The 272,887-nt window shown below is 44.0% G+C and overlaps 1 protein-coding gene across 1 annotated transcript; it reads right to left on the reverse strand.

Moving 5' to 3' along the window:
* Window positions 1-15,997: 15,997 nt before the first annotated feature.
* TULP4 (TUB like protein 4) lies at window positions 15,998-182,282 on the reverse strand. Its single transcript, XM_065889044.1, has 14 exons — window positions 182,031-182,282; window positions 89,955-90,083; window positions 81,591-81,752; window positions 54,996-55,176; window positions 52,477-52,611; window positions 48,883-49,049; window positions 39,706-39,930; window positions 38,353-38,587; window positions 30,876-31,020; window positions 28,121-28,265; window positions 25,940-26,033; window positions 22,777-22,920; window positions 17,801-20,307; window positions 15,998-16,114 (listed from the first exon to the last, which is right to left on the reverse strand). Exons 1-14 carry the CDS (start codon window positions 182,280-182,282, stop codon window positions 15,998-16,000), a joined length of 4,638 nt encoding a protein of 1,545 aa, XP_065745116.1.
* Window positions 182,283-272,887: the final 90,605 nt, after the last annotated feature.

A 272,887-nucleotide genomic window follows, 5' to 3' on the forward strand; every position in this document is an offset into this window, starting at 1 on the left:
TTTCACACATACTAAAAAAGAGTCTAGTTGAATGAATTCCCTTACTCACTCCCCATCCACGTATCCATCATCTCTCGCCCAGCCTGAGTTACCAGTGCCCTTCTCGTTTTATCTGATCTCCCTACCACTTTTGCTGTTGGGATATATTAAAGCAAATCCCTGATACAACGTTTTGACTTCAGTATTTTTCTCTCATAAGGACTAACAACATATAAACAAAGCGTGTTGCACCCAGGAGGAAAGAATTGCTTGACCCTAGTGAGCTGAACCTACGTGGTTTTCAGGTTTTCGTTTGGGAAGCTGACCCCTTCTCTAGTTCAGTCTTTCCTGGTGAACAGAGTCCAGGTGAGGCAGCTGCAGTGATGTCCTGTATTCAGTGGCTGCTCAGTGTTTGTGGCAACTACTTACCCACTGAGATCTTTAGGAATGGTCTTGGGAAGTCTGGCTTGCTCAACAGCTAGCAATCCTCAAGGGTAACATACTTTGGAAAGGCCCCAAAGTCTTAATATTATCCTTGTCCTTTTCCTGTCATGCTGGGCACTTGGTAGAGGCTAAGCAGGGCTCTGGGCAGTTTTGGGGAACGGGAGGACTAGGGTGAAAGAGCTGACTCTTTCAAATGCTACCTTTAGGCAAATCAGGCTTGCAGCCAAACTTTTCAATTTACACTGGAATTTTGCTGGATGAGAATTTTGCTTATGGTCTCACAGATGGGTCTTAGATGAGTCCTGTTTATTACAGAGATTTTACGTATACTGAGCACCACCCTGTTCCAGGTACTTTACAAGGCACTGGGCACTCTCATGGGGTCCGCAGCGTAGACAGGACATGAACTGTTATATATTCATCCTAACCCACATGTGAGTACAATGGGACATGTGCTCTGAAGGGACTTAACAAAATACTTGATCTGGAATGGAGCAAGGGAAGGCTTCGCTGCAAACATGGTCTTGAAAGAGCTCTGAAGGGTGAGCTGAGTTAAAGGGGAAGCTGGGCGGATAAGGGAAGGTGTGGCAGGCAGTGAGATGAGCTTGGGCAAGGGCCAGCGTGGTGGGAAGCGTGCAGAGAGGAACTGGGCTCTGGAACACAGAGCTGAGGCTGGAAGAGTAGTCAGAAGCAGGTAAGGGGTTTGGTTTGTATCCTAACAATAAGGATGGTGATGCAACGTTCCGGGCACTTCACATTGCTAACTCGTTTAAACCTCAAAACTACCCTATCCAGTGGGCACTATATTATCTTCTTTCTGCAGGTGGGGAAACAGATCCAGAGCTGCTGTGTCATCTTGCCCTAAGTTACCCAGCTAGTGGGCAACACACCCAAGCAGGCTGGATCTAGAGGTGATGCCTCTCACCACCACGCTTGACCACTGTTAGGGGATTTTAAGCTGAGAAATGATATAAAAACAGGGATTAAAAAAAAAATCACCCTGGTTACTGAGTTGAGAGTGGTCCAGGGGAAGAAGCAGCCAGAAGACCAGTTAGGAGGCTCCAGAAGTCTAGGTGGAAGGTCACGAGGGCTTCAACAGGGTCGAGGCTGCAGAGGTGGAGTAGTGGGAGGGCTCCAGAGCCCTGGGAGGAGAGCTGGATGGGACCTGGCGGTGTACCATCGTGGGAGCAGAAAGAGAGGCGTGCACCAGGCTGGCTGCACAGCTGGGAGCCCTTCTACCGGGTTCCAGAACACTAAGGTCTTGAGTGGAGAGGATGCGCTGACCTGGGAGAGGAGGGAGTCAGCAGAGTCTCGCTGGGACCATACACTCTGTGAGGCAGGGCTGGGCTTATTTTATTCACCCTGGGATTTCCTGTCTCAACAGGAATCATGGTGACTGGCATGTAGTAGGCACTTCATTAATATGTGCTGAATTAATGGAAAAATTTTAAAAATCTATGTCTTGAACCCACCAGCTGAATAACTTCTGGTGAAGCACTTAGCCTCCCTGGATTCAACAACCCCTCCATTGCCATGTGACCTGAGGCCGGGCTTGCTCTGTATTCTGAAAAACAACGCACACAAGCGACATGACGGAGTCAGCTCGTACTGTCACACGATGGTTCTAGTTTCAGGAATCTCGAGACCTTATTGTTAAACCCAGTCATTTATTAAACATTAAGTTGCTACTTACTGCGCATTTCCTTCTAACTCCACGTTCGATGACATGTTGGTTGCTTGAAATTGGCTCTGGTGGGAATATTTACACCATGAAAATCAGCAAAAAGCCATAAAGCAGGAACTTGGTTTTGTTTATTGCTTCAAGTGTAAGCTCTAGACTTAAGAAAGTCAGAGACAATGTTGATAATGCAGTTTCACTTGAAAAATGTATCATGTCAGTAGCCATTACACTGTGAATAGCACCAAAAACTTGAGGAAATTTTCTTCCAGTATTCAGAAATTATGATCCGATTTATCACAGAAATTGCTCATGTCATTAATGTCCGGGTAAGGTTCTGGCGATGCACTGAACACATATCTTTGTTGTTTCATGTCTGTCTTGCTCATAAATGTAAATGAAGGCATCAACCAACATTCACGTCCGAACTACACTCGTTTGTCAGCGGTAATCATTGGTTGGCTATGGATACAAGCGTTTGGCAAAAATCAACAGAAGCGTTCCGTGAGACGCAAATGGCTCTACGGAATTATACTAGAGCATTGTACATTTTATTATTTGTGATTGTGTGCTATGCATCCTTTATATCACGGCAATTTATAATGCTTATGTAGGCATATTTATGCGTGCAGGATTCTGCTTGTGTCCGGAGAGCTGGCTGTTAAACATTTGCTAGCAGGTCACTGCACTCAACCCTGAGCTGAAAGTACTCTTCTCTGAGAGAGGGTATCTCGAAGGAGACAAGGCCCAAGCACCAGAGGACCTGCAGGGGCAGAGGGGGAGATAACCCTGTTCGTCCAGCAGCGGGACACGGGCAGGCTGGATGATTTCAAAAGGAGTATGGAAAAGTCGGGGTTCTGATAAAGCTGTCACTGACAGTTTATGCGTACCACCCCTTCCACTGAGAGGTCTGCAGGGATGGTGAGTCAATCAGTAGTGAGATTCTCCATGAACTTCTGGCTGGCTTTAATATTCACGCACTGCTGAGCTCTCTCGAAGTTGCTACGCCTCCCCCCTCTCCACCCGCCGCCCCCGTGGGAATCAGAATCCACTTTCCTCCCCAGGGTGGTATTACTATTTAGAGGTGGGAGAATTCTTAGTCAAACACTTCAGAAGCAGGTGACCTGGTAATGGGCAGCACAGCCCTGTTTCGGGAGAGCACGGTCCCCGGAACTAACCTCCATCAGTGAAGAGAATCACTGTCCCAACTCTGCCACAGAAAACACAAAGCTTGCAAGAACTCACCGTGCGCACCGCAGGGACTGTTTTTGTGTTCCTTGGGGGTGAATCAAGGCAATAAAATAAAAATGAGGTTTGTGATAAAACGTGACTGTAACTAGGTTATGATCTGCAGAGGATTTCCTAATTATCTTTCTCATGTAGCTTCCAGTGGCTCCTAAGTGCTTATCCCCTTGTGATTATTTCCGAATGTGCCCATAGTCCAGCATGCCATTTCCATGCATGCATGAGCAAATTAGAAACTGTGCAGGACGTGTCTCGCATGTTTTCTGGACAGCATTTCTCAGGTATTTATAGATAGAACTGTGCGACTGTAAGGTATTTTAATGTCAGTTAGTTTACTGTTCATTGGGGGTAGGTTGATTTCATTCTTATGATAAAATTCAGGAAAACTGGAAATTTGCTTTCTTAAACTGAGAGACTGGGTAAATCAACAGCGGCCAGACCACATACAAACACTCTGACCTGCCTGCAACCTGCAGTAAGCACCCCAGAAGCGTGTCTTCCCGAAGCCAGACTTACAGGAAGTCGCACCGCCCTCTCCAGCAACAATCTGGGAAGCTCAACCATCACCCCTGTGACAACTGGCCCCAAACAGTCAGAACTTGACTAATAACTGACAGTTCCCCTAATTTTTGTCCCTGCTTCTAATTTAGGACCAGCCAGAGAAAGCCAATATGCACCCCTAACCAATCACGGATCCCAGGCTTCTAGTCAGCCGCCTCCAGCTTCCCCGCAGCCTCCATCAGGACACACTTGAAGCTGTCCCTTTCTTCACTACGAAGCTTTCCCACTCCTCTGCCTGCCTTTGAGTCCCTGGCAATCTCAGCGACGGTGGCTGACTCCCTTGCTCCAGCAAGCTCTGAATAAGTAGGCTTTGCTTGTCACCACTTGGTCGGTCTTTACTTCCATAAAAGTAAGACAACAAGGAACTTCCAGGTCATCTTGAGGCAACCCTGACTCCTGGGCTGTCTCCCTGGAACCAAGGGGCACAATTCAGTATCTCCCTAGTGGCCCTTTCAGGGCCCTCAGCACCAGGCCTCCCCTAGGGAGGTCCTCACCAGGGGCTTGGGATCCTCCCAGGAACACACAGTGAGGCCCAGACCCCCTCCCACTTCGGCCATCCCCAGGTGGCTACCAGCTGTCCCCCTCCCATTTAGGTAGGGCCCAGGTGGATGCCAGCCTTCAGGGGCCCCTAGGGGACATGATTTGCTCTTTCAGATGAGATGAATATTCTCAGCCCTTGGCTTGTTTTTGGCAATTGAAATGACAAGAAGTCTTTTTGCAAGAGTTTAGAAGAGACGTTTACTCTTGTATATCACCTACCCAGCCAGCTGAAGTTTTATTCATGACCGCATTTCTGGATATGAACTCCCAACCCCTGGAGAGCACAGACCTCAGGGTGTAATGTACTGGCTTCAACCCAGATGAATGCTTGGTTGATCCTAAGTGGTTCTCTTCTCTAAACTGAGTGAAAGGTGATGTCTAGGGCCCCCGGTGAAGCTAGAGAACAGAAATCTGGAAGTACCAATTAGGGACAGAAGATGAGGTAGGTCAGAATGAGCCTGACGTCCTCAATCTCAGTTACCTTAGGAAAGACTGTATTTGTCTGAGTTAGAACTGCAAACTCAACGAGCTAAATATTTGCATCTTGGTGGGCTGTAATGGGCAAGAGCTCATTTCTGTTCCCAACAGCTCTGCTCCGTTAAGTACCCTGTAGAAAACAACACTCTACACCTTTGCAGCTCAGCAATCACACTTCACACTTGAACAAGGGTCTCTTGCCTACTTGCGCAGAAGCCAAGTAGATCTTTTATTCTAGCAGAAGAGGGAGAAAAGAAACCTGCCTTAAGTTTTCAGTAAAATTCACAAAAGCACAGAATTCTGAACTCGGGAAGAATCTGGAGAGCATCCAGTCCAATTTCCCTAATCCCATCTACTCCTTGGGCCATTGGTCCTACAAGATGCTCCCTTAAAATAGGATTGAGGGCAAAAAAGTTTGGTATTTCCTCCTCTTGGTGGCCCACCACGCACAACACATTAGCATACTGATGTTTCCAGAAAATCCTACAGTAAAGGAACGTGTTTTCCTTTCGTCAGTGTGCGCGATTACTGGGGAAGTTTGGCCCACGCCTGGGGAATACTTAGTCCCGTCTCCATCTATGAGTTAGGCTGAGCAATTTGGTGACAGATCTGGGGTAAGCTCCTTCATCTCCCAGCTTGCACAGCAGTGCTCCTCGCCCTACGCCGCGCTGCCTCTCCACGAGGCCCGGGACAGTGACACACCCAGCCAGGTACTCTCACTGACCTAGAACCCGTTCACCGTTAATACAGTCTTGTCACTACTCATTGAAAGAGTGCTGTGACCCAGCCTTTACCAAGGACTTTCCATTCAAGTCTGGTCTCAGTTCTAACTCTGCCATCCAAGGGTGCCCACAGGCATTTGTTAAGGACATGCATACTTCATAAGTTGTAAATGAAATCTGAACTGTTTCCAAGAAAAATGCCTGGGTTTTAATGCTAGAATCCTGCTGATTGGCCACATCCCTTACCTGTAACCTTGGAGCTCCAAAGGTGCACAGCATGGAGCCTCTCCCAATGGAGCCGGCCAGGCACCAGATCTGGGCAGGGCTGAAGCGTTTAGGAGCCCAGGCCCCTGGGAGAGCACTTCGCTGCTTCTGTGACAAGAGGGAACAAAGCCTGGAGCACTTCATAGCACAAAGCAGCCTAAAGGAGAGCTCTGTGTAGGAAGGTTTGGGTCAGGCCCCTGCCTCTTCTACCTCTAGCAGCTCTTCGTCTGGCCCACGTGAGAGGTTTGAAGATCAACTCTTTTCTCCCCTTAGGAGGGTGGCTGGTGTGGAAAATTCTGGGCGTACTGTCCTTTCTGGTTCTTCTCTTTGGGCTGAGCCCCTTTCTCGCACACCCAGGCAGGTCTTTCTGCTAGCAGCTCAGGCTCTCTGATGAAAAGTCAGCTGTCCTGCAGAGTGGCTTTCTTCTCTGAATTCTAACTCACTGAGTTTCTTGTCACTTCTGAGACGTCCTGGTCCGGGGTCTGGACAAGATGAACCTGGGTCCTTGGAGCACCACATCCCTCTTGGGAAACTGACCATCAAGGAGAAAGTAAGTGAAGGGCAAATGTTGAGGACAGCTCTCAGCCTCGCCCTGGGCTCTGGGTCTGGGCATCATTTCCCGGGGGAGGGCGGCTTTCCAATCGCCGGGGCTTGGAGGCAGGGAGGTGTCAGTGCTGTTGTTCTCTGTCATTTACGAAGCTTCACAGGAGCCCTTTTCAAAGAGGAGTGGTGATTTGGCTGCTCTGAGATTTGCTCCTGGCTTTCTCTCAACACGCCTGGCTTGGAGCAAAGTCACTTAGGAATTTCTACCTGATTTCCCCATCTCTAAACTGGGACCAAACCTTCCCACAAAGGGCTTGTGAAGAGGGATTTATGATGCCACAAGGGCATACTTTCCCACTGTGGTTTGCAAAACTTGCTGTTTTTATGGGGTTGCGGTGTTGGTGTCATTTTTACCTTTGCTTCGGTTTTGGGTACTAATACACAGCCAGACAGCCTTGTGTTGCACCAGTTAGACAGGAGACCTTTAGCTACCTAAAGTTAGCTGAGTCTCTACAGTGTACTGAGGATAAAAAAAAAGTACCAGGCTCCAAATAAAAGTCTCTTGGTACGGATGCACTTGTATCTGGCTAGTTTTAAAAAATTATTATGCTTTCAAATACAGGTTTACCAGTCCTTCTTTCCACACAGATCACATTTTTCAAGCACGAACTTGAGAGACCAACACCATGAAAACACAACATTAAGAGACAGGCTGGCGTGCCCCGTGCTGCAATCCCCCTGGAGGGCAGGTCGCTGCAGGGACCCCATCAGGAGGAGTGTCACCATCACTGCTTCTAGCCGCTGGCGGGCAGAATCTACCCAGTGAGTTACATGCCAGGAACCGAGCAGGTTTGGGGAATGTGACGCTCTCAAGAGGTGGGTGTTATCTAGTCTGAGGGCTTCCTGGGGACACGGGCGGAGAAACCTGGCTGATCCCCTCCAAGTCTGTTGCACTCACTCTCTCAGCCTCCCAGGAGTTCAGCACCTGCCAGGAGGTATGGGTGTTGGAAAAGAGGATGCTTATGAACTCATCCCATGGGAGGGGAGCCCTGAAGCAAGGGTGAGACCCACTGGGGTGGAGCTCCTGGGAACAGAAGGAAACAGAAGGGCTAGCGGAAAGGAGGCCAACTCCACGTGGCTGAGTTGGGGGCAGAAATCCTGAGGGTTCAGTAAATCCAACGTTCTGCAGTTTTTAGAGCAACTACCTCCCCCATTGGCTTGGGATCCGTGTCAACAAATGAACCCTTTGGCGGTGACGGGACCTTCTCCCACACTGCTGGACACCAAGCCTCGGCTGGGGCTGGTTATTCTAACGGAATGAGTAGAGACAATCTCTTCCTGTCAGAGAAATGTTTTCTCTTATGATTTAAAACAAAGGAGTCAAGCTTCACTACTGGCAAAAAACCATAATCCTGGGACTTAAGAGCCTCCTGTAGTCAGTACAGGCTCTTGAGGAACATGTGACCGGGACTCACAGGAAGGACCCCGTGGGGCTCCAGCACGGAAAGAAATGAGTCACTCGAGGACAATCCTGCTTACAGCGGGAATCCATCACACGTTTGTGTCGCAAGCACCGTGGTGTCTGGGTCACTCACCTTACCAGGAGAGAAAGAAAAAGTAACACTGGTAAAGCCCAGGTTTCCGTGATACCAGACGTGAAAAGAACGGGATTCAGGGATGCAAGGATTTCTCCTCTTGCAACAGGGACTGCACCACTACTGGGTCGATGCAACACTGTGACAGGAGGTTCATGGCGGGCCCTCAAGGTGACACCTAGGGAGGGAGGCAGGCAACACCGAATTAATCCACATGAAAGGAGAAACCACAAGACCGTCTGAACAAGCTGGAGGCCCAACTGAAAAAACGTGCAGCGACCCCCGGTTCCCCGCGCACACAATGGGGAATGGTGTCAGGACTGGCCACTTCTTCCTACTTTGAAGAAGAGTGGAAGAGAACTCATGAGGTTCTCTCTGCACCCTGATGGCTGAAGATGGGGTAAATGACTAAGGTAACCGGCTTGACTAAGAGGAGGCAACTTGATCAGTAGCTTGAGATACTGCTATGCGGCCAGCCTTTAATATCCAAACTCCCCCCATTTTTTTGGTGGGGGGGGCAGAGGAGGGAAGGAGCACAGGCAGTGAAAATGCTGCATAATCCTGGGACTTAGAAAGTGCCTGGAACAGAGCAACAGCTAAATGGCACATGGGCTACCGGAATTTCGGATCCGCCAAAGGCACAGATATTTCACATGGCAAAGACAAAAATGCTATGCAAAGTGTGTGCACGCTGTCCTGAAGGTGACTGAGGTTTAAGAAATTCCTCAGGCTTATTTGTCCTTAAGATAAACTCAATTAAGTTCTCTGCTATAGTTTTATAATTTCCCATAGAGCTTTTACTTTGCCTCAACAGCAAGGTTTCAAGGAACAAGGCTTGAAACTGCACTGAAAGCTCCCATCCCTATGGAAGGGAAGCTTCAAGAGAGTGGCTTTAAGGTCACCTAAAGCACAGAGAACGCACTCCCTATAGAGGGAAGCGATGTGGAAAGCAGGAAACTAAGAAAAGGGAAAGCAGAAGGGATGAGGTATAACTATTTTCACACCTGACTCAGTTTCCTGCCGGGGTCCTGCTTCTGTGCTGGTGTGCCTGTTATCATTTGAAGCTATCGTTCTAACAGGAACTTCAAGCAGATTTAAGAAATGAGTCCATTCTTCACGTGGATGGTTTCACCTTCTTTAGTGGACTGAGCAACTCTTTCTAAGATATGCAAAGAAACAAATCCACACAGACCTGCTCCTCTGGGATGCCTGGGTGAGTTAACTGTTCTATCTTCTGACAAGAAAGAGCTGTCGACAGGGTGAGCTCACCTGCTGATGGGCGAGGGTGGCCCACCTACATTGCCTCTTTTCAAGGGAGATGACTAAGTGTAAGTGGCTCAGAGCTCATTACAGGCAAATCATTACGAAACACCAGAGTGAGAAGCTGGGAATAAACTAGGCCTATTCATTAATGTGGCCCAGAAATCTTCAATTCTATTTCAGGATCATTTTTTTTGTCTGTGGAATCCAGGAATCATTTCAACCTCTCAATGCTTCAATTTTCTTCTGAAAGGAAAGGAAGGCAAAAGGTAACCACTTCACAGTGCAGGTTGGAGAGTTACCTGTGCATTCTTGAAAAACTGCAATGCAGTCTCCACGAGGCAGTCATTTCTCTTCTACAATGAGTTTTGGGGACCAGGATGTGAGAGCTAAATTGATTCCCTCTTCTCTTAACACTACCGGGAAAAGAATGCTGAACGCCAGAATAAACATAGAATGCATCCTTTTCAAAATAAGTCTGTAGAAGGAAAGGGATTTGCCAAGTTTTCTTACTTAAAAAATAAAACACTTCTGGAGACACCAACTCACACTGAACGGTCCCAAAGCTGACCTTGGGGCTGGGCTGGTGGAGAAGGTAACCCCACTCCTACACATGGTCCTTAGCACCAACCAACACAGCCTGGCTGTTTGGGTCTTGGTCCCTTAATTTTGGGGGGAGGGGCGGAGGGGGTTGTTCCTGATCAGGTTTCCCTGCTACCTGATTTAAGTGATGAAGATACAAGCGATATTAACTGGAAGTTCACAGACTTTCACAATAAAACGAGACACATTTAGATTCGCATACGAAATTGGGGTTAGCGTCATATGGTTATTACTATTTAAAGCAGATTTATAGTCCTATGATTACTTTAAAACTTAATGAATGATTAGAATTTGTTAGAGATGACAGTCGTTTTTGGTTCTCTTTCTCCCAAAGCCTGAGTGACTACGTGTCTATTTTTTATCCCTGAAAAAAGCAAATGGGTGGTTCTGTAAATGCATGTGGGAACTATGGTGTTTACAAATGCGCCTCCTATGACCCCCAGTCCCTGCCTCCCTCCCACGGTCAGAGGGAATTCTAGGGTGGAGCAAGGAGGTGCACTAAGACTCCTTAGTAATAACAACAGTTGACAGTTATATTAGCACTTGTAGTGGAATTGCTCAAAACCCGGTTTTATTAAGTTTGCTACAAATTTAAAAAGGTGTTGACGCATCTAGCACCTCAGATCTTGTAGGTGCTATGACAGAAACACTGTGAATCAGATCCTCTTTTTTTTGGATGGATCATCAACATTTATGTAATCAGAATACACTGAATGATATGGAACAAAGTTCAATGTTTCTACCACGACAGTGTTCACTGCAGCACTATTTACAACAGCCAGGACATGGAAGCAACCTAAACGTCCATCGCCAGATGAATGGATAAAGAAGATGTGGTACACACAGGGAGATCAGCTCGGTGCTTTGTGACCACCCAGAGGGGTGGCAATAGGGAGGGAGGGAGGGAGGGAGATGCAAGAGGCAGGGAACAAAAAAAAAAGATGTGGTACCTACATATAATGGAATATCACTCAGCCATAAAAAGGAACGAAATTGGGTCATTTGGAGAGACGTGGCTGGATCTAGAGACTGTCATGCAGTGTGAAGTAAGTCAGAAAGAGAAAAACAAATACCGTATATTAACGCATATATGTGGAATCTAAAAAAATGGCATAGATGATCTTAGCAGAAATAGAGACACAGATGGGTCCTCTTTGAAAAAGCAAGGAAAAATAAAACAAAAACAAACACAAACTCATACCAACTCACCAAGAAAACAGCACAACCTCTGACCTCGCAGAAAGACCAATGATGATAAAGATCTCAGGTGTCAAAGCAACCCCTGGCAGTAACCCAGGGATCCGAGAAGCAGCTGGAGGGTGGGTCATGCCAATGGAGAGCAGTGATTTCTTCTCAAAGGACTCAAGACCGCATCTGAATTCTGCACACAAGTAACTGGTTTGTTTTTGATCTGTAAAATTTTATTAAGCAATAGCTGACAACTCTTGCAACTTCAAATCATCAGGAAAAAAATAAGGAGATTAATCCATTTCAGTAATAAAGACAGAAAATACTTTGGACAAACCACGCCATTTCGAATGCAAACCATTAATGCCTTCTAGAATACCTCCTGCACAATCTAATAAACAAAATACGTAAGAAGAGAGGAAATAAGGGTGAGCTCATTAGAATGCAAATCAGAAATCTCAACAGATCTTGCTTGGAAAGTAAAACAAAGCAGGATGCTGAGTTAAAAAACGAACAAACCAACATGAGAGGGATCAGGCACACACAGCAGTGCGCCACTCCCAAGGCAGGGACAAGAACATGCTGGTGGTCTGGTTTGGTCTGGGACCTGTGCACCTGCATCGCACACTTACAGTTGGGGGGGGGGGGGAAGGAAAAAGAAAATGCCAGTAGTAATAAACTCAGAAATTATATCCAAATTTACAGTACCAAAATAATGCATTTATAAACAAATGCAAAAGCAATACCCCTTTGGTAAATAACACAGTGCCTTTTTCAGTCAAACGCATAACCCATGCTTTTCTACAACACGAAAAAAATTTTATCTACAATAAACGAGATCTTAGAACCCTCCCCCTCCCATTTAAAAGAACATATGAACAGAAAATATAGGTACAAGTAAAGTTACAAGAAAATTGCACAAAGAAATGAAAACCATAACCCTTCAGAGCTTCATCAGCCAGGGACAAGGAAATACACAAAAGGTGAAGAGTTTTGAGTTGTGTGCTATGACAAAATTCCAGGAACTCAAACAACATTTGGACACATTTTGTTTCGGCTAACTTTGCTCACAACCACTGACTTGGCCAAACGATAGATGGCCCACAAGGGGACATAACGGGTTCCTTCTCGAGAAAACCTTCTGAGCGCAAAGCTCGTGCAACACCGCACTGCACGGCACGCTCCAGAACTCGAGCCGGCCTAGGCATATACTCCTTTGTTCTTTTTTCAGCTCACTCTTCAGGGCAAAGTGGTGACTTATTTTAGGGCTGTTCTCTGGGGTGTCCACCGAGTAGGGCACACTCATGGAGAGGCTTCTCTGTCTTCCCTGGAATCGGTGCTTTTGTATAATTTTACGAGAACAAACATGATTCCAAATGCATTCGTTTCTAGAGGTAAACCTTCCAAAGATATTATTTTAAATGCACTGGTTTACATTCAGTAGGTAGCTCATTAATACAGGGAAAAAAAAATTTCTCTACAAAGGGCAATGTCTTGAAACCTTCCTTCCAAGTTTGTAAAATGCAATTGATGAAACTGTTACATTTTGGGCCCTCAAGCCATTCGAGCTGGTCGACAGGAGTTTAGAAAATTGTCCAGGCCATCCTTTCTTTTACAGACAGACAAACGCAGGCCCACGGTCACCCTCCAGTTTTGTGGCAGAGCTGGCTTGATCCCGGGGGTCTCCTGACTTTCGTCTATGATTACACGTCTTCGCATGCCCTCGTGGGGCACTCGATGAGGAAGCAACAGCCGTGGATGAAAACACTGCAAACCCTCTGACCTATCCTGCCACGAGAGCGCTGACACCTTCCTGCTTTCTTGGTACCGGTTTTTCTTAGGATATACATACATTCAAATGGGTATATGCTATACTCAAAGCTGCGCCTTTGGTCTGATGAGGTAAAACCAAATTTAAAACTGGTTCTCACGTCTGTCAACACACCGCTTCCCTCAAAAAGGCCTGGATTCTGTATGTGGTTGGCTATTTACTGCGCTAATGTTTTTAACTTTACAGATTCACTGAGGTATCTTAATATTCGTAAGTTGCTATTAACGGACGCTAAAGATGTAGAACTCTGCTGCTTACAGTACTGACTTTGGTGCATTTAATGAATTGAGACTGACCGAATGGAAGCAATTTTTAAAGTAAGTGAAAACGTCACCATTAAGTGAAAAGACACGCGTTGCCACGGCCGCAGACGCCTGTCTGACTGGACTGGGGACTATGTCTTCCTTCAGGCCAGGGCCGCAGAGCTGAGCGACCACGACCACCACTCATGCAGAGACTGCCGCTCATCCAGAGGCGGGTCCAAGGCGGAGGCCTTTGTCCCCAGGTGGGGAAAAGGTCCTTTGGGGAGTGAGCTAAGAATTCAGGAAGTTTAGGTAATTGTTTGTGACACACACTCACTTTCTCTTCACTCACGCATCTGGAGTCTTCATTCCAAGGATTTCCCTCTGTATTTTGCTCTTATTAAGAAAAGTTCTAAAATGTGGTCTTTACATCTCAAAAACCAGTCAGAACTTGAAGAACTGAAACTTACTACTATAATTCCTTTCTTGTGCTACTCTCATTCTCTTAAGTCTCATTTCATTTCACCTTTTATTTTCATTAAAAATAAAGTTTTCAACAGAAGGGGAAATAATATTTTAGGATACGTTATCTCAAAGAAATCTTCTCCTTTTATATAATTGATACCACAAAATAAAAAAAAAAAGAATTGCTTTTAAAGGATCAATAGGAATTTTTCCCAATCAGAAAAAGTTACAAATTGTCCAGTAAAAAAAACCTTCTATCACATCCTTTTTATTTCTTGCAGCAAAATATACTGCCACCAAGTAAGTCATTACATACTATTTTTCTAAATAAATAATAAAGTGGGCATAACTCACCAGAACATAGTAACAAAATAATTCCTACGAACACTATGAAAGCAAGATAAATAATTAACTTTTGGACACTAAAACAGGGGAACTGCATTTAAATTATTTAGAAGTAGGCTATAACCATTATTGCACAGCTGATAATAAGCACTGAAACATCGTGTTAAGCTACAGAAACTCATATAAAAGAATCATATAATTCTGAATACATTGCTAAATTCTTTCTGGAAATATTTACCCACCAAAGAATCTGGTTCAATATTTTAAAATATAAAGTGGGAAGCTCTGGTATTAGCTGGGAGATGTCCTTCACCATCTTTGAAACCTCACCTGTGTTTCTTCTGGGTCTGAAGAAAATGGTAAGTGATGTCATCTTGCACTGGGCCTGTTTCTTTTCTAATTTTTAAACTAAAACAGAAGATTGAAAACAAATTTTTTTGGGAAAATAACGTTTCTGCAGTATCTTCCACCTGTTTGTTTTCAAACAAAATCCAAATTTAGGACCCTAAACTGGTAGACAGTTCTTGTGTTCCTGCCCTAAAGAACATCACAGATATCAGTAACTGAAAACTATGAACTGGGTCTTATTATCAGGGCTGAGTATTGCCCTCCGTGGAGGGGGAGGTGGGAAAAGAGAACCTCTGGATTTGTTGTTGTTGTTGTTGAAATTAACAAAGAATAGTCAACCAACTACATTAAGTACTGTAACTTTAACCACATCCTCCCAGTGGTTTATCTCCTCAGTAAACAGTCTGTAAGTTAATAAACAACTTTTTTTTTTCTAGAAAAGCTTGTGGGGCTCTTGTCAAGAGTTGATCATAACTCTTATCTTTTCATACCCTGGCAAATGCCTAACATTTCTTTTGCTGCATTTCTAATCTGTTGGAAAACATCTCTAACCAACTGAATTTTAATACAGCCCAAAAGAGGAAAGGAGTGCTTTCAAATCAGTGTTGTCAGCATTTTTAGAAAGAGCAAGTGTATAGAACAGTGTTACCTAATGGGGAAGACACCGCCTCCGGCACGGTTCCCAGGTTCAACAATGCGAGGGGAGAGGGAGTGAAGCCCACTTCTCAGCAGCGGGTCTCTTAAGGAGCCACCACCGCAGCCCAGAAAATCGCTGTCCCACACCACACTACTCGGGGATCTTTCTCCCGAAGTCAATCAGACTGAATGATCGCTGACCCAACGGAATTCTGACGTATTAGGAAACTAGTGGAGGCTTCAGTGTAAACCTCCTCTGAAGAGGAGCATGGCCCTCGTACTGCTTCAAGTCACACGACGTGAGCCACCTGCGTGAACATCTGCAGGAGATCCTTCCTCGCCCGTCATCCTTTCCCCTACGAGCTCACGAGCAAATCGTATTTATACCTGGTAATAGCACCCCCATAAAACGCCTACTTTTCTTAGTCAAACACAGTGCATTTGCCAAAATACCCCTCATTAATCAAGTCACCTCTGGGGGAATAACATAATATGCGTGAATTAAATGTTGTCCCCCCAAGAGAACCTGTACCTTCAGGATTTTTTGGTTGTGTTTTTCTTAACAAGTTTTTTATATTTACACTAGTAGTGATGTTGGAGGAATAATAAAAGCTAGATGTTGTGGAGAATGAAAACAATGCACACTCCTTGTCTAGAAGAACAGCAGGTGAGAAGGCAGTCTAACCTTCCCTCTGAAGGGCCCTTTGTCCCGTCACCGACATAAGCAAACCCAGTAGGACATTCCCACGGTGACCACGCCTCCTAAACACCACCAGATAGGTGCCTTGCACCCTTGGCTTGCAAACACCGCTCTCCCGTATTTTACTTTTGTTTAAAAAAATAAGAGAAGAAAAAAAAAATAAAGGATAATAAAAACCCAAACAAACAACAACGAAAGGTCAGTGCCCTCCCCTGGGCCTGACACGACGTTTCCAGTTTTGCCCTTGTCTTCTGGTCCCCAGGGCACCAGGCCGTGCAGGCTCCTCCAGCGTCTGCGATCAGACTGCTTTCTCCTCCCCACACCAGTCTCTTCATTTGAGGCGCTGGGTCACGTTGGCCAGGGCAACTGCAAAGGCCTGCACAGCGGAGAAGGGGTACTGGAAGTCCAGGATGTACGCGTTGCCGTCAATCCTTCCAAACTGCATCACCTGGGGTGAGGGTGGGGCGGGGAAGCAAAGACGTTAAAGGAAAACCTCCTTGTGGCTCCTGATAGAAGCAGACAGCGCGGCCTGTGAGATATTTCTGCCAACAAAAGCGACTCTGAAAAGCTTCTCAATCTAACTATGAGTTTGTCGGAAATAAACAGATGGAAGAACATGTTAACTCGTGCAGTGGGGAGGCCACAAGCAAAACTCAGAGCATGGAAAGCTCCGCGGGTCAAAGGAAGTGGTTTCTCCACCAAGGAAACAGAAGGAGAAAGAAAACGTAGAGAAAAAAATCTACAGGCTAAAAGAGGCTTAAGAGAACCACCACCTGTGATCTGTCAGATGTCACGCTGCTCAGAGAGGGACCAAGCAGAGCACACGTGGTCCCCCTTGCACTCCACCTCCTGTACCTGCTTTCCTGTCACCCCACTGCTTACTGTGACCACACTGTATCATGTTATTATATATGATGTTACATGTATTTGTTTATGGTCTTTCTTCCATTTTTGTAAACTCCAGGAGGACAGAGATCTCCCTCCCTCTGTTTTCCTCAGTGCTCTAAATTTCAGCACTCAGAACTGGGGTTCCCAAACTCTCTGTAAAGGGCTGATGATAAAATATTTTAGACTTTGTAGGTCATATGGACTTTGCCGCAGCTACTCAACCTCTGCTGCAGGGCAAAAGCAGCGCAGACAGTACTGAAATAATGAGCGAGGCTGTGTTCCAGTAAAACTTTGTTTATATAACGAGGCTGCAGGCTGGATGGGCCTGTAGGCCGTAATTTCCCAACTCCTGGCCAAGAGGATTGCCAGGCATATAGCAAGCGCTCAATCATCATTTCTTGAGCGAATTAATGACGATGAGATTTAAATATGAGTGGTGAAGGGAATTTCCGGGATGGTGGAGAAGGGCAGTCCCAGAACGACAGCTATGCAGTGGGACCACAGCAACAATTCCAGGTTGGCGCAGGAAGAACTGACAAACTACGCAAAGCGCTCAAGTGCACCAAGAAAGAGAACTGGGGAAGGACTTAATAACAGAAACACAGAAACACAAGCAAATGAACACTGGGTAATTATTACGTCTCGAGTAAAAAGCCTACACGATAAAAAAGGAACTGTAATGAAACCCTAATACATGGCTCAGAAATGAACCATATTCAGTGGCACAACGAGGGGACCAATGACTACTGATTTACCTGCGAAAAGGGGGAAGGGAAAGTTCACATGTTGGGGGGCGTTGGGGTGAAGAAAATGAACCCCTATGGTGCTCAGGAAGAAGTCATTACATGCCGCCCCAAACTAAAAAATCAAGAGATAGAAGTAGGAATGTGTTCTTCGCAAGTACGGTGGCAAACACCAGAAGCAGCACACAGACTTAGTTGTTAGAGCTGGCCTCTGGAGAGCAGCTGTGGGCAGTGGGCAGGTGCCTGCTATTTTCCTCATGGGTCTCACAGAACCATCTGACTTCAAAAAATCAGGAAATGCGTTACTTTGGGGAGAAATAAAGAAAAGATAGCAATAGGCACACTGAAAATTACAAGCCCGACCGGCCCCAGCTAAGAGTCATCAGCCGTTTCCCACATTTCCCATCTGGCCTTCATAAAAATGCTCCCGATGGCCAAAGTCCAGAGACCTGTCAGGACCAGAAAGTGGCACTCTGGCCACACCCCAGCACATGGCTTCTTACCTGCCGCCCCTCCAGCTCGATCTGGAAGTTCTTTGCCGACTCCTGGGTCACCCGCCCCCCGAAGTCCAGCTGGTACACCTGGGTGGCCTCGTTCCAGAGAGGCTGCTTGTTGGCCATGACGTACACGAAGCCCTGGCTGCCCAGCCGCCCGTCCTCTTTCTCGCTGGCTTTCCTGCACTTGAACTCCTCCAGCTCGCTGGCCGCCCTCAGGCTCCTCTTGCTCTTCCAGCCCTTCTTGCTGCCCTGGCTCTGGTTCATCAGCTCGTCCCCGCTGACGAACAGCTCCGGCTCGCTCTCCGAACTGTCCTGGAACTCATTTGTCTTATTCAACTTCTTCGACTTTAGCTGGTCTTTCTGACTCTTCACTTTCTTCTTCTCTCTCCCCAGGCGGGGGCTGGAGATCAGGGAATTAAAATCACTCAAAGTCCGAGCCTCCTTCTTCACTTTGCCTTCAGTGATGGCCTGAACATTTCCCTCCTCGGCCCGGCTGTCCAGCCGCTTCCGGTTCTTCTTTCCGAATTTCTCCGTCCGCTGGGGCACTGGGCTCTCCGTCAGGGAGAGGACTTCCTGGAAGTTGTCTGCTGTCTCTACCATCACCTCTGTACCCAGGTGGGTTTGAAGGTCCGTGGGCGGCGGGGACACGAGGGGCTTCTCCACCACCAAGTGCGCCTTGGGGGGAAGAGCGCCCTGGGGGTTCTGCACGGGCGGGCACGCGCTGTAGGAATTCCAAGGGTGCAAGGCGATGGGTGGCAGTTGTAAACTCGAGCAGGCGCTGCTTCCCGGATACATGGGGGGCAGGGGGCAGTAGGAGAGGCTGGGCGGGTAGGCCGTTTGAAGAACCACCGCGGACTCCTGTTGCGCAAACTGTGCTGGGGCCAGAGCGTCTTTCGGGGAGCAGGGAGCCTGCACCCCCGTCAAAGCGGAGGTGTTATAGCCTCCCGGATAGGGCACTCCCATGCCATAGCCTGTCTGGAAAGTGGCAGTAGGGCTGGCGGGAGGCTTGGGGGAGACGAAGGGCACTCGGGACACATCCAGGTGCTGGCTCTGACCTACCATCAGAGGGGACAGCTTCAGGGGGTTGGGCACCGCGGTCTGTGCTGTCCTTTCCTGAGGAACCCAAACATCCTCCCCCAGCACGGGGTCCCACTGGTAGGGGGGCGGCCGCTTCACGGCCACAGCGGCTTCGCTCAGCTGGGGGTGCCTCAGCGGCTTCTCGGCCTGACAGTGCTGGGCCAGCGCCTCGTCCTCTGTGAAGGCCGAGTTGACGTAGTCAGCGCGCTCGCGGGCGCCGTCGCCCGCGCTCAGGAGGCTGTAGGACGACTGGGAAGTCAGCGGGGAGGTGCCGGCCGCGTGCGCCAGGCCGGCGCCCGGCTGCGACCCCGCGCCCGGCTCCGGCCTCCCCGCCGTGCCCGCGCCGCTGCACTGGCTGCAGGTGTACAGGGCGGGCGGGGTCCGCGCCGGGAACTGCGCCGCGCCCTTGGGCCTGGGCGGGTGCGGCGGCGGCCGCGGGGGCTCGGCCAGCGGCGCCGCCTTGAGCGCCGCCTCGCGGTTGTTCCTGCGCAGCGTGGCGTGGATGAGGCCGCCGTCGGGTCTCTGCCCCGCGCCGCGGCCGGGGGCGCCCAGCGGGCCGAGGTCCGGGTAGGGGGGCGGGTCCCCCGGGGGGATGGAGTAGCGCGGGACCGTCAGGCGGTTCAGGGTGGCGCTGGTGCAGGGCTGCGAGACCTTCTTCTCGGTGGCGGTGAGCCTCAGCGTGGCCGAGCTGCCCGGGCCCGGGAGCGCGTAGGTGTTCTGGGAGCAGAGCATGCGTGTCCGGGGCCGGCACACCTCCTCCACGTTGCCGCTGCTATCGAAGGTGGTGATCCTCTCGTAGCCCAGGGGCGGCTGGTAGTGCGCCGCCGTGGGGTAGGGCGAGAAGTCGCCCTTCCTCAAGCACGTGTCCAGCGGGGGCGGCGGGGGCGGCGGGGGCGGCGGCGGCGCCGCGGTGGTGGGGGCCGCGGGGATGGTTCCCGGGTAGGGGGGTGGGGGGTTCATCTTGGCCACCTGGACCTCCTGGGGGGCGCTGAACACCACCGCGTCCCCCTCGGTAGCCAACTGTGGCACCGGCCGCAGGGCCTTGGCTGGCTTCTGCAGGTGCTCGTGGTCTCGGTCCCCGTGGTCCAGCACGGACAGCTGGATGGCCCCCTGTGCTGGCGGCGGCAGGGACAGCTGAGGGGGGTTGGGGATGACGCGGCTCATCTCCACGCCCCCGAAGATCACCTGGCCAGGGCTGGAGTAGCGGCTGGCCCCTGGGTACTGGGCGGCGCTGTCGCTTGCGTGCTCGGCTGTGCCCACGGCTGTGGTCTGATTGGTCAGGACGTCCAGCTGCACATTCTGGTTGGCCAGCAGGGACTGCACCAGCCCGATGCTCTGCGTGGGGGACATCGCTTGAGCCGAGCTGTGGATGGGGGCGATGGGGATGTTCACGGTGCAAGGTGGGTTGTTCTCGGGCACACCAGATGCTCCTGTCACTGAAAGGAAATTAGAAAGATGAACTGCTTACAAACAAAACACTGCCATGAAACTGGGTCAGAATAAGGAACACACCTCTACTCATCCAGTCCTTCTGCATACAGAATGCAGTCGCTACAGAGGAAGGTGTGTTTGCTTAGGGAAAGCTGGACAGTTCACACAAGTTACACAACACTTCCCTAAATGTTTCTAGGAGGACACACAGGTAATCCCAGTGGGTTCTTCAGGGCAGCCTGCAGTCGTCCGTAAGCTAAGGGCACTGCCAGAGCTTTTCAATAAATACCTCTGAACCTTCTGAATTTGGTACCATGTACCTGAATGGCACCATGGCAAACGATTAAGTGTTTAAAAGACGCTTTTAACTTGTGATATTCATAAAACGGCCCCCTCTTTTGTGCAAGAAGAGGGCCCTGGTACAGTATGAAACTCCACTGAGGACTCAGTGCCTAGGCTTCTTTAGAGTGGATTCATCCAGGGTCACGGACTGGTTAGTGTGGGAAGTGTCATGCAGCAGGTGTGTGTCTGAGATTTGTACAGCAATTAAGTTTCTGTCAATAGAACCATGGGAAATGCAGTAGAGAAACCAATGAAAAGACTCCTCTAGCAAATCTGCATGAGGGGAAGGGTCATTTCCTAATTTAGCTGCTTTTTAGCATTTCAAATGGTATATAAGGTGAGCCCCACTGAATAACCCCTGTAAATATATCCTATTTGTTCACAGTGGGGATTTAATAAAGTGTATATTTAAGCATTGATCTGCAGACCACGTGCATGTGCTCAGAGCCACTGTCTGAACTGCCCTGTCTGAAGTGCTCACCGAGCACGGCAAGCTGGCTCATGTGGGCCTCTAAGTGCTGTGTGGCAACCAGTACCCGAGCAGGAAATAGAATTTAACAGGCTAATTGCAGAGGCTGGCTGACCGTTCACCAGAACTTCAGAACGAAACCAGCTGGTTCATGAAAAGCTAAGCCCACCCTCAGCGCCTGTAACAGACTCTCCCCTTCCGGGGGGTCCTCTTGTGAGAGGTAACTATCTCCTGGCTGCACCAATCTGGGCCCTGTCCCAAGTTTTCTACTATTCCTGTTCAGCTTCCTCTTCCAGATGTTCTCTCCTTGGTACAGAATACTGACGACAGGTGTCTTCCCCACTGAACGAGACGAGAGTCTCTGTCGCGTCACGAAGCACCGAGTTTAAACTCTGAGACCAAACGTTCCCTCCTCCACAGGGAACCACAGATGATTACAACAGCTGAGCGTTAGAGAGAGCTCTGTCAGTCACGTTCTGGGAGAATGGAAGGCGATAAGGAGAAAGTGTAAAAGATACTCCCAGATCCAAGGCTGTGAACTAGCAGGGCACAGGCTACACGCTCAAGGGTGTGCAGCCTCACCAAACCGCAGGCTAACACGGTTGCAAGACCTTGCCCATCAGGGCCGCGTGAGTCCAGAACATCTGCTCCACCCATGAGGAGAGGTAAACCGTCAGAGGACCAAAGGCGGCTACTGTCAGAAAGCACAGTCATTTTACAGGTAAAAACCTGGGCTGAGAGAAGGCAGACAACTCCCTCACGTTCAGAGCCTGAGCTGGGATCAGTGTCTAGCCCATCCCATGGCAAGACTAGAGCCCTTCTGTTTGAGAATGACCAGGTACAGGAAAAGTCAGTGGCCCATGCAGGGTTCCTCTGGCTCAGAAACCAGAAACTTTCAGAACCTTGCTTGGTTGTAAGTAGAGGAATCTCTGTGTTTATAAAACTGTTGCAGGTGGACTTTTTTTGAGAATAGTCACAGACAATAATTGGGAGACTAATTAGAATTCATTCTAGTCTGTTAATCAAAATAGGACCCCCTGACTAGAAAGCACTTAAATGAACCTAAGATGCTATAGATATTTCAAAGTCTGTAAACTGGGATTTTAAAACCTTGTACCAGATTTTACTTTTAACTCACACCAGGCTTCTGTTCTATGCATGGAGACCTGCACTGCACTTAAGAGAGAGACGTTGAAATGCACAGGTTTTCCGCCCGGGAGACGGGGCAGGTTTGAGAAACTGGGCTTCGTGGGCATAGGGTCATCTGCCTGACGTCATTCTCTAAGCAGGGACAGAGAGGACGAGGGCTGGCCTAGGGTCCGTGAGACAGGGTTTCGTTTCTGATGTCTGATTGGTCCCGTTAACTTCTCTTTATGCAGGCACGTGACTAGGAGGATCACCCTGAGGGTGAGACGCGGTGGCAGCAGCGCTCACAGCCACCTCCACTTCCATCGTCCTTACTCTGGCAACTCCCCTCCTCCCCAAACTAGTGACAGTATGTGACCTTTCTGCCGTGACACCTCACATGCCTTCCAACCTTACTGAGGCAGCAGGCACAGGCTGACGTGCTGTAATCCTCAACTACTACCACTCTGTCCCCCAACACGACCCACTAAGAGAGGGTGTGGGCTCGTGACAAACCAGCTGACATGCATGAACACACCTGGTAAATCATCTTCATCTTCACTGAACACATTTGGGTTGAAGACAGGTAAATTAACAAAGTCCATGGAAATCTTCCGAACCTCCGGGAGATAGATGGTCATCTGCCGCGGCTGGAGATGCAGGAGGCTGGTTTTATAGATTACTGGTGGGGAGGAGGAGGAAAGCACGGTCAACAGAGACACGCAGAGGGCAGCCAGGGTGCCAGCAGAGTCCCTCACGGGGAGAGAAATGGGGCTGCGGTGTCCCTGCCCTCAGAAGACAGATCTGTGCGGGCGGGCTGAGAGCCTGAGGGCAGCTGCGCATCTCGCCCTGGCGCTCGACCCGCCACCCCGGACACAGTGCAGATCCAGTGACAACAAATTCTCGGTCTAGCCCGGCCACTGTGCCAGTGGTTTGTCTACAGAACCACACATTTTAAATGTTAAAAACTTACACTCTTTTTTGGAATGAGCTGGGAATGATAAATATATATATATTTTAAAATCTCATTTGCAATCAGAAGGATAATTTAGTGAAAATAGTTGTGATAACCAGAGCGCCGAGCTCAGGGGACTCTCGGGCAATCAAGGAGCTGTTTGAAGGCAACTATGACAGAAGGGGTGACGTGACTCAGGTAGGAATGAAATGCCGCTTTTATTCAGGACTGAATTCTTATCTGACTTTCTGTTTCAATTTCATGATCAGGATAGACACGGGGAACTGCCACGTGCTTCTTTAAATGCTGAGGTTTACTTTGATTAATGGGGACATTTAAGAGAAGGCCTAGATTGCAACTCAAATATTTAGAGACGAAATAAGCTGGAAAAAGTAACGCATCTGAATTTAAGTTTCACGGTAGATTAGAATCAGGATGAAGCTGCCCCGTCAGCTTTCCCTTTACACTCTTTCCTGTGACATATGTAGAGTTGCTTTAGTTATTACTATTTTAAGTTTTGTGTTACGATAAGCCACACCCTATCTCCACAGCTCTCACCTCCAACAGCCTGGTGGCTGGCTGGCCAGCTGCCCCAGGACGCAGTAGACTTCCCTTTCTGAAGGACCTCTGTAAGGTGCGTGCTTGGACTGGCGTGGGCTAAGATGATTTTTCCAACCCAGCAGTCCTTACAGGTCTTTTTCATCTCCCTTGCCCACGGAAGAGAATATGCATTTCGGCCTAAAAACTCTGGATGGCCATATAGCTTAAGAATTAATGCATTCATCAAAGTGCTATTCTTTGTCATTCAGATTGACAAAGAGAAATAAAATTAAAAATCTCAGGAGGGATTAAGAAATAACATCAGTTGCCTCCAGAGTGGGGGAGAAAAACCTAGGTGGCTTGGGGGGTGAGGACGAGACAGCTTAACTATACTCCTTTAAATCTTTTGAATTTATTCCATATTTTTAAAATTAAGAAATGTAAAAAATTAAAAATAGAAAATTTCACAGGCCAGATCATTCTAATAGAAAGAAACAAATTATTATCCAATTATCCAATATAAAGTAACCAACAGCACTCACTTTTTTTTTTTCTTTTAATAACCACAGGCCAGGCCATACAGACTTCTTGCTTTCCATCCACACTGGTAAGCTTACCAGAGTATTTAATGGGGTGCCCATATGTAATATACCTTCTAAAATCCAAGAGTTAATTTCTTCTCTCTAGTAGAATCAAATGGAAAATTCTCTTCGCTTGACATATGGTACTAGCTAAAACCCTCTTTTTAAAAAGGTCAATGACTAGGACAGTGATTTCACCACAGTCATACAGAAGGCTTTGGTCTCGGGCACTCAGATTCCTCACACTGCGGCAGCACGGGCCTCAAAGGCACTATGGGCCCTCCCATCTTAAGGTCTCGTTGACCCACTCGTGGATCTACTCAATGTCCAAGAAATAAGGGCAGACAGAATGAAAAGATCCAGTAAGTAAATTCTTTCATTCCTTTTTTCAATGTTTATAGTCAGCAGATGGCTAAGTTCTCAGCCTACTGACATGGGGATGGTCACAACCCTCACACAGTGGTATAAGAACCCTGTGTACACCAGCAGTGCACTGCTGAATTACTGAAGAACAGGCTTTTGTGGTCTTCAGAGGGTGTCCAGGTTGTGGAAAATACCCTAAGAGATTTCTTTGCATTATGTACAGGGACAGTCTACTCTTATTTCCTAAGTCAGTTTTATATTTTACCTTTATTCCTCCTCTTCTTTAAGCTGAATAACTTCAAAATGAAAAATCCACCTGCAGCACTACTTAATAAGCCTCTGAAGATACATACACAGCAACATATCTTTTAACGTCTGCTTTGCAAGAATTATTTATTTTAAAGGATCTGTGTTTGAGACAGCTCTAATAGGCAGATTCAGAATTTAAAAACAAAAAAACAAAAAACATTTTTAGTAGGTTACACAGAGCACATTCAAGATGGGGCCACCAGCCATAGGCTGGCCAAGGCGGCCTTCTGGAGAGGTGTGTGCATGTCAAATGATCAGGCCACCCCACAAGGTGGGGGACAACACAGCCGCTCAGCCCATACAGGGCTGTGCCATCAGGAGGAAGCCACTTGGAAAAGGACCTCTGTCATTTCCCTCCCTCACTGTCCCAGAGTAAAAGTGACACGTTAGTGCTACTCACTCAAGTCGGGTACCGAGGAGGACGCACACTCTGGGTTCTCGCCCAGCTCTGTCCTCCGTTGGTTCCATTTTCCCCGATGTCTCAAGCTTCCAACAGACAGGATATTTATCTGGTACTTAGAAATGAAATCTACAAAGATTTACCACTAAGAACTGAACTAACAGTCGGCTCCTGTGTTCTAATAGCCTCCAGTGCTCTCCTCTCGACTTCCTTCAGAAGTTTCTTTTGCCTCAAGAACCTAAAGACACTGGTACCAAAATCTGCCCATGGTAAAAGGCCAGAAATCAAACTAACTAGAAACCTATCAGAGCTTTTGGTTATTTCTGTCATTTTTATCAGTCAGGGCTTATAGAAAAAAATCAAAGCACCACTGGCAAAAAAAAACCCGATTCGAGCAATAATTCTAATTTTTACAACATCACGGTGGCTAACCTGGAGGTAAAGCACATGCTAACCTTTTGGTGTCGTAAGAGCTAGTGGTTTACTTTAGGCCACTGGAGGTCGAAATTGATTTCTCAGCCTGAGTTCCGACTGGGATGCATGCAGTGCTTACCTGCACCGAGGTTGGTTGGCAGGAAAGCAGCCAAGCCCACGATCTTAAATTTGGTTCCCCAGATGTTAGACGTGACCTGAGCAAGATAGTTGTGCTGTGGGGGGGGAAAAAAAGAAGAAAAACCACAATCTCTTTCCATATTTTCTATCAATCACTTAAGAAGTAAGAATGCCAACACTTTTTGCTTAAAAAGTCACTGGTGGGCACTGACAGAAATATTCATTCTCTGTATCATGCCACCGTTTTCAATACCAGACGCCGACTACAGCATGCCAGGCCCTGTTTTTAAGTGGTGGCTCACGGGCTGTGATTCTCAGGTCTGGGAGTGAGGGGCGGACGGTGTCCCCGTGTGCCCGTGTGTGGGTAGCTTAGAAAGGTCACAGAAGTGACGTGGGCACATTTTTCTTCACCTCTCCTTTTGCCCCGGTCACTGATCTGTTACACAAGGTACCAAGCTCTGACTCCATTCTTAGCCTTGATATTTCTCCCAGAAATATCAGTTGCATTGATACCACTATGTCCTGAGACCACCCAATTATGTTTTTTCATTCAATTAAATTTCAAAAAACTTAAAAAGTTATCACTGTGCTCAAACCACACATATGTGTAGGGTGTGTGTGTACGCACGTGCAAGGGCAATAATACAGATGAATAAAACCTAGCTCCTCAGGAAGAGGGAGCCCTCCAACACTGCTGGCAGAAATGCAAACTGTGCGGCCACTGTGGACCCTCCAACACTGCTGGCAGAAATGCAAACTGGGGCGGCCACTGTGGGAAACAGTATGAAGGCTGCTCAAAAAACTAAAAATAGAACTACCATATGACTCAGCAATTCTATTTCTGGGTATTGTTCTGAAAGTGAAACTCCCAAGACACTAATTTGAAAAGATATGTGCACCCCAAAGTTCATAGCAGTATTATTTAAAATAATTAAGACGTGGAAGCAACCTAATTACCCATCAATAGATGAATGGATAAAGAAGCTGTGGTACGTACGTACACACACACACACACACACACACACACACACTGGAATATGACTCAGCCATAACACAGAATGAAATCTTGCCATTTGTTAACAACATGGATAGACCTAGAGGGTATATGTTAAGTGAAATAAGACAGACAAAGGCAAATACTGTATGATTTCACTTATATGTGGACTGTAAAAAACAAACCAAATGAACAAATACAACAAAACAGAAACAGACTGTGGAGAACAAACAGGTGGTTGCCAGAGGGGAGGGTGGGGGGGATGAGTGAAACAGGTGAGGGAGATTAAGAGCTACAATTCCAGTTATAAAATAAATAAATCACAGGGATGAAATGTACAGCATGGAGACTACAGTCAATAATATTATAATAACTTTGTATGGTGACAGACAGTAACTAGATTTATCATAGTGACCATTTTGAAATGTATAAAAGTATCAAATCACTACATTGTACACCTGGAACTAACAGTGTTGTAGGTCAATTACACTTAAACCTCCCCCCCGCCCCCACACACATGCACACAGGCACTCCAGAGCTCATAAGCTAATGGAGGAGATCAGGCTTGTAATTATTTGCAGACAGAGGGTCACTGAGCAATGTTATAAGGGAGCTATAAACAACATGCTTTGGGGTTACTCTGGCTGAGTCAGGGAAGGAAGGCTTCGGCATGGAGGTGAACTTATATCTGGAAGCGTGAAGGCAGAAACAAGGGGGAGGAGACGAGAGGATGGGCCCGAAGACCCGGAGATGGAGACGCAGGCAGGACAAAGGCACAAAGGTGGGAAGAGACCAGTCAACAGCGAGGCTGCAGCCCCCGGGATGAGGGGGACCAGGAGGGAGACAGGCAGGCCAGACTGCGGGGCCGCAGCTGGGGCTGGGCTCCCGCAGACACTGGGAGTCACTGGGGGGTCAGGAGCGGTTTGAGGGAGCAGAGGTGGACATGAGGATATGTCTCAAGCAGAGCTGCCTGGGAGGAGGTTCTCGTGGCAGCAGCAGGGATGCCCGAGGTGGGAGGGAGGCCCAGCAGGATGAAGAGGTGGCAGGGGTACCGAGGGGGGCAACCAGGGCTCTCCTCCAGGGCGCCCGAGTCGGGCACTGCCGTCCCAGGCACGGAGATGGTCCCGAGGGCTCAGCCGCTGTCATGCATGCACGAAGAGGGGTGCGTGGTGGGGCTCAAGACACTACCTGAGTGATGTCTTCAAAGGGAAACTCCCTCCGCGTCAGGCTGGGCGAGCCGATGGACGGCTTGCGCATGGGCAGGCGAGGAGACCGGGATATCTCCTGAGCCGCACGCGACAGCTTGGGGGACTTCCGAGCCTCAATGTTGATCCTGCAGAGACAAGGCCACGGGTCAGGCACCCACCGGCGCTCCCGGACCCTCCTCACTTTCTAGCAGCCCCCCGTGGTGTCACTCTCTCCGAGGCTGGGCCCTTAATTTAATCAAGTCCCTCCCACCTGCTTTTGCCTTACGAACATGACGAAAGAAGGACAGAATCGTATATCAAATAGCATATATTTAAAGTATACTGCGGTTAGATGAAGCGATTCATTTGTAAGGAACCCCTGAGAATTAACTTTTACTTCCTATTGATGAAGAGTATGTTTAGAAATGCCTTCTGCCGGGGATTTACAAAATTAGTCCCGGGGAAAATGGTGGGTGGGAAGAGTTATTTCTCACCTTAAGACCACAATGATTTCACAATTCCTAATACATAATGTTTGGAATTCAACAGACTTATCTAGCATTTCACCACCTGCAATATTTAAATTAGATCTAAAGTTTGTCTTCAGTTCCTATGCTTATGACATGGGGAACATACGTGTTTAATGCCAATCTACCCCGAAGAGAGTATTATAAAAATGAACATGGTAAGGTTGATGGCGTTCTATGAAGGAAAACCATGAAGCCTCACATATACTGCTTGAGAGCTTGATAAGATATCTAGGGCTGAGGGAGACAGAGCTGGTTAAACCTCCGTGCGAGGACAACCAGCCTGGCTGCCTTGTGCAGGGGATTCAACCCTGGGAAAGACGGAAGGAAGGAGGACCAGCTCTGGAGACTGCCGCACCCAGGAGCTTCAAATGGACATTCACACGTGAAGGATTTGACTACTTATGTGTTAAATGGCCTCTCTGCTTAAGTAACGGGAAAAGCGGAAACACTGCAGAAGTGTAGGAAAGTTCATAATCTAATCTGCAAATTAACAAGCTTAGAATAAAGATGAGAAAAGAAATCAATCAGGTTGCTAGAGCAAATGGATATCTACGCGGGAAAAAACCCAAACATTTACCCCTAACTCATATTTACACAAAAATCAATCTGCGGTATAAAATTCATCTGAGAGTGAAATGTGAAAGCTAAAACTTTACAGAGCATCCAAAAGAAAACAGAAGAATGTCTTCATGACCTTAGGGTAGACACAGATTTCCTCAACAGGACAAAAAAAAGAAGAAATTCACATATTAGATTATACGATAATCCATATATCTGCCAAAGGACTCACAGTTAGAAAACACAAGACACCCAAATGGCCAACAAACATGAACACTTGCTTAGCATCACTAATCACTGGAGATAACTAGGATTAAACTATTGGGTTGGCCAAAAAGTTTGTTTGGGTTTCCCATAAGATCATATGGAAAAACCCAAACGAATTTTTTGGCCAACCCAATACAACCAAATACCGCTTCCCACCCACCGGAATGCATACAATTTTTTAAGTGACCTTCAACTGCGGGTAAGAATGGGAGCAGCGAGAGCTCTCATACACTGCTGGTGGGAATTTGAAATGGCACAGGCACCTAGGAATGCTGCTTGGCAGCTTCCCATAAAGTTCAACACACGTCTACCCCATGGCCCTGCAACTCCCCTCCTGAACAAGTGCATATGTCCCCAGAAGGTCTTGTATAAGAACGTCTACAGCTGGATTTGATTCATAATAGCTCCAAACTGGAAGCTACCAAATATCCATCAATTGGTAAATGGAATACATTATAGTATATTCGTAACAAGGGAATTTCATAGAGCAAAAAAAGAGAAACTGTTGATATACGCAACGACATGCATGAATCAAAATCATTACGTGGAACAAAAAAGCCTAAAAAGAAAAAAGAGCACGTATTGTTTGACGCCATCATATGAAGTTCAAGAACAAGCAAAACCAACCTACGGCAATAGAAGTCAGAATGGCGCAGGTATCGAACAGGAAGGGCCCAGGGAACCCTCCAGGGTGATGGAAATCTCATCTTCAACTGGGTGGTGGATACATTGGTTTATCAACTACACCGTGCTGGTGTGTTTAAGATCGGGCAGGACTCTATCTGTAGGTGAATTACACCTCGGTTTTGCACAGCATCACAGAGGGATCTTAGTGAAGATCTGGTCCACCCTTTAACTTCCATAGATAAGGAAAGTGGTGTCCAGGTCAGGGAGCCAGGATGGGGCATGTGGGGTTTCTTATCTACAACACCGTAGGCCCTTCCACCTCCTCTCAGCTTTCTGCCACTCCTTAGGACAAACTTTAGGATCTAATTTTTTTTAGTTCACTATTTTTTCCCTATTACAGAATTATAGGCATGTAATTCTGCACTTTCTTTAACACATTACATACACCGCAAAAACATTTTTCTTACTTTTCTCAAACTGGAAGGTAAAACAAGCTCCCTGGCTATGGCCACCCCATGCCGCCCACCATCAGTGCTAACCACCCCTGGAAGTTCTGCGGGTTTAGCAGACTTGCTACTGGATGTCTTTTTCTATCCCAAAGGCAAGGATGAAGGAAGCTGTGATTACTGCGGGCAGATCTTCCAGATGAACGGCGACGACGCCCTCTGGCTGTGCTCTTCAGCTGCTGGTTTCAGTGGGATTCTGCTGCAGACATAACAGACACACCTTCGGAGACACAAAAAAAGGGAGCGCACCCCTAAAGACAGAAATTACCTTGGGAGTTTGGGTGATTTGCTAGCTCGGGAGATTTTGGGAGACTTCTTGGCAGCCCAGTCATCACTCAGTTCAATGTCACTGGAGTCTGAGCAGTTGCAGCTGTCAATCATCGTGGAAATCAGGCTGTTTCCATAGATTTCATCTGGTAAGACACCAACCAGCAAAATTTAGGGGAGTAATGTCAATTAGACCCTAACAATGGTCATTACTAGAAACCAGAGGACAGACTGACTCTGACAGGCCATCAGTTTAAGTCTAGAGGTTGAAACAGAAAGGAGCAGGACATTGTTTTCCATCTACCTTTTTATGCTCTTACATTTCCTAAGCAAATGTAGGCACTTCTACTGCTATCAAAATGGGCATGAATTTTAATGCCTCTGGAATGTACAAAACAGTCTGGCCCTGTTTACTGTGCGGAAGGCTGGAGCCAAAACGGCTGTGCTGTTGCACCTCATGACACACCAGGCAGCCATCTGGGGCCACACAGGCTTGCGGCGGCCCCGGAACCCACGCCAAGCAAGGGGCTTGCTGACTCAGTGACTCCCCTGAGGGCGTGCTGCTGGCCTGGGACCTAGGAAGACCCCAGTTGGTTCCAGGCCTGCTCTGGACTAAGACCCATGTCAGGTCTATTTCAGGGACTCCCAGAAGTTTACGTCTGGATGCCAGGTGGTCTTGGAAGTGCCACAAGGTTGCCGGTGGGCCTTGGCTTTTCCACCTGCAGGAGCTGCTGGCTTGCTTCGAGCAATGGCTGGAATGAGACCCACGCAGTAGAACATTCGGCGGTAGCTGTGGGCGCCGCTGAGGTGCCTGTACCGGGGTCAGCTGGCCATCAGGCAGAAGGTGATGTGCACAGAGCAGGCTGTCAGCAAACCGCAGAGCAGATGAAGTTCACGTTCAACAACCTCCCCAAATCCCTTCTCCTTTGCTGCCTTCCTCACCCCCTCACCCCCCAAAACCCCCCGAAACCCAGCTCTGCCCTCACTGGAAGTACCCCGTGCTTCAGAATCACTTTGCTGACAACGCCTCACCCCTCCAGGCTCCGAGAGCCTTGCCAGGTAATAGAAAAAGGCACGTGAACTAATTTATAGAACGTGAGTGATCAGATCGTTCAAAAGGGCTGTTTATACTGGAAAGGATGAGTCTGTTAATCCAAACTCGGCGCCGAGTTTCTGAGCATGTGGAGGTGACATCTGTGAACAGGGGCCTCTCGGAGGCCACGGGAGGCAGAGCGGAACGACTCGGCAGGGAGGCTGCTGACGCCCAGCCCGTCACCACCTCACCCCCTGAACCTGCTGCCTGCATCAGGAGGCACAGCTCGGGCGCCCAGCGAGCCAGAGTGCTGTGCACCTGAGCTCCACCGCGCCCCGAGCAGTGCTTCCTACTACTTCATTTATAATGCGTCGCAAATTATTCCTGGATCAAAGGACGTTTGGCCATGATTCAAACAGGCAGGTGACCTCACAGAACACTTTCGCGTGTTCACGAGCACAGAGCCAGTCCACAGACCTGAGGAAGTTCAGTAACACAACTCAACGCTGACCTACACTTGATAACCACTGCTATATACCATACCATCTGCTCGTTTCCTTCACTGAAGTCTTGGTCTGTTTGGGCTGCTGTAACAAAATACCACATACTGCGTGCCTTGTAAACAACAGAAATTACTGTCTTGCAGTTTTAGAGGCTGGAAGTCCAAGGTCAGGGTACCAACATGCCGGGTTCTGGTCATGCCCTCTTCGGGACCGTAGACTGCTGACCTCTCACCATGTCCTCACGTGGCAGAAGGGGCCAGGGATCCTCCTGCAGGCTCTTTTTTTTTTTTTTTTTTTTTGCGGTACGTGGGCCTCTCACTGCTGTGGCCTCTCCCGTTGCGGAGCACAGGCTCCGGACGCACACGCTCAGCGGCCATGGCTCACGGGCCCAGCCGCTCCGCGGCACGTGGGATCTTCCCGGACCGGGGCACGAACCCGTGTCCCCTGCATCGGCAGGCGGACTCTCAACCACTGCGCCACCAGGGAAGCCCTGCAGGCTCTTTTATAAGGCACTAATCTCATGATTATAAAGGCTCTGCCCTCATGACCTAATCACCTCCCCAAGGCCCCATCTCCTAATACCATCTCACTGGGCGTCAGAATTTCAACACCTGAATCCTTTTTTGGATGGGGGCACAAACATTCGTAACTACTTTATTAGCTGTCTCCCTAGTGTGTAATTTTGCCATAATAATGAAAAATGAAATGGGAACATTAGAAAGGACATAATAAAACATGAGAAGTGAGTAACAAAATTATAAGGACTTTATTGTGAAATACAAAATATGTGAATGCATTTAAGATGTGTATTGATTCATGGCAGCACTGTGCAAATAACGATTTTGTAGGTTGTACGTAAGCACTTGTCTTCCAAGTCTTTTGTTCATAAGTTATTTTTTTTTTTGCTTGTTTATTTGTCTCCTCATTTGACACTGCACTTTTTTTTCTTGCCAAATTTCTTCCTTCATTAACAGAGATACGTTGGGACTTCCCTGGCCGTCCAGTGGTTAAGAATCCGCCATTCCACTGCAGGGGGCACAGGTTCGATCCTTGGTAGGGGAACTAAGATCCCGCATGATGCATGGTGCGGCCAAAAAAAAAGAGAGAGATACTGGTTTCCAAATACTAGGCTGCGTATTTGTGGCTGAGCTTTGTGTTGCACTGGAAATGCCCCTACACTGTTGTTCGTGTTCTTGGCATACGGTCCCACGTCCGCTGATAGATGTTCCAAAATTCTATGAGAAACATGGGTTCAGCTCTGCACCTTTGAGGCCCTCGGCTTCCTTCTCCTCCAACGTAGTGTGTTTCAAAATAGGAAACCAACTCTCAGGGCAAATCATCGTCATCTGCTAGCCCAATAAAGCCATCAGTAACGTTGCTAACTGGGAGAAATGCTAGTGCATTTCAACCAGCCGAAACCAAACTGTCAAACCAAAGTGTCAATCAGTTATTTTATTTTCCACAGCAAAGGTGTCTATGGCAAGAGGCTTGTGGCAAAAACACCGGACATGGGCTTAAACAACAGAAATTTATTTTCTCAGTTTGGGAGGCTGGAAGTCCAAGATAAAGGTGCCTGCAAGGCCAGGTTCTGGTGAGAGCTCTCTTCCTTTCTTGCCGATGGTCCCCTCTACACCGTGTCTTCACAAGGACTTTCCTCAGTGTGTGCATGTGTGTGTGTGTGTGTGTGTGTGTGTGTGTGAGAGGGAGAGGGAGAGGGAGAGGGAGAGGGAGAGGGAGAGGGAGAGGGAGAGGGAGAGGGAGAGGGAGAGGGAGAGGGAGAGGGAGAGGGAGAGGGAGAGGGAGAGGGAGAGGGAGAGGGAGAGGGAGAGGGAGAGGGAGAAGAGAAGAGAAATCTCTTCTTTCCCTTCGTCTTACAAGGCCACCAGTCTTACTGGATCAGGACCCCACGCTTACAACAGCCTCGTTCCACCTTAATCACCCCTAAGAGCCCGAACTCCAGAGTCCACAGCATCCCACCCCTGCTGCCCCGCTCAAATTCATGGCAAGCTCCCATGCAAAATACACTCATCCCATCCCAACAGCCCCCAAAGTCTTATTACCTCATACCAGCATCAACACTCTCATCTAAAGCCCAAAGTCTCACGTAAATATCATCTAAATCAGATGTGGGTGAAACTCAAGGTACAATTCACACTGAGGCAAAATTCCTTTCCGGATGTGAACCAGTGAAAGCAGACATGTTATGGGCATCCAAAATACAGCTGTGGGACAGGCACAGGGGAGGGATTCCTGCTCCAAAAGGGAGGAGAAAAAGGAAAGAAAGAAACGGTGATGGTTCCTACGCATGTCCAAAACCTAGTAAGGGGAATTCCATTAGACCTTAAGGCTCAAGAATAATCCCCTTTGGTTCAATACTCTGTGTCGCCTCCGTGGTATGCTGGGCTGGGGTTCAAGGCTCTGGGCTGAGGCCGTCTTGCCTGTTGAAACTGCGGCAGTGGCCCTGCTGACCTTTGAATTGCCGCTGGGGTCATTCTCCCTCTTGAAGAACAGAGTACGTTCCTACAAACAGCTCTCTCATCCCATCCCGGCAAATCCAAGATGTCCAACAGCCTGCCTTCACCTCGTCCTGTGTGGAAAGGCTGAGAATTTTCCAAATCTTCAAGTTCTGGTTCCTCTGTACTTAACAATTCCTTCTTCAATTCGTCCTCCCCTTTCTCGTTTTATTCGACGCAGTCCCGACGAACCAAGCCACTCCTTCCAAACCACTTAGAAATCTCCTGGGGTAAATAACCAGTTTCACTGGCTTGCAAGTTTTATCTTCCACAGAACACCAGAACACATTTCAGCCACGTTCCCTGCCGCTTTATAACAAAAGTCACTTTCCTCCAGTTTCCAATAACATGCTCCTCACTCTGCCCGAGACGTCACCAGAGATCGCCCTAACTTCCATATTTCCAAGGTGTCCCTCAGAACTCCTCCAGCCTCTACCCAGGACCCAGCGCCAAAGCTGCTTCCACATCTTCGGGTATCTGTTCCAGCAGCACCCCACTTCTCAGTACTACAGTCTGTATTAGTCAGGGTTCTCCACACACGTACAGGAAAAGGGAGTGAGAGGAGGGGAACTGGCTTGTGCGGTAATGTTGGCTGAGAAGTCCCAAGGTCAGGGGGCCAGCACGGCCGTGTCCTTGGCTTGCAGACCCACACCTTCTCACTATGTGCTCCCATGGCCTCTCCTTGGTGTGTGCACACGGGGGGGGGGGGGTTAGTGCGTGCGCACGCAAGGGAGAGAGAAAGACAGAGAGACAGAGAGAGACAGCACGTGCACGAGAGAGCGCGTGAGAGAGACAGAGAGAGGGAGAGAGAGGGAGGGGGAGGGGGAGGGGGAGGGGGAGGGGGAGGGGGAGGGGGAGGGGGAGGGGGAGGGGGTGGGAGAGGGAGAGGGAGAGGGAGAGGGAGAGGGAGAGGGAGAGGGAGGAGAGGGAGAGAGAGAGAGCTCTCCCTCCTCATATTCTTAGAACGCTATCAATCCTATCGGATTAGGAGCCCACGGTTATGACAGCGTTAATTACCTCCTAAAAGCCCTGTCTCCAAAATACAGTAACCCTGGGTTAGGGCTTGAACATGTGAATTTGGGGGGCACACAATTCAGTCCATCGCAAGCTCTAAGGATTCCTTTTGAGAATCCTTTGAGAACTGGTGGATTTCTGCTAAAAAAATTATTGGGATTCATGTTATCTATTATAAAAACATACAGCGGTAATTCTGAGGAACACATCTGTTAAGTTGCTTGGAGAACATCTACAACAGTGGATCACAAACTTTAGAACATAACAATCACCTGCACACCCATTAATCTGCAGATTTCTAGGCTTCCCTCCAGACCTGCTGAGTTAACCTAAGGGGCAAAAGCCCAGGAATCTCTATTTAAGTAAGTATTCCAGGTGACTTACAGGGAGGCGGCCCATGGACCACACGTGAGAAACAACGATGTGCAGGTTTGAAAGAGTTAATCCGCTTCTCGCGATGAGCAATTCCTGGCTTCTCCTAGTCAGGGAGCTTTTCCTCCTCTGCACCCGTTTACGTTCACCATTCAGCTCGCAATTAGTCATATTCTGCCTGTGATACGTCTTCTATTTTTGTCTCAAGGTATTTAAATCTTGACTTTTTAAATGAACTTTTCGAGTGTTGTCTTGCCGTCCAAAAGGGATTATAAACTCCTTGAAAGCAGAGACGCCTTGGCGTTGCTTCACAGCTGCAGGAGATTCAAGGACCGTGTACAAAGTCGGCACCAAACACACCTTATTGAATCGCTTTGCTTTACAACTTTTAACTTCTTTTAACTACAAAAATAAAACATCTCCTCCCCCCACCCCCCGGCTTCTGTCCTGTTCTTCAGCAGGGAATCCATGCACCCAGGGAACAGAAGCAAGCTCTGCACTCAAGTTCCCCTCAAGATGTCACCTGAGCATAGGCTCTGTGAAGTCACGTGCCCGGGAGGAACCTGGGAGGCAAGAGCGCCCGCGAGAAGCCGGGACGCGTGTGCCGCTCAGCCCTTCTTCACACGTCCCCTCGTCGGGCACGCTCATCATCAACAGCTCTCTTCTTTCCCATCCCCTGAAACGCATTTTCCTTCCAAGTTCACGTCCACTGCTCGCCTGTTCTCACTTTGCCTCCCTGCCTCCACCTGCCTCCTCACCAGCCTCCACTCCTTCTACTTGCTCTCCCTGCTCCTGAAGACAAAACTGACTAAGGTAAGTACAGCTGTACTGCTTTCAATTTTATACAGTAACACTGGTAGCAGAATGTTGCCACAGATGCTGAGTGAATAAAGGAAAGCAGACAGAGGTGGACTGACTATATAAAACACTAGAGGGGCAAGGAGGCTGAGAAGGCCCACTGCGCTGTGACAGTAGGATGACTCTGGTCGTCCCACGACCTGTGGCTTTGGGGACATAACGAGGGACAGAGCCCAGCCTAATGGGCAGGAGCGTGAGTGGGAGACGGGAAGTGGAGAGAATAAAGATGAAGTAATGGAAACAAACCCAATTCAGCTCGTGTCGTTTCAAGGTCAGGTGCGTGCCAGGCCCTGGGGGGTACCACAATGACTCAGTTCCCTCCCCGCAGGCCCCCGGGATTCGGGGGCCAGACGGAGCCCTGGCATGACAACCACCGCGGGCCCTGAGGGACACGGCGACGGGCAAGACTCCACAGGGAGGCGGCAGCACCTTCAGGCCGGCAGGTCCTGCTGGCGGGGACACGCAGGCCATGCCAGTCACCAGGTGGGGGCCCCGGGCTAGCACACACGGTACCAACAAAAAGAACACGGCTCCTTCCCTCGAGGCTCCCAGAGAGAAGTACGCAGAGAGCACCTGGACACACCAACGAGTCATGAAGACCAGTCTAGGAGGGTTTCTGGAAGGCAGGGGTGGTTCACCATGCCAAAATCTCTACGGGTGAACAAGCAGTTTTCCTTGGAGGTCGGCTACAAAGCAGTTAACGGTGGATTAGAAAGGAGCAGAAGCAAGGTGCTAGCGGGAGGCTGGGGGGCAGGCTGAAGGTCTGACAACTCCAGTTCTATCGTTCCCTCTGGGGGGCGGAGACAGCACCTCACTACCACTTTCCGATGGCCTCCACCAGCACACGAAGGTCCTCAGTGAACACCTGATGAGTAACCGACAGAGGAAGTCGCCATTCCCAGAAGGCCTATGCCAGCTTCCCCCGACTGGAGCCCGCGCTGCCTCTACAGACCCGGCCACACTGAAGCCGTACAAAACGCTGTTAAAAACCCATCAGAAAGTACATTAAGAGAGTCATTAACTTTAACGGGATTTTGGAAATGGAGCAGCGTCAGGGATGCTCCTCGCCAGCCCAGACAGGCTCACGTTTCATCCATAGGCTCCCCCTCCGCACAGTTCGCCAGGAAGGCTATCCCACAAACACACCCGACAGGGCTTCAGTGCCTCCGGGGGAGGGGGCCCCACCTGATCTGCCATCTGTCCGCGGGTCCATGATGACGAACTCGGGCCGCAACTTGCTGATGCGCCTCCCCTTAAGGATGGGCACGAGCCCGCCCAGGTGCTCCAGGTAGAGTGTGTAGCAGGGGCCGCCCACCTCGGGGTCGTCCTCTGTGCGCTTCATGGTGCAGTGCAGACGCTCGCTGCCGGTCGACGGGTAGCTGACGAAGTCTCGCATGTTGCTGGGGTCTGGAATTGGGGGCTGGAGGCAGGACACAGAAGGAAGCGAGTGTGGGCACCACCGACACTCTGCACTGGCTGCAGCTCAGGAAGGGTTAACTATGTGCCGTGAAACAGGGACTCGCAGCTCTGGGTGTGTGTCAGAATGCCAGAGGTTAGGACTCGGCGCTTTCACTGCTGGGGCCTGGGTTCAATCCCTGGTCAGGGAACCGAGATCCCACAAGCCGCATGGTATGACCAAAGAATAAAAAAAGAATCTCCTGGGGGCTTTTAAAAAATACCTAAGCCAGGATCCCACCTCAGACAATGAAACTGGAATCTCCAGGGGATAAGCCTGGGCGTGTGCATTTTCTAAAAACTCCCCCAGGCGATTCCAACGTGCAGCCAGGGTGGAGAATCACTATTGCAAAACCAAGATTGTAAACCAACTAGAAAAAACCCATCCTAACAGGTTCTAAAACTCTGACGTTTTAGAAAAAAAGAAACCAACAAGCCAATCTGATACTTAGAAGCAAAGGTAAAAAAAAAAAGAGAATACAGAAAAGAACCTAAGGTGCAGAGGGCCAGAGGCTAAGGAGGAAACCCACCCTTGAACAGCAACTGGCAGCTATGTTCCACACACTCCCACTGAGAACAGACTAGTTTCTGGGTTACAACCCGTATAAAGAACAGCTGACAGTGAGTGCTGGCAGGGGTCAGCTTCCTCAGCACAGTGGTGAGGAAGGCAGGCCCTAGGACTGAACTGAGCTCAATCCCGACCATTCTCGTAACTATCGATGGAGCGAGTTACCTGACTTCTAGGAACACGTTTCCCGCTGTCTCACGTGGGAACAATGCAGCATCTGCCCGCAAGTCAGGACTGACCGTCGGGAGGCCACAGCGGTCAGGCTCGGAATACTGCCTTTACCACAAGAAAGCTCACGTCCATCACACAAGGCGAGTCCCCCATGGACACTAACGCTAGGGACAGACAGCACACAGGGAGGACCACGGCAGAACTCTGGGGAGCCGCATGACTTCTGTGGTCCTGCTCTGGGCCTCTCGCCCATCTCCCTGACTCCGCCCTCCTCCCGGCGGCTGGTCCTTCCGGGGCAGGCAGGCAGCCAGCAGGGTGAAGAAGGAGGAGGGGGAAGGCTTTACCTTGATGGTGGGGATGAAGGCAGTGGAGAGGTAGGAGCAAAGGCGGGGGGGCAGGGTCAGCTTGCTGACGTCCTTGTCCTCTCGCAGGGCGCTGGCAATGGCCTGCTGGCACAGCAGCTGCAGGCTGGACACCCGGTGCTCCACACGTACCACGTACAGGGCCGGTCCTGACGCCATCAGCAGCCGAGAGTCCCGGTGTCCCCAGCAGATGGAGATGATGGGGCGCTGCCGGGAAGGGAAGGGAGACCATGCGTAAGCTTTTGCTCTGTGAAAAGCAAAGAAAGATCATGCTCTCTGTGTCAAGCAAATAAAATGATCTAACAGATTTTTAGAATGTTGGTTTTAAAAAGCACAGTCGAGGATATTAAATCCTACATTATAAAAAGTCGAAATTTTCAGGCTTTCCCTGGTGGTGCAGTGGTTAAGAATCCACCTGCCAATGCAGGGCCCACGGGTTTGAGCCCTGATCCGGGAAGATCCCACATGCCGTGGAGCAACTAAGCCCGTGCGCCACAACTACTGAGCCTGCGCTCTAGAACCCGCAAGCCACAACCACTGAGCCTGCGCACCCAGAGCCCGTGCTCCGCAACAAGAGAAGCCACCGCAATAAGAAGCCCGCGCACCGCAACAAAGAGCAGCCCCCGCTCGCCGCAACTAGAGAAAGCCCTCGCGCAGCAACGAAGATCCAACGCGGCCAAAAATAAAATTAATTAATTAAGGAAAAAAACAGTCGGTATTTTCATTGAAAAGTAGTTAGATCCCCAGGCCAGAGCACAAAGCACCAGAATAGTGTTACCAAGTTCTTTTACATGTATTATCTCATTTAATTTGGTGACATAAAACCTAACCTAGCTCCGTATAATGACATCTCTGCCAGGAGATGCAAACAGCCTGCGGTACACAGTAACCCGTATTCCTTACTGAGGCTCTGGCTACCTGGATCCTCAAGTAACAGGGGTAGTTTCCAAGGCTTGGAGAGGTAGGGAGGAGGTAGACCAGATGGCCCTTCTCTTTTGTCCCTATAAGGAACATTTCAGAGTCAGATCAACGTTGGATTTGAGTCACAAGCTCATGACCCAGGGAATAATACAAGTCTCGTACTTTCTCATGAGTAAAAAGGGGGCTGTGAGGATTAAAGGAGATGAAAGAAATCAGAGTGCTTCTGGGACTCATCACAGGTGATAACCCACAGATATTCAATCACTGTTATTCTCAGCCATCCTTGAGCCGATGCGGCAGGAAAGGGGAGAGAGAGGGACACAGTTCCTGTGGCAGCTGCTCTAGGGGTTTGTGGTCATTATTTGCTTTGAAGAGGCAGGCTGGAATCCAAATATGCAAGTTAGAAACTGGTTGCACTGGGAAAAAAAATCCGAAGCTCAGGGGTGCCATCTAGGAAAGATTAGCCAAGGAAGAAAGGAAGAGGTGGAGGGTCGTGATGGAGAAGCAGCGAGAGAATTTGCTCATTCTGATCCAGACAGGTGGAGTTCTAATTTAATGAAGTCTTGAGGGGTTTCAAAGATCAGATCTTTTATAGGAAACAGGGAGAGAAGTTTCACAACACTTTAGTGACAGGCATCAAGATAAAAGAAACACATGAAGACACTTGCTTAAAACAGCCTCCAGGGTCAGCTAATCCTGGCTTCGAATTCAAAACAAAAATGCAAGGCTGAAGATAACTTCATTTCCATCATGGCAGGCCGCCCAGCCGCAGGGTAGGACCACAGCCGCAGTCCCCTGGAGGAGGGTCATAGGGCCTGGAGCTCGGTCTGGGGGCTTCAGAGTACTTCCAAGAAGGGCCTCCTTATAAAAGGATCCCTCACAGAGGGTAGACCCCCACAGAGGAAACCGTTAGGTTAGAGCAAGACATAATCACTGCCGAAGACACGGCAGACGACACATAAAAAATATACGAAGAGAGTTTCTTCAGTATGACCGACCCCCCGTTAGTGCACTTTAGGACAAAGCTCTATTGGTTGCATAGTCGCTGATCTTAAAGCTGCAAACCGCCCTGCGAACCCCCACGTCTCCGAAGATAGTACTTACAACCTACAGCTCAAATCATGAAGAACCGTTTCCAACGAGCACAATCTGACTTGGTTGGAACTGGCTGCAAAAATACCAGACACTTCTTTCTTCCAATTTTCCATGAGTTTTGAATCCATCTACCTGATGTCCCAGTGGTCACAATGTAAGAACACATATATTCATCCTCTCTTCCCTCCCTCCTCCTGGTTTGCTTTTCATAGTAATTACCTCTGTGCTAACAGCTGATTACATGTTTTGGGAGGGTCTTCTATAAGATTATTGTTATGATAAGTATGCTATAGCTTTGTAAACAGGAATTTAAACCACTTTATAGACTTTCAAGTCTATAAACAGGTAAAAATCCTATCTGTTATGATTACAGGTATAATCACTACCCATCTTAACAAAAATTAACAATCAGGTCTTAAAAACGAACTACATTCCAGTTGCACATTAAGGTATCTTAATAAGCACCCGTATTGTCTCATTTAATCCCCTCAACTCTGCCACACAGGCATCATTATTCCCAGTTAACATACGTGGAAACTGAGACTAAGAGAGCTCCGTAACTCACAGCTGCTCAGCAGGAGAGCGCATTCTCACCCATCCCCCAACCCCACTGCTTATGCTCGTCTTACTGCAGCGCGCTGCCTGTCAACCACAAATACAGTCGCGAGCCCCGATTCTCCCCACAGTTCTCCCCTTAATCCGCTTGGTCAAGGCTATTTTACTCAGAAACAGACCCAACAACGGATGTGTAGAAAAGGCAACAGATAAGAGGAGAAACGAGCTGCATAAACCACGAGGGGACAATGACCGGAATAACTCACTGTGGCAGAAAAGAGCCCCCCGGTCACATGGGCCCGCGCTCGGCGGTAACCCAGCCACGCAGCGCTGCCGCTGCCGGGTGAGCACGAAGCAGCAGAAGGTGGAGGAAGGGCCGTGCCCTCCACACCCGGCGAAATGAGGAAAACTGAGAATTCTCAGCAAGGAGGAGTGAGAGGACTGAAAACTAGACCCGGGAAAAAAGAACTGGAATAATTTGGCCTGGAGAAGTGATGCCTGCAGGGTCTCCAAGGACCTGTGATCTGGAGCAAGGTGACCAGGAAACCCCCTTTTCTAAGAGCAGGACAAGACCACTACCACTAGGAATTTCTAGTACAGTACAGTACGGTACAGCATTCACTTACTTGCCCAAGTCAGTGATGATTTATTTATTTCAGCAAAGGGGGAGATCACACTCATTGAATTTATTTTTACAGCATATGCCCCACGTAAGATAATAAAGTAGCAAAATAAATACTGGTACCTTTGCCATAATAAATCTTAAAAGCTGTATTAGAAAAGTAAGGAAAAATTTACAACTAGTGAAAGCTGATACTCTTGTCTGAAGATTCTGAGGTATCACTGACATGGGGAAACTGACTGTCATAGTTACCATTGAGTCTGAGGCCAGTAAATAGGGCCACGACCTCTCAGGGTCCCTGTAAGTCCTGTAAGCCCGCAGGAAGTCCTGCTACCTGGGATCCAATGCACAGCATGGTGATTACAGTTAACAATACTGTACAAACACCTAGAAGTTACTAAGAGAGAAGACTTTACATGTTCTCACCACAGAAAAGAAATGGTAATTATGTGACACGAGGGAGCTGAGAGCTAACTACACGGCAGTAGTCATACTGCCATACATACGTATAGCAAATCCAGACGTTGTAGACCTCAAACTTACAAAGTGTCCATATCAAATATATCTTAATAAAACTGGAAATAAATAAATAAGAAAATGAACACACACAACAAAATCCTTTTATACCTCGCTTATACTTTTACAGTTTTTTACATGTCATCTTACTTTTTACAAGTCTCATTTCCTGCCGGTGCTCATCTTCCTGTGCTGTTTACTGGCGCTCCAGCCTGCAAAGCCCTCAGTACAAGCGTGCCGTTTTCTCAGAAAGGACAGGAATCAAGGCGGTGGTAAACACACGTGCCCGCAGACACAGGGTAGGGGCGTCCCGATTAAGCGGCCCCGGCCCCTGGGACCCGCCGCTGCAGGTAGAACAGGAATCCCCTGCTCACTGCCCCCGGCAGAGCGCGTCCAAGCTCATCTTCCCCAGGCACATCCCACCCACCAGGATTAGCTGCAGCGGAAGAGAACCGTGTCAAACATTCTCTTCCAGCGAACCTGGGAACACGCGAGGGCGCACACAGACGCGACTCCCGCAGATGAATGTTTTTGTTTTTGAACAGCTGCCATCTGCTAGGGAGAAACTCAGCTGTAAATGTGTGGACTTCATCGCTTTCTCAAATTGCACAAAATGACTATTTTTAGAATCGATGGCTAGAACTTAATTTGTGTAGGTATTCAGCACGTAAATCTAAGGCAAAAGGGCAAGACTACGAGCTACATTTCGGGGAGTATCCGTGTGGCGGGAACCTGGTGCTTTGGTGAGTTTGCTGGCCCGATGCCAGGTGTCCCTGGGCCGGAGAGGTACGAGAGGAGCGGCCAATGGACAGTCAGGCTGTCCCTCTCTCTGTGTCAGACGCCAGCTACTTACGAGGAAAGCAGGTTAGTCTGCTCACCCTACTTCCGCTGCCACAGCATCATGGAAGGTTAACGGCCTGTTTCAACCCCTTATGGCACGCGAAGAGACACTAAATACCTCGCGACCTCATCTCCTGCTGCTACACGATCCGTGCCATGCATCCGTCCAATCACGTACTCGCCTCCTGAGCTGTCAATCGGTCAGTCAGTAAATCCCTGTCAAATGTGTGCAGTGGGCCAGACACATGCTGGGCGTTTGGGGACTGACGCGGAATAAAAGAAGCTCCCTGCCTTCACGGAGCTGACGCTCTGAGGAGGGACGGGGAGAGAGAAGTGCCTCAGGCTCTGTGACAGGGACGGACTACCTGACAGTGTCAGCTAGTGAAGAATGCTACGAGGTAACAACGGTAGGATAAGGGGCTCGAGGCAGAGCAACGGGATCGTTTCAGACAGGGGAGCAGAGAAAGCTTCCGTGCGGGAAGTTCCAGCAGAGCCTGAGATGAGTGAGTTGGTGACGCTTGTGGCCGGACCTGAAAGCTTGCTCACCACACCACCGTTTCTGTGTGCAGCAGTGCGCTGCGTGGAGTCCTCGGAAAATTCAAAAGGGAATAAAAAGCGGGGTGTCCGTTCCATGTTAAAGATAAGCTCTTCAAGCAGGATTAGAGTCAAGAGACAACAAAAGGGTCAAACCAGCTACACTGGCCCAAGAGAGAGAAAAAGAGGCCATCCAGGTATGCGGCTGCTGGCTGATGGAGCCCCGGGACGAGGAGTGAGACCCCGGGAATGTCAGAGGGGTCTCCTGTCTCCCAATCGCTTTCCCTCCTTTCTGAGCTCCCCTAGAAAGAAGGTGGGGATCTCTGTCTTAGAGGAAATGCACTTCAAACGATTCACAGCCCCTGGTATAAGGGGGTGTTTAATGTTTGTACAGGCGGGTACACAGGAGGAAAGCCTTCCAGCAGAGTTCACTTTTAAATAGACCAAGGTGGTGACTGTTCACCGTAAAACTGTGTTGGCTGGAGCCATGGACAATTTTGAATATTAAATTACGATGACCTGGCCACCAACTAAGCTGCAGTAATAAAAGCTAGCTCAGGATTCAGTAGCCCCAATCTCCGTTTTGAAAGAACAGGCCGTTCTTGTATTTTATAAGCAGACAGCCCCGAAGGGACTTTCTCGGCTACTTACGGCAAACAATGGGAAAAACACACATGTGGCAGCTTTGAGAGAACAGGTACAATTAATTCTCAATTAAAAAAAAGGCAAAAATAGTTTTGCTAAAGAATTCTCCTTCAAGAGCCTGGAAGTCTATGGCCGTAAATGCGCTCCATCACTTGATTTTTTGGTTCCCACACCTACCATCTTCCTCTTTTAATTTTTTTACCCAAGTATCTTACATCAACACCTGAACCTTACAGAATATAAGGCAACTCCACCAACTTGCCTGTATTGCAAAAAAAGTTCATAAAGCTAAAACACACACACAAACCAACCAACCCACCCAAAAAACCCAACCATCCAACCAAACAAAAAACACACAGACCTGAATTACCGAAGCCTGTGAACTTCAGTCAGTGGTGCTAACCCTCAAAATGTGTGGTCAAAGGATCAGATATGCAATTACATGTAGATGGTTACAGATAGCACCGAGTGTGATCAACTCTAGACTTTTAAAATTATGACAGGAAGGAAAAGTAAATAAGTTACAGTGTATTTCCTTCTAGGAGCTTCAGCCACAGGCATTGCTGTCATGAGTAACTCAGGAGAATGAGTTTTAAAATGAGGCTGCCGCAAGTCTGTGCTGGGCAACGGCTTTGTACGCAATAACCTACAATCTCATTAACTTGGAAATAAATTATCCGATCTAAACTGCATTTAGTTCTTTTTATAAACAGCCCAATAAATTGCCTAACTTCCTTCCTGCTATAAAAACGTTCCTGCCTTTGGACAACTTGAATGGCACAGTACAGACATGTGATTCTAGAATCACTACAGACAACAGTTAAGTTGGTGCTACGTATAATCAGTACTGTACTTGGTTTTTAATAGCATCATTATTTAACTTTATATTATGGAGGCGATCTTTCCAAGGGTTGAAACAGACCCTCAAATGAACAAAGAGTCAACAATTTATTAAAAAGCTGAGACACTGTGTGAATAGCTTTCTCCAAAGGAAGGTGAGCCAAGCCCCTCTCTTATCCCTGAGCCTCAAATGGTTTAAATTCAGGGCCTATGTTAATTTCATGGGATAGTTGATGAGAACTTTTGCAATGGTTAAGGCCGTCGAGCTTCTACTACATTCTAAGCACAGTGAAGGTCAGAAAAATGAACAAACCGTGGCCTCTGACTTTAAGAAAATAAGGCAAATAAACAGAAAAGTGTAACACGTGCCAGAGGTATTAAGCAATGCCCTGGCAGTAAGGTAACACTTACTGTGTAAACAAGGTAATCTCTCCTTCAATCCCAAATCCATAGGGACTCCAATATCCACCTTTATTTTGCCACACACCTTGGCCTCATGCTAACGGCCTCAACTCTGCTCCACGTGAGCTCTTCCTGGGTTCGCCTCATCACCTAGAACTACTTCACTTCTAAAATAGGAATCTGCATTTCCTATCCAAGCACAGCTTCCCGTCCTGTGTTTATCACTTCTTCCTGAACATGCCTTATGACGACTTTATATTACTTGCCAGTCTCAGGTCATAGAGCAGATGCTACCCACCAAAGTTCCCTGGCTGCCCATTTCTATACCATCCTTCGCAGTTCCCTGAATTCCTTCCAGTTTTGGTCTCTCTGCTACATGAATCTCTCCAGTTCCTCATTTCAGGCAGCCTGTACCACTTCTGCCTCTCGGGGTTGCAGAGGCGGCCTGGGCAACGTTGACTCTCACTTTAAAACCACGCTGTCCTGCTCTGGCCGGGGCTTGATTTCAGCTTGCTACCTTGAAGGGCTCCTGCATCGCGTTCTATGCACCAGCACCCAGAGCTCTGAGCTCAGGGCCAGCTGCGTAGGAGCCCCTCAAAATATGTTTGCTGGGTGCTTGAACAAACGAACAAACAAATACGCTTATCTGCCCACAGAACATATTACACTGTCAAAAGATACATTTAAATCCTATGACAACTCAGCAACCAAAAAAACTAGCAATCCAATGAGGAAATGGGCAAGGGTCTCGAACTGACATTTTTCCAAGGAAGATATACAAACGGCCAACAAGTACAGGAAAAGATGCTCAACGTAACTAATCCTCAGAGATATACAAATCAAAACCACCACGAGAGAACACCTCATGCCCATCTGGACGGCTATCACCAAAAAACCAGAAAATAACAAGTGCTGGCGAGGGCGTGGAGAAGCTGGAATCTTTGTGCACTGCTGGGGCGAACGTAAGATGGTGCAGCCACCATGAAACAGTATGGCAGCTCTTCAAAAAGTCAGACACAGAATTACCAGATAGCCTAGCAATTCGACTTCTGGGCATTTATCCAAAAGAACTGAAAGCAGCAACTCAAAGAGATATTTGTATATCCCTGTTCGCAGCAGCTTTATTCATAACAGCCAAAAGCTGGAAGGAAACCAAACGTCCACTGATGGATGAATGGATAAACAAGATGTAGTGCACACATACAATGGCATCTTATTCAGCCTTGAAAAGGAATGAAATTCTGACACAGGCTACGATGTGGATGAACCTCGAGGACATTCTGCTAAGTGAAGTAAGCCAGACACAAAAAGACAAACACTGTATGGTTCCACTTATATGAGGTACGTAGAACAGTCAAATTCATACAAACAAGAAGGTATAGATAGTTTCGGTTTTGCAAGATGAAAAAATTCTGGAGATTGGTTACAAAATAATGTAATACACTTAAAAATGGTTAAGACAGTCAATTTTATGTTATGTGCATTTTACTACAATTAAAAAAAGATACACTTAAATAATTAATGCCTGCACCTAATTACAAATTTCCCCAAATCTGGTATACCTGTCTCTCTGATGAGCTGGGTAAGGTTAGGACGTAAGTCCCTAGTTTATTATCACCCCCATCAACCATCAACTCACTCTCAGACTCCACTCCACTCCACTCCACTGTAGTGGAATTCTGCCTTCACCATAACTGATCCAGACCAGAAATGAGGCGGTCTAAAGCTTTCTGGGAGATACGAACAAATAGAAAGGGGCCCACATGTGCACACTTCCTTAAACACCTTTAAGCTTTTTTACTTACTGTTTAACAATAATTTAGTTTAACTGTAAAAGTACATTACTGGCATAACAAACAAAATCAGAGTAAATACATGTAAATTCAGCATTTACTTCTCTGCGAGTTTCTGATTTTTACTTCGGAATGATGATAAACACCAGCTCACTCTGCTTACTCGCTGTGCACTCATTTGGGAATGGAAATGGGTGTATTTTGGTTAACAGGCAAAAACTTCTTTTTCCCTTACTTCTTCTGGTCTATACCCCATAATTTAATTCAGGTCAACAAAAGATTAAAATCTGTCAAAGATAATCACAGTGAGTAGAATCAGCTCACGAGCATTTAACAGAGGGTGGGTGCAAACTAACACGTCAGAGGCACGGCCGGGTGTCTGGCACACATCCTTACTTGCACAAGCGTGTCCAGTGTAAAGATGTGCTCCCCGCGAACATTGTAGAACTTGACCATGGCACTCTTCAGAAGAGGGCCATTGGGAAGGTCACCGAGCTGGGTCGGGCGCTCCATGCCAGCGACTGCCAGGAGATCTCCCTGCGTGCACCACTGGGCCACCACCTCTGAAATCAGAAAGAGGAAAACGGTCAGCACGAGGGTGGGACCCTTGCTTCCCTGCAAAGACGCTCTGGCTCTGTCAGAGTCTGAATTCATGACTGAATTATTTTTCCTTGAAAGATAACAGAGTGTGCACCCCAAGATATGCCACATTGGCATGAGAATTACGTAGAGCTGAAGGTGATGGAGAAGAAGCAGATAGAAGAAAAGCTCTCTCCCTTCCCCCTACTTGCCTAAAAGCAGGACATAAATCTGTGAAGGTGTCTACCCATCCCCCACCAGGAAGGACAGAAATGAACCACTGGTGACAACGCTAGACCATTATCAACACCAGGGGACTCTGCATAACAAACTTTACTAACTGGCCCTTATCTTCCGTTAGCTCCCCCGTATAATTACCTGCCCACAATGTGCTGTCCTAGGAACTTCAAGTCTTCTCCTTGTCACTTCTCCAAAAAATGTACTGTTCTTTTGTTAACATGCTATCTAAACCCTTTGAGCTACTCATCTCTGTGCTTCCACAGGTAAACACGGTGCAGGTGTTGCTAAGCTTCTGTGTGTTTTTCTCTGGTCAATCAGTTTTTTGTCAGTCTAACTTACAGGGCCTGGTCTGAGAGCCTAAGATGGGTAGAGGGGAAATAGCCTTTTTGCCCCCTCCCCGCTACGTCCTCAAGAAAGAGGAAAGTCACAATAAAGGGTAAAAACCCCAAATGAGGTGAAGCAGTTTACAGTTCACTGTGTGAAAAGCAGAATTCCCCGAAGCTGGGATACTCAGCAGATCTTTCTTCAAGGCAGAACTTCCTCAGCAAACGTCAGCAAGGCAAAGTCTCCCCAACCCCACGAGTCTGCGGTGAAAATGGAGTGGGCAGGGGTGGGGGAGGGCTGGCCGTGGAGACCACGAGGGGCCCAGCACTGTAAGCTTTTGTGCACATGACACAGACTGCAGTGTTGGTGACAAGCTGGGGAACACCAGGAGTCACCTTTCTTCGCTGGAAAAGTTCTCTGATGAAGTTTCTTCGAGACAGTAAAGAAGAAATACTAGACCCTTTCGCTCTACAGATCTTCCTTGGCTTACAACAGGGTTACATCTGGATAAACCCATTGTAAGTTGGAAATGCATTTAATACACCTAACCTTCCGAACACCATAGCTTAGCCTCACCCACCTTAAACATGCTCAGAACACCTACATTAGCCTACAGTTGGGCAAAATCATCTCACACAAAGCCTATTTTATAATAAAGCGTTGAATATCTCACGTAATTCACTGACTACTGTACCGAAAGTGAAAAACAAAGTGTCCAGGTACAGAGTGGTTTTAAATGTATCGGGTTTTGACCCTCGTGATCGTGGCGCTGCCTGGGAGGTCCGCTCACTGCCGCTGCCCAGCATCACGAGAGAGGATGGGATTGCATGTCACTAGCCTGGGAAAAGATCCAAAATCAAAATTCAAAATACGGTTTCCACCAAAGGCATATCGCTTTTGCACCGTCATGAAGTTGAAAAACCCCAGGTTGAACCACGGTAAGTCAGGGACCGTCTGCACCTTGCGAGTCAAACGACCGATCTGTCCGTGATGGGACAGGTTACCGCAGATGGAAGAAGCTGCGGTGAGCCATCTTTGATGGCACCTGGCGACCTGTTCCCAGTATTTACTAACATATCCCATAAAGCGGTGAACAAAAATAAATAATTTTTCAAAAAACGACTGCTGTCCATACCACACGTAAGGCTGAAATATTCTGAAACCAAGACAGAAGAGAGAAACTGCCTACGTGCAGCACCTACTGGATGACACCAATTTACTGAAACATCACCTAACTTTCTGAAATTGGGAAGACAGTGCAAAAGCATCTCGTGTCATGAGGGCATAAATGATTGAAAACATCTTGAGATCAGACTGAGATTTCTAGTTAGGTCATCACAAGAATGCTAAATTTGCCTGTATTTTAAGGATAAAACTCAAGTCAAGAACTTTCACATTTGGGAGGGGTACTTTGGGTCACCTCCCCAAGTCACCTCACCTTCATGTTCCCAATCCTCTCATGCCCATTGTGGGAATGTGTTAGAAGGGCTGCTCCAATATAATTTAGTTTGATAGAGAACAAAAAAATACATCCAAGGAATAAAAAATAAAGTTTCCATAGGTAGTTTCCAAGATGGTGAAAAATCTGAAAAACTCACCCTACAAATAATACAAAGGAACTGAGTGGTAATTATGATATTTTCGGTCAGACACTTGGTAGAGAACGAAGTTCAGGACGGCAGAACTAGAGGTAGGTACTGATGCAATTAATAAACTTGGTTAAAAGGTTTAAAAACAGAATTTTAGAAGAACAAAAGTAGAGCTTGGATCACTAAATATATGAGAGAATTTATGATGACTACCTTTTTGTTTTAGCTCCATGAAAGACAGAAAATTCAGAGAATAATTTACAGAAAAGTCCAAGGAATTTAAGTTCATCATCATCGTAAAAAGAAACGTACTCAGCTCCTAACAGGTCCATTTGTGATAATAAAGAAGGACGTCTACATGTCCCTCCGGAATTTATAGGCTAAATAATTCCTTACAATTATAGTTTTGAAACAGCAAATGGGACACTTAAAAGAGGGAGTTTAACTTGTTTCCAAGAATATCCAATAGTTCTGAAACAGAATTAAGGCAGGTACGATGCATTCCCGCCAATCAACAGTTAAGTATGGGGACTTGATTCTCCATATCCCTGGCATTCCTGAACAATTCAGACAAGAAGCAACACGGCCAGGACTCTGGTCTGATGGCCAGTTTCGAAGGACAGCAGCAAGCTGAACTGAAGGTTCCGGTTTGCCTCCCCACCGCCGGGCCCCGCAATGGCTCCCATTCAGGTTATAGCAGGTCCCTTAACCTCGAGGACCAGAAGTAGCCCTGGAATTTCTACACTGCCCCATTCAACCCTGAAGAGACAGAACTGTTTTTCCAAAGAACTCCTCAGAGGCACAACCTCAACGGTATTCCTGAATTGCAAAATTCAGAACACTGCGAATGCTTAAGGGTGCCTGTCTTCCCTTGAGACAGCGTTTCATTAACGTCCCTCAGGAAGGCATCAGCCCCTGACTGCTGACCTTCACACCGAGGCCTCGGCTGTCTTGTGTGTCACCTGCTGCCGCAGGCACGGCAGGTGCTGCCGCACAACACCCGCAGTGCTGGCTGCAGGCAAGCGGCCCACACCCGAGAGGATCGCTCCTGCCGTGGGGGAAGAAGGGCAGGTGAAGACGAAGGGGACTGTCAGGAATCCCTCCTCAAGGTGAGACCACATAGGAATCGACTTGTCAGCTAAGCAGAGGAGTGAACAGACTCCATTAAGCCTGGAAGAGGCCACTGCAGAGGTCGGGGGTCAACAGGCCTGGCTGTGACGCCCAGCTCGGAAGGCTGGCCGCTCGGGCTGATCCGTACCTTTCAGCCCCGACTGGATGACAGTAGGAGACAAGTCGTCATAGTTGTTCATCAAGCTGATGTCTCCTGAGGTGAAGCTGACGGTGAGCAGCGGCTTGACGTTCTGTACTGGGATGGGATACGCCGCCGGGCCATCTGCGGGGACAGAAGCGCCGAGTGAAAACGAGGCAACAAGCACGTGACCGGAATCCAGGCCCGCGTGCTGCAATCCTGCGGAGGGCCTCGAAACTGCCCAACAGTGCAGACCAGACTCTGGGCTGGGACATTACCAAGTAAGGCAATGCTGCACGGCACTCAGGAACTACACGGAGCATCCGGGGCGCTTCCCGGAGCCCCCTGGAATGAGAGGCGCTGGGGGCCGAAGCCCCAAGGGCACCGAGCAGGGCTCCCTGGGCTCTGTATGCCGTGCTGAGAGCGTGCATGCAGAGTTTATTAACCCCTGTGGTCACGGGTTTACATGGTTCTGATGATGTGCAAACGTAAATTATTTTAATGTCACGTGACGTATAAGGATGGTGCGAAGAGGGATGAAAACATTTTCTTAATCCTGGTCCAATGTACAGAGAAAAGCTGCCTTTCAACACTGAACACACTTTCACTGAACATTACAGCCACCATGAGCTCTCTGCTTTTACCAGAAGAGACCCCACATCTGGAGAGAAGGCCAAGGTCGGATGTGGCTCACACCCAGTGCACGGCCAGCAGAAGGGAACCCTGCTTCGTGCGTGCGAGGAGACGGTGCATTAAGGAAGGAGCCGTGAGGGATGATGCTCTGTATTCTCCCACCCAGGGCGGGCCAGCCTGATCTCTGCTCGCTCACAGTGCTCAGCCCCGCCTGTGGAGGATCCCCAGTTATGACTCTCCTTTGCTTCACTTTTAAGATGCTGCAGGTACCTACCTCTGTGCTCAAATTCCCTAGGCCACCAAGAAACACCCTGCTCTATCTGAATGGTAAATCCCAGTCATCCTCCAAACTGGCCTCTGCTTCTGAAGAGGGCAACAGGTTAGCGTAGTAGCCAGGAACTGCGTTCTGCTCCGAGACTTACTCTGGACTTGCTTTAGCAACTTGGTCTCTGGATCTTGTTTCTTCCCCTAATAAATGTGGATAAGCAAATATGCATTCAATCTAGCAAAGTTCTGTTTTAAAAGGATGCCGAGTCCAAGGCTGAAAGACACTGGTTTCATTGCCACGAGGTGGAGGATGGATCGGCACTTCGCTCAAGGCTGGGGCCCCACGAGGTGATGGATTTCCAGGAGCGAAGAACGCTCTCCCTCCCGACACCCACCAATCCTGAAACACTACCGCCAATCTACACTTTTTTCACAGGGTCTGAAACAATCTCTCATTACCCGTCTGAACGCTGCCTTCTCCCTAACTGCATGAATGGCAATGTATATGTGTACGTCTCTGGGAAGCATGACACTTTATCACGTCTGGGACAAGAGGGAGAAGACTCCAAGTTCCAGTGAGGGCAGATGCTGATGGGGGAGAAAGTTAAAAATACTCTCCCTGGACCAGCCCTTCACAGGCTGAACATGCCCTTCACAGGCTGAACATGCCCACAGTCACAGGGCAGGGTAGACCTCGTCCAGCGTGTGCCTTCAGCCCATTAAGGGCACTCAGCCAGCCGTGTGAGCACAGCTGCCTGGAAGCCCTGCAGCAGGTGACCACGGGGAGTCTCTTCCTTCCACTATTCGTAACATATTCTCCTTTTAAAAAAAGAGGTTGGAGCAGGGGATGGGACACTGGGGAAGAGCCAGAGCCCTGAGTGGACCAGTGCTGAGGGCCGACATTGGTGATGGCCAGCGTCGACACCAAAGGCTTCTGCTTTGGGGGCTAAGACACACTGCAAGGGGTGAAGGAAGCTGGAACCTGAAATTATCCCCACCAAGGGTCTGAAACAATCTTTCATTACTGGTCCAAATGTTAAAAAACTCTGACGTCATCTACTCTAATGTCACTGTGAGGCCTGGGGGCGGGGGGTGAGGGCGGCAGGTTCACCTGAACTGAGGAAGCCCAGACCTTCTGCCTGAAATAAGAAAGACAGGGGCATGGATACCAGCCCAGTGTAAACTGGCCTTCACTAAGGGCAGAGCTAATCCTTTCCCCGCACAACTAAAGCTACGGGCTTTAATAACGTTAGGGATTTGAAACACCACAGATTAGGGTATAAGAATAATAGCACAGCATTTTTCATCGTCAGCTCTCTCTACTCTCACTAAGCAGCTAAGTCCCACGACACCCCAGGGACATGGAAACGGCCATAAGTCTTGTTTTATATCTAGGAAAACCTAAGCCAATGGAGCTTCATCAACCTGACCAGTGATTCTGCAAAAAGGGATGGCAGAGAGAAGACGGTCCAACCAAGAACAGAGATTAGGCCAGTTCTGCCTTGCACTTCTGTTGAGAACCCTGCCCAGTAGGTTAGGGAGCCGTGCGCACGGCGGGCCTGTCCCTTCCCCTGCGGATGGGTTCATTCTCCTTCCACACTCTTGTCCCCACGGAGCCCGCGAGCTACCTTGGGGCGGGGAGTAGTCATCGGAGTCGGTGTCACTCTCGCTGCTGTCCTCCACTAGGAAGGCGGGGTAGTTCCAAGACATGCTGAGGATGCCGTCTGACTCATGCAGGAGGACGTGGGCCAGCATCCTGCCATGGCAGTCCATGACGATCACCTGCCCGTCAGCCGTGCCAAACAGCACCTGCAACCAAGGACCAGGACCCGTGACGGACGGGGAGGAAGGTCTGTGGTTTCTGGCAAAGCTCACCACCTTGACTTGTCCACCAGGACTAAAGAAAGAGACCAGGTAAGCAACTGAGGAAATACACAGAGCAGGAAGTGGCGGAAGCTTAGCTGGCCTGTTACTGGAAGAATTTCAGTCCTCTATTAGTGAGACGTGACTAATGCTATAATAAATACATTCATTATGTTACGTGGACGTTTTCAAACACCAGCAAAATCACTGTTTCACCTTCTGTGGGTTGTTTTTCTTTGTTTTGCTTTTTTGGTTGAAGGAGGAGGGCTAAGAAGAGGATGATATTCTCTTATTTTTCTTGAAAAAAAAAAGCAGCAGCAGCGGTTCATTGTTAATCTCTTAAAGAAAAACTGTAAGTGTATGTAGGCATGTTTGTCTCACGTTCTATTTCACTGAGACTAATAATGGTGTTGATGTATTTAAGTAATAATGTTACAATGAATTCATGATATTAACACATTCATTAAGTGCTTACTTTGGGCTACGCACTTTTCTAACCAGTTTACCTCACTAACTGTCAAAACAATCCTGGGAGGTAAGCGCCAGTACTGCCGGCATGGAGCTGAGACAGGCCTGACGCCTTGTGTGCTGAGGGCCGCTCCTAGGGGCCCCCCCAGTCACCCGGCCCGCAGGCAGACACACAGCCAGGGCTTAAGCACAAGCATGCAGAGGGAGACTGGGCGGCGGCAGACGCCCTCCATCGGAGCGTTAGAGGAGCTGCTCGTGGCTGCTCAAAGCCCCCCCCCCCCCCCCCCGACGGGCGTCATCCCACTGGACGACCCTGAGGGGACGCTTGGGGCCCGGGAAGCAGGACCTCCCTGAGGAGTACACCGTGTTATCTCCTGCTTTGTGTGCTAGGCTCTGCGGTTTCTGCATCTGCCGGCATTGAAATCTTGGTATCTTTTGTGTCTAATGACATCTATCTATCCACCAACAACTCATTGGGAGAACCATACCAGGATCTATACAAAGGGAAAGTTATTTAAGACTTTTAGGTCCATACTACTTTTTGCTTTCTAGATTTTGACACTGAGCTCCTTGAGGGCCAAGACCGTCCACAGCTGTACCCCTGGCACCTAACAGAGCTTTGGGTACAGTAGGCACTCAATAAGTATTTACGGTTACACGAGTGAATTAAAGTCAGTGACAATCAACAGGCAATTATCCTGATGATTACAAGAGATTAATTGCAAGGGAAGATGTATTTCATTTCAGCAGTAATATGCTCACAGAATTTAGAGCTGCTTTAGATAAACCAATTGTCCATCAAATATTCCTTTAGGGCTTCCCTGGTGGCGCAGTGGTTGAGAGTCCGCCTGCCGATGCAGGGGACATGGGTTCGTGCCCCGGTCCGGGAAGATCCCACATGCCGCGGAGCGGCTGGGCCTGTGAGCCATGGCCGCTGAGCCTGCGCATCCAGAGCCTGTGCTCCGCAACGGAAGAGGCCACAACAGTGAGAGGCCCGCGTATCGCAAAAAAAAAAAAAAAACAACAAAACTTTAAACATGATCTACATTTTTAATGATTGTAAACTTAAAAAAAAAAAGAAGCTAAAACAGTTTTCCCCCAAGGCCAGTGATGAATCATCATCGAACGCTGCTTAAAGGAAAAAACAGATAAGACGTAATAGGAACACAGTAAAAATCATTTCAGAAAAAGCTGAATTCTTGGCTGCCAACAGAGAAAACAAACAGTATCTACCAGCATGTCCACAAAGACCTCATGTGACACGGGCAGAGAGAGGCAGACACTGGAGCAGTGGGTCAGAGCCACTGAAGCCCTGGCAGAGGCAGACACTGAATATGCTTCCTGAGCAGTTTGCAGAGAAGATAAATATGGAACGTGACCTCCTGTAACTTCAACTGAAATGTACAATTTACATATTTCAGAAGAAAAAGACGTGTGGGAACCCCACTGTAAGGCAACATCCCAGGAAGCAGGCTTTTCTTCTCCCCTTTCCACATCCTCACCCATTTGTTCAAGCATGTCTGAAGGGCAGCCCTGTACCATGGTGTACGTGAAGGGGTTATTTCATCACCTGTGACTTTGTTTCTCCTAAACGTAGCTCATTAGCAGGCAAGAGCAAACAATCATTCTTCTCAAGTACCCAGGATTAAAACGTATCAACCCCAAACAAGTTCCCAGACCCCTCCTGTTATGGCTCCCACAGTCTCCACTGGCTATTCTCATATCTGACTGTGGGATTATTTCACTTGTCTGACTCCCATGCTAGACTGCAAGCTTCTGAGGACATGGACTATGTCTGCTCTGATCGGGGCAATCTCCTCAGGGCCTGTCATATCCGATGACACATGGCAGGGTTTGTGAAGGGAAGGAGGAGATGAAGCATCTTTTGAGTAACACTCACATTTTTCCATTTTGGAGAAGAACAGACACCATCTAATTCCTGAATAAAGGCCTGGTGGCTTAATGAGTTTTCAGTGTTCAACATCACAGTAAAGCAAAAGAGGACAAAAAAAAAACCAGCTGCCAAATCCCCCATCATTAATCAACTCCGACTACATCTCTCTGGAGAGATAATGCACTGTTAAGATCAGAGAGAAGGAAAAAGGCAACCCTAACAGTCGGGTTGTCAAGCAGTGATGGAGGAAGTTACTCTGTTTTGGAACAAGTGTGTCAGATAACTGAAGAACACTGATATGACATAAAATCAGATTTTCAAAAATCTCCTCTATTACAAGTTCTTTTCATGCCTAATCATTTCCAATGAGATAAAGCTTCTATGAGCCAAGGACTTCAAGAGAACAAGACAGAAACGTCTAATAATAATAAATACACACGCTGGCAAATGCATCCATCTCTGCAGCTTCCACTCCTTAATTCTGGTGCTCTGGACAGAATGGTGCCGACTCCTTTTTCCCAAGCTCTGTCTCCTCTTTTAGGCTTGGCCCCAGACCTCCTTCCCTTTCTAGGAGGTCAGACTCACATCCACAGCCTCAAGGACCCCATTCAGGGCTGGCTTCCTGCCCAGGCCATTCCCCTAAGCTCCAGACTCACAGGTCCAACTGCCTGCCAGCCGCCTACCCCTGGATGTGTTGAAGGCCAGGCCCTTCCGAATCAACATGTCCCAGATGAGATTCATAAACTCACCCATCGCCTGACCCCCACACACAGCAGGTCCCCTGCCAGCAAAGACTGTGGCTTTATCTCCAGTGTCCAGTATGGTGTCTGATACGTTACAGGTGCTCAGACGAGGCTTTTGGGGCCCCGTACACAGAATTAACCTCACTCTAACCATGGCTCCCACAACACTGTTTTTGCATGTCTGTCTTTCCCATTAAACCATGAGGTTCTTGAGGGCAGGCCTGCACCCCCAGGTTCTCCCATGCTGCTTGGCATGAGCGGATGCCCAGTGACTATTAGCAAACAAATTTCTGCCCAAAGCTTTGGCCTTTGCCCAAATTTTCCTACAAATGAAGCAACAACTTCTTTCCTTTCTTCTTTAAACTAAACCAGTGCTCAAATCCTGCCATAAAATTGGCCTCCAAAACACTTTCAGTTATGGATGATATAAATTTCTGTCTCATATTTTTCCTGCTGTTTTCTCTACTGGACTGCAGGCTTCACAGAGGGGCAGGGACAATGCTCCCTCTGTAACGGGTGCACTAAGAACCAAAGAAGGTGGCAGAAACCTGCTAGTCCTCAGGCCACACCAGTTCAACGGCGGTCCCTCAGGGACGGGGGACACTATTGCAGGGCAGTGCTTAGTATCAATGCAATGTTTAAAAAATTGTGGTATCCACATATAATCTCTCCATTTAAATGTACTCCATTCTAAGCTAGTTTTAGATGTAATTATTTTAAAATGTAACACAATTATCACCAGCAATTAAAAACGAACCAAGCCACAGACCAAAGGAGGTAGGAAGAAGACAGCAAATCATTCAAAAGATTTATGTTTTGGAACCAGTGATGACATATATCACCAGTGATTTTACCTTTGGAGACTGGTACGCATCTAAATTCTCGAATAAAGACCGTATCAGGAGATTTCAACTATAAAAATATGTGCTTCTATAACTGTTCACCTTTTTTGTAGTAGACTTTAACCAGTAGCATTGGAACTAGCTACAAAAGGAATTGACTTTGCCCCATTTATTTGCTTTTGTGATTTAAAGCTGGGGGAGAGGATAACAAAGTGATTACAAATTCCTACTACAGGTAGGCCTTATTTTATTATACTTTGCAGATACTGTGTTTTTTTTTAATAAATTAAAGGTCTGTGGCCACCCTGTGCCAAGCAAGTGCCAGTTTCCCAACAGGATTCGCTCACTTTGTGTATCTGTGTCATAGTTTGGTAATTCTCACAACATTTCAAACTTTTTCATTATTATATTTTTTAGAGTGATCTGTGACCAGTGACCTTTGAGGTTACTATTATAATTATTTTGGGGCATCACAAACCGTGTCCACATAAGATGGCGAACTTAACTGATTATTTAAATGGCAACAAAGGATCTAGAATATGACATAAACTTAGTTGATAAAGCAGGGTTTGAGAGAACTGACTCTGATTTTGAAAGAAGTTCTACTGTGCATAGAATGCTATCAAACAGCACTGCATGCTACAGAGACATGGTTCATGAAAGGAAGAGTCAACTGATGGGGCAGACGTCACTGCTGTCTCACTTTAAGAACTACCACAGGCACTCCAGCCTTAGCAGCCACCAGCCTGACCAGCCAGCAGCCACCAACACGGAGACAAGGCCCTCCACCAGCCAAAAGGTTACGACTCACTCAGATGATGGTTAGCATTTTTTAGCAATAAAGTCTTTTTTAGGGCTTCCCTGGTTGCGCAGTGGTTGAGAACCTGCCTGCCAATGCAGGGGACACGGGTTCGAGCCCTGGTCTGGGAAGATCCCACATGCCGTGGAGCAACTGGGCCCGTGAGCCACAACTACTGAGCCTGCGCATCTGGAGCCTGTGCTCCGCAACGAGAGGCCACGACAGTGAGAGGCCCGCGCACTGCGATGAAGAGTGGCCCCCGCTTGCCGCAACTAGAGAAAGCCCTCACACAGAAACGAAGACCCAACACAGCCAAAGATAAAAATTATTTTTTTTTAAAAAGTCTTTTTTTTAATTAGGGTATGTTCATTGTTCTTTTAGACATAACGCTGTTGCACACTTAACAGACCACGGTATAGTGTAAACATAACTTTTATATGCACTGGGAAACCTAAAAATTTGTCTGACTCACTTTACTGCAGTAGTCTGGAACCAAGCCCACAACATCCCTGAGATACGCCTGCAGTAACTTCAGCTCCGTTGGTGGCAAATGTCTAAATGCACTACTGTGGAGGGAGGAGTGAAGGGACAGGCCGTGATGTCCCTTTGCTCTTTAGAAGGAACCTTCTGTCCTGAGATGCCACCAAAGTAAAACTTTTGTTTTGAAAAGACCTCCCTGTTGGGTTTCAGAACACTAGCTTGTAAATGTGCTTCAAGGCCAGATTTGAGTATTTTGCAACTAAGGAAATAGTCATTGAAATCAGACAGTTGTAAAGGACAGAATTGTTCAGTTGATTAACAGAGTATTTCCTGGTTCAAAAAATAAAGATGAAATATAATTTCACAATTGACTGTAACATGCATTTCTAAAATGGACATTTTAAGACTTATTCTGATAAATATGGGAAAGAAATCTCACCCAAAATATAGAATAAAAATTTGTATCTTTGGTCCAAACATGTAATTTTGAAGCCATTTCATCTCCTCACTGCAGAATAACTGCTTATAAACTAACCCATAAAGATGAGAGACTACGCCAAGTTCAAAGATTTTCAGAGAAGGAGATATTCTATCTGCCTCAGGTACTGAATTTAATGTTAGATAATTCCCATTGCTAGAACGTTCTTCCCCAAATCCTTCAGGCTCCATTTTAAAGTTTGTTCACCCTTTTAAGACACCTACACATGATTTCTGGGGGTGGGGTGGGGAACAGAATGACTAGAGAACTAATTTAAAAACAGGATACCTCCAGAAGGATACACAGGTAACTGGAAACAACAATTACCTCTGGGGAACAGAAGTGGGTGGCTTGAGGACAGTGGGGAAAATGGAACTTTTCATCATATAGCCTTTTGAACAGTTAGAATTATATACCATGTGAATATACTATTAAAATATATTTACTACACAAGGAATGAGGTAGAGAGAAAAGTTTCAGGAGCACAGCTCCATATCAGATCTCTGGAGCGGGGTGAAAACACCCAGGCCACTTACCACGTACGTGGTCCTTGGATTGGGAAAGAGGTGCTAGGTGACGCTGAAGTCTGCTTAACCTGTTTGGTAAAGACAGTCTTAAATCTTCTGGGGAAACATCCTTTTCTTTGCAAAGAACTCAGAACTGGGAGTTGGCTGGCTAGGGGTCTGGTTCTATTTTGACTCCTAAATACTTATGTAACTTCGAACTGATCGTTTACCTTCCTGAGTATTTGTTCTCTTCTGTCATCTAAAAGAGGTATATTAGATGCGCTCTCAAATCCTTTCCTGTTTCAAAATGCTCCAAATCTTTGAAACATATCTAAATACATTTCTCAGTATACGGAAACAGTAATTTCCTCCTGTGGCTACTAATAAACTTCAACAAAAGGGCTCAGAGGAAACGATTTCCTGGTCAGAGGACAGTGACGGTCTTCCGACTCAACGGTAGCTGTCAGGGTACACGGTGATGAGGGCAGACCCAACAGCACCTGTGACTGGTGTCAAAGATCAGCGAAGCCGGACACTAGTCAAGGAGGTAAGGACAGATTTTTACCCAGTAATCACTACTGCAATAAGAAGGAGGTGAACCCAACTTCCACTAGTGCAGACATGACTGTGCATTTTAAAGGGAGAATGAGAGAACAGCGAGGGAGGCGGGGGCTAGAGCAGAGCCAGGGAAGTGGAAATTTTGCCAAAAGTGGGAGGTGGGGACTGTCAGTGTCATTAGGCCATCTGGGTTTTGCTAGTTAGGGTCCAGAGACTGGGAGACAGGGGCCCTAGTTTTAGGTGCTGTAATTCTTCCGCAGCCTCGAGCTTTCCCAGGCAAGAACATCGGAAGGCTGGAGTTGTCATCTTTAGCTACACAGCCTTGCGTGGACAGAAACTATGCTAGTGTTTGTTCAAGACAGAGAGAGAGAGAGAGAGAGAATGAAACATTTGTGATGTGAATCTAGTTTTGACAGGCCAAGGCTGAGGCCCAGTCAAGAAGAGTGGGGCCTGCCTAGCATTTAGTCAGGAGAGTGTCTGTCACTCTTAGTGACACACATCACCTCCCTCTAAAATGACACCAGGATGTATTCAATGCCAATGGTAGGGCTGTCAGAGCAGCAAGGCATTCGAGGTTTAGGAATGCCAAAGGGAACCCTGGGAAGCTCAATCCTGTAGTGCAGCCATCCGGACAAAGACCGCCATTCTTGCAAGGGCTCTGCGTCAGAACCAAGGCCACTGCCATGCTGTGGTATTAATATAAGCATATGAAGACAATATAACACTAAACTGACAAGAAATTGACTTTAAAATAATTTAGACTACCAATTTAAAAAAATACATATCTTTTTAAAAAAATTGTGGTAAGAATACTTAATACGAGATCTACACTCATAAATTTTTAAGTATACAATACAGTTTTAAGTGTACAATATCATTCACTACAGGCAAAACGCTGTGCAAAAGATCTCTAGAACTTGTTAATCTCGCATAACTGAAACTTTATAGCAACTGAACTTCAATTCCCTGTTCTCCTCTCCCTCCAGCCCTGGGCAACCACAATTTTACTCTCTGCTTCTATGTGTTTGATTATTTTAGATACCTCATATACATGAGATCATGAAGTATTTGGACTTTAGTGACTGGATCATTTCACTTCGCATAATGTCCTCAAGGTTTTTTAATATATTATTTAGCCTTTTTTTTTTTTTTTTTTGCGGTACGCGGGCCTCTCACTGTTGTGGCCTCTCCCGTTGCGGAGCACAGGCTCCGGACGCGCCAGAGCTCAGCGGCCATGGCTCACGGGCCCAGCCGCTCCGCGGCATGTGGGATCTTCCCGGAACGGGGCACAAACCCACGTCCCCCGCATCGGCAGGCGGACTCTCAACCAACTGCGCCACCAGGGAAGCCCCTAGCCTTCCTTTTTAAGACAGTATTTCACTGTATGTGTATATTTCATTGTAAGAATATATGACATTTTCTTTATCTTTTCATTCACTGATGGACATTTAGGTTGTTTCCACATCTTGGCTATAGTGAATAATGCTGCAATGAACATGGCTGTGCAAATACCTCTTTAAGACCCTGTTTTCAATTCTTTTGAATACACAGCCACAAGCGGGATTGCTGGGTCATGTGGTAGTTCTACTTTTAATTTTTTGAGGAACTTCCGTACCTGCAACGTTTTACATTCTCACTACAGTGCACAAGGGTTCCAGTTCCTCCACATCCTTGCCAGCACTGTTTTTTCTTTTTTTAAATAACAGCCATCCTGACAGGTATAAGGTGATATCGGACAGTGGTTTTGATTTGTATTTCCTGATGATGAGTCACGTTGAGCATCTTTCATATACTTGTTGGTCAATGTAAGGACTCTTTCGAGGTCAATGTAAGTCTATTCAAGTCCTCTGCCCATTTTTTATTCTGGCTTTTCTCTTTGTTTTTCTATACTTTATTAATTTTTCATTATTTTTAATTTTTTTTGCTATTGAGTGGAAGGAGTTCTTTATATATTTTGGGTACTAACTACTTACCACATATGTGGTTTGCAAATATTTTCTCCCATTCCACAGGTCGCCTTTTCACTCTGTTAATTGTTTTCTATGCTGTGCAGAAACTTCCTAGTTTGATATAGCCCTACTTCGCTAATTTTGCTTTTGCGGCCTATGCTTTTGGTGTCATATCCAAGAAATCATTGCCAAGACCAATGTCATGAAGTGTCCCCTATGTTTTCTTCTAGGAGTTTTACGGTGTCAGATCTTGTGTTTAAATCTTTAATCCATTTTTTAGTTGATTTTTGTATATGGTATAAGGGTCCAATTTTATCCTTTTGCATGTGGATATCCAGTTTCCGAGAACCATGTATTGAAGAGACTACCCTTTCTTCACTGTATATTCTTGGCACCCTTGCTGAAGATCAGTTGACTACATATGGGTTAAATTTCTGTTCCACTGGTCTCTATGCCATTGGTGTTTACGCCAGTACCGTAACGTTATATTTGGTATAGCACTGTAATGTACTTTGAAATCAGGAAGTGTGATTCCTTCAGCTTTGTTCTTTTTCACGACACTGTTTTGGTTAGTCTAGGACCTTTGTGGCTTCATCTGAATTTTAGAATTTTCTCCCTATCTCTGTATAAAATGCCATTGGGATTTTGATAAGGATTGCACTGAATCTGTAAATAGATTTGAGCACTATGGACACTTTAACCATAGTAAGTCTTCCCGTCCATGAACACGGGATGTCTTTCCATTTATTGGTGTCTTCTTTAATTTCTTTCCTCAATGTTTGATAGTTTTCAGTGTACGAGTCTTTCACCTCCTTAATCTAGTTTATTCCTAAGCATTTTATTCCGTTGGATGCAATTGTAAATGGGACTGTTTTCTTCATTTCCTTTTCAGAGAGTTCATTGCTAGTATATAAAAATGCAACTGATTTCTGTACACTGATTTTTGGATCCTGCAATTTTACTGAATTCATTTATTCTAACAGTTTTTTTGTGTATGTGTAGTCTTTAGGGTTTTCTACATATAAAACTATGTCATGGTTTCTATTTGAATGTCTTTTCTTTGTTTTTCTTGCCTAACTGCCCTAAGACTTCTAGTATTTTGTCAAATAAAAGTAAAGAGAGCAGGTATCATCTTGTTCCTGATCGCAGAGCAAAAGCTTTCAGTTTTTCACCACTGAGTATGATATTAGCTGTGGAATTCTCATGTATGGTCTTCGTTATGTGGAATTAATTTCCTTCTATTCCTCGTTTAGAGTTTTCTTATCCTGAAATGGTGCTGGATTTTGTCAAATGCTCTTTTTCTGCATCTATTGAGAACACGGTTCTTATCCTATATTCCGTTAATGTGGTGTATCACATTAATTGACTTATAATGTTGAACATCCTTGCATCCCAGGGGTAAAATCCCACTTGACTGTTGTGTAAGATCCTTTTAATGTGCTGTTTAATTCAGTTTGCTAATATTCTGTGGAGAATTTTTGCATCTATGTTCATCAGGGATATTTATCTGTAATTTTCTTTTCTTATAGTGTCTTTGTCCGGCTTTGGTACCAGGGTGATGGTGGCCAGATACTATAAAACTCTTAGAGGAACACATAGGCAGAACCCTCCTTGACATAAGGAGAATAATCACAGAAATATCTTTTTCGATTCATCTCCCAGAGTGATGGAATAAAAACAAAAATAAACAAATAAAATAAAAAATAAACTCAAAAGCTTTTGCACAGCAAAGGAAACCACAAACAAAACGAAAAGACAACCCACAGAATGGGAGAAAATATTCACAAATGATGCTACCAACAAGGGATTAGTCTCCAAAATTTACAAAGAGCACATGCAGCTCAATGTCCAAGAAACAAACAACCCAGTCAAAAAATGGGCAGAAGACCTAAATAGACATTTCTTCAAAGAAGACATACAGATGGCCAAGAGGCACATGAAAAGATGCTCAGCATCGCTAATTATTAGAGAAATGCAAATCAGAACTACAATGAGGTATCACCTCACACCAGTCAGAATGGCCATCCTCAGAAAATCTACAAACAATAAATGCTGGAGAGGGTGTGGAGAAAAGGGAACCCCCCTACACTGTTGGTGGGAATGTAAATTGGTACAGCCCCTATGGAGAACAGTATGGAGGTTCCTTAAAAAACGAAAAATAGAGCTACCATATGATCCAGCAATCCCACTCCTGGTCCTATTCTCTGGAGAAAAACATGGTTTGAAAGGATACATGCACCTCAATGTTCACTGCAGCACTGTTTGCAATAGCCAAGACTGAAAAAAAAAAAAAAAGATACAAATGAACTTATTTACAAGACAGAAATAGACTCACAGACTTAGATAATGAACTTATGGTTACCAGCACTGAAGGGTGTGTGCGGGGGGGGGGGGGGGGGGGAAGGAAAGATTGGGAGTTTGGAATTGACATGTAGACACTGCTATGTTAAAAAAAAATTAAGAAACAAATTAAGTTCATTAAAGTAAAAAAAAAAAAGTCTTTTTACCCATTTTTGTTTCTATCCTCACATAAAAATAGCAAACAGTATGTGACACACTATACCATGTATACAATTATTATTAAAATAAACCTGATATGGTATTTAAAATGAAAAAAGTAAACACATCTGTTAGGTCCGCTTGGTTTACAGTGTTGTTAAAGTTCACTGCTTCTCTATGGATTTTCTGTCTGGTTGTTCTATCCAGTATTGAGAGTGGAGGAGTGAAGTCTCCTACCATTACTGTACTGCTATTTCTCCTTTCAGTTCTGTCAGTGTTTGCTTTACATGATAATTTAGTGTTTTATATACTTAGGTGCTCTAATGTTGTACGCATATATATTTATAATTGTTATTTCTCACTGGTTAATTGACCCTTTTGCCTTTATGTTTTTCCTTATCTCTTGTGACAGATCTTGACTCAACATCTATTTTGTCTGATATAATTATAGTCTTTTGGTTTGTTCTCTTCGGTTATCATCTGCATGGAATATCTTTTGCCAACCCTTCACTTTCATCCTATATATGATCTTAAATCTAAAGTGAGCCTCCTATAGGCAGCATATAGTTGTATCTTGTTTTTTTTTTCATCCATTCAACTACTTTGTGTCTTTTTATTAGGGAGCTTAATCTATTTACATTTAGAGTAATTATTGATAGGGAAGGACTTATTACTGCCATTTTGTTAACTGTTTTCTGTCAGTCTTTTAGTTCTTCTGCCCCTCTTTTCCTCTCTTGCCGTCTTCGTGTTTCATTGATTTTTTTGTATTTGTATGCTTTGATTCCTTTCTCTTTTTCTTTTGCGTATCTTCTATAGGTATTTTCTTTGGTTACTATGGGGCTTACATAAAAGAAATTATAGTTACTCTACTTGTAATTCTCCCCTCCCACTGCATTTTATGTTACTGATGTCACAATTTATATATTTTTATATTGTGCATCCACTGGCATAGTTTTATAATTATAGTTATTTTTAATAGTTGTCTTTTAACTTTTATTATAATTAAAAGTGATATATCCATCACCGTTACAGTAACAAAATAGTCTGTATTTGTCTATACCTTTATTAGCGAGTTTTGTACTTTCATACTATTGTTTATCATCCTTTCCTGTCAACTTAAAGAACTCCCTTTAGCATTTCTTGTAAGGTAGGTCTAGTGGTGATGAACTACCTCAACTTCTGTGTGTCTGGGAAAGGCTTTGTCTCCTCATCACTTGTTAAGTACAGTTTTGCAAGGTATAGCATTCTTAATCGGCAGGTGTTTTTTCATTCAGCACTTTGAATATATAGTCACACCTCCTCCTGGACTGAAAGTGTTATGGCGGTTTCCTTACATGAGACAAGTTGCTTTTTTCTTGCTGATTTCAAAATTCTCTTTGCCTTTGGACTTTTGACAATTAGATTATAATGTATCTCAGTGTGGATTTTTGAGTTCATCTTATTGGGGATCCATGAGGAGTCCAGAATCTGGATGTCCATTTCATTCCCCAGATTTGGGAAGTTTTCAGCCACTATTTCTTTGAATAAACAGTCTGCCCCTTTCTCTCTCTTTTCTTCTGAGGCTCCCATAATACATATATTGGTCCATGCGATGGTATCCCACAAGTCCCTCAAGCTTTCTTCATGCTCTCACTCTTTTTTCCTCCTCTGACTAGATAACTTCCAATGACCCATCTTCAAGTTTCCTGATTCTTTCCACTGCTTCATCTAATCTGCTGCTGAAACCCTCCAGTGTACTCTTCATTTCAGTTGTTGTACACCTCAGCTACTTAATTGCTAATTTTTGAAAAACATCTGAAAGCCTCGCTTGGTTCATGCTTTGTTCTCTTGAACTCACTGAGCATCTTTATGACTGCTGTTTAGAATTCTCTGTCAGGTAAATTATATATCTCCATTTCATTGGGGTCAGTGTCTGGAGATTTATCTTGCTAGTCCAAACCACTGTCTTTGTTCTTAGTGGCCTCAAGGTGTATAGAGTATGCTGGGTCATGTCAGTGCTCTAATTCAGAAGCCAGTCCCTTGGGCAGTCCTCAGGAAATCTGAACATTGGATACATGGTCCAATTCTCCCCGCCCCCCAACCTCCCCACCCAAAGTAGAAGCTGGAATCTGGGCTTTTTTTCACCAGCTCATTCTGTGTTGGGCCAGAAGGAGGGGCTGTGTTGAGGGATAGTTCAAACTGCCACCTCTGTTCTCAGTGGCCCCGGTGTTCAATCAGCCCTTTGAGACAGATGAGACAGAAGCCAGTGGCTTAGGCTACACCCAGGAAAAAAAAATCACAATATTGGATGTATGATCCAGTTCTTTCCTTCTCTTCCCAGGGAGAAGCTGGGAGTTGTCTCCCAATCATATGGCACTTTGCCAGGGGTGGTGATTACGGCAAGAGGGTATCTCAAATTTTCCTACCAATTCTGATGTGGCTGGTTTCACACACACTTGGGGTGTGGAAGCCTCTCAACTGGTTTCTGGATTTCTCACAAAGGGAACTGGTCTGTGTATTACTGATTTGGTGTGCCTGTTGAAGAAAGGAGGGTCCAGAGCTTGCTATTCTGCCATTCTGCTAACATCACTCCTGCCCAACATAGTCTTTAAAGGGTGTATTTAATAACAGCCATTGTACACAAATAACTGCCTCCCGTCTTTCATTCTTTTTCTTTTTCTTTTTTTTTTTTTTGCCATACGCAGGCCTCTCACTGCTGTGGCCTCTCTCGTTGCAGAGCACAGGCTCCGGACGCGCAGGCTCAGCGGCCACGGCTCACGGGCCCAGCCGCTCTGCGGCATGTGGGATCTTCCCGGACCGGGGCACGAACCCGCGTCCCCTGCATCGGCAGGCGGACTCTCAACCACTGCGCCACCAGGGAAGCCCCCGTCTTTCATTCTTAACCTGAACGGCCAAATGTAAATTTCAAGGAAGATTTTCTATTTGGCATATTTTATAATTTATCTGTACTGAGTGTTCCATATAGTGATCCAACAATGATCTGAGTCTGGAGATAACAAAGAGCAATTTAATTTTTAAATGACTTAATTGCCAATGTCACTCAACCCAAACAGCACAAAATAGTACAAACAGTAGTTTCACCTGTTTTTGCTAAAGAAAATCTATTTTCTCCTATGAAGAGCTCAGCAGAATATCCAGAACACACACGTACAAACAGAATCCAAAAACGTTTCAACTGTATTCACAGTAGTGTAAAGATAGCCACAATGGGTGGGAGGCCATCTCCTGATCTCCTTTCCTGAGCATGTTTCCATTATTTTCCTTCATCGTTACTCACATCCTCCTTGCCTATTTTGGCAAGAAGCATTCCTATATATGTTCAGTTCAAGGCTTTAAATAAAGATGAGCTTCCCTTGTACAGTACTTTTTTAGTACATGCACCACTAAAAACTCATGGGAAAATCTAATGGGAAGAGAGGGAAGAGAATCACTTTTTCCACTGGTTTAGATTACATCTGATTTCAAAGCTATGTTTCCACAAGCCACTAGGCAGGAGCTGTACTCCACAGGTCCTTTAACCTACTTACAGTTCCCTCGCGACTGAGGGTCTTCAGAATAAGAATGGTTCACTGAGTTGTTACTCTAGTGAGTTGGTGGATTAAAAATAATAATAGTAATAAATAATTTGAGTACAAGAGCTTGTGTAAGAGATTTCCATGTTCTTCTCTCACTGTGTTAGCACAATGGCTTTCAAGTCTTTCCAGGAAAGCTAAGACCTATACAGTCCCTATAATTACTACCTAAAAGGACTAGATGCAGGCTCCCTGGAGAGGTGGGGGCAGCACTGAGGGGGGCGGTCAGCTAAGTCACTCCAAAAACCAGCACTTACACAGCCAGCAGAGCAGAATATTTTCTTATGGTGAAGAAAAGACTCCTTGCAAATAACAAACTGTGACTCTTTTTATTTTGGTTTTGTTAAGTCTGACTTTTTTTTTCTATCAATGATCGGGCCTCATCTATGAGACAGTCATTTCCTGTATGTCAAATATCAGTAAATTACTTTTCATTTATAAAACTACGGTGGCAACACCACATTTTTAGCTGAGAAAGTAAAGATTTATGCTGCTTTTTAAAGTTTCCTTTATAAACCATTTCCTATCTTACAGTGCAAGACAAAGAAAAACTTCAGAATGAACATCTATCTTCTTGATGTAACAGATGCCCTCCTTTAAAGCCATGGCTAATCCAAGCCCCAGATAAATCATTTACTTTAATCTGACAAGACCTTCTTCAAAGTAAAGATAAGAGGTGGTATGACAGATAACAGCACTGTGGTTATGGAAGGAAATCCCACATTTTGAAGAGATTTATATTGAAATAAGTATGGGTGAAAGGACATGCTATCTGGGATTTGCCTTAAATACAGCACAGAAAAAAAAGAATAAAGGGATAAAATAGCAAATGTGGTAAAATATCTGCGTTCTTTACTTTTGACATGTTACTGAATTTTTTATAATCAAAGTTTTAAAATTTATAAAATTAAAAAACCCTACAGAATCATTTATTACTTAAAATACTTCAAGGGAGTCAGCAAATCTATGAGTTCTATGTTGGTACTTCATAACCTTATATTTCAGAATTAAATGAATAATTACTCTTTTCAACCGACTAATGTGTTAAATCTTTAAGCGTATATTAGTACCATACCAGTTCCTTTTTCACCAATTCATGTCTCTGGAAAGACGCTGTACAGTAATGATTTAAATATTTTTATTTTTAAAATTATTTGAACTAAATGAATTAATCCTGCACTGAAGTATCGCCTTTAACGATCCTGCTACACCACTCAAGTCCTGACTCCAGTCTACTCCAAATGAGAAATAAAGGTCATGTTTCTTACGAAGCGTGTACATAAAAACAGCTTTCATTTCATCGATGTCACAGAGGCACAAGGGGTGCTTTTAGAGATTTTTCTTGTTGTTGTCGTCCACGTCACGGCACCGACTGCATTTAAAGTTGTTGTAAAAACGCTGGTGGATCACTGATCACATCAGCAGACACTGGATCAGGAGGGACCACATTTTGTGAAAAACTTACTTTCAGCTGATGAGAGGAGGCTTGGAATCTACCATTTGTATCCAAAAGCAAAAAGAATAAACCTCTCTTCCTCGGTTAAAAACAACGAAAACAACACACCAAGATGGAGGCCGGAGGAGAAGATTTCACCCCACTCACATCTGCGTGTACTAAGACTTGAAAATTGGAAAGCCTTCTCTTGGGGCTGTTTAAGACATACCAACCCCAGACCCCTTCTAGTTTATTTGAAATCATGGCTTGAAGTGTCTAAGAAAATATCAAGTCTATTTAAGTATTTAGGACTCCCTTTGAAAAAGGTTTTAGTATTTAGTACCAGGTTTTATTTATTTATTTTTTTTTAATTTTTTTTTTTTTGCGATACGCGGGCCTCTCACTGCTGTGGCCTCTCCCGTTGTGGAGCACAGGCTCCGGACGCGCAGGCTCAGCGGCCATGGCTCACGGGCCCAGCCGCTGCCGCGGCATGTGGGATCTTCCCGGACCGGGGCACGAACCCATGTCCCCTGCATCGGCAGGCGGACTCCCAACCACTGCGCCACCAGGGAAGCCCCTAGTACCAGGTTTTAAGCTTCAGTATATAAACAAACATTACCTCTACTCGTGGAAAACTAAAGTCTGGACATTTAGCAAACAGATGTATTAGGTGAAGAATTCCCATTTCACACCAAACTGCCTTCTAAACGAGGCCAATTTCTACAGAATATTCTTTTAAATAGGAAAGACTTCCTTACATGGATACTTTAAGTATAATTATGATTACAAAAACTCAGTTCACCTACATTTTAAAATCTAGTATATAAAGTGAAGAATACCTGTATTTCTTTAGGACTGTTAACCTCAGTAGCAAACACTTAAATATTCCAGCTATGTGACAAATGTTTGTTTCCTAACAGAACATTCCAAAGGAGAAACTACTGGTTATTCATTATAATTGAAGGTCAAGCATAATATGTGTCTACTGAAATAATAGGTTTCACTTGTAAGACTGTGTCTGTAAATCCTTTGGAGCAGAAAATTTGTTTTCATAGTCTACTTCCCTCTCTTCTATTGTATAGGATCGTTCTCCTGTTTTTCTTTTTTTTTTTGTAGTACGTGGGCCTCTCACTGCTGTGGCCTCTCCCGTTGCAGAGCACAGGCTCCGGACGCGCAGGCTCAGTGGCCATGGCTCACGGGCCCAGCCGCTCCGCGGCATGTGGGATCTTCCCAGACCGGGGCACGAACCCGTGTCCCCTGCATCGGCAGGCGGACTCTCAACCACTGTGCCACCAGGGAAGCCCCGTTCTCCTGTTTTTGAAGTTCATCATCATCACACAATAACCTCTGCTGTATAATTTAATCATAGTTTGTATCTGTCGTCGCCTGGATAAACTCTACAAAGTAATTATCAGTACTTCCAAATTTTATGAAGAACAAGTATTTGCCTTTATGATTTTTAAAAATATTGACCTGTGTCCTCATTAAAGGAAAAGAGCCTTAAAGTGTCCCTCCTATGGCTACAGACTTCCTGAATGAAATTCCAGGATGTTCTTCATGAATTTTTATCGGGAATGATGTCACCAAGCTGGTGAAATTGTCATTCCTGACTTTGCTCCCCTGCACCAGAAGAATAACTAATAACTATTCACCATACCACCGAGAGAATCCTAGTGAGGCTAAGTACCCACCCCCCCGCACCATGGAGACCCAGGTCTGCAATATGGTAACACTGGTGCATAATTCACTTACAACTAAAGTTAAAAAAATGAATATATGTCATAGGCACACTGGGGAAAGAGGAGAATTTCAGAATATTGACACTGAAAAGTCTGCTGGCTCAGGATAAAAAAATTCTCATTACTGTAAAGAAGAGATGAAAGAGAGGGAAAAAGAGGGGTCAGATATGACATAGGAAGAAAAAAGGAAAAAAATCTTAGGGCGGGGTGGTCTGTGAAGACGTCATCAATCCTAACCCGCTGTCCTCAGGCAGCACTGCAGGGACACCATGCCAGGAAATGGAGACATGTAATCTTGCAAAGGCCTTCCTCCAAGGAAACCACGCGGATTTTCTTGGTACTATATCCTAAGAGCTAATAGTTGTCACTGAGTTGAATTTTCTATACCGTGAATCAAGATGAAGCTGACAATTCATATTCAGAAACTGTTTTTGGATTTGAGTAGGAAGAAGAATTCAGTTATTAGGATCCTCACTCAAACTGCTTTCTAAAGGAGGGATAACCACACAGCCTAAAAAGTTAAGAAAAGAACCAACAACGCCCCACCCCACCCCTCAATCCAACCAGCCTTAAGTAATGAAAGATTCCACACAAGTATCAGGAGATGTGAAAAACCAAATAATTAGACTTTTCTGTATGAAACAGTTATGAATGAAAAACTAATGCTGGGCCCTCCCAGGACAGCCTGTGTGGGGTAAACCAAGAACTCCTCTCATGACTGTGTGGTACCTGAGGACGGGAGGAAATCTGGCAATTCCTCAGGTGAGGATAAGGACTTAATCATCACCAGGCAGAGAGGAGGGGGAGGCCGGCGCTTCCAGAGAAAGCATTCTTCCCGCACTCACTGCATGACCGCACTACTGCTGCACAGGGAACAATGAGGCGTGGCCCCTGCCCTCACATCTGGTAAGAAAGAAAATATGCAACCAACAGTTACAACACAGTGTGGAAAATGTTACAAAATGTGCTCTTGGTGTACAGGAGGTGCTCCTGGAACACTCCAGAGTCTAATTAGCTCTGCCTGGGCTGGAGTGGAGGAAGGTGGCAGGGAGCAGACTGTACAGAGGAGGTGATGTTTGAGTTGACCCTTCAAGGACGACTGGAAATTGACTGGACAGACAAGGGGCAAGGGCAGAAGCAACAGCACGCTCGAAAGTAGGAAAGTGATGTGAGCTCAGGAAATCAAACTAGTCCACTAGGGCGAGTGTGAAGGGGAGAGCAGGGGCAGAGAGAAGCCTAGAAAGGTACGAGGGGTTGCGTGATGGACTGAACACCTGCCCGAACCCCACTCAATTGAGGGGTAATGAGCATGAAACTCTAACAGAGAACTGGAGAGAACAGGTCAGTGGAGAGGTCAGCAGACAGAGAGGTCAACACTTAGAAACTGACAGCACGTGGGCACGTGGTAAGTGACAGAGTAGACCAGAGCGAGCTGAAGCCCAAAGCTACATCAGGAAACACATGAGTAAGCTGATTAGGGTCACCTTCCCAGAGTGGACTGGTTGGAAGCCTTGAAAAGGAATGGTTAGCCCTCCGCATCTCCTCTCCTACCCAGGCAGGCGGGTACGCATCTTACTCTCTGTGAAGGGGCTGAACAGAAGGCCAGACACAGCTCAGGGCCCTAGGGTGAAAAACCCAGCAACTGAATGCTAAAACTGAGTCCACTTCAGCCACCAGGTAAGGCCCACAGGCAGCCAGCCTCCAACACTGCCACGGTCAGGAAGAAGACTGCTCAAAGACAGACTCTGATGTCAAGATGGGTCTTCCAAGTAGAAGGACAGGTCCACTCATTACCGCATTCCACAGGCTTCCAAGTACTTTTTAGTATCCACCTCTTAAATATGAGCAGACAACCAAGGATCACCAGACATTTGAGAAAAGCATCTAATATGAAAAAGAGAAGCCAAAACAAAACCAGAAAGAACCTGGAGGAGAAAGACAATGAAGAATACAAAAGAATACTTCAAATCAGGGCTTCCCTGGTGGTGCAGTGGTTGAGAGTCCACCTGCCGATGCAGGGGACGCGGGTTCGTGCCCTGGTCTGGAAGGATCCCACATGCCGCGGAGCGGCGGGGCCCGTGAGCCATGGCCGCTGAGCCTGCGCGTCCGGAGCCTGTGCTCCGCAATGGGAGAGGCCACAACAGTGAGCGTACCGCAAAAAAAAAAAAAAAAAAAAAAACACCTTCAAATCAATATCCTCACGTTGTTTTGTTCTCCATGAGGTAAGAATAAAATGATTTTTTTTAAAAGAAAGAACAATCAGAAAACAAAACAAAAAGAGCTCCTAATAATTAAAAATGTGATAGCATTAACTTTTTTAAAATCAAAGAAAACTTGGAGGATATAGCTCAGGACATCACCCAGAAAACAAGATTAGGCAAAGAAAAGAAACAGGGCGAGAAAAGATATTAAAATCAAATCATCAACCTAAAAGAACATCATCTGAATAATAAGATTTCCAGAAAGAGAAAAGAAAATATCACAGAACTAAGACAAGTCCTTGGAGGCGAAGGACAAGCTGGAAAATGACCACCACGTCCCAGCCAAACAGGCGAGAGAGACAAAGCACAGCATCTTGAAACATACAACACCCTGAAGACACGTTCCACCAAAATGAGGGGACAAACCACAAAAATAAAGGTGCTCGTCCCAGAAACAGGAGGAGATGAGGGAACGGGTGCTCAGGATGCCAGGTGTGCTGCAGGCCAAGAGCAACCGGTTCAGGCCGGAACAGGCGGCTGAGGGCCCAGGGAGGGGCCGCGCCAGGAAACAAGTGAGTCAGATGTACCACTTGGGGTGGTGGAACATTTCGGAGGAGATTTTCAATTGTTTGGAGAGCAGAGGGATTAATTTGTGATTGGTACACAGAAAACTAAGGAAATAAATAAAGCAACTTGACTAATTGTGGAAAAAGCAAATGACTGCATGAGGAAGGCAATGCTACTATCCTGGTTCTTCTGTGTGCGAGTCGGGCCTTCAGCGAGAAGACAGAGCACACTGGGAGGATGGGAGGTCGGGGGCGGGCAGCCGTGGAAGGGGGCCTTCTGAGAGAGCCAGTCCTTATCTTCCACGTGCAAAGTCGGCAGAGAAGACCTGAGTCCAAAGAAAGATCAAGATCTGGCACATAAGCCCGTAACTCAGAAATGCGGAGGGAAACACAAGCAAAGTGCTGGCCACAGGGAGCAGGGATCTGGGAGCAGGAGGGGCGGCACAGGGAGCTGAAAGGTGCTTGTGTTTTGTGGTTTTTAAAAAACATTCATTATAAACCCAGGAGTACTATTTGACTTTTAAAAACGACAGCTCTTTAATAAAAATTAGTAAAAATAAATAGGAAAGGAAGTTAGAGAGGAAGCAGACTGTGCAGAGAGGGAGCAGATTCCCATCCCAACAACACATCTAAAACTAACGGAAGAGGGGCTGCCCCGGGCTCTGCAGGGTGCTCTCCGCCCCCTCCTCCCCGGGCCGTAGGCCACCCCCAGCCCCAGGAAGGCAGATGCACACAACTCCCTGAGGAATGCACACCGTGTGCAAGCCACTGCGGTGGCCAAGGGGATCCTCGCGTAACTTCAAAGAGCTGAAGAGCCACTCACTCCCTCACTGGACATGAACCAAGAAAAAGGCAGCCCAGTTGGCAGAAGCAGCCACCGGACACGACAGAAGGAACCAGCCAAGGGACGAAGCTGCAGGAGAGGAGCGGTGGGAAGAACCTGGGAGTCCCCAGATCAACCAGCCCTACTCCAGAATTCTAGGTACGTGGAGCCTTACCTACCTTCACGGACGTTAGTCTGAGCACAGTCATCTGCCACTTTTAAATACAAATAAATCAATTCCTGGCCCTGAAGTACCTAGGAAGTGGACTCAGTAGGGTTTAGTGACTACGTAGAGCATGCAGCTAAGGAAGAGGGAAAGTCAAGCGCAGCTCCCAGTCGGGGGCGTAAGTGATCAGCAATTAGAGGAGCAGGGCGGGGATGAGGACAGACCCGAGAGTGCGGACCACACGGGATTCCAGCGGGGTCTGCGGGCAGCCGGGGCTCAGTGTGAAGGACCAGAGGGAGACGTGAGCATAGCACAGAGCTGGGGAGCCTGAGATGCACACGTGGCAGTGGAAGAAATCGCCCCGAGGACAGGCAAAAAGGGGGAAGGCCAAGGGTGGGAGCCCAGAAAGCGTGGAAGGAGCTCGGGAGCCCGAGGTGGCAGCGCCAGCACAGGGCAGCTGGGGAAGGTTTCCAGGAGCAGGCGAAGGGCGGCACTGGGAAGGGGAAGACGAGGCTGGGACAGGGGCTGGATCTGGCCAGCAGCGACCAGAGAGCACGAAGCCTGGACGTGTGGCCTGGGGCCGAAGGGGCCGAGCAGGGGGGCAGCAGCCAAGGGAAGCCGCGGGCTGCTTGGAGGACAGCCTTCACCCGAGGCAGGAGCCCAGAGAGAAGATGCTCCAAGACTCCGGGGGCCCGGGGGCAGGCAACCTGAGTAGAAGGTGTGGGGAAGTGGCAAGAAAGGCCAGCAGGCCAGGGCTGGGTTTAGTGGGAAGGACCACTGGCTCGGGGAGGGAGGTTGCAAACGCCGGGACTGAATGAGTCCTGTTTGATCAGGGGCTGCACTGACCGTGTGCAAGCAGGAGTCGCCAATGTGCCTCACGTGCACACGGCTTTGACGCCCGAGATCCCTTACAACGAGTCCAAACACGGCTGGCGCCCCAGACCATACACGTGCCTCTCGTGGGAGCTGTGACAGAGAAGCGGCAACCGCGACAAGAACGGGACAAGGCCAGCAGCCTGAGAAGTCCTCTACAGAACCCCTGGTCCCCACCGCAGAGGGATGTTTCTGGGAGCCGCCTTCTCGGAGTTCTCCCAGGAAGGGCGCAAAGCAAAGGAGGGAGGGTTTTCTTCTTGTGCTCAGAACTTCAACAACAAAAAGCTTCTTCATCTAACCTAAATCCGTCAGATGTAAGTTTGAGGCTTTTTCCTCTGTCCTGCTCTTGCGGACACGGATCCACCAGTTGCTCACCCTCCTCCTGGGACAGCAGTGCTAACTCCTAGACACGTGCTGGCTCACGTGCCAGCATCTCTACCTTTTTTTTACATCTTTATTGGAGTATAATTGCTTTACAATGGTGTGTTACTTTCTGCTTTATAACAAAGTGAATCAGTTATACATATACATATGTTCTCATATCTCTTCCCTCTTGCGTCTCCCTCCCTCCCACCCTCCTTATCCCACCCCTCTAGGTGGTCACAAAGCACCGAGCTGATCTCCCTGTGCTATGCGGCTGCTTCCCACTAGCTATCTACCTTACGTTTGGTAGTGTATATATGTCCATGCCTCTCTCTCGCTTTGTCACAGCTTACCCTTCCCCCTCCTCATATCCTCAAGTCCATTCTCTAGTAGGTCTGTGTCTTTATTCCTGTCTTACCCTAGGTTCTTCATGACATTTTTTTCCCTTAAATTCCATATATATGTGTTAGCATACGGTATTTGTCTCTCTCTTTCTGACTTACTTCACTCCGTATGACAGACTCTAGGTCTATCCACCTCATTACAAATAGCTCAATTTCGTTTCTTTTTAGGGCTGAGTAATATTCCATTGTATATATGTGCCACATCTTCTTTATCCATTCAGCCGATGATGGACACTTAACGGAAACACGTCTCAAGTTCTCCACAGCCAGCTGAAAGGCTCTGACAGTGAACTGATTCTCAGCTAAGACTCAAAGTGAGCTGGATGCATATTTGTAAATGTTCATCTCTGAAGAGGCACAGTGTTCACCCAGACCCCCCAGAAAACATGAGGAAAATATATGACAAACAGGAAAATGGCTAGATTTCAAACTCACTGCTTGTAAAACTGTACTGCTTACATTTTGAAGAGTTAACAGGAAGCGGCCTAAAATCCCATTACGATCAGAACTGTCTCAAGATGTGAGGAGGCATCCTGGAGGCTGTTCTACGCTACATCGAGGGCAGAAGGTTCTCCAGGAGAAGAGAAGAGATGTAGCTGGCTTCTTACAGCCCATACCTGAGACTGTCCCAATGTCAGAGCTCAGGGCATTAATTACATTACAAACACTATACTGTCTTCACACTCTTTTCTCATCAATAATTTTCAAACTAAGCAAAAGATACGAAAGAATGACAGAGACGGAGGGAGGAATGTCTCACTTCAAACACGACCCATAGAGCGTCCCACACACCTCTTCCCTGTGTTGAATTCCTCCAAGGTCTGCAATCTTTTTTTTAAAGGCAATGGAGCTCTTTCCTCAAATGAAATCCCACCTGCTGGCCCTCAATACAGAACCATAAAAACAGCCATCCAGACAAAGGTGTGGGCCAGGAGCCCAACCATCTGCAAAGCTGCTTTGGGGTCCTGCCGACAAGCCTAGGGGACTCAGCCGAAGCTGCAGCCCTCCTCGCTTCTGTCCCCCGCTCGACACCACGCTGTCTGCCACCTGGGTAACCATGTTGGACGCAGCACAAGGCACCTGTGGGCCTGCCTCCTCCAGTGGCCCAAGGCCCTCAAAGGCACGTGCTGCATCTCACACACTGTGTCCCCAGCCTCTCTGGGTCCCATGCCTGTCACACTCCAGGTGTGCAGTCTGCTGGGGACACTGGCCAGCACAGCTCAGGGGGGACCGTGACATGAGCCTCACGGTTCCGTCACTCCAGGTGAGGGAAGAATGTGAAGCCGAGACTCCCTCTGACATTGTCTTAACTGCTTTCGCATCTGTTCCCTCATCTGATCATTACAAAAGCCCTGGGAATTGGGCAGGAAATAATTCACACCCCTCGTCACAGAGGAGGAAACTGAAGCAGGGAGAGGTTAAGTGTGTGTGCAAGGTCGCTCCCTGGGCCACGGCACGCATCTCTGAGCAGACTGCAGGGGCAGTAAAATCCTACAAAAATAAAATGCTGTAATAAATAAATCCAAGTGCTTCACACAGAAACACACATGTGCTATTGGATACTAAGATGCCTTTGGGGGATGGGGAGGGAAGAAACTCAAGAGTTGAGACTACCACCTCTTTGTAATTCTCATAACACTAATTTTGAGAAGAGAAAAAAATACTGAGCATTTTTACTTGAAAATAAAATGGAAACATGAAATATACAGTGATAAGAAGTCACAAGAAGCAATTCATTAAGAGAAATAAAAAAGGTTCCCCAAAAAGTTATGGTTTCATATTATACTGTTTGATTTTACCACAATTAAACTGAAATCTCAAGTATAAAATATTCTGGCATTTTAGGGATTCTCCTGTACTTGGAAAACACAAGTTTTACATTTACAACGGTTTTAACTAGTCAACCCTTATATTAAAAAATGAATTATCAATATATAATTTTATTAGGTTATTATACATCATTTTATCATGAACGTAAAATAGGCACCTTAAAGAAAAACTTGAAATTAGGTTTTAAAAATGACCCAGAGGCTCACCATAAAATAACCACCTACATGCGGCATTTTGATTAATTTCCTTCCAGTTAGTTTGACAATGTGGGTAGTTTCCTTCGGTTGTTTTATGATGTGGTAATCACACCACATACACCATTTCGTATCCTGGGTTTTCTCCTTAACATTATATCATAAGAGCTCTTTCAGATTATTACGTCATCTTTATAACCACGATCTCTAATTTATTGAACTACTATATGATCCTTTAAGTGGTTATACCACAGTTTACTTAACCAGTCTTCTATTTTCGTACTAGTAGGCTGTTGCCAAATTTTTACTATCATAAAGAATGCTTTAACGACCACAACTTTTATTTTCTTCCCATTTTGTCTCTTTTAGATAAATTCCTAAAGCATATTACCAGGTCAAAGCAGATAATTTTTTAGACTTGCTTAAAAATTGTATCAAATCTCTGCCACCCCAAAGATCGAATGCATATTATTACCAGCAATGAATGAAAATACTTATCTGATTAAACCGTTACGGATGATCAATAAAATCATGGGTATCGTTTTCTTTGTTAATAAGTGAAAACACACCCCCTCACTATGCTATTTCGTGTTTCTCCCTGAGAGTACATACTTTCCCACCATGACTACTGACTGGTTGAACTTCTTTTGTGAACGATTCATGTCCATTATCCATTTATCAATCGGCTGTTTATGAAGATTTTATTTATGCAGATGAGTATTTTCTATAATTAAACTGTTAACTCAGTATTCACAGTATCGGTGGGGAATGGTATTTCCCCAATCTATTAACACATGAAATTTCGGTGTTAATTTTTACCTGGACAAGCTCAGTGTTCTTTCCCTTTGTCATTCTTTACCAGCCTTTGAGATAGCTCTCCTGCACCCCCGCCCCCGGCCCCACTGTATTAGTACTTCACGCTTTTCCCCCTCAGCTCACGTCGTTTTAACATGACACATCAGGTTCAAGAGGCGTTACCTGTTGGTCATCGGGCGTCCATATGCCACATGTGATTTGACTTTCCAAGTTGATCTCAGATGACCAGTGTCTTTGTCCACTGACAGAACCAACCAGGACAAACCCATCTCGATACGAAATAAGTGCTTGAGTCCCATCGTGGCTCCACGTGAAATCACTCACCTTTGGGACACACAGATAAAAGGAGTCAATTAGTAATCTGAAAGGGAAAGCACTTTCATCAAAGACTAGACGTAGTCATTACCTTAGCCTTTGGCTAAGATCGAGATGGCCTTAAAGAGACAATACAATATGTTGTTGCACGTATTTTAACAATAACACATAAAACACATTATTTGAAAAGCATATGCCAGTGTGGAGGTGCTAAGTGTGTCACACATGGTAATTCATTAAGCCCATGGTAATACCTCCCACAGCGGAGAGAAGTAACTTCTCCTTGGTCTCACAGGGCTGGCGAGGGGCAGAGCGAAGAATGATCAAGGGTTGTGCGGCTCCAGCATCCTTGCTTTTAGACACTGTTCTACGGCCTGCCCCTTATTCTTAATCTGGAACGGCCTGTACCAGATTCTCCATCAGTGTCTCGGGGTCGCTTATCAAGATAGTAAAGCTCTCAGTTTCTGATTATATATGTTTCTCAGTCTTGCTAACAACATTCCCGCAATCAAAATGAGAAATAATCTCTAACCAGAACACATTACTTATACTTGGGTGTTCAGTTCTATCAAATGCATTTATTGCATTTATTCAAAGGACCACATGTTTTTCCTCTTTTAATCTATTACTGCAGCAAATTACTTCCATGGATTTCCCAGTTTTATGCCATCCTTACATACCTAGAAGAAGCCCAACTCCGAGGTCAAGTATTGTCCTTTACACGTACAGTTGAAGTTGATTACGTGTTTGGGATTTCCACATCTGTATTCACGAGTGAGGCAAACTTGTGATTTCATTTTTTATAACGTCTTTGTTTGAATTTATCAGGGTTAATGCTGACCTCTCGGAATGAGTTAGAGGGTAGTCCCTTTTCTTCCATGGCCAGGAAGAATTTGTATAAACTGGGCCGACCTGTTGCTTCAGCGTTTGGTGGAACATGCCTGTGAAACCATCTGGCTTTGCACTTTTTCGTGGGATGATTTTTAATCATTGCTTCAATTTATTTAATAGTGTTAGCAGCAGGCAAGCTTCTCTTTTTATTTCTTCTTGAGTCAGTTCTATTAGAATATTTTTTTAGGCATTTGTCCAGTTCACATAAGTTCTCAAAACTGTTGGCAAGTAGCTGTTAATAGTACCTATCATCCTTTTAAATATCACCTTTAGTGAGCTATAATTTATGTGCAATAAATAAAGTTCCCCTTGGCAGTCAATCCCCTGCCCTCACCCTGGGTCTGAGGCAACCAGTGACCTAACTTCTGTAACTAGCTGCTTATTCTAGGAATTCCGCATGAACAGAACAACACAGTACGCTCACTTTTCTTTATGATTGCTTCTACTCGGTGTAATAATTTTGAGAGTATTCTGATTTCTTGTGTGCATCAGTAGTTCATTCCTTTTTACAGATGAGTAATATTCCATGGTATAAATATACCACGATTTATTCATCTCCCCAAAGGGCTGGGCATTTGGGTTGTTTCCAGTACTTGCTTATTACAGAATTGCTATGAGTATGCACGTGCAAGTCTTTCTGTAGGCACATGGTTTCATTTTTCTTGCGTAAATACCTAGGAATGGAATTAACTGCTGGGTCATATGGTAAGTGTATGTTTAAATGCATAAGAAATTACGAAGCTTTTCCAAAGTGGCTAAACCATTTCACATTCCCATCAGCAATGTATGTGAGTAGGTCCACACCTCACCAGCACTCGGTACCGCCAGTCTTTTTTATTTTAGCTATTCTAGTAGGTGTGTAGTGGTAGGACACTGTGCTTTTAATTTGCGCTTCCCCAATGACTAACATGCTGAGCATCATTTCATGTGCTTATCGATCATATGCACATCCTCTTTTGGAACCTTTCTATTCACATCCCTTGCCATATATATCTATTTGTATATCCGTTCACGTTCACCTATTCATTATATACGTAAATACACACACACATACACATACGTATACAGATATATAGACGTTTTTGACCTTCTTGTTGTGTTGTAAAAATTCTAGATACTACCCTTTATCTGAATATGTGCTGCAAATAATTTCTCCCATTCTGTAACTTGCCTTTTCATTTTCTTAAGGATATCTTTCAAAAAGTAAGTTTTAAATTTTGATGAAGTCCAATATCAAGTTTTCTCTTACGTTTCATGCTTTTTGTATCCAAGAAATCTTTACCTAATCCAAGGTGGCAAACGCAAACTTTCCAGAAGAAGTGTACAGCTTTTACATTTATGTCTATGATTCATTTAATTTTTGCACAGGGTGTATGGTAAGAATCAAGGTTCTACTTTTTAAATTTTAAATGCAGATATTCAGTTGCTTCTGCACCATTTGTCAAAAAGACTATTCCTTGGATGTCAAATAGACTTATCGTGGCGATCATTTCCCAGTAGATACAAATTTTGTTGTATACCTGAAACCAGTATGTTATATGTCAATTATACCTCAATTTAAAAAAAAAGATGATTCTTCCCCCACTGAATTACCTAGGCATCTTTTATTTACCTTTGACTACCTTGTAATCTCTACCTTATCTACAGTTATGCTCAACTTTTCATTCATAAAATTATTTTAGGTTTCATCTTTCTTCTCTTACTCAAGAATTGCCAGCAGTTTGTCTACTTCATTAATTTTTTTCCAAAGAACAAATTTTTGAATTTGTTGATCTCCTCTATTGTATGATTTTTTCGCTATTGCATTAATTTCTACTTTTATTTAAATTATATTTTCTTTCTCCTTTTACTGGATTTACTCTGTTCATTTGATCAGAGTTTTATTCCTTTCTAATATACATAAATTAAGGATATATATTCTCTTTTTAAAAAAAATTAGTTTATTTATTTAACTTCGGCTGCGTGGGGTCTTCGTTGCTGCGCGCAGGCTTTCTCTAGTTGCGGCGAGCAGGGGCTACTCTTCGTTGCGGTGCATGAGCTTCTCATTGTGGTGGCTTCTCTTGTTGCAGAGCACGGGCTCTAGGCACGTGGGCTTCAGTAGTTGTGGCGTGTGGACTCAGTAGTTGTGGCTCGCGGGCTCTAGAGCTCAGGCTCAGCAGTTGTGGTGCACGGGCTTAGTTGCTCTGCGGCATGTGGGATCTTCCCGGAGCAGGGTTTGAACCCTTGTCCCCTGCACTGGCAGGCGGATTCTTAACCACTGCGCCACTAGGGAAGACCCTAGGATATATATTTTCTTATATCACCACTTTAATCCTATCTCACAGGTTTCGGTATGTAGACAGTCCATCATCATTCAGATCTAAGATTTTATAAATGGCCATTAAATTTGTTCTTTAACCCATGAACTATTTAACAATGCATTTAAAAATGACCAAATGTCCAAACATTTGGTCAGCAATTTCCTTTCTTTTCTTTTTTTCTGGCCACGCTGCATGGCTTGTGGGATCTTAGTACCCTGACCAGGGACTGAACCTGGGCCCCGGCAGTGAAAGGGCCGAGTCCTAACCACTGGACTGCCAGGGAATTCCCACCAATTTCTTAAATTTATGTTTTTGTTATTAACTTCTAACCCATTCAGAAATCATGGGCCATAATCATGAGAGCTACCAATGGAAATCTGTTTAGGTTTTATGAATGCCCCAAAACAGGCTGGCAAACTATGGCCAGTGGGCCAAATCTATTTGCCACCTATTTTTGTACAGTCCACAAACTATGGTTTTAAATGGTTAGGAAAAAATTTCGAGAGGAATGATCCTTTGTTGTATGTGAAATTATATAAAATTCAAATTTTAGCATCCATAAATAAACTTTTTAACTTTATCAACAAAAAGTTTTCTGGTTTTCTTTTCTTTCTGGTTAGTACTTACGTAATATCCTCAATTCTGACTCCTCGTCCACAAAGCCTAAAATATGTACTATCTTGCCCCTCCACAGAAAAAGTCTGCGAAACCTCAGAACATGATTAATTTTTGTAAACATTCGGTGTGTGTCTGAGAAAAATGTATGTTCTCTACTTGGTGGATTCAGTAACTACAAGTGTCCATTAGGTCAAGCTTGTTAACTGTGTTGCTCAGATCTTCTGTATCTTTGCTGATTTTTTTTGTTGTTGAAACTTCTCAGAATATCAATGAATTTATCAGTTTTTACTTTCAGTTCTGTCAATTTCCTTCATATATTTTGACGCTATTATTAATAAGTGCATACATATTTAAAACATTATCTTGGTAAACTACAGCTTTTATCATTATGTGGTAGCACTCTATAAACGAAACATTACTTTCTATCTTTAAGTCTATTTCATCCGAAAATAAGTTGCTACTCCAGCTTTCTTTTTTCCTGGATAATTTGCTCAGTACATCTTTTCCACCTTTTTACTTTAAACTTGTATATGTCCTTAAGTTTTAGGTGTGGCTCCTAATAGCATATAGCTATGTTTTTAAAAACGTAACCTGTCAAGCATCATCTTGATCGGTGAAGTCAGTTCATTTACATTTATTCTAATTATTGTTATATTTGGCCCTGTTTCTATCGCCTTAATTTACTTTTTCAGTTTGTACTACCTTTTAAATATTTTCTAACTTAAAAAAATGGATTATCTATCATCTTCACTGTTGCTTATACTTGGAAATGTTCACCTTCATTGAAATTTGTAACGTTACTGGACTTTTCACACTTCAGGTAGTAATAAAACAAATGAACACACACCAAAAGGACATGAACTTCTTGCTGTTTTCCCAGCAGGGGTTATAGGTTATCAGTGGTCAGCCCGTCCCCCTCGTGACAATGGCATGGGGGTGTGAGACAGCTCCTCGACAGCTGGTCTGAAGGTACTGGAAAAAGCTGTTTGTTTTTCAACTCAGAATCTTGGTTTCTCTGACCTTATGTTTCAACCAGTTACGTTATCTAGTTTTTCTTAAGAACTGAAGAGTTTTTTTTTTTTACAGACAACACATTAATTCTGCAATAAACTGTAAAAGTCCTTTCATTTTGCAAAGATAATGTTACTTATTTACATGGGTTTTAACTCATTTATCTTTGTGCTAAAGGAAAAACATCTCACTAGAGTGAGAAAACGTATAGCCAGTGACAAGATGCTTCTCCAAGGCACCACCCATCTTACAGTCACAAAAAATGTAACAGAGGATGTTTACATGATCTAATTGCGTTTATTAAATTAGGTTGGCATGGAGTGATAAGACTGTACCAAAATTGGAAAAACAAAACCAGGGGAACTGAGTCCCTAGTGTGTTAAGGAAATAAGCAGAAAGCGCTCTGCTGTGGCCTATCCGATGCGGGGGGCCGTGGCACTCCTTGTCCACGTTCAGGGCTCTCTCGACATGACTGACCGAAGCTGAGGAGCAGCCTGGACGGCCCGCCGCCCAAGACAGCCTTTCCTCTGATGGTCCGAGGCCTGGGCCTGGCACAGCCGGCCTGTGACCAATGCTATGAAATAATGCAGGCACTGTTCCAGACTCATTTTGGAAATAAAGGACTCATAATCATTTCCTGAAAAAAAGAGTGTTAAAGCTTCACTTGGCTTCTGCCAAATGTCTGATTACTTCACGAAAATGAAAGGCCTGCTGTATAACAAAGATCACCTGTCACCTCTTCTAAAGAGTATCACTTCAAGGACGCTCCTCCTCCAGGCACAGAACCGTCCCTCCTGCCCCCAGACACCGCTCCCGGCGCACGGACCCTCCGCTCCCTCCACCAGTGAGCCATCCTCACCGGTGCATGACGCTTCTCACACAGGACGTGACTCCAACACAATTAAAAGCAGCCAAATCTCCCCCAAATGCAAGTGCTTAACGATAACAAGTGCTCAATGGATTCTGAGGTCTGTAGAGTCAGAGTGGCAAACAGCAAAGCTATATGAAGATCTGGATCAGATCACTAGATACAGTGATTACTCTGGTCGAACCTGAAAGGAACAGGCTTTTGGGAGATTCTAGGTGCTTCCAGATGTTCTGGTCCATGTAAGCTCATTCACTTCCAGGTCTGAATTCGTCCGTTCTAGTTTCTAACACGCTTTTCTTTTTGCCGAACTCTCAATGAAAAGAAAGGCTGAGGGTATATGACGGTGGCAGAGGCCACACGGCTCTGACGTGGAGGTGACAGATGTCTCCCTCCTCAGAGAAGCTGCCGTTAGCAGGAGACAGTGTGGCAGCACCACCAGGCTGGGGGGGCCGGACTCGCCAATGGCAGTGAAGCCTGAGCTCTCTGGATGTACTATGAGTATATGCACCTCTGCTAAAGAGAAAACAGTTTATTGTCTGGGAACAAGACAGAGTTTCGGACTCAAACCTGGGTTCAAATTCTGGCTTTACAAACCATGAACTAACTTCCCTGGGTGAGTTACTCAACCTCCCTGAGCTGGGGTTTTTCTTCCATTAACTGAGAGTCACAACATCTTCCCAACAGGGTTCCTGTGGAGGTGAGGGATGACACCTGGAAAAGGCCAGCACTGAGTGCCATTCTGTAAGAGTAACACTCTGTAAGACCTCTTGCCGGCCAAGGTCTGAAGACATGTCTCACGTGATCACTGGGCCTTTCTAGGGAAAGGCTTCACTCTGGTGGAAGGGAGAACAACGGCACTTCAAAGACCCTCATGGGCAAGTTCAGAAGAGTCTCCACTTCACGGGAAGCTGTGGAGAGTTGCCGCCTCAAGGCCTGAAGCTGGTCTTTGGTGATGACGTTATGGCGACGACTTAAGGGCAGGTACGCCCTGTTGTCGGCGGCTGTGGGTGCTGGCACCTCGTAAGTGCTTCAGGCACTATCACAACTTGTGGGGACAACCATCATGTGCAGACAGTGGCACAGCATTTTCCACATTTAATCTGTTTTTTGGGGGGGTCTGTGCCACGCAACTTGCAGGATCTCAGTTCCCTGACCAGGGGCTGAACCCGAGCCACGGGTAGCGAAAGCCTGGAATCCTAACCACTGGGCTACCAGGGAACTCCCTTCCACATGTAATCTTCTGTAATCCTCCCAAGTGATCCGTGGAGGCAGGCACCATTAAACTCCCTGTGCACAGATGAGGAAACTGAGGCACAGAAGTGAAGTATCTCCGACTGAAGCGTGATGGACTGAGACGCTGACTCCAGAGCTCATGCTCTTGGCCACAGTGTCCACCTTCTAGGTGACATGAACTTCTTCTGGGCATGGAGGTTTCCACATCTGTGGCTCAATTTCAAGGTTAGTTAGTAGTCACAGTGCAGGCGCCACCTCTGCCTTTTTCCACTCACGGCGGAATACAGGAAACCGGTAAGGCCTTACCAGAGTCAGTCAAAGTTATTACACCGACCCTACCAAATAAGTAAACTCACACAAAGAAGTTATGTTCTGTTTGCACCCAGAGGTAGCTTTGCCTTCTGTGATGACATCTTACAAAGGTCCTCAGCCTAGCAGTAACTGCTAGGAAGAGCTTCATTCCCTGCAATTTTACGTCACCTCACCGGTCTGCATCTTTCGAAGTTGGAAAGCTCGTAGCTTATTTAAGCACCAGATGGGAAGAGAGAGGGTGAGAATTCATTTCCTTAGGAATGTATAGAAAGGCAGTCACAGGGGAACCACCCCGGAGAGCCAAACAGACTAAGAAACTCCTTGTCAGTACAGGTTCCCCCAGCACTTGGGCCTGTCAAATCCTTGGCACGGGACCCGTGTCCTTAAACACACGAGACAGGAGCTCCACGCAGCCGTCCTCGTGGGGAGGAAGAGCCAGGGCCATACCATCAGCCACGAGAACCCACGAAGTGGTTTTTAAAAGAGCACGGCTCGGCAGGGCGTCCCTGGAGCAACTGTTTTCCTCAGAGCAGCGACAAATTGGTACCAGAAAGGGAGAGCTGAGTGATGACAACAGGTGGCCCCGCTAATTGAAACCTGACCGAAGGGACTGTGAAAAACTCGGCTTGGGGATTGGCTGTGAGAACGGTCATGTGGAGCTCCCCGTGAGAGAACTGGGAAGATGACAACACGGGAAAATACCTTCCACGGGGCAGCAAAGAAGCGCTATGCCAGGAGCGCTTCGTTAAATCGGAACTTAACAGGTAATCACAACACTGAGTGGTGAAAAACGACTTCACAGGTTTAATTAAAGCTTAAGGCCTGGAGCGTTCTCACAACAGCCGCAGAGTGGGAGAGAAGGAAGGACGATCCTTCTCTCGCTCTAGTGGTGTACTCAACGGGCAGCACGAGAAGCAGGATGCTGGTTTCATTCATCTGCCCTCCGCCCTTCCCTGGAGGAGCGTCCTGCCCGCTCACCTGGGCCCCTCGGTCGTTGACCAGCTCCACAGACCACCGCCCTTCGTACTGGATCCACACGAATATCCCGCCGTCTGCGTCGCACGTGGCCAGCTTCTGGTACGGCTCGTTCCACCTCACCAACACGACCTAGGAAACGACCAAAAAGACACTTACTGCAGGGAAGGAGCCCGTGGGCCGCAATCACGTCTACGACGTTATCAGACCCAGAACTAACTAGAACGCATGGAACAAAGGCAAGGACTCGGGGAGGATGGGGGGTGGGGAGTCCAGCAGAGAGGACACACGGCAGCGCCTCAGGGGACGAGGCCCACGTGACGTGGCCTCCTGACCAACAGCAGGCACCTGAGCAAACCACGAACCACGGCGCCGCAGCGCCCGTCGCCGTGACCACAGAGCGGGCCCAGAGCCCACCCGTACCCGGCCCCGCCTCCACAGTGCCAGGCTCGCTCGCCTGAGGGCCCTGGGCGGTGGGGAAACGATTTCCTCGAAACCTACTGTGTGTACCTGAGTCAGGGCACTATTTGCTTGGTACAGATGGAAGAAAGGGTGCGGCCTATGTAATCTCATTTTCTCCCAAAGTGAAATTTTCTGTACCTTTGCCAGGCTACATTATTTCCAAGTAGTTCAGCATCTAAGCATGCCAATTTGGAAAAAATACACAGTTGAAATATCTAAACTGTTCAGGATTTATCACAGAGGAAATACGAAGAAACTATAAGCTTCAGAACGGATGAGTACGAGAACTTAATTTTTAAATTTGAAAGATCCTGAACGTGGACAATCCTTTTCATCTTTCTCAACTATCACTCGTTCATGTAAAAGGTGGCCGCAGGTAGGTGGTCTGTGGGATCAGCCCTCACAGAGCCCAGAAAAACCTGTAAGGGCACAGGGCTATGAAGTGGTCCCAGGAGGCACAAAACCAGCGCCGGGCTCCCCACGGGGAATGCTTCCGGAGGTCACCTGGCCCGCCCGCACTGGTGACCGTGATCGTTTCCTTCCTTCAGCTCGTACTCATCAGATCCGTGCTGCATGCTGCCACGTGACCAACACGGAGGTGGAGAAGACAGGGCCTGCCCTCGGCAAGCGCAAAGTCCAGCTGGGAGCCAGAACAGCCATGGATACGTGGACACATACGCACGTATGTCAGTCAAACGAGGACTGTTACTAACCAGCAAGAGCACCCCTGCTGCTCATAAGATGCGAACCCCGTCTCCTCCCAGGACTTTGTGCCTAATAAGCTAACAACCCTCGTGAATACGTGGCGCCGGTGCATATGGTCCCCAAGTTCCACTTATGTTCTAAACCACTGACTGCGAGCGGCTGAGGCCAAGGGCTGACCATCACAGGCCTCCAAAAGCACAGTTCCCTCCTCACGTCCATCTGCGTCCAAACCACAGACCGACACAGAAGCCCTGCCCCCTCTCAAAGTTGTACCATGGGCACCAGAGAGCCAGGAGAGGCCCCCCAGCCTTGATCCACCACACTTGGTGGTATCAGCATTTGTTGCAAGATGCATACTAAAATCCTCAAATTGTCCAAGAGGAAATTACTACCCACTTAAAATGTAAGGATACTGTAGCTTTTTTTAAAAACTGTGCATCAAGAGCTGAAAGGCTGCAATCTTTTGAGACCTGGCAATTGTCAGCCAAATCTAAGCTAGTCAATGGCCCGCCTGCAAAACGGATGCAAGTTCCGTGGATGCGGACACTGCCAGATGCCGGCAGCCCCATCTAGCTTTTGTCCCTCCACCGCGACTGCCTGTCCCTCTCTGGTCACTGCTCTGCAGGTGCCGCGCTCACACCACCTGCCATAACCACAGGTTTACGTGCACCCTCCTCCCCCTGAGCTGGGCCACCGGAGGAAAAGGGCAGAGGCATGCTCACCGCTGAACACTGACACACAGGAACGCTGAGCATATCATGCCAAACAGCCACACGTAAGTTACTATTCTCACTCAGTTATGCTCTGAAATCTACTTCAAGTAGGTTACTTTCGACTCCCAAAGGCATTTTAACAAGAGCCAATACTGACAGACTGCCTATTACAAACCATTAGGCTGTGAGGATAGAAAGTTAGGAAATCTTTGTCCCTGCGGAGTTCAGTTCACTAACCAGACATAATACCCTGCTCTACATGCAAGTACAGAGTTGTGAACATACACAGGAGGGGCCTCAAAACAGGCGGACGGGAGGGCAACAAATCCAGATTCATGTTTTTAAAGTCTAGCTTTAAAGATTCTGCATTTAAATTACTGATCTAATTTTTTAAAATAGTAAAACCAACACAATTAAAGTCTTTAAACGCACCGCACTGAATGTATCATAAAATTTAGAATTTCCAAGTAGCCAGTAAAAACCAACTTCATAAACTTTCGGACCCAACAACGATCGGCCTGAGCAGTGCCGCCCACAATGTGCTGTAATATGGTCCCTCGACACACCTGCGTCACCTAAGCCCACAATCACTGATGCACTTCAGGATGGCTGCAAGAGGGCGGAATAGGACAAATAAGAACACTTATTTCCCAAGTTAAATACACTGAACATTCATCTACTATGACCTTCCTTAAAATATTTGATGACAAGGCATCACATTTCAGAGAACAGAGGTTAGTCACATTTTCTATACTTTTGCCTTTTTCCTTTAACAACCATCGCCACACATGACTGCATATTTAGTTATTATCAGTAACAAAACCTCTCTTCTTCATGAAGACAGCCTGCAAGTCGCAGCATGACACAAACACGAAAGAGCAGAGGCAAAAAAATATTTTAAAGTTATTTCTAACGTTAAAAATGTCTTGGTCTTATGACAACACAGAAGTAGTTGTTGGAGAAACAAAGAGTTCACAGACTCAATGTCATCTTTTCGTAATTCCTGATCAGTTGAGATGCAGCAGTAAACAGAAGTGCAGTCCCCACACACACACTTCTTTGCTGTGAGTATAACCGGTATAACTGAATATAGGTGGGTTGCTCCCCTAAATTAGAGAGAGAAATCTTTCCAGTGATCCTTGGTTTAAAAATAAAGTTAAACTGTGATGTTGTTTCCCCGGATTAGTTTTCTCATTTCCGCTCTCGTTTGCGATTCGGAGCTGCCCGTCTTATCTCCCGGCCGCTTATTTCCTGTTCTGCGAATCCCTCCAGTCTGCTTGGCAATGTCAGGACATACCAGAGTGTTGAGGAATTACCAAGCAGGGGCCAGCTGGGTTCTCAGTTGCCCAGATGACGTGGCAGGGTGCTAACAGCTGCCCAGGCATTCTAAGGCAGAGCTTCCTTCCCTTTTAAAGGAAAACGGGGCTCCTGTTTGCTTTGGGCACAAAAGAACTTCAGCATTTAACATGTTAGCTGAAGTATGTGTTCCTCTACAGACAGAGGCTAAGCCAAGTTTTGACCCAGGTCTTTGATTATTCCCCCAAAATGCTAGCCTGTCACCCTCTCCGATGTAAGGTTTCTATCATTTTATAGCTATTCTTATCAATAAATACTTATTGAGTACAATTAACAGTAGAGAAATCTACACTAAAAATACAGCGCAGGTCTGCTGAAGGCCTATTTGGGCTGTACTCTAATGCCCTCAATAAGTCACTTCACCTCCTACCCCTAGAACTATTTTTAGGCAGAACAAAACTCTAGTGTCAGTTAATCCAAGGCACCAGTTCATCCAAGAATGCTCATCGTTTGAGGCAGGAACCCTTCAAATGGTGTTGGTAGATATAATTTCTATTTTACAGATATATACAGGAAACCGCCACTGTGAACAACCAGTATCACCAGTGTTCAGAAATATTTCCCTTAACCCTAAAAGAATGTAATTTGGACATACGTTAAATACAAATAGCTCAAGTTATAAATCCCTGTAAGTGATTATTACCACTCAGTCCTTATTCTGTAATTTATTAAGCGAAACAGCACTAACTTCACTTGTACAAGAAAAACGAGTGCCAACTGAATTTTAGACACATTTAGCTGTTTTTTAACAAAGAATCAAAAGCACGCTGAAACAGAGGCTGGAAGAAATTCAATGTGGACAACGGCTTCATGCCCACCAGCAAGACGGTCCCGTGAGGTCCAGAGCTCAGCCCCGGCCGCACCGCTCACCAGCTGCATGGCCTCGGGCACCCTGTTGACCCGCTGGGGTCCCTTTTCCTCATCTGCAACGGGGGCAACAGCAGCAATCCTTCTAGAGCTACTGTGAAAACTATGATGAGAAAGGGCCTTAGGGCAGCACCGGGCACACAGCAACGTGCCCCTACCCAGCTCTGGTGCACGCATTCGCGCCCCGCACACCATCTCTGGTTCTCACCAGCCTGACGATTTCTTTCCATCTGTACTCCTGAAGCCCGGCACGACGCCAGGCACACAGCAGCATTCCACAAATCTTTCTAAATTAAAATATTCCTGAAGGACAATTAACCATATTTCTTTAGAATTGTATACTGTTCTCTTTCAACACTAAGATGTTAAAACTAGCCCAAGTGAGATTTGGGGGGGGGGGGCGGGGGGGCGTCAACAGTTGCACTGAGACAAAACTGACATACCATACAACCCATTTAAAAAGTAAAACTCAATGGTTTTTGTATCATTTATAGAGCTGTGCAATCATCACAGTAAATTCTAGAACATCTTCATCAGCCTCCAGTACTCCCTTCAGCCCCAGACAATCACTGATCTTTCGTCTGTTCATATTTGCCTATTTTGGACACTGCATAGAAATGCAATCATACCGTGTGTGGCCTTTGGTGCCTGGCTTCTTTCACTCAGCATAATGTTTTCAAGGTTTATCCGTGTTGCAGCATGTGCCAGTACTTACTTCCTTTATATGGTCAAATAATATTCCACTGCATGGCTATACCATTTTGTTTATCCATTCAGTTGATAAATACCTGGGTTGTTTCTACCTTTTGGCTATTATGAATAATACTGCTATGAACATTTGTGTATCAGTTTTTATTTTCTTGGGTATATGCCTAGGAGCGGAGTTGCTGAGTCAAACGATAATTCTACGTTTAACTTTTTGAGGAACTGCCGGACTGTCGGACTGTCTTCCAAAGTGGCTGCTCCAGTTTACATTCCCAGCAACAATGTATGAGGTTCCAGTTTCTTCACATTCTCTCCAACACTTGCTACTATGTCTTTTTGATTATAGCCATCCTAGTGGGTGTGAAGTGGTTTTGATTTGCATTTCCCTGATGGCTAATGGTTTTGAGCATCTTTGCAAGTGCTTACTGGGCATCTGTTTACCTTTTTTGAAGAAATGTCTATTCAGATCCTGTGCCCCTTTTTAATTGGGTTGTCTTTTTTATTAGTGTGTTGCAAGAGTTTCTCTTCCTAAGCCTTTTGAAACACTCTGCTTGAGGGAAACTTTTGCTTTTATTTCCACATAATCTATTTCTCTCATTTATATGTTCACAGATCCAGTCTTCATTCATTCATTCAATTCAATATGCTGATAAGAACTCCATGAAGGAAATGGTTCAGGGACAATAAAGGAATTCGGAAAACACGGGCCTATGGTTTTCTAAGCCCTAGGCCAGGGACCAGGGTGCTGCTACGTGGTTCTAAACCTGAATCTGAATTTGTCTGGGGGTGACTTCCGCAGTCCTGGCTCCCCAAGACGCTTCTCAGGAAACTCACAGCTACACACTCCTTCCTGATGTTTTCCAAACCTTCTTGTTGGAAAATAATACATCTTCTTTTTGGGGAGAGTTTATATTATCAGGCAGGACTGAGTTAGGAAAAAAAGAACTCTATCAAGTCTCCTGATACGAATGCAAAATTACCGTCCCTAGTCTTCTCATCTACTAGGTGGCAGCGAGAGTCTTCCGCTAAAGCAATATATAAAATGCTTTGAATGGCTTCATCCAAAAGTACAGTCTGTAGGAAACCCAACAGTCAGTACCTTCATCTCCTGGCCATTTTCTGATCTGTGCCTATCTCAAAACCAGTGCAGTGAATACTCCCTGTGACTCCCACTTCCATCCTTCTCTGTCCCATCTCAGTTGCCATCTCCCAAGCAGAATTTTACTGGAAAGTATGTTCAGTCACAAACACTGTTCCCCGAGGTTACAGAGCACCTTACCAGGGCTAAGCATGTGTTCTCCATCGTCACCTCCCACTTATTCTCACAAAAATACTCTTGGTATAGACAACGGTTACTGGCTTTAGCCAACTGAGAGCTGACACGACCATGCAGTCTCACAGATGAGGATGGGGGCAGCCAGCATGAGGTCACGCAGAACGCTCGAGGTAGGTCAGGCTCCAGGCCAGAGCCTCAGTCTCCTCACTCCGGTCCGCAACCAAACTGGCCCGGGGCCATCAATCCCTCAGCACCACCAAGGCGCTGCTCACGGGACACACACAGATGGAGCAGACGCCCTGCCCTCAAGGAGCGCCTGGGGGAGCTTGGAGAAGCCGCCTCACGTCTTCTTTCTTACCTGCTGTCAGACTTCTGCGATGCAGAAATATTCTCAAAAACAGCTGTACCAACAAACTCTAGTTCTGACAGAAGAAAACAAAAATCATATACTAAAGAGAAATAAACTAAAACATTAGCGGCGGTGAAGTAAAGGGATTTTCATCAGAATTTTTCTACATTTTCTGATCTTCGCACAATGAACGTATTTCCAGCTTCACCTATTTCTGTGGCAAGGAAGTTGAACACTTTCTTTTCGTAATAATAATAATAATCAAGAGTCTGAAAGTCAGTTTCACATTCATTAGCTTATTTTATCTTCACAGATATCTTAGGAGGAGGTATTACCATTATTCTAACCTCCCATTTCACAGATTTAAAAAGTGGAGCTGAGAGAAGGTACAAATATTTCCATAGCCTTTTTTAAAAAACTTAAAAAAGAGTTCACAATATTTATGGCAGACATAACAGTTTAAAGAAAAATTCACCTGAAGTATTGTCCTCATTCAGCTTAGGAAAATATCACCAGGACCATCGGAAGCCCCCATGTGCTCCTCCCACACCTCAGCCCTCCCTCCTCTGAGGAAAAAAAACACTTCCTGGGTATTTCATGTTTTTAATTCACATGCATTTTTATACCCACGTATGCATCCTCACTTCAGTATTTTGCGTCTCTTTAAAAATTTTAAATATTACAGAAGACGCTAAACATATACCCAAGAAGAGCAACCAGGACAATAAGCTTCCACGTACCTGCCGTCCAGCTTACACATGACCAGCCTTTCTGCCTGTTCTCAAGCTTTAAAACCTCTATGGATTCTTTAGCTCAGCATTAGGCTGTGAAATTCATCCTTGTTGACAAGCGTGGCTCCAACTCGTCCGTTCTCACTGCTTCATCGCAGTCACTGTGACGACACCACGGTTTGTTACCTCATCCCCTTGCTGACAAACATTTAGGCTGCCTTCCCTTTCTTTCCCACTTTTATTACACTAGCACTGCTGCTTATAACCATGCTGCCACCAGCCCCCTGTGAACCAGAGCAGGGCTGCTCTGAGTCTGCACTGGGGAACAGCTGGACCAGAGGCAGGCGCAGCTCTGCCTTCGCCAGACGGTGCCAGGTCAGTTTCCAGAGTGAGCCGACAGTGCACATCCCAACAGCAGTCCAGCTGTGCCTTAGAGCCTAATGTACTTGACCCTGCCAGACTTCAAAATGTGTTCCAATCAGACACGTGTAAAATTATTTCAGATTCTGCTTCTGAGTTTTTCCGTATCTCCACAGACTTCCACATTCTATTCTACTTGACACGTCTCAGTGTCATGCTCTGAGGAGACAGACCGAGGCTCTTCCTTCTCTCTGCCCCTCGCCGCCCCTCCGCTGTGCTTCCGGACAACAGTTTCTCAGCTCCCGGCTGTGCACCCACCACCGAGGCCTCCCTTCATGGCTTCCTCCAAGAAGAAATCAGAGTCGTCTTATGAACCCGACAGGCATCTCTAGGCACCTGCCACACAGCCACCGCCGGGCCCGCCAAGGGTGAGCAGCGCAGGAGGTACAGCCGTGCCCTGGAGGAGCCGGGCTGTGGGCAGAGGGAGGGGGCAGACTGGGCAGGTGGTGGGCTCTGGTGGCCCAAAGACCCGACCGGCTCAGCACACGTCACATCACTCTTGAGGTCCTCCTCTCCATTCCTCTGGGCCGACTTGCTGTGGCTTGAAAGTGAATATCCCGCAGGGCCAGCGAGCCTGGAGAGCTCCCAAATGCGAGGCTGAAGCCGATAGAGCCGCAAAGGGGGCCCAGGGCCACTCCAGCGTGGATCTTGAGTTAAGTCTTGAAGCTGGTGCAGGATTTCCCTCAACGCGCTGTTCAAACGTCACTTCCTCTGTGGCAATGTCGCCACCTCTCATGGGCAGAACTGCGTCCTCTGTGTCCCCAGCCCCCGGCCCAGCCTGCCTCCAGCTCTGCCCGCAGCTACCCCGTCCTGCGGTGGACAGGCTCCAGGCTCCAGGCTCCAGGAGGGAGGTCTGTGCCCGGAAAAGGAAGAATGGCAGCTGACATTCACTAAGGCACTTGCCTCACCCCTCGGTAAGTCTTCTCTACCGGCGTCTTCGGTGATGGTCCCTGAAAGCAGAGCCTGGGACGGGGACCCGCGCACTGAAGCCTTTCCCTGTGGGTCCTCCCAGGACAAAGGCAGTGGGCGAGGCAGGACAGGTCTGGGGTGTAAGGGAAGGACATGTGTCGCTGGAGACCGGCTTCCTCAGCCTGACCCACAGGAACCCTGGTGTGTGGCTCCGGCACAGCTGGCCCTGCTCTGAGGCAGGGGTGGCCTCCAGTGCCACCCCGGGCGTTGGTCATGGGTTGCTGGCCGCTTGGCGGGAACGGGGACGGGGGAGTGGGGCAGGGGACCAGCTGGCAGCTGGACGCCTCAGTGGCCAACGCGCACCGCGGCCGGGGGACAGTGCACACAGCGGCCTCCAGTGCCCCTCAGTTTCCCCTTTACCAGCTCTTCCTCTTCCGTCCTCCGAGGGGCGCAGAGCTCCAGGCTCAGTCCTGACCCTGCCCTCTTCAGTCTACTCTGACTGCCTAGTCATCTGATCTAGTCTCAGCTTTAAATCCATGGTCTAACCATCTAAGCACGATGACTTCCAAGTTCTTGTCTTCAATCCCTTACTCTAGATCCTGTCCAACATCTCTACTTGGAGGCCAGACAGGCCTGGCAAACTCGGCACATCCCTAACAGGTCTCTTCCCCCACCCCCACCGCCCGCCCCGGTGCTCTTCACCCACGTGAATGACACCATCTGTCAACAGCAGGAACACGGACAGCAAAGCAGACTTCCCTCCCTGCCTCTCAGGCCCAACAGCTGGGTGGGGGGCCCGTCTGGGCACAGACACGGTGCTGCCCCCCTGGCAAGGGCAAGGCTTCCTGCGGTGTGGGTGGTGTCCCCTCTGTGGCTGTTAAGTAACGAAGGATGAAAACCTTGGCCAGTGCAGAAAAGATTACTCTCTGCTTGATCTTCACCACCCAGTTCTATGTCTTAACTGTGGCGCTAGCTCCAACGTGTTTCTTTAGATATGGCCTTAATGCTCATGAAAAACAATCCCCTGCCTAATTGGAAACTAGAGGAGAAACTCAAAGAAAGGAACTGAGAACGTGTTTGAAGACAATTGTGCACTATACAAATATCAGCTCCTGGGGTTACTGCCAAAGGGTAAACAACTCTTTAAATTCCTAAGACTTTAAATTTTAGAATAGTCTTAGACTTACAGAAACATTGCACAGATAGTACAGAGGTCCCATACATGTCCCATACCTAGTTTCCCCTATTATTAAGATCTTACATTTGCATGGTATATTGCCACAATTAATAAATCAATATGGATATATTATTATTGACCAAAGCCCATGCTTTATTCAAATTTCCTTAATTTTAATGTAGTGTCTTTTATCTGTTCCAGGACCCCACTTCGAGTACCACATTTAGTCATCACGTTTCCTTAGGCTCTCTTGACTACAACTCAAGAAAGTCTCTCAAACGTCCCTTGTTTTCATTGACTTGGACAGGTCTGAGGAGAACTCGGAGGTGTCCTCCAATGAGGGTGTGTGTGATGTTTTCCTCGTGATAGGCTGGAGTTAGGAGTTTGGGGGGACGACCACAGAGGTGAAATGCCATCAGTGGTACACTCTCAACATGACCTGTCGCTGCTGAAGTTTACCTCGGATCACCTGGTTAAGTAGTCTCCGTTCAGTTTCTTCACTGAACTGACTCTGCCTTTCCCCCTTTCCTCACCTGTACTCTTTGGAAGGAAGTGACCATGGGCAGCCCACACTTCAGGACCGGCGTTATGCTCCACCTCCTTGAGGGAGGCGTGTCTACATAAATTACTTACAACCCTTCTGCTCAGGAGATTTGCCTTTTCTCCACTAATTTTACCAGTATGGACACTAATAGAATTAACGGATGTCTGCTCTACATTCTGGGTTATAATCCAACACCACTCCATGTATTTTGCTGCTCAGACTGTTCCTGCTTTGGCCACTGGGAGCAGTTTCAGTTGGTTCCTCCGTCCCTTTGACACACCCCCGACACTGTATGGGTTTCGTTTTGTTTTCTGAGTGCCATCTTTTTTTCTGACACCACGAGATGCTCCAGACTCATGTGTATTTCCTGCTCCAGTCCTTGGATAAGACATTTCTCCATGGGACCCTGGTTCCTTTTATTGGAAGACGGTACTAGAAACTAAGGTCTGCGTCTAGATCCAAGAAACCAAGATCTAGGTGTGCTCATTGCTACTTGGGTAGGTAAATGGCTTTTGACATTAAAAAAATCAACAAATTACAAGATGAGCCTGGGACATCTTAGTATCCCACAAGGCAAAACAGATACCAAAAGACCTCTAGACCCAACTGGAAAGGGCTCCCAGTAACCAAGGACGGAACAATTTGAGCATCAAAAAGTGCAAGGTGCTGAGACAAGTACCTTTAAATTCATGTATGCTAAAATCCATGAGCTCACGACAATCCTAAAAAATAAAATCCTCACTGTTAACTTTTAGAGAATGGTATAGAACTTTCTGCCCTGAAAACAGGCACAAAAAGGGGGAAAACCCCAAAACCCACATTTATCCTGCCATTATTTACAAACACTACCCCAAAACAAACAGTTGATGAGGCCAAGTTTTTCTTGGTGTAAGTATTCCAGTTAATAAATAAAGAAGGAACGACAAAATTAGGATATCATTTTGCAACTACTAATGGAACCATGGCTGTAGGTGAAAGGTTGATGGGACTGCAGTATGAATGGATCAAACTGACAATCGCTAACTAACTCATCAATGTAAACATCACAAAAAGGCAGACAATCATGTATTACATGCCTCCTGATGGAGGTGCATGACGCCATCCATGAAGCAATTCCAAAACAATACCCTCCCACCCCCCAAAATGTCAAACTTGAAGTCTCTAGACCTTAACAACTAGTTTACAAGAAATACAGAAGACAGAAAAACAGACTAAAGAACATCCTGGGGATGTAATTAGGAAAATCCACTTTTCCTACAGAATTTTTCATGTTCTGGGTTTTCCTAAAGCAAGGAAAACAATAAAGAAATGAGGAACCTATAGATTAAAAGACTTAAAGGGCATAGCAACCTAATGCGATTCATGTAACGGACCTTGTTTGGATCTGACTCTCAGAAAGAACTCAAAAAAAAAAAAAAAACCTCAATTTTTTCTAAAAGGTAAAAGATTTCATAGACCTTTCACCAAAGAAGATATATAGATGACAAATAAGCACATGAAAAGATGCTCAACATCATCTGTTATTAATAAATGCTAACTAGAAGCACAGTGAGACAACCCGACTGCTGAGTCATCAGAATGACTCAAGTTAACTTCTGAGGACACTCATTAGCACTTGTGTTCAAGTCCCAGCTTTTTTTAACTGATCCTTGTACTCCTCTGAAAGAAACAAAGGAAATATATTACCTGTTCCCCCTGCTGTAAATTTCATTAAGTATTAAGTCAGGTCCAACAGTGTCTTTCAATAGAAAGGCTAAAGGGACTCGGGCTTTCATCCTGTCGGTAATGAAGGCTGTTGTTCTTTTAACACAGGTATCAGATCATTGGGATACACATTATGCACCGAGTATTGAGAGCATTGTTTTTCAAGCTTAAAGTTACATTTTAGTTAGAATCCGTTAAATCATAAGATAATGGGCCAGGCAGTGTATCTCAAAGAAGGACCTAAAAACATATCAGATTTGGGGGCATGGTTTGTGGGGCTGGAATACGTGGAATTTGGAAAAAGCATATTAAGCATAATTAAAGCATACTAAGTACAACTGCTTTGATTTACTTTTTTAAAACTTGTTATTAAAGTATACTACACGTGCTTTAATTGATTTTCAGTCATTTCTTTTGAAATTTCAAACAACATTAAAGGAGGATGTAAGATTTTATCACTGGCTATCATACAGAACTAAACATTTCTTGTAAAACATGATTCACACACATACACAAAAAGCTCAAAACCGGTGTCACGTGCACCAAATTCGATTGAAACACTGTATCACTATTTCCTTTTACACATTTTTATTTCTTCCCCCCAAAACCGTGACTGTGAAACAACCCCACTGTATGGGTATTAATTCCCATAGTTTGGAATTAACTTCTCAATAACTAATATGTTTCTGGTTGGCAAGAGAGAAGAAGAGTGTGTGAAAAAATGGACTCAGTGCTTGATTTTAAAAAGGAAAGGGAAAGGAAAAGAAAGAAAAAGGCCGCACGTCCACTATTTTCACAGTGGGAAGAGCACATCTTTGTGTTGTTCAGCCTTCCAGTCTGGTGAGCCTGACTGGAAGCAAACAAAGAGAACTCAGGTGCCAACAGCTGTAAATAAAGCAGATTACCTGAAGTACCAAAAGAGTAGAATCAGGCAGGAACAAATTAGAAATTAAAATATTCTGAATAAAAAGCATTAATCTGCAAAGGTCACTAATTTCTTAAAGTCATTATTGTCTATTAGCAAATGGTACTTTTTCCCCCTTGGATTTAGATCTGATTCTAATGTGGAGGTAGCAGGGATCCCAGCTAAAACCAGGATCTTCACATGGACCGCGCTAGAGGTATGCAGTGTTAATTTAAACCAACAAATATGTTATCTTCCACAATATAACTCATACATTTTATTTCTTCTTGAATTTCTTAAAATCTCTTCCCGGTCTCTAAAATAAAAACAGAAAAGCATAAACTGAATTGTCAATCCACCACATTCATGGGGTTTAGACTTCCGAGAAAGCATCATCTATCCTTTTTTAATCATCATAACTTGTTATCTAAGCCCCTGAAATATCAAATTTATAATTCAAAATGTTCCGTTCTAAAACAAGGGAGTTAACCTCCTATATCTGTAAGGAAATGGACAGACTACAAAAACAACTGATTCTCAAAAGGGCCTGGTACCTGGAGCAGGCATTATCATCTTCACTTTATAGAAAAGGAAACTGAGGTTCAGGGAGGTTCACTTGCCCAAAGTACCCAACTAGCAAGAGGCAGAGCAGGGGCCGGGAACCAGGTACCTCCATTCCTAGTCCAGTGTGTTTTCCTACCTATCAATACAAAGTGAAGTAAGGCAGAATCACTTTGTGATCCTATTTGGGGTGTGTGTGCGGGGGAGGAAAACACATATTCACCCTGGGAAAACTACTGTATTTGTGAAGGATGCTCAATTTGTTTTTTAATTAGAAAGCTGAAATCTCTAGTCTAGAATTTTTGACTATCCAAAATGAGCTATGAAAAATATTGAGAAAACTAGAAAAAAGTCTTGGGGCAGAACCAGGAGACATAAGCGCAAATTATAAGCCCAATGTTTACTGTGAAAGAGAACTTTCTAACAAGAAGCACGGCCAATCACTGGAAGGGGCTGTCTTCAAAAGGCACCTGGAACACTGGAAAGAGTTTAAAAAAGAGGCTGGACAGCCAGCTGCCAAGGGTACCTGGAAACAACTCATCTAACCAGTTGCGTGTGTCTGGGGGTGCTTCTGGATTAGAACTAGAGGACCTCCATATCACCATCCATCCAACTCCAAGATGACAAATCAAAATTAAACGCGGCCTTAGTATCAGTGATGCTATGGCCTCAAAAAAAAAAAGGCTGATATTAAGCTCTTAAGCATCTACCTACTGATAAACTGCCACTAAATTTGCTACAGGGAAATTCAATTATTAAAGTAGTTAACTTGGCTATTTGAATCAAAAATTTATATATTAAATATGATAGTAATCTTGTCAACCAGGTGTGTACTTCAGTCGTTTACATTTAATCTAGCAGATGCTCCTCTTCAATTCTCAGAGCAGTTAAGATAGCAGGATTCTCAACATCCTGCTCTTTAAAATCGCTATCTCTCAGTCACCACCTTTGATCGGTAGCCAAGTTTGCCAGGCTACCAACTGAAGACAGAACATCAGCTCATCTCCCAACAAGCTGACTCTCAGCCCAGCCTAAAGCACACCTCTCAGATCCAAGGGAGCAGGGCAGAGCCAGAACCGAGAAGCCCTTCTCACTGACAACAGAACACCCAAGTTCCACTCTGGCCTCTAACACCCTGCCTCTTCATTTTGTCTGAAAAAGCAAATTGGCCTAGACCATTTCTAAAGATACTTCCAGCTCTAATATTTTGACACATTGGATTCTATTTGGTCAAGTACTAAGCAAATACAGCCTAGTCACTCCTAAGTGCAATATCCTGCAAAACTTCAACACATTTACCACCCAAGAAAAAAAATCTAGCACGTGGATCATGACATAACACCTGGTAGGAGGGCGGGTAGCTGATGGGAGTTGAGTGGATATGTTACAATAATTCAATCAGAGTTAGGAGCTAAATAAAAGTTTCCTCCTAAGCACTCATAATTTTAAAAACCTGAGAGATGTTACTTTTTAGGTAATTAGTTCAAGAGTTACATACAGATTGAGCTTCTATGTACAGTGATAGTTAATTTTATGTGTCAAATTGATTGGGCCCCTTTTGGATTTCGGAGGCAACGTGTTCCTAATCTGGGTGTGGCACTCTGGCCTATCTACCTAGTGACCCGAAAAGCTGACGGTTTTCAGTGGGGCCCAGAACAAGAGGAGGCTCCTCACGGGTCAGGCCACCACGGGAGCTGTTCTCCGCTCGGGTCACGTGATCCAGCAGATCCAGTGACGGCAGAAAGGGATGCTGTTTGGAGCCTCTGGTGGATGAATCTCAGTGCACGCCCTTAGGGTTATGGAGCGAAGCCCTGCCATCCTCCACAGACAACCACTCTCCTTCTGAGAAACAGCTCTTGGCCTGAAACAGACTGAATGCTTAACCACGGTGACCAACAAGTCACCATGTGACCTGAGCTGCCCATCAGGACCTGGGTGTTACCTGATCCATCAGCCACAAAGCCGGGCGTGCAGAGCAGCACCCCACCATCGAATGGAAGCGGTACACACGTGATCCGCCCGAGCAGGCCCTTGGAAGGCTCAAGTCACACGAGGAAGTGGCCAAATGCCGCGGCCCCCACTCCCGCGACACTGCCTTCTCCTCCCAGCCCGCACCTACGGCCCCACGGGGAGCTCCCCGCGATGAGCCCAGGGGAAGAGAAGACGCCCGATGTGCGGACACCGCCCCCCAGTGGACAGCTGCAGAGCCACAGCCCCTCCCTGGACACCCCTGCAGGACAAGGTGACGGAAATCCCCGCAGTGGGCAGAACCTGAAGCCCCGCACCTGGCTGCTCACGCTGCTTGGAAGGAGAAATGGCCTGATGTGCAACTGTTTACCGGTTCTTCAGCTGTGGCCACTGGTTTGCTGGATGGTCAGATACTCCGAAGGAAAGTGATTGGAAAACTGGTGACAAAGAAATCTGGGGAAGAGGTATGTGGCCTGACCTCTATGAATGGGCAAAAAAAGTGAAGATGTTTGTGTCCCACGTGAATGCTCGCCGAAGGGTGACCTCAGCAAAGGGTGACCTCGGCAAAGGGTGACCTCAGCAGAAGAGGATCTTAGTCGTCACGTGGAGAGAATGATCCATTCTGTGGATCGGTATCCACCCGTCATCGCCCAGTGGGCTCGTGAACAAAGGGGCCACGGCGACAGGGATGGAGGTGACACACGGGCTGGGCAACGTGGACGTCACTCACCAAGGCCGACCTGGCTACGGCCACCGCTGAGTGCCCAACCTGCCAGCAGCAGAGATCAGCACTGAGCCCAACATCACACCCTTCCCCGCGGCCATCAGCCAGCGACCCGGCGGCAGGCTGATCACACTGGACCGCTTCCATCGTGGAAGGGGGCAGTGTCCTGTCCTGACTGCAACAGACACTCTGGGTATGGATTTGGTGTCCAGTTACGTGGAGCCGATTCTCCCATAGCCGGTATACGCAGGTCCAGGAATCAAGGGGTGGAAACGGGCATGGCACCACTATTACCCCAGGGGACCCACTAGCAAAATTTTTGCTTGCTGTTCCCACAGCCCGACGCTCTGCTGGCCTAGAGGTCTTAGTTCCACAGGGAGGAATGCTTCCACCTGGAGACACTGAACTGGAATTAACACTGCCACCCGGCTACCGTGGGCTCCTCATGCCTCGGAATCGACAGGCAAAGCAGGGAGTTCCTGCGCGGGCCGGGGTGACTGACCCTGACCACCACGGGGGAAGTGCACCCCTACTCCACACTGGAGGCAGGGAGGAGTATGTCCTACTGTTTCCGTTTCTCGGGAGAACCCCAATCAATACACTGCCTGACGTTAGAATTACGAAGATTTTTTGTTTTAAATTTCTGATTGCTCTGCATTTGGTGCAACGTTAAAGCATTAAGTTAAAATATCTTACAATTTTCTCAAACATTCATATACGATTTTCCCTCTTAATCTTCCTTCTAGTCGTGTAAATATACACTAAGTAAAATTCAGACATTACAGAAGTATGTAAGTAGAAAAGGAACATTCCTTGAGATGCTGCACTTCTGAAACAACTATGTTAACGACTTGGTGCACGTTCCTTCAGATTCACACTTTCCCTTCGCCGGTGAACAGACCTGCACGACTCCTTAATCCAAATAACTGTGTATTCGTCCTCCTCTTTCCAAAAGCCAAGTTCCTCACATCGCCTCACAACAATTCCATTTCCTGTCATCATCTCTGCACACACTAGTATCTTGTTTTCGAGCAATTTCTCACTTCTGAATTCTGTATTTAAACTGAACCACAAACTCATGGGCAGAGGGAACACCCCCCCGTCCCCCTCTTGTTCCCACCTCACAAGACCCTGGTGCCCGGGAAGAGCAGCTCCTTAATACAGCTCATGTTAACCAGCCAGGACTTTCTTCAGGAGAGTGAGGAGCCCTCCCTCGATGGCGCCACTGACTGACCTTCACCAGAGTCCGTGAATGGTCGTCCTAAAGGACTGTCCCACCAGAGAGCTCCTCGGGGCTCCTGGAACTGACACAGCTTTCAGTTAGATGAGAGACGGCCACAGGGAAGAGCTTCCCAACGTTCTCAAGTGGCAGCAGCATGAGGGCATGAGGCAGCCCTGCTGACGGCTCAGCCTGGGGGCACAGAGGGACCAGAGCGCATGCAAGGACCGGCTTCACCACGTGCGAGCCACAGCTGAGCTGACCGCCCGTGGGGAGCTCTTCCTGCCCAAGTACCCGGTGCCCCTGCTTTGCCCCCGCCGCCCACCCCCGTTCTCAGTTACCCCACACGTTGCCGAATCCCCAGTGCAGCGTGTACCACGCTGTGTCGTAACCCTCGGTATCTCAGGGCCAGGCACAGTCCCAACCCCGAGGGTAGTGCCTGACTGTTGTTTGGACTGAATTGAAGTGCAAAAGCAGAGAGCTCACAGATGGAATCACAGATTGGTGTTTTGTGTTTTTTTTTTACTGAAATACAGTTGATTTACAATGTTGTGTTAGTTTCAGGTATACAGCAAAGTGATTCAGTTATATTCTTCTCCCTTACAGGTTATTACAAAATACTGAGTATAGTTCCCTGTGCTATAGTGTAGGTCCTTGTTGGTTATCCATTTTATATATAGGAGTGTGTATATGTTAATCCCAAATTCCTAATTTATCCCTCCCCCCCATTTTTTCCTTTTAATCAGTTGGCAGATAGCACTGACCACGGTTATTCTTTCAAAATTATAATATTTGTATCACAAAAATTGGGTAAAGAATGGATGTCTGTGAGAAAACAGACACGAAGATGGTGCAGTTCTGTACAGAAAACCATAGTCATATTAAAATTAGCTGAACTTTCTCTTACTTCTCAGTTAAAGGGAGGGAGACCAGTATTTTAAAAATTATTGTTGGAGAATCCTTGGTTGCATTGCACTGTACATTTGGTTGCATTTCAATTTTTTAAAGCATGGTTATTAGGAAGACAATACCACATGGAAGGTATGAATCACCTATGGGAGGTCAACTCAGAACTAGGTTTTAGGCGATGCTTGTGCTTTTGAAGAATTCTAATTAACTTGTCCTCATAACATCCCTGGGAAACTTCACAACTTTCTCAGAAGTCGGGGAGCATTTTCACATAAGACAACATACATCAAAGTTTTATCTAAGACCTTTCCATGACTTATCTATAAGCCAGCATGAAGATTCAGGCTCCTAAAAATCGGTCCAGAATACCACACTGCTTTGGAGTGATTAATTTCAACCACATTGAGGTATAGATTGAACCACTTTTACAAAAACCAGATGGTCATTGAGCATTATGAAGAAGTCACATCCACCGAAAAAAGAAACAAACAAAAGAAAAGAGAAAGGAGGTGTAGTCTCCACCTACTAGGGTGATTCCGGAGAACAGTAAAAGTTAGAAGACAGCACTCTACGTGAGACAAGTGAGAAGAGGTCAGGCTCAGGTAAGCCACAGACCGGGGTGAATGAGTCTCTAAGTCGCGGAGAGCTGACTATCTGCTAAATGCTTGGAAGGCCCCGCCCATACCCTCTGACCAAGGCTCCACCCCACACGGGTCCCTTCAGCGGCTCCAAATGAAAGGGCCCAGCACAGCTCCATCTCTGGCACTCACCACTGTCTGACATATTCTGTCTACTTCTTTTTTTTTTAAGTATTTTAAATTAATTATTGGGTCTGTTGCTGTGCATGGGCTTTCTCTAGTTGCGGTGAGCGGGGGCTACTCTTTGTCGTGGTGCGCGGGCTTCTCACTGCGGTGGCTTCTCTTGATGCAGAGCACAGGCTCTAGGCACGCGGGCTTCAGTAGTTGTGGCACGCGGGCTCAGCAGTTGTGGCCCGCGGGCTCTAGAGCGCACGATCAGTAGTTGTGGCGCACGGGCTTAGTTGTTCCGCGACATGTGGGATCTTCCCAGACCAGGGCTCGACCTGTGTCCCCTGCATTGGCAGGCGGATTCTTAACCACTGTGCCACCAGGAAGGTCCCTCTTCTGTTTACTTATTGGGTTGTGGGACACTTTACACTTACAACCCAGAATATGTGCAACAGGTGAAAAGTAAGCAGCATAGGCAAACATTCACTGCGTTTTATGCGAACAACTGGTCAACCTGAACTACCCCTACCTGCCGGTTTTCTCTTCTCAATTGAGAGGTCTTACTGAGACCTTATTTTCTGCTTACTTATTTCAATACACAGCTGAGAACACCACGTTGTCCCATCAATGAGTCCATGTTAAGAAATGAAACGTCATTATTCTTTTAAGTTATATGATACACAGAAATACACAAAATAAACACAACTTATAGGAGGGGAAAACCCAGCTGAGTTTCTTATCAAATTGATTTATGACTCTTTCACACTTTGAAAGGCTAGAAGTGAAATTCTGCGTTACCGAAACTATTACCAGGATGACTTACGTCATTTCCAACAACGCAATTATTAACAAAAAGTACTGGGGTGGCTAGCCTATAGAATTAATAGGGAAATGTCACTGGGCTTATACCCCAATTAAAATGCACAAGACATAGTAGAGGACCCTGAGGCACTCCTTACACTTAGCGGGCATTTGCCCCACGCCAGACACCATGCTGGAGCCTGAGAGACAGCCGAGGCTGGCACTTGGCTCACACGCCCGAGAGGCTCTCAGGACAGGGAGACAGGCAGGTAAGTAACTGTACAACCATGGGCTCAGCGAGGTGCCAGAAACACTCTATGCAGAGAGAACGTGTGGGGAGGCCTCCTTAGCCACAGATCCCTGCGGGAAAGACATTCTCAGGTGTCTCCAAACCCCCAGGGCCAGGGGAGCTTAGCATTCCCTGCTAAAACACGAATTATCTAGAATTTCTTCAACAAGCAAGAGACTTCCCTTCTGCCCAGTAGTCCCTTTCAGAATGAAAACTGGGGTGGGCTTTTTGACAGCTACAAACAAAAAATTATAATTATATATTCCCTAATATATTTAGCATTTAAGATTTCCCCTTCAAAATATTTCTCTGTGTTTAGTTTCCTGTGCATATGTGCTTCTGCAGTACGACTTACCATGCAATGGATCTCAGTCGACAGCCTGAGACACCTGAAATGTACTTTCAACCCTTTTTAAACCTAAATTCCACTTTAGCCACTCGGTGTTTGCATTTAGCTCTCTGTTCCTATTTATTAACGCTCAACTTTTTTGCATCTTGCTGAAGGATCCACTGCTCTACACACTTCTGGAGCAAACGTTCTTTGTGAAGGGAATCATCAAAGGCAACGGTGGCCAAAGAATTCAGCCACTATTTTACTAACCTGTAAAAAACAAGAGTCAATTCTACTCCATCGTGAGTACCGTTAACCAAAAACGGGACACACGCCTTGCCAGCCTCTGGGTGAGTCACACAATCTCCCTGAGCCTCAGTTTGCTCCTCTGTAAACAGAGGCGTCAGCACCTAACTGACAGGACTGCTGCAAGAGTCAACTGCAGAGAAGCGTAATTACCATTCATTCTGGACTCACCATCGGCTCGGTTCTTCACACACAGCACCTCATTTAATCCTCACGCCAAAGCCCTACTGGGTATGGAGGACCATCCCACCGCAAAGATGAGGAAACGGCGGCTTAGAGGTGCTCAGCAGTTTGTCCCAAATCTCTCAGCAACTGGGAACAGAGCCACGGATGACCCTGGTCAGTCAGACCCCAAAGCCTGTCTTAATCTCTAAACTGCCCTCTCCTTCCTGTTAGAGACGATGCAAGTACAGCCCGGGGGCCAGTGCCCGGACAGGTCAAGCCCCATAGACAGCATCCACATTAGTGGCTGCTAGCAAGGAGCACATCGTTTTCTAACGCTGCTGAGAAAGCCTCAGCCAGGAGAGTGGCCTGGGCATCATAGCCCACCCTGTGTTCTCGTGATCAGACAAACCCAAGTCGTTCCCTTCCTTTCAAGCCCCCAAGTCCACATGTGCCCCAGCTTGAATCACGTCACCTGCACTCTCTCGTTCCCTCCCATCTGCTCCGCCAGGCAGTCTCCGAAATCCCACCCAACATTCCTCAGGGAGAAAACACGCAGCCCCGGGAGGTGATCTGTGCCCTCTGCCCCATTTCTCTACTGCTGCAGGGGTGAAGCTGGACCCCGTGCTGAGTCCGGCCCAGCTTGCCCCACGCCGCCTACTCCCTCTCTCCTGAGAGCCTTTTCAGTAAACGTTCAAACAAGAATCCCCATCTCAGGCTCTGCTTCGAGGGCACCCAGCTCACCAAAGATGCTCTGTTAAGTCTGGAAAAATGAGACTGATGAGAAACTTGGTGTTACCAGAGCCAGTGGTTCTCAAAGTCTAGTCCCAGGTTCACCAACACAGAACAACCTGGGAACTTGTGAGAAATGCAACTTCTTAGGCTGCCACAGACCAAGTGAATCAGAAATTCTGGGGTGGGGCCCACCATCTGTGTTTTGGCAAGCCCTCCAGGAGATTCTGATGAAACCAGTTTGGGAGCTTACCTGCGCCGTGAAGGCAGGGCAGCAGCTGTACCCGTTTAGTGGAAGATGCTTCAGCTCCAGGTGCTGAAAATGCAAACCCAGCTCCTACCAGATGCCCCAGGGAGGGCGTTCCCGAGAGGCCTGAGCAGCAGGAAGACACACACCCACGCGGGAGGAAGGCAACAGGGAGAGGGGTCCTTTGTACATATTCGGTACATAATTATTTCTTCAGCAGAAGCCAGAAAGGCAAGATTCACTGTGTAAAATTTTTGGTAAGAGCAAGGGACTGACTTGGAAAAGGGAGGCCATTTGTAGAGTTAAACTTTACATAAAGTCAAGAGAAATCTGAGTCTTTACATTTCTGAGGCTGAAACTTACTGTTGTCCTGTGGAACCCTGACCGACGGTGCTGGGGAGACTGCAGTCACATCACGGACACCTGACCATTTTGAACATGAGGTCATTTTTCAAGAGGACAGAAACCATCATCGACCAAAGGCTGTAGTGAAGAATAGTACACTGCCATTACAAGGTAAAGAGAGCTGTGGTCTTGACTAGGACACAGCAATCACTGAGTTCCACTGCCACCCGAGGAAGCCTCCACGTCTGAGGACCGGATCAGAGCTCCGACAGGCAGACCCCGTAACCTCCTCCAACTGACCTGGCAGCTTAGCACAGGTGCCCCAAGGTGTACACAAGGCAATCCACTGGGAGGCGGGGAGTAAATACTTTTCCTTGTAACTATTTGAAGTGAAAGTAAACAAAAATGTCATCAATATTTAACATATGAACTATAGTGGGGGCCTCTGGTCCCCAACTCGGAAAGGTTACCCAGGTCAGGTTCGACAGGCCAGGCCCCAGAGGAGGAGGGGAAGCTGTGCGGCGCTGCTGCCGTCCTAGGCACACGCACGGACGCACACCCAGGGCTGCGTTTCTGAGTATGCACCCAGCTTACCCAAGCCAACCTCACAAAGAGGGCAACCAGTTTTAAAAAGACATTGCCAAGAAAACGAAGGTGAAGATAAAACTAATTATGCAAGCACAAGGGAAAACAAGAAAATGGTAGGACTGACATTTTTCCTACTGTCCGAATGGGTGCTTCACCAGTGACAAAAGTACAAGGCTGATCTAGACAGATCTGACAAGACATGGCCTGCATGTGTGTATTAAATAAACCTATATAAATATTAAATATGTATATATGTATAAACATACATATATTTCAAATTATCAAGAAAGAAATTACCGAGATGACCGTTGTAGATATTGATTTACAAGGACAACTGCGAATTAACAGAGGGCCTTCTAAGCACTACACCTTCAGACATTAATGATGGAATGAATCTACCAGATTGGCAAGACATTTGAAATTACTACTTATTTCACTGACAACGCATGCGTTCACAATTTCTCTTTTGTGTTTATGTTATAAGGTACACACTTTTTATTGGTATAGTAGCCTACAATATGTAAATAAATATGCCATCTACTGGAGTACGTGCTTTTTTTTTTTTTTTTTAACTGATGGGGATTGGAGGTGCTTGTTCAAGGAAAGTCTGTAGCTCATGCTAAGGTATAAAAAATACCTTTACATTATTTCACTTCAGTAAATTTTAAAAAGGTTTATAGATAAAATTCTTTAATTTTTTTTTTGTTTGTTTGTTTTTGTTTTTTTTGTGGTACGCGGGCCTCTCACTGCTGTGGCCTCTCCCGTTGCGGAGCACAGGCTCCGGACGCGCAGGCTCAGCGGCCATGGCTCACGGGCCCAGCCGCTCCGCGGCATGTGGGATCTTCCCGGGCCGGGGCACGAACCCGCGTCCCCTGCATCGGCAGGCAGACTCTCAACCACTGAGCCACCATGGAAGCCCTAAAATTCTTTAATTTGATAAACTTTATCAAAACGGTAACTCTGTGAAATGATAACATAGTTAAATTTCATGTTTATCAGTAAACATTTTATCTTGTTACATGTGATTTGGAGCATACAGTTCTGAGGCTAACAGACTGTTGTTAAGCAATGGCTATAACATGCTAGCACCTTCCCTTCTGAGTACTGGAATCTGAAAGCCCGGTCAGAATTACCCCAAGTGTCAGAACATCAGCGACCCCAGGCCCAGGGAAGTGGCATGCGCATGTCAACAGGCGTCTCACCTGCGTGTTTCAGTCTGCGAGGCAGCGCCCTACAGGACTAGGCGTCCACATTGCCAGCTATGTGGGCACATAAAATGCTGGGACACCCACTCAGCATCTGGAAAACCCACCCAGGTGAAAGCTGCTAATAAGGGAGCACATTTAAGCCCACAAGGCCATTCCTTGCCAAGCACCAACCCCTCCTGTCTTTTCTCCTTTCTCCTGTTACTTCAGCAGTCCTAGGACAAGCTGCCAGCCTTTCAGATTCCCAGCAAACTAAGGATTACTCTGAACAGCTCCCAAACTGAGGCAGAGGAAGACATCTTTTTCCAAAGTGAACACTGGTGCCCATGAGAGGAAGGTGCCAGCAAAGGCTCACACCCACACCTGCGCACGCACATCGAGGGTGTTCTCTACTTAGAAACCCCCTGACCGACAGGTGGACGGTAGAAACTGCTGGACTCAGACGAGCACACGGCCACCACTCAGATGCAGCCATAGCAACGACCTGTGTTACCAGAACAGAACACACCAGTCACTGAGAGGTCACGATGGCTCTGTAATTTTGTTAAGGCATTTAAAAGTAAGAAAACTCATAATGGAAAAGAATCTGAAAAAATATATAGAGAGAGAACTGAATCACTTTGCTGTATACCTGAAACTAACAACACTGTAAATCAACTATACTCCAACTAAAGAAAACTCAACATCAGCTGTATACTAATGGAAAATGGTTTTGCAGAGTCTACACAGTGAAAGGTGTTTTGCTTGGGGTGAGGGCAGCATATTAAACTGTGACTACAGCTGCTCCTCAGCGAAAGGCACTCTTCCTACGCAGGACGGGGGCAGCGTCATTTGCAGCAATGTGGGTCAGTGTTGCAGGAAGCACCGTCTGGCCTCGTGGTAAAGAGGCAGCCCTCAAAAGCCTCGGGGGCCAGGCACTGGGCCGACCACCACTGGGAGCTGAGGACGCCGGCGCCGGGCCCCAGCGGTCACAACGGGTCGCGAGCTGCCATCCAGGAGAGGAGCCTGCCTGCCGTGAGCCTGGTTTGGAGAAGCGGTGAAACCTTCCCCACATGTGGTGTTTACCAGGGATAACTGGTTGACTTCCCAGATCAGATGGACGTCACGCTCCACAGGGCCAGCCCTAGGACCTGGTGAGGAAGGTGGGAAGCCTTTGGCTGTGTGTCCGGGCACTAGCTACCTGTTAGGTCATCACCCTGATGGGGTTCAGGACGCACTTCCCCAACATGTGCACACGCTGGCACGCTGGATATTTTACGCTGAAGGAATCTGAGAAACGGCAGGAGCGGGAAGGGCTCGGACCTTGCCCTCATCCTTCTCCCCTGAAGCAGGTCATCGACCCTCATGTGAGAGGTGGCCTCCCCGTACCCCGAGGGAAGGGGCACCATCGTCTCCGAAGATGGAGGGACGTGAGAGGACTGGACGGACGAGCCTGGCTAACTCCCCCAGTTCCCTGCACTCAGCCACAGCCCTTCTGTTCTATCACGTTCCCACCACTTCCCGCGTCAAACCCAGCACGAAACACTCAGGCTTAAGCACTCCTTCACGGCTCATTTCCTCACGAAGGCTCTCGTGTCATGTAACACGTATATTAAATAAATGTGTATGCTTTGCTCTCGCTCATCTGTCCTTTAGTTAAGAGGCCCAGCTGAGAATGTAAGACGGGTAGAGAAGAGAGATTTTTACTCCCCTTCGACCCACTAGACTGCTGGAGCCCGAGGCAGGAAGGCCCAGCACGAACCTAACACTGGGTGGTTTTCTGGGACTGGATCCACCCTCACCACCCTGCAGAACATCTATTATCTATCTTTCTAACTCTATTTTGACTTTCAAAGTTTCATGACATATGAAAAAATAGGAGGTCATCAGTATATTTCCTACACCAAAATGAACCTATTCTCAATAAGCTAGGAGGGGGGCTTCCCTGGTGGCGCAGTGGTTGAGAGTCCGTCCGCCTGCCGACGCGGGGTACACGGGTTCGTGCCCCGGTCCGGGAAGATCCCACATGCCGCGGAGCGGCTGGGCCCGTGAGCCATGGCCGCTGAGCCTGCGCGTCCGGAGCCTGTGCTCCGCAACGGGAGAGGCCACAACGGTGAGAGGCCCGCGTACCGCGCAAAAAAAAAAAAAAAAAAAAAAAAGCTAGGAGGATAGGATTGCCAACCTGACAGAAGCAGTATTACAGTTCCACCTGGGCCCAGGAACAGGTGAACTGGTTCTGCAGGTGAGGACAAGGGCCAAGGCCACAAATCAGCCAAGAGGGGCGTGTCTCACTGCGATAACAAGTAATGTCCCGAATCTCACAGGCTTAAAATCACACAGGTTTCTGCCTTGATTATGCTTCACAGCCGTGAGGGTGAGTCGGAGCTCTGCTCCTCACTGTCTTCACCGGGGGACCTGGGCTGATGGAGCCTCTAGTGCCTGTTCCATCATCACCGGCAGTGCAGGGAAAGGGGGCGTGGAGAATCAAGCAAGCCTTTTCAAGGTTCTGCACGTATTTCATTGGCCAAGGTGAATTAACTGCAAACATCTAACTTGAAGGGAAGGAGAAGGGCAATCCTGCATGATCCTGGAGAAGTCAGGGCACCAGCGTGGGGAGCACAGCCAGATTCCAAGAGGCACTTCTGACTCTGACCTGGTTACTCTGAGACTCAAGCGCCCACAGTCAAGGCAAACGTTTCCATAAAGGCTGTCCAACAACAGCACCCTTGCTCCCAGGACCACTTCCTGAACTTCCCTCCAGCTGCTCTCCACGTGGTTGTCAGCTAACACCTAAAGTTCATCTTATTGTTGAAAATCCCTCTTGCAGAGCAAACACGTCCTCACTTTTCATAATTACATCAGCTAATCCCATCATGGTCCATTTTCCTCAATCCCTGGTTAATGTCCTGTGAAGATAAGGAAGCTGAAGCCTTACCACACCTCCAAATGCCCTCCCACAGATTAGACAGAAAGCAGGCTCGGCCAGTTTCTCCAGGGTTCTGGTTGCCTGGGCTTAAGAAAAAGGCATGTACATTTCTTGTAGGGAAGTTACTACCAGTAAGTTAAAAAACAAAACACCTCTCCCACTTATGACTACTTAAGTGAAACATCTTAAGTTATGTCACAACATATGTGTATGTGAATAAAAAAAAGCCATCTAGGAGATGGGATTATAAAAGATTTTTATATGCTTCCTGCTGTACATTTTTTACAAAATAAATATATTTATATAAATTTATATATAAAAGATTACATAAAAATTAGAAAAGCTGTATTAAATTTGCTCCCTTTAGTATATTTTCAAAGGACCTACTTCATGACAATGAATTCCTTTTGTATACATTACCCCTCTGCCTTTTTAAAGTATCGCACCTGATGTAAAGAAAGCAAAGTTGACTATCACAGTACTTACTTGACTTGTAAAACTGGACCTCTGTCTCAAAGAAGGCATGCAGAGTTAAGCTTTCTGTAAATGTTTCTTCATAGTCTGACCGAATTGCCTAAAATTCAGGATAATTTTTGCCAAGAACATGCAAGTGATGAAGTCAGCATGAGGGCACGACAAAAGGGAGGAAAGAGGCAGAGCTCTGCTCTTGACACGACAGCTGTGACGGAACGGGCTGGAGGGAGAGGCAACACCGCGAACAGCAGTAACTACAGCAGCTACATTCACCAGGGCCAACACTCCGCTCGGCTCTCTGCTAACAGTATTACATGCGTTTTCTCACTGAACTCTGAGCATTACTTCACTAGTGAGAACTACTTTTATCCAGACTTTCTGTGATGAGAAAACGGAGGCACAGGAAGACTTCCTACTTTGCTCAAGGTCTCAGCTGCTGCAGGCCGGGCCGTGCTGTGAAGTCGGGGATCTGAGTCAAGGGCCAGCTCTGTACACCTCGCCCGCATCACACTTCAGATCAACTCCAGGGGGACTGAGCAGAGAACGGAAATATCAAACAACAGCACATCCAGCGTAAAACAGAATTGTACAGGTGTAACATCTTTGAAAACTGACCATTTTCTAAGCTTTGAAGCAACAGGAGAAAAATCAAAGAAAAACAGGAGACTCAACTATAGAATCACCCACATGCTCCTGTCAGGTCTGAGTGGACACCCCATTTCTCTGGGTCCAGCAACTCCTCATCCACCCCGTGTGCTGGTGCCAGGACTGCCCATCATTGTGCCTCCCTGCCAGTTGGCCGGGACGACCATGACTCAGGCCGCCAACCAGGCCTTCCAGGCGGCTGCTGACGTCACAGCTCCAGGGGTAGAGGGTCTACTTTTCACCTGGCGCTAGGAGCCATTGAGGTCATGGAAGCTGGGGGCTATCAGAAACCACCTCCTGTGGGAGAAGCTGATGAGTGAATACAATCAACACATGGAGAAAGCAGAGCTGAGGACACCACCTGATGTGTGGACCGAAATACATCCAAGCCAGACCAACCCAGGGCATTTCAGTCGTAAGAGGCAATAAATTCTGTGTTTGGGGCTAGGTTAAAGTCAGATCTACACAACTGGCAACCAAAAAAGATATAACTAATGCTAACTGAAACTGCTAAATTAGTAAATTTAAAAGGTTAAAACAAACTAGGAAAAATGTGTCTATCAAATACAATAAAGGATTAAGAACAGAAAATGCTAAATAAATAAATAACAGGAAATGCTCAGTTTCCCTAGTGAGCAAAGAAATGCAAATGTAAACAGATACAGTGGCAGTGTAGGAGGGTGGATGACTTACTCATTATCATCCAGTCCCGACACACCCCCTTCCTTATCTGCCTCTGCTGATTTCCTAGGCTCCAACCCCCCCCCCGCCCCCCCCACCCCCACCCCCACCCCCCCCACCCCGACCTCCCTTGTAGTCAGGACTGGTCATATATCATAGTTCTGGCCAATGAGATGTGAGCGGAAAGCAGCTGAAGCCACCCTGCCCTGCTTTCTCTTGCCTTATACTCTAATGCGGTGGAGCGAACTGCAGCAGTCATCTTATGGCCATGAGGAAAAGGCCAAGAGAATGGCAGAGATGCTGCTTCAGGCTTTTAAAAAAAAACCGGCAGCAGCCACTTGCCTCTGGGCTTTCTATGATGTGATTCAAAATCCTATTTCTATAAAAAAAAAAAAATCCTATTTCTATAAGCTACAGTTAGGCATACGTTGTTACTTCATTCAACATATTACTGAGTGCCCTCCACATTCCAGACACTATCCTAGGCTCTAGGAATACAGAGCAAAGCAGAAAGGGCCTGATCTTGTGGAGCTTCCTTACAGCACAGAGGAAAGCACATCTAAGCACTACAGACAGCGTTAAGCATCTATTCATACGCAAAACTAACACCAGGGCTTCCCTGGTGGCGCAGTGGTTGAGAATCTGCCTGCTAATGCAGGGGACACGGGTTCGAGCCCTGGTCTGGGAGGATCCCACATGCCGTGGAGCAGCTAGGCCCGTGAGCCATAACTACTGAGCCTGCGCGTCTGGAGCCTGTGCTCCGCAACAAGAGAGGCCAGGATAGTGAGAGGCCCGCGCACCGCGATGAAGAGTGGCCCCCGTTTGCCACAGCTGGAGAAAGCCCTCGCACAGAAACGAAGACCCAACACAGCAAAAATAAATTAATTAATTAATTAAACCACATTAGAGAATGGCTGAAAACACTTAAAAAAAAAAAAAAAAAAAAAAAACTAACACCAACAAAAGGTCACCGTGAAATACAACATCCAACGCTGGTAAAGTCACAATAAAACTACAATCGGACTCCAAGACAGCCTGGTTCACACTGGAAAGCAAGCAGACCACATGTATCAAAGTAGCCCACTCCCACTCCTAACTCGTTCTCCTTAATCCAAGAATTCCATGTTTTTTACACCAGGTATGGAAATACATTTGGAAGCCCCTGCCATTCAGTATTTCTGGTCTAGTTTAAATTTTATCTTAGGGGAAACATGTAGCTGCTAAAAGAATTTTTTTTAAATGCTCACCAAATTTGCTTCTTTATGTTTAAATTTCCTGAGCAAACCCTCAAACAGTGCAGCAGATTCTAAACTGCTGCTAACGATTGTTCGGCTCCCATCACGGCTCCCATCACGGCTCCCATCACGGCTCCCATCACGGCTCCCCGTGATCCTCCCCTGTGGGCATGATGAACTTTAAAAATGCAATTATTATAAGGAAACAGAAAATAAAAGCTAAAGACCTTGCTGTATACAAGGGCTGTACTTGTTATTCAATTTTCCAAGATATATCCATATTATTCCACTTCATAATAAAACACTTCCTTATGGTTTTCATTTTAAATTTTACAAAAGGAAATAAACACCAACTCTCATCCCCTACCTGCCCCCCCAGACATAAATACATCCACAAACACTATACTATCTAAAGAAAGAAACCCTAACAGTACTAAAGTTGTCTCCACGCTGCTATTTATTATTTCAAGTGTTTCCATTTTATTCCTATTTTAAAATAAACATAGTACCCACACATAATAAAATAAATGTGCTAGTTGATGGAAATTCTTTACTCGAGTTTTTAATTTCCACAAAACCACTCCATAAACAGTGTGCTTCTCTCTATCATCTGACTTTTCAATTACTTGGTACACAGGCTGCGATCTTCTTAGATCTTCTGTTTGCTCCCTTTCCTGCTGTGATTTGATTTTCCCATCTGCTGGGCATAGTAACAACTTCTCCGTATCTAGGAAACTGTCACATAAACACCCTATAGACGTTCTCTAACGACACTTCCAGTTACATAATGTATTTGATGAAATGAAGTATAAAGATTGATAGGCCAAACAGAAGGGGTCAACCTTCTATGCAAATGAAGTTGAACACTTTGCGGGATAAAGTTAACTGCAGGAAGAAGTCAACAGTACAATAATGTTCATAGACAGTTGCAGCTAGGAGTCCTTACTGCAGTAGCTGACAAATTGGAATCAGATTGTTATTTTTTTTAAGTTGAAGATGCTAACAAATCAATAAGGAGAAAACAACCTAAACACCCACCAATACATGGCTGAATAATTAAATAAATAATGGCCCATCCATTCATTTGAAGAACAATCTTTTTCTTTTTTTTTTTCCCTCTTTTTTAAAAAAAGTGTACTGATAAGAAAAGAAGTTCACATACAGTTACACGGAGAAAAAAGCAAGCTGCTGATCAGGTGTACCGTGATTCAACTCTGTTTTACAAAAAGCTGTGGACATTTACGTACATGTTACGTGTCTTTCTGCCTATTCTTGAATGCACAAAAAAATTCATGAAGAATATCAAACTGCTATCCATAGCCTGCTTCCCCAGATACTGGAGACGGTATTTCACTTCATGTATTTCTTTATTTCTCACTATGCAAATGAATGACTTATGTTTTAAACATGTTTTAACACTATCCAAACCAAATAAAACTACCTAGCCTGGTTGCTTATTCACGTGCACATCAATTTTTGTTCAACAACCTGAACTGGGCTATACTCTCCAACAGATACCCTAACCTTAAACCAAAGGCTCTTCCCATACTTGAGGTGTGAGGGGTACCACTGGGCTCTGGCCATCTTCTGGCCAAATCCATACTTATTAATAATAGAAATTTCATCAAAAGCATTGTTTGCCAACTCCAAGGAAAGAGGAACACCACACGATTCATATGGCCCTTTATACCATTTTGCGATTAATTATATTAATTAAAACCTAAGAAATAATGTGTACAATAAAATCCCCAAATCCACCTCTACTGATCTCCATTCAAAACATGTATTTTTATGTATATGATAAGAAGTACAGGGGAAAAAAATGCTGTCTCACTTTTACCTCAGGGAAAAGTTGCCTTTTACTGATTTCAGTTGTAGGTTTTAGTGAGAAAATTAAATCCTTTGCCTATTAAGATACTTTCAGCAAAACCTACCATAGCTGGCAAAACTATGACACTGTTTACTTTGGTCTCATGTATCTCTTTGAAACATGAATCAGCAAACGCACATCATCCTGAGTTGGGACATTCCTCCTCAAACCTCAGATAAGGATCAGAGATCCTGAAGCTGGACAGAGTGACAACAGACCTGTGCTCTTCTCGGTAAATATTGGCAGTCACCATGGAAACTGCCCCGAGGTGGGAAGTGTCACCTTTGCTATCACCACAGAACTCAGAACAGCTGTGATCCAGTCTAGTCTGTACTTTATAGTTCTTAGTAAGATTTCAGTCGTGACACCGACCATAATTTACAGAGTTAATTTACTTTTGACCATAATTTACAGAGTTTACTTTGATTACTTCAGGGGGACATTTTTTAATTTAAACTAAAATGTTTTTAGGCGACTGCTTTTCAAAATAATAACACAATTACACATGTGCAGAAAAACTGTACCTTTGATGAGGGCTTTCTTTGATTCATTAGAAAAGGAGTATATTATTTTTCTCTAAGAATCTTACTTGATAGATGAGACCAAATTTTATTACCAGTCTTCTATATAAACAAAATTTCAAGGCTTATTATTTGCTAGTTAAGCAGAGAAATTACTAAGTCCTATGCCGTATGAATTGGATGGAATTTGGCAATCTGCTAGAATAGATGGAAAACAGAAAAGATGTGATTATTTATATTTACTCTAGCTAAACCATTTGAGATACCTGAATCTCTTAAAGCAGCAATTTTCTCTAAGCAACTATGTTATATGCACTAAAATAGGACAGCAGAACTGATTATAGGATTCAATTTGGGGGGGGCTTCCCTGGTGACGCAGTGGTTAAGAATCTGCCTGCCAATGCAGGGGACACGGGGTCGAGTCCTGCTCCGGGAAGATCCCACATGCCGCGGAGCAACTAAGCCCATGCGCCACAACTACCGAGCCTGTGCTCTAGAGCCCGTGAGCCACAACTACTGAGCCCATGTGCCACAACTACTGAGCCCACGTGCCACAACTACTGAGCCTGCACCCTAGAGCCAAAACTACTGAAGGCCGTGCGCCGAGAGCCCAAGCGCCACAACAAGACGCCATCACAGTGAGAAGCCCGCGCACCGCAACGAAGGGTAGCCTCCACTCGCCACAACTAGAGAAAGCCCATGCACAGCAACGAAGACCCAATGCAGCCAAAAGTAAATTAATTAATTAATTTTAAAAAATTCACTTTTGGGAGGAATGAGTTAGAGTCGATCACATGCACATTCATGAATATGATTTACTATGAAAACTAAGTTCAATTTGCAAAGATTCAATGAAGGCAGGTCACTTAGAAAGATTTCAGTTGAACTGAGGGTGATCCGATTGTCAAAAATCAGAGACAATAATCTAGACAGAGTGCCCACTGTGAGCCTTCCCTTCCAAGTGGCTTTCGTTCTGCTCACAATAAACGGCTGTAAACATTACACTGAACATTCAAACTTTAAACAGGTGAATTGTATGGTATGTGAATTAAAAAGAAAGAAGCGTGTGTGTGTCTGTCTGTCTGTCTGTCTGTCTCAGGGTAAATGGGGAGGGGGGGTAAGAAAGATAACCTGAAATCCCATCGGTATCTTTCTTGAGTAAAACGCTGGCAGTGTGGTATTTCATGGCAAGTAGCACGTGCCTTGGACAATGGAAAAAAAACATCATGGAATCCATGTAGCGAACATATGGAAAAACTATTTACTGGTTAATCTGCTGCTCAGAAATTACGCTTTAAGTTAAAGTAAAACTTTTAAAGTAAAATGTATCATTTTTTAATCGACTCCTTATCTTATCCAACTTTTCTCTCTCTTTTTTCTCTTTTGGATTAACCAACCACCTGCCAGTCTCAATTCCTTCAAATACGGACATCTACCAAGGCATGCTATGCTGGAGAACATCTTGAAGCTTTAAGATACACGTGTAACTGGCGGGTGCTCATTTAATATATAAGGCATATAGCAATTTTGATGTCCTACATGAGAAGGGATCTTCGAATTTCAATTTGCACTTTGGTATAATACAATCAACTTGCATTAAAAGCTTTAATTGACAACTATACAAACAGCTCCACATTTAGTATACGACAGCATGATTCCCTCTCTGCTTTAGCCCCTACCTGCTCTCCCAACTGTACTGTACAGTTTCTTCCTGATTTTATCCTCTGCTTTTACAACATTTTCCTATTCTGACTACCTTCTCCAAATTTTCCCTAACCTGTTTATTTCTGTAATCACTTTGAGATGAGAGAAACAAACAGAAAATAAACTAATTCTTCCTCAATTTTCAAAGTTTTAAAAAACAGGTAACACTGTGTGCTAGATATAATTCTAAGTACTTTCCAAGCTTTAACTCATTTAGTTCCCTTGACAACCCTATGAGACAGGAATGATAACTGTCCCCATTTTGCAAATAAAGATATAGAAAACAGAGACGTTTAGGAATTTGCCCAAGGTCATTCAGCTAATAAATGGTTACGTCCGATTTCTACTCCAGCCAGTCTGGCTTATGTCTGTGTGCTCAGATACAGCCTTTCTGAACAGGGACTGTCCTATCTGAACTTTGTAGCTATATTAAACTACAGTCAAGGAATTAAGGGCTCCTTCTTATGCATGAAGTAAGTTACGTCTGTAATATGTTATTTTGTTTTAAAAAAGAAATTTATATACATTAAATTAGTAAAACGATGGGTTTACTCCACTGTGTCTCTTAGCACCTATGAACACCTTATGCAGGTGTTGTTCTCTTGAAAGAGGGCTAGAATACAAACCTCTTAGTAAATTTCACTGTGTCACCATGAATTATATCTAATTAAAAATTAATTATATCTAATTAATGTTTTACTTTGTTAAATTTTGAATATTCACTGTTTTCTTAAGGTCTGAGCACTGAAATTCCAAATTTATTATTCTAATTCAGAAATAAAACTTACAATTAATAGGGGCAGTGATCCGACAATTGTGGCTAAGATTAAATAAAATAATGTCTGGGGTGAATATTTCAGCTAGCCAACTGCAATCTTTATAATCGAGATATTATACAGAGTACCTGTAAGCTTTTCCTTAATCAACGTAAACTGAGCTACATGGCACCATATTTGTTGGCAAGATGACTATGGGGAAGAAGGGAGAATCAAAATTAACACTGAATAAGGAACTTTATGTACCAAGCACTATAGTAAATGATACATACAATGTATAAATTATAATGTATATTTACATAGTGTATGTATAATTATATGGGTGTATACACGTAGATACAATATATGTATATATGATATATGTGCCTATCAGCTTAATCCTCACAACTCCTTGAGGCGGAGGTATCACCATTTCACAGAACAATCTGAGGTTAAAAGCTTGCTCAGGGGCTTCCCTGGTGGCGCAGTGGTTGAGAGTCCGCCTGCTGATGCAGGGGACACGGGTTCGTGCCCCGGTCCGGGAAGATCCCACATGCCGCGGAGCGGCTGGGCCCGTGAGCCATGGCCGCTGAGCCTGCGCGTCCGGAGCCTGTGCTCTGCAATGGGAGAGGCCACAACAGTGAGAGGCCCACGTACCACAAAAATAAATAAATAAATAAATAAAAGCTTGCTCAGGTGACACATTTACTAAACTGAAAGGCAGGATTTGAAGCCAGAGTCTGCTGATCCAAGATCCCATGCTCTTTCTGCCACGGGGCATTGCTTGTTTTGACCAAAACCATCCCTTGTGGGCTATCACATACAGTACAACCTAATTAAAGGTAAGCTGGAAGCCCTGACTGCACAGGTGAGAAGTAATAGCAGCCAGAGGCAACAGAAAGTCAGCAAGAACGGCCTTGGAATGTTTGCCGTCATAAAATCGTAAGCCCCTGATAATTTTACCAAGATCACCATTTTAGTGGGTGATGGAAGTGGAAGGCCAGCAGGTGCTCATGCACCTTTTCTGTTTTTCTTGGTAATTACTGAGTGACCTACTGAAATAGAGCCTACATTCACAACAGCACCTCCTGAGGCAGGTGAGGGCATCTGCGTTACAGATGAAAGCATCCATTTGTTTATTGTCGTCAACGGGCTCTTAACCCAATTAAAAGCCTAACTTTGGGGCTGGGTACTGGGAGATATAATCTGGAATTAATTTCAGAATTCCTAAAGCTACTGCTGGGAAGTTTTCCAAGCAGATCGTTTGATATTGCAGTCTCTTCATGTTAAACACTCTCCAAACATTTATAAGGTGAGCCCTTGACTACGTTCCAAAGCAATAAGGCCCAGAACGTCTTGCTCCTAGAGTCCTTCAGTGACAACCAACAAGGGCACATTCAGGCCCAACGCCAGACGGCTTACGGAGTCAACCGCTCATCCTAGTTTGGGTGACAATGCCACTTCACCCCATCTTAGACAGCCAGCTAATGGCCTGTCAAACAATTAAAATGCATGGCCTGAAGAAATGATCAACCACTGCCAACTAAGGAGAAGACAGAAAGGTAAGAGCTAAACAAGCATATAGTTCTTATACTAAAAGTCACATTTTCAAAATTAAATTACTTCGTCGTAATGTCTACTACATTCAGGGAATGAAAGAATTGGCTTTATATGCTAGGAAAAAAATTGTGTTCAGAATATCTGAGGTAATTTATTTTAAAGAAAGAATACTACAGTCATACAGAAGGTTAGGACAGAGCTCACGAACTTCACCAAAGTCTCCCCACCAATCCTACCAACCAGACTCAGCCGTCGCTGCTAGACCCACCTCCTCTATCCACAAGTCTTGTGATAGATAACGTTTGGTTCCGCAGTATGCATCCTCATCCATTTACTCCCTGCCAAATCCAGATATTTCTTTGCTCTCATTTTCTTCCAAAGCCTTATCTAAGCCACATCCAACTCCTACGAGGCAGTCACCCCCTTTGGAACTCTTTAGAAGGGGGTTCACCGAGTGTGCTCATCTACTCAGCCCTGCAGATCAGAACAAAGCCCCTTTGATGGTCCGCAGTTCCCACCCTCACCCCGTCCCAGTACACCCATTGGCCACGTTCCCAGGTTTTCACTCAGGCTCCACCTGCACACTCAGAATGGCCAGGCTGTGCTCTCCTGGGTCCCTCGGGCCTTCCAAGTCCAGCTCAGAGCACAATCCCGGTCGCTGTGGGCTCGCCTGTCATCCCCACGCTGGTGTGGGTTAGTCAGTTATCTGTCCATCCTATAATGTTAATGGTCCATTTCTTTTCACCTTTATAAGGTTCATCTCCAGACTAGCTGCCCACAGCCTTGAAAACAGGCACTACTCCAACTCAAACGATGTAAATCCACACCTTGGTAATAACAGCCGAAATATGTATAAAATTGCTGTGTGTGCCACATTTACTTGAATTGTTCCATTACAGTACTCACAAGAGTACGCAGAAGTAAATATAATCATTCCCGTGTTACAGGCAGGGAACGGGATACAAGATTTCACAGAATTCACCAAGTCGTGTTCTCATCATCACTGGCACCTGCTGAACGAACCCCGGGAGGTGGTGTTACTCTGAGCAGGAGTAAGGCCGGTGGGGGGGGGGGGGGGGGGCAGGGGGGAGGTGCCCGGGTCTGAAGTCACAGGACTGGGTCTGAATCTAGCTTCTACACCTTAAAGGCCACGGGACTTTGAGGCAGGTGCTGAGCAGAACGGTCCAGGGCAAGATGGGTTCAATTTAGTCCCAGATCCAACAAACTGTGCCAAACTGCTCCGGCAAATATGACGCACTGGGGGCTCAATCAGCCGTGTGACCTTGATTCTTCTCATTCCACTTTCAGCACCACCCCGTCTGCCTCTGAGGACCTCCTTTTTGATTTCCCAAGATTAATGGCATTTATTATGGTATTTGACTCACTTATGTGAAAAGGACATTGCTCTAATTAATATGTCAATCTTTGCTGTAATGACACCTCAACTTCTCACATAAATGCCAGAGTTCCTCTCCAAAGTCTCAAGGCACACACAGGAGTGGGGTCAATGATGGAACTTCCATTCATCCAGGCTTCCCTGGTGGCACGTCCTGCACCACAGTACAGAAATAGCTCATTTCATGCTTACTGCGGGCCTGTGAGGTAGAGCTTATCTGTTAATCAACATTTCAGAGGTAAGAACCTAGCTCAGAGATTCATGGTAATTCCACCAAAAAGAAACTAGTAAGGAATGGCAGACCAAGGATTCAACTCCCAGTCTGCTGGGCTCCAAAGCTCTTTCTCACCCATTCTACCACCTGGAGGAACATGGCAAATGGAGAGGGGAAAAAAGAGGGATCCTGTCATCCTCGTGCAGGGAGAGGTCTACCGTGCTGAAGGGACAGCTGAAGGCCCCCAAATTTCACAGGGCACTGAAACCTCCACTTCTCAAGGTTTAGCGGGCACAAGAGGCCACGGACAGAGTCCCAGACTAAACAGATAGAGATAGAGATAAAGTGCCCAAACCGCAGAGCCAGCCAGCCAGCCAGCCAGATGCAGCCTCAGAAATCTGTTTCTGAAAGTTTTGCTCCTGACCGTCAGTTCAGTACCAAAGAGCAGGCTGACACCTCCAGAGGCTTCAGAAGAACACCGGAGACAGCATCCCAGTGTCAGGCCAGAGCCACGTGTAGCCCTAAGTGTCCACTATGCCGACACCAGAGATAAAAAAGACAGCGCCTACCTGAAAAGGGTTTCCTGTCTAGTGAGGAAGACAAATAACCGCATTGCACATAATGAAATGCCATATCCAAGTAAACACAGATTATTGATATTAAGAGAGAATTCATTCTACTTGGAGTTTCATGAAGAAAAGTTAAATAGTCATAATTTGAGCTTTCAGAAAGATAAATGAAACTCTACTATTGTCATTATTAAAGAATAAGTACGCCTGAATTGTCTTCTTGGTAAGAAGCTTCTTCAGCTCAGAATGCAGGGTTCGTCCCACACAGCAAGTCACAAATTCAGTCACGTTACCCCCGCACTGTAAAATATGCCCCGCGGCTCTAATGAACATCGAGTCCGTAACAGAAGAAGAAAGTAGGAAGCAGCGCCCTACATTTGGAATACGGGTCAACAATCAATTATCCACAATTCTGAGCTCTAGAAATCTCTGAAAATCCGATGTTTTTCACTAACTCATTTGATGATAAAACCTAAGCTGACTTATGACTTGGCCACAAATCATGCTCTGAACTGGCACATGGCTCAGTTAGGCCTTTATTCATCCATTTAGGGAGCTGTGCTGAAATACTATGTTTGGTTACAGTGTTACCCGGCCCTGCGAGGAACCTTTCACACTCTATGGTATGTGCGTCCGATACCTTCTAAAATTCAAACTATTCAGGATTCAAGAACAGAGTCTCAGATAAAATTATGGTGCTGTATTTGCTTTCGGAAGCATAGAGGAAGTAAGAAATCAAAGAAACACTACTTTTCACTGTCAAGTAAAAAGCATCTATCTTCCTGCCTGCAGACATTCCCCCAAATCACCAAGAATCAGAGCAAAACGTACAAACGAGTCACAGTGCGCCACACCTCTCCGGCTCCAGCCCCGCCCACCCCCCACCCCCCACGCTGCCCCGCCGTTACAGGGCTCTGAACGGCCCTCCACCTGGCACACCCAGCGGGCCGCTGCCTGGGCCGCATCCATCTTCCTCACCAGACAAGAGCACAGCTGTCGTCGTCTTTCTGTCTGGGGCCCAGCAGAGTGCCTGGGCTCTTACCCAACAGAAATTCATCTGTGTAGCCCGTGAGTCACCCCAACTCTAGATACAAACCACCCTTCCCGAACTGCCCTACCCTCAGCAATGCTGAGCAACACCTGGGCCGCTGTGTTCCTCCTGGCACTCTGCTTTGCTTGAAAGCTGTGAGATAGAACCAAAAGTGAGCTATTTAAGGCCTGGCTGCTGAACACAGAAAGGCCGTTTGAGGGCTGAGAAACATCTGTTCAGCACAACTGTTTCCTAACTCTACGTTATTCCCAAAGCAAGGGGGTGTGTGGTCTGGAAGGTGGTGAGAGGCTGTGCCGAGCCTGCACCCTCTGTGAGGGTCTCGTAAGTGTGCTCCATTCTCACCAGATCACAGTTTTCATATATAAGATAGAGTAAAATTTAAAACTGTCGGCTGGGACTTCCCTGGCAGTCCAGTGGTTAAGACTGTGAACTCCCAATGCAAGGGGCGCAGGTTCGATCCCTGGTCTGGGAACTAAGATACCCCATGCCACAGGGCATGGCCAAAAATAAAAACAATTAATTAAAAAATAAAAGGGCTTCCCTGGTGGCGCAGTGGTTGAGAGCCCGCCTGCCGATGCAGGGGACACAGGTTCGTGCCCCAGTCCGGGAAGATCCCACATGCCGCGGGGCGGCTGGGCCCGTGAGCCATGGCCGCTGAGCCTGCACGTCTGGAGCCCGTGCTCCGCAACGGGAGAGGCCACAACAGTGAGAGGCCCGCGCACCGCAAAAAAAAAAAAAAATAAAATAAAAATAAAAATAAAATAAAATAAAATAAAAAACTGTCTGCTGACAAGACCTTAAGGTAAACAAAACCAGGAAGCTTGTCCTTTTTTATCTTCAAACTCCTCTTAAGATCAAGGAGGTATGTGTAAATCCTCCCTATCTTTAAGGTTTTAAATCATAACTATCACCAAGTCCTGTTCACTTTTCTTTTAAATAACTCTCGAATTTCCTGCTCTCTACTCCTACTGCCACCACCCTAACCCAGTCCCTAATCATCTATTACAGCACCCCTAGGTGATCTCACCCAATCTAGTGGGTTTTATTTTTAAAGTGGCTTTAAATACCAGTTATACAGAGCTAACCCCCAATTTTTATCTGCAGCCTGAATCCCCTCCCTGAATTCCAGATTCCTTTAGGAAGCTGCCCACCTGACATCACTGCTTGGATTGATAGCCAAGGAATCTCAAGCTGAAGCTCAAAGCATTAAGTCCTCAATTCTTGCCCCAAATGTGGTACTCAATCTTTACTACCCCAGTAAATGGCAACTCTATCCGTCCAACTGATCAGGCCAGAAAGCTTTGAGTCCTCTCTTTATCTCACGCCTCAAATGTGATTCGTTGGCAAATCCTGTCACCTCTACCAGAATCCACTCTCACCACCATCACATGTGCCACCACCAGCCTGTCTCTCTCCTAGGAGGCTCCTGCAGCCCTCACTGTCTCCCTGTTCCACTCCGGTCCTCCTACGGCCACTAGACAACACTTAGATTTCTGCCCTCCACCCTTTTAGGGCAAAATCGTTCTCATGGCTCCTCCTGTCACCCTGGGAAGATGATTCCAAAAAGGTCTCTCTTGCCCCCTGACTTTTCCACGTCCAAATTTCCAGTTAAATACAAGTGCTTGGATAAGCCACTGTCACCTCTAACTCAACATTTCCAAACTGAACTTACCTTTCCCCCCAGAACTGGGACCCCCATCCCAATCACTCAATTTTTATACATGATATCACCATACGCCTAAGATAGAAACCCTACAGTTACTCAGATCTCAACGCACTGGAACGTATTTCTATCATAACACTTGAGTCAGATTATAAAAATGGCCACAACTCATCCTCTTCCCCTTTGCAGTGTGACTCTGCAGCTACTCCATCCATCAGGAGTCAGAGCCTAGTCTCCATCCCTTGAACCGGGCTTGCTCTGTGACCGTGGCCAACAGAAGGCCGCAGAAGAGAGGGTGTGCCAGTCCCAGGTCTAGGCCTCGGAAGACCCTGCACACTTCTGCTTTCTCTCTCTTGGAATCCTGCCCAGTTGCCATGAAAGAAAGCCCAGGCCAACCTGGATGCCTGCTGGATGAAGAAGGATGTGTGGGCTGGTTGCCCCTGTTATTCCAAAGGACAGCCTACCAACCCTCAGAGCAGAGCTAGCTAGCTAGCTGACCGGCGGCTGGCCGCAGATGCATGGCTAGTGTGGCTAGTGTGGCTAGTCCGGTCGAGCACAGAAGAGCCGCCTTGCTCAGCCCAGCCAACTGCTTACGCACAGAAGCTTGCTCTAAATAAACAGCTGTTGTTTTCAATACTTCGTTTTGAAACGGTTTGTTATGCTACAATAAATAACCATTACAGAACTTAATTTGATGCATTAAAAGGGAACATATTAAAACGTCCTAGCTCACAGAAGGCCCTCGATAGATGTGTGTCGCATTCCCAAATGTGGTTACACGGAGGTCGGCCTCCCGCTCCATTTGGCTCTTCAAAGGCGCAGGTCCCATCATGTTTTTTCTCTGTGCTCTCAGCACCCAACACGGTGTCCAGCACACGTGCAGAGGCTCAAAATATAGGCTAAATGAATGTCAAGTGATGATCTGAAAAATGTGCACTTCCAGGGCGAATTCCTTTCACATTTAAAACAACAGAAAATCTTACAATTAAACGTAGGCAAGCTACTTAACTTTTCTAAGCATCTGTTTCCTCATCAATTAAAAAAAAAGGAGATAAGAGTACCTTCCTCACATAATAATTCTGAGTTTAAACTGAATAATTCACGTTATATCCTTAGCATAATACCTGGCACATAAAAAGTCATACGTATGTGTATTAATATTACCCACTTGCTTTTCCCTTTTCAAGTAAACTATAAGTTACTTAGTAACAGTGATGTTACTTGGTGCTTTTTTTTTTTCCCATCCTGCATAACACAGCTGAGCATGTAGTAGACACTGATAAATACTTCAGCAACAGACTGATTTCAAACTCTACACAAGAAGCTCAAATGGCTTCCCACTGCCTATTAAAATTTCAACTACTCTCATGCAGCAGCAATAAAAAAAATCTTACCTCCTCTTCCATCCCATATTGTGTAATATCACATACTCTCTCATTAGGAAGGCATTCAGATGTGAGCAACAGAAACCTCAGAAACAGTGTCTCAGACAAACAGGAGCTTTTCTCTTCCATGAAACAGAAGCCTGGAGGCAAACAGGTGGTGTCACTTGTCCGGGGCTGTCTAAAGTTCCTACAATGAACTGAACGTGTCCCCCCCCCAAAAATCACATACTGGAATCCTAACCCCTAAAGAGATGGTATTAGGAGGTGGGGCCTTAGGGAGATGACTAGGTCATGAAAGTAGAACTTCATGAATGGGATTTGTGCCCTTATTAAAAGGACCCCCAAAAACCTCACCCCTAAGAACCTCACCACCCCTAGGGGCTTCCCTGGTGGATCAGTGGTTAAGAATCCACCTGCCAATGCAGGGGACATGGGTTCGAGCCCTGGTCCGGGAAGATCCCACATGCTGCAGAGCAACTAAGCCCGTGCACCACAACTACTGAGCCTGCACTCCACAGCCCATGAGCCAGAACTACTGAGCCCACGTGCCGCAACTACTGAAGCCCACGTGCCTAGGGCCCGTGCCCCACAACAAAGAGAAGCCACCGCAATGAGAAGCCTGCGCACCGCAACGAAGAACAGCCCCAGCTCGCTGCAACTAGAGAAAGCCCATGTGCAGCAACGAAGACCCAATGCAGCCATACAAATAAATAAAATTTAAAAGAAAAAGAACCTCACCCACTTTCTTCCAAGTGAGGTTACAAGAAGTTGGTAGTCTACAACTTGGAAGAGGAGGGTGACCAGAACCCAACCATGCTGGCACACAGATCTCATACCTCCAGCCTTCAGAACTGTGACAAATAAACTTCTGTTCTTTATAAGCCACCCAGTCTATGGTACTTTGTTACAGCACCCGAAACGACAGACAGGGCCAGAGCCAACCACTCTGATTCCCTTGGCCCTTCCCTCACGGTCACAAGATGGCTGCCACAGCTCCTGGCATAACGACCACATCCGGCAGGGTAAACACGAGGCAGTGACAGTCATGTCTGCTCCCGTTACGTGGAAAACAAAGGTTTTCCCAGGGCTACCAGCCACCTCCTCCTTATGTCTTACTGACATCCCACAAGAGAGGCCGAGAAAGTGAACAGGCTCTGTGGTTGTGACAGGTTGCATTTCCCAAAGATGGCCACACTAATATACCCCATTCCACATGCTCTCCTTAAACAGACACTGAAACTCCCCCTTTGAGACACAGGATCCAAGTTCCTTCCTCTTGAATCTGGGTGGGGTCCTGTGACAGCGCAGGTGATGCCGGTGACTGTCAAGGCTAAGTCAGAGGCTGAAGAGACCATGCAGACAGACCCCCCCCCCAAGGTGGGGGGGCTGAGGAGGGCTTTCCAGATGACCACAGCCCAAGCCCCTCACCACTGGACTGAGGCCTCCCATCAGACCCTGATTCAGAACTGCCTGATGGGGCTGCTCCTGAGTATCGGATTCACAGAAACTGTGAGAGATTGTACACGATTACTACTGTTTTAAACCCCTGGGTTTTGGGGTGATGTGTTATGCATCAGTGCAGACAACTAAAACAGTGGGGGGCAGGCAAAAGAGAAGGGGCTTAGGAAAGGGAGCTGTCCTTCCAGCTGCGGTCCTCACTGCCCCAGATCCCGCAGCTGTTTCTGGCCTCCGTGCCTTTGTTCTTGCCTCACCTGGAGCTGCAGCCCCAGCCAGCACAAGCAGACACGGCCTCACATCCTCAGGACAGGGCCCCGCCTCACACCCCCACAGTGATCGCTGTCCGTAACAGACATTTAAAAAACGGAATTACATTCAGTTACATTCTTCTCCCCCATTGTACTGGCTTCTTAGATCCAGTACGAGTTCTTGTCCATGGAGATCCCAACACATAACTGCACTATATACATTAGTTTACTCCTTACCAGGTAAGGAGTAGAAGTTTCGTAAGTTCTTGCGGAATGAAATTGAGCGCATCCTGTGTTTCACACAATGCTCAGTGTCTCTCCACCAGTTAGTGCTGGGCTGTGTGTCCTTTTCTTCTCCCACCCTCCCTTCTCCACGCTCCTCAACTCCTTTCGGTTGTCCCGTTATCTTGGAATTGTGGGCCTGTCTCCTCACCAAACCACTTCGTTACGAAGGGAATGACCGTACTGCTTTCCGCTTTTTATTCCCCGCACCAAATGCTGACATACGGCAGGTATTCAGCAAACATTTGATGAGTGGAGGAAAAAGGAACACATACTGAATTGCTAACAACTAACAAAAAGGGGAGAGCTTAAATTAAAAAAAAAAAAACCTCCATTTAATTGCTTAAATTATGACTGAGAACCTGACTTTTTTTAACACTTAGTTTAGGTAAGCATAGCAAGGCTACTACTTTGAGGACAGAAATAAAACCCTGATAACTCTATAAACACACCAAGAAGCATCCTTAATAAGCTACTTTGGGAAAATATTACATTTCAGACCTATTTTAAAACAAAAATATAATGAGTCCTAGGAGGTAACACTCGTGAATAAATTCACTGCTTTAGAGCTGAAACCTGGAACTCATAATGACGGCTGGGCCAGTATGATGTTTCCTACGTTAGTATTAGTATTGTTGGAATGGGCAATGTGCCCTATAAACAGCTTTAACCACTTCTAAGAAACTGAGTGAAACCGTAAGTATTTGGAGTTATATGGAGAACTTAAGGGATAAACCCTGTCACCTAAGGCAGCAGCAGGCTGAAAGCTAGACTCCTGACCCCCTCCTTGGTCCGTGCGACAGCTCCCACGATAGAATCCAAAATTGGAGAGCAGATCCTAAAAGGCTAACAAGGTAGTATCTTCTCTGAATTTCGTAATTCTTCTCCCATTTCTTTCCATTTTTGGAAAATCAATGTAAACCACCAAATACCACTCGTATTTGCAATACGTCCACACTACCAATTCACTCCTGGAAAATGTCTACTCTTTACTTCTAATCAGCATTTGCATCTAAGCAGGCCTCTGCACTGTTCTGTTATTAAGAGTATCCTAATGGCACTATTAAAACAAGTCCAGAAACGGTCTGTGCAATCAAGATTCCCAAACAGCAGGATGTGTCAACCCAGAGATTCACAGTTTCCAGGTTTGAAGTATCTTACAAAATAAAGGAAAATAAGCCTCTCTCACAGTCCCCTCTGAACAACTGCACAGGCTGTTCTCCTCTAGTAAGATCGCTTGGTCTCTCCACCCACATGGTACCTACCTAGTCTTTGAGGACCAGTTTGGTCCTCAATCCCTCTCTCCAGGGACTGGAACACAGTAGGGGCCCAATAAACATCTGATGAATGCATCAACATGAAAAATAACTTTAAAAAACATGCCACAGTTCTTGGCAGTTGGTAAATAATTATCATGAATAAATCCTAAAGAAAAATCTGTGTGGTCTGAGAAAGTTAAAGGCAGCTTCTTGGAGGAATTAACCATTCAGGAACCTGGGGATGCCATAACCTGTTTATTCCAAATGTCCTCTCCTTGAAAAGCATGAAGTTCATTAAGACAGTATTATCAAGAGGAGATGAACTCCATAACTGTAAGTGGAACCAACCAAATTGTTTTTCAAGAAGTACCCATACCGTCCAGCCGGGCGCGGTGTTTAAGTCTGGCTCAAGGGCAAAGCCTTCAGGACGAAGGACCGCTTCTTCAGAGCTCCCCTTGGCTTTCTCAACGTGTCGCTCATCAAAGGGACCGTCCACTTGGGAAGAGAGACAGGAGGTGGTGAACAGCGTCAGTGCCCACACCTGCTAACTGGGTGCCTGGAGCAGGTCACCTCACCACCCCGTGCCCTGGCTCCCCTGCACCCGCCTCGGAGGCTGCTAAGAGGACTCAGTAGGTTAGTATATGCAGAGCATTTAGCACAGTGCCTGGGACACAGTGCGAGCTGTGTACATATAAACCATTACCGCTGTTGTAGTTCCTCTTACCACTGTGGACAGACTCTACACTTGCTTCAAAGAACTCCGTCTTTAAGAACCTGACTTACCATTTAGTTATGGTCAAGCTCCCACCCTACTCTACTCACTACCAATTTTAATCTTCAGGTTCTTTCTCTCTGAGCAGTGGCAAGCTGACCAGACCTTGCTCACTAGTAGTGGTGCCTGCTGACGGAGTGCTAGCAACAGTTTCCATTATTACTGCGTGAAAATAATCTAGATATCAGCTTAATTTCCTAGTTCCTTATATTTATGCCTAGTGTTTCCTGACTGATCTGCTATATGCTATGTGCTACTTTTTCAGAATCTGAAAGCAATGAAGCAGCCAAAACAAAACCATATACTGTGTATGTTATATTTGCTGGTAACAAAAAAGATGACACTTCAGAAATATGGCGCCAGGGATGAGATAATCACATAAAAGCCCTAAGCGGAAAAAAGGTCAAGATTATTGCAGATAGGGGACATGAGCTCCCTATGCATTAGAAACATTTTTATTTTAAAAATCAGGTTAGCTGGAGGGTATAAAATGCTTGTCATTTCAGGGTTCATTTCTATCATTAAGAACAATGATCAATCATTACTGAAGCACTCCAGGGCCTTTGCAATTATCTCTCACTCTACTCAAATTCTCAAAATAGAAACTGATTTTAATTCAATTCAATCTTTTAAAAATATGCCACACTGCACTTTTAGGAGAGTACTGAGATGTCAGAAAACCAACAATGATATTTCTGCTATTATGTAATCCAATGGGTTCTGTGGTTCAATGCTAACAACCTAAAACAACACATTTCCATCCCTATAGTTGCTTGTTCTGATTTTTCTGCCTTGGAGGACCTGGTAGTCAAAATCATCATGCCGTCATGAGGTGTTGTCTTCCGGAGACCTGATCAGTCTTTGACATTCATTACTGTTGAGTTCCTGTTTTTTTATGTTTTTTTAAGTCACCCAACATAGCTTTCTTCTTCTTTTTTTTTTTTTAAAGAGCAGCAGATGGAATGGAATCGTACTTTTTTTTAATTCGAAAACAACAGGGAATTCAAATCAACTCTGAAACCTGAGCAGAGCTAGTGTTTCCCGGCTGCGATACACCAAAGAGACTTGTGTTTTATCTTAACACAGTATTTGGCCTTGAGCAGAAGTAGAGTGTACCTGTGCCAGGCCTGGGAGCTAAATACCTGTTAGAGTCTCTCTTGCTGTCTCTACTCCACCTCAGAGCAAGTTAATAGTAAAATGTGACTAAATATTCCAAAACGACCAACGTGCCATGCACCACACTCTGTATTAATAGATACGTGTCATTTAATCAACGAGTGATCCTAAATTTCAAATGCTAGATCCCTGTACCAGCTGGGATTTTGTTTTCTCACATACGTGACAAGAAACTAACTAAAGCCAGAAAGTGAATGTACTGGCCTGAGTACGTGAAGAGCCTAGTCAACAGCTGGGGCAGAACGAGCTGCCAGGGTCGCCTGATCCCCCACCTGTGGCTCCAGGCTCCATGCTCTCCTCCTTGTTGGCTTTTTCTCTGGTTCTTAGGGTTAGAATGTAGATGACTGCTATTCCAAACCTCACACCGTTTTTTCAGTCAAGTCCAGTGGGAAAGAACAAGAATTTCATCCTTGGATGTGCTAACAAAGGTCTCTCTACCTCTCACTGACTATGTCAAGGTCATGACCCTATTCCTGAGCCAATCTCTGTAGATCGGGGAACCATAAAGCCTAGCTCCAGGTCATGGGACCACCCGCAGCTGCACTGGAACCCTAGCAAGAACCCCTGTAGGGCTGCCATAAAGGGTGCATGGATACTAGATGTCAAAAACAGCAGATGTCTACTATATTCTCCTTTCCCCTCTTCTGAGAAAACTGAGCCCTGAAGATAAATTAATTTCCTAAGATAAGAGCTATTATCTGACTCCACCAAGTCTTGTTACCAAGCACAAATTACCACAACCAGAGGCAACCACGGTTACCATTTTCTTGCGTAATATCTTCTGAAGATAGTCTACGCGTATAGAAGGATACATGTATGACTTTCCAAAACCAAATTATAGCAACATCTGCTTTGTACTATGCTTTAAAAAACATACTCAGCTCCCACCTTTGAAAGTCTCAAGTGAAGCTGTCCCAACGCAAGATGCAACAGAGTTATCCACCCAGGTGGTCTCTCTCCACTCCTGCCCTGGCCTCCTATGGCAGAGGCTAACTCGGAGCCTCTTAATATTGTCTCCTCCCTTGTAAAATGACATTTCATCACAAGCCATTATAACAAAATAAAAGCTGCACAAAATAAGAGTTATCTTGAGGATAAAATCATGGCCTTTCAATGAAACTCTATTTGTATTCTTAAAATTGATTCTAATAAGATATAAAGGGAGACATTTCTTGCAATCTGGCACCATATCTCCTACAGTGGCTCTTTGGCACTATAAAATTCTAAAAAGTCCCTTCAAAACAGATAGAACTACATCATAGCACAGTTTTCTTCAAGATTATGGTTACAGAGAGGCCAAGAAGCATATGATAAGGATTCTTTATACCCTACTGAGTGAAAAAATAATCTGCTAAATACCGTACAAATACTGCAAAGATAAAAACGTATTTAAAGTTTAACTATTTGAGGGCTTCCTTGGTGGCGCAGTGGTTGAGAGTCCGCCTGCCGACGCAGGGGACACGGCTTCGTGCCCCGGTCCGGGAGGATCCCACGTGCCGCGGAGCGGCTGGGCCCGTGAGCCATGGCCGCTGAGACTGCGTGTCCGGAGCCTGTGCTCCGCAACGGGAGAGGCCACAACAGCGAGAGGCCCGCGTACCGCAAAAAAAAAAAAAAAAAAAAATTTAACTATTTCCTTGTCCCACAAGAGACAACTATATAATTTTTATATACTTAAAAAAAGAGATTGTGTGTATATACATTTTAAAGAAAATGGTACTGACATACACACTATGCCCTAGTCGTGCACCCCGAAGTTGTTTTTATAATGGTGATGTGAGGATCTATTCCTCTTTGGGGACCAAGGCTCTGTACTCAGAAAACTGAAAGAAATTAACTGGCCAACCCAGGGGCTGAAGCAATACTCTGTCCAACAGAGTGTTTTAACCAAATGGGCTAATTATTAGCCCAATTCACAAATGCCATTAAAGACTATTAGGGATGGGTTTCTGATATGCTTTCAACGTAAGACAAAAGGCATATAGGATATTGTTCAAAAGGGCTAAGAACATTACACTGAATCCAGCAGTTAAACTAAAGAGTACAACTCAATTCTGTTATAAATCATTTTAGCATTAATGATCATAACTTCTCATGCAAAAAATTCTAATCATTTTATATAGATAGGTTTTTACTATACAGACAAACTAACCAAGAGGCAACAGAATTTCCAACAAAGGAAATTCATGGATAGCTCAAAGTTCCACTTGAGATCTGATAGGTCACTTCTGACGCCAGTTTTGAGGTCCCTATGTTCAGGTAGCACCTGTGTGTGTCAAAGATGTGGGGGCCACGTGAGAAGTCGGCCTGGGCATCAGGTCACAGCAGCACCACCCTCTCCTCCTGGGCTCCACTCAGGAGCCCATTTCCGTGCTCTGTTCTAACTACGTCCTTGTCTTTCTTCCTAATTAATGGCAGGCCCTCACCCCATTCTTCTCCTAGCACCTGGTTCCCTAAAAACTGCAGTCATCTGCAATTCTTTCTTCTGCTTAGAAGGTTAGCAACAGAAGAATCACTGAGAACCACTGGACTGGGATCAAATTTACATTTCCTCAGAACTTTTGCTTGCCAAATTTAATATGCTATTTGTAAAAGTTTAAAACTATTAGGTCTAATTTTTAAATTTAACCATAAATGGATAAAGACTATTTTTATCAAAGTGGGGGGGGGTTTTGGTTTGTGTTTGGCCTTTTTGTAGGTCTATTTTTAAAAATAGATTCTACACCTCCAGGTTTAAACAAATACCATATGGTTGCTTCCTTGCTAAGTTATTTTTCGAAAAATGTTAACTGCAATGTTGGCAGTTCTTCATTAAACATTATTCTTAAAACATAAACAAACAGCTCTACCAATCCTCCATCAAGAGACAGACTTCAGAAGCTTGTACAAAAGTAAATTCCGCCTCCTTCTGACTGACAAGGACCCCCAATTAATTAAAGGTAATTAATTACATTTAATTACCTTAAATGTAAATGGATTAAATGCCCCAACCAAAAGACACAGACTGGTTGGATGGATACAAAAACAAGACCCATATATATGCTGTCTACAAGAGACCCACGTCAGACCTAGGGACACATACAGACTGAAAGTGAAGGGATGGAAAAAGATATTCCACGCAAATGGAAATCAAAAGAAAGCTAGAGTAGCAATACTCGTATCAGATAAAATAGACTTTAAAATAAAGACTATTACAAGAGACAAAGAAGGACACTACATAATGATCAAAGGACCAATCCAAGAAGAAGGTAAAACAATTATAAATGTTTATGCACCCAGCAGAGGAGCACCTCAATACACAAGGCAAATGCTAACAACCATGAAAGGAGAAATCGACAGTAAAACAATAATAGTAGGGGACTTTAACATCCCACTTACACCAATGAATAGATCATCCAAACAAAATAAATAAGGAAACACAAGCTTTAAATGACACAATAGATCAGATAGGTCTAATTGATATTTATAGAACATTCCACCCAAAACTGCCAGAATACACTTTCTTCTCAAGCACACACGGAACATTCTCCAGGACAGATCACATCTTGGGTCACAAATCAAGCCTTGGAAAATTTAAGAAAATGGAAACCGTATCAAGCATCTTTTCTGACTACAATGCTATGAGACTGGAAATCAGTCACAGGGGAAAAAAACCTGTAAAAAACACAAATACACAGAGGCTAAACAGTGCACTACTAAATAACCAAGAGATCACTGAAGAAATCAAAGAAGAAATTAAAAAATACATAGAAACCAATGACAACGAAAACACGATGACCCAAAACCTATGAAACGCAGCAACAGCAGTTCTAAGAGGGAAGTTTACAGCAATTCATTCTCACCTTAAGAAACAAGAAAAAATCTCAAATAAACAATCTAACCAAAAAAAAAAAAAAAAAATCTAACCCTACACTTAAAACAACTAGAGAAAGAAGAACAAAGAAAACCCAAAGTCAGTAGAAGGAAAGAAATCATAAAGATTAGAGCAGAAATAAATGAAATAGAAACAAAGAAAACAATAGCAAAGATCAATAAAACTAAAAGCTGGTTCCTTGAGAAGATAAACAAAATTGATAAGCCCTTAGCCAGCCTCATCAAGAAAAAAAGGGAGAGGACGCAAATCAATAAAATTAGAAACGAAAAAGGAGAAATCACAACTGACACTGCAGAAATACAAAGGATTATAAGAGGCTTCTACAAACAACTATATGCCAATAAACTGGACACCCACGAAGAAATGGACAAATTCTTGGAAAGGTACAATTTTCCAACACTGAACCAGGAAGAATTAGAAACTATAAACAGACCTATCACAAGTAATGAAATTGAAACCGTAATTAAAAATCTTCCAACAAACAAAAGTCCAGGACCAAGATGGCCTCACAGCCGAATTCTATCAAACATTTAGAGAAGAGCTAACACCGATCCTTCCCAAATTCTTCCAAAAAATTGCAGAGGGAGAAACACTCCCAAATTCTTTCTATGAAGCCACCATCATCTTGATACCAAAACCAGAACAGGATATAACAAAAAAAAGAAAATCAGATAACAATATCACTGATGAACATATATGCCAAAATCCTGAACAAAATACTAGCAAACAGGGCTTCCCTGGTGGCACAGTGGTTGAGAATCTGCCTGCCAATGCAGGGACACGGGTTCGGGCCCTGGCCTGGGAAGATCCCACATGCCGCGGAGCAACTAAGCCTGTGAGCCACGACTACTGAGCCTGCACGTCTGGAGCTTGTGCTCCGCAACAAGAGAGGCCGCGACAATGAGCGGCCCACGCACCGCGATGAAGAGTGGCTCCTGCTCGCCGCAACTAGAGAAAGCCCTCGAACAGAAACGAAGACCCAACACAGCCAAAAATAAAATAAATAAAAATAAAAATACTAACAAACAGAATCCAACAACACATTAAAAGGATCATACACCGTAATCAAGTGGGATTTATCCCATAGATGCAAGGATTCTTCAATATATGCAAATCAATCAATGTGATACACCACACTAACAAATTAAGGAATAAAAACCACATGATCATAGAATTACCATATGACCCAGCAATCCCACTACTGGGCATATACCCTGAGAAAACCATAATTCAAAAAGACACATACACCCCAATGTTCACTGCAGCACTATTTACAACAGCCAGCTCACAGAAGCAACCAAAATCCCATCCACAGACAAATGGATAAAGAAGATGTGGTACATATACACAATGGAATATTACTCAGCCATAAAAAAGGAACGAAATTGGGTCATTTTTAGAGACGTGGATGGATCCAGAGACTGTCATACAGAGTGAAGTAAGTCAGAAAGAGAAAAACAAGTATCGTATATTAACACATATATGTGGGACTTAGAAAAACGGTACAGATGAACCGGTTTGCAGGGCAGAAACAGAGACACAGATGTAGAGGACAAATGCATAAACACCAAGGGCGGAAAGTGGTGGAGTGGGGTGGTGGTGTTGGTGTTAGGATGAATTGGGAGATTGGGATTGATATATATATATATATATATATATATATATATATATATACACCAATATGTATAAAAGATAACTAATAAGAACCTGCAGTATAAATAAATAAATAAAGATAAAATTCAAAAATTCACCAAAAGACCCCCACATGATCACCTCGATAGATGCAGAAAAAGCTTTTGACAAAATCCAACACCCATTTATGATAAAAACCCTCCAGAAAATGGGCATAGAGGGAACCTACCTCAACATAATAAAGGCCATATATGACAAACCCACAACCAACATCATTCTCAATGGTGAAAAACTGAAACCATTTCCTCTAAGATCAGGAACAAGACAAAGCTGCCCACTCTCACTGCTATTATTCAACATAGTTTTGGAAGTTTTAGCCACAGCAATCAGAGAAGAAAAAGAAATAAAAGGAATCCGAATCAGAAAAGAAGAAGCAAAACTGTCACTGTTTGCAGATGACATGATACTATACATAGAGAATCCTAAAGATGCTACCAGAAAACTACTAGAGCTAATCAATGAATGTGGTAAAGTAGCAGGATACAAAATTAATGCACAGAAATCTCTGGCATTCCTATACACTAATGATGAAAAATCTGAAAGAGAAATTAAGGAAACACTCCCATTTACCACTGCAACAAAAAGAATAAAATACCTAGGAACAAACCTGCCTAAGGAGGTGGAAAGACTTGTACTCAGAAAACTATAAAACACCGATGAAAGAAATCAAAGGTGACATAAACAGATGGAGAAATATATCACGTTCTTGGATTGGAAGAACCAATATTGTGAAAATGACTATACTACCCAAAGCAACCTTCAGATTCAATGCAACCCCTATCAAACTACCAATGGCATTCTTCACAGAATTAGAACAAAAAATCTTACCATTCATATGGAAACACAAAAGACCCCAAATAGCCAAAGCACTCCTGAGAAAGAAAAACGGAGTTGGAGGAATCAGCCTCCCCGACTTCAAACTATACCACAAAGCTACAGTAATCAAGATAGTATGGTACTGGCACAAAAACAAATATAGATCAATGGTACAAGATAGAATGCCCAGAGATAAACCCACACACATATGGGCACCTAATTTACGACAAGGGAGGCAAGAACATACAATACAGAAAGGACAGCCTCTTCAATAAGTGGTGTGGGAAAAAACTGGACAGCTACATGTAAAAGAATGAAATTAGAACACTCCCTAACACCATACACAAAAATAAACTCCAAATGGATTAAAGACCTAAATGGAGCTATAAAACTCTTAGAGGAAAACACAGGAAAAACACTCTGACATAAACCACAGCAAGATCTTTTTTGACCCACCTCCTAGAGTAATGGAAATAAAAATAAACAAATGGGACTTAATTAAACTTAAAAGCTTTTGCAAAGCAAAGGAAACCATAAACAAGACAGAAAGAAAGACAACCCTCAGAATGAGAGAAGAAATTTGCAAATGCAACAAACAAAGGATTAATCTCCAAAATATACAAACGGCACATGCAGCTCAATATGAAAAAACCAAACAATCAAGTTAAAAAATGGGCAGAAGACCTAAACAGGCATTTCACCAAAGAAGACATACCGATGGCCAAGAGGCACATGAAAAGATGCTCAACATCACTAATTATTAGAGAAATGCAAATCAAAACTACAATGAGGTATCACCTCACGCCAGTCAGAATGGCCGTTATCAAAAAAGCTAGAAACAATAAATGCTGGAGAGGGTGTGGTGAAAAGGGAACCCTCCTGCACTGCTGGTGGGAATGTAAATTGATACAACCACTATGTTAAACAGTATGGAGGTTCCTTAAAAAACTAAAAACAGAACTAGCATATGACCCAGCAATCCCACTACTGGGCATATACCCTGAGAAAACCATAATTCAAAAGGAGTCATGCACCACAATGTTCAATGCAGCAGTATTTCCAATAGCCAGGACACAGAAGCAACCTAAATGCCCATCGACAGATGAATGGATAAAGAAGATGTGGCACATATATACAATTCCATAAAAAGGAATGAAGCTGAGTTATTTGTAGTGAGGTAGATGGGCCTAGAGTCTGTCATACAGAGTGAATTCAGTCAGAAAGAGAAAAACAAATACCATATGCTAACACAGATATATGGAATCTTAAAAAAAAAACCAAAAAAATGGTACTGATGAACCTAGTTGCAGGGCAGAAATAAAGAGGGAGACATAGAGAATGGACCTGAGGATGTGGGGTGGGAGGGGGAACCTGGGGCGAAACGAGAGTGGCATGGACATATACACACTACCGAATGTAAAATAGTTAGCTAGTGGGAAGCAGCAGCATAGCACAGGGGGATCGGCTCGGTGCTTTGCCATGACCTGGGAGGGTGGGAGGGAGGCTCAAGAGGGAGGGGATATGGGGACATGTGTATGCATATGCCTGATTCACTTTGTTGTACAACAGAAACTAACACAGTATTGTGAAGCAATTATACTCCGATAAAGATCTAGTTAAAAAAGAAAAAAGACTGACAAATACTCAACCATCAGAAAAAGATACTCCTGACAAAATGAAAACATGGCAAACTGAAAAGGACTGTAATATAAATGTACTAAAACCTTCAGAGAGATACAAAAGAAAAATAACCACCCCCAAATTTTTGGAACCAAAATCAGTCAGATAATGGATCAAGAGGTAGATTTGAAAACAAAAGTCTATTGGAAATCCTGGAAATGAAAAAAAAAAAAAAAAAGGTCTTGATTAAAAACTCAGTAGATGAGTGAAACTCAACACCAGGCACAAAGAGAAAACTAGTAAACTGAAGTTTGCTCAGAGTGGAGAAAAAGAGATAAAGTACATACAGAGAAGTTAAGTAACACAATAGGGAGACAGAGAAACACATCTAACAGTATTTCCAGAAATGAAGCTGGAAGGAATGGTGGGAAGCAGTGTTAGAAATAATGCCAAAAATTTTCCAGAATTGAAGACATGAATCTTGATACTGAAAGCCCACAGTGAGTGCCAAGCAGACTGGATAAAAATAAATCTCCTAGATGAATTGTAGTGAGGCTGAAAAACTCAAGGGAAAAAAGGAATCTTGAAAAACAGATTGAAAAACTGTGGGGAAAAAAACAAAGAGTTAAAAGAGTGATAATTAGACTGGCAGCAGACTTCTCAATAACAACAATAAATTTTATGTAGAAAGCAATAAATTCATATTTTCAGTTTTGAGGGAAAACCATTGTTAACCTAGAATCTGTAAGGAGGAAGAGTGAGAATGAAATAAAGATTTTTTTTAAATGAAACATGAAGACTCAGTTTACCTTCTACAGACAGTTACTACAAAAACTAATAAAGAATATACATTCCACAAAAATAATTTTAAAAACTGAAAGGTAATACAAGAAGCTGAGAGAGAAAATAAAAGATTTACTTTAGGTTTCATAACTAATTAATGGCTGAGACAAATAAGAACCCTGGTATGTTGACCGCCAGTTTAGTATTCTTTCCTCTCAACTAACTCTCTGCCTCTTAATTTTTCAGTTCTAAAAACCCCAAGTTGACAGCTCCTAAATACGAGCAAAATACTTTTCACAACGTTCAGATTCTTATTTCTCCTTTTCTAAATTTAAAAACTTCCCTGGAGTATAATTATAAGGAGGAGGAATTCCAAAGGAAGTTATCTACTAGTCATTTAACTTCCTCTGCATTTCCTTGGTCAAATTACCTGGCCCTTAACAATTCACTCCATTTCCTCTATACTTAACACAAAATCATGATTTTTTTTACCTAATTCTAAAATGTGAAGTTTTGATAAATAGTTCATAATTGTCTTTGATTTGTATGCAAATGAAGAGAAATTCTGTCTATGGTGCATGTTCCTTTTACTATGACCCTAATTATTTTGCTATTTTAATATGCACTTATTAAAGTGGGTTTTGCAAATACCAACTGTGTACTGACTTAATGAAAACAAAACACATGTGACTATCATATCCTTAATTCAAAGGGAAATAGGAGTTGAAATAACAATAGTTAAAAATCTAGCTGGCACTCTAGGTGAATAAAAAAATAGACGCCCTCGAAGACGTAACAGCACTTCACATATAAACATCGGCTCCTGTGCGCAATCCTTGGTACATTCACACACTGCCTAATAAAGTCATCCCACAATCTCCACATCTGGACCCCAGAGCAATTGTCTGCCTATTTTAGGCTCTGTAAATCACTCGCAACCTTGTACAGACGGCCATTAAGAGGAGGGTCAATAGTTTTTCATGTGATAAAACAGGCAATAAAGGGAGTATTAATTTCAAAAGTGTATAGCTGGAAAACACACCCTGAACCTAATACAGAGACTGTGACACTGAATCTGACTTGAAGGTTCACTTCAAGACACTTTCTGTGTACCGGCTCAGTGCAGATATAGACAATCTTCAACCCCAGGCAACGAGACCTCAGAGAAGTATAAAAACAATTATGAAAATCCCTCAATGTTGGCAAGTCAGGCCTGGGCAGACACCAAGTGCTGTCCGTCTGCCGTGCCGTTAGTGACTACAACAGCATCAGACCGCATGGGAACAAGCTTGGTGTTTCCTATAAAGGATCACTTGGCGGGACACACTGGAAGCCAGTCTGTGGTCAGAGTCAGTACAAATAACCAAAAGAGTGTGTGTTCATATCTCTGGGCAAGAGCTGATGCTACTCGACCGTTATTTTTAGACACAGGACAGTTATGCAACAGCACTATTTCAATGGTGCTATGGGACCTTCTCTGTGGAAACCAATAAAACTAATCTCAAACCAATCTTTCAACTACCAGAGAGGTTTTCAAAGCTGCAGAGCTTGGATATTCTCAAGGCAAAACCAATAAGCCACCTAAAACTTTTATGTTGATGACTGGGAAATCTTCTAAGCTATAAGGAGAGGTAGATGGAACAGACAGACTCATCTATAAGTTAACCTCTAAAATCAGGAGGAAGTTGGTATTATTTGGAGGAGTACACACTCTTTGATAGAAAGAAAAGATGCAATGAACATGGAAGTGGTGAGAGACAGCAGCTCTCCATGTGCCACGAGACTACCCTTCAGGGAGAAAAACTCACATTTTACTCCATACGTTTATACAGCATCCAGGTTTTTACAGTGAGAATATATACGTATTAATTTCAAAAAGAAAATAAGCCACTTGCACCTCTAAAAGTCAGAAACACTTAAAAAGCTAACAGATTTGAGGAACAAGCTATAAGACAGGGATTTACTTCTAATTAAATGAAATATAACACTAATCCACCATTTCAGGAAAAACTAAGGAAAAGCCAAACAGTCTGGCACATTGATCAAATAGGCTTTTAAGGTTCTCTTTCAGGGACGCATCTCTCTCAATGCTAAGGAGCAACACATGCTATTTCTAAACAGTGAAAAACACTCTACTCATAGGTTTTTAAAAGAAAAAAACGTCATGAAACAAACTACAGTTAAACACCGCTCTGTTCAAGTGATCAGCGGGTGTGGACACACCCCTGGCAGCAACAGCCCCTCCTGACACTTCTCTGCTCCCAACTCCAACAGCCCCAACCCACTGAGAAGGAAAGGCAAGACCCCACGGCGACAGCACCAAGGATGAGGAGAGGGAAAATGGAATGGCGCTGCTGCAGGGCGCCTGGATCTGCCAGAAGTGACTGCATATTAACTTTAAGTATACTGTGACAAATCCAAAAATGAACGTTATAATCCTTAGAGCAACCGCTTAAAAAAAAAAAAAAAACCTAAATATACAGCAAAGAAACAACTGAAAACCACAAGTTAAAAGAACATAGGAAAACATTTTGGTTAACACAAAAGGCGACAGGAAAGGAGGATCAGAAGAATCGAAAAAGGAAAAAAGGAGGTAAGACAAATAGAAAAATAGCAGCCCTAAGTCCGACTGTACCGATAATTCCATTAAATGTAATTCTGCAACATAAATGCAGTCACAGGCTAATTTCTGATGGGAAAATGACCACATGGGCTGCAGCTTTTGCTAGACTTCTTTATCGGGGAGGGAGTCACTTGCTCAGAGCCTATTTGACCTGCTAAGAGCCTGTGAGAGAGTATTCTTCTAATCTTCCATCTTCCAGCATTCAGTAAATGTATGAGCAGCAAACATCTGTAAAATAAATATTACTGGTATCTTTCTTCCCCTTCCACCTAATATTCTGGTTATTGCTACTCACTCATTTTGTAATAGGACCCAATTCTTTATAAATGTCACATCTTTGTTGCTGCCACTGCAGGCAGGCCAACCATATTTTTAAATCAATCTTCTACATCACTCAGAAAAATAGCATCAACTTGGAAGAATGATTCTTAAGGCACATGCTATATAATAAGAATCCTCTTGGGCAGACACTAATAATCTCATTAGAGGCTGCAAACCCAGAAGAAGGTGAATTGAGGGTCTGTCAGTTCTTGCAGGTTTCTGTTTCCCTTGGACCCCGTCAAGCACTCCGAGATGGACAAACGGACACCAAGAATGACAAGGGTGCACAGGAGCAAAACACAGAGCTGCTCCCCGGCCGGCATGAAGACTGTAATTCCTGTTATGTATGATTACCCTAACCTCACACTTTGTGAGGAAAAGGGGGCAGGGCACAAAAAAGCTTCAATTGCTTTAGTTTACCAAAATCACAACGGTAACTTTAACCCTTAGTCCAGTGGAGCCAAATAATCAGCGAGTTCCCAGGGCCAGATGAAATGAAGCAAAGGACAAGAACTGGATAGAAACCAAAAGGTAATCTGTCGGGGCCAGGCCCACAGAGGAGCTCATCACATAATAAGCAAAAGTATAAACCTTCTGTGTCAAGGTCTATTTAACTGAGAAGAGAGGACAAATTCTGGGCATTTAAAACTTTTTAACTTACCAGTTAAAGATCGTATTATCTGCCTTTGAGATACCTATGAAGGAACAGAGCAATAATTACCAAAGAAAGATGCTTTTTCTTTTAAAAGAAGAGGGAGTGTCTCCCCCAGTTCCATGGGCATGCACCTCCTCTGTAAACCGTGAGACACCCATTTTCTCTCAGTTTAGTTCTAGGTAAATGAGGGAGGGGAGGGCGGATGGCACAAACCTACACAAATAAAAACAAAAAACTGGGGCAGAATCTTCCTATGAAAAGCTCTGTTATAACACAAGCACACCACATCTTACTCCTAATTTAACATCAGAGCAGCTGAACTGAAGAGAAACGTGCACGTATGAACCCAGCTCTGACAGCTCAGACCAGCGCCCACTTCCAGCCTGGCCAGGCCCTCCCAGGCCCCAGCCAACACCAGCTGCCTGTCTCCTCACGTCCCTTGCAAGGGCCATGGGCTGGCATCACTTGTTCTCCATTCTTCAATTAGGGAACCCCCTCATTGCCTATCAAGACCCAGCTCAAATGTCCTGCTTTTGAAAGTGTTCTCTGACATCATCAGAGATGATGCCTCAGTTATCACAGCGCTTTAGTCCTTCATTTACTTAGAATTTTTCACGGTTTGTATATTACTAGCCTACAAGCATGTCTTCTGCTGTCAAGAGCCCTGTGAGTAAAGAACCATTTCTCATAGTCCTTTTTTCTTTTTTTAACATTTTTATTGGAGTATAATTGCTTTACAACGGTGTGTTAGTTTCTGCTTTATAACAAAGTGAATCAGTTATACATATACATATGTTCCCATATCTCTTCCCTCTTGCATCTCCCTCCCTCCCACCCTCCCTATCCCACCCCTCCAGGTGGTCACAAAGCACCGAGCTGATCTCCCTGTGCTATGCGGCTGCTTCCCACTAGCTATCTATTTTACATTTGGTAGTGTATGTATGTCCATGCCACTCTCTCACTTTGTCACAGCTTACCCTTCCCCTTCCCCATATCCTCAAGTGCATTCTCTAGTAGGTCTGTGACACAAATCACAGCAAGATCCTTTTTGACCCACCTCCTAGAGAAATGGAAATAAAAATAAACAAATGGGACCTAATGAAACTCAAAAGCTTTTGCACAGCAAAGGAAACCATAACCAAGACCAAAAGACAACCCTCAGAATGGGAGAAAACATTTGCAAATGAAGCAACGGACAAAGGATTAATCTCCAAAATTTACAAGCAGCTCATGCAGCTCAATAACAAAAAAACAAACAACCCAATCCAAAAGTGGGCAGAAGACCTAAACAGACATTTCTCCAAAGAAGATACACAGATTGCCAACAAACACATGAAAGAATGCTCAACATCATTAATCATTAGAGAAACACAGGACTTTTTATACCCTTTGCTAAGGACGTGTTGACTAGCCTTACAGAGGACACTTGTTTTACTGCGAGAACCAGTAAGTTCATTTGTTATTCCTTGTTAGAATGACACTGAGAAAGCCTTCACCCTCAAGTTCTCTTTGTAAAACAGGTGCTAACTGCCTAATAAGTAAGGCATAAGTCCATGTGAGTCAGCAAGTTTTTCCCAAATGGACCAATTCAATTAAATGAAATGACATCATCACGAGGATTGGTGGATTCAGATTTTTTTAATTAATAAACTACCTTCGTAGGGCAAGGGTAGAGCATTCTGAGTACAATTCTGACACAATGATGACAAAGCACACTTAAAATTTACACAAAGAATCACCTTTGCCTCAAAGAAGAGTTCATACAGCTCTATCATTATCTTATTTCAACAGTCTTTAGTTTAAAAAATTGTCAGAGTTTCTCAGACACAATCGCTCTCCACTCCCCTGCCTGCGCCTGCGCCCCCCACGCTGTTCTGAGGAGGAGACCCTGAGAAACAGGTCTTTGGGTGGCATAGGAAAGGCGGAAAGGCTGAAAGTCAAGGTCTTCTCTGGACTTACAACAACACTAAAAACTAACATTTGTGCGGTGCTTCAAATTTTTCAAAGCATTTTGCTTAAACCCTCTTAATTAATGCCCAGGGCGTTCCAATGTGGTGGGCAGGACAGACATAATCACGACCCAGCTCCCAGAGGTGAACACTAGATGCAGAAGGTGAAGTGATATGCCCAACCTCACCTCCTCACTTACACTGGATCTTTAGAAACCCATGCTTTCTGAATTCAGCACATAACTGAGGTCCTAAGTTATACAAAGGAATCAAGAGGTTACAGTCCAGTAAGAAGCAAAGGTGGACGTGAAAGCTCTCCTCCTTGCTTCACCCAACGAACTCAGCAACTGGAAAAGGCCAGGCACGTGGGAGTCCCTGGTAAAACTGGGCCATGCAGTGCTCACAGCAGGGCAGGGCCAGGCCTCGAACCAGAGAAACATTTTTGGTTCCAGAAAACATTTCCTTTTCTGGGCACAGGATCACAGAGAAAGGTGGAGCTCTCCTGCCAGTAACAACAACAGCAGAAACCACAGCACTTTCTCCACTAAGCTGATGGAATTGCTGGCATCTGGGGTCCTGTGAGCTTGTTGTGGTCATTGCTACATAGGATCTCAGAGGTGCTTTATACACCAACACGGGTCCTGGGAAAGAGAATGTTCTCAGGGTGGTCCTCTAACCGGAAGCTAAGGTTTGCCTTTCAAATGCCTGTTAGAAGACAGCACAAGTGACTCTCGCCTGATGGCTCAGCTTTAAGCCTGACATAAGCCCTCTGCCAACTCTGCCGGGGAACACCAACTGCTACTCCTTCAGCCTATTTTCATTAAAGAAAGCATATTCTTGGGGCATGAGGGGCAGTGTTGAAGGTGGTCAAAGTGAACGTAAGTTCTGGGAGATCTGATGCACAGCATGGTAACTATAGTTAAAAGCAGCACAGCACAGGGAGATCAGCTCCATGCTTTGTGACCACCTAGAGGGGTGGGATAGGGAGGGTGGGAGGGAGACGCAAGAGGGAGGGGATATGGGGATATACGTATGCATATGGCTGATTCACTTTGTTGTACTACAGAAACTAACACACCATTGTGAAGCAATTATACTCCAATAAAGATGTATTAAAAACCAAAAACTGTGTTGTACATTTGGAAGTTGTTAAGTGAATAGATCTTAAAAGTTCTCACCACCAAAAAAAAAAAACCTGTAACTACATGAGGTGAATGACATGTTCGCTAATCTTACTGTCGTAATCATTTCACAATATATACATGAAACCAGTACATTATATACCTTAAACTCAATATACATGTCAATTATATCTCAATAAAGCTGGGGGTCGGGGAAGAGCATACTGTCCTCAGGCAAAAGGCTCTCATTTCTAGTCAAACAAAACCTTTATTCGGAGAGGCACAAAGTCAATTACAAACACGACCCCTACCAGTCTCACGTCCAGTGCGCGGTGGTCACAGATGGAGAGGGGGCAAAGGGCCCAGGACACGCCCTCCTGGACGGCGCTGGGGGCTGCAGACGGAGATGACCTTCTGCAGCACGTAAGGCAATGCCCCTTAGGAACCAGATTAAAGGGAATGTTAATCTGGCTACCTAGTCGCCTTGTGTCTTAGCTAGAGAAACCTGTGTTTCTGAAGGGCTGGGCACGGCGGGAGAAACGACAGCCCGTCCAATCCGAATCCCCGCAGTTTCTAATCTGTACGCTTAACTCCTCTCAGCAGCCCTGTGCTCCTCCGGGGCCACGTCCCGCTCCCGCTTCCTAGGCAGCTATTCCAAAGCTGCTCCACGCCCCTTCAGCCGGCTTCTCCACCCTGCTCCACAAGAGGAAACGGGTCCATCTGCATCCAACCTCATCTGCATCCAACCTCCGCTCTCCTAATGTACCCCACCCATTCACTCAGCCCCCAGACGACCACTGACCTGCTTTCTGACACTACAGATTGGACCTGTCTCTGTTACACTTTCACATAAATGGAATCACGCACTATGCATGCAGTTATCTGTGTCTGGCTTCTTTCGCTCAGTATAATGTTCCTGAGATTCATCCATGTTGTCGTGTGTATAAATTTGAACCTGAATTTTTAATACATATCCTACCTGATCCTCAAATGCAACACGTCCCAAAATGAAGTCTACATTGTTTATCTCAGTCAATCACATCCATTTATAAATTTGGGAGTCATCCTGGGTTCCACCCTACTTGCCATCCACATCAAACCTGTCAGCAACCCCGTAATTTGATCTCCTCCATTCTTCCAAATTTGCCCTCTTCATTCCCACTGCCATGGCCTGAGCACCCCCCTTTGTGCCTAGATCCCTGCAGGAGCCCAAAGTCCCAGCCCCCAGTGCCTCTTCTCCTGCAGTTCAGAACCTACACTGCACAAACAGAGCTTGCGTAAACGCAAATGCTTCCATCCTTCAGCTGCATCCCGCCATCAACGGGACGACATGATCCCTCACTCGGTACACAAGGTCCCACCTCGTCCGCTTCCTCTCATGCTACACTGACTCTTGGACAAATGAGTCTCCTCACAAACCTCTGTTTACCCTTCAAAACTGTTTACAGTTCATCTGGTCTGAACCGCCCCTGAAGACTTCCCTCACATTCTCCTCACAGCTTCCAACACCTTGTACACACCTCTACCCAACTACTTCACTGTATGGAAATTTTTACTTATACTTGACAATGAGCATCTTGAGGACAAATATTTTATCCTTTATTCACCCTTGTCGACAAGTGGCCTCAACAACTATTTTGGGTTTTTTTTTAATAAGCCGTGAAACAAGAAAAAACTGACACTCTACTAAGCCTGCCCATTAGACACACTCCAAATCTGTCAGAGGACAGAGTTTTGTACCTGTTCACGGTGATACCAGTCAGCAAACACGGTCACAGAAAATGTTGGTACCAGAGCACGCACCCATGGCCGCACTCGCTCAGTGATGCTGTCATGCAGTTGGACATTCTCCAGATGCCTTAGAGATGAACTAAAACACGTTAAAACACATAAAAGTTACTCACACTTTAGCTTCCAGCCTCACTAGTTCACTCGTTCTTTCTGCCAACTAACAATTATTAAATAACCTTTTTCCGAGAAGAAGTGCAAATACTGGGGGAAATGAAGACATAACAATCGTCTAATAAAATCCCTAATATACAGTGGGTGTATAATTACCCCCCAAATTCCAAAGGTGCTCCTTAGCAAAGAGTGGTGGTGGAGAACACTGATGGGCGTTCAGGGTAAGGACGCAGCATCTTCTGGGTCAACGGAAATGCTCCCTGAAGATTCCGGAGCCTACTCCCACAGCGACCACTGAAGCTACTTCAGAGAGGATGTTGTTCTCTGACATCCTTAACAAGTGCCCACATTAACAAACACACAAAAAAACAAACAAAAACCACCTGAGAGAATCTCAAAGTCAAAGGCTTTACTTGGGGGGGTTTTATTGTTAGAGAATTCATAGTATTTCAACCTCCAGGAAAAAAAAGAAATGTTAGGGACTTTAAGAATGATCTATTCTCAGAGATCTAAAATTTAAAGACAGAAGATACAAGTGGTACTGTATTTGAAGATATCAACTAACAAGCAATCCAGCAATTTAACACTCTCATTACCTGTCTCTCCACAAACAGCACCCAATAAAAGAGATGTCTGAACTAATTAAAGAAGATGTAAACTTATAGCTGGAAGTTGGAAAGGTATTTTCAGGTAGAGTAAAAAAATGAACACATTGCGAATTTTACTACGCAGACTGCTTTCAATTTATGAAGAGCATGTACTAAAATATATATACATACTGAATATGTTTATTGTTCTATGGCTCCAAATTTTTGAGAAATTATACATAGCTATAGGACCGAAATGAAATTGTAAAGCAATTATAATTTGCAGTAAGAGCAATTTGGGGGAATTACCTTAAAGTAGGACATAAGCAATCTATTTAAAGAAAATTACAAAACTCTAATGGGAGATAAAGACAAATGGAGAGATACTGGAGGATTCTAACTGGAATTCTAAATACAGCAATGGAGACATGGCCCCATTTAATACACAGGTTTAAAGCATTATCAAACGCGATGAAAACTACTGGCAGAGCCAAAGGAGGTGGGAATCAAAGAAGCAGATGCATTACTGGAGCCAAGCCGTCTGGGAGGCAGACAGACCACACACCACAGATCAACATCAATCCCATGTAAAAATTTCTGGCTGGCTCATCCTTACTTGGGTTTGAGGCCCAATTTTTTTTCATAACTAGAACCTGCTCTCTGCAGCCCTGACGATCATGAATTTTTTTAAAATGACAGTAAAATTTGTCAGAAAAATTAAGTTGGCACAAATACAAAAGAACATTTTGAAAGGAAAAATATCTTATTTGCCTTTCCTTTGTTATTTAAATCATGATAAATATTTAGAAGGGATTTACGTATTTATTTTAAAACAAAGTTAAATGTGATCGTTAGAGATATGAAGGGTGTGATTAAAGATAAAATTTTTTTTTAATTTAAAAAATATTTTAGGGACCCCCCCCCCCCCCCCCGTGACACAGTGGCCTGCCAATGCAAGGGACACAGGTTTGAGCCCTGGTCCGGGAAGATCCCACATGCCGCAGAGCAGCTGGGCCCGTGTGCCACAACTACCGAGCCTGCGCTTTAGAGCCCGCAAGCCACAACTACCGAAGCCCGCAAGCCACAACTACTGAAGCCCGTGTGCCACAACTACTGAGCTCATGTGCCACAACTACTAAAGCCCACGCACCTAGAGCCCATGCTTCACAACAAGAGAAGCCACCGCAGTAAGAAGCCTGCACACTGCAACACAAAGTAGCCCCCGCTCAAGGCAATTAGAGAAACCCGTGTGCAGCAGTGAAGATGCAATGCAGCCATAAATAAATAAATAAATTTTTAAATAAAAAAAATTAAATTAAATTAAAATATTTTAATGGGTGGAGAAAAGTAATAAAATACAACATACAAAAATTCACTATATCTGAAAAGTTAAAGAATCAATATTAGTCCACATAGATGGCAAGTTGATATTATTGTTAAATTTCAACCTAATTATTAAATGAAAATATAAAACCAAAAACCATTATATAGTACTTTACCCCTTAGTTATCCAAAAAAAAAAAAAAAATTATGACTCCATATGATCTAGAACTTCTAGACTCCGGAAGTCTTAAAAAAAATCTGGTGTTCATCATTTTGCCAATCCTTCTGGAAAAAAATCTTGGAATATGCAACAAAAATTTTAAATTACTCAAGTCATTAATCTTATTAATCTCACTTTTGAAACTGTATCTCCAGAAACTAATCCCAAAGGAACTTCTACAAAGAGTGTGTTAACACTATTTACTCTAAGGAAAACTTGAAAACATTTTTTAAATGCACCCAATGAGGAAATGATTAAACGAATCACAGTACAGCCACATGAAAAGATGTTACTCAATTATCACAAATGACAAAATTCAGCTGGGCCAACACTAACAATCCCTGAATGACACAGGGTAGCTAAGTCTGGGGGACCGTAAATACCACACTAGGTCACAGTTATAAAAGAGAGCACATCTACCAAGAGTTCTTCCTAGGAAACGCCACCAGCACTTCCTCATCTCCTAAGAACACGACACGTGTGATCATAAGTTGTAAATGAAACAACACAGTTTTCAGCAGCCTTACTGTGACAGCTGTTAACAGCAGCCTTACTCTCACTGCTACTGGTTCCCCCGAGCAGGTCGCTGAGCCTTCTCCACGCAGGAGCTGAAACTCACTAAGTCGTGCTCAGCCTGGGCCTCGAGAACAGACCCGACAGGGCGCTGAAGAAGTAGGTGTAAACGCCAGCGTGAGCGCATCTGGGTCCACGGGGCTGAGCAGCAGCCAAGACAGTGACAGAACCGGCCTAAGCAAGCATCCGTCCTTCACCTCTCTCTCAGGAGCCTACGTAAGTGCAAGCACGTGTGGCTCCGTACCAGAGAATGAGTCCATACCCCTGAGTTCTGTGACAGCCCCCAGACACAGTGAAAGACCACAACATAAAGTCACGCATATAGCCAGCCTTCCCAAATGACACTTGCGACATTTATATTCAGGGTTATGCTGTTTAAATGACCAACTGTTAGAAACAGCATCTCAGCAAGGAAAGGGGCCCTAGGTTTACTGTATAAAACATAAACGTTGGAATGAGAGAGCAAATCAAGAAGAACACCCAAGTATGAGTTTGCATTTGATGAGATAAACAATTTAGAGAACACGTCTAGATTTTTAATCAGGGAGGTAATATAATACAAATGTTGTGTCAGAAAAATCTAATCATAATAGGCAAGAAAGCTAGAGAAGGGGTAACTCATGGCTCAGTGGTCAGGACAGGCCTCTCTGAGGAAGCAACCTTAAACAAGGCGGAACCTAAGTGCAAGACAGCACTAAGCGGGCAGGCGGCGGACGTGGCTCAGCTCGGCCCCAGGGCTGTAGAGGGAGGTCAGCGGCAGGACTGCACCTCAGGAAGGCAGGAGGAAGCAGGCACTAAACAGGCAGACGGGTGACGGGATCACCTAACACTCAGAAATGTGATTCTGGCCGCGTGTGGACTAAAGGGACGTCTGGAGGAGAAGCAGGTGAGCAGCTAGGTGAGCACAGTTCCGGAAGGGTTAGCAGCAGAATGAGAAGAAGTGACTGGATTAGGAGTGTATGCACAACATTTCATATTTCTATATGTATAGCTATGTATATGTTAATGGATCATGCATTACTTTTTAAATGAGATGGTTCCCATATATATGAAAGATGCACATCTCTATTTTTCAATTATAATACAATAAAATGCAATGAACTAAAAAACTATACTTAAGATAATATTTCTTTAATGATTCAGAAGACACTTTGGAATATTGTAATGCCTTAGGATCATATGATCAATATCAACCACCCTTGCAGCACAGGAGAATAGGATTTCCAATTCGTTAAAAGCTATATAAACTATATTTTATTGTAATGGCTTATTTCAAAAAAAGGAAAACAAAAAATTATTCGCCAGAAGGAAAAAAAAAACAACCTGACATTTTTACATTCTGGAATTTCATAATGAACTTTATCTTGCACGCTTGCTACAGCTATGTCATATTTTACATCCAAATTTTGATACGCACACATTAAGGTTAAAGTTCAATGTCAAGTTAGCACATAGCAAAGATCAGAGAATTATGAATCATAATTATTCCAGTCATGAGGAAAGAGCAGAAATGTAAGCCCGATTTCTATTTTAGGAAAGAAGCGGCTGAAGGGGGTTTGCTTTAGCAAAAGCTGAAACTCTAGACCAATCTTAAATCATTAAATACTCTGCCTAGGACTACCCTGGTGGCACAGTGGTTAAGAATCGCCTGCCAATGAAGGGGACACGGGTTCGAGCCCTGCTCCGGGAAGATCCCACATGCCGTGGAGCAACTAAGCCCATGCGCCACAACTACTGAGCCTGAGCTCTAGAGCCCACGAGCCACAACTACTGAAGCCCGCGCGCCTAGAGCCCGTGCTCCGCAACAAGAGAAGCCACCACAACGGGAAGTCCATGCACAGAAGAGTAGCCCCCACTCACTGCAACTAGAGAAAGCCCACGCACAGCAACGAAGACCCAACGCAGCCAAATAAATAAATAAATAAAATAAAATAAAAATACTCTGCCTAAATGAACCTTTAGAACCCAAAATATTGGACCTTTTAGTACTAAAAGAAGCCCAGGTATGATATTACACATCCTTTTTATATTCAGAAAGCTAAACAAAAGTGATAGGAATGATTCACATACTTAATTTTATTATGATTCTCTCTATGTACTTCATTTTATTACTATTTTCATTTTAAGTCAAACTACTTGTCCTGACAGATTAAAAAAAGAAAGAAAAAGACAAAAGGAAGCCAGTGAAGAGCCTTTAGTCTTTTCTTCATCATGCTCCCCCTCCCAGCATTAACTTGACTTGTGTTTTGTTTGGTTAGAAACACAACAAGAAGAAAAAGCATACGTACAATGATTTAACCAGGTAAAGTTTGGAGAAGCTAGATCACAACATCATTTTGGACCCAGTTTCAATCAGAATCTGACTTCTGTTCCAGCTCAAACCCTTGACAGGAACCAGAGCAAACCTCACCTTCGGAGTCTGAGCTCCTCCCCTTCACAGGCAAAGCATAAAGCTCAAACTCCCTCACAAACAGCTCCAAGGTAAGCACAGCTATAAGAGCACAACCTACACACTCCTCCTGGGTCAGATGTGTGTGAGCCTCAGGCCATCACAGAGAAACTCCCAGCCCCGCCTCTCCCCCTGCTGCAGTGGGTCCATCTTCCCCCATCACCTGGGGCTGGTCTGGAGGAAGCACTCTTAGAGGAAGCGGGCCTGGCAGCAGACACATGGTTTTATGTGTTTGCACAGCAAAGCACTAAATTGATGGTTTTATCAGATGACAATTGTGAAGAAGTATCCCGAAATTTAAGTTTTGGTCCCAAAACATACTGTTTATTTTTCATCCCACTGTTCACTACAGGAAGCCTAGCGGTTACCATTTATTGAGCATCTTCTCAGGGTCAAACACTATACCAGATATTTTATATGTGAGATAAATATACACAGTCCTATTTAATCCTCACAACAGCCCAATAGGCTTTTAAAATCCCTGCTTCATAGCTAAGGAGTCATGGTGAGACTACACAGCTAGTACAGGACGGAACCAAGGGCTGCTGCAAGGTCCACCCGACTCCAGATCCTAAGTTCTTTATACCACAGTGTCCATTCATCCAACCCTTCAAAAGGTCAGCATTATAGGCAACTGAGCACAGAGACTTGCACTTTCACTGAGGAGTATCAAATACAAAATCTAAAACACGTATTATATAATTAGTTGTTTCATTATTCTAGAAACCCTACACGCTTAAGATACCAAACTGGCTATGCAGTTACTTCCCTGAATGAATCAGCCGTTCAGAGCTACTTTCCTCCACTGACAATCCAGGCTATATAAGCAAAACGCTAGTTTTTCAGGATTCACATCTAAAGTGTACAAACGAACCACAAAGGTAAGATGTGACTCATGGTGATAAATAGTACAGGCTTATGTAAATTAATGTTTTCAAAGTGCAGCAGTCTCTCTACATGTTTTCAAAACAGAGGCAGCCTTGGGCTTCCCTGCTGGCACAGTGGTTGAGAGTCCGCCTGCCAATGCAGGGGACGCGGGTTCGTGCCCCGGTCCGGGAAGATCCCACATGCCGCGGAGCGGCTGGGCCCGTGAGCCATGGCCGCTGAGCCTGCGCGTCCGGAGCCTGTGCCCCGCAACAGGAGAGGCCACAACAGTGAGAGGCCCCCGTACCGCAAAAAAAAAAACACACAAAAAAAACAGAGAAACAGAGGCAGCCTTAAAATTCCTTAACTCTCCCGGCTGACTGTGTGCCGGCTCCAGCAGCTCAGCCACCCCTCACAGGCTCTAACTCAGACAATGCAAACCAGAGGAGGCCGACGCGCGCACACCCCTGGACACGACAGAAGACGAGGAGTCCTACGCCTGGCGAGTGGCACGATTAGCGATGGGTGACCACAGAGTCACCAAGCGCTAAAGTGGGAGGCCCTCAGGGACCGTCGGTCCAAATGGTCTGGCGCTTCAGGGGAAAGCAGGATGAACGGGAGTCCTGAGAACGGACACCATGTATCCTGGTGATGAAAGAAAGAAGGCAGGTTCTGAGGAGGAACTCCCAAGGAAAGGTCGGAGACGGGAGCAGGACAGCACATCCACAGGAAGCGCAGGCCCAGTGCTGTTGCGGTGGATGGTTTGGGGAATGAGTCGAGGCTACCTCATTCCTCTAAGCGACGGTACCAGCAAAGCCGTTCCCACCTGAGGCTGCGTGCGTGCCCCGACTCGCCCCACATGCACACACACAGGAGTGGGGAAGGACACTCGGAAACTCAGGGACAAACTTAAGAAAATACAACTGAATTAATGGGGCCTTAATTCAGTAAACATGATTTGTACTCACTAGTTATGAGTAGCCCTATAGTTGAATGCCTACACTACTATTTGAGGTTTGTTGAATATAATGGCTAAATAAATACAAAACAATTCTGATAAACGCCCTTCCCAGAAAAATAACATTTTCACTAGTCACCGAATTACCAAAGTACATACCACCAAATGAAATTACACATCTCTGAGCATGCCTGCTAGTGGCCACTGAAGCAGCGTCTTGTGGGGGACACCTCCAGAGAACAAGCAGCTGCCCCCAGGCACCAGGTCAGACCACACTCCTGCTTCTGTCCTCACGGTGAGCCCCACTCAGTGCCCAGGAGCAGATGGACCTCAAATGCACTCAACTGGCCACTGGACTGACGTTCCCTGAGCTCTGCAATCCTCTCAGGAAGTCCTCCAGGTGAGCATGGGGAACGCTCGCCCACCCAGGAACGCTTCCACCTGCATGAGAAGAGCCATCCTCAGGGACTCCAAAGAGGGCAGACGGCAGATGAAGTGAGGCAGGGCTCCCACAGTCAGGAGGAACCTTGGTCATAATCAAGGCCTATCTCAAAGCCATGCTGCCCATGAAATGTTCTGTGATCACCCCTCCACCCCCCAAAGTCCCCTCTGCCATCACAGGGGCAGTGATTCAGGTCCCTGTGCAGACCTCATGTTGCAGCACACTTGCCTCTCTCTGACTAAAGGTGCAACACGGGTGGCTGACCCACTATCACAATACTGAACCAGCCCTCATTACATGGAAACGTAGGATGTTCACCGTTGCAGGGAACACGGGATGAGAGGTCACTGCCCCGGCGGCCTGGGAGCAGTTCACGGTTGAGCCAGTCCTCTTCCAGCAGAGACCTGGCCAAAGAGAAAGAGCCGACAGGCACTGACTCAACCGGTTTGCTGCCCGAGAATGTCCAAAATAAGGTTAACTGCCACGTTCCTTCACCACATTATGTGTCCTTAAAACATGTAATTTTAAGGGTGCATTTTTGATTGCTGTTATTTGTTACATTTTAAAGTAAGATTTATACTGACGTGTTCCTGCCGGGTGCACCCACGGCAGCCTGTGTTTCCTCTCTCAGAGCGCCACCGCCCTTTACAGTCATTGCTGTTGAAATTCCGTCTTCCTCCACTAGGCTGCAAGGTAGACAATGGTTACTGCTGACTCCATTCACTCCCTGCTTCTAGGGCAGAGCCTGGATTTCCCCCCTGGGACCACTATTCCCTACTCTCAGCCGTCATGCTAGAAAAGGGACAACTCTCTCCATCTGGCTCAGGCCTGGCCAATCGAAGCACTGCCTCACTTTGGCCACAGTGACTGGTTCAGGTTTGGGCACATGACTAAGTCCACATTAATAAGAGTCAAACCCAACGTTTCATTGGGGAAGAGCGGTCTCTCTTTTTCATCCGAGTGAGAACTAGGAGATTATTAGCTTAGGTTGCCAAGGGCAAGCAGGTCAAATGAGCCTGCCTGCGAAGCCCACATAGACAGAAGCAGAGAGATGGAGAGTCACCAGGTCCCAGTGGCTCAAGCCACTACTCACACCTGATATCTCTTGGATGTTCTTAGTTCCATGAGCCAGCACATTCCTTTCCCTAACTGCTTAAGCCAATACGAGTAGGTTTTCTCTGCTTGCAACCAAACATATCGTAATTAATAAAACCTATGTCCATCCTGCCCACCCCTCACCATAGCAGTTACTATGGCAGCTAGCACACAGAAGATACTTAACATGTTTTCAAATGAGCTGAATAAAAACCTCGGGTCAAAATATCTTACACGGGTATTTTTTATATATATAATTTATTATTTTTTTCTTTCCTCTCTCTCTTTTTTCTTTTTAGCCACACCACACAGCTTACGGAATCTCAGTTCCCCAACCAGGGATCGATGCCGGGTCACAGCAGTGAAAGCCCGGAATCCTAACAACTAGGCCACCAGGGAACTCCCTACATGGGTATTTTTACCTTTTAAAATTTCAACAGTAAAACAACCACCAAAATTCACTTTCACTAGGAAAAAAAAAAAGTTGACTTTACAGACATAATCCACATTTACAGTAATTATTATAAATCCATGGAACTTAAAAGAATTTTATATTACACAAAACACTTGGCATTTCCTTCCTGATTAAGCTAACTCTATGATAACCACTGACTGTTATATGGCAACATGAATTGTTTTGTACCTTTGGTCATTACAAAAGGGACATGGGCTACCTCAAGTGAACATCTGGCTCGGGGTCACAACTTTGAAAACTTAATTGGCTTTTTTTTCTCACATAAGAGAAATAAGATAGCTGCTCAACAATAGGGCCAAATGTTCTTAATAAATGTCATTCCAACTGGGAATGGATTTTCTTTTTAATAATTAAATTCTCCATTCTTCAGACATGAAGGAAATCCCATTTTACAAGTGAAACAGCAGAACATAAGCTGGGGGGCAGGGGGAACTAATACCGAATGTGGTTTCAGTATAAATTCATTACCGTATTTTGCATTGTTTTTCAAGGCACTAGGATGGATCTGCAAGGATCAAGCAACCATTTCACCCAACCTTTCTGCACCCTACAATGAACTTTCATGATCGCCGGCCATAATTATGAAAGGGTACAACATAGGACCATGAAACAAAGATAGCTTACTGGTCTATATGGTAATAAACCTGAAACATTAAGGCCTACCTCAATATGACTAAGCCCCTAGAATTGATTACCCTTCTAAACCTAAGCCATACCAAGAAGAAATACACTATTTACCTTTTAGTTTAAGGTGCTAACGCCAAGTCCCCATTCCCATGGAGCTTACACTCAACCAGAAATGACAAAATATCAAGTACCAATCTACTTATCTGACCAATATTCTTAAGACCAAGAATGTTCAAAAAGAAAATTTTAGAAAGAAGTGAATGGTTAAAAAAAAAAAAAAAGACGAAGACTCAAATGTGCTTAGCAGTTTGGGGACCATATTACAAGCAGGAAATAAAAGACACTAGAAGAATTTAGAACCTTGGAGCTGGGAAGGTTCTTGGAGACCACCTGATTTTAAGATAAAGAAAATTAAAGGTCAGAAAGTACTGGCCGACAGTCATACATCGGGGACTGTCAGCCGGAACAGAACCCAGGACTCCCTCCCACTGGTTCCATCCATCATGGATCACACGGGCAGTTTCAGACACCAGGGCTCAGCATCTACTCATTGCTGCTCCCTGGCCCCCGTTTCCATACTTCGCTGTAAGAAAACCAATCACTACAACATTATTTTCACTTGTTCAGTAACAGAGGGAACCTGCCCTCTCCCAGCCCCTGGACTGCTGGGAGCTCATTTGCTGAAGGCGCCTTTCACACAAATCTCTCCAGAGAAAGGGGTGTGAAGACTGATTTCTGCACCCGCCCACACAGAGGTAATCACCATCCTAAGCCTCTGCTCAGTGGGGGTCACGAAGGATGGCTAAGAAATGTCACGGCCTGTAACTGCTCTCCAGATAACCCCGGCACACCCCGGCACTATGCTAAGACAAACACAGCTCTAAGACGTCGATAAGACTTGGCAAGGCGCTCTATGAAATCAGGAAATAACCTTAAATGAAAGGACCCAGTTAACAAACAAGAATCTCAGAAACGAGTGGATTGGTCTTAGGGACTAACTCAAAATAGATGAAGAATACAAAGAGTTTTTAAAAATGAGTTACATTCTCAATTCTGTCACTGACTGAAATTCTACCTTAACCTGAATGGTTCTCTCTGTTCTTTAGTTTATCTGTTTGCAGAAGCAGTTCAAAACCCAACTGCCTGGCAGGTCCGAGAGTTCATAATCACCATTTGTCCTGCTGTAAGGAGGCCATGGGTGACAGATTCCACAGCAAGTACAAAGTATGTGTTGATTTCTTCGAGCAGTACTCTGTTACAAGTCTTCTCCTGAACCTACAGAAAATATGGGTGAATTTCTCTATAACCGAGGTATATAAAAAGGCTTTCTAACTATGACTCAAAATCCAGATGCAATAAAAGACTGATAAATTTGACTAGATAAATTTTTTTAAACTTTTGTATGGCAAAAGATATAATAAGAAAAGTTAAAAGATCAATAACAAACTGGGAGAAAACATCCGCAATATATATTACAAATAAAAAACGAATATCCCCAATACACCAAGAACTTTTAAAATGTAAAGGTGGCAAAGTAATCAAAAATCCTATGGAATATGGGAACATATGTATATGTATAGCTGATTCACTTTGTTATAAAGCAGAAACTAACACACCATTGTAAAGCAATTATACCCCAATAAAGATGTTTATAAAAAAAAAAAAAAAAATCCTATGGAAAAACGGACAATGTGACTAGACAACCCATAAGACATAAAAATGACCCTTAAATATTTAAAAAGATGTTCGAATTCACTCATAATAAAGGATATCCAAATCAAAACTACACTGAGTTACCATTTCTCATCTAGAAGATTGGCAAAATTTTTAAAGCTTGAAAATACTTTTTCTGGTGGAAATACAAAGTGGGTCAATCATCATGGAAAGGAGTCTGGCAATATCCAACAAAACTACTTATGTTTTCACACTTGAACACAGCAATCCCACTTCTAAGAACTTATGAAGATACACCTCCAACAATACAAAAATACAGGACTTCCTGGTGGTCCAGCGGGTAAGACTCGGTGCTCCCAATGAGGGGGCCCGGGTTCGATCGCTGGTCAGGGAACTAGATCCCCCATGCATGCCGCAACTAAGAGTCTGCAGGCCACAACTAAGAAGACCACATGCCGCGACTAAGGCCCAGCGCAGCCTAAATGAATAAATAAATATTTTTTAAAAACCAATATGAAAATATGTATGTACAAGTTATTCACTGCAGCATTAGTTATAATTACAAACTACAGAAAACTCTCTAAATATTCAAACTTGGACACTATCCAAATAAACTCTGGTACCTTCACACAATGGAGCACCGTGGGCTATAAAAAAAAGATGAGGACATTCTGCATGAGCTGACATAGAGCCACTTCCAGATGCTAAGTAGAAAAGCAAAAGTACAAAAAAGCATATATATACACCCAACAGTAATACAATGTTGCCACTTATATCTCAATAAAACAGGAGAAAAAAAATACATAATATGCTCTCTTCTGTTGTGTCAGAAAGTAGAGGCACCCCCAATGACTGGAGTGCATCCAAAGGACACACCAGCTTGAAGGGACTTCCACTGGCCAAACATGGAATAATTTGAGCAAAACTGGGTCTCGGCAATTTAGTACAATGAGCACTGAAGAAAAAAATGGAAATCCGTAAGTTCATACTGGTAATATGTAAATGAATGGATGAATGGGGAGAATGGGGAGCTCTTGCTTACACAGAATGTCCACTGGAACATTCTGTGGAGGGAGTACTGCAGCTGAAAATCAGCAGTTCGCAACCATCGTAATAAAAACTGGCTGAAGCGAGAATCATTAGTGGATGATAAACCTATGGAGAACATCCTGATAAGGAACAGGCTATCTGCGTGGTTTTAAAGTGTCCTCCCATAAAATGCCTGTCAAATGCAAGGGGAAAACATGGTAACTACACAGCAGGGAAACTGGACAACACTTTGGCCAGGTGATCAAAATTAACATCAGCAATGAGGGGCCAATAGATACCATGAGCCTCCACACAGTATCTGAGAAGAAGGCAACATCCAGTATCACTTACAGGGTGTTCAGCTGGGGACAATTAACCTGAATTAAACCCCAAATACAGAAACGTTCTATTGGAGATGGGGAAGGGTATTCTTCTAAAATGCCAATGACATGGGAAAAGAAAAAAGACTGAAGAACTGTTCCTGATTAAAAGGGTGTAAACATACATAATAACTAAATGCAATCTGTGAGCCTAAATTAGATTCTGTACCGGAGAAAAAATTCTGACAAAAAACGGAATATACCGCAGAGCAACTAAGCCTGTGTGCCACAACTACTGAGCCTGCGAGCCACAACTACTGAAGCCTGTGCGCCTAGAGCCCGTGCCCCGCAACAAGAGAAGCCACCGCAATGAGAAGCCCGCGCACCGCCACGAAGAGTAGCCCCTGCTCGCCGCAACTAGAGAAAGCCTGCACGCAGCAACAAAGACCCAATGCAGCCAAAAATAAATAAATAAATATAGAAAAAAAAAAAAAAGAACAATTACATACTCAGAATTTTAACCAAGCTCTGAAAACCCCCTGTCTGGGAGACCAAGCATCCGTCTGGTATGGCTTTTGAATGTATCACGATACAGGAGGCACACTGTAATAAATGACTCGAACGGTCTCCTACAGAACTGTTGACATTTCAAGATTCCTCACAGAAACTGAAAACAGAGATAGATAATCACAATCTATTTTATTCACACAATTGTTTTTATTGTAATTAAATCGGCTGTAAAATCAGAAGAAGGAAATTCATTATTTAGTGTAGAAAGAACCAAGGTCATCTGAGGTGATGCATTTTTGCAGACAGTCGGGAAGCAAGTCTGTTGTATCCCTCCTCTCACACACACGGTGCTTTGGCTGTGTGATAATTCATGAAAGGAGAAAACAAGTACAGAATTTTAAAGTCAAATAAGATTTTCTCTTTGACTTGTGAATTATAATTGGCCAATCTCTAGCAGCTGCCTCTTAGAAACTGTATTTTCTAAATGTTAATAGGCCCCAAGTTAGCAATAAATATGAACATTTAGTGGGGAAAAAAAAGGAATATAGACAGTACATTAAAGCATCGAATCAATGTTATCAATAAATCTTCCGAAGGTGATAACTGTATTGTGGTTATATGAGAGAATGTCCTTATTCTTAGGATTTATACACTGAAGTATATCAGGGTAAAAAAAATCAAGAAATATATTCTCAAATGGTTTGGGAGGAGAAATACACAGACACACACACACACACACAAGCAAGCACAAGTTAACAACAGGTCAATCCGTGGAAAGACTGCGTGTTTAACCTTGCAACTTTTATGTATGTTTGAAATTATTTCCAAATAAAAAGGTTTTAGGACCTTGGACAAAAGGCTTTTAAGTCGTACATTAATAAGCTCTCTGGGGTAAGCATGCAGCTCTGCCATAATCCTCAAAAAGAAGCAGAATCGTCCAAAACGACACCATTCAATATGGTAGCCATGAGCCACACGTGGCAACTGAGCACTTGAGATGTGGCTAATTCAAATTGAGATGCGCCAACTTTCTAGGACTTGATATGAAAAAGAATATAAATTATCCCATTAAGAGTTTCTATACTGATTACATATTGAAATGATATTTTAGACATATTGGGTTACATAAAATATATTATTAAAATAAATTTCACCTTTTTACTTTATAATGTAGCTACTAGAAAATTTTAAATTACAAGTGTAGCTCATATTGTATTTCTCTCACAATGCTGATCTAAAATATAATAATACCTTTTTTTGAAAAGAGGTGTTTGTTGATCTCTTAAACAAGTATTTCATTACTAGAGAAAAATGTCAAGGAACATTACAGATTCTGACTCCCCTAAGGTGATTTCAATCTTGGAAATAAAGTAGATAATTAGGTTTTTTTAAGGCATAATTAAGGGAAAAGAAAATTTTAAGGCCTAGGAGACAAGAAAGAGCTCTCTGGTCATGTTGTTTAAGTAACTGCCCGATTAGCCACAAATCCCATCTGTAGCAAATTTCCTGAAGAGGAGAAAAAATAAAATCTAAACTCATGAAAATACCAAGCAAATGGGAAGACAATAGATGGTTTTCACACTTCTGTTTTCAAACTCTGTATGAATAACATCAATTTCCCAAATCCTAAACATTAACTTATAGTATCTTATAAACAAAGCCTTTAAACAGTTACTTCTGCTACCAAGGAGTTTATGAAATAAACTTGACTGACAACGATGTTATTTACAACGTTACTTATTTTTCCGTTTTAAGGTTCTGACTGACAAACGCTTCCTTAACTCTAAAGGTTTAAGAAGGACATAAAGAGGAGAACTGAGCTAAGACGGACAAAACTGGTTTTTGTTTGAAACACTGTTTTAGGGATTATACACAGGGAGGAGAAAGGAAGGTCGGGCACGAACTTAAACAGGATTATTTCGGGATAACGAAAAGGTCCCTGGGCCAGAGACAATTTCCTCTGTATTTTAGTTATCCAAATCTAACTAGGCCAAGCGGAGAAAACAACAAATGTCAGTAAGAATTCTACACAACAGCAACAACGAGGGAGAGAAACCAAACATGGGTTGCCAGAACGTACGATAAGAACACCCAGCAGTACAGTCTTGGGCAACGTGCATAGGTGTGTTTGTTTTGGAAGTTCGGAGTCAAGCATGTGGACGGAACCAATGAGAATCACCAAACTGACTCACAGCACAGGATCCCGGGCTATCTCTCCTGACCCACACTCTCCCCACCCACCCCAGACCATATCCCAGAAAGATGACTTCGATCAACTCTAGACAAAAATCTCCTACTAGAATACGATACCCGCTGCCAGCGCACATGGATCCATTTCTGCGTTATGTCTAACAGCCTCCCTGCTGAAGGGTCAACAGATGAGCCATGCACCCCCAAGGCCACGAGTCAGGCCCCGAGGACTCAGACAGAAGCTGACAGCAGGAATGAGCTCTGCTTAAGACGAAGTCAAGAGTGCCTTGCAGATAAGGAACCAACACAGATGAGGCGCCCTTAGTCCCAGAATCCCAAACCTATAATACAACTACTGGCACGAGCCCAGCCTCCCTCGCGGCTGGGACGCTCCCATCCTGCTCCTAACCCCTCACCTGCTTCCCACCTCACGCTCCATTCCTGTGTTTTGCCATCATGAGGCCAACTCATGCGGTCTAAGAAAAGAGGCTCCAGTGTTCTAGCTTCAGAAGGAAATGCAGACGGGTGAAACACCCCAGGATGACAGTGAGTCTAACAATAATTAAGTAAGAACTAAGACTTAATGAGCTCTTCTACCAGTCAGCACAACCACTTTAGGTGGCAGGTGTCATGCTCCCTTAGAGAGAATGCAACCACAGCACACAGACGGTAAGTACTTGTCCCAAATCACACCAAAAGGGGGTCAACTCAAACCCAAGCAGTCTGGCTCAAGAATCCATAGGTTCAGCTATTAATAAATCATGAACACAGATTCCACAGCTCAGGAAGTATTTCTTTGCCCACGACTTCAGTAACAATCTCATTCTCATTTGCTCTCATTTTGACATCATGAAGCTTGAAGCTGCTGCCCTAGGAGGCTACTACCAAAAATATTATTGTCCTGTACTCACATCCCTCTCTCACTCTCTCTAGCAAAAATACACCCAGGGCTTCCCTGGTGGCGCAGTGGTTGAGAATCTGCCTGCTAATGCAGGGGACACGGGTTCGAGCCCTGGTCTGGGAGGATCCCACATGCCGCGGAGCGGCTGGGCCCGTGAGCCACGGCCGCTGAGCCTGCGCATCTGGAGCCTGTGCTCCGCAACAAGAGAGGCCGCGACAGTGAGAGGCCCGCGCACCGCGATGAAGAGCGGCCCCCGCTTGCCACAACTAGAGAAAGCCCTCGCGCAGAAACAAAGACCCAACACAGCAAAAAAAAAAAAAAAAAAAAAAATACACCCAAAAGATAGCTTGCCATGAGTCTAAAGTACTTTCAGATATGATCATTTATTTCTATTAAGAGAAAAAAATCAGACAAACCAAAGTGCTAAAGGAAAAAAATGAACAATGCCATTATTTTGACAAATTCTATTTTCTTCATAAAATATAATTCTATTATAGTCTGGGTTTTGTTTAGGGAAAATAAATCTGCATTTAATGCCTTTAAGAATCTTTAAAAACTATGTTAACAGGAGATTTCGGATTTAAGACGTCAAAATAAAGAAGATCCTAATCCATCTCGTAGAAATCACCTCAAAACAAGGAGCATGAGAACACACGCGAAAGCCATCTCCGAGGTGCCCTGACCACGGCATGTGCAGGCGGGAAATGGATAAGGGACGTAGAAGGGAGCCCGGAAAGGCTCAGGAATGAGTCTCAGGGACTGCGAGAGGTGCAGGCTGGGCTGAAGCCAGAGGGCCGGCATGAGCACGTTAGCACGGGCACCCACGCAGCCAGATGACGCTTCCGACCCCGGAGCCGTCAGAGCCGTCGCCAGGCAATTCTCACCGCAGCGTCAGAGCCTGAAGGCTTAATCCCCTGGCAGAGTGAACCACAGAAAGCGGTCTCGGGGACACTGGGCACAGAGAAGACAATAACGAGGCCTGACAACTGGGCGTTTTCCAAGAGGTTCAGAGTGTGGAATCTATCTTCCCCTACCCCTAGTAGCTTCTAATCTAGATTCTGTCTCTATGAATTTGACCACTGGAGGTAACTCCAATAAATGGAATCATAGGAAAAAAAAAAAAAAAAAAAAAGTGTGTGGAATCTGAGGGGCTCCAGGCTCAGTCTCAGCTCCATCGATTAGCAAAGGTGCGTCACCTTAGGCAAGCTGCTCAGCATCTCGGCACCTCAGTTTCCTCATCTATAAGATGATGATAATAAATAGCTTCAAAGTCCTAGAGCCGATGTCAGGATTAAACGAGGTAAAGCTCGGACAGTGGGGCCAGCACACAGCAAGCACTCAGTAAGCATCAGCTCCTCCTCCTGCCCCTCCACTTCTACTATCACTACCTCTCCCCCAGCACACACACGCGTGCACGCGCACACACACACCCTCCTCAGGCTCTCAGAATGCTGACAGCAGGAGTAAATTCACAGGCAGGCAACCGGAGGGGCCTTATGTAGAGAAACTGAACAACCCCAGTGAATATGCTTGGCTGCTGGCATTTAGCAGTCAGCAACAAAACAGTTGATTCTCCCCCAGATTATTCCACAATAAAGCCCATCAGCTGAAATACCCGCCCCCGCCCATACACACAGAGGTGACAAAAAGCTTTCTAATACATTACTTCTAAACATCATCATGAAATTTCAGGATATCTGGGATAATGAGCGGATGTCAGTTTTTTTTAAAGGCCACATATCACTGACTTAGAATCATAATATAATAAGAGCCAATTTTACCAAGTCCTCATGATATACTAGGCACTGCTGTAAATGCTTTACATATAGTAACTCATTTAATCCTTACAACAAACACATTTCACAAATGAGAAGATTATGGTACACAGAAATTAAACAACACCCTTAAAGTCACAACACTACTGAGTGATAAAGCTGGGACTCAAACTGCATCCAGCTTCAGGGCCTGAACTCTTAACTAGTATGCTTCTCAGTAATAACTCTGCAACTTTGAAGACTATGGAAAAATGCCTTCAAAATTCTGAAGGAACCAACCTAGAAATATATACCTAGCCAAACTGTGCATCAAGAGTAAAGGCAACATTGAGGTATTTTCAGACATACAAGTCTTAAAAGTTATGATTTACGAATTCTGTCTTAGGAAATTCTGACCTAAAGATCCAGAAACATGCCTATTTCTGCCTCTTTGCTAGAACAGTTCTCTGTTCAAAATAAGAACTCATAAGAACACTTATAAGAGCTGCTTCTCAAATACCTCCAGTTTGTAAGTGGCTGCACTCCCGTCTCACTCATAACTGTCTCTCTGCTCACTGTGGTTCGCCTCTTCTCGAAGCAGTGTCTTACAGAAGGAAAAACACACACGCATGAATTCAAATCCCAGATCTGTCACTGTCATTTTCTAGCTCTAGACTTTGGACAACTTCCATAACACCTCTGACCCTCAGGTTCTTCAACTGTACACCAGGGACGGTAAAACAAAGCCGTGGAGAGTTGTTCTGAGGGCTAAACAGTGGACATAAAGCACATAAAAAAATCGTGGCCATATAATATGTGGCAACTGTCATCAGCAGTAGCAACATTATTTCCTTACAAACCATATCCATTCTCTTGACACGCAGGTCATCTGGGCAGGAATGGCTCTTCTTTCATCATTGCGGAGCCGAAGTCCAGCAGCTTACAGCCTAGCGTGGCCCCTCAAGTATTTACAGAACCGAAAACGAGTAAGTAAATAGAGTATGAAATACTTGAACATCACCATTTATATACACTGCATTCGCTATTTTCAGAGTCCTTTCAAAGGCAGGGATGAAAGACAACAGACCTGACACCGATATTGGCAGTACTCTGTGGATATTCACCGTCCTGTATCTGAATGTCCAACTTCTTAATTGCTAAGAACATAGCTGGCTTCACGGGGTTCCACTGCTCGGTGTGCTGCAAGGGCTTACAGTACGACTGCAGATCAGGAGAACTGTATAATATCATGAGTTTAATTATGGAAATGAAAATTAATAGAAACTTATGTGATTAGGCTAATAAAAGGTTCTTCAAAAAAAAACCAGAAGTCCTTTCAGAAATACACTCTCATCGATTCTCACGACAACTCTGAAAGAAAGAAATTACTATTTCAACTTAACCATGAGTAAAATAAGGACGTGAACAGCTTGGACACACCAGCTAGTTAAGTGGTAGAGCTAGAACTTCTTGGAATAGAGACATAGAAAAACAGGAACAGAGCGGGGAACGGAATAGGCCATCACCACAGGAAGTAAATCACCGTCCTCCCTTCCATCTGTCACTGTGATACCACAGTGGGTGACCACAAATCTTCCAAAAGTCACTTTTTATGAAGAATTTAGAAGGAAGATAAAAGATTCCCTGTGTCTTCTCGCTGGCTTTAATCCAGAATTTGTCAAATTTTCTCTCTGGAATTAGTGTATGACCCTTAAATATGTTGAATCCTGTACAAATGTTTATAAATCGAAAGCAGTTTTCAAATCTCTTTTAAGTTTAAGAAAGCTGACCATCACCATGCACAGTGATGCAAAAACAAGCCCAGGCTCGGCAATCCACCCGGAGCCCTGGGGCTTCTAGAAAGGAGGGTGAACTAGACACACCACGGAGCATAACAGAAACCTGAGATTCAACTACAAGGGGAGATCATTCTTATAATCCAGAAATTCTCATTCTTTTCAGAATTGTGATCTATGTCATACAGTATTTTTAGGAAAGAAAAAAGAAAACTAAAGTACATCAGATATAAATCAAAATACTTTAACGATACCTGAGAAACTAAATATACCCTGGTAAGCAGAGCCCTCCACAATGGGTTAACAACAGAGTTTCAGTCAAAAGATCTGTGAGTAGGCTTGTACAGCATGGTGTGAAGGAGAGAGGAAGGCATGTTTCAGACATCACTTGGAAGTCGAATACAGTGGGAGGCCTTGCTGATGACTGGATCTGGGAAAAAGGAAACGGCAGGGAGGTTGCTGCGCGTACAGCGTACAGTCTGACTCACTGGCCAGCCATGGGGCCATCTCCTGAGATGGAGAAGACAGATGGAGGCTAAAGGGGCAGGGGGAAAAGGAGTTCTCTCTTAGAGGGCCTACAGTTTGAGAAGCCTAGTGACTGATGTCCAATTCTGTATCTCATATAACAAATCGAAGAACAGAATCTGGAACTAGAAGGTGATGGCAGGTGGAAGATATAAATTCGGAAACCATCAGCATATAGGTAGATTTAGCACCAACTTGGAGAGATTATCTAGAAACAGATGCATGCCTGGGGCCCTCCAACATTTATTAACAATGAGGTGAAAATAGGCAGAGCCAGCAAAAAGGGTGGAAAGTAGAGGCCAGACAGGTAAGAGGAAAATCAGGAGAGCCTGGTGTCCTGGAAAGCAAGAGAAAATAACGTTTCAACTCCACTGAATGCTTCCAAGACAGCAAGTGCAATAACGTGGCCTACGGGTTTAGCAACGTGGGGTCATTGGGAATGTGACCATCTCAGTGGAGCGGTGGGAAAAGAAGCCCCACTGAAGTGGGCTAACAAGTTAAAGGAAATTAAAATAAACGAATGACATTTTAAACAGTAGGAGGTGAGGAAATTAAGACACGAGAACAGACAATCTTCACTAAGTTTACCAATCTACACAAGCAGGTAACTGTAATAAGGCATTACCAGGGCAAGCACAGAAGTCTGTTTGGTGTACAGTGTACAGCCTGGGGTGGGGAGTGCGGGGGGGCAGAGGGTCAGAAAAAGCTTCTCAGAGAAGAAGTAACCAGATCCAGGAACCCAGGAGACACCGTTCCTACAGTGGATGTGTCCCTGTAATGAAACAAATCCCACCAAACACGCATGGATGCCTGTCCGCACTTAAGTGGAGAAAATCTCTGTAAATGAAGAATCAGTGACTAACTTGCATGTCATCAATAATAACCGTGATGAACTGTTTTCTAGAAGACACACATTCCCAGGTTTTTCAGCTGTGAAACAGCAGATCACGAGGCCTGGCGTGCGCGGTTTGGTCATCCCACGGCCAGAAGACAGTAAAATCCTGCGACAGCTCTTGACTAGAGTTCTTAGGGTATGTCAGGGTGGGGGCAGGGGGACTTGGCTCCTCCAGTGGAAGGCCAGTGAAGATAAGGTAACTAAGCAGTGGACAGAGATGACTTAAACGCCAGCCTTCCTGAAAATGAAAAGACATAAAACTCTTCAGAGGTTGCTTTTCACGATTCCCTTAAAGGAAGATACAGGCTCATGATCATGTACTCAAAATCCCTGCAGCTAGGTAAGTTTTGAAATTCAGAGTTTTTGAAATTTTAGGTCTGAAAACAGGAGACACCATCAACATATAACACCCCCAGCAGGGTCTGGGCAGCACCCATAATAAAAAACATAAATATTTCTGCAGCTGACATGACAGGATGATGACAAAAAATAGCCTCACATCAGTTCATGTCTTGCCATTAAATGAGTCATGCGAAAACTTTCCATTTTCAGAGCCCTTAGATTTCACAACTGTGGTTAAGGGACTGAGGACTTACACCTAACACAAGTTTTAAGAAAATAAAGGTACACTGAAGGAGAACGGTGGAGCTCTGGGATCCAATTCCAGCTCTCCTCCATACGAGCTGTATGAACCTAGGCAAACCAGTTAGCATCCATAAACCTTAGCTTTCTGACCTGTAAAATAGGAAAGTGATATCTATCCCTAAGTCTACTGTGAAAACCACATGAAGTAATTTGGTTGCAAGGCACCTGGTACAATGTCTGGCCCTTAGCAGTAGGATGAATAAACATCCCAATTTGCCTGTGACTTTTCCAGTTTTAGCACTGACAGTCACACATGCTGGGAAACCAGGATGGCTGGTCACCCTACTTGGCAGGCACTCAATAAATAGGAACTATTCTAATGTTAAGAATAGAAATTAGCACAGGAAACGATTACAGTAGCGTGTAATAAACCATAACGGAAAAAAATATGAAAAAGTATGTATATATATATAACTGAATCACTTTGCTGTACATCAGGAACACAATATTGTAAATCAACTATACTTCAATTTAAAAAAAGAACAGAAATTAAAAGTAAAAATACAAAATGGAAAAATCACATGAAATAGTTTCAGTAGTGAAATATCCGTGTCGCTAGGAATTATAATCACCTCTTTTGTGGTAGGCACAATTCTAAAATAGCAGCCCCTGGTGTGCACACCCTATAGGATTCCCTCACCTGGAGTGTGAGCGGGTTTGACCTAATCAGATGTACCCTTTTTCAGAGATGGAAAGTCAGACTCCAAGCTACAGCAGATGCTCTCCTGCTGGCCTTCAAGATGCAAACAGCCATGTTATGGAGAGGGCCATGTGGCAGGAGTGGTGGGCGGCCTCTAGGAGCTGAGGGCCTCAGTCCTACAGCCGCAAGGAACTGATTTCTGCCAACAACCTGAATGCGTCTGAGGGATACCCCAGCTTCAGAGGAGCTCACAGTCCCTGATGCCACCATGAGACCCCATGCAGAGGACCCAGCCCAGACTTCAGACCTACAGAACTGTGAGATAAGAAGTGGGTGTTGTGAGCCACCAAGTCCATGGTGATTTGTTGCACAGCATTAGAAAAATCTCTTATCCCAGGGATGCAAGGATTCTTCAATATTCGCAAATCAATCAATGTGATACACCACACTAACAAATTGAGGAATAAAAACCATACGATCATCTCAACAGATGCAGAAAAAGCTTCTGACAAAATTCAACACGCATTAATGATAAAAACTCTCCAGAAAGTGGGCATAGAGGGAACCTACTCAACATAATAAAGGCCATATACAACAAACCCACAGCAAACATCATTCTCAATGGTGAAAAACTAAAAGCATTTCCACTAAGATCAGGAACAAGACAAGGATGTCCACTCTCGCCACTATTATTCAACATAGTTTAGCAAGCCCTAGCCATGGCAATCAGAGAAGAAAAAGAAATAAAAGGAATACAAACTGGAAAAGAAAAAGTAAAACTTTCACTATTTGCCGATGACGTGATACATATACATAGAAAATCCTAAAGATGCCATCAGAAAACTACTAGAACTAATCAGTGAATTTGGTAAGGTTGCACGATACAACAGTAATGCACAGAAATCTCTGGCCTTCCTATACACCAACAACAACAAATCAGAAAGAGAAATTAAGGAAACACTCCCATTTACCATTGCAACACAAAAAGAATAAAATACCTAGGAATGAACCTGCCTAAGGGGGTGAAAGACTTGTACTCAGAAAACTATAAAACACTGATGAAACAAATCAAAGATGACATAAACAGATGGAGAAATGTACCATGTTCTTGGATTGGAAGAATCAATATTGTGAAAATGACTATACTACCCAAAGCAATCTACAGATTGAATGCAATCCCTATTAAACTACCAATGGCATTCTTCACAGAATTAGAACAAAAAATTTTACAATTCGGATGGAAACACAAAAGACCCCAAACAGCCAAAGCAATCTTGAGACAGAAAAACACAGTTGGAGGAATCAGCCTCCCCAACTTCAAACTGTACCACAAAGCTACAGTAATCAAGACAGTATGGTACTGGCACAAAAAGAGAAATACAGATCAACGGCACAGGATAGAATGCCCAGAGATAAACCCATGCACATATGGGCACCTAATTTACGACAAGGGACAATGCAGAAAGGACAGCCTCTTCAATAAGTGGTGCTGGGAAAACTGGACAGCTACATGTAAAAGAATGAAATTAGAACACTCCCTAACACCATATACAAAAATAAACTCCAAATGGATTAAAGACTTAAATGTAAGACCAGACACTATAAAACTCTTAGAGGAAAACATAGGAAAAACACTCTGACGTAAACCACAGCAAGATCTTTTTTGACCCATCTCCTACAGTAATGGAAATAAAAACAAAAATAAACAAATGGGACTTAATTAAACTCAAAACCTTTTGCACAGCAAAGGAAACCACAAACAAGACAACCCTCAGAATGGGAGAAAAGATTTGCAAATGAAACAACAGACAAAGGATTAATCTCCAAAATATACAAATGGCTCATGCAGCTCAATATGAAAAAAACAAACAATCCAGTTAAAAAATGGGCAGAAGACCTAAACAGACATTTCACCACGGAAGACATACCGATGGCCAAGAGGCACATGAAAAGATGCTCAACATCACTAATTATTAGAGAAATGCAAATCAAAGCTACAATGAGGTATCACCTCACACCAGTCAGAATGGCCACTATCTAAAAAAGCTAGAAACAATAAATGCTGGAGAGGGTGTAGAGAAAAGGGAACGCTCTTGCACTGTTGGTGGGAATGTAAATTGGTACAGCCACTATGGAGAACAGTATGGAGGTTCCTTAAAAAACTAAAAACAGAACTACCATATGACCCAGCAATCCCATTAGTGGGCATATACCCTGAGAAGACCATAATTCAAAAAGAGTCATGTACCACAATATTCACTGCAGCAGTATTTCCAATAGTCAGGACATGGAAGCAACCTAAGTGTCCATCGACAGATGAATGGATAAAGAAGATGTGGCACATATATACAATGGAATATTACTCAGCCATAAAAAGAAATGAAATTGAGTTATTTGTAGTGAGGTGGATGGACCTAGAGTCTGCCATACAGAGTGAAGTAAGTCAGAAAGAGAAAAACAAATGCCATATTCTAACGTATATATGTGGAATCTTAAAAAAAAAAATGGTACTGATGAACCTAGTTGCAGGGCAGGAATAAAGAGGCAGACATAGAAAATGGACTTGAGGACATGGGGTGCAGGGGGGAAACTGGGGTGAAGTGAGAGTAGCATCGACATATGTACGCTACCGAATGTAAAATAGTTAGCTGGTGGGAAACAGCAGCATAGCACAGGGAGATCAGCTCGGCGCTTTGCGATGACCTAGAGGGGTGGGATAGGGAGGGTGGGAGGGAAGCTCAAGAGGGAGGGGATGTGGGGACGTGTGTTTGCATATGGCTGATTCGCTTTGTTGTGCAACAGAAACTAACGCAGTACCGTGAAGCCATTACACTCTAACAAAGATCTAGTAAAAAGAAAAAGAAAAATATGTCTTTTAAGAGAGCATCCAGTTCAAAATTACAGGGGTGTGTGTGTGTGTGTGTGTGTGTGTGTGTGTGTGTGTGTGTGTGTAGTAAGGACAGAAGAATCTGTAAACCAAAATTCCTTGCATAAAACTACCTTTTTTTAATATGAAAAGTTCAAATCCAAAAGAAGTTTCTTACACAACTGAAACTTTTCATACATCCATGGTAGGGGTATCAAATGGCACAACCACTTTGGAAAACTGTTCCTGGCAATTCCTGTTACACCTAAATGCATGCCCACTGTGCAACCTGGAAACCTGTCATGAGTGCACAGGTCCACAGGAAGGCACGCACACGAATGTTCGGAGCAGGTTTCACCAAGACAGCGAGAAACTGGAAGCATTCCAAACGCCCACCATTTGAAGAATGGAGGAATGGAAAAACTGTGGTGTCCTCCTTCGGTGGAAAACTAACATCAGTTAAAAGGAACAAACTAACAGCACACACGACAGGGATGAATCTCACAGACACAATGTTGAGTGAAAGAAACCAGACACAAAGAGAATAAAATGAATGATTCCACTTACATGAAGTTCAAGCACAGGCACAACTGATCTGTGATGACACAGCCAGAGTCTGGGTCACCTCTCAGTGGGCTGTAGGGCCTGGGAAGGGGCAGCAGGTACCTGTGAGAGGTCCTGGAAATGTTCTACACCCTGATCTGGGGGAAGGTTACACGGGTGACTGCGTATGTAAATAATCACTGAGACGTACGTATGCGTACGGTTAATGCACTTTACTGTATGCTACCCTTCAAAAATACTCTTCCCCTTTATAACGACTAACCAAAAACCATCTAGTGACAATTTAAGGTGGATTCCTCATAAGAAACTAGTGAACAGTGAAGCATGAATATGGTTAACACGCTACGCAAGTACAACTCTTCTTGTAAACACACTGCTCACTAAATGCTGGTTGAAGGAATTTCAAAGATAATGACCATGGTTATGTTTCAGAAGCCCAGAGGAATCTATACGCATGTATACATAGCATAATGCCCTCCACAGAATATACCCCATAGATGTGAAAAACCATGACTCTTGTCCAATTACTCCTTTCACCTCTGTCCAATTAATTCCTTTGTTTACCTCCCACTACAAGAATACAAGCTAGGTGTTACACCATCACAAAGCATGCAGATGTGAACTGTGCACGGCCAAGACAGCACCACTTCCATGGCCTGCACTCCCCGTCTGACACTGGGGCAGTGACTCTTTGCCATGGATACAGGCGACCATAAAGGCTCAGAGCGTGACAGGCAGGTTAGGATCGTCTCATCCAACCTCACACCTGGTCAGAAAGCCGCCCTGGTGTCCCTGCCAGGGGGCAGCCCACCCACCGCAGGGAGAGGAGGACCAGGGACGCTGGAGAGGTGACACAGCCCGCCGGGAACTGTGTCTCCGACTGGGACACACACACAAGACAGGGACACACTTTTCACGTTCGAAAAGTCTCCCTCAGCAGCAAGTCTGAGAAACTGGAATCCAGGCAGGATGGGCTCAAATCCACTGCTAGTGACCAGACCAAAAGTGGAACAGAAGCCCGCTCACCTCGCTATTGTGGCCCCGAAGGTTGAAGTTGATTCTCTGCGGAGTGTTCCTGTCCCGGCGGCAGTGGCTGGAGGTGAAGGTCACGCCAACAACGCCGCGCCCGTTACCCGTGGCCAGCCAGCCCTCCTCGTAGTAGCGCCTTCTGCACACGGGCTTCTCCTTCTCACTCTTGGGGACGCGGCCCTTCCAGGACAGGCAGAGGATGTTGGAGTCACTGCACAGGACAGGCCCATGCTCCACCGCTGCATACATACTTTTTTTTGAAGAACCGTTTTACTTAAAAAGTAATGCTGAATGCTGAAAAATTGCTTTCACTGACAGATCGATGTTATTTTTGTGGTTGGCTTGCGCTGTTTTCCCTGACCCCCTTTTAAGACTGACCCGGTTCTAATTAGAAGGTCAGTATTTTATAAAGATCCACCAAATGCATAGTGAAAAAATTCCTCTATAAAAGATGACGGCAGTCCGCTAAGAAAAGGTAATGCTTAAAAACAACGTGGGGTCCATTTTTATTTTCAAGTCCTCAGAGGAAGAGGGGGCTGACCCTTTGGAGAAAGAGCATTGTTAACAAGTGGTGATAAAGAAACTGAGTGTTCTTCTTTTCACTCAACTTGGTTCTTCTTATTCAGCCTGAGATTCCAGTTTAGTGTAATGTGATTCCAGAGACAAAGGGCTGCAAATACATAGATTTCAAGTAACTTAAGGCTTTGAGAATCCCTCGAGCTGGAACCTTCTCTTCAAAAGCTCAGATGCAGAGACAGAATACATGGGGATCATCTTCCTTCTGAAGCCACCCTCTGGCTTGTTTTCTCAACTAGACAAATCTCTGCTGCTAAAGCTGAAAAAGATTGCATAAAGGGAAAAAAAGGCACACAAACCGTGCAAAACAGACCAGAGTTTGTGCAGACAGCAGTCCAAATTTTAGGAGAAAAAAGGACTCTTTCCCCACTGTTCAGAACCAGAAACCTCCAACTTCAGAGCCCAACCTGGCTTCCCAGCAGGTGGTTGTGTCCCCGGGGAGGGCCCCTCTGCAGGCCGACGCACCCCTCGGTGCCATAGAGGCGGGCGAGAAAGCCCCTTCCCTCAGCAGAGCCAGAAGGCTCTAAAGCTCTCACGGGAGGGAGTCTGAGTGTGGGCCCCCCCGCGAATCCTAAATACTCCTGCTGGCAAACGGGAGCCAAGCTGGGCTGCAGGCTGTGTCTCCTTCCCTTCCTACCCTAGTCACTTCTCCCCTTTCCGCTCGTAAAGATTACATACTTTTCCATCTTGAAGGGAAAAAACGAATCTCAGAATTAAGTCCATCAAGTAGCCTTCCTCTTATATACAAAGATTCCTAGACTCAACACGGAAAAGAATCCCTTAAAACGGAAAACACAGGTGAGAGTCAGCTTCTTCCCCACTGTCTCCCTACAAAGCGACCATGTTTGGCTGACAGGCACCTTCCTGATCACCTCCAGAGACCTTCTCCAAACGCCACGTGTACAGTCCAGGGAAAGAAGCTTTACTCGGATGCTCCTTGATAATTAGTTTGTAATTATCAGTTTCAACGGCTCCCTTAAGGTATTATCCTATAGGTATAGGAAAGGAAAAGGGAAGTAATAAATTAAAATTTCTGGAATACAGTTAACTGAAAAAAGGCAAAGGAATCAGTTCACTGTTCAAACTTGTCCCATCATACCCTAACTGGCTTTCCTCCAGTCATAACCACACAGTAAGAGCCACTCTTCAGTCCAGAATTTTCACCTCTGTCCAAATCACCAGACCCACTGAAAAATAAAGTGCAAAAAGCACTGCATGCTCCCCTCTGCAATGCTTGAAATCACACTTCTCCCTCAGTCACCTTCTCGCTTAGTTCCTTCTTTAAACTGGAGAGGTATTTTTGAGGCCTGATCTGTGCAAGTTTTTTTTTCTTCTTTTTGCAAACCTTCTTCACCCGTGAAGACCATATGGAAAACTGGCCATTACTGATGTATTTTTCTCCCCGGGCTCCCAAGCCCAGTGGTGTCAAGTTGCTCCATCTGATTCTTAAATTAATTTTCATCAGTTGTAAAACTCTTCAAGTGCACACAAGAATGAGCCTGCCTTCTCGTGTAAATGTGTATGCACAGAAAGAAGGTTTTAAATATACATAGACATACACTCTTCAACTGGCACACAAAACGTCTGCTTTCCCAGTCATTTCAGGAACCATGGGATTAATCACAGCTTGAAGGCCCTGGGGTCTTACAAATCTGTAAAACAAAATAGGACATAAAAAGAAGAACTTTAAAATATTGAAGAATAAAGGTTCTAATACACCTTTTTGCATGAACATATGAACATCATATAATAACATCCTAATCACTGTAACTGAAATCAGAGACCCGTCTGGACACTTACATATATCAAACGGAGCGACGGACTGGTAAAATTTGCACAGTAAAAGGGTGCTCCTCCCAACTTACAGACAACATGCAACAGGAGGCGTCTGAGCACCAGGTACCCTTTACTAAATGTGCCAGCAGCTGTGCATAGTGAATGAAATAACACCGAAGGCTGTCCTTCCTAGGACCGTGAGCCCTGAAGGTGCACCTTTACCACCCAGAGGTCATCAGCCTGAGTTAAACAGGCATCTTCAAAGAGGAGGCAGGAGAGCCTCAGGCAAGTTCTCTGAATTGACGTTTTCACTTTCAGTAAAAAATAATCCCTGAAGACACAAGGCAGCAAAGGCCTTTAACTGCCGGCAGGTCACAGAGCAAGGCACAGCTGTCTTCTCGGCTTTTACATCGTCTACCAGCAATACAGTCCTAGAGAATCTACCTCCAGCAAACCCATCCCCTCTTCCTTCCTGCTGCCTTCAGTCCAGGCCCACATCACATCCGCAAAGACACTGGACAACTTGATCCCTAACTTCCCCACACCACCCCACCTTCCAGAGGACCCTCAGAGCGATCTTTCTAAAATTCAAGGCTGCCCCAAGAGCCTGGACTGCTCTCGCCCCGCCCAGGCAGTCTCCCACCCCAACCCCGGAGAGCTAGCTGAAACGCACAGCCCAGCCCCACCCCCAAATACCTGACACTGAAGGTCAAGGGCTGGGCCTCGGTATCTGCATTTCTAACAAGCTCCTGAGAGATGCTAACACTGCTGGTCTGGGACCAGCTTTGAGAACCACTGGCCTATGAGATCAAGTCCCAGCAAGACCCCTTAGGATGTGCTTTCAACCTGTCCTCTTCTGCCACAGCCTCCACGTCCAGCCTGTGCTGCAGCCGTCGCCCTCTGGCCACTCCCTGAACCATGTCCCCAAGTACTGAGTGCTTGTCTCCACACCTGCTGCTCCTTTGCCCAGCCAGCCCACACCCCCTCTAACACCCACCGAACACCCCCTCTCCCGTGAAGCTTCCCAGAGACTCCGTACTAACCCATGCAACAGTCTTCCTCTCGCTGCGTCTAGAGGCTGGGAGCCTACCCTTCTCGTCCCTGGCAAGGAGCTTAGCACAAACAAGTTACTCAGTAAAAGTCTGTAAGAGGATGCAGGCTGGGGCAAGCCAGCAGCTACAGATAATTTCCTGGAGATACCCTAATTCAGATGAGTCACAGGACATATACTTCCTGTGTGTCTAAAATCAAAACAGATTCTCTCAGGAAGCACTTGTACCCGAGGGGAAAAAGTGAAAACAAATGCTATAAAATTCAAATTGTGCCATGTCCTTCCTCCTGAAATTCTAATGTCAGTGTATAATACTCCCTTAGTCCCTACCCTGGCCTGGGGACAGCACCACAGAGGGGAAAAGGAAAAGCAACTTCTCAAGACCCAGCAATATATACACAGGGTTTAAACTATTTAAGAGCATAATCCACGATTACTAAAGCACCCACATTAAACACGACAATGTAAACCAGCAGTTCCCTCACACTGTCCTGGAGGGAGAGGGGTCTATAACGTCAAAATTATTTTCAAAATAAAACTAAGACATTATTTGTCTTCTTCACTGCATTGACAATTTCTATCAAAGGTGCGACAGCAACAGTGGGTCAAACGATCAGCCAGCTCTGTGACACAAATAAAGGCCCAGCACCAGCCAGCACCAGTGCTCATCAGAGTTTTTTAAATGCCAGCTTCACTTAAGAATGTTCTTGGGACTTCGCTGCTGGGCCAGCAGTTAAGACTCTGCGCTCCCAGAGTCTTAACAGGGGGTCCCAGGTCCGATCCCTGGTCAGGCAACTAGATCCTACATGCCGCAACTAAAGATCCCGCACGCTGCAACTAAGACCCGGCACAGCCAAGTAAATAAATAAATATTAAAAATAAAAAAATTCTTAGTGCAGCAGTAAAAATTATTAATTTATTAAATCTCACCCCTTGAGGACATGGTTGTTTAATATTCTGTGTTTCAAACAGTAAATACACACATAGCACTTCTGCTGACTATGGCACTACAGTGGTAATCCTAAGAAAAAGCACTTGTGCTATAGTTTAAGTTATGGGCTGAGCAAACTGCTTTTTCATGAAATGCCATGTTTACTGGAAAGAATGAATGACAAATTATGGTCATTTAGGCTTGGGTCTTTGGCAGACATTTTTCTCTAATGTGAACAAAGGGAGCTGTCACTTTAAAGAAAACAACTGATGGTATTTGTTGCTGATAATAAAAGTAGAGCTTTCAAGTTAAAATTAGAATTGTGGGAAAACCAGCATCTATCACTATGAGCTTGATAGCTCCCCAAGATTTAAAGACACTCTGCAAGCAACAGAAGGTGATATTAATAAATGTGGATTTCTGACAGTATATTTCACAGTGTGTCAATATTCGGAAGATTCGCATAATTTGCTGAAGCAATATTCTTCAAATGACCAGTGAATGATGATACCAATTATGCTTGACAGAGCCATTCAAGGTGCAAGAAAGACAAATGGATTTTAATGTAACCAAGTACAAAAAAGTCACTGATATATTTAAAATTCTACATTGCTACTAACCTTTAAGAAACTACCATTTGTTGAGTTTAGTACAGTATCAAAGAAAAATATTCATGATTAGCTGAAAAGACTATTAAAATACTCTTCCCTTTTCCAGCTACGAATCTGTGTGAGGTCAGATTTTCTTCAGACATTTCAACAAAAACAGCATATTGTAACACTGAATGCAGAAGCATATATGGGAATTCAACTATCGTTTCAATAAGTCAGACATTAAAGATATTTTACCAAAATGTAAAATAATGCTACTCTTCTCAGTAATTCTTTTAGTCAGAAAATAGTCATTTTTCATAAAAAATATATTATTTATAATATTTATAGGTTTATTGTTTTTAAATGAATCAGTAATTTTTTTTTAATTTCTCAGTTTTAATTTCTAATATGGTAACTATCAAGAGCTAACACCCACATAATCAAAAGCTCTTTTCGGACTTCAATAATTTTTGAGAATACAAAGGGGCCCTAAAACCAGAAAGGTTACAAATCACTGACATATGCTAACTCTCCAGAATATAAGCCTTAAATAACTGTTGAAATAAAGTATGTAGGATAAATTTCCATAGTAAAAGCACAGACAAAAGTATTTCATTTAATATATGCTGCTAATGGTTTTTAATCAAACTTTTAAAATTACAGAGTGCCATATACGCTAGACAAAATAAGGCAGATCATTTAAGGAAAAATGACATGCTCCTTTATTATTTCTCAAATGGATAACAGATACAAAAATCTAACAACAAAAAAACTACCATCATAGTCTCCTAATTACTGAAAGGCTGATGCCTATCTTAGTGCTACCGTTAATAGAAACAGGTGATGTTGGATACTTCCCTTCTGTCTTATTTTCTCATGAGGATGAGAAAATAAGGCTCTAACTGATTAACTAGTTTCTGAGGGAAGCTGACTGTCAGATCAACACTAGTAAAGGCGTTTGGTATAAAAAGATTAAAAAGCAACTATTCAACTGAAAGCAGGGACTCGGAACAGATATTTGCACATCCATGTTCAAAGCAGCACTATTCACAATAGCCAAAAGGGGTAAGGAACCCAAGTGTCCTCAGACAGATGAAGGAGTAAACAAAATGTGGAAAAACATACAATATTATTCAGCCTTAAAAAAACTGGAATTCTGTCTGACACATGCTGCAACATGGATGAACCTTGACGACATTGTGCTGAGTGGAATAAGCCAGACACAGAAGGACAAATACACGTAAGTATGATTCCACTCATATGAAGTATCCAGAGTAGCCAACTTCATAGAGACAGCGGAAGTGGTGGCTGTGCGGGGTTGGGGGCGGGGCGACAGGGGAGTCATTACCGAATGGGTACAGAGTTGCAGTCTGGGATGATGAAAAAATTTTGGAGATGGACGGTGGTGAGGGCTGCATAATAACGGGAACGTACTTCTATTAAGGCCACTGAATTGTACACTTAAAACTGGTAAATTTTGTTACGTATATCTCACCTCAATTTTTAAAATCAGGTGAGAAAAGCAACTATTCATACAAAGTTTTTTGATAACAGACTGAAAGTAAATACTCAGTTTGGCATTATGATGTTTTTTACCCTAAAACTGTAATACAGGCCCATGAGCCATCCTTGGAGGCTTTCATTAGGAAGAAACAATGCTAACCTCTGCATTCTGGCCCAAACCTGCTTCTGTTAATTGCAGCTTATTTTCAGACTATTCCTATAGTAAATCACTGAAAAATCTATTCTATTCTACCAATTCTACTATAATCTGCTTTTAGAAGATTACAATCTTAAAGCAAATAATACATGTGCCTGATTGAATTAATAACCTGACAGCGATCTAGGAGACAGTAAACATGTAAGATGCCTCACACTCTAACTTCCCATACTATCCAGTTCTAATGGCAAATTAGGAGCCCGAGAATTTGGGAAAGTACAACTTAGGGACAGAATTGTACATCATCAAGAAAATTCTGCACTAATTACAGGCACTCCTGGATTAATCGACCAACAAATGTTAACTGAACATCTATTATGCAGGAGGCCCCTGTGATGCACTTGCTGCCCCTCTTGCCCCCGGTTAGATATTCTGTTTTCTAATTAAAGTTATTTCACTACAGGTTATTCTGTTTTACCTGATTCCTACTTTCCACCAACATGGATAAAATTTACTATTGGGGGGAATAAAAATGCATTTGTCACTTGTTTTAGTAGTCACCTGAAAGGGGAGAGGGGGTTGGAAACTGTGCCTGGGGAGGGCGCACACAGTGGCACTGCTGGGACACTAGCAATATTCCATATATTCCATGTCTTGATCTGGGTGGTAGTTACGGGGTGTTCACTCCATAATTATTCTATACTACACCTCTATGTCTGACATATTCTTCTACATGGATGGTACATCTCACAATAAGCAGGTTTAACTCACTGTGAACTATATTAGGCATCAGTTCTCTGGGGTTTTTTGATAATTTAAATCAATTATTAAGAGAGTTTTTTTAGTTATTATATACAACCTTAATGAGTACTCTCTGAATCTAGAAAATCCCAATAAAGTATCAAAAAAGCTATTTTAATTCTCAAGCTAAGAAAGTATCCACAAAGAAAAAACATATTAGGAGTAACAAATGGATATAAGAAAATTTCAGAATAAAGCTCTATTTCTTTCTAAAGGATAAAAGTTTATACAGTAGTTAGGCAGAAGACTGAGATGAGAAGCGGAAAGTAGATTTTAGGAAAAATTACATAGATGTTGTTAGATAAATGCAAAACAGGAAAAGAAAAAACAAAATAGAAACTTTTGAATAAAGTATTCCCAACAATCTAAGCTTTTGACTACAGAGTTGTTTGCAGGTTTGAGCAAAGAAAAGGATATAAACATGAGTTTTGCTGATTGGTGATGTAAAAAATTAAGCACACCCGCTGTCCTGGGCTGAGCTCCACGGCAGGGTGGAGGGAGGGTGGCTACCGCCGCACCGGGGTTCCCCGGATGCCTCCTTTCCACAGACAACAACAGGTCCTGAACTCCACATTTCTTTTCTTTTCTTTTTTTTTTTTTTTTCTTTTGCGGTACGCGGGCCTCTCACTGTTGTGGCCTCTCCCGTTGCGGAGCACAAGCTCCAGATGCACAGGCTCAGCGGCCATGGCTCACGGGCCCAGTCGCTCTGCGGCATGTGGGATCTACCCGGACTGGGGCACGAACCCGCGTCCCCCAGCATCCGCAGGCGGACTCTCAACCACTGCGCCACCAGGGAAGACCTCCACATTTGAAAGTAACTACACTGACCTGCCTCTAATTATAGCCACTCCTTTCCCTCGGGGATTTTCCACAACCCACAAACATCAAGGGAGTTTTAACTGGCTCCTAATTAGTTTTGATAGCTGCCTGGAGGCTAGTTCAAATCTGCCTTCCAAGACTGCCTTTAAAGGTAAGGATATTCTCAGATGGACCTAGAGAGTATTACGCTTAGTGAAATAAGTCAGAGAAAGACAAATACGGTGTATGTTATCACTTATAAGCAGAATCTAAAAAATAAAACAATTGAATGTGTACAACAAAACAGAAACAGACTCACAGATATAGAAAACTATTTACCAGTGGGGAGAGGTAAGAGTAGGGGACTGTGAGGTACAAACTACTATGTATAAAACAGATAAGCAATAAGGATATATTGTACAGCTCAGGGAAATACAGCCATTATTTTATAACTTTATATGGAATATAGTCTATAAAAACACTGAATCACTATGCTGTACACCTGAAACTAATATTAATATTATAAAACAACCACACTTATTTTTTTAAAAAATCAATGTCAAACAGCCTAGGGGGCAGGAAGAGAGGGCGAGAAGGTCCAGACACTCCCAGCAATCAACTGTCACTTGGCTGCTACCTACATATGCAGGGAAACAACTACACACATGAAACATCTACAACACTACTGCAAAGATAATGGAGTTTAATAATGATTTAATATATTTTATCGTGTTATTCTCTAGATCTTAATTCTCAAAACATGCTAGTGAGATAATAACTAAAGACACATATGCATGGTTATACCCAGGCTTATTCAAAAGATGCAATCTTGCTACAATTGTGTGTCACATCACTTTCCTGTTGACTGTAAATCTTAGAGACGCTTCCCACAGAAAAGCCGTCTTACTCCGAACAGCACTAGCTCCTTTAGATGCTCGGAGTACACAGAAGCGCTGCCCAGACTCACGTGGCAAGGGTCTTCTCTGCTCACAGTACAGCTATTATTCAGTATAACCCACCACACCTACCAAACCACAAACACCCGAACTCCAGTTTTTATCTCACCTGCAGTACCCACCAGTAATGCATTTAATGAAGTGTTCAACACTGTATTAAGTATGGTTCAGAGTCCCAAACAGTCGCCTACGAAAAAGGGAAACTAAATGCCGACTGAATGAGGTTCTCCTCACAACCACCTAGTGGTCACCAACACCAACCATTCAGATCTGGGCCTTCTGAAAGCCTGAGGCCCCCAGGCACTGCAGCCCATGCAACTGAAAGAATTCAGGGAGAGGACTGCGGTCCACTGCTGTGTTCAGAGAACAGCAAAGAGATACATTCTCAGGGAAGGTTACTCCTATTTACTCTCTGTGCCTGATTTCTACAGCCATTTCTAAGAACATGAACATCTAATTATCTGTACAGAGACAGGAGAGCATGGAGGCTGCAAGACAAACAGACTGATTACAAGTTTAAAAGAGTGGGAACTAGATACTTCTGAGAATGAATCCACACTGGAAACGTAGACGTTAAAATACTGTGGTGAGTGAATTGGTTCAGCCACTATGGAGAACAGTATGGAGGTTCCTTAAAAAACTACAAATAGAATTACCATATGACCCAGCAATCCCACTACTGGGCATATACCCTGAGAAAACCAAAATTCAAAAAGAGTCATGTACCAAAATGTTCATTGCAGCTCTATTTACAATAGCCCGGAGATGGAAAGAACCTAAGCGCCCATCATCGGACGAACGGATAAAGAAGATGTGGCACATATACACAATGGAATATTACTCAGCCTTAAAAAGAAATGAAATTGAGCTATTTGTAATGAGATGGATAGACCTAGAGTCTGTCATACAGAGTGAAGTAAGTCAGAAAGAAAAAGACAAATACCGTATGCTAACACATATATATGGAATTTAAGGGAAAAAAATGTCATGAAGAACCTAGGGATAAGACAGGAATAGAGGCGCAGACCTACTGGAGAACGGACTTCAGGATATGGGGAGGGGGAAGGGTGAGTTTTGACAGGGCGAGAGAGAGTCATGGACATATACACACTAACAAACGTAGTAAGGTAGATAGCTAGGGGGAAGCAGCCGCAAGGCACAGGGATTTTAGCTCGGGGCTTTGGGACAGCCTGGAGGGGTGGGATGGGGAGAGTGGGAGGGAGGGAGACGCAAGAGGGAAGACACATGGGAGCATATGTATATGTATAGCTGATTCACTTTGTTATAAAGCAGAAACTAACACACCATTGTAAAGCAATTATACCCCAATAAAGATGTTAAAAAAAAAAAAAAAAAAATACTGTGGTGAGCTTCCAGGTGTCCGCTCCTCTGGTGAGACAGGGCCGGGAGACCTTCTCCTCAGCTCCTTGCCTGGGTGGGCAAGTCAGGCTCTAAGGCCAGCAGAAATCCTTGTTTGAGGGTCCCACCGAGCTCCCTGGTCAGAGTGCTGCACCTGAGTGGAGTGGCTGCTTGGGACTACTGCTCGGGAGCTGCAGAAAGCCTTCTTGGATTCTGACATGTTATCACTTTGGGACCACTGGCCAGGTGCTCCTGACTTGGCCACATGAAGGCTCAGACTGTCCCAGTCTCTGAAGTGAAGATAACCAACACTATTAGCATATCTCTCACCACCATGAATGCAACATATTTCAGTGAAGAGTATCAGGAGATCCCAGACTGGCAGGTGCAAGTTCCGAGGAATGGTGGAATAGCCCAATGTATCTGGGTGACCTTTGGAGACAGCTGAGACAGAGCTACAACAGGGCAGTGGCTGACACCCAACTCATAGCCCATCTTCCCCAGCCATGTCGCTGACAGGGTCTTGGTGCTCCGGCCGGCTGTCAGGCCTGAGCCTGAGGTGGGAGAGCCGAGTTCAGGACTTTGGTCCACCAGAGACCTCCCGGCCCCATATAATATCAATCAGCGAGAGCTCTCCCAGAGATCTCCATCTCAATGCTAAAACCCAGCTCCACCCAACGGCCAGCAAGCTCCAGTGCTGGACACGCCATGCCAAAAAACTAGCAAGACAGGAACACAACCCCACCCATTAGCAGAGAGGCTGCCTAAAATCATAATAAGTTCACAGACACCCCAAAACACACCAACAGACACGGTCCTGCCAGGAAGCCTAAACAACCCACTGAACCAACCTTATCCACTGGGGGCAGACACCAAAAACAACGGGAACTATGAACCTGCAGACTGTGAAAAGGAGACCCCCAACACAGTAAGTTAAGCAAAATGAGAAGACAGACAAACACACAGCAGATGAAGGAGCAAGGTAAAACCCCACCAGACCTAACAAATGAAGAGGAAACAGGCAGTCTACCTGAAAAAGAATTCAGAGTAATGACAGTAAAGATGATCCAAAATCTTGGAAACAGAATGGAGAAAATACAAGAAATACTTAACAAGCACCTAGAAGAACTTCAGAGCAAACAAACAATGGTGAACAGCACAATAAATGAAATTAAAAATTCTCTACAAGGAATCAATAGCAGAATAACTGAGGCAGAAGAACAGATAAGTGACCTGGAAGATAAACTAGGAAGATAAAATAGTGGAAATAACTACTGCAGAGCAGAAAAAAGATTGAAAATAATTGAGGACAGTCTCAGAGACCTCTGGGACAACATTAAACGCACCAACATTTGAATTATAGGGGATCCAGAAGAAGAGAAAAAGAAAGGGACTGAGAAAATATTTGAAGAGATTATAGTTGAAAACTTCCCTAATATGGGAAGGAAATAGTAAATCAAGTCCAGCAAGCACAGAGAGTCCCATACAGGATAAATCCAAGGAGAAATACACCAAGCCACATATTAATCCAACTGTCAAAAATTAAATACAAGGAAAAAATATTAAAAGCAGCAAGGGAAAACCAACAAATAACATACAAGGGAATCCCCATAAGGTTAACAGCTAATCTTTCAGCAGAAACTCTGCAAGCCAGGGGGGAGTGGCAGGACGTATTTAAAGTGATGAAAGGGAAAAACCTACAACCAAGATTACTCTACCCAGCAAGGATCTCATTCAGATTTGACAGAGAAATTAAAACCTTTACAGACAAGCAAAAGCTAAGAGAGTTCAGCACTTCCAAACAAGCTTTACAACAAATGCTAAAGGAACTTCTCTAGGCAAGAAGCACCAGAAAAGGCAAAGACCTACAATAACAAACCCAAAACAATTAAGAAAATGGGAATAGGAACATACGTATCAATAACTACACTTTAAATGTAAATGGATTAAATGCTCCAACCAAAAGACACAGACTGGCTGAATGGATACAAAACCAAGACCCATATATATGCTGTCTACAACAGACCAACTTGACCTAAGGACACATACAGGCTGAAAGTGAGGGGATGGAAAAAGATATTCCATGCACAGGGAAATCAAAAGAAAGCTAGAGTAGCAATTCTCATATCAGACAAAATAGACTTTAAAATAAAGACGATTACAAGAGACAAAGAAGGACACTACATAATGATCAATGGATCAATCCAAGAAGAAGATATAACAATTGTAAATATTTATGCACCCAACGTAGGAGCACCTCAATACATAAGGCAAATATTGACAGACATAAAGAGGGAAATTGACAGTAACAATCATAGTAGGGGACTTTAACACCCCACTTTCACCAATGGACAGAATATCCAAAATGAAAATAAATAAGGAAACAAAAGCTTTAAATGACACATTAGGCTTCCCTGGTGGTGCAGTGGTTGACAGTCCGCCTGCCGATGCAGGGGATGCGGGTTCGTGCCCCGGTCCGGGAGGATCCCACGTGCCGCTGTGCGGCTAGACCTGTGAGCCATGTCCACTGAGCCTGCGCGTCCGGAGCCTATGCTCTGCAACGGGAAAGGCCACAACAGTGAGAGGCCCGCGTACCGCAAAAAAAAAAAAAGACACATTAAACAAGATGGACTTAATTGATATTTATAGGACATTCCATCCAAAAACAACAGAATACACATTTTTCTCTAGTGCTCATGGAACATTCTCCAGGATAGATCATATCTTGGGTCACAAATTAAGCCTTGGTAAATTTAAGAAAACTGAAATCGTATCAAGTATCTTTTCTGACCACAATGCTATGAGACTAGATATCAATTACAGGAAAAGATCTGTAAAAAATACAAACACATGGAGGCTAAACAATACACTACTTAATAACGAAGTGATCACTGAAGAAATCAAAGAGGAAATCAAAAAATACCTAGAAACAAATGACAATGGAGACACGATGACCCAAAACCTATGGGATGCAGCAAAAGCAGTTCTAAGAGGGAAGCTTATAGCAATACAATCCTACCTTAAGAAACAAGAAACATCTCAAATAAACAACCTAACCTTGCACCTAAAGCAGTTAGAGAAAGAAGAACAAAAAAACCCCAAAGTTAGCAGAAGGAAAGAAATCATAAAGATCAGATCAGAAATAAGTGAAAAATAAATGAAGGAAACGATAGCAAAGATCAATAAAACTAAAAGGTGGTCCTTTGAGAAGATAAACAAAATTGATAAACCATTAGCCAGACGCATCAAGAAAAGAAGGGAGAAGACTCAAATCAATAGAATTAGAAATGAAAAAGGAGAAGTAACAACTGACACTGCAGAAATACAAAGGATCATGAGAGATTACTACAAGCAACTCGATGCCAATAAAATGGACAACCTGGAAGAAATGGACAAATTCTTAGAAATGCACAACCTGCTGAGACTGAACCAGGAAGATAGAAAATATGAACAGACCAATCACAAGCACTGATATTGAAACGGTGATTAAAAATCTTCCAACAAACAAAAGCCCAGGACCAGATGGCTTCACAGGTGAATTCTATCCAACATTTTGAGAAGAGCTAACACCTATCCTTCTCAAACTCTTCCAAAATATAGCAGAGGGAGGAACACTCCCAAACTCATTCTACCACACCACCATCACCCTGATACCAAAACCAGATAAAGATGTCACAAAGAAAGAAAACTGCAGGCCAATATCACTGATGAACACAGATGCAAAAATCCTCAACAAAATACTAGCAAACAGAATCCAACAGCATATTAAAAGGATCATACACCATGATCAAGTGGGGTTTATTCCAGGAATGCAAGGATTCTTCAATATACACAAATTAATCAACGTGATACACCATATTAACAAACTGAAGGAGAAAAACCATATGATCATCTCAATAGATGCAGAGAAAGCTTTCGACAAAATTCAACATCCATTTATGATAAAAAACCCTGCAGAAAGTAGGCATAGAGGGAACTTTCTTCAACATAATAAAGGCCATGTATGACAAACCCATAGCCAACATCATCCTCAATGGTGAAAAACTGAAACCATTTTTACTAAGATCAGGAACAAGACAAGGTTGCCCACTCTCACCACTATTATTCAACATAGTTTTGGAAGTTTTAGCCACAGCAATCAGAGAAGAAAAAGAAATAAAAGGAATCCAAATCGGAAAAGAAGAAGTAAAGCTGTCACTGTTTGCAGATGACATGATACCGTACATAGAGAATCCTAAAGATGCTACCAGAAAACTACTAGAGCTAATCAATGAATTTGGTAAAGCAGCAGGATACAAAATTAATGCAAAGAAATCTCTGGCATTCCTATATACTAATGATGAAAAGTCTGAAAGTGAAATTAAGAAAACACTCCCATTTACCACTGCAACAAAAAGAATAAAATATCTAGGAATAAACCTACCTAAGGAGACCAAAGACCTGTATGCAGAAAATTGTAAGACACTGATGATAGAAATTAAAGATGATACAAATAGAGGGAGAGATATAACATGTTCTTGGATTGGAAGAATCAACATTGTGAAAATGACACTACTACCCAAAGCAATCTACAGATTCAGTGAAATCCTTATCAAACTACCACTGGCATTTTTCACAGAACTAGAACAAAAAATTTGACAATTTGTGTGGAAACACAAAAGACCCCAAATAGCCAAAGCAATCTTGAGGACAAAAAAATGGAGCTGGAGGAATCAGGTTCCCTGACTTCAGACTATACTACAAAGCTACAGTAATCAAGACAGTATGGTACTGGCACAAAAACAGAAATATAGATCAATGGAACAGGATAGAAAGCCCAGAGATAAACCCATGCACATACGGTCACCTTATCTTTGATAAAAGAGGCAAGAATATACAGTGGAGAAAAGAGAGCCTCTTCAATAAGGGGTGCTGGGAAAACTGGACAGGTACATGTAAAAGTATGAGATTAGAACACTCCCTAACACCATACACAAAAATAAGCTCAAAATAGATTAAAGACCTAAATGTAAGGTCAGAAACTATCAAACTCTTAGAGGAAAACACAGGCAGAACACTCTATGACATAAATCACAGCAAGAACTTTTTCGAGCCGCCTCCTAGAGAAATGGAAATACAAACAAAAATAAACAAATGGGACCTAATGAAACGTCAAAGCTTTTGCACAGCAAAGGAAACCATAAACAAGACCAAAAGACAACCCTCAGAATGGGAGAAAATATTTGCAAATGAAGCAACTGACAAAGGATTAATCTCCAAAATTTACAAGCAGCTCATGCAGCTCAATATCAAAAAAACAAACAACCCCATCCAAAAATGGGCAGAAGACCTAAATAGACATTTCTCCAAAGAAGATATACAGATTGCCAACGAACACATGAAAGAATGCTGAACATCATTAATCATTAGAGAAATTCAAATCAAAACTACAATGAGATATCATCTCACACCAGTCAGAATGGCCATCATCAAAAAATCTACAAGCAATAAATGCTGGAGAGGGTGTGGAGAAAAGGGAACCCTCCTGCACTGTTGGTGGGAATGTAAATTGATGCAGCCACTATGGAGAACAATATGGAGGTTCCTTACAAAACTAAAAACAGAACTACCATATGACCCAGAAATCCCACTACTGGGTATATACCCTGAGCAAACCATAATTCAAAAGGAGTCATGTACCAATATGTTCATTGCAGCTCTATTTACAATAGCCAGGACATGGAAGCAACCTAAGTGACCATCAACAGATGAATGGATAAAGAAGATGTGGCACGTATATACAATGGAATATTACTCAGCCATAAAAAGAAATGAAATTGAGTTATTTGTAGTGAGGTGGATGGACCTAGAGTCTGTCATACAGAGTGAAGTAAGTCAGAAAGAGAAAACAAATGCCGTATGCTAACACATATATATGGAATCTAACAACAACAAAAAAAAAGGTCATGAAGAACCTAGGGGTAAGACGGGAATAAAAGGCACAGACCTACTAGAGAATGGACTTGAGGATATGGAGAGGGGGAAGGATAAGCTGTGACAAAGTGAGAGAGTGGCATGGACATATATACACTACCAAACGTAAAATAGATAGCTAGTGGGAAGCAGCCGCACAGCACAGTGAGATCAGCTCGGTGGTTTGTGACCACCTAGAGGGGTGGGATAGGGAGGGTGGTAGGGATGGAGACGCAAGAGGGAAGAGAAATGGGGACATATGTATAACTGATTCACTGTGTTACAAAGCAGAAACTAACACACCATTGTAAAGCAATTACAGTCCAATAAAGATGTTAAAAAATGACAGGTAAATTAAAAAAAAATATATATATATATATATATAAAGACACATATAGATTAAAAGCTACATCTACTGAGAAAGATATACCAGGCTAACACAAATTTAAAAAGTGGGAGAACCGATATTAATTTCAGACACAGCAGACTTCAGAATAAGGAAAATTATCAGGGATAAATAATGGCTTTACATAATGATAAAGGAGTCAATTCCCCAAGAAGACGTAATACTCCTTAATGTGTATGTACCTAACAAGAGAGCATCAAATTACATGAAGCAAAAAGTGACAGCACTGCAAGGAAAAAGAGATGAGACCACTATCATAGTTGGAGTCTTCAACAGTCCTCTATCAGAAATGGACAGATCCAACAGGCAGGAAATCCATAGCAATTCCCTCTATCAGAAATGGACAGATCCAACAGGCAGGAAATCCATAGCAATTTAGTTGAACTCACCAGATTAGGAAGGGAGAAATAAAATAATTAGTTAAATGTTTAAAGGAATAAAAAAGCAAGCAATAAGACACTATCTAAATTGACCACAGAGACACAAAAGGAAAGCCTAATCACTAAAACAGAATGCAATATATGAGACATCAGCCAAAAAAGGAATTAATGAACTGGATCTAACAGCTCAAGAAATCTCCCATGAAAGCTTCTGTAGTACAGAGGCACAAGGAGATATAAATATAAAGGAAAGATTAAGAGAAAAGTAGGACAGATCTAACTGGAATTCCAAAAGGATAGTACAAAGAATACGGAAAAGAAATATCTGAAGACATAATGACAGAATTTGCCAGAACTGATGAAAGATCCACAAATACAAGAAGCACTACACACACACACACACACACACACACACACACACACACACCAAGGCAGATAAATAAAAAACAAATCCACACCTGAGTACATTTTAGCAAAACACAGAGCCAAAGAGACAGGGACTTACAGAGCAATGACAGACTGAGAACAGACATCTCAACAGCAACAATGGCAGAGATCAATGAACTAAGATCTTCAAAGCACTGACAGAAAATATAGAATTCTATTCTGGATATGTAACACAGAACTATATACCCAGAAAAACTGTCTTTTAAGAATTAAAAGTTAAATAACAAAGATGATTAAAAAGGGCAAAAGCTAAATTTTAAAACCAGCTGAACTCACAAAATAAATTCTAAAGCATATTTTTCAGGTAGGAGAGTGACTCAGAAGGAAAGTCTAAGATAGAAGAAGAAATGATGAAAAAAGAACTTGTTAAACACGTAGGTAAAATTAAACACTGTCATTTCAAAAAAGAACAATAATAGCAGACACTTACACAGCACCTGCTAACCACCAGATACAGTTCTAAATGCTCTATAGGTACTGCATTTCTCATTCAAAACCCCTGGCCTCAGGAAAAAAGTCCTTTTACTGTCCATACTTTACAGATGAGGAAACTGAGGCACAGGGAAGTTAAGCACTTTGCCCAACTTCACTCATCTGGTAGGTGGCAGAACTGGGGTTCAAACAGGCTGTAGGTTTCTAGCCCCTGTGATTAACCACTGACCTGTGTCTATTTGAAGGGGGAAATAGAAAACTAAAAAAAGAAAAAAAAAGACAATTGGGTGAAAAGAAGAATGATCAGAGCTATACCCTAAGGCCCTCATAATGTTCAGAAAGTTAAAACACTAGTTAACTTTACACTTGATTAGCTTAGGTAAGCATGGTGAATTGTAAAGGGCAATCTCTGAAAGACCAGAAACAAAGTATACAACATCCCGGGTCACAAGACAGAAAAAATGGAGGAGGTGGGAGTGGATTCAAATCAGTCCTCTGAAAAGAGGAAAACCAAACAAAAGGCAGAATAAATGAAAACAAGAGACAGAAGTTAAATGCAAATATATTAGTCATCACAGCACATCAATGATTAAAAGACCTAGTCTTGCCAGTTCAAAGAGTATCAGATTACACCAAAGGGAAAAAAACCCAGAAAAACAGTTAAATGCTTTCCCAAGAGACATACCCAAAACCTAAGATCAAGTTAAGAATAAAAATAAAAGGATTTTAAAGTGAGAGAGTGGCATGGACATACCCACACTACCAAACGTAAAATAGATAGCTAGTGAGAAGCAGCCACATAGCACAGGGAGATCAGCTCAGTGCTTTGTGACCACCTAGAGGGGTGGGATTGGGAGGGTGGGAGGGAGGGAGATGCAAGAGGGAAGAGATATGGGGACATATGTATATGTATAACTGATTCAGTTTGTTATAAAGCAGAAACTAACACACCCTTGTAAAGCAATTATACTCCAATAAGGATGTTAAAAAATAATAATAATTAAAAAAAGAAAATGATTTTTTTTTTTTTTTTGCGGTACATGGGCCTCTCACTGTTGTGGCCTCTCCCGTTGCGGAGCACAGGTTCCGGACGCACAGGCCCAGTGGCCATGGCTCATGGGCCCAGCCGCTCTGCGGCATGTGGGATCCTCCCAGACCGGGGCACGAACCCGTGTCCCCTACATCGGCAGGCAGACTCTCAACCTCTGCGCCACCAGGGAAGCCCAAAGAAAAGGATTTTTAAAAGAAGATATGTTATGTATACAGAAACAAAAAGAAAGCTAGGGTTACTCTATTAATATCAAACAAAATACATTTTAAGGCAAAAGTAGTTAACATGGAGCAAAGAAGAGAGCTAGCCACAGAGTGATCAACAGTCCTATTCACCAGGTGCACATCACAACTCTAACGTGATAAAACTCAAAATGAAATAACGTTGAAACACACAAGGCAAAAAGTGATGGGGAGAAATTAGTTATCCACCATCAAAATACAAGAGTTCAATTAGCTCTCTCAATTACTTATAAATCAAGCTGGGGGAAAAAAAAAAGTAAACATTTAGAAGATGTTAATGTCACAATTAACAAACTTGGTCTTAATGAACAAATACAGAATCTTGTATCCTATTCAGAGAATGCATATTCTTCTCAAGCACAAAAGAACATTAAAAAAATTACCATGTCAAGTTGAGTCTCAACATATTTTAAAGAATAAGTGTCAAAGAAATATGACTACAAAGCTAATAAGTTAAAAGCAGTTACACAGCGCTTCCCTGGTGGCGCAGTGGTTAAAAATCCACCTGCCAATGCAGGGCACACAGGTTCAAGCCCTGGTCTGGGAAGATCCCACATGCCATGGAGCAACTAAGCCCGTGTGCCACAACTACTGAGCCCACGGGCCACAACTGCTGAAGCCCACGCACCTAGGGCCCGTGCTCCGCAACAAGAGAGGCCACCACAATGAGAAGCCTGCGCACCGCAACTAACAGTAACCCCCGCTCGCCATAACTAAGACCAACTAAGAGAGAGCCCGCACACAGCAACAAAGACCCAATGCGGCAAAAAAAAAAAAAAAAAAAAAAAAATACCCTAAAAGTAATTACACAAATATGATCATAAAACTATATATTGGAAAATTTTAAACAAACACATTTCTAAATAACTTATAAAACAAAGAAGAAATTATAATGGAAAATGTAAAATACTCAATGTGAATTAAAATACTACATGCCAAAACTTGTCATCTACAGAAAAAGCAGTGTTTTGTGTGAAATTTATTTCCTTAAATGCTTATAATAGAAAAGAAAAAGTGTTACAAATTAAGAAGGTAAATGTTCATTTTAAAAGTACAGAATAAACCGAAGGACAGTAAAGGAAATAATAAAGATAAGACGAGAAATTCATAAACGAGAAAAAATAACATTAGAGAGGCTAAGCAAAGTCAAATGTTGACCCTTCAAAAAAAGTGATGAAAGACACAAACCTCTGGCTAGACAGATGAAGAAAAGGGAAGCACAAATAAACAATACTGGGAATGAGAAGGGGGGTAAAACTATAGATACAGTGAAGATTAAAAAGATAAAAGAATACCATCAACAATTGAATGTTTAAATATTTGATAACATGAAATGAACCAATTCCTAGGAAACATAATTTAATCAAACTAATTCAAGAAGAAAGATAAAAGTCTAAGCTGTGCCATAAACATTAAAGAAAATGACTCAGTAGTTTAAAATCATCCCACAAAGAAAACATCAAGTCCAGATATTTTCCAGATAAGTTCCACCAACATTCAAGGAAAACACCACTGCAGTATTAGATAAACTCATCCAGAGAAGAGAAAAAGTGGTAACACCCACAACTAATTCTATGAGGCTATTATACTTTGATACCAAAACCAGATATGGAGAGTACAGGAATAAAAATTAGATAAACTCATCCAGAGAAGAGAAAAAGTGGTAACACCCACAACTAATTCTATGAGGATATTATACTTTGATACCAAAACCAGATATGGAGAGTACAGGAATAAAAATTAAAGGCAACCTGGTGGCACAGTGGTCAACAATCCACCTGCCAACGCAGGGGACACGGGTTCGACCCCTGGTCCGGGAAGATCCCACATGCCATGGAGCAACTAAGCCCATGCGCCACAACTACTGAGCCTGCGCCCTAGAGCCCACGAGCCACAACTACTGAAGCCCGCGCGCCTAGAGCCCGTGCTCCACAACAAGAGAAGCCACTGCAACGAGAAGCCCGCGCACCACAACGAAGAGTAGCCCCTGCTCGCCACAACTAGAAAAAGTCTGCGTGCAGCAACGAAGACCCAACACAGTCAAAAATAAATAAATAAATAAATTTTTTTTAAAAGGGGCTCAAATGGATTGCTGAAATGCAGCCAGCAACTGAATGAGAACAGAGTCCTGGCTATTGCCCAGCCTCAGTTGGGTTCTATGGGAGGGATAACTTCCAAGTGATTCCTTCTTGGTTCCTATGGTGAGCAGGAATGCCTGACCCGCAGCCAACAGATGGACAGGGCAGACACAGAGAGCACGCCCGACTGTCCATCAAGGCCATGTCCTGGGGCAGAGGGCAGGGCAGGAAGGCAGGGGACCAGAGCTGACTGATGGCCCAGTGCCCATACAAGTGGACACATTTCCAATCCTAAACATGTGCGTAGGACTACACAGAAATGGCTGTGGGGTATTCAATAATTTCCAACACACGGAGAGTCCGAGCTTGGTGAGCAGCACTTACACACGTGCCTGGCCCTGAACGAATGAGTCGTCTTGGACTCAAAAGGACACTGCAGCAGGAAGCCAGGTGGGAATCATCTTATCCGCCAGGGATAGAGCGCAGAATACAGACGTCTACATCATAAATGGCCAGCGAAAGTATTTTCTTACTTTGCCAAAACTCTCACATTATGACCGTAATCACTTTTTTGGACAGAAATATTTTCATTTCCTCATAACAATGGCATTACATGCTTAATCAAGCAACAATAAACAAATATTATAAAACCTCTACCAAGTAACCAGCCTGAGACTAGATAATACAAAATTAATATAAAAATACAAGATCTGGGCTTCCCTGGTGGCGCAGTGGTTGAGAGCCCGCCTGCCGATGCAGGGGACACGGGTTCGTGCCCCGGTCCGGGAAGATCCCACAGGCCGCGGAGCGGCTGGGCCCGTGAGCCATGGTCGCTGAGCCTGCGCGTCCGGAGCCTCTTGCTCCGCAACGGGAGAGGCCGCAACAGTGAGAGGCCCGCGTACCGCAAAAAAAAAAAAAAAAAAACAAGATCTGGTCCCTGACCTTAAACAGTTCACAGTCTAACTAATGGAAGCAAAACTCACAAACATGAAATAATCAGAGAACAATTAAGCGTGAAAGTGTGGGACTCTGTACGGGTTTCAACAGTCTAAGATCTCATGGAGTTGAACCAGTAGTAAAAAAGCATTTAGCCTGAAAGTCAGGAGAACCGAGTCCGTACCATGTGTGACTATCAGTGGCACAGAAAAGGAAGAACAGGCGTATTTGTGGCAGGTGACGTGTAGGTTAACCTTTCATCATGATAGCACCCAAGATGTAGGTATTATCCCCATTCTACAGACAAGGAAACTGAGGTTCATACCTTGGGCAGGTTACTTAACCACAGTGGTCTCAGTTTTTTCACTTGTAAAATAAAGGTCTTCTGGGGACGAAAAAGCACCAGAGTTTCCTGGAAGTGACTCAGAAACCTGAAGTGGGCAGGACTCTGGGGCAAACGTACCAAAGCCTCGCCTCGGGTCAACAGCAATACCCCCTTCCCCACAGAATATTTTGCTGTTATAACCTCGGCACTGAGAAGCGCACCTAGTATACAATGACCGATAGATAAAAATTCGAGGAATGAATGGATGAACAAACGGCACATCACAATGGGCTCCGAGGTGACTCTCCTTATGGTGGCTCATTTCCTCATACATCTAGTTTTTGTTGTTTGTCCGAATTTCAGAGCTCTTAATCAGTGGGTTGAGGGCGGCATTCTTCCAGAGGGGATTTGTGTTTACTTCTGCCAAGCCCTTGGGCACTTCCAACCCAGATGCACTGAAATGAGCTTCCCATCTTGGGTTTTCCCCGACCATGCAGGTGGCATAAATTCAAATCCCAAATCCAACAAGATTCAAAAGAGACTGTTTTTTTAAAGCTAAGAAGACACCCCCTCCCTTTGTTAATGGATGTTCCCACCCCACGCATACTCCCAGACTAGCCCTTCAAAGAGGTTCAGATGAAACCGTCTCCCTGAAATCTAGGTCCCCAGAATCAGCAGAAGTCCCCTCACTGTCATGTCCCACTCTGGTTTTAGACACCCTCTCTCTCTCTCTCTCTTAGAAACGTTTACTCCGCTTTATCTTTTTCCCCACCTGTGGGTTTCTCACTTTCTTATAATAAAGATAATAAAAGGGTGTTTGTTTTATTTTCTCCAGTATTTCTAGTGTAAGTGTTTCTAGCAGGAAGGTGTCCATAACATCTGGTCAGCTTCCATTTCCAGGAGGGGTTCACATACTACCACCTACCACCTTCCAACGTGGGTTTAGAAATCATCCCTAAGGTGAGCAAGAGCTGAAACAAGGTGAGCAGTCAAAGCAGGATATGCCCAGCGCAGGCGAAGGAAACGCGCAGGGCCACGTGAGAGGCAGCTAGGGCTGGCTGGGCAAGAGCAGGACCCAGGGTGCGGCGCAAAAGACCTGGAGGGCACAAGACAAAACGCAGGCGTTGACTTCATAATGATAAGGAGACCAATGTGAGCTTCAGAAATTAGTTCTGAAGGATGACTGGAAGAAAAAGAAAACAATGCTTATCTTTACCGGTACTTCCACCAGTTGAAAAGGACAGTTTGGGAATATAACTCTGTCGTTTGTATATATAACTTATCAAAAAAATTCAAGACAAGCACACAGATATAAAGTTAATTCAAGTAGGAGATATGGCATAGGAAACCCCATGTACCGGAAATGAGATCAATGAAGTGGATGTTCCATTATTGGAGGCAAACTGTCAGTTGTGTTATGCTACTGTGAAATCATAAGATTCACAGCACAAGCCAAACCTTGTCACATTCCATATCAAGGTGCTGCTTTACAGAGGAATTTGGTTATAAAGATTGGGGAATAAGTGGACCATCACCAAGGGCTTGGAAATGCTTATTATTTTAATTCAATTATTACTGAATGTAGTCAAGCATACTGCTTCAAGATTGTTTTATTATTTATTTTTTTTGTAATAACCATACATGGGAGATAGTCATAATTAGCAAAATGAAGCTCAAAGAAGCTGGATAAAGATCCAGTGTCACACCACCACATCCTAGCACTTACAGGCACACAACTCTGTAGCTTTTCACATAATATAACGTTCTGTATATGAAATAGCTGAAAGAATTCAAAACTGAGAAAAAGCTGATATGAAATGGGGTTCATCCAGGAAAGCGTCTGTGTCCCTGTAGGATCCAGATACCTGCTTCCTACAGGCGTTGTTACAGTAACACTAACAAGAATGAAAAGTGTCAGGGAAAATTCAGTTAATTCATAGGCTGAGTAAGTGTGCAAATAAAACATGAGAAAATGAAGTGCAGAATTTAAATCTCCACTATGATGCTCTCTAATCACTGGAGTAACCCTTCTTCCCAGAAAACAGCATTACCTCAGACAAAAGAGAAGACACTGGGTAGCAGGAAAAAGGATAGTGATCCAAACCTTCCCTTAAACTGCGTTTCAATTAAGGGCAATAATCACAGCTGGAGATAATGAACATAAGTCTTGGGTTCGGGCAATGATTTATATCACCCAGGTTCTCAGAAGGGATTCAGAGTAATTTATCAAAAGGTTAAGCTTTCAGAAGAAACAGATCAGTTCTGTTTCCTTCAACTTCTTATACCACAACCTTAAGATCTTAAATAAAATAGCATAAGTATACCTAAATATGGAGATACTAAGCCTGGCCCAGGACTAAACAAGAAAGAAAAGTCGATTGGAGTTAGCAAGAAAAGAGGGCTGTAGTACAACAAGCGTAAACTCAAAGCAAGTACTTAATGAATAATGAACATGCACCACTGTTTTAATGAGTCTATTAAAAGCACAAATCTCTCCAGAAAGAATTTAAAGCACCTGATTAAAAAGTGCATACAAAATAAGATTATTTATCACCTTAAAACAGTTTTAAAAGAAAAAAGTTAAGAAAAAGGAGACAAAAAATGTCAACACTGAGCACAAAAATCTTGGCCATAAGCATGCCTGCAACCAGGGCAGAAGGAGACCCAGGATGGCTTACATAAATCTTATTATCAGAAATGAGGAAACTGTCTATTACCCAGGAAAGAAACATTTTCCCTATTACTGTATTCTGAAAAAATTTCAATATCAAAGCACTACAGAATGGCCATCAGATGATGGAAAAGATAATGTCTGTAACAATCTCACACAAATGTAGAAGAGGATTTACAATTATTTCCTATAGTGAAATACGAATAAAAACTTAACCTTAATAGGTAACAGCAGTTTTTTGAGGGCTAGGGTACTGTGGACTGAAATGTGCTATGAGGTGAACAGAGAATATGTCCGTCCCAGTCTTCCTAAAAAGCGTGACTTTTTTTTTTTAACATCTTTATTGGAGTATAATTGCTTTACAATGGTATGTTAGTTTCTGCTTTATAACAAAGTGAATCAGCTATACATATACATATATCCCCATATCTCCTTCCTCTTGCGTCTCCCTCCCACCCTCCCTATCCCACCCCTCTAGGTGGTCACAAAGCACCGAGCTGATCTCGCTGTGCTATGCAGCTGCTTCCCACTAGCTATCTATTTTACATTTGGTAGTGTATATATGTCCATGTCACTCTCTCACTTCGTCCCAGCTTACCCTTCCCCCTCCCCGTGTCCTCAAGTCCATTCTCTAAGTCTGCATCTTTATTCCTGTCGTGCCCCTAGGTTCATCAGTACCATTTTCTTTTTTTTAAGATTCCATATATACGTGTTAGCATACGGTATTTGTCTTTCTCTTTCTGACTTACTTCACTCTGTAGGACAGACTCTAGGTCCATCCACCTCACTACAAATAACTCAATTTCATCTCTTTTTATGGCTGAGTAATATTCCATTGTATATATGTGCCACATCTTCTTTATCCATTCATCTGTTGATGGACACTTAGTGCTTCCATGTCCTGGCTATTGTAAACAGAGCTGCAATGAACATTGTGGTACATGACTCTTTTTGAATTACGGTTTTCTCAGGGTATATGTCCAGTAGTGGGACTGCTGGGTTGTATGGTAGTTCTGTTTTTAGTTTTTTAAGGAACCTCTATACTGTTCTCCATAGTGGCTGTATCAACTTACATTCTCACCAACAGTGCAGGAGGGTTCCCTTTTCTCCACACCCTCTCCAGCATTTATTGTTTGTAGATTTTTTTTTTTTTTTTTTTTTTTGCGGTACGCGGGCCTCTCACTGTTGTGGCCTCTCCCGTTGCGGAGCACAGGCTCCGGACGCACAGGCTCAGCGGCCATGGCTCACGGGCCTAGCCGCTCCGCGGCACGTGGGATCTTCCCGGACCGGGGCACGAACCCGTGTCCCCTGCATCGGCAGGCGGACTCTCAACCACTGCACCACCAGGGAAGCCCCCACTTCTCGGTTTTTGTTGCACAAACCCCTATATATTCCGGCTCCTCCCATACCCTTGGGAGCAGTTGCTCAGAGCAATCTGAGAGGCTGTCTTCTGGCTTAAGCCCTCAGAAAATCAGCCGAATAATCCATAATTCTCAACTTCTAGGCTGAGCATTTCTTTTCAGCCGACAACTTGAGCACCTTACGCCCCAGCCTCTGTGCCAAGCAGTGAAGAAACTATCAACAGAACACATGCCTGACTTTCTAACTTAGATGACAAATGACAGTGTTTCCCTCTCCCAATTTAAATGGTTAAAATGTGTACTGCACGATAAGAATGCACCTTTCAAATAGCATCAGAACGTAAGACTGTCTCCTGCAAACTCGATAATGGCTCGGGGACTCAAATACAAAATCACCCGACTAGGGCCACTGGGCAGCTGGGCTCTCATCTCTGTGCCCGCTGCCAGCAGGCACTGTGCCAAGAGCTTTCCTGGCTACAGAGGCACCGAGGCAGCCATTTGAGGGGGAGATCAAATCGTGCGGGGACTCTTCCTGACCATGGTTTTCTCCTTTGGTGTGAAGCAGTTTTTAATCTCACTGAAGAATTTCCGTAAGAAACTAACCTTCACTGTAAAAATAAAATCTACGTTCAGGCAGCCACTTACTCCAAGAAGCTAAGAAAATGGGTTCCTGGTGAAGGAAAATGAACAAATGTTAAATAACCAGGGAGGATAAGGTGATAAATGACCAGTAGAAAGTATTAAAAATAAAAAAGCAATACCAAAAAAAAAAAAAAGATACAATGGCATAAAAGCATAGTACCGTGCACTTGGCATGGCTTCAATTATTCACTTTATAATGTATAACCATTCCTTTTTAAAATGCATTCATAACACATTGGGCTTGCTACCACAAGATTAATGTTGTACCACAGTTCTAATTAAAATTCACACCAAGGTCTACCTCTCAACAACAAACACTGAAGATGATCTATAAAAGGAAATGAAGAGAGAATATATTTTTAAAATATGCCATTTTCTCACTTACTGAATTATCCATTTTTACTCCCCAGTTACTGAGAAAGCCAAACCCTTTCATCTACTGTGATGCATCTCCTGGCTATCCACACGGTTAATGCCTCAACATTCAGCCTGCTCATAAAGAGGCATCTCCTAATTTCAAACACCGTTTTGAAGCAACAGCCCTATGTTCTAGAGAATGACTTTCTAGGGAGAGAGGTTCACATGCTAATTCCAAGCCAAGCAAGTAACCAGTGTTCACAGTTGTCTGCTGCATCTGAGAACTTTCTGGAAGAGAACGAAGAGGTCTACTTGCTGTATGTCTCAGCAAGAACACAGGGTAGCCCATACCATCCCAGGGGCAGAGGAAGGAGACAGGCCAGGGACACTGTCCCAGTTACGCTAGCGTCAAATGACTGGGCTGGGAGAGGGAGATTCTTCGTTTCTTCCCTTTTTTAACATAATTATCTGAAGTTAAATACTGATGAAGTCATTTGAAACTTATTTTTCCATAGTTTGAGCCATATATTAAACGAAGACTTTCCTCACTGATGCATATAGAATATCATATACTTAGGCTAGGAAGCATTTTCTAAACATATTACTACCAAACTCTGTATTATTATCTTCCCACGACATTAAGATTAGATTATAGCAGGGACTTCCCTGGTGGTCCAGTGGTAAAGAACCTGCCTTCCAATGCAGGGGACGCAGGTTCGATCCCTGGTTGGGGAACTAAGATCCCATGTGCCGCGGGGTAACTAAGCCCGCGTGCCACAACTACAGAGCCCACGCGCTCTGGAGCCCGCGTGCCACAACTAGAGAGAGAAAACCCGCACGCCACAACTAGAGAGAAGCCCGCGCGCTGCAACGAAGAGCCCACAAGCCACAACGAAAGATTCCGCATGCCGCAACGAAGATCCCGTGTGCCGTAGCTACGACCTGACGCAGCCAAAAATAAAATTAATTAATTAAATAAATATTTTTAAAAAGAAGACAATAGAAAAATAAACTCAGAAAAAGATTAGATTATAACAGAGAAAGGAAAAGAACATCTTCTATCATACCTGAGCTAAAGCATAGATATATACTAATGCAGTTTATGTGTAAATTTAACAGTATCTTTTTAAAGTTTCAACTAGATGGTAGCAAACAAACACAAGACTTAAACTCTGAACAATTATTAATTGTTCTACATTATTAAAAACTATGCCCAGTCTTCTTGACCACACCCCCTCCCAGAGTCTGTGTAAAGGAAGGCTAAACCTCACCTAACGACTCCCTAATACGGAGACTGTGACTTGGGTCTGTATCCCCTAACATAGTGCCAGTAGACCCTCCAAAAGTATTTGTTCAATTAGAAGTTTAAAGGGGGGAAAAAATGAGGATCAAATAAATACTTACTGGCATCTATTAAAAAAGAAAATAGGTAGAATGATCAAAAGAAATTTTCACTCCTATCAGAGCAACTGTTCTTCTAAATCCATGACGTAAAAATTTTCTCAGCCGAAAAGTATTATCAAAGTAACATCCTAGGAGAGAGTTAAGCATGTCAATAAAATTCAGCATTTCAATCAATTCAATCGACATGAGCATAAACACCGTCTTTTGGTTCTAATAATAAAAACATATTTTGGAAATGCTGGATCATTTTACATTCAAAACAAGAGGCCAAAAAAAACCCCAGTACCCTACTCTACATTGCCCCCTCCAAACACTCCAAAATGTACTATATCAAAACAACTGAAGGGAGAGATCAGGGGCTGGACTTGGCTCTTTCTTTATGAAGTTGTTGTCAATAAAATTCACTATACCATCCACCAAGACTGGACACCTTGAAGAGTCTGAAAGGAGCTGTGAAAACAGACTCTACCCTTCCCCCAGAACTTCATCTAACACAAATACAGTGCAGTCCACTTGATTGACAATCGGCAGATTTAAGATCCCTTGAAGTTGTCACTCCACAACTGTGATGATGCATTTAGCAGGAGAGGGAGGGAGCCCACAGCTGCCTCTGCCTCTTGCTGAGAAGGCCCCAGTATAAAGGAAGTGGAGGGACTTAACAGGAATTAGGAGACAGGGGCTGAAAGGATGATCTCTGAGTGAAGAAAGCAGAGCTGCCTCAAGCCAAGCTTGAGATGCCCCACAGAGCCCACAAAGATGACTGCTGTCAGAAAAAGAAAATGAGGGATGTTTCTGGTGCCCACACACCGGGGACTTCTGTAGGAGGGAGTGAGTGGTTTCAGGATATGCGCATCACTGACGCGAACGCTCCACAGCTGAGACTCATGCCGAGGTGTCCTGTGTAAGATCTAATGCTCAACGTGCACAGCAACTGCTTCCACACAAAAGCCAGAAGTTACCCTCCAGGCCACCAAGAGGTCAGAGCCACCGAGCCTAGCGTGACAGGAGAAACAAGATCCTACGCAGCCCACCCTGAGCTCCCCCAGACCAGGATGGCGGCAGCAGAGGACCGGAAGGAGGGGCTGCTGCTGCCTGCGTGGCCCCGGCCAGTCCCCTCTTCTGGTGGCCCTGCTGCAAACTTCCCCGTTAGTCCACACTCTATGCCGTTACAGTCTTTGTGAGTGGATTGTTCGGAGCTCTGAATAAACGATCCTGACGAAGTAAAGTCAAGCATTATCACTGCTACGCAGGCGAGTCCATAAGTCCCGCACCCCACAATGGACTGGGGCTAACACACCAGCACCTGCCCCCACACGCTTTACCGTCCACGAAGCCGTCTCCTTTCCCTGGCCCTCCCTGGCTACGGGGTGGTTACAGGTGGCACTCGGGACCAAGAGGAGCCAGGCAAAAGAAGAGCTGCAGATTCCAATAGCTTAGGCCCTATCTGCACAACAGAAACACCTTGGGGCATGTGCAGAGAAAGTGCTGATTTACACCCACCACTTCCCAGTTATTCCAAATTAGAAACAAAAGAGTGCTGTGGGAAGGGGACCCGAAGGCTGTTACCTGTGTAAACTGTGAGCTCAGGACCAGAGAACAGCTGAAGCAGTCATTAATCAGGGTCGTGTTTACTCTTCCACTGTCAACTAAGAACATGTTTTTGTTGCTTCAGAGGAAGGGTCTCCCCAGGTCACTGCAGCCACTACTGCTGCTCAGGAAGAGCTGAGTGCCCCAGTCTAGGAGTCCATACGCCAGCACACTCCTACACCTGCCGCCGGGGCCCACCGCATCCCGTACTCTCACAGGATGTCAGTTCTTAGGAAGTTACAGGGTCTTCGACAAGCTGATCGCTTACTGTCCTCCACAACAGAACTACAAGCAAGACTGTAATGAATTTGCTAGCAGTTACTGCCTGCTTACTAAGATTAGCCCAAATTTCATCTTTTTGTTTAACTACAGGAATTCTCAAAAGGCACATTTCCTTGGACCCCATCCTGGGAGAATGTGTTACTAAAGAAAGTCAAAGAACTTGCCGCTAAAGAGACATGCACATTTAAGGTCGTTCTAGAAGAATCCCCAGGGACAGTGACCTGGAGCTGCCAAGGGACAGAGCGGGCACCCAGACAGAGTGAAGAGAGGTCATGGCTGTGGGAGAACCCGAGCTGCAGGGAGGGGACGGGGGTCTGTCGCAGGCAGGCCCAGCTCACCTGGTGAGAGCCCCCACCTGGCTCCCTTCCCCCGGCCACAAAGTGCCTGAGGCTTCGGCAGCAGTGGTGCCACAAGGTTCAGACCCTGTGGTGCGTGAGGAAGCTGGTGGGACGTCGGGAGCCTGGCGCCTGCGCCCCCCGAGACAGAAGCACACGAGCAGCTGCAGCGAGAGGTGGGCTGTGCCCCGGGCTCCGGGAGAGGCAGCTCTGCTGGGCTCAGGACACACCTGCACCTGGAAAAAGCCAGCTTTCTAAGGCAGCCAAAATTCAATCTGTGTTTCTTTCTTTCAACAAACACCTGTTGCACTCTAGGCCCTTAGGGAGCTTACATCCTTATGGAGAAACAGCAGCAAAAGGGCAGAGATAAGGAAGTTAGGGCCACGGGTGATATGTGCCGAGCCGAGAACTCCGGAGCAGCGGGGAGGACGGGCCTGGGGAGAGACTGCAGCGGAGGCCGGACGAGGCTGGCGGCGGGTGGGAGCTTCCCTGCCAAGGGGATGCCATGCCAGGGCCCAGAGGCAGCAAGGACAGACGTGAGGACACGAAAAAGACTGGGGCGGGGGGCAGTGGAGACCAAGGGCATAAACAAGGTCTAGGGGGCCCTGAGGGCCACAGAAAGGAGAGCACGTCTACTTCTGAGCACAGTGGGAGCCCCTGCCGAGCTTTCCGCAGCGGGCGGAAATGTCCTGGTTTTCAGGCTCAGCCAGAGTGGCTGCTGTGTGGAGGAGCCCTGCAGGGGACAGAGAGAAAGCAGAAAGCACAGGCAGGGGCCTGTGGCCGCCGTCCAGGGCGAGCCCACAGTAGCTAAACTACAACACTCACCAGACAGACGAAGTGGAGCACAACTGGAGACAGGTGTGGGGGCAGGATCGACAGAAATTCTGACACACCGGATGTGGGAGAGGAAACGGAGGAGCTGCCTCCCGTCTGTGAAATGGGGACAGTCACAGTAACAAACAGCACCAGCGCAGTGCGCATGCTCCGTCTCTGCCGGACTTATTTCCAGCTCCACACGTACTAGCTGGGGGACCTGGAGTGCGGTAGGAAGAACGGAATCTCTCTGTGTTTCAGTTTCCGACATTATCTGTCAACGAAGGACAGTAAGAGTATCTACCTCAGTGATTTGAGAATTCCATGAGTCCGTATTTACAACACGCTTACGACAGTGCCCGGTATGCGCTAGGAGCTAAATCATCTATTCTCATGACGACTACTACTACCATCACCTACCTCGTGGTACTGCTGTTAGAACAAAACAGATTGAGTTAATTCATGCAATGCCTGTAAGGAAGTCCCTGGCACATAATAAATTCTCAATAAATGTCAGCTCTTACTATTATCATCATGGATGATTCCCAGTTGGTGCTGGCAATAACTGAAGAGCAGGGTGGGGGAGAGGGGTGCTATGAACAGGTCCAGAGGGCCTACGGAAGAGCTTCCATTTGGCATGTTAAGTTTGCAGCGTCTGTGAAACATCCAAATGTCAAGGTCAAGTAAGTAGCCGGACACATGAATATGAACCTCAGAGGAGAAGACTGGAGTATTAAGTTAAGAATCATCCACGTCAAGATGAGTTAAGTACAAAACCTGGTGAGTCAGTGAGGGAGAGAATGAAGATGAAGGAGGAAAGAGGGTCTAGTGGTAAACCCTATGGAACCCCAACACTCCAGGACAGACCAAGGCAGAGAAGCCAGCAGGGCAGACCGAGAAAGAAGAGTCAAGAGGAGGAGGAAAGCCAACGAAGAGTGGAGTCTTCACAACGTAGCAAGAAGGTCAGCTGGGGCATCAGGGTGGATGAAGACACTGGATGTGGTCCTGTGGAGGTGACACCAGTGATTCTGACGACGGCATTTTTAGCATCTTATGTGTTCACTTCAACTCTACCTAACTTCCATTTACAACACTATCTATAAAAGAAAATGCGTTCCAAAGGCCATGTACAGTGAAAAAAAACTTGACCCTGGAGTCAAAAGACTGAAGTCCACTCCAGTGAGGTCTTGGGTAAGTCCCTAAACAACAAGGGTGTCCGTTCTCTCCTTAGGTAAAATGGCAAGGTTGGACCAGATTCCCAATCACAGGTCATGAGTACCCGAAGCACTAAAACCCACTAATCAAAACCCATTCGCTAGCTTTCAATATTTAAAACATGTACTGATCACTCCCCAGCCTTTCGGCTGAGATAAAGTGCGTGGACGAAAAACACCGCCTGCCATATCAGTAAACAAAGGATGCTGCCGGCATCAAGCCAGCGGCCACTGCAGCCACCCCCAAATGGAAAAAAGCACGGGATTCCAGATGGAGAAAAGCAGGATACTGGCCGTAGACGGTTAAGGCGCGTACCACAGGAATAACGTCAACGAGCCCAGACTCCTGAATCATCAAGTGCTGAATTCATTAACTTGAGCTATCTGGTTTTCTTTAATTAACAGTAATCCTTTGATGTCCGAACTATCTGGTTTTTGTTGCAAAAACCCCTATATACCCTGATTCCTCTCTTACCCTTTGGAGCAGTCCCTCAAAGCTATTTGAGAGACTGTCTTCCGGGCTTAAGTCCTCAGTTTTCTCTGCCAAATAAATCAAAATTCTCAACTTTTAGGTTGTGCATTTTTTTTCAGTCCACAAATGTAAAACACGTACTGAGAGCTAGGGATCTACCTAAGGTAAAGTTATACAAACTAAACTGTCACATTTCTTTGCTTCTGGGTGAAATTGTAACTGGGTATGGAAACACCTGTACACCTGGGAAGCAGCAGTGTTTAAGAAGGGGGACTCCATCACTTACTCCTCAGGGCGTGACCACAGACAGCTGTGTCATTTAACCACTCAAAAGTCTCAGCCTCCCCATCCGTAAGATCTTGGCAGGAACTCCCTGTTGGCTTTCCTCTTCCCTCCTGACTGTTCTTTCTCTGTCTCCATTGCTGGTTCCTCCACCCTGGCCTGACCTGGCATGTTTGGGTTCCACAGGGCTCATTGTTAAGTACCTAATGAGTAAGAACTATTAATACCATTGTCTTAGACTGAGCAAAAGTTCTTAGCTATTAATCAGATTAGTCATTTCTGGGGACAAAGAGGGAAAATAATGAAAAGAAGAATATAATGGTGACCACTGGTGACTCCCAACTCAAACATTCTTATTCTGGGTGCCTGAAATACATGTGCCATCCTATCACATGAAACTCAGCATCTTACTGTAATTAAAATCTAGTAGGGAGGGACTCCCCTGGTGGCGCAGTGGTAAAGAATCTGCCTGCCAATGCAGGGGACGCGGGTTCGAGTCCTGCTCCGGGAAGATCCCCCACGCAGTGGAGCAACTAAGCCCATGCGCCACAACTACTGAGCCTGCACTCTAGAGCCCGCGAGCCGCAACTACTGAGCCTGCGTGCCACACCTACTGAAGCCCGTGCGCCTAGAGCCCATGCTCCGCAACAAGAGAAGCCACCGCAATGAGAAGCCCGCACACTGCAACAAAGAGCAGCCCCCGCTCGTCGCAACTAGAGAAAGCCCGTGTGCAGCAATGAAGACCCAACACAGACAAAAGTAAATAAATTTATTTTTTTTAAAAATCTAGTGGGGAAAGCTTTGCTCCCCCCTAACTGTAACCTCCCCAAGGGCAGCATCCACATCTGACTCAGAGATAGCAGTTATTGAGCTAATCTCTTGGTATTCAACCCCTTTACTCCTAAATTCCACTCCTAAATTTCTAAATTAAAAATTAAAGACTCTAACATTATTTCTGCAAATACTTTTAAGGTATCCACTGCTCAGGTGCCCTAATAAATCCTTTCAAGGAGCTCCCCCCTCCCCTGCCAACCCTTTACACACACCCTTTACCTCGCCTTAAACGCAACCATACAGATTCCCAAATGTAGCCTTCCAATAAGCTCTCCCTGGCACAGATTCACTCTCAGTGCTTTCTAACTTTAGAATCCAACTTTTCAGTACTTTTTGTTTTACTTGGGGAGGATAGTTATACCTGAATCAAAGCTCCCTTTCAAAATTTCTAAAGGGCAATACAATAAAAAAAAAAATCTCTCTCCGCTAAGAGACAAAGCATATGTGGGTTAGATACTTCTCTGCCCATCCTCCTCATCAATGCCTCATGACACAACCCTGAGGAGCTGGACCAAAACAGCTACCCACCTGAGAAGGATTCAAATGCTTTCGTGATTACCACATGATAAGCAACAACTGAAAACAAAATAAAATAGGGCAGAGCAGAGACTACTACAAAACCGCTTACATTAAATAAACCTATTACAGCCTATGTTTACAATAAGCTGGCGTATAAGCTGAGACAAAAGTGAAGGCAGCCTCGAAAGATGCCACACTTAGGCACAAGGGAGGCTGGGGTAAAAATTACCTCTAATTCAGGAGACATTTCATCAGTGAAGGATCCAGAATTTCAGGAAGAAATTTTGAAAGCTTAGGAAGGCTTTAAAAAGGGCAAGCATCAAATCAATAGCTCATGTGTGTTAATTTTAGCTGCAAGAGTCCAAAGTGAGATATGAAATGAGGAAAGCAGCCGAGGAACACCCAAACAAGAAACAAGAAACGAGGTGTGGTCACTGGGTACCCACCACCCAGGCCCAGACACTCAGGGGGAGCCAGCACTGCGAAGTTTAGTGAAATCCAGTCCCTGCCCTGAGGAGCTCCCCGCACGGTCGGAGAAGATGGGCGAAACACGTAAACTTCAACATTACAAGGTATAAGCTATAACCAAGGGCCAGCAAGTGCACTGAGGCAGAGCTGAGAGCAGCGTGACTGAACGACAGATCCTGGAAACATAAAGCCAGTGTAGATCTTAAGAAGATGGTGCAATAGCAAAGCAAAAAAAAAAAAAAAAAAAGATTTTAACCATGGGCCAAAGCAAGGAGAATATACTGACAAGACTGTCCAGATAATGACATGGAAGCAAACCAAGTGTCCATCAACAGATAAATGGATAAGCAAAATGTGGTATATACATATGATGGGATGTTAGTCTTAAAAAAGGAAGGAAATTCTGACACATGCTGTAACTTGGATGAGCCTCGAGGCCACTGTGCTAAGTGACATTAGCCAGTCCCAAAAAGACAAGTACTGTCTGATTCCTTATATGAACTATTTAGGTTAGTCAGAGAGAGAGAAGGTGGAATGGTGGTTGACAGGGGCTTGGGGGAGGATGCTGTTTAATGGGTACAGAGTTCCAGTTTCACAAAATGAAAACAGTTATAAGGATGGATGGTGGTGACAGCTGCACGACATTATAAACGTATTTAACACACTGAACTGTAACTTAAAAATGATTAAGATGGTAAATCCTATGTTAGATATATTTCATAATAAAAAATTTTAAGAATACCCCAATAACGAGGACTTTATGATAATCTAGGACAAAACGAAACCAGGCTTCTAGAGACATAGTAGAGGGATTCAGATCTGAGTGGCAATTTCAAGGGGGGATAAATCAAATTAGACTGCCTAGGTAAGGAAAAAGCCTTAATGGTACCGATTAGAATTAACATATTCAATAGATACGAATGCTCTGTATTTGACATTTGCTAATCTAACTTCGTAATAACTAGCCTTTTCAAAAACAAAGATTTTTTTTCTACATACATATGTATACACACTCACACTAGAACGGGCTTCAGGAATACAGAATAAAGGGAACAAACCCTTCAATACCACGACGGCAGTCCAGAGGCGGCAGAAGTACAACTCCAGAGTCAGACTGCCAGGATGTGCAGCCTGGGTCACACGCCCAACCTCGGTGACCTGTCTCAGCCTCAGTTTCCCATGAAGAAGGACTGCTGGGACGATTAAATAAATATATACAAAGTACTTTAATTACCTGCCTGTCACACAGTTATAATAGTTGCTCAAAAAAAATGCTAGACATTGCTGTTGTAATGTCATTTATATTATACCCACTAAGCAATTAAAAAACTGGAATAAAGTAAATTATTAAAAAGATATGTAAAAACAACCATCATTCACCCAGATTTCAATTGGAAAATTAGGGACAAAGAATCGGAGTGGTGGGGAAGTAAAACTTATCTCTGATTAAAAGTAAAGTCTACCAAAATCGTGGCCAATTCTTGCTGAATGGCCTTAGTATGTTAATAACCCACTGGGGAGAGAAGAGGCAAGGAGCAAGAATGATTTCTACATTACTAAGAGCCCTCTTTGCATCTTCCTCTACATTCAAAGCCACTCTGTAAGACAGTAAAATCCCTACTTCACAAATGATTAAACCAAGACTCAGAGTTTAAGTTAAGCCTATCAAAAATCATCGGGCTATTAGTCACAGAGCTATGATTTGATACCTGACTCCAAGGCCCATACTTTCTCCACCAAACTGTGTTGCCAGTAATTTCCACTCCACACCCAAGCTGCTCTGGAATAGGGAGGGAAAGCTGTGTATAAGTATTTGATGAGAACAAAATGATGTGAATAAAGCCCAACTCTGACTGTTCTCAGGGACTCCAGAATGTCTACAGGAAATAACCAATGACCAAACTCAAATTTAATGTTAAAATGACAGAACTACAGATTAAGAAGAGCTTTGGCAGTACTCTGGGCACTCAACACTAGTGAGGCTGTAGGTGACATGTACACTCCAGTACGAGTCCCAGTTTCCAGAAAGCAACTGGGCAATACGCAGACAGTGATTAAAACCAACAGTGCTGGGCTTCCCTGGTGGTGCAGTGGTTGAGAGTCTGCCTGCCGATGCAGGGGACACGGGTTCGTGCCCCGGTCCGGGAAGATCCCACATGCCGCGAAGCAGCTGCACCCGTGAGCCGTGGCCGCTGAGCCTGCGCGTCCGGAGCCTGTGCTCCGCAATGGGAGAGGCCACAACAGTGAGAGGCCTGCGTACTACAAAAAAAAAAACAAAACACCAACAGTGCTAAAGTTTGGCTAACGTGAGGATTAAGCCAAAGATGTTCACCAACAGTGTTGTTCAACATCACTGCAAAAATTCCAAGAAGTATATTATGACAGGGGGAAAAAAAGTCATATAAAAATGGAAAGAGCAAAAAATCCTTATTTATAAATAATTTTCCATCTGCAAAACACACAGAATTGAATGAAATTAGTACTATTAAGAGAGTTCAGTAAAATGGGAAAACAAAACACCCACGAATAAATTCAAAGTGATGAATGAGCCTATGTGTTTACTCAAATTCCTATGTGTCTCTCAAATTCCTTTAAAATGATCAAACAAATATAAAAGTGCCACAAGAATTTTTTGCACAAAACAGACAGGCACTACTGACAGGCCCTTGAGGAATTTCTGAAAGACATGGAGCAGATAGGTTTAGACTGACAGAAAAGTAACAAAGAGCCTTAATTCAGCCAGGAAAGGCCAGCACACCACTGAAGCGCTTTAGGCAACGTCTGGCCAAAGAACGGCTGTCTGCACTGGGTCGCCGAGACCGCACAGGCCTTCTTACTGCACCCCTGGGCAGGGGAACGACACTCCAGGTCACGGTGGATGCCACAGCAATGAGATGCCTGGGAAAGGGTGGAGATCAGCCTTGCAAAGAAGTGAAGCTCCCCAGCGATCGGAGGACTTACCATCAGACGGCCGCGGACTGTACATAGAGGCCTAAGGTAGCAGCAGCTGATGCGGGGGGGGGGGGGGGGGGGGAGGGCAGGATATCAAACTGAAGGCCCTCTTCTGGAACGCTCTGAGGGCCTGCCCTTCTCTCAGTCTAACAGCTATCCAAAAAGCAAGGGAGGCCCGCTTTTGCTTCCTCTGTAGGAACCCAACGCCGGCTTCTCTCACCACTAGCTGCTCTGGTTTTCTAACTGTTTGACATGGTGGTATGACAACCTGGGTGTAAGATCTCTGAGGTCAAGGATCACATCTTTCACTCCAGCTCTGTATTCACAGACATGCCAAAGACTGATAACAACAAAAACAGGAACAAAGGTACCAATTCTTCCCAAACATGACCACTCCGTCTTGTAAAAATTATAGTTTCACCGCTGGACCAATTCTCAAAGATCTGATCATCTTTTCATCAGCCCATAGACTCTTCTTGAATATTGTCCCAAAATCAGTTCTTCAACTACTGAAACACCAATCATCTCTGACATCTGTAAACCATTGCACCATGCCCTCCCACTGAGGAGGCATTCTACTGACCGATGTAATAAGAATTCTTTCGATGGCCCTTCCTCATTAAAACTAAGGCATATTCAATAAAATGCAGAGTGATGCTTTTTATTTTCAGCATACACCTAAATTATTTTCATCCAAAAGTTTAGCCTAAATTCTAACTCAGTAAATGACAAACAAAACAGAACATAAGTATTTGTATAATCATTGCAAAGAAACAACCCAGAAGGATTTTTTTTTAAAAAAGTACGATGATATTTACTAATCTTTACTTTAAAATAGCCCCCAAATGGAAGCAACCCAAACAGCAAACACTGAAGAATATCACTATATGATTTATCTACTTGGTGGGATATTATACAGTCCTCAAAAATGTGTAATTACCCATGTGTCCATCAACAGATGAATGGATAAAGAAAATGTGGCATGTACATACAATGGGATATTGTTCAGTCTTAAAAAGGAAGGAAATTTCTGACACACGCTACGACATGGGTGAAACTTGAAGACATCATGCTAAATGAAATAAGCCAGGCACAAAAGGGCAAACACTGTGTGGTCTCACTGTAAGTGAGTATAATGTGGTAACTGGAGTAGTCACACTCCTACAGACACACAGAAGGGTGGCTGCCAGGAGTGGGGAATGGGGAACGAGGGTTTAACGGGTACGGAGTTTCGGTCTGGGAAGACAAGAAGTTCTAGAGGCGGAGGGTGGAGATGGCTGCACGACAAGGTGAATGTCCTTCAGGCCACTGACCTGCATACTTTCAAAATGGTTAAAAGAGTAAATTGTATGTTCTATATTTTGTCGCAATAAAAAGCTATAGTTATGAAGACTATATAGAAACACGAAAAATGCTTGTGCTATGTTCAATTTTCAAACGCATACAAAGGTGTTTGTAGGAGAATTCAAAATAATGCTATGCTTAAGAGTTATAAAAATGGTGGCGATCGCAGGTGATTTTCCGTTTTATAAATGTACTGTAATAGACTGCTGCTTTTCATGCTTACACTTATAAAGACACTAAGTATAACACCAAAAGAGCGAAGCTCAGGTGTCTGTAACCACAAAGCTCCCTCATGTACTACTCCTTTCTCCATTCATACAATCCTAAACTTGGGGCACGAAAAAGGTTTATATATGCTTAATATCTGGGGGCTGTGCAGTGACCTAACAACTGCTGGGGAGCTCTCGGCACACAGAGAGGATTTAATTTTAATCTAACAGTTTTCCTCTTATCCCCATTTGCAAAGTTTAAGAAGAAAACGGGCCTTACTTGAGCCAATATTTTCTATCAACATAATTTCCTTCTTAGTCATTACTTTTAAGCCACCTTAACTCTTTTGTGGGAGAAGGCTGGGCTCTAAATAAGTAAGTAAATAAAGTTATCATCAAATAAAATTTCTTTTAAAAAGGAGGGTCAGGAAAAGTGAAATGGGAAAAGCATCTGAGCAGGAATTGGAGGAGGAGCTCCAGTCAGCTGTGCTAGTTAGTGGCGGGGACACGCCAGGGGTGCACAGCTGCTCGCAGACTGCTTCCCATCCATGAATGGAGAGTCGATTTGCTGCACTGTTTACCACCTTTACTGACGACACTATAAAGATCAAAGGTGACAACGTTTATAAAAATGCTCTGAGGAATGTAACATGCTTTATAAACTAAAAGGTGGTGCCTTATCAAATTTACAATACTAATTTGATTTTTTCTGGGTTGTCATAAGGCACCACATGAAATCGGCCCCCTCATATATGCTTTTGTTTTTCCATTATTACTTCTAACTTCTGTCGTTCTGAGAGCACCGAGTCTCCCCAATCCTCAGAGCTCCCCAGCTCTGCATTTTTGAGACAGAAGGACGGTTCAAGGCATTCTATTTAAGACAAGACATGTCAGAGGCATCCCCCATGGTATGTAGAAAGAGGCCTGCACAAGGAAAGAAAGGTCATATGGAATAAAGGGTTTCCCATAACCCACATGCAGTACTCCCAGGTTTCATCCAACAGCAGGGCTCTTACAGCACTATTTTAGAACGCCAGTGGCTTCTAAATTCTTTAAAGCAGTAATAAATGTTTCCTATCCTTCTGAGGGCAGGAAATCTAGTACAGTGAGGGGCATGTCAGATAGAGCAGGCTTCCAGAGGGTGTCATCTTCCACTACGCCAATATTTACTCAGGTGCTAACCATGCCCTTCCCCTCAAGGCCAGTGATACTCATACTTCCACACAACCCACATTTTCTGAGGAGGGAAACTGAGTTTTTAATTTTAAATACACTAATAAGTCAAATAGGTAACAAACCACCTTTACGACTGATGTGCAAATACAATAGATCCTGCACATTTGACAACATGACCAATTCCCAAATTCTCAAATGGCGCTAATTCCTGGAATTGTCAGACTGCTCTTTTTCTTGCAATCACTAAGTGATACTTTCGAACCTGCTTGGATTATTGCATACAGGCAGAGTGTTTAATCCCCATTTAATTCCAACTCACAGAGGAATTCTCAAATTCATACAGGGGATCTATGGGTGTAACCAAACAACTAAAAGAGGAACTGTTATTGTTCATAACCTCAGAAGTCGGTGGAGCGTTCAATCTGCCAATGAGCCAGTGACCCCGACAAGATAATGACGGCAAGGAAGGACAATCCACTGGTGCACTTTGATCTTAGGTAAATGTGATATAGGAAGATCCAAATTCATAAGGTTAAAATTACTGCATTTTAGAAAAAGATTTACAAAAGGATTCCTTCTGATAGCAAGCAGTCAGGGCCTTAACCACTGACTCCCCTTGTATATTTAAAATATAATTTAATTTTAAATATTTTATTTATACTCGGGTTTTCGGGAATCTATCTCCCACATCAAGCTCCCCTGCTGAAGTAAACTTTGGCCACAGTTTCTCTGAGTTCAAACAACGCTGACATAAAAATAGGCTCTAATTTATTTCACTGAAAAAGAAATTTAATTTTAAAAAAGGTGGTTCCAGGATGTGTTTGGCAGGTCCGTCTCCTCAACTCACTGGGTTTTTTGTTGGTAGTGGAGATGTCAGCACTTTGTTCTGGTTTCGTTTGGGGTCTCACTGTTCTGTGTAATTTTTAATGCAAAGCTTATTAGGTGCTTTCACAGCCTGGTTCCATCTTCTGTGACCACTCATCAGTTCTTCCCAGGAAATTCTGGAACAGAGAAAATAGTCTCTAGACACCTGAATCATAACAATGAAGAACATGGGTGCTGGCAGCCACGCTGTGCCACATGGACCAGGGAGCAGAGGATGCTGGCCTGGAACAAAGAACTCGAAGCACTGAAGGAAGCTAAGAGATGGGGACAGAGAGAAGGAAAGAGCTTCCCAGCCCCATCCACAGAGTGTTCCAGTCTCTGGCTCCTGGCCTGAAGCCCAGCTGTATCCCTGCAGAGATTTTAGGACACAGCCCAGAATCCTTCCAATAAATTGCCTTTAGTGTATAAACGAGTTCAGTTAGGTCTCTCTAACTTATAACCAGGAGTCCCCTAACTAACAGAGGGCTCTGTGGTCCTTTCTGTTGATTGTTTTGAAGGAGGCAAGCTAGAAACCTGCAGGTGGCAGATGGAACCCAGCCGGGTCTGCAAGTCAGAAAGGCAGGCAGCACCTCAGAACCTGATGCAGTGGCAGGGGTTGAACAGGGTGACTCCAACCTCACACATCCTCGGCAGGCCACCCGAGGGCAGCTCCTCTAGTTAACCTACTAAGTAATGCTAGGTTAAAAGGGGAGTGAGCTATTCTCTATTCCACACCCTTGCTTTAAAGTGGAATACAGGAGAGGCAGAGCAGCTTTCAGGGTACCGTCAAAAAGCATTGTGGGGCTTCCCTGGTGGCGCAGTGGTTGAGAGTCCGCCTGCCGATGCAGGGGACACGGGTTCGTGCCCCGGTCTGGGAAGGTCCCACGTGCCGCGGAGCGGCTGGGCCCGTGAGCCATGGCCGCTGAGCCTGCGCGTCCGGAGCCTGTCCTCCGCAGCGGGAGAGGCCACAACAGTGAGAAGCCCGCGTAACGCATAAAAAAAAAAAAAAAAAAAAAAAAAGCATTGTGCCTGGAGGGCAGAGCTTCCCAGGTTCAAGAACAGCAAACCAAACCCAGAACAATGGGGGCACGGCACCTCTATCCCACCAAGTCAACTCCCAAGCGGAAAGGAAGCAAATCCCAGCTTAAAAACCAAAGGGACAGCCATCAGACAGAGTATGCTGATGATATTTTTATACATATATTTGGTCAACAGAGAAGAAGCGTCCACTATTTTTACTTGGTTAAAACATGACCCATCATGATGGTCACACAACAGCATAAATGTGCTTAATGCCACCGAACTGTACACGTTATAAATAGCTACAATGGTAAATTTTGTTATGTACATTTTCCCACAATTTAAAACAACAAAAAAAATGATACCTCAAGAGTCACAGAGACTGAGCCCCCCACCCTGCGACAAACACCATGCACGGTGTTACCTGAGACAGTCATGTCAATAATGTGTCCCCTTGCCATGGGCAACTCAGTACAGAACCGGGGTGACGCGAGTGGCCGTTTGGGTGGGTACAAGAGAGATGCGGTTCGGGGAGGTGGGAGCGGGGGCTGCTGAGCCCAGGCAGCCACGTCCTGAAACCAGTAGTGATGAAAAGCCACTCCACAGTCTATCTCCCCTACCTCCTAATACCTGATCAGCATAGTCTCAGCATTACTAATTCCTAAGTATTTCAACATGAACTCCTCAGAAGTCACTGCTGGTTTCCTATCCGCCACAAACAGATGGCAACCCAGAAGAGTCCTGTTCCCATTATGCCGACTTGGCGGGAGGCTCACCTGCCGCCACCTGAAACACCGATCCCTCCCACCTGCACACAGAAGGCTCCCAAACACAACTCAAATCCCGCCCAGATGCCCACTGATCAGCATCCTTAAAAGCATGGGGGGGAGTCTCATTACAACTCCACTAATTAATAAACATAGGGAGGGACCACATCGCATTCTAATATGATTACAGGGGACTCTGCAGCTTTCGTTGCAGTTCCACTCTGCAGCTCAGGCTGGTTCCCGGCCTGACTACACTGGGACGGAATCCAGTTTTCTAATATATCCATATGTATGAGAATCAGAGCAGATCTTATTACATCAAACCTGGAGGAAAACCTCTGGAGATGCTAAAAGTTCAATTTCAGCCACATTAATATATCCTTAAAATTTTATTTACAATGAAACTATCTATCCTGTTTTTATAACTCCAACACAGATTTCTTAGCTGCAATTTTTTAACTTAAATAATCAAACACTAAGAGAACGACAGACTGTTCACAACTTACGCCTAAATCAGAGAACATGAAAGCTGCCTCTGTGCGTGGATATGTACATATGTGTACACACACTGGCAAGGAGGAAGAAAAGGAAAAGTAGATTGTTTACTTCACCAGATTCCAAGCAGAGATGTTCTTTCATGTTTTGTGGACACACCTGACAATCACCAGGGCCTTAACCACTGACTGATCCTTGCCTGCTCAGCAAATCAAACGGGACTCTTTGGAATGTTAGGCCAAGGTTTTCTTTAGCAGAGACGGCTTAAATTAACTACAGCTCCATGTTCTCCTGCCACTCTCCAGTAATGAAACCCTTCAGTGGCTCTGCTCCTGCAATAAAGACCAAAATCCTTAAAAACGGGATACAAGGCCCAGCGCGAAAAGGCATCTCTTTCACCAAGTCCTCTGCGTGTCCTCAGGGAAACCATCTCTGACCTTCTGACCAGATCAAATCCCACCTTTATACCCTGCATTTCTCCTTCGTGGTATGAATGAATGAATGAGTTAGCATGTCTTTCAGTGCAAGTAACAGATAATCTCAACTCAGGTTGCCTTAAACAAGAGGGAAATGTATTTCACATAATAAGTCCAAAGGCAGGTGCGTGGTTGGGTCCGAGGAGTTCTCGCTGCTCTTTTCTCGGCTCTGTCCTCTCCCCTGCACCAGCTTCACGTTCAGATTGTAGAAATGCAGCTGTAACAACTCCAGGCACCACATCCAGACAGGATTGTACTCAGAGGAAAAGGACTATCTTTCCTAGTGTTGTCATTTTAAGATTGAGAAGTGCTCCAGAACTTCTGGCAGACCAGAACCAGGTCTCTTGCTTATCCCTCCAGCAGTCACCGACGGTGAGTGGGACCTGCAGGACTGGCTGAAACAGATCAGGACTTACCCCTGTGCTGGGGATGGATCGCCTTCCCCACAGCACATGCAGACGGGGAGGGTATCTAAACCCCAATTCCATGACGAAGGGAAGAAAGGATGTTAGAAATGCACTCAACAGGGTCGGCTAGTTATCAATCTGGGATACGTGCTGGTTGTTGCCAAGAGAAAACCCCACTAGCTTCACCCACATGCACCTATAAAACCAGCAGCAGCAGCTTGGACGGGAGGCCACAGGGCAAACGAGTGGGTAAGAGAAGAGATGCGGACTTTCGATCAGCAGGTGCAGACTTAGGTCCCAAGACGTCTGCTTAACAGTTATGTGACCGTGGGCAAACCCCCGACCTCAGCTTTCTCATAAAATAAAAAAATACATGCTTGACATAATGTGCAAGGTTACTGTGAAGACCAGATAAAACGGTAGATGTGGAAAAAGGCTTTATAAAAACAATGATTATAACTAAAACTTGCAAAAAGTCACAAGCCACCAAGAAAAACTCCTCAAAAAAAAAAAAGTTGTCTGTCTGGCCAAACTGAAGCAGGTATAATCTACTAATGGATCTCTGCTTTAAAAATTATATTTCTATTGATTTACTTGTGACTTGGTTGGAGGCTTTCCAATATGATCTACCGATTCTCTCTGAGTTGAGGTGGAACAGAACAACTCTATAGAAACTGTCTTAGGGGTCCGTAGAAAGCCAACCCAGGGTCCTCTTCACTTTTTCATCGATCCCTCCTCCTCAGGCATGCACAGCAGTCATATTCTCACTGCCTTCTAAATCGAAAGGCAGGGTGGTGGTGGTTTACAAGTCAGAAAAGGCTAAGAAAACCTAAGTGTTTTCAGTTAGGAGAGGGGAGACAGATTTGAATGCACAAGTAAAAGCCAGTGGTTACCCAGGAGACAGCTCAGCCCAACTCACGTGAACGTGTGTGAGTCGCGATGCCTATAGATAATAAGTGCAGAGGTATCTAAGGCCTCCCTGCTAATGCTATTTCTATCAGGCAGTGTGGGCCAGGAGCCACCCAACATGGCTTATGTTCTACCTAATTTCCCACCTGCCTGCCCCACCTCTTACTTCATTCATCTGTCTCCACTTACCGTGGGGTAGAGATGGGCAAGCGAGCCACAGAGAGTCTCAAACCCATCTAAAGAGTGAGATATGCGTTCACCTACGCCAACCACATTTTTTTCTCATTAGGAACGTCACCCTTCATCTGGGCAATAAAGTTAGAAGACTGGCCGTGCCTAGTACTGTGATTCTAGAGGGTGGAAGCAGTGATATTCTGGGCTGACTTTGACGTCTAGGAACTTAAAACCCTTCCTCACGATGAGGGTGCCTTTCTCTCCGAGACTTAAAAATCAACAACATATGATTTTCCACTCCAGTCCAGGCAGAAGAACCAGGTAACAGTGTGAGAGCAAAGACATGTTAGGGAATTACAATGCAGGGAAAACGGAGGCAGCAACTGGCAGTCTGGACAGTTTGAGAGGTATTTCTCTGCCCAAGTTCCCTGTGGTCGCACACATGCAGAACAGCGCCACTCCCAAGACACACGCTTCCAAGGGGCAGGTGTGTCTAACAAGACCGATGATCAAGAATACTTTCCATCTAAATCATGTGTATGTATGAAAGAATTCTGTAAACCATAAAGCTGCCATGTCCCACACCAGTGCAGTGTCTCGAGCTCAGCTTCTCCCCAGAGCACGTTGCCATGTGTGGTCCTGCCTCTTCAAAACCCACCCCATTTAATGCAATGTAGTGCCCTGAGGAAGGACATCAGTGAAACTGGTGCAATCAGAAGGAAGTCTAGAGTATAGTTAATGACAACGTATCAATGTTAATTTCTTAGTCTTGAAAATTTTCTATAGTTTTGTAGGATAACATTAGAGGAAGCTGGGTCGGAGGAACTCTCTGTACCGAGTATCTTTGTACCTTCTGTAAATCCAAAACTATTCTAAGATACGAAGCTTATTTTTAAAAGTTTAAAACACCTGTCTGCTTAAAAAAGAAGGGAAAAAAACACACTGCATGGGAAAAGACTTTCTAAGCAAACCATCAGAGTCGAAACTACAGAAAAAAAATTGAAAGACTTGACTACATAGAAAATTTAAACTTTTATACATAAAATATGCCATGAATAGAGTTGGAGTTGAAAGGCAACCAAGAAACTGGGAAAATATTTATAATATACATGCGAGAAAAGGGGTTGATATACATAACACAGCAAACTTCATATATTTTTTAATTTTTAAAAAAAGGCCACATGCCTAGGTACTCCATCTGCTACAACTGCTTTCACACATATCAAATCTGTATGTCCAAACTCGAATTCAGTCCCTTTAAACCACGTTTCTTCCCATTCCACCCACTGCCTCTGACAGCCCCCCACACCCGGGGGCTCTGCTAGAGAAAGCAGAGCTTCAGTGCAGCCTTCCCCACAGCGGCTAACCCTGTTCAATTTGTTGGACCGCTCCTAACCAAAGTCTCCTTCTAGAATCTAGGACTCTTTTCTTCTTTATGAGCGCAATATGTCAAGCTTACCTACTTGGTGCCCACAATACTGAAAACAGGTCAAACCACAACCAGAAGTGGGAATCCTGAGAAAAGACTAAGGTGTGCGAAGACCTCGCAGGGCAAAACCAGATTCAAATTTCAGCACCAGCCAATCAAAAAAAAAGGAATCAGAACAGCACTCACCACAGGTGGGCAGTCGCCTCCCACCTGGAGCCCCATTTACCTGGATTTCTAGAGAGACGCACCTATTCAAAGAAAAAGCACCTTCTTAAAATAAAATACAGTTACAACTAACTCAGCAGTTTATATTAGAGCCAACCAATCTTAGTAATTTTTTGGTTGTTGTTATTTCTGTGCTTTTAAATTTAGAAAGGGACCAGAGAATCTGAAGAAAGAATATACTTCTTTCAAGGTGTCTCCATATATGTAGAGTTTATGTCAGTTAGAATTATACTAAGAATTAATATTAGTCATATTATATTAAAATTAAGAAGCAAAAAGAACATTGAAGTTCCATACATAAAACAATATAGAAGTCAAGAGATAAAATATTTTTCACACAGAATAGTGTGACCATGATTAAAACCACTAGATAAAAATTCAGGAGCTAAAAGTTTGCATCCCAGTCGATTACATTCTTCCATTAACCTTAGGCAGACTTCCTGTTGCCCTACGTACCTGGAGTTTCCTATGCTACAAGATAGTAGTTCATGTCTTAAAATAACTCTACGTACTTAAGACAGTACTTAAGGCCAAGTAGACACAAAATGAAGAATAGAATTAAACCCAATCTTAATTTCTCGAAGCTCATTCATGATCTAATTTGTGAGTAACTCCAGACTCCCCAGCAGGCTTCCTTCCTTAGACATGTCACCTTGGGTCCACCTTACTGCTCATTAGCACCAAAGGAGGCTTAACTTAAACCAACTGTGCTCGTCATCAACCATCTAGTAAAAGGTTTGAAGCAACTGGCTTATATTGACCTCCGGTGATTATCGGTATAGTTCCCATGACAGTGCCTACCTCTCTCCCACAAGTTTCAGCTGTCTTACATACACCAGAGAAATAGCTCAATTCCCCAAAGCCAAATACACGCACATCCTTCTATGTCACATGAAATAGAAAAACTTCACCATCTGAACACGGGTGAAGGACGGCCAAGGAGATTCCATTTCTATGACCATTAATCAGCAGAGATCACTGTTGTTTGCAAATCACAGGCAGCAAAGAAAGGGAAGACAATGGGATATCCCAAGGCTCTCAGAATTAAAAACAATACACCATTTCTGAACCATGCGTTAATCCTGAGACTTCTCTACTTATTTACAATAAACTTATTACATTAAATTCACAGGAGACTGATGTCAAAGCACCTCATAAACATTACTGCTCCTATGAATACCTCTGTGAAGAAAAGCATTTGTAGCCTAGGAGGGACCTACAATGGTACTTAATGTTTCTCTATCCCATTTCTTGCACATAAATACACATAAGTACAAGTCCTATTCACTGTACTGTATCACGAAATTTTTCAAAACAACGTTAATTAGTTGATCAAAAACTTAAATAAATCTATTCCATACAGCAATGTAATTGTGCAGCTTGTTAATGGCCCAGAAAAGATTCGGTGCTGATTAGTTAAAATTAAAGGTTGACATAATTAGATAAAACTGAATTATGGTGATAACTTGTGGACTTCATATATCAGCACTTTGCTCTCCACTGATAACAGAGACCTGGCTGTCGTAGCTGTAAGAACGGTGAGGAGGAAGCAGATGCAAAATCAAACACAAACAGGACGCCATAAATCCACAAAGGCTGGGAAGTGATGCTCCAGTTAGCTATGACGGATGGATTGTGGGCGGGACCCCGATCCCACGCTACTTAATTTATCCCCAAGTCCCTCAAAATCAAAGCTGGGTGAGGAGACAGAACAATGTGTGTGCCACTTTCATTCTCACTCTGTCATAGTATTAAAAATTACTACTGTTGGAATAAAATAAGCAAACTGTGAGCTTTCTTTTACTGAGTTGCTGTATTTTATTCTAAGCATTTCAAATATTACAGAATTTATTTCATCATTCAGATATCAGAAGATTCTGAAAAGTTAACTTCCTACAAAGGAAACACAGACTGGGTTTCTCATTTCCTGGGAAAAGACGGCAAGCACAAAAACAAAAAGGGTTCCAACTATTTGTAGGCACTGGAAAATGTGACCTGGGTTTAGCCACATTCATCCACCTAGCTGTCCCCATGATCCAACCTCCTTAAACGTCTTTCTTTCAGGTAAGTTAAATCCAGGAATGACTTTTTGAAGGCATTCTTGTGTAATATGACAGATGTTAATACATATACTTCCTGATGATTTAACCCAACAGTAACTATGGCCACCTGAAATGTCAGCTCTGGTATCCAGGGTTTTCACCCACAGCATCAGGCTAACTTATCACGCATGTTTTGATATTCTAACCACGGGAGCTGAATTTGTCCATCTGGTTTGTGTCTAAGAGGACTGTCTGAAGCTTAAGAAACTGATTTACATGTGAAGACAATCCTGTATATTCTCAGCACATGATAAAGTCACTACTGATCGGCTTTTCTGGAATATTAAAACTGTCCCAGTACTAACCGGCCTGTCCTCATGGAGCACCTCTGGCACTGACACAATGCCATGTGTTTCCCCAGGACAGTATCATATACTCTTAAAAGCCAAAGATGAAGGAAAGGTTCATAGCAGGCCAACAACATGGTACTCAAAGTATGTTCTACACAAGACTCTTCACTTCTCTTGCCAGAGACTGAAAATTACACACACACACACACACACACACACACACACCAGGTGTAACTGCCTCCGAAATTTAAACTAATCTTCCCTTGCTGATTGCAAGAAACTGGTCAAAGAAACATTCCCTTAGGATGAAAAAATTCTGAACCCAGTACTTTTTGTCTCTATCAAAGGAGAATTTGAAAACACTGAGCAACAGTTTTAGAAAGTAGATACCAAAGAGCCTGTAGAACCAAGTGTCCCACACAGTAACTAGCTTGGGATCAACAGGTGAGACTTAAGAGGAAAGGTTGAGACTGTCATAAAAATTATTCACAAAAAAGGCTAACTTCTTAGCCTTAACCAGACACGAACAGATCTGATACAAGAAAAACTATAACCCAGTGGTTCTACTATGCCCATTCCAAACTGGGAGAAAATGTCCAAGTATTAAGACTACCAAAAAAAGACATAGCAGAAATAACTGTAACAACATAATAACTTATATTATGCATTTCCAAATCCTTTCACATCCATTAAGGTCTAAATTAAGTCTTCAATTTTTAAAAAGTGAGAAACTGTAAATCTTAAGTTGTAGTGTGTTATCTTTCTCAAAGCTCTTTCACATCCATTTTGACTCTAACTGTGCTTTTGATTAGAAATAATACCAGTGAGAAAGATGTTCAAGTGAGTCTGTATTATATGCACAGCACCTCTGCACACCTACAGAATAATTTTCTACACTCTGTACAGCCTCCTACGCCATTACTAGAAGGCTTTCCATAAACACTACTTTTCCATTCTATGCTTAAAATACTTTCTCTCAAAGGTGGTATCCTTGTCACCACATAAGCGCAAAGACTTCTACTTCTACTTACTGACATCAGAGAAATATATTTGATTCTGAATTAACCACATTTAAAGGGAAAATAGCATAATTTTTGCAATCCAAGAATAATCCAAAATTTTAATTTTGACCCATTTTCTATGAAAGCCAGAAATCAAATAGAGTTGACCCACTGGTATAGGTCCTAACATGCCCAAAACAGAAGTTAAAAGGAAAAGAAAGCCCAAGTTTATCAGAGTCTGTAGTAATTTATGGAGATGCAGTAACTAATTCAATGTCTATGAGCAGAGAATGTATTTAATTTTAACTGAATGTGTAGTGGGCATCTATCGCCTTGTCTTCCTGGAATGTCTTCCCTTTCTTTAGTTAAAAGCACCCCAACTCACCTTGTGAGTCCTCCATTCTATATCTTTGTGGGACTGTCAACTGAGAGCAATCCTACACACACACACACACACACACACACACACACACACACACACATACACTCACACACACTCACACACACACATACAGCCAAAGGGCAAATTACCTAACAAGGCCAATCACAGTCTCTCCCCAGGAAAACTAAATCTTTCAACACAAGAATGAAATCAGTGGGTGCTGTCTTCAAGACCACAGCACCTGAAACAGACTGCCCATTAGGCGGTTCCTGAAGCCTAGCTCCTCGAAGGTCTGATTCTTGACCTGCAAAGCCTAGTCGTTCAGCATTTTCTATGCCTATATTATATGTAATTGCTATGCCTACAGTTCTGTAACCTCTCTTTTTCACTCAATAATATATAATGGGCCTCCTTCCAGATTGGTTAATATAGATTTATATCATTATTTTCAATGGCTGTATGCAAAGAAGATACCCTAATCTATTTAATCAATTCCTTACTTAAGGTTATTTACTAAATAACCGTATACAGTAAATAGTTCTTTACTGTATACATATACCTTTGCTAACTTTTCCTACTATTTTTTAGGATAAGTTCCTAAATGTGGGCTTGCTGGGTTAAAGGTTATGCAAATTTTACGTTTTGACACATAATAGTAGCTATTTAGAATAAGTGCATTGGACTTCCCTGGTGGCGTAGTGGTTAGGAATCTGCCTGCCAATGCAGGGGACACGGGTTCTATCCCTGCTCCGGGAAGATCCCACATGCCGTGGAGCAACTAAGCTCGCGGGCCACAACTACTAAGCCTGTGCCCTAGAGCCCGCGAGCCACAACTACTGAAGCCCGTGCGCTCTAGGGCCCGCAGGCCGCAACTACCGAGACCCGCGCACCTGGAGCCCGTGCTCCACAGCAAGAGGGGCCACCATAATGAGAGTCCCGCACAGCTCAATGAAGAGTGGTCCCTGCTCACCGCAACTAGAGAGAGCCCACATGCAGCAACGAAGACCCAACACAGCCAAATTAAAAAACTTTTTTTAAAAGACTAGAATAAGTGCATCAATTTACACCTCTACTGAGATCAAAGAGTATACATGTCCCTTCATCTTCACCAGCACTGGGAATGACTAACATCCTTACTCCCACTCCAAATTAGGAAATGCCCAAATATTAAGACTACCAAGAGAATGGATACCCAAAGTAATCATAACAACATAATACTTTATATCAAGCTTTACCAAATTGTTTCGCATCTAGTAAGGTCGAAATTGAGTTTAAGTTACATCGCCAATATAATCATTGAAATACGGTGTCTTAGTTGGCTCAGGCTGCCATTAAAAAATACCACAGCCTGGGGTGGCTTAAACAACAGAAATTTATTTCTCACCATTCTGGAGGCTGAAAACTCCAAGATTAAGATGGCAACAAGGCAGATTTCTTTTGTGACCTCTCATCTTGGCTTGTAAGTGGTTGCCATCTAGCTATGTGCTCACATGACCCCTTCTTTGTGCATGGTGAGGGGCGGGGAGGGAAGTGTTTTGGAAGGGGTTGGAGAGCTCTCTGTTGTCTGTCTCTTCTGATGAGGGTACTAATCCCATCATGAAGGCTCCACCCTACCCCTAATTACCTCCCTAAGGCCCCATCTCCAAATACCAACACACTGAGGGATAGGGCTTCAACATAAGAATTTGGGGGAGAGACATTCGGTTCATAACAAATGGTATCTTATCTTTGCTTTTAATTTCATTTCTTCAATTACTGGTAAAGTTGAATGTTTTAATATATTTATTGGTCATTTACTTTCTCTTTTATTTTTCTTTTAAAAAAGGTCTGTTCTGATTCCAAACCCGGAACAGGAAGGCTACAGGATGAGCCTGGAACATCTTGTCACACCAGAAAGCAAGGAAGCTACTACAGGCTACTAGAGCTGTGTCATAAGGACTCAGAGCCAAACTGAATAAGTCTATCTGCCCAAAGATATGGCAATTTGAGCATCAAAAGGACAATAATTGAAATGGACTGAAACGCATCATATATGCTAAAACAGAGAAGTTCATAAAGATCCTCAAAAAGAAAAAAAAAAAAAAAAGGAAAGAAAAGACCCTAGCTCCATTACCATTGGAAGATGGCAGGGAACCAACTCATGATTTTGGAGAGTGGCAAATAAAGGGAAATAATCAAACATTCCTACACAGTGTATGTATACCTCAGGGTGAGTCCTTCATGCTCTTCCATACAGCAAAATATACCACCATTATAACATTAGCTGAGGAAAAAGACATCATCTGCATCAGCTGCAAATTTCAGAAAGATGCACCATACGTCACCATCCACGTGGAAGGGAAATTAAAGGACCCAGGAAGGATATAACATACATATTAGTTTCAAACCCCATGGTTCCCATATTTGTAAAAGGTACTGTGCATTCTGTTGGTGGGAATGTAAATTGATACAGCCACTATGGAGAACAGTATGGAGGTTCCTTAAAAAACTAAAAATAGAATTACCATATGACCCAGCAATCCCACTACTGGGCATGTACCCAGAGAAAACCTTAATTCAGAAAGACACATGCACCCCAATATTCACTGCAGCACTATTTACAATAGCCAGGACATGGAAGCAACCTAAGAGTCCATCGACAGACGAATGGATAAAGAAGATGTGGTACATATATACAATGGAATATTACTCAGCCATAAAAAGGAACGAAATTGGGTCATTTGTAGAGATATGGATGGACCTAGAGACTGTCATACAGAGTGAAGTAAGTCAGAAAGAGAAAAACAAATATCGTATATTAAGACATACATGGGAAGCTAGAAAAATGGTACAGATGAACCAGTTTGCAAGGCAGAAACAGAGACAGAGATGTAGAGAACAAACGTATGGACACCAAGGGGGGAAAGTTGGGGCGGGTGGGGGCGGGGGATGAATTGGGAGACTGGGGTTGACATATATACACTGATATGTATAAAATAGATAACTAAAAAGAACCTGCTGTATAAAAAATAAAATTTTTAAAAAGGTACTGTGCATTAAAAAATAAAATTAAATAAAATATTAAAACAACTAATTTGATTTTCTGTTTTAATTAAACAAATCATAGTTAAATAATTTCCAGTGAGAGCTCTTGATCATCATGAGATTACCTCAGTTGCTAACACTTAGTATGTTAAAATTTAGAACCTTTATAAACAAAATGTAATGTATACACACAATGGAATATTATTCAGCCTTAAAAAGGAAGCAAATTCTGAAACATGCTACAACATGGATGAACACTGAAAACATGCAAAGTGAAACAAGCCAGTCACAAAAGGACAAATACTGTATGATCCCACTTATATGAGGGACCTAAAGTAGTCAAATTCATGGAGATAGAAAGTAGAAAGCAGAAAGGTGGTGGTCAGGAGTGTGTGTCGGGGGGAGGAGGACAGAATGGGAAGTTATTGTTTAATGGATACAAAGTTTCAGTTCAGGAACATGAAAAGGTTCTGGAGATGGATGGTGGTGACGGGTGCATAACAACGTGAACGTACTTAATGTCACTGAACTATACACTTAAAAATGGTTAACACGGTAAATTTTACGTTATGTATATTTTATCATAAAAAACTTAGTATTTTAATATGTTAAAATTTAGTTGACTAAATTAACATTATCCCAACCAAACTAAAAGAAATTCGACATTTCAATTACATATTCCCTGCAGTCTCACTAAGGACAGATGTACAATTTGGGAAAAGCTTTTGGTAATACTGAAAATACTTCATAGGGTAGGAACCAATAGAAACCAATGCAATAACTAAATCAAGACATTTCATAACAGAAGTTTTACTCAGTTTTTTTTTTTGCCATATGCGGGCCTCTCACTGTTGTGGCCTCTCCCGTTGCGGAGCACTGACTCCGGACACGCAGGCTCAGCGGCCGTGGCTCATGGGCCCAGCCGCTCCACGGCATGTGGGATCTTCCCAGATCGGGGCACGAACCCGTGTCCCCTGCATCAACAGGCGGACTCTAAACCACTGCGCCACCAGAGAAGCCCTTACTCAATTTTTTAATGCATTTGATGAATCACATGCATAGTTGGGTCACTCAATCTATCTTCAATCTTTCTCCATCCACAGAAGAGAACAGGAAAGAGATCATTGATACTGTAAATGCAGTGAAACAGATGAAGAACAATGTCCTAGCTTAGCCCTGCACATGGAAAGCACTGAAGGAAGGCTGCTGTCTCTTTATTGTTCTTTCATCACTGGGGATCTCAGCATCAATGTTGGATGGTTCAATATAAAACAGGTTTCATGAACCACATATCCTCTTATGGCTTAAAAAAGTTTTTTTCCATGCAGGGTTTTGGTGGGGAAAAAGTAAATAATCAAACTACCACTCATATAGCTCCATATTTTGGAAAGTTCAATATGATACACACATCTTTTCTAAATGAAAAGTTGGTTTTAAAATAAACAGTAGTAAATACATTACTATTTCTCGGGCACAGGAAGTTAACTTGGGCTTTCTATTCTTCTCCCACGTCATAAAGCTTCACTGTGTTAAAAAAATTTTCCCTATATGATCCCTCTAATTCAGTACTACATACTTCCAACTCTAGAGGTCAACAACACCTCCCCCCATCACAGGAAAACACTGCTACTTTCACAGCCCTTACTAAAATAGAGCACTTAAAATTCTCCAAAGAAATTCACATCCTCTAGCAACCCTCTCACACAAATTAAGTCCTATGCTTAAACACTAGATTTAGCTCTTCACAATTTATTCATATACTCATTTCCACAACAGTAAACTATCAAGAAATAGAAAGGGACGGCTGAGTTCCTCCCAATCTCAGCGTGGCTATCATTGTACAATGTTGAGATCAGCTTCCAAACCGCCCCACCAGATCACCAAGAGTCCAGGCAGTCGCCTCTGGTTCGCAGCGTGGCTATGTGCAAGGAGCCCTGTCACTTTCCATCCATCACAACCCCAAATCCCAGCAATCAGTGCTGCAGGGCCTGGGGATGAGCATCCTCCAGGACCATAGCACTATCCCCTGTGGCCTTGCCTGCAAGAACTAAACTCCAAGAAATACAAACCTGAGACACAGACAGAGAGGCACAAAGAAAGGGACTCCCAAATGCTTTTTTACATTCTTCAAAACTTTAGAAATAAATTATTTTCCCTGTGCTTTTTTAAGAATCTGCCTACCGGGTATCCTTAAGGTGCTACTAAACTACTGCGAAATACAAAGAGGAGGACAATCCCCAAACAGAGAAATCCAGGGCAGAGCTCCCTGTAAGGGGAGCTGACTGTCCACCAGGGGAGAAGTGTTAGAAGACTTTCTGATCACCATGGCAATTTAGCAGATAAGTCACATCCATCCCCGACAGAACTGTGTCACCCTTATTTCCTTCCACAAAGCTAGATGAACCTCACCTTTCCAACCTGAAAGTGGTGTGACAAGATAAAGTAGACACCTCTCCCTACTAATTGCCCGAGCCGGTCAAACTTCAGACGCAGCATCATGCACTTTGTTTTTAAGCAGAGAGAAAAGAGGAAGGGTTGGCATTCTGAGCGGAATCCCCGTGATTTGCCAGAGGAAACAGCACAGACCAAACAGCAGAAGCGCCAGCATTTCCATGCAGCTGCCACGACAGGTGACCGGGCCGCTGTGCAGACACCCCGCTCGCTCGGGGGTAACACGGAGTTGGGCGGCAGGAAGGCCAGGCGGGAGGGGGACAGCCTGGAGGACGAGAAGGTGGGCAGAGGCCGGGAGGGAAATCCACTCCATCCAGACGCCGGGGAGGAAGAGGAGGAGCACAGTTTCTCCCGGGAAACCGTTTTTTCTGTCTCCACAATTAAAGTGGTTTTCTGTCTCCACAATTAAGGCGTTTTCTGTCTCCACAATTAAGAAAAAAAAATGGCTCCAAGCCAAACGCCTCCTGATTTACACACAGACACACATACACTCACGCGCGCGCGCGCACACCAAGCTCCTCTATCGCCCCATTTTCTTAGACACTGAAACAAAAGACTAAAACCGCTAAACGGCAGCAAGCGCCGCCCGGAGCCGGGTGTCGGCCACCGTCTCCCCACCGCGCCCTCGGGAAAGCCCACCCGAGGGGGCCGCCCGCCGCCCCCCCGCCCAAGCCCCGGCCGGGGGCCGCCCGACGCACCCCCGCCCGCGCCCGGCAGAGGGGCCTGGCCGGGTCTGGGGGCCCGAGCGCCCGCCCCGAGGGGACAGGCGCCCGGCCCGGCTCCGGAGGGCGCTCCGCCCGGCGGTTGGGCCCGCCACCTCCTCCACGGGAGGGCGGCAGCGCCCGGGCCGGGACGGCGGTGACAAGAGCCCAGCTCCCGCCTCACCTTCGGGCGCCGGTGGCGGCGGCCCCGCGCTCCTCCGCGCCTCTCTGCCTCCGCCTCCAGCAGCCCCACGCCGCCGCCGCCGCCGCCTCCCCCAGTGTCTCCGCGGAGTCTCCGCCTCCCTCGGCCGCCGCCGCCGCCGCCGCCGCCGCCGCTGGGCCCGGCTGTGCGCCACGTGATCGCGCCACGTGACCCGGCGCGGCTGGCAGGCGCCTCCCCAGCCAGCCTCGCGCCCTCGCGCCCCCGGGGATCCGCGTCCCGTCCGTTGACGCCCGCTGGCTCCGTACTGGGGTCGCGGCCCCCGCCACCCTCGCCTAGCGCTCTGCCGCGGCCCGAGCTGCTGACGCGCTCGTCACCTGCTTGCTGCCACGCGCGAAACCCCCAACTCAACAGACCCTGCAGCCACTGCACACTCGCGAGCACGCCCTCAAAGCGCACACACAACCGCCGAACACCCACTCGCGCGCCCACCCGTTCTCACGCACGTGTCACACACGCGCACCCCGCAGTCTTCGTCCCTCGGGGCAACTACACAGCCTGGACAACAGTGAAAACAGTAACTACTCCAGTCTGAACCCCACCCCCTTGAGGAATCCTTCCTACCCGGTAATGTAATGATTTGTGTGCGGTCCGAACTTAATTTGAGCCGGAAGTGGATATCACACTCTTGAAGTTGAAAGTCTCTAGAAAGCGCACGTTGCTTGTAGTGTGAACCACCGTATGTCTGCATGAAGACAGTCACTGAAGTGTCTTTGATGGTGACGATCTGATCTCAGATATATCGTATCTTTTTCAGTTGGTCTTATGGGGAAAGGACTGGATAGAGTCATTTTAACTCACAGAGGAACAAGAATTCACAGCCTTTTTCCCCCCATTAAACTGATGTCCTTCTAGGAACGGAAACTTTATGCATCTGTCCTTCATTTTCCATCACGTACACAGAAATGACACTGCTGATTGTGTGACTGTTTATGTATGTGTATTTTTTTAAAAATAGACAAGAGCAGCATCCTTTCTTTCTTGATTTGAGGCATAACATGCCCTATATATTTAAGTATAGCAGCTAATCTTTGCAAGTGTTCCGCACCTTTTTCTGTTTTGCCTATTTGCCAAAATTTTCACATCAGCTTCGGCTTCAGAGTTAAGAATTCTGTCTTCTGTGAATTTCTGGTTGTCAGAAAGAAAATAAAAGAGTTGGACTAGAGTCTTTAAATCCTGAAATTACATACCTACAATTTCACAAATGTTGGCAAGTGCTGCCTAGATTGTTTTAATTTTTAAAAAGTTTTTAAACGATAATATTTGCCTCATTAACATATGCACATAAGTATAATGTGTTCAAGAGAAGTATTAATATGAGCATTATTTAATCGCATTTTATAACATCTCTAAAATTAGTTTCGACACCTTTCAGAAGTAAAACTACATTCAAGTCTTAGAGTACCTTAACCATAAAAGATAATCCTCCCTCATTGCAATGTAACGAGTATTTTGCTTCAACTGCATTAACTGGGGTCAGCAATCAGGACCTGGAGCAAATTTTGAAAAATCTGACCCTGACTGTTAGACCTTAAATAGTAAACTGATGAAAGATGAAAATATGCAGTTGAAGAACTTTTCTTTTTTTTTTTTTTTTTGCGGTACGGGGGCCTCTCACCGTTGTGGCCTCTCCCGTTGCGGAGCAACAGGCTCCGGACGCGCAGGCTCAGCGGCCATGGCTCACGGGCCCAGCCGCTCCGCGGCATGTGGGATCTTCCCGGACCGGGGCACGAACCCGTGTCCCCTGCATCGGCAGGCGGACTCTCAACCACTGCGCCACCAGGGAAGCCCCTAACAGCACTTCTTTAACAGTACATTCAAATAACAATATCTACCTCACAGGGCTGCTGAAAGAATTAAATGAAATAATTTATGTAAAGCACTGAGTATAGTGCCTGATACATAATAGGTACTCAACCAAAAATAAGAGCTCCAGTGTATTAAATGCTTGCCACAAGCCAAATGCTGTGCCTTGCTGGTTCTTATTTTTACTATTCTTTCTGTTCCGTTACTCAGGGTGGGTGCCCTTCATCCCCCGCCGTACCTCCACCAACCCCTTCCCTATTCCCTCTCTCTGCCTTTTCAGAAGGAAAATGGTTTCCTTAAGCCATTTTAACTTGAAGGCTCATTTACAGAAATCTATTGAATCAGTTGTGAATCAGCATTTTAAGCTTAAAAAAAAACCTCGCAAATTATGAAATAAAAATTGACTATAATTTAGAAATCTGAGGCAGCTGGGGGCCATTAAGAAGGAGATTTGGCAATGCGGACCCTACCACTGGCCTTTGAAACCCCCTGGTCCAACAATTCTGATTTTGTTGTGTTTAAAGTACATCGTTGTCTTGGGCAAACTTTCTTTTTTTTCTAGTGAGGTCCTAAAACTGCCTCACTCTTGAAGGAGGAGGAGTGAGTGGAGAGCAGCGCCCCCCCACACACACACAGCTTCTTCCAGGCTCAGTGTCAGGGCCATGACAGGCCAACCACAGCCGGGAGGCCTTGGAGGTGAAGGTGCCAAGAGTGCAGAGAAGATGGAATCGTGGCCTCACCTAGGGCTGGCCAGGGGCAGCTGTGCGCACAGCCGGGGCGGGGCTGGAACCAGCTTGGTCTCAAACCTCACAAGGTTGGCTGCCCTCCAGGAAGCTGCTGGGGATGGCAGTCGTGGAGCTGAGAGCCGAGGGCTGTCGGTTGGGACTGAAGATGATCAAGGTGTAAGTCTGGTAGCCAAAACATAATACAGCAGAAACGACTTTACTCCAATATCAAATGCCTTAAACACTTGCGTCTCAACTGTTACTCTGTCGTATATAACCTGTTTGTTATATCTTTTTTTTGTCTTTGCTTTTGCCACCACATGGAAGAACTAGTTGGAACTTGGGAAGAACAGACATCATCACAAGGCCCAGGGTTATCATCCGTACCATCACTTGGTGACTGGGTGAGCTTGGACAGATACTCCGCCTCTCCGATCTTCACTGCTCAGCCTGTAAAAGGGGGAGGGGGTGTTGGTCCCTGATCCTTCCCCACTCTAAAACTCTATGACTCTTTCAATGAGATTTGTTAATAGAGAGAAATGCATAGGACCCTTTCCTAACCTGTGGCTTCTCTATAGTTTGGAATATTCATAACAACCCACTGTCAGGAATATTTCATTTAACTTGGCCGTGCTAAGTGAAGGACAAGATGAACTGCCAGAGGGTGGGGGCTTGGCTCCCCGCAATTGTAGACCTCAGTGGACTTGTTAAAGTATAAAGTGCCAAAATGAGTTTGCAGAGCGTAGACCTCGCCCCTAACATTTAGTTTCTTCATGTCAAATTCACCCAATTTACATTTCTTAAGCTAGGAAAGCTGTAGAAGAAAGAAAGAGCATTTTAAAATCAAATTTCTGTCTCTACCCCATCCTCTCCTTTTCTGTCCCTCCTCCCTCACTCACCCTTTTCTTCCCTTGACCAAGAATCCAAAATATACTTGGTCACCAGTATAAGGTCACGAACAGGACCAATGTTCAAGTATTTCTCCATTTTGCAGGCATCTACCATAAATTTTCTGAGGCTATAAGTACAGCAAACACGGTTGGACCAACCACCGTTCTCCCCTCTTGCTTGCTAACAAACCCCAGTGTGTTAAGCTGTCCACGTCCTCCACTGACCAGTGCTCCCGGAAGCCTGGCCACTGCCCACCCCCATCCAGGTCTCAGCTACCGGTTCTCACAGTGGATCCCAAGCCAGCCACAGCAGCACCTGGGAATTGTTAGAAACACACATTCTTAGCCTCCACCTCAAACTTTCTGATGGAAACCCTCATGTTGGGGGCCGAGCATCCCGTGTTTTAACATACTCCACAGGTGATTCTGACCTACACTGAAGAATCACTGGTATAAACCAATCTTGACAAGTCTATTCTCTTTTCTTAGAAATAGGCAAGTGATCCTGTTCTGGCCAATTAAACCCGAGTGATAGTCTGCAAGGGAAGCCTTTTGAAAACAGCTTTTTAGCTCCTAAAAAAAATATGACATTTTCCTGGGCAAGTTGTGGGTCTGATTTCTTAATAATACTAAGATGTCATTTGCATTTTCACTCGCATTCCCTCATGAATGTACATTGGTCTTATCCAGAGGTTACATGCTGTGCAATATCACAACAGATTGGGTGCAGAAGTAGATACGAGAACCCATGTGTTCTCTATTAAGAAAGACATTACAGGACTTCCCTGGTGGCGCAGTGGTTAAGAATCCGCCTGCCAGTGCAGGGGACACGGGTTCAAGCCCTGGTCCGGAAAGATTCCACATGCCGTGGAACAGCTAAGCCCGTGCGCCACAACTACTGAGCCTGCGCTCCAGAGCCCGCGAGCCACAACTACTGAAGCCCACGCCATGGAGCCCGTGCTCCACAGCAAGAGAAGCCACCGCAATGAGAAGCCTGCGCACCACAACGAAGAGAGTAGCCGCGCACTCACAGCAACTAGAGAAAGCCTGCGCACAGCAACGGAGACCCCATGCCGCCAAAAATAAATAAATAAATAAAAATTTAAAAAAGACATTACAGAGATTTGTAAAAAAAGTAAAACAATGCCACTCTTCCCACTAGATTTCTTTGTTTTGGAAAACATAGTTGTTTTTTCATTAAAAAATGTGTGATTTATATTAACATATAAAGATGTACTATTATAAACTAATAAATATTTTTTAAAGTTTCTCAGTTTTAATTTATAAAATGGTAAACATCGATAGATATAACCCATATAATTATATTTTAAAAGCTCTTTGGGGCCCTTAATTCTTAAGAATGTAAAGGCTGAAGTCCTGAGAAAGTCCGAAGGCTGCTCCTTTGGGCGAGGATGCAGTGTCTGGGGCTGCTGCTGCCATCTTGTGACCACCAGAGGCGTCAGCTCACACAGCCAGGACGGCAGGGTAGCGAGAACTGGTCTGTGAGGCCACTTTGACCCTCTGAAGACCCAACCCCGGTATGTATTCTACAATCTTTCACTATCTTAAACTTCCTGTTCTCTGAGATGATAAATCCCCTTCTTGCTTAAGCAGTTTTAGGTTGGGTTTCCTCTTGCTAGCTGAAAAATCTTCCTAACCATTGTAATTTACATTTAGCTCTGAGGACCTCAGTGATGTTTACATCCATTTTGCTTATGTTTCCATAAACAAATCAGTGGCATTACTTACAAAATGAAGACAGTGAAGCCCCAAGACAAAAATTGAATAGAGAATAAAATGTGATAAAGTTGTCATTCATGAAAGTTAACGGAAATTATCAGCACTCTATATAGCCAAATCAGTGAAAATATACTAGAACCCACACACATTTAGGAAAATAAATCTCTGATTAAGACCATGTATTAAACCATTACAGTCTCTGTGTTGTAAAATCGATAACTTCTATGTAAATGCTAGCCATTTTCAGTTTAGCTCCGTAAAAGCTTAGATTTTGTAACTGATAATTCTGAGAATCAGAGACTGATGAAAGTGATGTTTACCAATAAGACCAATGAATACAATTATGAAGTCATACCTATATAATTAAGCATTGCTCCAAAGAGAATCACTTATTAGATACTCAATAACTTTTGTTATATAAAAAAAATTAGAAGGAGAGAAGCTCTGAAAGATTTAACTATTTATGTACTGTTTAAGTACCAGGCTACAAAAGAGATGCATCCCAGCAACATTACATTGAAATAGGCAAGTGATCCCCATTGCTCACAGTGAAGTAACCTTGCTCACACCTGAAAAATAATGCAAGAGTTTGGGATAGTGTCGCAGAGGTGGCTAGTTGTCTACCCTAAGATAAGGCTGTAACTAGGAAGTCTCTGCCTGGCCAGGGACAACATTTCCCAGAACCCCTCTCTACCTAATTGGGGCCATATGACTGCTGCTTGCCAATGGAATGTGAGAAGAAGTAACATGTGTCACTTCTGGCCACAGCAGTTAAGAAATGGGTGTGCTTCTCCACCCTAACTCTTCCCCTGGCTGCCAGCTCAACACAAAGAACTTGAGGCCCCAGAGAACAAAGCCACCAGATGGAAAGGGCCTGGATTTCTGAATCACTCATGATGGAGAGCTGACTGCCAACAAGAAATACCTACGTGGGACTGCTAAAGGAGTACAAAATAAATTTCATTTTGTTAAGCTTCTGAAAACTGCAGCTAATGTTAACATAGATGCTCGGCTATCTTGAACTGTTGAAGCTCTAAGTAGACATCAGAAAATTTTTTTACTTTAGGAGGAAAAAGAGCAAGTCTCGTGGTTTACTATTGTATCCCCATCTCCAGTGCCTAGAGTGGTAGCAGGTTGTGATTAAATATGTGATGATTAAATGAATGAATGAATGAACAAATTGATGGGTGGATGATGCATGAACAAATTGTGTTCGTGTGAAAACTGTGATCGTTTGGGAAAGATAACACTAAGTATTTGTGGGAAATGTTCACGTTAACTAGTATTTATTTCTGGATATCTTGAATAAAGGAATAACTGGAGGTATTAAAGAATAAATAGACTGGGCAACCACTTGGCAGGGGTGTGAGATGTGATAGAGCTTGGAAAGGTGATTGGACGATGAGTTTTATCTTGCTATTCTCTGATCTTTTAAATGAGTGATTAGATATATTAGTTAAAGATTCTGTATTTATCTATTTTAATATGAGTACTATTTTAAGTCTTTTAATTATTATTTTAAGAAGTAAAAGTATACGAGATGAGAAATCATTATAAATTAAGTACATATAATTATAGGCAAGCTACCCTACAGGAAATCCTCAGCTTCTGTTCTGGCCTTGCAATCCTAAACACATACAGTGACTTTTTTTTTTTTTTGGCCGTGTTGCACGGCTTGCAGGATCTCAGTTCCCCGACCAGGGGTTGAACCCTGGCCATGGACAGTGAAAGCCCGGAATCCTAACCACTAGGTCACCAGGGGACCCCCAAAAAACTTAAATCTTACATGAAAATTTTTAAAGGATGAGAGAAAAAAGATATACATTTTAAAAATATATTTATTTAGGCTGCGAAGAGTCTTAGTTGCGGCACACTGGATCTTCATTGCAGCATGTGGGATCTTTAGTTGCAGCATGTGGGCTTCTTAGTTGCAGCATGTGGACTCTTAGTTGCAGCATGCATGCGGGATCTAGTTCCCCGACCAGGGATCGAACCCAGGTCCCCTGCATTGGGAGCGTGGAGGCTTACCCACTGGACCACCAGGGAAGTCCTGAGAAAATATGCATTGACATTCATTTCTCTAAAGAAGAATTCTAAATATTATTTTATTTGTCTTAATAAGGTTGAAAGATGGAATAGGTAGTTGGCTTGGAGAAATAAAGGAACACAAAGTCCACAGATTGGATAGTCTTCCTAGAAATTATTCTATTAAAACATATATATTTGTGATATGTAAATATGATCAATATAATATATATTCAATATAATTATAATAATTTAATATTATATATAGACACGCACATATATACATATATATATTTGTCTTAAATGGTACATACTTTCTGCTAACCTTCCAGAATCTCCTGAACAAAAGAAGAGATGCTGTGGAGAAGTAGACTTGTTGCTTAGCAACCTGAGATTATGGGACATGTCCTCTTTCATTGACTTTATTTTATTTTATTTTATTTATTTATTTATTTTTCACGGTACGCGGGCCTCTCACTGTCGTGGCCTCTCCCGTTGTGGAGCACAGGCTCCGGACGCGCAGGCTCAGCGGCCATGGCTCACGGGCCCAGCCGCTCTGCGGCATGTGGGATCCTCCCGGACCGGGGCACGAACCCGTGTGCCCTGCATCAGCAGGCGGACCCCCAACCACTGCGCCACCAGGGAAGCCCCATTGACTTGATTTTAAATCAGCCTCTTCAAGGGCAACTATGAGATAAACGACAAAAATGTAAGAACTCATAATGCTAGCATAGGGCAATGATCGTTAGGAACAAACTACCTATGTTGTCACCGTGTTAGGATATTGAGGTTAGTTTGGAAAATATTAATTTTACTCTGGAATACTCTCTCTTTTCCCTGTAGTGATTATACTTATTTAAAATGGCTCTTGCTAAAGTGGAACTATCTGAAGAGTTAGTTGAATATGTTAATTAGCTCGAATGTGTTGATTATTTCACAATGTATAGCTATATCAAATCATCACATTGTACACCATAAATACATACAACTTAATTATCAAATACACCTCAATAAAAACAAAAATATCACACTTCTAAAGACTACATAGGTTAAGAAGTCAAAATAAAATAGGAAAAATATTTTGAATTTAATAAAAATTAAAACACAACTACAAAAACTGGCTCTTGCTGATGAAGGCGTGTTTCTCCAGAATCTCTGTGTGGGGCTTTGTTTTTTGTTTTTGTTTTTTTTTAATAGTAAAGGGAGTGTGGAAACATAAGGATAAATTTGAGGTCTGAGGCCAAGAAAGCATTTGTAAAGTTTTCTATACAGTGGTCTTAAAGGAAGGAAATATATATAAGTATATATACTGTTTGAAATCCTCAAATGTGGATGTTTATTAAAGTAGGAAATTATGCTTTTTTGGCAAAACAAGATAATTGCACTATTTCTCTGGTAGAAATTAAATCTGAAATCCAAGTCGAGTTCATTTATTCCAATGTACTGCTTCTAAGGAGAAAAAAATATAGTTTGCAGCAGTATTTTATTTCACTGACGTGACACAGGGAGCAAGGAAGGACAAATTCTAGGGCATGGAAGGTCTGGATCCTCAAAGCAGAGATAATACGTGTCTGTGCTTTTAAAACTCTTGGTCAGGGCTCCTCCTACTGGAATAACTTATTCAGTACCATGATATCAGACTCCTGGTCAAGATTCAATTTTTTGTTTATTTATTTATTTATTATTTATTTTGGGCTGCACTGGGTCTTCGTTGCTGCGCGCGGGCTTTCTCTAGTTGCGTTAAGCAGGAGCTACTCTTCGTTGCGGTGCGTGGGCTTCTCATTGCGGTGGCTTCTCTTGTTGCGGAGCACGGGCTCCAGGCGCACGGGCTCCAGGCGCACGGGCTTCAGTAGTTGTGGCACGTGGGCTCATTAGTTGTGGCGCACGGGCTTAGTCGCTCCACAGCATGTGGAATCGTCCTGGACCAGGGCTTGAACCCATGACCACTGCATTGGCAGGCCGGTTCTTAACCACTGTGCCACCAGGGAAGTCCTAAGATTCACATTTTTAACAAACCTAACACAGTGTTGCATATTCAATAAGTCACAAATTTTTTTTTTTGTGGCAGGGAGAAAAATTTCACATTAAGTGCTGATTTAAAAGGTCCATATCACATCTTCCATTTACCCCATAGTTGATGTTTACATTGAGACTTTGGTTAACATTTACATGGGACTTATGACCTGTCTGGCAGTATTCTAAGTACTTAAATATAGCTATTCATTTAATTCTCACAACAACTATATGAGGGAGGACTGCTATCATCTTCATTTCATGGGTGAGGAAACTGAGATACATGGATGGCTCTATTTCCTAGGTAACTGATATTTTTCATGCTATTGGAAATGGCATTTCTAAAATTTCATTTTTTCATTGCTAGTATGTAAAAAATGTTTTCTGTTTATTGATCTAGCATCCTATGACTTTGCTAAATTGTCTTTTTTTAAGATTTCATAAGGTTTTCAACATACATAATCATGTTGTCTGTTAATACAACCGTTTTACTTATTCCTTTACAACCTGCATGCCTGTTATTTCTTTTTCTTACTAATTGCACCAGCTAGGATTTCCAGTATAATGTTGAGTAGGAATGGTACAAGTGGATATTCTAGCTTGTCCCCAATTTTAGAATGGAAGCATTCAGTCTTTGCTATTATATGTCAATTGTAGTTATGTCAATAGATGCATTTATCAGGTTGAGGACATTCCCATATTCTCCTGGTTCGTAGAGAGTTTTTATCATGGATGAGTGTTAAATTTTATCAAATACTTTTTGACATATATTTGATGATCATATGGTTTTTCTTCTGCATTCTGCTAATGTAGTGAGTTATGAGTTACACTGATTGTTTTTCTTAGCTCCCCGACCAGGGATCAAACCTGGGCCCCAGCCGTGAAAGCGTGAGTCCTAGCCACTGGACCACCAGAGAATTTCCAACACTGATAGATTTTCAAATGTTGTTCAATTGGTCATGATGTATTATTCTCGTTATATATTACTGGTTATATATATATATTTTTATTTATTTTATACATATATCATATGTATAAATATGCTTGTTTTATATTGCTAGATTCCACTGGGTAATATTTTTAAAGGATTTTTGTGTCTATGCTCATGAAAGATTTTAATTGATCATTTTTGTGGTAATATTTGTCCTGGTTTGGTGTCAGGGTTATGTTAGCCTCATAAAATGAGATGGGAAGTGTTCTCTACTATTTTCTCAAAGAGTGTGTGTAAGAAGGGTGTTATTTATTCCTTAAATGTTTAATAGAACTTCAACTGGGCCTAGAGTTTTATCTGTGGAATGATTTTGATTAAACATTCACTTTTCTCAATAGTATTGGGCTGTTTAGCTTTCATATTTTATCTGGTGTTGGTTTTGATCCATCACATTTTTTCAAGAAATTTGTATATTTCACTTACATTTTCAAATTGATTGGCATAATGTTCTTTGTAATTTTCTTTATTAAGCTTTCAATGTCTGTAGGATCTCTAATGATATTCCTTCTTTCACTCCTGATATTTCTAATTTGTTTCCTCTCTTTTTTTATCCTTTGAAGTTTATTAAAACTTGTTTTATGAACCAGCATATGCTGTATCTTGGTGAATGTTGTGTACATACTTAAAAAGAATGTGTATTCTGCTTTTGTTGGGTGAAGTGTTCTGTAAATATCAAACAGATTGAGAGTGTTATTCAAATCTTCTGTATCCCTTCTTCTTTTTTTAAAATTTATTTATTTGATTTATTTATTTTTGGCTGCATTGGGTCTTTGTTGCTGCGTGCAGGCTTTCTCTAGTTGTAGTGAGTGGGAGCTACTCTTCGTTGCGGTGTGCGGGCTTCTCGTGGTAGCTTCTGTTGTTGCAGAGCACAGGCTCTAGGCATGCAGCCTTCAGTAGTTGTGGTGCGTGGGCTCAGTAGTTGCGGTGCGTGGGCTTAGCTGCTCTGAAGCATGTGGGATCTTTCTGGACCAGGGCTCAAACCCATGTCCCCTGCATTAGCAGGTGGATTCTTAACCACTGTGCCACCAGGGAAGCCCCCTTACTCATCTTATACTTTCTTTACTTCAACTCTAGAATCAGCCATTTCTCAAGGAACTTATTAGTATAGGATAGCGTTTAGAAACCAAGATCTGGTGCTTTTGCTATGAGGATGTCATTGCTTCTAGTCTGTTTCTGGAGACAGAGATAGGAAATTCTCTACATACATCTGTAATTATTTCTAGAACTATGTGGATGTATATAATATATACATATCATGAGTTTATATCCTATTTCCAATTCCAACCCAACATTCCTGTCCTCTGGTTTCCATTGTTTCTGATGATGTATGTAATAAATATTTTTTTCCCCTCTGGCTACTTAAATTATTTTCCTTCATCTTTGGTTTCAGCATTTTGACTCTATTGTGCATACATATGACTTTTCTTTGCACCTATCCTGCTTGGAGTTCCTTGAAACTCTTAGATCTGTGAGTTGATGTCCTCCAACAATTTTTGAAAATTCTCAGCCCTTCTGTGCTCGAATATTTCTTCTGCACAATTTTCCCCTTCCTCTCCTTCTCATTCTCCTTTACACATCCGTTAAACCATTCGATATTGTTTTGCAGATCTTATGGGCTCTGTTCCTTTTCTTCTTTAATTCTTTTTATCTTAGTATCTCAGCCTAGAAACATCCTATTAATCTGTATTCATGTTAAGGGATCCTTTCCTCTGTTGTATTCAGTTTTCTATTAACCCATTGAATTTTAGTTTCTGATATTAAAAAAAATATTTTTAGCATTTCCACTTTTGCAGTTACCATCTCTTTGCTGTATATCCCCATTTGTCCATGCATGTTGTCCATTTTTTACTTGCTCTTTTAATATATTTATGATAATATATTTAAGTTCTCTGTCTGATAATTCTAACATTCAGGCATTTCTATGTCTATTTCTATTAATCATTTCTTCTCTTGACTATGAGCCACATGTCCTTGCTTCTTTACATGTGTTGTAACATCTGTCACATTTTCATTTACATGTGTCATATTATATGATTGATAGTATGAGCAAAAGAACAACAGAGACTGAAATAAAAAATATTCAGTCCCAGAAAGGGATATGCCCTTCACCTGTCATGCCACGAATGAGGGAGGAGACTGAGTGAAAATAATCTGTAGCTGAGCTAGGTCTGGGCTTTGTTGCAGCTTTGGTTAGATTTTCCATTATCTTCAATGTTTTGAGATCAGAATTAGGACTTTCCTTTTGATCGGGTTTGTAACCTGAGCACCAGTGAGACTCCAGAGATCTCTTTATGCTCTGCAACCCAGCCAGTGGCTCCCTGAACTGCAGCTCTGTGTGCTTTATAGTTAAATAATAGCCTGGCTGCTAGCTTTGTGGCTGCTAGAGGGTTCTCTTTTTTTCTCAAGTCCTGTTCCTGGCTCTCTGTGTTTGGGAGGTCTCTCTTCATCCTGCTGCCCTAAGCCCAGTTTTTCACAAGGCCACTATACTGTACCTGGTGAAGGCCAGAGAGGAACTGCTTTCTGCTCTGCTGCTTGCCCCCAGACTTTGGAGGATCACAGGAGTTCACTAGGCACAGGCCCAGATGCTTCAGCAGGATCTTTCTCAGGTTTCCTGCCCTGCCCCCAGCCTCCAACATACTACCCTTGTGCACTTTGGTGAAGGCCTGTGGAAGACAGCTGGCGAATGGGTGCAGACTTGCTGGATGACTGGAGCTCAATCCATCATGCCAGCCCACACGTGGCCATCAAGTTTATTAAAAGTTAGGCTGATTTCTCCATACCTCCATCCATAGCAGGTTCCTCCGACTCATGTCACTACGCAGACAGTGAAAGTGTTTGTAGATCTCTTCTGTCCTAGGAAGGGCTCATCACTTTCCGGAATTTAGTTCATTTAGGTTTCTTTGTTACCTCAGCTGCCTGATGAGTTTATGAAACAAATGATTTTTTTTACCTTAGCTAGCTTCTCCTCATTGTTAGAGTGAGAGTGATGCTGTCTTACAACTTTTACTAAGTGGAACTAGAAGTTAAAATATGTCTTTAATCCTGAAATTTTGTTTGATCTGAAAAGTTTATGATACAAATTATTATTTTGAATTAATATATATGTGTATATATAATATTCAGATTAAAACTGCCCATAAAAGAATCTTTTGTTAAAACACAAGAAGTCCTTGTTCCTACCTCCTTATTGTCCAAACCTTTCACATCATTAGAGAAGCAGAGGGATGCACCCACTGGAGCAGGGGAATAAAAATGAGGCAAAGGTCCAAAGCTCCCGGCTGTGTGGAGCCAGTGATACCATAAGAGAAGGAGTGGGGTCAGGGGAGCAAGCTGTGGGTTGTTGTGTTGTCTAGGACTTTGCTCCATAAACCCCTGTCTTCATATGCTACCCCTTGATTAAGAACACAGGATCCAACTTGCTGACAGACAACACCTATGATTCTGTGCCCTGAACTGGTATCATTCCACGTTGCTTTTTTCTCTTTTGTGGCTGAATGTAAGATGTGTACTATAAATCTTCATCTCTCATGTTTTTGACTAAAATATTTTAATAGCTATTTCCTATCTCTGTCTCTGTATTTGCAGCTCACACTACTTATTGTCCCCAAACACAACATTAATTTATCATATCTTTATTTTCACTCAACATGAAAGGATTAAAATAGAAATGAAAGGTTTAAAGGGACATCTAGTTTTGGGCTAGTACGAGAGACAATATTATAAAATAAGTTCACCCAAATTTGTAAGAAAAATATCAAGACCCCCCAAAAGATAAATAGGCAAAGAACATGCCAATTAATTCATAAGAGGGAGTAGTCAAAGCTATAGGTACGTCCCATACAAATGTCCAAATTTCTATTGCCACCCCATAGTTTTCCTCCTGAATGGTAAACCATGTAACCTAGTGCCCTTGGATCTCTCCACCTGCATGGACTCAACTTCTACATTCCAAAGTCAAACGCATCTTCCTCCGTAACCCTCTTCTCTTGCTTGTCTCGGTGAATGGGCTAACAAATCCTCTCTCTCTCCTCCCAACCACAACCACTTACTAGCTCCTGTCAACTCAACCTGCTAGATGCCTTTTTCTCTTTTCCATCTCCATTGCAACCTCAATAGTTGAGACCCCCTCATTTTTCACTTGGTATGTTGAGACAACTTCTTACCCAGATCTTCTGCCTTTGGTCCACTCCCGCTCCAGTTCACACTCCTGCCAACTGTTCCTTGAGCCTTCTAAACAGATACCAGATATTCATTTATCAAAATAAACGAAGGCAAATCATGAAATTATTTTGCTTAAAACTTTTCTGGGGCTTCCCATTGCCTCCAGGATGAAACGCAGATACTCCATCAGAAAACTACAAAGTTCTACGGGATCTGCTTTCTTGCCATTCTCCCAAACACACCCTGTCTGTCCTCTAGCCTTACTAAATAGCTTGTAGCTCTTCGAATGTGGCACACTGCTGCACACCTCCATTGCTTTGCCCATGTTGTCGTTTCTGCCTGAAATCCCTCTCCTGTCCTGTTTCCTGATGAACTACTCATCCTTAAGTTTCAGTATGAATGTCACCTCCTCTGTGAAGTTTCAGGCAGAATTAGGTGTTCCCACCTCTTTCACATGGCATGCTATAATAACTTACATTTTCTGTATTTATCATGTTGACCTCTCTTTCCTGCACTGGAATCTGAGCTCTGTGGCAGCAAGGATATTATGTCTATCTCCCCACACCCGAACCTGCACCTAATGCAACACTTGGTTGAATAATGAAATGAAGACATTCTGGTCAGGGTGCTGTGGAACTGGTACACTTAGACACAGCTGATGGCACTTTCAGTTGGTACCATCATTTTAGAAAGCAACTTTAGAAACATATATGAAGGACCATAAAAATATTGATATTCTTTAACCCAGTGAATCTACATCTAGGATTCTTTCTTAAGGAAATAATCCAAAACTTTTTGTACAAGTTATTCATCACTGCATTACTTAGGTACTCAAAATACTGGAAACCACCTAAATTCCAGCAATAGGAAGATGGCTAAGTAAATTATGACATAGTAAGACAAAGTGCAGTCATTAAAATTTGTGATTTTTAGCTAAATACTGGGCAACATAGAAAACTGCTTATATTACAACACCACTGGACACTACAATTACAGTTGCCCCAGGACCTAGCTAAGACTTAGGTCTGCTTCCAGGATTGTCTGCAACAGGCAGAACTAATCAACTTGAGTAACTTGAGTCCAAACAGAAATCCTTCAAAGGGAGCTGAAAGTCAGAAGCCAGAGAAACTAGGCACAATTGCTAAGTTCAAAAAGAACAATGCAATCTTTTTTCTTTTTTTGAAAAGGCATTTTAAAAAATTAATTAATTTATATTTTATTTTTGGCTGCGTTGGGCCTTCATTGACGCGTGCAGGCTTTCTCTAGTTGTGGTGAACGGGGGCTACTCCTCGTTGCAGTGCACGGGCTTCGCATTGTGGTGGCTTCTTTTGTTGTGGAGCATGGGCTCTAGGCGCGCAGGCTTCAGTAATTGTGGCACGTGGGCTCTAGAGTGCAGGCTCAGTAGCTGTGGCACACGGGCTTAGTTGCTCCGCGGCATGTGGGATCTTCCCGGACCAGGACTCCAACCTGTAACCCCTGCACGGCAGGCGGATTCTTAACCACTGTGCCATCAGGGAAGTCCCAGAACAAAGCAATCTTGAAAAAGAAAATCAGTGGTTGCAATGAAGGCAGAGTGGGTAAAAACAGGAGAGTCTGGGTACTTGCTGTAAAAGCTGTTGGTCTTCTGAGGCCCTGAAGTTGAAATGAGTTAAAATACAGGATCAAGGCAAACAGCAGTTAAGTAAAGACAATAGATGCATAAGGGAAAAAGAACCCAAATCCCACGCTCTGGGCTCAAGGCACAGAGGGAATGGTTCTGGATTATACCATTTAAAGAAAGTAGAGTTCATGGTGAGCTGGGTTCTGGATTGAACCAAATGGTAATTCTCTCCAGGTCTCCAGGTCTGAAGAGGCACTGGGCTATGTGGGAGAAAGCAAGTTGGCAACCAGGAGGTGGAGGGTGTGTGTGTCACAAGCTGGGATAGGAGCCTAAGTTGTTGACTGCCTGGGCTGTTTCACTGAGCCAGGGGACATCCACAGAGCTGTAGAGCTCACCTGAGATTTGCCCGAGATACACCAAAAGGCTAATTTTGGGGTGAGGATGGTGAGGTGTTGGCTAATATTAAAAAAATTTTTCTGTAATATGATATACAGCTTTTAAAAGGACAAAATTAACATTTAAAAACAAGAAGTGGACATCTAATGATTCTAGATGCAGTAACAGGCTAAATCCTGTCCCAGTGTCGTGTAAGATCAGCAAATGAAGCAGTTTACCTGACCGGCATAGCCTGTGGGAACTCGAGTGATCCGGCAGGCAGGAGTCAGCTGCCCTGTCACCCTGTCACAGCGTCAGTTCTTTTCTGTGCTGTGGGTTTCCAGGTCACTGCTTACTGTGCCATCCTGCTGACAGGGTAAGCGAGGGCTGAAGTCCTGTGGAAGGAGAGGTGTCTTTTTCCTCACCCAAAGGCCCTGGCCAGTAGCAAAGCCAGTACCTGCCACCTTTCTCTGAGTTGCACAAAGGCACTGGACAGGGCAGTTCTGTGCTTCCCATCTGCAAAGTGGGGCATCTCAGAATCCCTATTTCTTTTACTAACAGAAATTTGACCCTATTTCTTGTGAAGTAATGAGGCTGATTTTATTTTGGTGAAGGTGTCTTTGCCCCTGTCTGGACCGGGTGATATTATGAAGCTTCTTCGCAGAACACCATAGCCGTATCACTGTCGTTAATCCCCAGGTTTCTCCCCTGAATTGGGGTGGGAGCAGAAGGGAGCGTGTCGGGCCACAGCTTGTATCATACTAAGATGATTTAACAGCCACATAATGTGTGCTGGGAAGACCCTCATCTGATCCCTTATCTGCTACCCCTCTGGCTGCCCAAGTGGGTGTTCGAATCCTCTCTCCCTGGCCCCAGGGTGGCTCCTTCAGGGTAGTTCTTCTCCACCTTCAACGTGTGTAAGAATCATCTTGGAAACTCATTAGAGTGTGATTCTGATTCAGAAAGTTTGGTATGCGTTGCCAGGTGCGGCCGATGCTGCTTGTCTGTGCATCACCGTGGTTTATCAGGGCTCCAGGGCCTTCCAAACATCTGGGGCAGAGGCTGGAAAGGAACTGGGGGCTCCCCAAAGTCTGGTTCCTGGAGGAAGAGGGTACTTCCCCCGTGGGGGCCTCTGCTTCTCAGAGCAGACTATGGACTCGTGTTTGGGGCATCACAGAACACTAGTGTAGCAGCCACCCAAACTTGGCTTTCCAGGGAGGAAGAGGCCCCTGCGGTGGTGAATCTGAGGCTCCTGTCTTTACAAGGAGGGAGGAAGGTGCACAGGGGGAGGGGGAGGGAAAGCGTTCTGTTCATCAGATTAAGGCTGCAGAGTTTGGGGGCTTTGGGAGTGCTGAGGATTCCTAAGAAGGGGTGCTCACCTGGAGACCACAAGAGAGAAAAAGACCAGACACTTCCTGTCCCTGAGGAATAATGATTTAAAAATAACCCCACTGCCTAACTTCTTGTGCATTTGGAAGCCCTTCTACAGGGCTTTCCAAACTGGCAATGTGTGGATCTCAAGATCAGCTGTTAGAGCGAATATTAAGCTTGTAAGAACTAATGTGCTAAGCTGCTTTTGTTCTTCCCAAATAGAAGTGTCATGTGAAGAAATAACACACTATATGTTTGCGGATGGCAGAATAATCACCAAACAGAATAAACTTCTATTTTTCTTACAAACTTTATTAAGTACCTAATTGGAGCTCATCTGGGTTTTAAGGAAAAAAAACATTAAGATCTACAAAGGAGTTATATTTTCCCACATTATGCCTTCATTGTATTATTCCCTCTTCATTAATCCTTCCTAAGGATATTTGGAAAATGTGACCTGTTCACTTCATCAGAATTAGAATCCTAAGGCTGTGTTACTATTTTTGGCTGGACCTGCTTCATTATTGAATACTCTTCCTTTCCGGCTTCTGCTAGCCTTCCATTTTCATTTTAGAATTTCCAATACTGATACATAAACCAAAATATCAATTTTAACAGGCATTCTGAATGGACAGATAGGAATCTTACAGCTATGGGACACAACATTCCCTCTTGAAGTCAAGAGTAAGAAGCAGAGAAAGTTGGTCCTCGGCTAGAAGGAAGATGTGCTTGGAGAGGGGCTGGAAGGTCTCTGTTTCTAGCTTATTTGTGAAGCTCAGCTGCATCCCTGTCCTTGGATTTTGTGAGTCACCTTGATAATAAATTCCGTTTTTTTATTTTTATTTTTAAAGAAGATGTTGGGGGTAGGAGTTTATTAATTTATTTATTTTTGCTGTGTTGGGTCTTCGTTTCTGTGTGAGCGCTTTCTCTAGTTGTGGCAAGCGGGGGCCACTCTTCATCGCGGTGCGCGGGCCTCTCACTGTCGCGGCCTCTCTTGTTGCGGAGCACAGGCTCCAGACACGCAGGCTCAGTAGTTGTGGCTCAGGGGCCTAGTTGCTCCGCGGCATGTGGGGTCCTCCCAGACCAGGGCTCGAACCCGTGTCCCCTGCATTAGCAGGCAGAGTCTCAACCACTGCGCCACCAGGGAGGCCCATAAATTCCGCTTTTTTTGCTTAATCTAACTGAATTGTATTTCTGTTAATTAGAACTAAAAGAGACTAAATTTATATGCTGGTGAGGAAACTTTCAAGTTGTTCAGTGCTTACTATGTGTCATGTGCTGTAGCAATGCATGCTTTATGTTATTTAATCCTTAAAACTAACCCCATGAGGGAGGTATTAGCATGATTATTATTACCTGCATTTTATGGATAAAACCACCAAGATTTAGAAATATTTAGTAATTTGTTCCAAATCACCATCTATTAAATGGCAAAACTGAGATTCAAACAGAACTTTTGATACGAAAACCTATGCTATTAACCATTATGCTGTACTTTATAGTTTATTGAAACAAATATAGGCATATTATGTACTAGAACAAAATATTCACATTGTAAAACTCCAAGGATGGAAATCTTCAAAGATATACAAAAGCAGACAAAACAGTGTAAGTCCCACTGATCCATGGCCCAGCTTCAACATTTACCAACATTTTGCCAATCTTGGCTCATCTAACCCTCCCCACCCCCACCTTCTAACTATGGTTAATGTGTTACAATCTTACACTAACAGGGTACACTTGTCACAACTGAAAAATCAAGATTGGTACATTTTATTAACTGAACTGCAGGTTTTACACAGGTTTTCCCTAATGTCCCTTTCCTGTTTCCTGATCCCATCAGGGATACTGCTTCACATTTAGTCATGGTGTCTCCTTAGTCTCTCCTGGTCTATAAGTTTCTCAGTCTTGCCTCGTTTTTCTTGGCCTTGATGGCTTTGAAGAGTGCTGATCAGGTATTTTGCGGTACTTCCTTAAATTTGTGTTTGTCGGATGCTCTTCTCATGGTAAGCCTGGGGTTATAGTTTTTAAGGAAGAAAACCACAGAGGTGATGTGCCCGTCTCAATCACATATAGGGGTACATGGTGTCAACATGACTTTATTTCTGATGTTAATCCTGACCACCTGGCTAAGGCAATATTGTCCAGGTTTCTCCACTGTACAGTTACTTTTTCACCTTGTCCAAATCTATTCTTTGGAATCAAGTCACTAAGTACAACCCACACTCATGATAGGGAATCAGCTCCACCTGGACTGGACAGTACCTATATAAATTTTGATTTCTTCTGTAAGAAAGACCCCAAGTGATTTTAAAAGTTGAGAATCACCAATCTAAGCCAGTTATGATTATTCCATTCTTCTTTGCCAGTAAGTGGTCTAGGGATGGACATGTGTGACAATTCTAGGAAAGACTTTTCTCCATGATAAAAAAAAATAATTATACCAGGAGGAAGCTCTTCCTTGTTTCTGCAGGCAAGTGGAGGCTTCCTTTCCTTGTGTGGGTTGCTGCTATGGGCATGCAATCCTTGGAGATGGTGATCTTGTGGCCATGAGGCGGTAAGCCAGGGATGGAAAGCCAAAGTTATTGGGATGGCAGAGTTAGAAGAGGGCTGAAACCCTTGAAACTACCTCCAGCTTTCTTGTTATATGGACAATTACTTCTTTACTGTTTATGTCACTTAGTTGCTGTTCTGTTACTTGAAGTCAAATGCATTTCCAATTGATGCAGGTGCCTCATCTTGTTTTTACAACCATAGCTATCCTCCACATCTAGGACTTGTCTCCTCCACATCGTACTCATTTTAAATGAGTAAGTGAAGGACTAAATGAAGAAGCTATTATAATAACCATAAAATATCAATGTCTTTAATGCCAGTATACTTGGCAACTAGATTCTATACTTCTATTTCTTCTCTCAAACAAATACAATAGAGTTGTATGCATTCTGTCACTGGGGAAAAATTTATTAGTATGACTAGTTGACAGCAGTAAAAATTTTTGATGTTTATCAAGTTCAAATTGAAGTTTAATGCACATATATTTATTAATTTTTAGGATTTATTAACCAATATATTGCTAGTATGATTGAGGCAAATAATGGAATGCCTACCATATAGTGATGAGGATGAAAATACTATTATATTATGCAACAGCATGGACGAATCTCACAAGTATAATGTTGAGTAACAGATGCCAGACACACATGTACATGTTGCATGATTATATTGATACAAAATTTAAAAATAAGCAAAACTAATCACTGGTCAAAGGACAGTGTTTACCCTTGAGTGGGTAGTGACAGAAAGGCTTTCTATGAAAGGGCTTCTAGGATGGTGATAATTTCCTTCTTCTTGATCGTGGCACTGGTTATAGAGGTATATTCAATTTGTGGCAATTCAGAGATTTGTACGTTTATGACATGCACTTTTCTGTATGTATGTTATACTTCAATAAAGTTTGTTTTAAAAATTCACCCTGGGCTTCCCTGGTGGTGCAGTGGTTGAGAGTCCGCCTGCCAATGCAGGGGACACGGGTTCGAGCCCTGGTCTGGGAAGATCCCACATGCCGCAGAGCAACTTGGCCCGTGAGCCACAACTACTGAGCCTGCGCGTCTGGAGCCTGTGCTCCGCAACAAAAGAGGCCGCGATAGTGAGAGGCCCGCGCACCGCGATGAAGAGTGGCCCCTGCTTGCCGCAAATAGAGAAAGCGCTCGCACAGAAACGAAGACACAACACAGCAAAAATAAATAAATAAAATTAAAAAAAAAATTCACCCTGAAAATGTCTATCTCTAGCATCTTATTGATCAACTTTGGGAGCAGATAAACCTCTTAAGCAATGCTTATTTACAAACAGCACAAAATGGTTCACTATTTGTAGTAAAATTTAGACTGGGGTGGAAGGGACTAGCTTATTGCGGGAAGTCCCCAATTTATGAATGTCTTTGTATGTATAATAGCTCACTTGTAATTCAGTTGTTATAAACAATATTTTCCCATAGGTTCAGTGTTAGAAAAACGCTTAGGGTAAATGCCGACTGGTAAGAATAATGAAGTGGAAATGCTATATATTTCCCATTAAATACAGGCATATAATTACCCCTGTTACACATACACAAGACTGAAACAACTTTCAAAGATATAAAAAGATAAAAACATAATTGTGATTAAATTCCATTTTAAATCCATCAGATTAGTAAAAGTAAAGTGTTAGCAAGGATGTAGAGAAATAGGAATTTTCACATATTGTTGGTCAGTGCTAACTGATTCAACTATTTTGGAGAACACTCTGGCAAGATTACTCGAAGTTGAAAATGTGCCTAACCTCCGACTTGATAACTCCATTTCTGGGAAATAATGTAAAAGAACACTTGTACAGGTGCAGGAGGACAGATATACTATATATGTGTGTGTATGCATATATAAAAAAAGATGTTTACTGCAGAATTTATTGTTCCTAACATTTGGAAACACCTAAATGTCCATCAAAAAAGGAAGAGACATGTAAATTGTATGTATTCATAACTGAACAGTAAATAATAGCTATAATGAATGAACTGAAACCACAGGTATAATGTGGATCTCAAAATTAGTGTGAAAAGAATTATAGAATGATGGTTTTCATCGTGATACCTTTTATGTATCATGTATGTATAAAAATGATAGTAGATATCTTTTATGGATACTTACTAAGTAATTAAATTAAAGAAATGTAAATGATGATACATCAGCTTCCTGTTGTACCCGTATTGGGGGAGTGAAAAAAGAGGACTGTGATTGAGGAGGAGCACACAAGGGAATTCAATTCTCTGCTGTTTTATTTCTTTAAAAAAATCAGAATCAAATATGAATGTTAACATTGACTAATACATATATTCTTATATGAGTCAATATATTTATGTGTGTTTGAATGCTTTCATACAAAGAATAAAAGAAATGAGGAATTTGGAATGAAGGAAAAGTCAGGATATGAAATTAAAAGCCTCAGCTAAATTAACACACTGAGATGCATATTATAAGACCTATATAGTTTCCAGGGACAGTTAGCTAATTAGTTCTTTAGCAGTATCTGCAAGATTGAAAAACAAAATAAAGCAATAAAATAGTTTAGGAGGAATGCACCCCTGCTCTTGCGAAGTATTGAGAGGTTTCTCCTCTTCTGGGTCTTCAGCTATTGTGGGATGGAGCTTTGGCACTCAAAAGTGCAACCTGCCAAAGAGTAGCATTGACTCCACCTGGGAGCTTGTTAGAAACGCAGAATGTCAGGCCCCAGCCCAGACCTGCTCAATGAGAATTTGCATTTTAACAAGACTGCCAGATGGCACACTGAAGTCTGAAAAGCCCTCATACAGAAGCAGCAGCTCTCAATAGCATATCTGTCTAGATCATGACCAAGATAATTTTATTCTGGAAAATTTTCAGAGTAGCTTTTGAACCAATCACCTAGTACAGCCATAGTTAAAGCTTTAAGCACTCAAAGAACATTTACTTTTAGACAAAGGCAGCTTCTACTAAAATTTCCAAGATGTATTAATTGCAAATCGTAGCTGTAAATACCGTATGATGTAATGGCTTTATAAGACTGAAACATCTCCTATGGGAAGTTCATCAAGATTTCTGTGATGTCTTCATGTCACTAAATCAATTTTGTTTACACATCCTTCACAGTCCTGCCTCTGCTCTCCCTGCCTTTCTGAATGAGAAACTCAACTTCCCTTCTTAATTTAACAAAATATATATTATATACATCCAGAGACCTTGTGGTAAGTGAAGATGTTATTAAAGGTTTTGGGGAGACAGAGGAGTGACTATTATAAAGTTGAATATTGGAGTTCCCCCTCAGCAAAATGCATCCTGAGAGCTGATACACTAACACAGCTTAATAGTTTGTTTCACTAAAAAAATTCTGCCACATGTAAATGTAAATAATGACTAAAATATCTTGCAGAGAATTTATATTTAACCAATTAAGAATGCTGCCTTTACTTTCCTCAATCCAACCAAAGGATCTAAACCAAAGGAACTACCATCAATAAGTAAGATTCTGCAACTACTTCGGGAATCTAATGAGTGGATTTTAACAAAAGCTGGTTCCTTGCTTATAAGCGGAGCCATTTCCTTGGAAGTAAAAGGAAACAGCTGTGCTGGGTGATTAGCCTACTGAAAACCAAATGAGACACAAAAACAAAACCTCCTACCCAAAGTCTCTTTCATACACACTGGCCAGGGGCTATCAGCTCTGACTGCATTAGACACACCACAGAAGGGAGCCTTTAAAAAATGCTGAACTTGGGTCCCATGCCAGAACAATTACATCTGAATAAGGGAGGAGGGGGGCACTAAGGACAGGTATCAGTATTTTTTGAAAGCTCCCCATGTAATTCTATTCTGCTCAAGAAAGCAGAAGAAAAACCTTCCTCTGAAATAGAAGTTCTGCTTCAAGTTTTTAACAAACAAAAGGTTGTGAAAGATTAAGTGAAAAAGCCATACAGACTGAAAGTGAGGGGATGGAAAAAGATATTCCATGCAAATGGAAATCAAAAGAAAGGTGAAGTAGCAATTCTCATATCAGACAAAATAGACTTTAAAATAAAGACTATTACAAGAGACAAAGAAGGACACTATACTACATAATGTTCAAGGGATCAATCCAAAAAGAAGATATGACAATTGTAAATATTTATTCACCCAACACAGGAGAACTTCAATACATAAGGCAAATGCTAACAGCCATAAAACGGGAAATCAACAGTAACACAACCATAGTAGGGGACTTTAACACCCCACTTTCACCAATGGACAGATCATCCAAAATGTTAATAAATAAACACAAGCTTTAAATGATACATTAAACAAGATGGACTTAATTGATGTTTATAGGACATTCCATACAAAAACAACAGGATACACTCTCTTCTCAAGCACTCATGAAACATTCTCCAAGACAGATCATATCCTGGGTCACAAATCAAGCCTTCGTAAATTGAAGAAAACTGAAATCATATCAAGTATCATTTCTGACCACAACCCTACGAGACCAGATAAGAATTACAGGAAAAAAACTGTAAAAAACACAAACATATGGAGGCTAAACAATACACTACTAAACAACCAAGAGATCACTGAAGAAAACAAAGAGGAAATCAAAAAATACCTAGAAACAAATGACAATGAAAACACAATGACCCAAAACCTACAGGATTCAGCAAAGGCAGTTCTAAGAGGGAAGCTTATAGCAATACAATCGTAGCTCAAGAAACAAGAAACATCTCAAATAAAAAACCTAACCTTACACCTAAAGCAATTAGAGAAAGAAGAACAAAAAACCCCCAAAGTCAGCAGAAGGAAAGAAATCATAAAGATCAGATCAGAAATAAATGAAAAAGAAGGAAACAATAGCAAAGATCAATAAAACTAAAAGCTGCTTCTTCGAGAAGATAAACAAAATTGATAAACCATTAGCCAGACTCATCAAGAAAAAAAGGGAGAAGACTCAAATCAACAGAATTAGAAATGAAAAAGGAGAAGTAACAACTGACACTGCAGAAATACAAAGGATCATGAGAGATTACTACAAGCAACTCTATGCCAATAAAACGGACAACCTGGAAGAAATGGACAAATTCTTAGAAAAGCACAACCTTCTGAGACTAAACCAGGAAGAAACAGAAAATATAAACAGATGAATCACAAGCATTGAAATTGAGACTGTGATTAAAAACCTTCCAACAAACAAAAGCCCAGGACCAGATGGCTTCACAGGCAAATTCTATCAAACATTTAGAGAAGAGCTAACACCCATCCTTCTCAAACTCTTCCAAAATATAGCAGAGGGAGGAACACTCCCAAACTCATGTTATGAGGCCACCATCACCCTGATACCAAAACCAGACAAAGATGTCACAAAGAAAGAAAACTACAGGCCAATATCACTGATGAACATATATGCAAAAATCCTCAACAAAATACTAGCAAACAGAATCCAACAACACATTAAAAGGATCATACACCATGATCAAGTGGGGTTTATCCCAGGAATGCAAGGATATTTCAATATATGCAAATCAATCAATGTGGTAAACCATATTTACAAACTGAAGGAGAAAAACCATATGATCATCTCAATAGATGCAGAAAAAGCTTTCAACACCCATTTATGATAAAAACTCCCCAGAAAGTAGGCACAGAGGGAACTTACCTCAACATATAATAAAGGCCATATATGACAAACCCACAGCCAACATCTTTCGCAAAGGAGAAAAACTGAAAGCATTTCCTCTAAGATCAGGAAAAGACAAGGTTGTCCACTCTCACCACTATTATTCAACATAGTTTAGACAATTTTAGCCACAGCAATCAAAGAAGAAAAAGAAAGAAAAGGAATCCAAATCGGAAAAGAAGATGTAAAGCTGTCACTGTTTGCAGATGACATGATACTCTACATAGAGAATCCTAAAGATGCTACCAGAAAACTACTAGAGCTAGTCAATGAATTTGGTAAAGCATCAGTATACAAAATTAATGCAAAGAAATCTCTTGCATTCCTGCACACTAATGATGAAAAATCTGAAAGTGAAACTAAGGAAACACTCCCATTTACCATTGCAACAAAAAAAATAAGATACCTAGGAATAAACCTACCTAAGGAGATAAAAGACCTGTATGCAGAAAACTATAAGACACTGATGAAAGAAATTAAAGATGATACAAACAGATGGAGAAATATACCATGTTCTTGGATTGGAAGAAATCAACATTGTGAAAATGACTCTACTACCCAAAGCAATCTACAGATTCAGTGCAATCCCTATCAAACTACCAATGGCATTTTTCACAGAACTAGAACAAAAAATTTCCCAATTTGTATGGAAACATGAAAGACCCCGAACAGCCAAAGCAATCTTGAGAAAGAAAAACAGAGCTGGAGAAATCAGGCTCCCAGACTTCAGACTACACTACAAAGCTACAGTAATCAAGACAATATAGTATTGGCACAAAAACAGAAATATAGATCAATGGAACAGGATAGAAAGCCCAGAGATAAACGCACGCACATATGGTCCCCTTATTTTTGACAAAGGAGGCAAGAATATACAATGGAGAAAAGACAGTCTGTTCAATAAGTGGTGCTGGGAAAACTGGACAGCACAAGAAAAAGAATGAAATTAGAACACTCCCTAACACCATACACAAAAATAAACTCAAAATGGATTAAAGGCCTAAATATAAGGCCAGACACTATAAAACTCTTAGAGGAAAACACAGGCAGAACACTCTATGACATAAATCACATCAAGATCCTTTTTGACCCGCCTCCTAGAGAAATGGAAATAAAAACAAAAATAAACAAATGGGACCTAATGAAACTGAAAAGCTTTTGCACAGCAAAGGAAACCATAAACAAGACCAAAAGACAACCCTCAGAATGGGAGAAAATATTTGCAAATGAAGCAACTGACAAAGGATTAATCTCCAAAATACAGAAGCAGCTCATGCAGCTCAATTTCAAAAAAACAAACAACCCAATGCAAAAATGGGCAGAAGACCTAAATAGACATTTCTCCAAAGAAGATATACAGATTGCCAATAAACACATGAAAGAATGCTCCAACATCATTAATCATTAGAGAAATGCAAATAAAACTACAATGAGATATCATCTCACACCAGTCAGAATGGCCATCATCAAAAAATCTACAAACAATAAATGCTGGAGAGGGTGTGGAGAAAAGGGAACCCTCTTGCATTGTTGGTGGGAATGTAAATTGATACAGCCACTATAGAGAACAGTATGGAGGTTCCTTAAAAAACTAAAAATAGAACTAACATATACCCAGCAATCCCACTACTGGGCATATACCCTAAGAAAACCATAATTCAAAAAAAGTCATGTACCACAGTGTTCATTGCAGCTCCATTTACAATAGCCAGGACATGGAAGCAACCTAAGTGTCCATCGACAGAGGAATGGATAAAGAAGATGTGGCACATATATACAATGGAATATTACTCAGCCATAAAAAGAAGTGGAGTTATGTGTAGTGAGGTGGATGGACCTTGAGTGTGTCACACAGAGTGAACTAAGTCAGAAAGAGAAAAACAAATACCATATGCTAACACATATGTATGGAATCTAAAAAACAAAAACAAAAAAAGGTTCTGAAGAACCTAGGGGCAGGACAGGAATAAAGATACAGACACAGAGAATAGACTTGAGGACACAGGGAGGGGGAAGGGTAAGCTGGGACGTACTGAGAGAGTGGTATGGACATATATACACTACCAACTGTAAAAGCTAGTGGGAAGGAGCCGCATGGCACAGGGAGATCAGCTCGGTGCTTTGTGACCACCTGGGGGTGGGATAGGGAGGGTGGAGGGAGATGCAAGAGGGAGGAGATATGGCGATATATGTATATGTATAGCTTATTCACTTTATTATAAAGCAGAAACTAACACACCATTGTCAAGCAATTATACTCCAATAAAGATGGTTTTTTCTTTGTTTTTTTTTGCGGTACGCGGGCCTCTCACTGTTGTGGCCTCTCCCGTTGCGCAGCAACAGGCTCCGGATGCGCAGGCTCAGTGGCCATGGCTCACGGGCCCAGCCGCGCGGCATGTGGGATCTTCCCGGACCGGGCGTGCCCCGTGCATCGGCAGGCGGACTCTTAACCACTGTGCCACTGTGTAGGGAAGCCCTACAATAAAGATGTTTTTTTTAAAAAAAAGATTAAGTGAAAAAGCAAGTGTAAAAGCAGTGTGATCTCACTGGGATGGGAGAGTGGAGACCATTTTTTATACTCTCAGAAAAAGGTTTGAAGATTGTCATCAAAATTTTAATTGTGGTTATTCCTGAATGGTGGGATTGTGGAAGAGTTATATTTTTCTTCTTTTGCTTCCCTTTTCCAGTTTACCTGCAATGAAAGTGTATTGCTCATAAAAAAGGTAACTTCAATTAAAAATAAAGATACCAGTGGACCTTATCTTCATTAAACAGGCTATGACAAGGAATAGTTTAAAAATGTATAATGTAGGGCTTCCCTGGTGGCGCAGTGGTTGAGAGTCCGCCTGCCAATGCAGGTGACACGGGTTCGTGCCCCAGTCTGGGAAGATCCCACATGCCGCGGAGCGGCTAGGCCCGTGAGCCATGGCCACTGAGCCTGCGTGTCCGGAGCCTGTGCTCCGCAACGGGAGAGGCCACAACAGTGAGAGGCCCACGTATCAAAAAAAAAAAAAAGTGTAATGTAACCAAAAATGCAGCAGCCAAGATAAAGTCTAAGTTGGAAGCAGTAGGAAATAGGTTTTCCATAAAGTGAAATCGAGTTTAGGTTTTCATTAAAGTAAAATCAAGTTTAGTGACAAATTTGAAAAGCATTCCTGTAACAGAGAATAAAAGCAATGAAAATGATGAGAAAACAACAAGTATTAATCATGGAGAATCAATTAATGAATAGGTGTTTCTAAAGAAAACAAACAGAATAGAGGTATGAAAGTTCTAACAGAAAATCTGTTCATTTAAAAACTTAAACAGAATCCTCCACAACGTAAATAAACAAACCACCTGAATTTTGAGAGCTCAGGAAGACACACATATTCCAGGCAAAATTAACAAGGGATATACACCTTAGTTAACTTTTAAAATTTCAAAGAAATAATAAACACTATAGCGGAACAAAATAAAAACAAACAAACAAAAAGGATGGAGGGAGGGATTGGTTAAGAATGAAAGCCAAGTAGAAAAAGAACATTGGTTAAGAAAGAGAGGAGTTCAAAGAAACTCCTACAAACCAAGTGGAAAAAGTTATTCAAAAGAATAAAATCCAAACTGGTCTCAGTAAATGCCTGAGAATGATGAGAAAAATGGCTCAGTTTTAATACAAATGGATGGTGACCCAGGAATTCTATATAAGACTAATCATCGTTTAAGAATGGAGAAAGGAATGGTCTCAGAAAAGCTAACTATTCAGGTATTTCCTGACAATGTTGCTCAAAGACAGTTTTGAGATCAGTGAAGGTAGGGGGTCCCTGTTAAACTATCTACCTAATATTCTTTTACAAGGAATTCCCCTCCTCCCCCAGCTGCTTGTTCTCACTGGACTGTGATCATGCAAAACAAAACAAAATATGTGTGTGTGCGCTGAAATGTCTTTTTTCTCCCTTTTTCATTGTGCTCTTCTAGATTCAAGGTAACTAAATTTCAGAACCATGTGCTTTACATATTTTAACTTAAAATCATCCACACAGTTTTTGAGGGTAACTATTCCTGTTTTCACAGATGAAAGCTCAGAGGCACCGAAAAACTGAATGACGTGTACAAGATCCCAGAGCTAGCAAGCAGGGAGCTGACATTTGGACCCAGGCAGTCTGGACTCAGTCAGGCTCTTAATCAGTTTTCTGTAGTGAGAACAGTGTTTTTCAAAAGCTTATCCAATAATCTTACCAACAGATCTTTCAGTGATCTCTGCCACAAATGAAGCAGAGCTATGCACACTTGAGAATATTTATTGACTATATTTGCAAGCTGCACCGTTTCTTCATCTTTAAAACATACCCTTTTCTTATCTGTTAAGATGGTTAAGAGATAGAATGATCCCAGTATACTAGTTAAATCAGAAGGCATTATATCAAAGGTTTTATTTAGGGCTTCCCTGGTGGCGCAATGGTTGAGAGTCCGCCTGCCGATGCAGGGGACACGGTTTCGTGCCCCAGTCTGGGAAGATCCCACATGCCGTGGAGCGGCTGGGCCCGTGAGCCATGGCCGCTGAGCCTGCGCCCCGCAACGGGAGAGGCCACAGCAGTGAAAGGCTCACGTACCGCAAAAAAAAAAAAAAAAAAGGTTTTATTTAGTTTCTTAAGAGCTAAGTGAGGTTTAATGTGTAACTACAAAATAGAGTAAGCACATTATTTACCATCTTTCCAGAAAAGAAGTACAATTATGTCAAATCACCTCTATTATACATAATGTTAAGAGCAATATAATCGTTAATAACTTTGACTGCCACCTATAGTGTTTATCAGAAATAAAAGAGAGTAGCCTTTGTTGCTTATTATCAGTAATGTTTAGTTAGTGTTCATCAAAAACGATGTCTCAAGAAACATTTTTACATTAACTCTTATGCATACTTAGGATGCCTGGAATTTTAAAATAATCACATTAAATTTCACAAGGAAATTGGGGTTCAAAGAATACAGAAGTTTGTTTTTTTTTTTTCGGTATGCGGGCCTCTCACTGCTGTGGCCTCTCCCGTTGCGGAGCATCGGCTCCGGACACACAGGCTCAGTGGCCATAGCTCACGGGCCCAGCCACTCCACGGCATGTTGGATCTTCCCGGACCGGGGCACGAACCTGTGTCCCCTGCATCGGCAGGCGGACTCTCAACCACTGCGCCACCAGGGATGCCCGAATACAGAAGTTTTGACCTTATATGGTATTTAAAAAAAAAAAACCTTTCTCAAGAAGTTAATATAATTCTAAATATCACAATTTTAGTACATGGATATTTGTGACTGGTCAACTATCTCATAAATTAAAATATGACTCTTTTATGCAATTAGGAAAATTTAAGTTAATACTACCTTTTCACAGTATTAAGGACTTTGTTAAAAATAAAAAGACAGTAGTAAATTTCTCCAGTACCCAGCAGCCAACATATCTTGTTCTAGACATCTAAAGTGTGCTAAATCGAATAATGTCAAGCAGATTCCAAGCAGCAGAGCCTGGAGAAAATGTCACTTGGATATTTCCTGTTCTCTCCTAGCTTCTCTCATAGTTGGACGAGCCAACTCAGTGGCTCCAAGTGCGGCTCCCAGCACCACACTGTCCCATCTTTCTAATGTACTTCCAGAAAAAGATATCAAACATTTGCCCTAACTCAACTTTTCAACAATAAGGGCTAATGAAATAAAGATTTTCCTTCACTTAACACTCTTTGTACTCACTGTCCAATAGTCTTGCCAGTACCTCTTAAACTCTGAGATTGTAAGAAAAATTTTCTCTAAGTTTCATGTTAAAAGGTATTAGGTGACAAACACCTGAGGCATGTTAGAAATTGATTTAGACATGCCTGAAATACAAGAGTCAGTAACATTTCAGTACCGCTGGAAATCCTAAAGAAATGTACTGTATTGAGCAAGTTTTAGTACCAGATGTACCAATAACTCATCAAAATTGTTTGCATTGTTATGTGAAAATCAAAATTGGGTGGCTTGAGTTACATGGGTGGGAACCATGATAAATATACCTATGGAAATTTCCAGCTTTAGGGAACGCATGTGTAAGTAAGTGACTGTGGTACACAGATGCTCTGAATAAACACACCACAAGGAGGTAGGTAAAGTGGGTTTGATATGATTCCACTTAACATCATGAAAGTTATCTTTTCTCTTGGAAAATTCCCACCCCATGAACCCATCCTAGTACCACTATGTTCAGGAAGGGAAGCAACGCCCCCATCAGTGTTATTGTTTCTGCCTCGATCAACCATAGAACTAGATGCAACACATCTTAACCTCCCCCAAGATTGACTTTGCTTCTATCTGTTCCTACCTTTCTT

Source organism: Phocoena phocoena, chromosome 12 (assembly GCF_963924675.1).
Source record: "Phocoena phocoena chromosome 12, mPhoPho1.1, whole genome shotgun sequence".
Classification (NCBI taxonomy): Eukaryota; Metazoa; Chordata; class Mammalia; order Artiodactyla; family Phocoenidae; genus Phocoena; species Phocoena phocoena.

Excerpts from the sequence above, each read along its gene's own strand:
- TULP4 (XM_065889044.1), bottom strand. The coding sequence starts at position 182,282 with ATGTATGCAGCGGTGGAGCATGGGCCTGTCCTGTGCAGTGACTCCAAC. Across the intron at positions 28,266-30,875 it reads AAATCACCCAAACTCCCAAG|GATCAACATTGAGGCTCGGA; the intron begins GTAATTTCTGTC and ends TTGTCTCTGCAG. Across the intron at positions 22,921-25,939 it reads GCCAACCAACCTCGGTGCAG|TAATCTATAAAACCAGCCTC; the intron begins GTAAGCACTGCA and ends CCTCCCCACCAG.